The sequence below is a fragment of the Ursus americanus genome, chromosome 6 (genome assembly GCF_024610735.1).
Source record: "Ursus americanus isolate L20-20 chromosome 6, mUrsAme1.1.p, whole genome shotgun sequence".
Lineage (NCBI taxonomy): Eukaryota > Metazoa > Chordata > Mammalia > Carnivora > Ursidae > Ursus > Ursus americanus.
In genome coordinates this window covers 83,063,065-83,336,191 of record NC_142132.1, presented here as the reverse complement: position 1 = coordinate 83,336,191, position 273,127 = coordinate 83,063,065, and the positions used below count along the sequence as shown (strand labels likewise).

The 273,127-nt window shown below is 44.4% G+C and overlaps 2 protein-coding genes, 1 long non-coding RNA gene and 2 pseudogenes across 12 annotated transcripts; 2 read left to right on the top strand and 3 right to left on the bottom strand.

Annotated features, from left to right (window-relative positions):
- Positions 1-2,530: 2,530 nt before the first annotated feature.
- Positions 2,531-3,515, bottom strand: LOC123795502 (glyceraldehyde-3-phosphate dehydrogenase pseudogene; annotated as a pseudogene).
- Positions 3,516-69,383: 65,868 nt separating this feature from the next.
- Positions 69,384-132,465, top strand: ACTN2 (actinin alpha 2). The gene is made up of 21 exons (XM_045802331.2): positions 69,384-69,709; positions 94,632-94,746; positions 95,659-95,778; positions 96,553-96,639; positions 101,000-101,087; positions 102,730-102,808; positions 105,728-105,809; positions 109,790-109,875; positions 111,237-111,329; positions 113,087-113,317; positions 115,777-115,924; positions 117,465-117,615; positions 120,287-120,395; positions 121,977-122,117; positions 123,614-123,796; positions 125,978-126,112; positions 126,930-127,109; positions 127,716-127,862; positions 129,813-129,878; positions 130,669-130,827; positions 132,251-132,465. The coding sequence occupies exons 1-21, from the start codon at positions 69,584-69,586 to the stop codon at positions 132,407-132,409; spliced, it is 2,685 nt and encodes an 894-aa protein (XP_045658287.1). The 5' UTR covers positions 69,384-69,583; the 3' UTR covers positions 132,410-132,465.
- On the bottom strand, positions 84,654-86,434 carry LOC123795523 (uncharacterized). Of its 3 annotated transcripts, none has more exons than XR_015724886.1 (3): positions 85,906-86,434; positions 85,273-85,466; positions 84,654-85,029 (listed from the first exon to the last, which is right to left on the bottom strand). It is a non-coding gene; the product is annotated as an uncharacterized LOC123795523 (long non-coding RNA). The 3 variants fall into 3 exon arrangements; XR_015724887.1 differs by having other exon boundaries at positions 85,920-86,434; XR_006780530.2 differs by lacking the exon at positions 85,906-86,434 and adding an exon at positions 85,563-85,689.
- A 19,359-nt stretch (positions 132,466-151,824) lies between the features above and the next one.
- MTR (5-methyltetrahydrofolate-homocysteine methyltransferase) lies at positions 151,825-271,578 on the top strand. Of its 8 annotated transcripts, XM_087863180.1 has the most exons (35): positions 152,147-152,631; positions 156,030-156,249; positions 158,347-158,348; positions 158,417-158,469; positions 160,283-160,372; positions 162,570-162,639; positions 171,304-171,396; positions 173,041-173,147; positions 174,643-174,702; positions 175,463-175,557; positions 189,371-189,471; positions 190,590-190,651; positions 191,927-191,994; positions 193,921-194,000; positions 196,809-196,921; positions 200,346-200,486; positions 202,768-202,953; positions 215,121-215,300; positions 217,184-217,300; positions 217,579-217,719; positions 223,687-223,776; positions 225,078-225,230; positions 227,200-227,307; positions 228,448-228,548; positions 234,489-234,556; positions 235,136-235,256; positions 241,836-241,917; positions 245,499-245,597; positions 246,636-246,711; positions 249,441-249,596; positions 250,812-251,008; positions 253,511-253,711; positions 254,657-254,849; positions 255,918-256,030; positions 256,461-260,441. In XM_087863180.1, exons 1-35 carry the CDS (start codon positions 152,598-152,600, stop codon positions 256,545-256,547), a joined length of 3,858 nt encoding a protein of 1,285 aa, XP_087719306.1. In that variant the 5' UTR covers positions 152,147-152,597; the 3' UTR covers positions 256,548-260,441. The 8 variants fall into 8 exon arrangements, with proteins under 8 accessions (XP_045658290.1, XP_045658288.2, XP_045658289.2 ...); XM_045802332.2 differs by lacking the exons at positions 152,147-152,631; positions 158,347-158,348; positions 158,417-158,469 and adding exons at positions 152,052-152,076; positions 270,747-271,578 and having other exon boundaries at positions 156,033-156,244; positions 256,461-256,543; XM_045802333.2 differs by lacking the exons at positions 152,147-152,631; positions 158,347-158,348; positions 158,417-158,469 and adding exons at positions 152,053-152,076; positions 260,582-261,331 and having other exon boundaries at positions 156,033-156,244; positions 256,461-256,543.
- Positions 179,368-179,460, bottom strand: LOC148110020 (U6 spliceosomal RNA; annotated as a pseudogene).
- Positions 271,579-273,127: the final 1,549 nt, after the last annotated feature.

Sequence of the window (273,127 nt, the reverse complement as noted above, 5' to 3'; positions counted from 1 at the left end):
TGGGTGGCTCAGTCAGTTAAGTGCCTGACTTCAGCTCAGGTCCTGATCTCAGGGTACTGGGATGGAGCTCCATCTTGGGCTCCCTGCTCAGTGGGGAGTCTACTTGTCCCTCTCTCTCTCCCTCTGCCCCTTCCCCTGCTCATGTTCTCTCTCTCTCTGTCAAATAAATAAATAAATAAATAAATAAATAAATTTTTTTCACAAAAAATAAATTATTCACAAGTTTGTCATTCAATGTCCATCTAGTTGCCAGTGTATAAAATCAGTATTACCTTTCATTCATATTACATCTATATCTACCTATTTTCAAATTTAAGACTCATATGAATTGTTTAATATTGTAAACAGTCTTCAGCTACCATATCCAATTGTTGAGAATACTTTGCTGGTTCATGAGTACGTCCAGACCCATAAATTGGAAAACAAAAGGAAACAAGAAAGTATGTTTGGAACTGCTTAGAAATAACACTTCATTGGCAGAAATCTATTATGTTCATGCAGTCTGAAAGGAGGAACGTGACAAGTTAATTACTTTGTCTTTTCTTCTTACCTAAGCCATTTTACATACTAATCTTCCTTACACTCTGACACAGTGTCTGGAAGCAGTACAACTCGTAAGCCTTCCGTGCATTCAAACGGGGTTTTCTTTTACTTGAGGACACAGGGCAAGAGACCCGTTTCTCAGATGCTTAAACACACAAATCAGAGACTGGATGTTCAGTCTCCCACATTTTTAAACCAATTTTTTAATGTATTTGTGATATGTAGGGTGCAGACCTTACCCCAGTCCAAGGGTGGTCTTGAAATCAGGGCTTTCTCATGCTTGCTACTAAATCCTTGTTGTCAGCTAACATGCCTGGGATGTGGTTGGCAGTAAACATTTATTGGCTGAAAAAATGAGTGAATGAATGTATACATACGTAAACTGTGTCTGTATGTATCTCTTTCCCGTTCAAGAAATGTATATCAGGGGGCGCCTGGGTGTCACAGTGGTTAAGCGTCTGCCTTCGGCTCAGGGCGTGGTCCCGGCGTTCTGGGATCGAGCCCCACATCAGGCTCCTCCGCTAGGAGCCTGCTTCTCCCTCTCCCACTCCCCCCTGCTTGTGTTCCCTCTCTCGTTGGCTGTCTCTATCTCTGTCAAATAAATAAATAAAATCTTTAAAAAAAAAAAGGAAATGTATATCAGAATGTAGGTGAGTGAAAGTAGTATCGTTACAGGAATGACTTAGAAATATTCTAACTGTAATAAAAGTAAATTATTTAGAAACTTCCATTTTTTTTGTTCGTACTTTATTTACAACATATATCACAACTGATGGGACACTATCTACCTGAAAATATATCCATTGGTGAGAAATGAAATAAGATGTATGTAATGAGCAATGTCAACTCAGCATGTGAAATCTACACTTTAGTCAAGTGGCAACAAGTACATGATTGGTTCAATGAACTGAGAAGTTAAATATTTGTTCTTCATATTATGTCCCAAAGTTATTTACATTATTATGAATTTGAACACTTGTGGACCTGTCACCAGAAATGGCAATTATTTTTCTGGTTATTTTGAAATGCAGTCGTGGGGAGCTGGGAATTGAAAAAAAGAAGAAAAAAAAAAGAGATTTGGCAACCAATTAGAGACGTGCCTGATACAGCTCTGGGAACCAGCAGAGGGCGCTGAAGCATTTTCCTGACCCCCAGGGGACGTTCAGCGGTATCCCCAGGTAACGTGAGGAGCAGCAGCTTTCAAACTTTTTAAATTTGAAAATTGTGTACAATTATATAAAAATTGGTTCATATAATTTTCGATATATTATAAAAAGCAATAAAAGGAAGGCCTTTAAACATTTAGAGAACCGCAGGACTCGAAAGTGTTCAGATTTTCTTAGCTAATGAGAATTATTCACTCATCTGTTTAATAAACACATGAAACTATAGGTGTGGGTGTCCTGAATCCCTTTCCCCCACCCCCACCTCATTCTAAGTTAATTTCCGTTGAATTTTTGCTACTGGGGAGATTTTTGTGTTGAATAAGGTCGTGGTGAAGTAGAGAACTGGGAAAGCCAGCAAGGTGAAATTAATAGAAACATCATGACAAAGAGTTATCAGAAAATCCAGGAAAGTTTAGATGGTTGGTGTGGAGGGGAAGGATTCAGCTCTCTGTGAGCTGGCTTTGAAGAACTTGGGGTAGAGAAGGGTTTGGGTGATAAAATGAAGAAAAGAGCAGCTCCATGTATGAGATGGTATTAGGAAGTAAATAGAGAAAAAATTTTAAGGTTTTCTTTGTGTTACATTCGTATTCTCCTTTTGGCATTTTTTTTTTTTGGCAGGTTACAGTATACTTTATTGATGGTACGTGACAAGGTAAGGCTCTCCAAGCCCCTCCACTTCTTCAGGGGGTCTGGGATGGAAACCATGTGGAGGTTGGGGGATTCTCAGTGTGTTGCGGGATGAGGTGGGGTGAGGACTCCCCAGCAGCTGAGGGCCTTTCTCTTCCTCTTGCTCTCACTGGGGCTGGTGGTCTAGGGGGCAATTACACCTTGTAGGCCATGTGGGCCAGAAGGTCCACTACCTGTAGTGTAGCCAAATTCATTGTCATACCAGGAAAGGAGCTTAACAAAGTGGTCATTGAGAGCAGTGTCAGCCCCGGGATTGAAGGTGGAGGAGTGCATGTCACTGTTACAGTCACAGGAGACAACCTGGTCCTCAGTGGAGCCCAGGGTGCCCTTGATGGGGCTCTCGATGCCTGCTTCACCACCTTGTTGATTGATGTCATTGTATTTGGCAGCTTTCTGCAGGCAGAAGGTCAGATCCATGGCTGACAGGTTGGTGGTGGGGACACAAGGGCCATGCCAGTGAGCTTCCCATTCAGTTCAGGAATGATCTCACCTACAGCCTTGTTTTCAGTAGAAACAGGGATGATGCTCTGGGCAGCCCCTCGGACTTCCCAGAGGAGCCATCCATGGTCTTCTGGGTGGCAATGATGGCGTGGACTGTGGTCATGAGTCCTTCCATGATGCTGAAGTTGTCATGGATGAACTTGGCCAGAGTGGCCAAGCAGTTGGTGGTGCAGGAGGGATTGCTGACAACCTTGAGGGAATTGTCATACTTTTCATAGTTCATGCCCATCACAGACACGGGGGAATCAGCAGAAGGGGGGAGATGATGACCCTGTTGGCCCCACGCTTCCAGTGAGCCCCCGCCTTCTCCATGGTGTTGCAGATCACAGTGGATTCTACAACACACTCAGAACCAGCATCGCCCCATTTGGTGTTGGCGGGATCTCCCTCGTAAAAGATGGAATTGGGCTTTCTGTTGATGACAAGTTTCCCGTTCTCAGCCTTGACTGCCCCATTGCACTTGCCATGGGTGGGATCATACTGGAACATGCAGACCACGTACTTGAGGTCAGTGAAGGGGTCATTGGTGGTGACCATATCCACTTTGCCAGAATAGAAAGCAGCCCTGATGACATGGTGCTCAATACAGCCAAGTCCACTTACTCCACCCTTCCCCATCACGTCTCGGGCGGTGGCTGGCACTGCGCCAGAAGATGCAGCTATTTGTCCGCTGGGGAGGAGCAGTGAGCCTCCCTCTGGTATTCTTAAAAGTCTTCTCTGAACAGTTCAGTTTATTTTCAGTTCTCTCTAGGAGCCAGACTACTATTTTTTGTGATATAACTCTATGCTGTATCTAGTTTCAAGACCCAGTAAACCAGTTCAGTTTAACGTGGGCTATTGAAGTATTCCAAATAAAGAGATGAAAATACCATTATTTCCCAATAACGTGATTATACACCTAGAAAACCCAAGGACAAAAACAGACACACAGACCAATGGAACAGAATAGAGAACCCAGAAATGGACCCTCGGCTCTTTGGGCAACTAATCTTTGATAAAGCAGGAAAAAACATCCAGTGGAAAAAAGACAGTCTCTTCAATAAATGGTGCTGGGAAAATTGGACAGCTACATGCAAAAGAATGAAACTTGACCACTCTCTCACACCATACACAAAAATAAACTCCAGATGGATGAAAGACCTCGATGTGAGACAGGAATCCATCAAAATCCTAGAGGAGAACATAGGCAGCAACCTCTACGACATTGGCCACAGCAACCTTTTTCATGACACATCTCCAAAGGCAAGAGAAACAAAAGATAACATGAACTTGTGGGACTTCATCAAGATAAAAAGCTTCTGCACATCCGAGGAAACAGTAAAAAAAAAAACTAAGAGGCAGCCCACAGAATGGGAGAATATATTTGCAAATGACACTACAGATAAAGGACTGGTATCCAAGATCTACAAAGAACTTCTCAAACTCAATACACGAGACACAAATAAACAAATCAAAAAATGGGCAGAAGATATGAACAGACACTTTTCCAATGAAGACATACAAATGGCTAACAGACACATGAAAAAATGTTCAAAATCATTAGCCATCAGGGAAATTCAAATCAAAAGCACACTGAGATACCACCTTACGCCAGTTAGAATGGCAAAAATTGACAAGGCAAGAAGCAACAATTGTTGGAGAGGATGTGGAGAAAGGGGATCCCTCCTACATTGTTGGTGGGAATGCAAGTTGGTACAGCCACTCTGGAAAACAGTGTGGAGGTCCCTCAAAAAGTTAAAAATTGAGCTACCCTATGATCCAGTCATTGCACTACTGGGTATTTACCCCAAAGATACAGACATAGTAAAGAGAAGAGCCATATGCACCCCAATGTTCATAGCAGCAATGTCCACAATAGCTAAATTGGGGAAGGAGCCGAGATGCCCTTCAACAGATGACTGGATTAAGAAGTTGTGGTCCATATATACAATGGAATATTACTCAGCTATCAAAAAGAATGAATTCTCAACATTTGCTGCAACATGGACGGCACTGGAGGAGATAATGCTAAGTGAAATACGTCAAGCAGAGAAAGACAACTATCATATGATTTCTCTCATCTATGGAACATAAGAACTAGGATGATCGGTAGGGGAAGAAAGGGATAAAGAAAGGGGGGTAATCAGAAGGGGGAATGAAGCATGAGAGACTATGGACTATGAGAAACAAACTGAGGGCCTCAGAGGGGAGGGGGGTGGGGGAATGGGATAGACTGGTGATGGGTAGTAAGGAGGGCACGTATTGCATGGTGCACTGGGTGTTATACGCAACTAATGAATCATCGAGCTTTACATCGGAAACCGGGGATGGACTGTATGGTGACTAACATAATATAATAAAAAATCATTAAAAAAAAAAAAAAAGAAAAGCCAAGGATTCAGTTCTAGAAACAACTGGACATAGTATGGAGTATAGGAAACTGAATAGGCGAGAGTGTAAACAACAGACACACACATACACACATGTGATGCCCACAGCATTTTATCTGTAATTGTAGGAAAACAAAGCGACAAAATAAAGGCCAATTTCCAACACCCACACAAAGTACTTGAGAGAAAAATATGTAAGATCTTTGTGAAGAAACAATAAAAACTTATGGAAAGTTAAAACAAATGATTTGAGTGAGTAGAGAAGATTGATAGCTATATTATGCTCCTGGATAGGAAGACAAATATTATATGAAATGTCTATGTGTCATCTCCAAGTTAATTTACGTATTTAATTCAGTCTTAAGAAAAATCCCAGAATGGTTTTAAAAACTTGACAAAATGTTTCCCAAATGGATATAAAAGAATAAGTATAACAGAATACATTTAAAAAATTCTCAGAGGGAAATATAATGGAAAAATATAATAAGGTAGATTAGCGTTATCAGGTATTAAAGATATAAGACAAAGCAGCTCCAGGTAAAAGAGTATAGCTCTGAGGCAAAAATAGACTAATACAGTCACAGCACCAAAGAGCTCATCCAGAAATGGACCCCAATATACAGTACAAGGTAAATATCAAAGACAACCAGGGAAGAAAATATTCGCTAGTGGATGTTGGGGTAGGTAATTTGGGTGGAGTAAAAAAAAAAATAAAAATAGATATTTACCTCAATCCATACACAAGAATGAATTCCAGAATACCTAAAGAAATCATAGTTCTGAACAGAATGGAGTAATCAGGGACCATATTAACACTCCCACTGGAAACAACTAACACATGGACAAAATATATGAAACAATGGTTTTCAAAACACTGTATATCAGGCAGATAAGTTACCAGTGATCCCAGAGAGACATGAAAAGAGAGGTGGTCCCATGGTTGCCCCAGTGTACTGCCTTGGGAGAGTCTCTTGGTCACAGCCCGAGGAGGGAAACCCAGGCAGAGCACAGTGGACTCTCTGAGCTGAAGATATGGAGCTAAGAGTCCAAGGAGCACGAGGTGGCTAAAGCTTGCAGGACAGAGTACTGAAGAAGAGAAACCCTCAAAGAGAGAGCGAGAGAGCTGTGGAGATCTACAGGGATTCCCCCTTGAGTACTGGTCAGAGCTTGCTAAAGCTGAAGAAAGAGCCATCTGAAGGGATTAGCGGGAACAGTGCCCACATTCACACAGCACCGAGAATAGAGCCGGTTCCTACCAGTGAGGTGAAAGCCTCGTGACCGGGTAGAGTTCACAGAAGTTTTGCCTCAGAAGTGGTGTAATTGGAGCAACTGGCTGGACGTAAGCTCGGCTCCAGGGTCCCCCAACACAACTCAACAGGAAGACATGGAAGAGAGAACTGTTGGCAAGTAACCTAGCTACGTTCCAGAGCAAAACTCAGCGGTGTCTAAAGGAATACAAAAATATCCAGCACGCAACAAGGTGATTTTCACAATATCTGGTATTGAATAGAAAATGATGAGGACCACAGAAAAGGAAGAAAATACAACACATAACGAAGAAACATCAATTGAAACAGACTCAGAACTAACACAGACATTGGAATTAGCAAAGACAATAATCAATTGTTATAACTATTCTGTATGTTCAAAAAGTTAATAGAGACATAGGATATATTTAAAAAGGCCCACATTGAGCTATGAGACAAGAAAACTGTGATGTGTAAGATGAAAAATACCCTGAATGGGAGTAATGGCAAAGTAGATGTCAGAGAAGAGAAGATTAGTGAACTCGAAGCATAGCAATAGAAACTACCTAAAATGAAACACCACAGACAGAGAATTGTTTTTTGAAATGAACAAAGCACCAGTAAATTATGAGACAACCTTAAATGGATGGGTGTATTTGCAATTGGAATCCCCATAGGCAGGGGTAGACAGAAAAAAATATCTGAAGAGATAATGGCTGGACATTTTCCAAAGTTGATGACAAATGATGAATCTATAGAGTCAGGAATCACGATAAACATCCACACAAGAAACAGGAAGAAAAGGACACCAAGTCTTATCATAATCAAAATACTAAAAAATATAAATATAAAAACTTTAATAGTAGAAGAAACAGAAAATACTGGAATTCCGTATTTATCAACTTGGGGGATAATATGAGAGAGAACTTCCCAGATGCTCAGAAAACAATTATTGAAGGAAAGATCAGCAGATATAACACAAATTCAAATATCTGATGCTTTTTTTTTAAAGACTATTTTAAAGATGTATTTATTTTTTTTTATTTTACAGAGAGAGAGAACAAGTCGAGGGGGAGGGGGACGGAAAGGGAGAGAAGCAGAGTCCCTGCTGAGTGCAGAGCCTGACGTGGGGCTCCATCCCATGACCCTGAGATCGTGACCTGAGCAGAATCAAGAGTCAGGCACTTAACCAACTGAGCCACACAGGTGCCCCTGATGCTTTTAAAATAATGCATAAACAAACTTCAAAGACAAGCAACAGAGTGAAAAAACAAATATAGACAAATACAGAAGATAAGAGGATAATATTATACATGTACATAACACACAGCTCCTAATAATAATGAGAAAAACATTAAGATTTCAATATATGGACAGCCAAAAAACATAACCAAATGATTCACACACACAAAATCTAACACGTAAATTTATGGGGAAGTATCCAGCTTTGTTAGAAAGCAAACAAATGTCAATTAGAATAATGCACCTCATGCCTACGAAATTAGCAAATGTTTACAAAAGTAACATTGTTTATTCCTCAAGAAAACAGATTTTAGTTCATATTTTCATGCATCGCCAATGATACTATGAAGTGGTGCCGCCCTTTCAGAAGTAATTTGGAAATACGCATCAGGAGCTCAAGCTATGTTCATACCCATGGACTTACGGATTCCATTTCTGAATGCCTGTTAACAACCCAACATTCCACAGCCATAATCAGACTATTATCACTACACTGTGTGGGACAGTAAATTTTTAAAAGTACACTTATGTATAATTAAATGTAAATTCAGTTAATATAAGTATATATTTTAAATAAAAACTTTTGAAAACTATACTTTGGTATTTTTAAACAAAAGTAATTGAAGATCTTTTCCTAACTTATCTATGCATACCAATCATTTTTACATGATATTTTCCATTTTAAATCAGCCTCTCATATTTAAACCTTCACAAGTATAGTCACCATTTTTCTCCATAAATAAGTTTGCATAGCTTATTGCAGATAATATATTAACGACTATTTAAACACCGGTGTGCATTTGGGGTTATGCTACTTTGAAGGCTTTTCTTTAGCCTGAGAACAAAGAGCATACTTTGAAGAAGGGATTCAGTTCAAGGAGTCGTGTTTCTACAACAGGAGGAGGAATGAAATGAATTCACTCTGTTTAATGATCTTATGCAGACATTGGGAAAGTTTTCATTATGTATCTCAGAGAATCTTTCTGTAAAAGTCAATGTAATTACAACAGTTTTAAGGTGTAATTGTAGACATTAAAGAATCGTAGAACTAAAGGATGATATATTTATATATAAGGCGGTTATTTTTTGATTGTTAGGTAAAGGGGAAAAGCATTTCATTCAAAGCTCCAAAATTGGTCAGGTCAAAATTATTGGGACAGTCTGAAGGTTGGAAAGATGATGTTATACCTTCAAAAAATTAATTAAATGCACACTAGCAAAGTGAGTCCTATTATACTTCACACATGTTGTTAGTCTTATCTCTTCATTGAATGTGCTTTCAAACATTTCAGAGGGTCTCAGAATCTTTAGGGAGCCGTGCTATTGTACAGGAAGTACAAAGAAGACTATAAAAATAACAGAACGGACTCTTTCTCGTACCTCCTTCCAATAATAAGGACCTTGGGATCACCGAGCCAGAGACGGGAATCGTGAGTAGTTTGCCTCAGTTGTGGGTGTAGCTTATTTGACAATGCTTTGTGGGAACTAACACTGAGATCACCAATAAAATGAGTTTCCAAGTAATATCAGATTTGCCACTACGTCATTCAATTCAAGTCAATTCAATTAACATTAATATATCTCTACAGAATGTCCCACCCTTTGACAAATGCTGAAAAGGTGACCGATCCATAGGGCTGGATTTAGCCAGAAGGAAGCATTAGCGAGTCTAGTACAAAAGGGAGCCTTTTAGCATCACCTCTGCCTTTCTGTTTAACAGGGAGGAGACCAGAGATTGAGGGCACAAAGGGGTCAGCTTTCCCTGGAGAGTTCCTTTTCTCAGAGAAGGTGACAATTGAGCTGTGTCTTGAAAGGTCGAATCGAGACAAACAAGGGGATGACACGCTGGGGGACAAGTCATTCCGGGCAGTGGGGCCAGCCATGAAAAAGCACAGATATGAAGCAGAGTGTTTGGGCAGCTGTCAGCCCAAGTGGAACGTGGGTTGTGCTAGAAGGAAAAAGGCAAGGAAGGAGGTGAGATCCAGAGATGGAGGTCAGGTATGGGAGACGTTCTAAGCCAAATCCCCTAAAAGGCAGGGAGTTGTAGGTGGTGACTCTGGCCTTCTGTGGAGGTTCGGTCAAAGGGGTGAAGCCTGGCTGCGGAGACCAGTAGGAGATCGCTGTAATAGTTCGGTCCTGAGGTTATGTTAACATTTTAATAAATGTCCCTGCAGATGCCACTGAGAAATTATTTCCTCCATTCTTGGAGTATAATTGGTTGGAATTTTAAAAGCTGAAAGATTTAAAACTGTGCACGGAGTTTATGAAATAAAAAGAGCTACCAGAAAGGAAATCATCAAACAAACAGAAAAAACCACTCATGGTGATTAAGACACTGAGCCTTTACCCATGTAGAGCTTGGAGGGAACTCACCAGCACCCTAACTCTAGGACATGGTTTCCAAATTGCCACAGAAAAGACACTGTAGCTCTTAATGGAACGACTGGATGCGGCAGCAAGGAGGTCACATCTATCAAACTAACCTTCCCCTGGTAGATTTTCCACTGCTCTGTCACAGTCTTTTTTTCCCCTAGGGCTAACTGAAAATTGTGTTAGGGTTAGCACAGAATCTACATATTTAAATAGATTCAGCCAGAACGAAGACACGAACTGAGATAGTTTTATCAGTGGAGTTATTATCAATAGTTACAGAGTCCCTACCAAATGCTATATTTCATGTTATTTTATTTCATTTTAAAGATTTTATTTATTTACTTTGAGAGAGAGAGAAATCACAAGTGGGAAGAAGAGGCAGAGGGAGAGGGAGAGGGAAAAGCAAACTCCCTGTTGAGTAGAAAGCCCAATTTAGGGCTCAATCCCAGAACCCCAAGACGCCAAGATCTTGACCTGACCCGAAGGCAGAGTCTTAACTGACTGAGCACGCAGGCGCCCCCAAATGCTATATTTTAAATACTGAGCTTTTGTCCTTGCTTTGTTACGTGCAATATTGAAGGAAGGTTTGTGTTTTTAGCCTTTTGTTCTGGGTTTGGTTTTGGGGTTTTTTTTGTGTGTTTTTTTGTTTGTTTGTTTTGTTTTTGGTACTGTGGTCTTTCCCTTTTAGTTAAAACTGTTGAAAATAGCAACACTTGTCCTCCTTCCCTTCAGATGATATTGATGACATTCCCCTAACTCTAACTGCGGGTCCTGTCTCCTCTGGATGCTCAGCAGAAACTCTGAGGACTGTGCATATTATAGTTTTGCAGATGAGTCAGGAATGGCCCAGAAAAATCCATTATGATGCCTCGCATGTATGTCTTTAGGCAAAGCAATTATGTTTCCACATGTAGCATTTTAGAACGCAAGTGTCCTTAGAGATCGTGCAATCCAACTCTGCATTGTAGATTAAGAACGTTTCAGTAAGATTTCGTGTTCACTCAGGTCGCCTGGGTGGCTCAGTCATTAAGCGTCTGCCTTCGGCTCAGGTCATGAGGGCCTGAGCTCCACATCGGGCTCCCTGCTCAGCGGGAAGCCTGCTTCTTCCTCTCCCACTCCCCCTGCTTGTGTTCCTTCTCTTGCTGGCTGTCTCTGTCAGATAAATAAATAAAATCTTAAAAAAAAAGATTCCGTGTTCACTGATCAGATTAGCAGATTATAAAAAGATTATGATATTCAGTGCTGATAAAGGTGTGCAGAAGGCACATTCTCATACTCTCCTGGGGGAGAGATAAAGCAGTATGCTTTTGGAGGGTAGTTTGGTACTCCCTACATAAATTGAAATATGTATACCTCGGCAGTTCCATTTTTAGAAAGCTATGCTTTAGAAACTTGATACATATACATGGGGTATATGTACCAATGTGCTTGTTGCAGGATTTTTAGATGGTTAAAATTTGGGGTCGGTCTAAATGCCCCATAATGGGAATTGTCAAATAAATTAGGATATGTCTGTATCATGAAAGAGTGTCCAAGATGCACTGTTTAGTGTGAAAAGCAAGTTACAGGACAATATATAGAGTTTGATCCCATTTTTATTGAAACATATATATATTTATTTAAGTGCTTATAGAGGAATGTGTCAAGTGATATACACCAAATTTTTTTTAAAGATTTTATTTTTATTTATTTGACAGAGATAGAGACAGCCAGCGAGAGAGGGAACACAAGCAGGGGGAGTGGGAGAGGAAGAAGCAGACTCCTAGCAGAGGAGCCTGATGTGGGGCTCGATCCCAGAACGCCGGGATCACGCCCTGAGCCGAAGACAGATGCTTAACCGCTGTGCCACCCAGGTGCCCCTCAAGATTCTTTTTTCTGTATAGACCATTGTAATCATCATAGAAATATTCATTTATAGTTACTGTGCCCCACTTCTATGACCAATCCTAACCACTTCCCTAGCCACTAATCCACAAAAACAGGATTAAAACTCACTTGGATAGTACTCCATAGTGGCACAGAAGACCCAGACTTTCCAACAGAGCACGCAAGTCTCTTCCCAAAGTACAGAGGAATTTGCTATCATGTTTCCTCATCTGTTCTTAGCATATCTTCGCAGTTTTTCTCAAATAGTTGTTATTTTTAGCAGCATTTTGGTATTCGTGGTGCATAGCTCTACTGCTCTCCATGACACCAAACAAAATATATGAAATTTTGTTTACCTTAAAATCAACAGCAATATTAGCTTTTCCCATATGCTTAAGTTTAATTTTAGGGATTCAAAAATTTAAACTATAGATGGTGTGTACCATCTCTACACATGTCTCTATGAGAATGTAAGTGTATGTATATATATACACATATATAACATGTATATGTATACATATATATGTATATATATAATATTAATTTATTTTAGAGAGAGAGTACAAGCAGGAGAAGCAGAGGGAGAGGGACAGAGAATCTCAAGCAGACTCCCTACTGAGTGCAGGGCCCTGTAAGGGGCTCAGTCCCATGACCCTGAGATCATGACCTCGGCCGAAACCAAGAGTCAGACGCTCAACCAACTGCACCACCTAGGTGCCCCTATAAATATATATACATTTTAATAAAATTGGAATCAAAGTCTATATATTGTCCTATAACTTGCTTTTTCCATCAAACGGTATATCCTGGACACTCTTTCCAACTGTAGCCTCATATTTCCTGGTACTGAGATAACCCAATTTATTTAACAATTCCCATTATGATGGACATTTAGACTGACTCCAATTTTTAACCATCTAATATTCCTGCAACAAGCACGTTGGTGTATATATTCCCATATATATGTATTAGGTTTCCTTAGGATAGCTTCCTAAACTATTCCCAAACTTTAGGAATGCCCATAACTATTGGTTTGATCCTTTTCTCAATTAATAAATGAAGGGAAACATCTGAAAGTAATTCAGGATAAGCATTAAAAATATTATGTTTAAAAGAATATTTAATTATGTCAGAAAATGTCCCAACTATGTTAAATAAAAAGAGGTACAACAAATGCGTAACTCGAATTATTCCCATTCAGTCAACATACATATTTTATGTGCAATCACATATGCATAGAATAAGATCTTGAAAAAACGTATGCGAACATTAACATTTGCTCTGAATGATGAGCCTCTGATTTCCGTTTCTCCTTTATACCTCCTTGTGCTCTCTCGTTTCGTCCAAAGAATGTTTTCTTTTGACAACAGAAAAAAAAATTTTGTAAAGATTTGGAAGCCAATATAACCTGAAACAGTACATACTGAACATCTTTACCTGGGAATAATAGTCAATTCTAGGCATTCCTCGAAGAGAGCAATGAAACCTCAGATTAATGTCTGAGTACACTTACTGGTGGAGAAGTCAAATCGGATTTTGACTTTTTTGAAGAAAAAATGAACTTTGATAAAGAGAGAAAGGAGACCAAAGAGACAGAAAAGAGAGAAAGGAGGGAAGTAGGCTGGCCACTGGTCTGCCGGATTGGATCTCAGATTTTGGATACAGCAGGCACCAAGCCAAGGGATTTCCAAGCAGGGACTTGATGGGAGAAGGTAGATAGAGATAATCACTTTTAACATTTATATACACATACATGCATATATTTAAAAGGAATCATTTTTGAAATATCTACTGTTTTGTGAGCTGTTTTTCCCACCCCCTGGAATATTTTTCCATGCTAAAATCTCTGTTAATAGCTACATAATTTGAGAGTACTATAATTTATGTGTGTCCTAATGTATTTAAGTACTTTCCAAACATTTAGGCTGTGGGAAACATTCCATGTGTTAAAAATAAAAACCATATGCAGGAAGGGATTCTGGGTATGTGCCCCCCAAGGGAGGCTCATCTGTGACTTTACTATCCCTGCCTCACCTGGACCCGAGGGTTGTGGCAACCATGAGGAGAACTAGAACCTTTCCCCTATGTGAGGTTTAGCTGTGTTTGGGTGTCAGGTAAGAGCGAGGAGGTGAAAAGCAGCAGGAAACTCCCGTGTGAAGCGTGAAAGAGAGGCTCCTGGTAGACCACGTACCACCAAAACGTACGCTCCCTCCTATGGTAGGTTGACTCTGAAAGCATGAGTGTGTCAGTGTTCCTGGCCCCAACATGTCACAAAAAAACTTAGAGCAGACTGACTCCACAGCGGCCCCACAGCCCCTGTACCAGAATTTGTGCCCTTATCCAAATCTCCTCCTTTTGATGTGAGTGAGGCCTGGGACTGGAGTCTGAGCCATGGAACATGGCAAAGGTGAAACCTGTGTGTGGTTACATTGCATGCAATTGTAACAAGAGTCTTTTTTTTTTCTAATAATATTTTTTTATTGTATTATGTTAGTCACCATACAGTACATCCCTGGTTTTTGACGTAAAGTTCCATGATTCATTATTTGTGTATAACACCCAGTGTACCATGTAATACATGCCCTCCTTACTACCCATCACCAGCCTATCCCAATCCCCCAACCCCTCCCCTCTGAAGCCCTCAGTTTGTTTCTCAGAGTCCATAGTCTCTCATGCTTCATTCCCCTTTCTGATTACCCCCGTTTCTTTATCCCTTTTTTCTCCTACCGATCTTGCTAGTTCTTATGTTCCATAGATGAGAGAAATCATATGATAATTGTCTTTCTCTGCTTGACTTATTTCACTTAGCATTATCTCCTCCAGTGCCGTCCATGTTGCAGCAAATGTTGAGAATTCATTCTTTTTGATGGCTGAGTAATATTCCATTGTATATATGGACCACATCTTCTTAATCCAGTCATCTGTTGAAGGGCATCACGGCTCCTTCCATGATTTACCTATTGTGGATAATGCTGCTATGAACATTGGGATGCATATGGCCCTTCTCTTCACTACATCTGTCTCTTTGGGGTAAATACACAGAAGTGCAATTGCTGGATCATAGGGTAGCTCAATTTTTAACTCTTTAAGGGACCTCCACACTGTTTTTCAGAGTGGCTGTACCAACTTGCATTCCCACCAACAATGTAGGAGGGATCCCCTTTCTCCACATCCTCTCCAACAATTGTTGCTTCTTGCCTTGTCAATTTTTGCCATTCTAACTGGCGTAAGGTGGTATCTCAGTGTGCTTTTGATTTGAATTTCCCTGATGGCTAATGATGTTGAACATTTTTTCATGTGTCTGTTAGCCATTTGTATGTCTTCATTGGAAAAGTGTCTGTTCATATCTTCTGCCCATTTTATGATTCGTTTATTTGTTTCTCGTGTATTGAGTTTGAGAAGTTCTTTGTAGATCTTGGATACCAGTCCTTTATCTGTAGTATCATTTGCAATTATATTCTCCCATTCTGTGGGCTGCCTCAGTTTTTTTTACTGTTTCCTCGGATGTGCAGAAGCTTTTTATCTTGATGAAGTCCCACAAGTTCATTTTATCTTTTGTTTCTCTTGCCTTTGGAGATGTATCATGAAAAAGGTTGCTGTGGCTGATGTCGTAAAGGTTGCTGCCTATGCTCTCCTCTAGGATTTTGATGGATTCCTGTCTCACATCGAGGTCTTTCATCCATTTGGAGTTTATCTTTGTGTATGGTGTGAGAGAGTGGTCAAGTTTCATTCTTTTGCATGTAGCTGTCCAATTTTCCCAGCACCATTTATTGAAGAGACTGTCTTTTTCCCACTGAATGTCTTTTCCTGCTTTACCAAAGATTAGTTGCTCAAAGAGCCGAGGGTCCATTTGTGGGTTCTCTATTCTGTTCCATTGGTCTATGTGTCTGTTTTTGTGCCAGTACCATGCTGTCTTTGTGATCACAGCTTTGTAGTACAACTTGAAATCTGGCATTGTGATGCCCCCAGCTTTGTTTTTCCCTTTTCAACACTTCCTTGGCGATTCAGGGCCTCTTCTGGTTCCACACAAATTTAAGGGCTGTTTGCACCCACAAACTACTAGAAGTTATAGAGCAATTCAGTAATGTGGCGGGATACAAAATCAATGCTCAGAAATCAGTTGCATTTCTATACATGAACAATGAGACTGAAGAAAGAGAAATTAGGGAATCCATCCCATTTACAGTCGCACCAAAAATCATACGTTATCTTGGAATTAACTTAACCAGAGACGTAAAGGATCTATATTCTAGAAACTACAAATCACTCTTGAAAGACATTGAAGAAGACACAAAAAGATGGAAAAATATTCCATGCTCATGGATCGGAAGAATTAACATAGTTAAAATGTCCATGCTACCCAGAGCAATCTACACTTTCAATGCTATTCCGATCAAAATACCAATGACATTTTTCAAAGAACTGTAACATCAGTCTTGACAGAAGACTCTTTCTTGCTGGCTTTGAGGAAACAAGTGATTCGGGGGCAGACCCAGATGGCAAGGAACTGAGAGCAGCTGGCAGCCAACAGCTAGAATGAAACAGAGGCCCTCAGTCCAACAGCCCAGCAAGAACTGAGTGTTGCCAACAACCTGATGAGCTTGAATGCAGATCCTTCCCCAGTTGAGTTTTAGATGAGTGCCCACCCACCACCCCAGCTGACACCTTAATTGCAGGTTTATAAGATGCTGGAGTAGATGAGCCAGGCTAGCTGTGCCTGGACTCCCGACCCATGGAAAGTGTGAGGTACTTAACGTGTGTTGGTTTGAACCACTAAGTTTGCAGTAATCTTGGTACCTATCAACGAATACTAATACAAAGCTCAATGATGCCCTGAGTCTTCAGTGACCCTGAGCCTCTGAAAATAAGAAGAAAGTGAGAACAGAAAGACTGTGTGATCTGACACTGTTCACCTGCCTGTTTCACGTTGCCAACCCACTGGAATAAAGACGGCTCAACTTTTATTACATGAGGGATAGCTAACAACTTGGGCAATTCAACATCAAATCAGAGTTCCAATGAGCCGACAAAGAAAAATACATCTTATTTAAGAAGTACTAGCCAGGGGCACCTGGGTGGCTCAGTCAGTTAAGCGTCTGCCTCTTGGTTTTGGCTCAGGTCATAATCTTAGGGTGCTGGGATTGAGCCCCATGTCGGGCTCCACACTCGGCATGGAGTCTGTTTAAGGCTGTCTCTCCCTCTCCCTCTACCCCTTCCTCCCCACTCGCGTACTCTCTCTCTCAATGGAAGAAAGAAAGAAAGAAAGAAAGAAAGAAAGAAAGAAAGAAAGAAAGAAAGGAAGAAAGGCTAACCAAAAAGAGGAGTACGTAAGTCAGAACTAACACAACATGTCTAGCAAAATGGAGTTGCTGAAGATGACAGACAACATCATGAATTTTAAAAAATCATAATAAAGAAGTCTCACTTTTAGTACTTAGTAGTTGGGATGGACTAATTTTTTACAGATTAAATTTATAAAATCTTCACAAAATATGAAAAACAGTAACTTAAAGTACTAGAGAATGACCCCAAAGCAGACAAACACTGGAGAGAAGTTGACTCTTGAATGATGAGCTGTGTACCAGTAAGATCTCTCAGTATGATCTCAGCCTTTTTTCTCATTTTTTAATTCCCTGCTAGAAGTCAGCCAGGCTCTGCTGAACCTCTGTGTCTTGGTTTGTCAACGGTCTCCCATGTCCTGGCCTTTCCCTGAATCTTCTTGTCTCTGTGGACTCAGGATCTCAGTGCTCTCCACTCCCCACCAGCAAAGCCCCTGGTCCTTCAGTATGGCCCCCAGCCCTTCCCTTCCCATAGCTGTTCTTTCTTTTCCCTCAGGGCTGCGTTACGCTGTTCCTAACAACTCTCAAATTACAACCATCTGCATTATCTACACACATAGTGAACGTGGCATAGAGCATCACTATCCCAAATTAGTATAGCCTTATGTCATATTGTAGGTCAATGACCTATAAAGCCTACTCATCTTATACCTATTTGACCTCTTTCTCCAGCTATTCACTGTTTTTCTTACACAAAACTATGCTTCGACCTCAGGATCTTTGCACTGGCTGTTTCATCCGTCGTAAATGGCCTTCCCCCCAGGTAAACTTGGCTCTCTTTCTTTTTCTGATCTTTGCTCAAATGTCACCTTTTCGGTAAGCCCTTACCTAGAAATCTTGTCTAAAACGATCAACCCACTACCACTGTCATGACACTCCTTCCTCCCTTTCCTTAGCGTTAATTATATAACATGCTAGATGTCTTACTTAGCTTGCTTGCTACCCATTTCTCCATCTAAAACGTAAGTGCCATGTGTGTATGGATTGGTGTCTGGATTTTTTTTTTTCGTTTGTTTTTTCTGTAGTGTTTGGAACAGTGATTGACACATATTAAGCACTCAATAATTACTTGTTGAATTTCTCAATTTGGCTTAAGAGTTTCATTTTCTCATAGTATAATTTCTCTCACAGATTAGGGGCCTGGCACTAAATTGCAGAGGTATCTTGGGTGACCCATAACCACGGTTTTAATGTTCTAGCTCCCTTTGGCTAGAAATGGTACTTGATCCTTGGTGACTAAGACAGAAGGAAATAGAATACCCAGGACTCCCAATGCACAGAGTCATGGGTTCTAAAGTTCATGTTTAAGTCAATTGTTTGGACATCCTGAACTCTTCTTCAGAACATGATTGGGCACAGCTAGTTAACTGCAGGGAGTCTGAGAAGACTGGGAAGTGCCAGAACTTGGAACCAGATCTGACCACTGGGATGGAGCACACTCTGGAAGGACAGGAACAGGTGCACTGAACTCTGAGGGTATTCAGTGTGGCCAACAGGAGACATTGTCCCGAAGGCAAGGGCACAGGCAGCAGGTAGCATTAGAAAAGGGCCCAGAGGAATATTGTGACCCCATTGGGAAGTAGAGTTTAGCAACTGGCCATTTACGAGTAGTGATACTTAAAAAACAAGTTTAGCGAAAGACACAATTAAGGCCATGCAAAAGCAAGCCAAAGAATAGAGAAAATATTTGCAATATGTCTAGGAACTGAATATTTAAGGAACTGTTTCAATCGGAAAAGAAAGACAACCCAATAGAAAAATGGGCAAAAGACATTAATAATCACTTCAAAAAAGACAACATCTGAATGTCTAATAAACATATAAATACATTCCCAGCCTCAATTACATTAAGGCCGCGATGAGATTTTACTACACACAACCAGGAGGGCTAACACTGAAAGGACTGGCCATACCAGGTGTTGGTAATGTTGCGGAACAATGGAAATTCTCTTACACTACTGGTGGAAGTGAAAATTGGTACAAATGCTTCGTAAAATTGTTGTTTCATAATTGCAGTCCTCTCGGGTATGAGCTCAACAGCTGCATCTTGTCCAAGAATGTTGGCAGCAGCATTATTTGTGATAGTTACTCTAGAAACAATCCAGATGTTGATCAACTGAGGAAGGGGCACATACATTGTGGAGTAGGCACGCCAGGACCACCGTTAAGAAACAAAAATAAAGGGGTGCTTGGGTGGCACAGTTAGCTGAGTGCCCGACTCTTGGTTTTGGCTCATGTCATGATCTCAGAGTGGGGAGATCGAGCCCCGCATCAGGCCCCATGCTCAGTGCAGAGTCTGCTTGAGATTCTCCCTCTGCCTCTGCCCTTCCTGCTCGTGCTCTCTCTCTCTCTCTCTCTCAAATAAATCTTGAAAAAAGAAAAAAAGAAATGAAAACAAACCACTGTTACACACAATATGACTGATTCCCTTATGCATGTCAAGCAGCAAGAAGCCAGATAAAAAGAATAAATATAATTCTATCTATGTAAAGTTCAAAAATAGTCAAAATTAATCTATAATAAAGGAAATAATAGTAATAGTTATCTTTGTGGAGCAGAGATAGTAACTGGGAGGGGCCCTGAGGGTTTCTGGGGTAGTGGTAATGTTCTATTTTCTGGTTTGGGTAGTAAGTGCTTTTTGTAAAATAAAGTCTTCAAGCTATACACTATACTTTTCTCTATGTATGATATATTTCAATAGAATATGTATTTAATTTTTTTAAAGAAAGAAAACACAGAGCCATCACTAGGAAACACCTTGGCACGTAGCAGGGCCCAACTCTGTGCAGGCGGTGAGGGATTAGAACCTCATTTGGATGAGGGGAACTGACGAGAGTTACAGCGCCACAACCCAGGAAGAGAGAAGCAGAGCTTTGGAATTATGCAGACAGCTTTTTTTTTTTAAAGATTTATTTATTTATTTATTTGAGACAGAGAGACAGAAAGTGCAGGGAGGTCGGGGGAGAAGGAGAGGGAGAATCTCAAGCAGACTCTGAGCTCAGTGCAGAGTTCAACATGGCGCTCGATCTCAAGACCCTGAGATCATGACCTGAGCCAAAATCAGGAGTCAGACACTTAACCAAGTGTGTCACCCAGGTGCCCCTATGCAGACAGCTCTTAACCCAAACCAACCTAGGCTCCAGTGCTTGCCATGCCATTTACCACCTTGGGCCACCTAACTAACCCTTCTGGATCTCAGTTTCTTCATTTGCAAATCAGAAATAATGCAAATCTCTCAAGGTTTGCTTGGTCCTGAGAATGGGTTTAATACATGTTAGCTATTCATTATAATTGTCATTTTTACCTCAACAGGAACAAGAAAGAGATTTAGTTACCATACCTGTGACAGAGTTCAAGCTTTCAGTATTAGGAACAATGTAGAAACCCATGAATGCAAACCAGGGGTCAAAGTCAGAGCTGAACGTGCATCTAAAGGGACTCAGAGGGGTCCCTGAGTCCACACCAGAGATGCTCCGAATTCTGCAAGACCTCAGGGGAGGGAACAGGAGGGATGCAGAGAGCAGGCTGGGCCTGAGAGGGGATTTTTCCTATAAATATGGCTACTAACAATTTCTTCCATCCATGCATGCTCTTCTCACCTGTTTTTCTTCTCCTTGAATCAGTGTCATTTCTGGGACTTGCTTTGACCAATAGAGTCAAAAAGCAGTGATGTTGTGCCTGGCAGTTTGCACTCAGCTTTTTTGAAACCCAGCAGCCATATGGTGAAGCAGTCCAGACTATTCTGCTGAAAAGAGAGGCCATGTGGAGAGGCCTTGAGGGATGACATGCCACATACAGAGAGAGGCCACGTGAAGGAGAATGGTCAGCCCAAGGCCCCGGACATATGAAAGAAGTCTTCCCTCCAGGAAAATGAGGCCACCAGCTGAATGCAGACACACAAATGAGATTTGCCCAACAACTTGGAAAGCAGAAGAATTGCTCATTCAAGCCAAAGAATGGTGAGAAATGATAAATAATTGTTGCTTTAAATCATTAGGTTTGGGGCTGTTTTGTTATGTATCAATAGGTAACTGACACAGAAATGGGTACCTGAAAATGGGGTGCTGCTACAACAAAAAACCTAACATGCGTGCTGTTGGCTATGGGGTCAGGCAGGTGGGGACCACAGGGGTGGTCAGGAGGCCACAATGGAGGCTGGAAGAGCAATGAAGTAACCACCATGGAAGTTGGAGAAAGGGCAGTGTGCACTACAGAGGCTCAGAATGGACTAAGCTAAATGTATTGTCAAACGCGCCAAAGAAATTTTCCAGTTTAATGTGGAAAGTGCCAACTGACTTATTTTTAACTGTCGGTGATAAAGAAAGGAAAGAGAGAGATGAGCTAAAGGAGGAATGGTTCGGTTTCAAGTACAAGTTAGGAGATATATTTCTTATCCAGGAATTGATGAGTTAGGAGGTGAAAATATTTCTTATTTTCAGCATGTCCAGGTGAACAAAAGATTCTTTTTTATTTAAAAAAATTCTTTGTTTGTTTAAAGAGAGAGTGCAAGCAGAGGGAGGGGAAGAGAGAGAGAGGGAGAGAATCTTCAAGCAGACTCCCCTCTGAGCACGGAGACCCACACAGGGCCCAATCTCATGATCCTGAGATCATAACCTGAGTTGAAATCAAGAGTCAGAAGCTCAACCGACCCAGGCACCTCCAAAGGATTCTTAAAGTAAGAACAGTCTTAGGTCAAAGATCAAATCCAGGGTACTGCTAGTTAAACATGGCCCTAGAATCAAGATAAAGAAAGGAGCCTCTACAAGACCCTTTGTTAATGTCTCATCAAGCTATAAGGTGATGCCCTCCTAGATCTTTTTGCTGAGGCTTCTGAGAACCTTAAGAACATTGCTCCACAACACCCTGACTTGTAGCCCAAAATGGAGAGGAGATTGTCTTGGAGAGAATTGTGAATGTGGTTTTTGTTTAATGAAATGGATTGTAATTTGCTAAACAAAAGCCCACAAAGAGTTAGACCAGTTTAGACTGAAGGTGACAGAGACAGTTCAAAATGGAATGAGACTTTGGAGCTCCATTTTCTTTGGATGTGAAGAGGGCTGAAAGCAGAATCAGCATAAACATACTCAATCTCTGTGACACAGAGGACAGAGTCAAGAGTTCAGAGGATGGAACCAAGAACAATGGAAAATACTGGATCAGGAAGCCACATCCAGACAGCAGAATGGGGCCATAAATAAGGACCTTCTTGTGCCTTCTCAGTCCTGTACTGAAGTCAAGGGAGCTGATGATACGTGCTTGGCTAGATTTCATAATTGCTATAGACCAGTGACTGCTGTGGATCAGAGATAGCAACCATCTCTGTTTCACTATTAGATATTAAATGTAGGGGAGGTAGATAACGTATATAATTCATGGATATCTAAAGCAAGAGGAGTCACACCTGAAGGACCTCTTCTGCATCCAGACCTGAAGCAAACCACAAGGTAGTGGACTTAAGCCTTGTACTGTAATTGGATGAAACTTTGAAGAGTATCAGGGGGAAGTGAATAGTTGTGGCCAGATGGAGGACTGTGATGGATGAGTCCTGAAGATTTGTGCCAACAATTTCCCCCATCCATGTATACCACTCATCCCATCAAGAAGTAGAATCTAATCACCTTCCTTTTAATATAGGCAGATGTCGTGGAAGTGACATTCTCGGACTTCTGGTCACAGAAGGCATTGTAGGTTCTGCTTTCACCCTCTTGGGATCAAGTTGCTAAGGAGGTGATCAGTATAGACTACTAAATCATGAGAAACCACATGGAAAGTGAAAGGCCCAGCTTGTCCCCGGCCATCCCAGCTGCTGTGGCTGAGGCGTATGGTCCCTAACATATAATTGGGGAAACCATCTTTGTTCTAGTCCCAGGCAAGCCCTCAGCTGAGTGCAGCTGCATTCATGACCTCAGCCAACACCTCATGGAGTAGAGTCAAGTTGTCCCCACCAAGTCTTGCCCAAATTGCAAAATCATGAGCAAATAAATGGTGGTAGTCGTTGCAAAACACGAAGTTTTAGGATGGTTTTTATTCAGCAAGAGACAACTGAAATACCTAGCCCTAGCCAGCACACAGAAGGTCATGAAGTTTCACATTCCTTATCCCAGTGCACAAAGTCCTAAAAGATCTGTTTCCCCGCCTACTATTCTCACTTTTTCTGGTGTTACTCCCTGCGTTGGCTAGCTTGGGCTGCCATAACCAATAGCATTGGCTGAGCAGCTTAAGCAACAGAAGTTTGTTCTCTCACAGATCTGAAGTCCAAGATCAAGGTTCCAGCAGGGTTCAGTTTCTGGTGAGAACTCTCCTTCTGGGTTGCAGATGGCCGCGTGCTCACTGTGTCTTCATACTGCAGAGAGACAAAACACACAAGCTCCCGCATGTCTCTTCTTATAAGGGCACTGACCCCATCGTGAGGGCCCCAATTTCACAACCTCATATAAACCTAATTCCCTCCCAAAGGCCCCATCTCTAAATAATAGCACATTGAGAGTTAGGGCTTCCACAGATGAATTCGAGGGGGGGAACCTAATTCGGTCCATAACACTCCCTTTTCTCCAGTAACGCTAACTTCAGCTTCTGGAACATGACACACTCGTTCTTACCTGGGGCTGTGTAATTTCTGTTCCCTGTCTGGAATGTTCCCAGATGTTCACTGTTGCTTTCCTATCATTCAGTTTTTAAGCAAAAGTTGCTCATATTTCCTCAGAATGGCTTTCTCTGGCCCCTCAGTGTAACGTACGCCCCCTGGACACTCTATCTCATTCCCCTGTAGTATTTCATTCACAGAATTGAAGACTCTCTGAAACGATTGTCTTCATTTATCTCTTTACTTGCTTATTTGCCCATCTGCCACCATGGGATATCCATGACTATAGGCACCTTGTCTATCACTTGTATGGCTATGGCTCTGTTGCCTAGAGTTGTTTCCAGAATATGGTAGGTGTAAAATTTTTTGTTCAATGAATAATCTGCAATACACCTACGTTGAAGAACTGATAAATGATATAGCATACTTTTGACTGTTCATCAAATACAGCAGTTTACCACACCCTAGTTTGTTGGACATCAAAGATGGTTCGGATATGTTCTTTGGCCTTCCAAAAAATTCCTTGGGATGCACATTGTGCATGGAGGAAGATAAGGCATCAACAAACCTTTATTACAATGGGACAAATGCTCTCATAGAAGCATGTAGGAGAAGAATGGAAATTCTGGTTAGGGAGCAATAATTCTGTCTGGAGGGAAAGAGAGAAGCAGGTCATGGAGACCAACAGAGAACATTTTAGTTGCTAGCAAATGCGTAAGAGGTGAGAGGAGAAGAACGAGTATCAAATGGATAAGAGGGGAGGGCAACCACTCCATACAAGGGAAAGAACATGAGCGAAGTTAGAAGTGGTGTGGTAGCTGGAACGCAGGGGTACAGGAAGAAGGGAAGCTAGATACAGTCGGGGGAAGAAGGGTGCTAGGTTATAAATGGCACAGGATCGTAATGGGATTTACGGCTTATCTTACAGGCATTGTGGAAATAGAGCAAATCCCACTGTGAGAGGGCCCTAAAGTCGGACATCAAGAACTTATGTCTCTACAGCAAGCTGGGATGGGCAGTACATGACAGGGAGACGGATTCTAGACTGTTCTATCCCAGTGACTTCTGAGGTTCAGGGTCAAGCCCTGACAGGCTCCCCCAGAAGTGGCATTGGCCTTTAGTGGAAAGAATGTCTCCCACGGGTGTGACCAAGAGAGTATAAATTAGAGAAAAGTTTGCTAGTCATTTGCTTTTTAAAAAAACATTAAAAGCTTAGAGGACATATTTCAAATTTGCTTTTAAGCCTTTTCTCCAAACTTCTAGAAAAGTTCTGTTTCTGTTTTTTTTTCTAAAACAGCATGATAAAGATTTTGGATTGCACACTCCCCTTCTCCACCACCATCTCATTCCATTATTTTTAGAAGTAACTGTTTGAATTTAATTTTAATGAAATCAGTTTAATAATTAAAACCTTATACAGGAATAACATTAGCTAAAAGTAACCCTTGTAGGTATTTTAAAAGATTTAAAATATGAAAATGATTTGGTTATGAAACACCAGTGTTTCTTCATAGAGTTGAAACATTGAAGTACTTTCTGCCTTGGAGAAATCTCATACTTGACTATGTTCTCAGCAAAATTCAGAGGTCTTGTTCTCACTTTATTGGTAGAGTCAACAGCCAAGAAAATCCCTTCGTGTATCTGTGACTCAATGAATTTTCCATATTTGTGTATTCTCCCTCCTCAGATCCAGGATGAATTGGGGGGAATGGTGTGGAAAGCCAACCATTTAGCTACAAAGAATCACAAATGTGTAAACAGTGAGTTACAGCGTCTTCCTCTTGGTCCTGTCTGTAGAACTTGCTGTGGAATAGGAGGGGATTGTATACTTACCTTACAGACTCATCTGTTGAGACATTATCTATTCGGGGCACCGGGTGGCTCAGGTCGGTTAAGCATCTGCCTTTGGCTCAGGTATTGGTCTCAGGGTCCTGGGATTGAGTCCCGCATTGGGCTCCCTGCTCCCTGGGGACTCTGCTTCTTCCTCTGCCCCCTCCCCCCACTCGTGCACACTCTCTCAAATAATTAAATAAAATCTTTTAAAAAAAGACATCATTCATTCAACTATATGAGGAGCTATAAATAAGTTTATAAATAGGGTTTATTAATTTTTTTGAGCATTATGTTTCACTGTTTTGTTATACCAGCAACTAATACCTATTAAAAAGTAGGTTCTAGACCCTTGCCCTGGCTTCCAGAATTCTGGGCGTGGGGTGGAACTTCTGGAAGCATGTTCCTATGCATCCTCCATAAAAATCACCCTACTCCATAGCAGCATTATCTACAATAGCCAAATTATGGAAACAGCCCAAATGTCCATTGATAGATCAATGGATAAAGAAGATGTGGTACATATACAATGGACGATTACTCAGCCATCAAAAAGAATGAGATCTTTCCATTTGTGACAAAATGGATGAAACTAAAAGGTATTATGCTAAGTGAAATAAGTCAGACAGAAAAAGACAAATACCATATGATTTCACTCATATGTAGAATTTAAGAAAGAAAACAAACAAGCAAAGGGGGGAAGAAAGAGAGACAGAGGCAAACCAAGAAATAGACTCTTAACTATAGAGAACACACAGATGGTTACCAGAGGGGAGGTGGGTGGGGGGATGGGGGAAATAGATGTTGGGGATCAAGGAGTGCACCTGTCATGATGAGCACTGGGTGATGTATGGAAGTGTTGAATCACTATATTGTACACCTGATTCTAATATTACTTTATATGTTAACTAACTGGAATTTAAGAAAAACTTAAAAAAATCATCCTACTCACATGTATATGATTTATTCATATATATATATATCCTACTTACTAGAAGGTACTGGGGCCACTACTCTGAGACATTCAGCTGGAGAAATCTATATTTAAATATGTACAAGTAGAATAAATCTTTATGTGTGTGTTCTCTCCTGCTTGCTTGCAATCCTCTTTAGGGCAGGTTCCATGTCTGTCTATCCTTGGGTAATTGTCTGATTTTAACACAGTGCCTCGACCATAGGTATTAGGTATTTTTTGACCGGTATATGGTCTGTCGAACCAAGATGTTAAAAAGAACCACAAGACAGATGTGTTTGGACGCATTTCGCTAAAACATCCTCACCCTCTAAGTGCATACACTCTATTCTCTTCCAGAGCACGTTTCCCACATGGAATATTGATGGAGTTTGCAAGCTTGATTTTATTTTCTCATAACAAGTAGGCTCGCTAGACTGGACGCTTCCAGTTGGGAATAGCATACGACTCCAGAACGTTCTCTGTCCATGATGCTGTCATAAGCACCTAACCCCCCGAGTGTTTAGCTCGTGTAGTCCTGGCCGTGAATGTCAGCTGAGGTTACAAGATCACCCAGGCATCCCGCGTCATCACTTTCCATTCCATCCAGCTTCTGGAGGCTCATTTTAGCTGTGAGGGTCACGCGGGATGGCATGTCTGTGTCACTGGTAGAGACACCGGGACCGTTTTGCCCCTCCTGTCTAGGGCGCCCCCACTCCAAAACCGAGTGTCACGTGCTGTGTGTGTGAGTTAGAAGAGGGTCCACGCAGAGCGCCTTGCCTGCAGCCAATGTTTCAAAAAGAAGGGGTGAGCAAGGCGGGTTCTCAGCGTTTGGCAGCAAATTTGGCCACAGTATCCACGCAGCTGTAACCCACATCTCATTTTCCCCAGAGTAAGTGGCCGCAGACTAAAAGTTCCCACTCCCGCGGTCTCACCCAGACCGGTGTCCCATCGGTGGTGGCAGGGATTGTAAGTAATCCATTTCTCCACGCAGGAACATCTCTTCAGGACAGTTGCTTTCATGTTATTGCCCTTCAGTCCCAGACCCGTAAACGTAAAGAGGGAAATACAGAAATAGAATCAGAGGGACAAAGAAAGAAACCACTGGAACAAAATACTTTGTAAGCGCTACATGGACTCTGTGGAATTTCCTTTCTTAATAATCCCCGGGATCATCGAAAATAGGTCCCGGCTGCCCGTTGTGGCCCCGAGAAGTCCCAGGCCATGTGCCCCTTCTGACTTGAACACCAGGCTGGGCAGGTGGGGGTGCTCAGGGCAGGGGTCGGTCTAAAGCAGCTGCACAAAGGCTTTGTGAGCTGAGGTCTGCCAGTGCTCCCGAGGCTGGCTGCCAGGTTTCTGCAGTGTTAGAATAGTAAACAGTTGTTTCTCAGAAACAGAGATAGGGTTATCCACAACCTCGCCTGCTAAATTTAAATTTAATAAAGCTCTTTCCTAACAGGCTAGGTCAGTGATTTCCAACCAGGCTGGGGGAGGGGGAGGAGAGATCTGGCTCCACAGGGCGGGGGAAAGACCCAGCATGTGCACTTCGCAAAAGCTCCCCAGGGTGATTCTGCATCCCATCTGTAAAGACGGATGCCTCTTCAGAACTCCACCAGCACGCCTCAGGATGCCGACGGAGGGCCTCTCCAGCTTCTTCTGCTATTTGCCCACAGTGGTCCTGACATTTCAGAATTAACCTCTGAAGCACTTTGGGAAGATCGCATCGGGAAATATCTGATGGCCTCCTTCCCAGTGCTGCCCTGTGAACTTTCACACAGTTACAAGGAAATAGCTAGAGGATGAACGGTATAATGAGAATGAGGTGATACAATTAAATGTTGACAACAGTTGACTGGGAGTCTTAGGTTTGAGTCTTGGAGCTGCCGAAGATTTCGAGTGTGCATTTGGATGTCATCAACCATGCCTTCCGTGATCCCCGTAAAACGGGGCTAGCTGCAGAGACAGACATCAAGGAAGCCTGGAGCAAAAAGGCTGAAGGGAGAAGTAGATGCATCCTTCCACCGTCCATCATTCCACTCACTGCCGCCTCTTTCCTGAGCTGTGAGCTCAGGGATCCTTCCTTCTTGCAGATACTCCTGGAAAGAGGAGAAGCACAGACTCTGTTTGGGCCATGACTGAAAAGACTCTATGACCTTTGAAATGCAAATGCATATAATGAGCCTGTGTTTTCAAAACTGCTGGTAGTTTTCTGTTTGGTAAGAATTATAAGAAGAATTACGTGGAACTGGGGAGAATATTTCTTAGTTCTGAAACTAACACTTGAATTGGCCATTTAGTTATACAAATAGAAGACAAAGCTCAAAATTGGAAATGGGGACCAAGGCAGATACTCTTTGTTGGCTAACTCGAGGCCTCCCAATTAATAATGATCATGTCTATAACACAACTAATGAATCATCGAGCCTTACATCGGAAACCGGGGATGTACTGTATGGTCACTAACATAATATAATAAAAAATCATTAAAAAAAATAATGATCATGTCTGCACTGAACTGGTTCTCAACGTGACTCTGAAATCCTTTCCGGGGTCTGTAAGGTCAAAACCCGTTTTATAATAATCCTGGGGCAGTGTTTGCCTGTGGCACATTCATCTTCTTGCAAGGGTACATTCAAGTTTTCCCGGAACTATATGATGTGAGATAAAGAACCAGATTGTGGGAGCTGAGAAGAAAATCCATCTGTCTTCTATTAAGATACACAACAAAGAGATGGACAAAAATACAAAGCGATGCCGCTATACCCACTATTTTTTTTGGAACTAGTTACGTCTCATAAAAATATATTCTTTGTGTTTAATCTATATTCATATGCAGTGGGTTTGTTATTGTTATTTTTTTACAATTTTTACTTATTTTTTAAAAAGATTTATTTATTTATTTGAGAGATAAAGTGAGCTAGAGAGAGAGAGAGAGCGCGCGCGCGCGCGCACAAGCAGGGGAGGGGCAGTGGCAGAGGGAGGAGCAGGCTCCCTGCTGAGCAGGAGCAGGGAGACCTATGGGACTCCATTCAAGGAGCCTGAGATCATGACCTGAGCTGAAGGCAGATGCTCAACCGACTGAGCCACCCAGGTGCCCTGTTATTGTTATTTTAAAATGAATTAAGAAATGCTCTTAAAATTTCTCAATTTCAATACCTAATGTGGCAAATATTAATAGATCCAAGCCAGATAAAGAAATGTTCTTCTTGATTCCTCAATTTTTAAGAGAGCATAAAGGGGTCTTGAGCCCAGAAAGCATGAGAACCCCTGCCTTACCGTGCATGGGAGCACATGGAAATGAACAGAGGATGGGCTTGGGGCCAGAAAGCACCAGCCTGAGGCTCCGTCCGGCTGCCCTGACAGGCCACTATTTCTACACAGTAACTTGTGCCTTGGCACCCGTGCAAGGGAGCTCTGGAACCCGATAGCTGTTCCCAATCCCCATCCCCTTGTCTGCCTCCCACTCCAGAAACCAGGGAAAACAAGCAAACAAGCAAGCAGATACTTGCTTTCCTGGTCTCCTTTATAACCAGAAGGGTCCATGCGTCTTAGTTCTCCCCAGTGAGACATAAAAAGAAGTGGGTGGGAGTTGTTTCGGAGAAAGCATTTGCTTCCTTGCGAAAAGGTACTGGTGGGAGAGAAGGCTATGCTGGCATCAGCCCACCGTCTCCCCCTTGCCTTGAATGCCTGGGGCTGAGGCAGCCATATTGCACCTCTGAGGGGCCGAGCACGTGGCCTTCTTGGGGGGTGCAGTGGGAAAACCAGCTTAGACAGCATCATTGAGCAGCTTCCCTATCACTTTTGTCACGTTGGGCAACTAAATGCTATTTGCCTAAGTTCCTGTTAGCATGACTTTCTGTTCAATCCAAAAGCATGTCTAATGGTTATGGTTACCCAAGCTCGGAACGTACGTGGCAGGTGAAGTACGCTGCTGCAGGCTTTGCTTGCTTGAGAAAAATGTTTTATTCCCTTTTTTCCTTGCATTACTTAGAGATTACCCTGTGCCTAAAAACAGCAGCAGCAGCAACAACAACACACGGAGAGCAAATACGTACTACGGAGGAGAGTGTGTGTTGTGTTCGAGAGTTGCTGACGGGTCAGCTGGTAGGCAGGAGCTGGGGGAGCTGTCCCCCAACTCCGGCAAGAGCAGCCTCTTTTGGGATCAAGAGACAGACTGTGGGGCAGAGCAAAGGGGAGGCTCGAGGGCCATTTTCCCCTTCCCCAGGCCCCCCCTTCCCCCAGCACCTGGAAGTGGTGACCTTCCCACACAAGGCTACCTGGAGAACCAGAGCTCCTGGACCAGCGGCTCCAGGCAATCGTTCCGATCGTCCTCTCTGCTGCTTTTGCTGGGACTCGTGACTCTGGTTCCAAACGCTTAGCACTTTGTCTCCGATTCGGACTTCTCTGGATTGGTGTTCATCTCCATTTTCAACCCCTGACAGCGTGTGGAATTCAGGGTTCCTTCTGCCTCCGCCCTCCTTCCCCTTCATCTCCCGTTCAGTGTAGACAGAACTCTCTCGCTCTCAGTCCTGGCCCCTGGGAACCTTACAGCTCCTCTGGGATCCAGCCCCCTGCGAAGGGGAGGAGCAGGGGATACGGCCACTTCCAGTGAACTGAGACAATCATCCTGAAGGAATTCCGTGCGAGAGAACAATGTCTGAACACAGAGCCCCTAATCCTGTGCTTACTCTTGTCCTGAGTCCTAGTCTTTGGTGGGTGTCTTAGCGTAGAACCGATGCTGAGGAACCAACCTGCCTCTTCTCCCTTCTTGTCCCACTCGCATTCCTCAGGCTGCACACTTCCTTTTGTGCCTTATTTTTGCCTTAAGAAGGACTTAACATTTCACCGGTATAAAATACGCGCGTGTGTGTGTGTGTGTGTGTGTGTGAGAGAGAGAGAGAGAGTGTGAAGAGGAAGGCAGGAATGTGTGTGGGGTGGGAGGGAGATGTGATACATTCAGTGACTTTCCCCAGACCCCGTTCCTCAAGTGTGGAGAGTCTCCCCATTGTCAGACGCCACCTTGGGGCCCAGGACAGACACACTGCACGGGGCGTGAGGAGGGACACAGAAGATGTGATAGAGTGTAGGGAGCTCTTTCCGAATCCACACTCATCCTCTCTGTCTCCTCTTTCAAACAGTCTCTAATTGCCTGGTTCTCTCTTTCAGATACAACTGGCATAATAGGAACTCACCACATTCCCCACGTTTTCTGAAAAACGTAGTCTCTGGCTTTTATTCCTAGACGTAGCTGCGTGCTGAGCAGTCAGGTTGGGACCCCTTCGCAGACCAGGGGAATACAGACAATGAGACTGTGGACTTGCTATTATTAAGTCCTCCATCTCTCTCTTTCACGGCTTTTCGTGGAGGGTGACTCTTGCTCCCTGCATGAGACCCTCAAGGAGGGGCAGAAGGTATGCCTATCCCGTCCATGCAGACTGTTTCAAATACCGTATCTTTGCCAATTCCAGCGACGCATCTGAGGGAAGACAGCCGCCCCTTGGTGCCTTTACCCTCCCTTCACCCAGGTGGCTGACCCGTTCAGTGTGCACGCTTGGTTCCCTTTCCCAGTATGCATCCTGGGCACAAGGTGGATCTGGGTTCGAAGTGTGGAAGAGAAGGATTCTGACTGGTTTACATGGGAATCTAACATGGAATGATGGCCCAACCACAGAACTTTGCCATCTATTTCTCACCACCAGCTTCTTCGTGTGGTCATCTGTCGAAATCCCTGGGACCCCAGATCCTTAGTGGGGGCCTGTGTCTCAAGGCCGGCTAGGTCGTGACAACACAGCATCAAGGAAGGCCATTCACTTCAGGGCACCACGAGCTGACCTGCTGATGACGACTTTTCCTGGCTTATGGCTGCAAAGAATCCCAAGGAAGAGGATCTCTTTTCTAAATTACACAAAAAGTCTCCCTGTATACGAACCATAGGGTCCTGGGGACAAGCCCTCCAGAGGAAAAGAAGGCTCCACTGAATTTCACAACACTCTGGCACCCGTGTTCCAGGCTGGCAGGGCCTTTCTGAATCCAAATCTGAGATTTATCTTGACCCAAGGTACAACTGTCTTTTGCGTGTAATTTGGTATTGGAGAAAGGAAATATTACAGAAAGAAAGAAGACCTTCTTATTGTCAGTGCACCCAATTTAGCGGCCTCGTGGTGTATTTCTTTTCTGGAAATATCTTATCTCTCCAACTAAATTTCAGCCTGATGGGGAGGAAATTACATTTTTGGCCTGTCTGGATCTCCAACACTGAGCACAGTCTCTGTGAGTAAGGCATGTCCAATCGATAGGGGATTGTCCCCAGCACAGCGATGTACAGCCTCCCCCTCCACTTCCCGACGTGTCCACGTTTGAACAACAAATTTTCTGGTCGCCCCATGAAAAAGAACCATGGATGCGAACAATGGTAGAGAAGTTTTCTCCATGCTGCACATTATCTGGCTACTTTTTTTCATGCTCCCTTCCTTTAGCAAATGTTGCAGCCGGATTTTTTTTATGTTTGTTTATGAAAACAACGAAACCCACACATTAGTGGTTCTTTCACATAAAAATATAGAATGCAATTTTTGTTTCAACTACAGCAGTATGTTAGGACGAGATCATCATCTCCTGAAAAGCTGTATGCAAAATATCTTTCTTCTCCTTCTGGCTCCTCAGCTCCCAGAGGCAAGGACAGAGTCTGGTTGGCACAGAGATGACACGGAACAGTTACAACATTCTTCCGGTAGCCTCAGCTAAGCCTTTGGGCCTGAATGGAAGAGCAGTTTAAAATCAGCAGGTGACACAATGAGATAGCAATTTGGTTACCTGATATTCTAACCATCATTATAATGAGTTGCATAAGGAAGACATGTTTTCAGGTATCAATTATCATTGGTATCAAAGAGATTAAGAAACTAAAATTTTACTTACCCCCTAAGAACCAATGAAGATGTGATCCCCCAAATCCATGTGATTTTAGGACTTAGATTCTTGTTTCGATTCTTTTGAAGATAGCAGGTACAACCTTGGTTTGACTTGAACATGGCTAACTTCCTCTGCCTCCCATCTGACAGCAAACGTTCATTTTCCAGCTTTCCCAACACATTAAACCTTTCTCTGGGAGAACTGGAAGGCAGAATTTGCTTTTATTCTCTCAGGAGCTGAACACAAGCCAAACCTTTGGTTTTCTCTAATACTCTGTCCAACGGTGGCAACAGGCAATGGGCACAATTCATAAGAATTCTCCCTTTGGGAGGGATGTGGGCCATCTTCTCTCCTGTGTGTAGAGACCTGTCTTTGAGATTAGAAGCTGTTATCACCTAAAAACCTTTAATGGAAGAAAAGCGCTGACTTGGAGGAGACAAAACTGTTACAGGACAGGATGATTCAGAATTGACCCTTGTGGCCAGATTTCCCTTTCTGGAGTCTGTTCATCTTTGACACAAGTGATGCTGTTAGTGGTCAGTGCACCTAGACGCCTTCTGAAAAGCATGAAATTTCAGAGGTGAGTGGTGTGTTCAACTATCCTTCTGCTGTAGAATAGAAGCCAGCTCGTGGATGGAACCTAAGTAATATCTTGTTGGCTTGGGTGATCCATCTTACCCAAGTACAGGCGTACTGATACAGTTTTTAATCCTCTTATGACTTGGTTTGATTGAATTTTGATTCTGGCTTCTATTTTTGGTCCCTTCCTCTGGAAAGCGTCTTATCTTCCTCTGGAAAGCGTCTCCACAAATATCACGTAGAACTTACCTCCTGAAGTGGTTCTCAGTCTCTGCTCCTGCCAAAACCCTGTTGCTCCACATGCTGAATTTAGGTGTCATGCTGGAAAATTCAGAGAAGAGTCACTGCTTTTTAACTTTCAGAAAATGGTAATTTAGCGGATAGAATTTTCTCAACTTTAGTTTTTTAGAATTTTCTTTAAACCGAAGAACTCGGTGGGGCACCTGGCTGGGTCAGCACGCAACTCTCGATCTCAAAGTTGTGGGTTCGCTCCCCACTCTGGGTGTGGAGTTTGCTTAAAAATAAAATCTTAAGAGAAAAAAACCAACTTAAGAACTTGGATCGACCAAAACCAAAACAAATAAAAATTTAGCAAATAGAGAAAAACAAGAAACTATGCTAAGTTTTCCGCTTGCCTTTGTTATGTTCACGTTGTTATAATTTTATATTGTACCTGTTAAATAAAATGATCTTTCCTTTTATTCAAATTGCCTTGGTTTTGATAAAGGAACTGAATATAACAGCAGGTATCAAAGCTTAGCACAGTGCAGTGCTCAGTAAATGCGTGTTGAATGTTTGATTAATGGGTGAATACATCATGGTCTTCTCAGAGAGCATAGCATTCTGCAAAAGAGTATCCTGCCTCCTGGAGAAGTTGGCAAATCACCAACCAACCAGGAGAGATGAAGAAAAGCTAGACAATTTCTGCCTTTCCAAGAACTGATGATCTTTGGCAGGTATGGCGGGTAAAGTACAGCAGGAACACGGATCTCTGTACTACCATACACAGAAGACCGTCAAGAGAGGTGTTTCTCAACGGCGGGAGGAATAATTATATCTGATTGGTGATGATCAGGACAGACTCCATGTGGTTCCAGCACTTCATCTGAGCTCTGACGGACAAACCGGATGTTGGCGAGCGCGGGTGAGCTGTGTGCAGCCAATCGCAGGAGCAAGAACAACAAGTAGAAAAGCATCGGACCTGACCCAGCAAATCTTGAGTTCTGTTTGGTGTGTGTGAGTTGCAGCCAACTGTGGCTCTTCTGTGTGAAAAGTACTACAGCGCAAAGCGTTGTGGTTAATTAGGCAAACGATGGCAACGCAGGACGGTTTGGAATGAAGTGATGTGGTGCTGCTCTTTGGGAAGGTCAGTCTGGGTGGCACTGTTTGTTCTGCACAGGAAGTAGGTAGGATCCCACAGTCATCCTGAGAGGAGGTAATGATTTTTTTTTTTAAGATTTTATTTTCGAGAAAGAGAGACAGAGAACACCTGCAAACGACAGAGAGGGGAGTGGAGAGAGCATGAGTAGGGGGAGGGAGAGGGGGAAGGGGAAGGGCAGAGGGAGAAGCAGACTCCTCACTGAGCAGGGACCTGGAGTCGGGACTCGATCCCAGGACTCCAGGATCATGAACTGAGCCAAAGGCAGACACTTAACTGACTGAGGCACTCAGGCATCCCCGCGGAAGTAATGATTAACAGTGATTCTATGTTCTTTTGAGTCCTTATTCCACAGCCATACACAGGTCAACATGCAATAAATATTAATCCTTGACAATGAGCTGTTGATGCCACCTGCAAGGAGAAAGTAGTTAAAGGTACATCTGTTGAAATCCCTGGGACCCCGGATCCTTAGTGGAGGCCGGTGTCTAAAGGCCAGCTAGGTCATGGCAGCACGGCTCCAAGGAGGGCCATTGACTTCAGGGCACCACGAGCTGACCTGCCGATGACTACTTTTCCTGGCTTATGGTTGTGAAATATCCCCAGGAAGAGGATCTCTTTTCTAATTACACAAAAAGTCTCCCTGTATACGAACCATGGGGTCCTGGGGACAAGTCCTACAGAGGAAAAGAACTAGTTGGTATTTTTAGAGTGTCTTCTCCATGTTAGGTGAAGGCTAACTAGTCCCTTCATTTCTAGTCTGCTAACATCTCATCTCTCCAGTCACCCCTCACTACAACTAGTATCTCAGCACTGGCTGAATCACTCGCTTCTTGGTAGGTGTGTTCACATGTCCCTTGGCTACCACTTTGAGACAAGAATCTGTCTCAGACAGTCTGATAAAATCTCAGTGTAGGCCATGGCTCTTCCTGTTTCCCCTTCTTTTTGTGTTCTTGATGAAACATGTCCAGTTTGTGTGTTTTTATTAGTTAGATGCCAGTTATCCTAGGGAAGCAAAATAAACGGAGTTTTGGCTTTATACTTCCCTACACTGCTGACGTGCACAGCTACAGGACTATATAAAACCCAAATACTATTACCAGCTCTGACCAAAAGGAACGCAAGTCAAGAAGTATGCCAGTGTGGGAAATCCCATCCTAAAAAAAGAAGTGGGTGTCTTCATTTTGCTTCCCTAGCTCTGACTCTGCTAACAGTTGGCTTGGTTGTATAGTTGGTTTCACTTGGGTGAGCTTTTAGTTTAGGCCCCTAAAGGATTTCTCCTCTTATCAGTGAGATCATGTGGCAGCCCAGTCTGAGAGACAGGCTGGGTCGACAGTGCTCTGCATGCTGTGATTCAAAGGGTGAAGTCCTCTATTCTCAAAAAAAATGTATATTTACATATTTTAATAATATGTAGTATTATATTATAACAATATTTAATAATTTTGCTTTCTCTCTGGAGGTGTTCTTCTGCACACAGACATTCCTGCTAGAGGCTGTGAGTGCCTTTATGCCTGGGAGACTGAGGAAAACCCAGCTTACTGTGCAGAGAAGAAGGAGCAAAAGAACAGAAGCCTAAGAGAAGAGGGATGACACTGGACCTCACCTTGACCAGTTTTGCATGAGCCCGAGGGCTTGCCTGCTAGCCTCTGCTAGGTGGGTTAGCAGACTGGCAAAATACCTGTAACTAAAAGAACAATTTCTATTTATTTATTTACTTATTTATTTGAGAGAGAGAGAGAGAGCAGTCTCGTGCATGAACAGGGGGAGGGGCAGAGGGAGAGGCAGAAGTAGACTCCCCACAGAGCAGGGAGCCCAACACAAGGCTCCGTTCCAGGGCCCTGAGATCATGAATTGAGCCGAAGGCAGATGCTTAACCAACTGAACCACCCAGGCGCCCCTAAAAGAACAATTTCTAAATAAGCTTGTTTCATTGGGTGTAGAAACAGCTTAAAAGTTCTTGGTAGTGACTTTCCAAAATGACTTTTGTTCATTCAACCAAAGTTTGTTTGTAAAACCCAAACTGTGAACGCAACCAGCTACAGAATTTATGGGACCCAGTGCAAAATGAGAATGCAGAGCCTCTTGTTCAAAAATGTAGAATTTCAAGTGACAGCAGGACGTTAAGCAAGCATGAGACCCTTCCGAGGGGAGGCAGGAGGCTGGGGGGACTGCACAGATGCCCACGAAGCAGCCCAGACTACCCGTAAGCTTTATTCACCAACCCTCCTTTGGCCAGAGTTTTCTCAACTTCCACCAGCTAGCAGTTCTCAAGCGTGAGGTTCCCTGGAGAGCAGCATCAGCAAATTCTGGGAATTTGTTAGCAATGCCTAATCTGGGGCTCCTATCTGTGTTTCAGCAGACGCTCCAGGTGATTCCGTCTCTTGCACAAGTTTGAGAACCACTGCCGTGTTTTGGGTCGCGATGACTGAAATGATGGATTTTGGAACGGACCCCATGGTGGGTCCATTGGTCCTGGTCATGTGGCTAACCATCTCACGGTATGAGGAAATCAAGGGCAGGGTGAAGGGGAAAAGTTCACCTGTTCGTCCGCGGAGTAATTTATAGAGCACCAAGTGGTCTATTTCATTAATTACTCATAGTCATCTTCCCAGTAAAGCCAGCTCATATCCCAATTTTAAAGATGAGGAAATCGAAATGCCAAAAGTGTTCAATGAGTCGACAAGTGGAGCTGGGATCAAAACCCAGAGCTCTTAAATCCCCTATCCGTGGCCTTTTACTTGGCCTTCGGGTAATACGATCCAGCTGACAGGTGAGCTAAGCTGCTCTCCACCCTCCCATGGCATCAGAAACCAGCGCGAACCAGCACAGTGTGATCGGCCCAGGAAACGTGCAGTTCAAAGTGGTTCGTTCTGGTGTAATGAAAAAGATGGAGGGAGGGCTGTGTTATCTTTCAGAAGCTGATATTTATGAGACCCAGTGTACGGACTCGTGGATCTCAGCACCACCACTGACGGAGGCTCGGAGGCTCATGGTTTACTGTCCTTGTCTAAGCGGCCAGCCCGAGAGCGGGATGCCACCAAAGTCCCCCGCACTCGAAGGTTCTTTGGGAGACCCGGACCACGCTCTTCTGTATAGTCAGTTCTGCCCCTTGCATTCCTGTCATTAAGTCACTTTCAAAGCCTTGGCCCCAGCTTATCATTTTTTCCATTCTTAAGCCAAGGCTATTTGTAGTTTCCCCACCTGTCACCATGTGTGTTAGGCTGCAAAGGGCAAGGGCAGCTTCATTAATAGCATGGTACCAGCTCGAGCTCACTTAGAGCACCATGCTTTCTCTGAATGTTCCATTTGAGGGACCGTTCTGAATCCTCACAGCTTTTCAGCTGTGTACTTTCACTTGGGTTGGGTAATACATCATGAGTTAGATATATACTAAGTTAGTTTCTTTGAGGACCTGACTTATTTGCCAGTTGTAGATGAGGAATCTTACTAATTGCATTATATGCTCATGATTAAAGAAGTCACTGCATGAGTCCAAACAATACAGATGTTATAAAAGGATTATTGTAGGAAAAACATCTATGGAAAGGGATGAGGAAAACATGTGGAATAGAAAGTAAGAGGAAAACCTAATTTTCAGAGTGTACTTTAGAGTGTAAAATGGAGAATAGTCAGCAATGCAATAATTAAAATGGGAACCTGTGGAGAGTAGTAATAATAATAATAATAATAATAATGATAAAACAGATAGCATCATAGACCTAAATGTACAATGCAAATGTGTGATATTGCTAGAAGATAGCAAGAGAAAATCTACATGACCTTGGGTCTGGTGATAAGTTTTTAAATACAACACCAAAAGTCAATCTGTGAAAAAAAAAAGATAAATAAGACCTCATTCAAGTCAAAAAAATTTCTGAGAATGAAAGGACAAGCTGGGAGAAAATGTTTGCAAAAGATATATCTGAGAAAAGACTTCTATCCGAAGTGTACAAAGAACTCTTAAAACTCAACAATAAGAAAAGCAATTTAAAAATGAGCAAAATATCTGAACAGACACCTCAAGAAAGTAGGTACACATGGCAAATAAGCAGGTAAAAAGATGTTTTATGTCCTATGTCATTAGGGAATTGCAAATTAAAATAATAATGAGATACCGCTGCCTATCTGTTAACATGGCTAAAATCCAAAGCACTGACAATGCCAAATGCTGACAAAGATCTGGAATGGGAACTCTCATTCGTTTTTGGTGGGAAGGCAAAATGGCGCAGGCACTTTGGAAGGCTACAAAACTAAACACACTCTTACCATATGACCCAACAGCGGTGTTTGGTATTTACCCAAATGATTTAAAAACTTAGGTCCACATGAAAACTTACTTATGAATATTGTTGGCTGTTTTATTCATATTTGCCCAAACCTGGAAGCAAGTCAGATGTCCTTTGGTTGGCTAGTGGATAAAGAAATGGTGGTACATCCAGGTGGTGGAATGTTATTTAGGGATGAAAAGCAAAGAGCTGTCAAGTCATGAAAAGACATGGAGAAATCTTAAATGCATATTGCTTAGTGAACGAAGCCACTGTGAAAAGGCAGCTTACTGTACGACTCTGAGTATATGGCATTCTGGAAAAGGCAAAAAGATTGAGACAGCATAGAGATCAGTGCCTGGCAGGTGTTTGTGGAGAGAGAGGGACAAATAGGTGGAACACGGGGCATTTTTAGGACAGTGAAAGTATTCAGCATGATACTGTAATGATGACTACATGTCATCATCCACTCGTCAAAACCCATGGAATATACAATACCAATTGTGAACCCTAATGTAAATTATGGATTTTACTTAATAATCATGTATTAATATTGGTGCATCAATTGTAACAAATGAACCACACTAATGCAAGGTGTTTATAATAGGGGTATCTGGGAGAAGATGTTTGGAAATTATATATCCAATAAAGGGTTAATATCCAAAATATATATGAAGAACTGGTATAACTCAATACCCAAAACACAAATAACCCAGTTAAAAAATAGGCAGAAGACATGACCAGACATTTCTTTAAAGAAGACCTACAGATGGCCAACAGACACATGACGGGATGCTCAACATCACTGATCGTCAGGGAAATGCAAATCAAAACCTCAATGAGACATCACTCACACCTGTCAGAGGGCTAATACCCACAACACAAGAAACAGCAAGTGTTAGTGAGGATGTGGATAAGGGAGAACCCTCGTGTTATACGCAACTGGTGAATCACTGAACTCCACCTCTGGAACGAATAATACACTCTATGTTGATTAATTGACTTTAAATTAAAAAATCAAATTAAAAAAAAATAAAGGATTACAGTAATAAAAAAAAAGAGAAAGAGGAACCCTTGTGCACTGTTGGTGGGAATGCAAACTGGTGCTGCCACTCTGGAAAATAGTATGGAGGGTCCGCAAAAACTTAAAAATAGAGGTACTTTACAATCCAATAATCACACTACTGGGTATTTACCCAAACAATACAAAAACACTAACTCAAAGGGATACATGCACCTCTACGTTTATGGCAGCATTATTTACAAAATAGCTAAGTTATGGAAGCAGCCCCGGTGTCCACTGATAGATGCATGGATAAAGATGTGGCGCGCGCGCACACACACACACACACACACACACACACACACACACACACACTGGACTATTACTCAGCCATAAAGAGAATGGAATCTTGCCATTTGCAACAACATGGATGGAGCTAGAGAGAATTATGCTCAGTGAAATAAGTCCGTCAGAGAAAGACAAATACCGTATGATTTCACTCATATGTGGAATTAAACAAAACACAGGAGCAAAGGAAAAAAAGAGAGGGGGGACACACAAACCAAGAAACAGACTCTTTACTACAGAGAACACACTGATGGTCACCAGAGGGCGGTGGGTGGGGGGAAGGGGGATATAGATGTTGGGGATTAAAGAGTATACTTAGCATACTGAAAACATAAGATAAAGTGATAAAAACAAACGAACGAATAATAGGGGTAACTGTTAGGGGCTTAGGTGAGGGAATAGAGGGGAACACTCTGTACTTTCAGCCCAAATTTTCTGTAAACCAAATTTTCTGTAAAGTCCACAAAAATAAGTCTATTACTTAAAAAATTATATAAACTTACAGTAGAATAAAGGAGTAACAAAGAATAAAGGATCCTACCTCCACATTTCTTGTGATGTGGAATATGCATTTTCCTTATTGTTCAAACAACTTCTAGTCAAATTTCCTATTACTTGCAGCGAGAGTGTCCTGACATTAAACTGTTCTTCTGTTTGTTTTTGGTGGTGGTGGTTTTTAGAACCACAGCCTTGCCTCCCTCTGTATCACTTTTACACATGCGTTGTCAGTGAAGAGGTGAAAACACTGTACCCTTTTTATAAAGAGAGCACAGATGCACATACAATCTATAAACAGATACACAGGGGCTTCTGGGTGGTTCAGTCGGCTGAGCGTCGGACTCTTGATTTTGTTTCGAGTCATGATCTCAGGGTTGTGAGATCGAGGCCCGTGTCATCAGGGCTCCGTGCTCAGCAGGCAGTTTGCTTGAGATTCTCCCTCTCCTTCTCCATCTGCCCCTCCCCCTGCTTGCCCGTGAGCACTCGCAAATAAAATAAATAAAATAAACAGATATACACATTATCTCTGGTATTTCAATGTCAATGGAAGAGAAAAGACTAAAAAGGGCTCTGGATGGGGGTTAATAATGAAAAACTGGTTCAGAAACACTGCTTTCATATAAAAGATGTGAAATTTAGATAACAGCATGATGTACTAAAGAGAATATTTGATTTGTGTCAAAAGACCAGCTACATGACCTTGGTTTAAAGTCACCCAACCCTGCTTAGCAGAGAGTAGGGGGATGAGGGGCTGGGTGAGATCGGCGAAGGGCATTAAGAGTACACTTATGATGAGCACTGACTAATGCATAGAATTGTTGACTCGTTATCATGTGCACCAGAAACTAATGTAATGCTGTGCAATAATTATACTGAAATTCAAAAATGAAGAAAAAATTAAAATAAATAAAGTCACCAAAATCCCTTGGCTACATTTTCTTTGTCCCTAAAATTCGGGGATTATACTGTTGATCTCTACAGGTGTATTCAGGTTCTAATGGTCTGAAATTTTGTTTTTTATTTTACAAATATGAGATTTTCTAACATTAGAACACAGTGCTATTGAGAGCAATCACAGGACCAATAACTCCATTTAACTCGATAGTGAGGGAAACAATATAAAAATAGAATAATGTTGCCCACAAGGGAAGTGACAGATATTGGCCTTTAGGAGCTCTTCAAGACCATGCCCTAGAAAACTTCACTTGATTTATCCTGCCCATGGAGATAAAGTTCTGAGAGCTAATGCAACTGGTCCCAGAGGTGATTCATGTGTGACAGGGCATTTTTAGCAAATTTGGTTGTCTTTTCCCAGGGTATATGACAACTCAACTCTGTCCCCACCTCCATCCCCCTCCTCCACCCACCCACCCACCCCCACACACACATAATAGACACAATCGTGCACACATCAGTTTGCCTCAACTAATATGCAACCAGACATTGTGTTTTGTAATGGAGGTGGACAAAAGAGGCTGTGGTTGGGGAGGGAGCATGAAAGAAAGAGGACAGAAAGAATGGATGGGCTGTTTATAAACTCAGGCTGGTGAAGGCGTTTTGAGCGGGAGTGTGAAGCCCAGAAGTTGAAAGAACTCTTCAAGAACAGAGACTCTAGGTTCGAGCAGAGCCCATCTCCTGTCTTCCGCACAGGCTCTGACAATACCCTGACGTCCCAAGTCCTGGTAGCACTGGGGCTCGAGGGTTGGTGCCCTACTATTGGGCAATCACCGAAAACAGCTTCCCGGGCCCTTCCATAGACAAGTGGCAAGGAAGGCCGGGCCTGGCACCGCGGGGAAGGGAACAAATTGCTTTGTGAGCACATGAGGATTACTCCCTAAAATTTTCTAGAAATGACTGTGGGACCCTTCCAGGGGGCCTAAGATGCTGTTGTTATGCACCTGCTGCTGCTGAGCCAGTCAATGTATGGTTAAGAACAACATCCCATTTAATCAGGTTTAATGGGTAGAGAGCTTCCGTTTGGGAGGATGAAAGAATTCTGGAGCTGGATAGTGGTGACAGTTATACAGCTGTGCAAATATACATAATGTCATCGAACTGCACACTCAAAAATGGTGAAAATGGTAAATTTTACTTTAAGTTTACAGGCAATAAGAAAAATCCTGCAGAAATGCTAATGGCTTGTCATCTTGTGCTACCGCAGTCTTCTTTGTAAATAAAATTAATAAAGCAGAGGTCTGGGGAAGGGAATTGGATGAATACTTCTGGGACTTTCTCATCTGTAAGCATGCTCTCCAATTTCCCCTAAGCTCTCCGATACCGAGCTTCCATAATGCTACGACTTCATTCCACAGGGATATTTGCAAAGTAGGAAGGTTGGATGGCTCATGTTTCCCATTTTATCATTTTGAGTCAGGCTCAGCTGTAATTGTGTCTCTGTGATCTGGAAGCAGCCCTCTAGGAAAGGAAGCTCAAATATGAAAGAGTGTGTTTGTTTCTGGTTCCATTTTTATTATTTCTGCCCTTCCTGGGCAACATTTTTTTAAACGATTTTCTTTATTCATTTGTTTGAGAGAGAGAAAGAGCTCGAGTGAGGAGGGGGCAGAAGGGGAGGGAGAGGAAGAGGGACAGAATCCCAAGCAGACCCCACGCTGAGCAGAGCCCACTGTGGGGCTCAATCTCATGACCCTGAGATCATGACCCAAGTTGAAACCAAGAGTCAGACATGTAACTGCCTGAGGCACCAGGCACCTTTGGGCAGAACTTCTGGGCCCTCTTGCACCCCCCACCCTTCCTCTTACTCTGGGCTGATGTCCTTGCTTCCTTTACTTCACTGGAGACTCCAAGAGCCAACAGATGTGAGTGCCTCCACCTCCAGGGACCAAGCCCAGAAGCCAACCTGCATCTGTGCACGCCTTCTCCCTGGTCCCTCCTCCTTAGTGGACCCCTGTCCCCTCCATGTGTGCTTGGGCACCCCCCGCCACCCCCCAGAGACCCTGCCGCCTGTTTCCCATTCCTCCTTGGAATCATTGCTCTTCTCTTCCCCCCTGCATTCTTTCCGTCAACATTCAAATTTGCTTTAATGTGTTCCATTTTTCTACTTCCCTCCCTTTTTTTCTTACCTCTTTATGGATAAAGTATATTTTCCATCAATCCAATTTTTCCCCTTTACAACCCTGGAAGTTATACATTGTTTTTCTACTTTTTATGGTAACTACATGCAAATTACAACATGACATAGAAGTTAACAGCTCCTCGGGGCGCCTGGGTGGCTCAGTGGGTTAAGCGTTGGAGTCTTGATTTCAGCTTAGGTCATGATCTCATGGTCGTGAGATCGAGCCCAGGACGGGCTCTGCATTCTGTGGGGAATCTGATTGCCCCTCTCCCTTTGCTTCTCCCCTGCCCAGCTCACCCTCTCTCTCTCAAATAAATTAACAAAAATAAGTTAACAGCTTCTAGAGTTATACAACATCCTTATCTTCCTCCTGGAGGATGCAAGGAACTTAGTCCCTGCGGTACCGAGCTCCTGTTTCTGACTCGTGCACTATTGTTGTCATGCCTCTAGGTTCCATCTTGACTTTTTTTATTGTGGTAAAATAAACATGACATAAAATGTACCATTTGACCATTTTTAAGTGTACAGTTCAGTGGCATTCGGTACTTTCATATCACTGTGTAGCTATCACCACCATCCGTCTCTGGGGTCTTTCGATCTTGCAAAGTTAAACTCTGTACCCAGTAAACACTCACTCCTCATTGCCTTCTCCCCCCAGCCCCTGGCCACCACCATTCTATTTTCCGTCTCTGTGAATTTGACTAATCTAGGTACTTCATATAAATGGAATCATACAGTATTTGTTCTTTGTCTCTGGCTTATTATACCTTCCATAACATCCTCAAGTGAACTATGTTGTAGTATGTGTCAGAATTGCTTCCCATTTTAAGGATGAATGATATTCCTTCCTTTTTAAGGATTAATACAATTCCATAATATATATTTATATTATGGAATTTTGCTTACCCATTCATCCTTGGATGGACCTCTTGGCTATTGTGAATAATACTGCTATAAACATAGGTATAATGAGTATCTCTTTGAGTCTCTGCTTTCAATTATTTTGGGTATATACCAAATCATATGGTAATTTTACATTGCTTGATAATACAGTAATTCCATATTTAATTTTTGAAGACCCACCATACTGTTTGCCACAGCAGCTGCACCATTTTATATTTCCATCAACAGTGCCTGGGGGTTCCAATTTCTCCACATTCTTGCCAACACTTGTTATCTTCTGTGTGCGGTTTGTTTGGTTTTGGGTTTTGGGTTTTTTTGTTTGTTTTTGCTTTGCTTTTGTTTCTGTTTTTGTTTTTGTTTCTGTTTTGTATCGTAGCCATCCTAATAGGTAAAGGGTGGCAGATTTGGTTTGCTTTTAGTCAACATGACATTTCCACATTCAAATTTTGTAAAATGTCAATGATGGGACAACGTGGATGATACTGAAGTCCCCATTTCTCTCTGGAATTTTTCCAGAAACAGGGCTGTGTGTTCACGCAAGTAGTCCAAGTGCTCTGGCACTGATTTCTCTTGTGACGTTGGGGCTTTATACGATCAAGTGACTTTGGGGTTATAAAGGGAAAATGAAATAGTGTTCCAGGTACTTCTGTGCTTTTTTTAGGGCAGAGGTTGGCAAATGTTTTCTGTGAAAGGCTGGATAGTAAATATTTTTAGGTTTTGTTGGCTACGTATGGTCTCTGTTGCAACTACTCAACTTACTGTACTTAATATAATTATTATTATTATATTTTGTACAGATATTCCATTGTACGTATATTCTATCTTGATTTTTTAACCATCAAGACACTACTATTTTTGTTTTGTAGTGTTTTTCTTTTGAATTCTCTTTTGCCCTGTCTATATGCAGTAGGGGGAAGAGGCAGAGGAAGAGGGAGAATCTTAAGCCCCAATACGGGGCTCAATCTCACGACCTTGAGATTTTGACAAGAGTTGGACACTTAACCGACTGAGCCTCCCAGGCACCCCTCATAATTTTTTTTAGAGATTACCTACATATTTGCTACGTTTTGGGGTGTGCTCTCTTGTTTCTCAAGAGTTGCCTTTCCTTTAGTCTGACATACATTCTTTAGACTATCCTTCAGTGAGGGTCTAATGATAATAAATTCTCTCAGAATTTTGCTTTCCCTAAAATGTCCTCAATTTACTTTAGTTGTTAAAGCCAGTTTTGTTGAATATGATTTATGTTGATGGTAATTTTCTTATAATGCTATAAAGTGTTGTGGGTTCAACTCTTTACCACCCTTTTCTCCTGTCTTCTGTTGCTGCTGTTAAGAAGTCATTGTGAGCCTAATTGTTGACTGTTTGTGGTAGTCTGTCTGAGTTTTCTAATTGACTTCTCTTAAGATCTCTTTCTCTTTGTGATCTAGGATTTAACCACATGTCTACATATGAATTTCATTTCTTTTATCCTGCGGATATCTGTGGAGTACGATCTTTCATCAGTTGGGACAAGCTTATGTAATTATTTCTTTGAATATTGCCTCTTTCCCATTCTCTATTTTGTCCTACAAATCCTACTGGTAATACTTAGACTGCCTCACACTCTCTTCCATATTTTTAAAATTTTCTTTCATATTTTCTGGCTCTTTCTCTTTGTGCTACATTCCAATTTTTTTTTCATGTCGATCTCTGGTGATTTATTTTCTTTTAAGAATATCTATATTAGTTTTCTCTTTCTTCCATAGCAAAATGTCACAATTTAGTGGCTTTGAACAATACAATTTATTATTTCACCAATCAGTGGGTGAGAAATTCATTGAGCTTGGCAGTTTTTCTCTGCCCACCTCTCGCAAGACTGAAATCAGGGTGTCAGCTGGACTGTGTTCCTTTCTGGAGACTCTAGGGGAGATTCTGTTTCCAGCTTATTCACATTATGGGTAGAACTGAGCTCCCTATGGCTATAGGACTGAGGTTCCCACTTTCTTGCTGGCTGGTAATTAAGGATTGTTCTCAGCTTCTAGAAACTCCCCTCAGTTCTTGGTTCATGGCCCCTTTCCTCTGTCTTCAAAGCCAAGAACAGTGGGTCAAGTCTCTCTGACACTCTTAATGTCTCCCTTGCCTCTCTCCTGCTACAGTTAACTGGTGGGGATTTTTTGACACCAGTGTTTAAGGTGTGTGATCCTGTGGACAGTGTTTGGGTTTATTTCCACCAGGTGGCTGTGGACACTAGCCATTGATGACCATTTTTTGGTTTTGTTTTATTTAAAAACTTTATTGAAGCACAATTAACATAAACATATGTACGCAACATGTGATAAATTTGCATATGCATATACCTGTAAAACTATCACCACAATTAAGAAAATGAATTTATCTATCACCTCCAAAAGTTTTCTGGTGCTCCTTCATAATACCTCATCAATATCTGCCCTTCTCCATCCCCCAGACAAACACTGATCTGCTCTCTGTAACCATATGCATTTTCTAGAACTTTATATAGATGGAATCATGCAGCATGTACTCTTTATTGCCTGGCTGCTTTCACTTTGCATAATTATTTTGAGATTCAGCCATACTGCTTTGGGCAGATCATGTGTTCATCCCTTTTTTTACTGAAAAACATTCTTTTGTATGTATATTAGTTTCCTGGGACTTCTTTAAAGCCAGTTAGTGGCTTTAAACAATAGAAATTTGTTCTCTCTACAGTTCTGGAGGCTAGAAGACTGAAATCCAGCGAAACAACCCTTGCCAGGCTCTCGGGGAGAAATTGTCCGTTGCCTTTCCAGCTCCCGTGGCTGTCTACATTGCTTTCCTTGTTGACTACATCACTGCAGTCTGCCTGTGTGGTCACATGGGCTGCTTGTCTTCTGGTTGCCTTCTCTGCATGTCTCTCTTATTAGGTCACTTATGATGGTATTTAAGGCTCATCTCAATAATCCAGGATTATCTCTTCACTGCAGGATCCTTAGCTTAATCCTATATATAAAGATCCTTTTTCCCAAGTAAGGTAAAAGTTAATCCAGGCAACAGGATGTCTTTGGGGGGCAATTTTTCACTATAGATATACCACAATTACTTTATCCATTCACCTATCGACAGACATTTATTATTAGTTTATTTTCAGTTTTTGGCTATTACAACTATGGAACTTCATGCATAAATCTTTGTATGGACATATGCTTTCATATCTCTTGGGCAGATATCTAAGAGTGGATTGATTGGAACATATGGTAGGCATATATTTAACTTTTTTAGAAACTGTCAAACCATTTTCTATCAGCAGTGTCGAGTTCCAGTTTTTCTGCATCCTGTCCAATACTCGATATATTAAGACATTTTTCATTTTAGCTGTTCAGATAGGTATGTGCTGTTATCTCATTGTGCTTTTTGTGTGCATTTCCCTGATAACTCTTGAGGTTGTGCATCTTTTTCTGTGCTTATTTGCCATCCCTGTATTTTCACTGATGAAGTGTCTTTCAAATATATTGCCCACTTTTCAGTTGGATTGGCCGTTTTCTTATCATTGAGTTTTGGGACATCTTTACATATTCTAGATATAGTTATTGCACTAAATACGACTTGCAAATATTTTCCCTCAGACTGCAGTTGTCTTTTTATTCCCTTAACAGTGTCTTTTGAAAGACAGAATTTCCTATTTTTGTGAAACACAATTTATCCACTGTTTTTCCTTTTGTGGGCAATGCTTTTGGTATTATATCTAAGAAAACTTTGTCTAACCAAAGGGCAGATTATCTTCTGGGTCTTCTTTCAGAGCCTCTACAGTTCTGTGTTTTACATTTAGGTCTATGATCCACTTTGAGTTAATTTTTGTGTGTGATGTAAGGTATAGTTCCAAGTTTATTTTTTCATATTGCTTATTTTTTAAACTTTCCTTTGGTTATTTTTATATGATTATTTGATTGTTACAGCACCATTTTTTGAAAAGGCTGTCCTTTCTCCATTGCATACCTTTGCAACTTTGTCAAAAATCAGTTGCTCATATATATGTGGGTCTATTTTTGGAAGTTTCTACCCTGTCCCATTGATCTATTTGTCTATCATTATGTCAATACTACATTGTTTTGTTTACTGTAGCCTTATAAAAATTCTTGAAATTAGGTCGTGCTCTCCAACTTTTTTCTTCTTCAAATTTATTTTGGCCACTATAGATTCTTTACATTTTTATGAAACTTTTGAAACGAGTTTTTCAACTTTTACAAAAAACCTGTTATGATTTTGACCAGGATTGCAATGAATCTATAAATCAGTTTAGGGAGAAAGTACATCTTAACAATATTGAATTTTCTGACCTGTGAGCACAGTATATCAATCCTTTTATTTAGGTCTTTTTAAATAAACTTATAATTTTCAGTTTATAGATCTTACATATCTTTTGTCAGATTTATCCCTTAGTTCATAGTTTTGATGCTTTCTTTAATGCCATTATTTTTAAATTACATTTTCTAATTGTTCACTAATGGTATATAGAAATATAATAGATTTTTGTACATCAGTCTTGTATCCTGCAACTTATAAAATCCATTGGTGGAATTTATCAGTTAAGCCATCTGGGTCTGGAATTTTCTTTGTGGAAAATTACAATTTCAATTTCTTCAATCAGGTTATTTAAGACACCTACTTTTTATTGAGTGAGTTTTAGCAAATTACATCTTTCAAGGAATCCATCCATTTTTACCTAAGTTGATGGTGGGGGAGGCACAGTTGTTCATAATATTTCTTTATTATTGTGAGATAATATGAAATATATGTATTGATCTCTCCCTCTGGTTCCTGGCACAGAGCTCCTGAAACCCTTGCAATTTCCTAAGTGGTAAGAACACTAGAAGCATAGCTTGTTCTAATATTTGTCTTTAACCCCATTCCTGACACAGGCCTTTTAAAACCCTTATAAATTCCTAAGTGATAAGAGCACTAGGAGCATCCTTTGTTCTAATGAGGCAACTCTGGGTGGGCCCCTGGGTGGGGGCTGGTCACCAGAAAGACCAAGCCATGATTAGAATCTTATAATTTCATCCTCACCCTCCATCCTCCAGAGAGAGAAAGGAGATTAAGATTGGCGTTAATAATTAATCCTGCGTCCAAGAGGAAGGCTCCAGAAAATCCCAGTAGTACAGGGTTTGGAAAGCTTCTAGATTACTAAGTATATCCACACTGGGAGGGTGATGCACCCCAACTCCATGGGTTAGAAGCTCCTGTGCTTGGGACCCTCCCAGATCCCCCATATATGTAACGCTTCGTCTGGCTTTTCATCTGTATCCTTTTTATATCCTTTAATAAATTGGTAAACCTAAGTGTTTCCCTGAGCCACGCTAGCAAATTAATCAAACCCAGAGAGGGGGTCATTGAAACCTCCAATCTATAGTTGGTTGGTCAGAAGCACGGGTGATAACCTGGGCTTGTGACTGGCATCTGAAGCGTGTGTGTGGGATGCGGGCAGTCTTGTGGGACTGAGACCTTAGTCTGTGGGATCTGATACTATCTCCAGGAGGATAGTGTCAGCGTGCAGTTCAGTTGGAGGACACCCAGTTGGTTTTGGAGACTTCCTTATTGTTAAGGAAAACTGCCACATAATTGGTGACCAGAAGTGTCAAAAGTGCAGTGCTTTGTGTCAGAGGTAAGGAAGCACACAGGAAAGAAAGACGCAAAAGCAAAGATCTGGATTTTTCTTTATACAGAAGGAGGAAAACTTTTTTTAAAATTTCTTTTTGAGTATTTTTCTTATATTTGCAGAATCTGGTATTTGAGACTCAGAAAACAGATGTGAAAATGGTGATACTCTGGTTACTTTATTGTTGTGAGTAATAAAATACTTAATCTCTGACCCAGTGGTCTCTTGTCTTCTGCCGGCATCCATGAAACTGAAACAGGCTGGATTATTAACTTGCAAATAGGGTAAAAATCGGAGATCCTTTAGTTCCTGACATCCATCCCTTACTTTTAACCTTTTTGTGATTTCTCATTTAAAGTGAATTTCCTCCATCTTAACAAAAGGAAAAGGCAACCTATGGCATGGGAGAAAATATTTTTAAATCATGAAACTGATAAGGGATTAATATCCAAAGTATATAAAGAATTTATACAACTCAAAAGCCAAGAAAACTTTTTTTTAATTAAAAAATGAGCAGAGGAAAGACATTTTCCCCCCAAATATACAGATGGTCAACATGGAAAAGTGCTCAACATCACTTTTTATCAGAGAAATGCAAATTAAAAACCACAGCAAGATATCACCTCACACCGGTCAGAATGGCCAGTATCAGAAAGACAAGAAATAACAAGTATTGGCAAGAATATGGAGAAAAGGGAACACTCGTGCACTCTTGGTAGGAATGTAAACTGGTGCAGCCACTATGGAAAACAGTATGAGGATCCTCAAAAAATTTTAAGTAGAACTACCATATGATCCAGTAATTCATTTGCTGATCATATGGCCCTTTGGAGTTCAACTTTTCAAGGAAGAGTCTTGCATTTGACTTTCTCTACTGAGTATGTCCTAGCCTTTTGTCTTCTGTGCTTCGTGCCCTGCATGACTGTGAAATCCCACTTTTTTCTTCTTTTTTTAGCAAAAGCCCTTAGGAAGAAATTTGCCTTTAGATATTAGTACTACTTCTCATAGGTCTTACTTTCAGTTAGTTTTGCCTTCTGGACATGTCTTACCTTATTGCCAATTCATCAATGTGTATACAAAGATGTTTTTAAATATTTCATCCAGCCTACTAATTAATTTATTGTATTGAACTTCTTTCAATCTCCAGCCCTCATTAGGCAAATTTTGATATTTCCCAGAGGGGAGAATGAGGTGGATGGAAGGGGCCTTCCCATTGCCTCATAAGCTTCACTATGCAGGTAGTGACCTCTCTCTATAAACTAAACCCATCCTAGCAACTTCTCAAAAGTACTTTGTTCTATTCTCAGTGGTGCCTTCTCTATGAGGCTAAACATTCATAAAGGTTTTTTTCTGCGTATATTATGTCATTTGTTCTTTGTAATACTCCAATACTGCTGGTAAAGTGTGCAAGGCAGGGATTATTCACATTTTACAGCTAGGGAAGCCGAAGCCTGGAGGATAATGTGTCCAGCATCACACAAGGGATACGTGATAATGCTGGCCTTGCCTCCAGATTCTCAAGCCCTGGTAATGTGAGATGTGAGTGTGTTCCTTACAGGAAGAAATTTGTATACACCCCCAGTTTATTTATTTTTAGTTTAAACACATTCACTGGTTGCTATAATTAAAGGGTTAATGATCAATACTATAGCACAGAATGTTCACACACAGTGCTTTTCAAACTGTATAGTGCACACACACCAGTGGTGGGTCCTGTGAAACGCAGATTCTGATTTGTGAGGTCCCGTCTGCTTGGTGTTGGGCCTGAGGCTCTCCAGCGTAAGATGTCCCCAGGGGAGATGTGGCTGCTGGTTAACAAAGGACAGTCCACTCTCTGAGTAGCGGGTTCAGCAATGTTTGCAAAAGAATAAGAAGTGAAGTGGTGTGAGGGACAGGAGTGGTTGAAAATGTCCTGGACTAGCGGCCAGGTAACATTGCCTGTGATCTTGAAAGAGGCAGTTGTCTGGGTGCCTGGGTCGTTCAGTCGGTGAAGCATCGCCTTCGGCTCAGGTCAAGATCCTCGGGATACTGGGATTGAGCCCCATATCGGGTTCCCTGCTCAGAGGGGAGTCTGCTTCTCTTTCTGTCCCTCCCCCTGCTTGTGCTCTCTCTCTCTCTTTTTTCAAATAAATACATAAAATCTTTAAAATAAAATGAAATACAAAAACCAATAAAACCAACCAACTAGCAGAAGAGCACGTGCAGGATGCTAGAGTTTGAAATGACCATGGAGACTTTTTAACCCAGCTTCTTCATTTTCTGTGTGTATTGAAACCTGGCTCAGAGAAGAGACGAAAGTTGCATGAGGTCTTACAGCAGAACCGGAACCTGGATCCATGGGATGTAATACGAGCTCTCTTCTGCCCTGGCCCCCTGCCTCTCCAGACAGCAGTGCTGTTTAGAGCAGGGGCAGGCCCCTTCATCTCTCCACCTCAGTATCCTTCTCTGTGAAGTGCCAGAGCTGGACATGATCTCTAGATTCCACTATTGCTGATACTCTCCAGCTTCTATCTCCTTTATTTCCCATATCGGAAGAGAAGGAAAAGTGGGTCCCCCTTCTACAGAACTTGAGGCCAAAGGCACGTAAGCCAAGCACAAAGTGGTGTTTAAAATAAAACTTCAAGTGGGAATGTACTCATCCTGCTCTTAGAAGTGAGTTTCTGATTCTAAGACCCGTCAAGTGAGAAGACTGTATTGCCTCTAGCCTCCTAACACTGTCTATTTTCAGCTGAGTTGCCTTAAGGACTACGTTACAGGGGGGAATTGGAACTTGGCTTACTTTCTGTGACTGAGGAAACAACAAAAACTCATCACCCCATCCCTTATTCTAGCCCAATCTCCCAGGAGGAAACTTTAATAGCTCCTCAGTTGTGCTCTTTCTGTATCTCCTCCGCTGCTCACTTTTTATTTTGTTCAGACTCTCAGGGGCCGTTATGAGGGACTGAGAAAGAGACACAGTTTAATGGGTCTTTAAAAAGATACATTTGAAGATTTCTTTTTGTTAAAGGAGGTAAAAATTCCTAGGGATTTTATGATTTTTCCAGAAAGCAAGCATTTTTGTATGAATACTCAGAAAGAAGAATACTCAGCATCACATGCACAATAAAGAAAAAGACAAAAGAAGAGGAAAATTTCAGGCTTTCTGCCAAAGAGAACAACTAACCTTTTGGTATATTCAGTAAATCCATACATCCTGATGAAATAAACTAACAATAGCTATTCTGAATCTCCACTAGTGAAAGTTGGTCCAACGCATGGAATCTCCCCCGGGAAACACGCTGGAGCGGGACATTATCCATGGGCCATCCATGCCAGCGCTGATGCTTCCCAAATCCTTCCTCACCGGATCTCTCTTCTGTGCTCCAGATCACAACTCTTGGACGTGACCAAATGACTTCACCATGCTCCCCCCTCCTTCTCCGTGCCCGCTACTGCTCTTCGTCTGTCATCTCAAGGACCAAGTCAGGGACTAGGAGGAAGCCCACATTCCTCTCCCTTCCTCTGCCTCCATCTAATCTATGAAAATATCTTCTTCTACTTGCCAAGTGTGTCCCAGAGCCATCCCAATTGCCATTGTCCTAGCTCCCTCCGTATCCTTTGCTGCTGGGATGATCTTTCTAACATGGTGATCCAATGATGAGCCCCTGAGTACATTGTCTGGTGGCTTCTCCTGACTGAGAGAACAAGTCTGCACTGTCCAGCGTGGTATACAAGGCTCCTCCCCAGGTTTGCACTAGCCTGTGGGCCTGTGTGTCCCACCCTGCGACCTCACGTTGGACTCTCGTGCTCGGGGCTCTCTGATGGGCCTCTCTACCTCTGTAAGTATTGTTCCTTCTTCCTAACGCCAACCTCAGCTTCCGTGCCTGGGAAACTCCTGCCCATCTGTCACATCTCAGGTCAAACCCCACCTCTGAAAAGTCGGCCTTGTCTCACCCAAGCAGACTGGAGTCCTGTCTTCCTGTACACGAGCATGTTTGTACACATTTCCATTACAACTTCTAATTATCGTACTGTGTGAGCCTCTCCCGTTTAGTCTGTGAGCTCCTTGTAAGACAGCAATCTGCTTTCTTCTTAGTATCACAAGCACCTACTATGGTCCTTGGTACTTAGAACATGCGCAAAAGTATTTGCTGAGTAAAGACATGATCTTTTTGACCTGCCCTGTCCAAATTGTCTGGCTAGGGTAGAGCCGATTCAGAGATAATTCTAGAAATTCCTCTCTTATTATATTGGGGTATTCTTAAATTGGAGTGGCCCAGGGAGGTGAGTCGTTCAAGAACAAGAGTTGAACCTACTTTCCCCAAGCACACGTTTGGCAAATTCTTTGGCCTGGGGTTTCCTTACACTCTCTTGGGGAGGATCACTAGACTAAATTCAAGAATTGCATCAGAGGCTATTTGACTAGCCTGGATCAGGATCAACCAGCTAAAATGAGATAGACTGAGAGAAGACTTTGAGAGAAGCAGTATAACACAGTGGCTAAGAAGTTTGAAATCAGGCATAGGTTTGAATCCTAACTGCAGCATTTACTACTTGTGGGCTGATTTACTCATTGATTTGACAATCATTCTTTTTAATGGTCTATTATGTGCCAGAGTCTATTCTAGATTCTGGGAATAATGAGATCTCATTTTTGTGACACACTTTGCACATGCTTAGTACATGCCTACATCTATACCCTGCATGCCCTTGACACGTGGTAGATGTTATTGTTACAATCCCATACTAGTTCTGACATCTAAAATTCAGGCACTGACACCCTGAGGGACTCAAAACATGTCAATATGGCATTTTAATGTGGTATGAATGAGTTTTTAAGGAATTATTCCAGCCACCACCCAAGTTCCATCAAAATTACAAAACATGCAAGAGTCTCGACCTACCTCTCTTACTTCCTCCTTGTTCTCTTCTAGGACTGTGCTCTGCCCTTCATCTAACATCCTACACCCCACCCACTGAGTGTTCTCATTAACCAGAAGTTCAAATGACATCAGATTACCTAGAACCTAAATTCAAGTTCACCAAGTCCGCCTTGAACATTGCCTGGATAAAATAACTGGTGCAAACGGATGCCTGCAAATGGTCCAGCAACCCTGTATGTCGCCCAACCTCTCAACCCCCACCAGTGTTCGAGAATGCTCTCCTGGGGCTAGGATGGATTGAATGGATCCTGAAGGGCAAGTCTGGCAGTGAGAGGGCCTTTTCCAGAGAGATTTGAATTTGCCAAAATGGACAATAGGGAGAGTGGAGTCAGATGGAAGGGAGGGAGTTCGAAGGCATTACCCAAACAAGGGCAATGGACTGAGGAAGATTACTAAGAGATGGAGGAACAGTCCAGGGTGTGGGGGAGCCATGGACTTGAGACGAGAGCCTGGTGCACTGAGTGAACGGAAGGGGACCTCCAGGAACGCCCGAGACAGGGCTGCCACCACCCAGGTGCATTCTGGGCTGTGATGTGAAGGTAACCTGCAGAAACAACATCTACAACCTAAATGAAGAGTCTATCCATCTAAATGGCTCTCCAGTTAGTGGAGTATTTGGTACATACATTTTTGAGCAGGTGGACTTCCAATATTCCTTGCCTTCTGAAATTTCAGGAGGACACATATCCTTCCTCTCTCTACCCTCCCTACATACATGCAAAGACTGATGGTCAAGAGGTTAAATAGACATTTTTGAGACAGTACTGCCTTTAGGAAGAATGATCTGCATGAAAGATATAGAAAGATATGCAAGATCCAATGTTACGGTCTTAACAAAAAAGAAGTTGCATACCAGTTAATATAGTTTAAAAAATAATACTCATGTGAATATGCATACAAAACTCTGAAAGGATCCACAAGGATCTGTCAACACCAATTGTCTGTAGGGTTAGGGAAAAGCATCACATTTATACATGTACTTTTATTAAAAAAAAAAAAACAAATTGAAATATCCCCAAGGCTTGTCGAATAGCTGTATCCGCACACCACCCACCTGTCCTTGTTCACTTCCTTGAGGGACTCCGAACCCCAGGCAACTCAAGAAAACTGTAAACATCATCGACAGAAAAAGAGGATGTGGGTTGGTGCACGAACAAATGTTGAAAATGCCAAGGTTTCCTGTTTTCTTAAGTCTGTTCTCAACAATAACAATAATTGGAATGGATTTTTTATCTCTTGCAATTTTACCCACGCCGCTTTCGGGTTCTGTGAAAAAGACCTAGGTGTCTTAACTGACGGCAAGTTCAATAGAAACCAGCTGTAGGCGGACAAAGCATCAAATGCAGAGTTAAGCGGGACTAATGGATGTGATGTTCAGTTCTTGGTGATGTATTGTTCTCTGAGCTGCTGAGAGCACAGCTGGAGCAATAAAAGCTATCATTTATTATAAATGTAACATGTACTCGTTGTAAAAAAACAAATAGTACGAAACTATGAGAAATAAATAGTTGAAGTGCCGGCAACTCTCCACCCTACTACCTGTTCCCCGTGGTTCTCTGATAGGAACGGTTTGGAGTGTTTTCTTCTCAACGCAAAACATTTTATAGACATATGTAATTTTCTTCCACAAAAGAAATCACTTTTGAAAATTGCTTTTCGTTTCTAAATCACAGACATCAAAATTTAGAGGTGTTCCTTCATCAGCTGCCTCCACGGGGACATTTGTCCATGTCTTTAGGGTTGATCCACAAAAACACTATTTCTGGGTCAAAGGGTACATTAACAATTTTTGATAAGTAGTAACAAATCCTTTCCAAAATAGGTGGCACGGAATTCACACTTTAGAACCTAACACGCATACACACACACATAGAGGCAGGAGTGTGTTCAGAAGGAAGTAATATGATATAACTGTTGAATGCATGGGTTTTGTAATAATCCGCTTCATGTTTGAGCTGTATGACCTTGGACATGTTATACAACCTCTTCAAATCTCACGCTCTTCATTCTTAAAAATGGGAATCATAGCTCCTCCCTCCTGGGTAAATGTGCAGATTTAAAAGAGATGGTTTATGTAACAACATTGCCACAGAGTTTATCATATAAAGAGCCCTTAGTAGATACTATTAATCTAGAAAAATCTGGAAAACAAGGATCATGAGATGATAGAAACAAATTTTCTGCGTCTTGCTGATTGCCTTAAAATATTTGAAAGTTGATTGTGTGGAATCAGATTAGATGTCTTCTCTGGAGCTCCAGAAGACAGATGGAGCTACTAATGGGTAGGGGCTACCTCACTTTTTCCAAAAATAAGATGAGGTGGGCCTTACTTAAGAAAAAAGAACACAAAATTATGAACTTAATATTTGGTACAAAGTTTTCAAAAGGGTCATACAAAGAAAGATCTCTGAAATGTACGATTCAGTGACTCTACCTCCAAATACTTTTGAAGTACTATGTCCTTTAGGACTAGAAATTATCTTTGGGTCATCCGAGCCATCCCACAGGTCTAGAAATAAAGTAAGTAAGTAAGTTAAAAAACATTTTTTATGGTGTTCTTCAGCTGATTTCTATAGTGGTTGGAAGTTGGACTAGCTAACACCTAATAGATCTGAAACTCCTCAGTTTCCATGAATCTAAAAGTTATTAACACATATCAGAATGGCCTCAATAGATGTATTCAAAAAAGAAAGAACAAGTAATTCACAATGTTAGTTATTATCTTATACAATCAATACAAAATCAATTTAAAGGGTGCCTGGGTGGCTCAGTCAGTTGAGTGTCTGACTCTTGGTTTTGGCTCAGATCATGATCTCAGGGTCCTGGGATTGAGCCCCGTGTAGAGCTCCATGCTCAGCAGGGAGTCTTCTTGGGATTCTCTCTCTCTCCTTTACCCTCTCCTGCTCCAGTTCCTGCTCTCTCTTTTTCCATAAAAAAAAAAAAATCTTAAAAAAATAAATTTAAGTTTCTTTGGGGAGCAAGGATTGTGTGATTACAGTGCAGCAGGAAATTGGAAAGGGGGTTGGGAGGGCCCAAGAAAAGATGATACGAGGGCTTGAATATTAATCCAGTGGAAGGAGGAAGCCAGCAGGGAAGCAAATAGCCAAGGTTGGACTATCCTTGGCAGGTTATTTGGATTCTTATGCATGTCAAAGACATTCTGGAGATGAGGAGAGAGACTGACTCTTGAGCCATGGATTTTTCATTAGCCTGAGGTGAGAGAATGGCTGGGCGAGGGTTCAGGCAGTTGACCTCAAAGAAGGCCTGACAAGGAACTGGTGAGAATGGAGCCATGCCCTCTAACTGGGGCTCTGTCACTAATTAGTTGACTTCAAACAGGTCCCCTAATCACCTAGTAGTGGTTAACAACAGTCCTGGGTTCAACTTCTGGTTTTATCAACTATTAGTCATACCATCTTGGGCAAATCACTTAATTTCTCTAAGCCACAGCTTTCTCCTGTGTGAACGGGGTGATTATACTTGCTTCAGACATAAGGTTTTTGTGAGATTTTAATTAGGTACCACTCAAAACATTCTCCATAGTTCCTGGCACAAAGCAATTAAAAGTGTCGACTCTATTTTTTAGTTTTTTAAAAATTATAGACACCTACCAGATACTACTATCTTTTTTTTTACATCAGGTGTAATTGGTATTCCAAATTGTATAAGACTTCTAGGAGTATATAATCCAGTGAAATTATATATAGTTATTTATGATTCAAGGCAGTATTTGTTACCTACATATCTCATGGTTATTTAAAATGCAGAGGTGAGTCATTTTGGGCTGCAATTAGCAAGGGTTGTTTTAGAGGAGAAGACATCCTATTTTATTTTTTTTTTAAAGATTTTGTTAATTTGAGAGAGAGAGAGAGAGAAAGAGTATGAGCAGGGGGAGGGGCAGAGGGAGAAGCAGACTCCCTGCTGAGCAGGGAGCCCGATGCGGGGCTCTATCGAGAACCCCTGAGATCATGACCTGAGCTGAAGGCAGATGTTTAACTGACCGAGCCACGCAGGGGCCCCTCGAGCGAAAAGGCATGTTGGATGGGCCTCCAAACACAGGCAGAATTTTAATATCAGAACTTGTGAGATATTGAAAGAACTACCATCAGCAGATGCTAAACCAGTACCAGACTGTTGAGACAACAGAGAAATACACGGTCAATTTTGAAAACAGCTTTATTGAGATACAATTAGCATTAGATAAACTATGCATATTTAAAACGTACAATCTGATAAGTTTCGATATATACGTACACCCATGACACTATCATCGCAGTCTAGGTGATGAACGTCAAACACACATGAAGTTTTCTTAAGCCCCTTGGTAATTCTCCCTTCCCACCCTAACTTGCATTTTCTAGAGGTTTATACAAAGGTGCAAAGGCTCTTTTATAAGCACTTTTATGTCTGCTTTTTTACATTCAGCATAATTATTTTGAGAGAGTTCTTTATTTTTATTGCTGAATAGAATCCTATTTAGGAATTTACTGCAATTGTTTATCCATTTTCCATGGATGCACATTGGGGCTATTTTCGGTTTTGGGCTGCTGCAAATAAAGCTGCCATGAACATTTGTGTCCAAGTGTTGGTATGGACTCATGCTTTCTTTGCTCTTGAATAAAACACCTTGAGTGGAATGGCTGAGTCATATGTAGGCATATGTTTAACTTTTTAAGAAATTGCCAAACTGTTTTCGAAAGTGATTGTAACATTTGTTATTCCCACCAACAGTGTTTGAGAATTCAAATTTCTCCATATCCCTGCCAACACTTGACATGTTCAGACTTCTTAATTTTAGATAGTTTTATAGGTGGGTCGTGGTGTCTCATCATGGTTTTAATTTGCATCTTTCTAATGACCACTGATATTGGGCATCCTTCCCTGCCCTTTTGCCATTAGTCTATCCTATTTGATGAATTATCTGTTCAAGGCTTTTGTCCATCTTTCCACTGAATTGCTCTCACTTTCTTACTGTGGCAGAGAGTTTTTAACATACTTTTGGATATAAGTTTGTGGTTGGATATATGATTTGTGAAAGCTTTTACTCTTTTTTCCACACTACTGAGTTGAATTTGCTAATATTTTGTTGAGGAGTTTTGCATCTGTGTTAATTAGGGAAATTGGTATGTAATTTTCTTTCTCTTTTTCTTTTTTCTTTTTTTGCTTTGTTTTGTTTTGTTTTGTTTTGCCTGGATTTGGTAGTAAGGTAATGCTGGCTTCACAAGATGAACTGGGAAATGTTCCTTCCTCTTCCATTTTCTGGAAGAGATTGTGTAAGATTGGAGTTATTTCTTTTTTAAATTTTGTTAGAATTTTCCAATAAAGCCAGCTGGGCCTGGAGATTTTTTTTAAAAGATTTTTATTTATTTAATTGACAGAGAGAGACAGCCAGCGAGAGAGGGAACACAAGCAGGGGGAGTGGGAGAGGAAGAAGCAGGCTCATAGCGGAGGAGCCTGATGTGGGGCTCGATCCCATAACGCTGGGATCATGCCCTGAGCCAAAGGCAGACGCTCAACGACTGCACCACCCAGGCGCCCCTGGGCCTGGATATTTTTGAATACAATTTATTTTTGCACATCAATCTTGTATCCTGCAACACTGATTAATTCAGTTATTGGTCTAGTAGCTTTTTTGAAAAACCCACTGAATTTTCTACATAGATGATTATTGGGAATAAACAGTTTTACTTCTTTTCCGATCTGGATGACTTTGTTGTTTCTCGACTGAGTGCCCTGGCTAGAATTACTAGTGCAATGTTGGATAGAAGTTGTGATGGCAGGCATAACTGTTTTGTCGTTTTTTATTTTAGGGGGGAAAGCATTCAATTTTTTAACAGTAAGTATGATGCTAGCTATGGTTGTTTTGCTTTTTTGTTTTTGGTTTTAGATGCCCTTTAATGGGTTGAGGAGGCTCCTTTATAATTCATTTTGCTTAGAATTTTATTGGTAATGGATGTTGGACTTTGTCAAATGATTTTTCATATCTATTGAGGTTTCTCTTTTTGAGTCTAAGATGGTAAATTAAATCGATCAATTTTTGAATTAAAAATAGAAATACCAGGGGCACCTGGGTGGCTCAGTGGGTTAAGCGTCTGCTTTCAGCTCAGGTCATGATCTCAGGGTCCTGGGCTCAAGCCCCATATCAGGCTCCCTGCTCAGTGAGAGGTCTGCTTCTCCCTCTCCCTCTGCCTCTCCCCACCACTCCTGTGCTCTCTCTCTCTCTTTCAAATAAACAAACAAAGTCTTTAAAAAAAATAAATAGCATACAATCCAGCAATTCCACCTTTGGATATTTATCTGAAGAAAATGAAAACACTGATTTAAAAAGACATACGCACCCCTGTGTTCATTGCAACACTGTTGACAATAGTCAAGATATGGAAGCCACCTAAGTGTCCATTGATAGATGAATGGATATAGAAGATGTATATATATATACATATGTATATATATATATATTTAGTTGTATATGTATAAAGGATATATATAATGGATATTACACAACCACAAAAAGGATGCAATCTTGCCAATCATGACAACATGGATGGACCTAGTGGGTATTAGGTGAAATGAAATAAGTCAGACAGAGAAAGACAAATACCATATGATTTTACTTACATGTGGAATCTAAAATCAAAACAAAATAGAGACAAGAGTCAAAAATATAGAAAACAAACTGGTGGTTGCCAGAACAGAATGGGGTGGGGTATAGGTGAAATAGGTAAAGGGAATTAAGAGGCACAAACTTCAGTTTTCTTTTTTTAAATGTCTTTTATTTATTTATTATTTATTTATTCGTTTATTTATTTTAAAGATTTATCTATTTGAGAGAGAGAGAGAGCAAGTGGGAGGAGGAGCAGAAGGAGAGGGAGAGAATCCCAAGCAGACTCTTCCCTGAGCACGGAGCTGGATATGGGGCTCAATCGCATGACCCTGAGATCATGACCTGAGCTGAAACCAAGAGTTGGACGCTCAACTGATTGAGCCGCCCAGGTGCCCCAATTTTTTTTTTTAATTTTATTTATTTATTTGACAGAGCGAGAGAGAGATAGCCAGCGAGAGAGGGAACACAAGCAGGGGGAGTGGGAGAGGAAGAAGCACTCTCCGAGCGGAGCAGGGAGCCGGATGCAGGGATCAATCCCAGGGACCTGGGATCACACCCTGAACCGAAGGCAGACACTTAACGACTGAGCCACCCAGGCGTTCCCCCAATTTTTTAAAAAGTAGACTCTATACCAATGTGGGGCCTGAACTCATGACCCCAACATCAAGGATTGCATGCTCCACTGACTGAGCTAGACAGGTGCCCCCAAACTTCAGTTTTAAAATAAATAAGTCAAAGGATATAAAGGATAGTATAGGCAACATAGTCAATAATATTGCAATGACTTCGTATGTTGACACATGGGCAACTACGCTTACCGCGATGATCATTTCGTAATGTATATAAATGTTGAATCACAATGTTGTACACCTGAAACTAATATAGTATGTCGACTACGATTAAAAAATTAATAAATCGGGGCGCCTGGGTGGCTCAGCCATTAAGCATCTGCCTTCGGCTCAGGTCATGATCCCAGCTTTCTGGGACTGAGTCTCCCTGCTCAGTGGGAAGCCTGCTGCTTCCTCTCCCACTCCCCCTGCTTGTGTTCCTCTCTTGCTGCCTCTCTCTCTGCCAAATAAATAAATAAAATCTTTTAAAAAAAAAAGAGGAAAGAAAGAAAAAGAAAAAAATTAATAAATAAAAATTGATAAATTTGAATAATGAAGCCAATCCTGAATTTCCTGGAATAAATTCTACTTGATTACCATGGGTCCAATTTGCTAAATTTTTTTTGAGAAGTTTTGCATTATTTTCATGAGAGATATTGACCTGTAGCTTTCTTGTAACGTTTTTATCTATCTTCGATACCAGACTAATACTGGTCTTACAGCACAAGTTGGAAAGAAGTCCTTTCTCTTCGATTTCCTCGTTGTGTATAACTGGTATTCTTTCTTAAATGTTTGATAAAATTTACCATGGAAGGCGAGTTGGCCCTAGGAGATTTTATATGTGTTGGGGGTGGGGTGGGGTGGGAGAAGTTTTAAACTACCAACTGAGTTTCTTTAATAGATATGGAGCTATTCAGAATTTTTGTGCCTTCTTGACTGAGCTTTGGTAGTTTGTGTCATTAAAGGAATTTGTTGAGTTCCTCTAAGCTGTTGAATTTATTGGCATATGCTTGTTAATAATATTCACCTATTATTCCTTTAATATCTCTAGAATCTATAATGAGGTCGTCTCTCATTCTTGATATAGATCACTTGTGTTTTTTTTTTTTTTACAGTGAGTGTGGCTTTAAATGTATCAATTTTATTGATCCCCTTAAAGAGAGTTTTGGTGTAGGTTTACTGATTTTATTGATTTTCCTCTACTTGGTTTCTATTTTACATATTTTCTCGATTTCTCCTTTGATCTTTAGTATTTCTTTCTTTTGCATACTTTGGATTTACTCTGTTTTTTCTCTAGTTTTTTTAAGGTGGAAGCTTGAGGTCATTAATGTAAGATCATTCTTTTTTAACATAGGCACTTAATACTATAAAATTTCCCTTAAGTACTGATTCAGTGTCACCCCGCAACTTCTGATCTATTGTGTTTTCATTTCCATTCAGTTAAAAAAAAATACTTGCTAATTTCTCCTTTTAATTTCTCCTTTGATTTTGGGGTTATCTAGATGTTATTGAATTTCCAAATATCTGGGGATTTTCTAGACATCGTTTGGTTACTGATTTCTAATTTAATTCTATTGTGGCCTGAAAGCATACTTTGTAAGATTTGTATCCTTTTAACCTTATTGAGAGTTCTTTTATGGCCCTGACTATGATCTGCCTTGCTGCCCCTGTGGTTTTCTATAATCGCCTAGTTTCACGGGGATGCAAAGGGCCCATCATGGAAGCCTGCTCACACAGTGGGTTTCATTAGAAGACAGGAACACTGAACTTGGGGACTTATAATTTTAATAGCAAGCAGCAGCAACACTGCTCTTTGTTTAGCTCCTCTGTCAAGCTTGCTCATTGCAGATACAATCTTGAGCAATGGCCCAGGTAAATTGCTGCCAGGGTCTTGCAATTTTGGGCATATCAGCAAGAACACATAGGCATCCTCCGAACCCATGTTGAATCACCCCTCTAATGATGTCACTGAGGCTCTTTTCATTCTTTTGGATTACTTTTTTCTGCCTGTGTTTTGGAGAGTTTCTATTTCTATGCTTTCAAATTCACTAATCTTTTCTTCTGCAATGTCTAATCTGCACTTAATCCCATGCAGTATATTCTTCCTTCCAGATATGGTAGTTTTAATCTCCAAAACTTTCATTCAGGTCTTTAAAAAATATCTTCCATGTTTCTATTTAACTTTCTGAATCTACAGGACACAGGTGTAATAACTGTTTTAATGTCCCTTATCTGGTAACCAACTTCTCTGTCAACCCGGGGTCAGTTTTGATCGCTTATTATTCTCATTATCATGGGTTATGTTTTTCTGCCTGTTTCATGTGTAGGAATCTTTTTTTTAAAATAAGATTTTATTTATTTATTTATTTGATGGAGAGGGAGAGAGAGAGAGTAGGAGCATGGGGAGTGGGAGGCAGAGGCAGAGGGAGAAGCAGGCTCCCGGCTGAGAATGGAGCCTGACAGGGGTCTCAGTCTCAGGACCCTGAGATCATGACCTGAGCAGAAGGCAGCTGCCCAGCTGACTGAGCCACCCAGGTGCCCCTGTGTGAGGATCTTTAATCGCCTGCTAGATTATATGGTTTTTACATTGTTGGGTGCTGGATATTTTTGTATTCCTATAAATCTTCTTGAGCCTTTGTTCTGTGACGTAGTTCCGTTTCCTGGAAACAGGTCACCTGGAAACAAGTTACTTGGAAACATTTTTATCCTTTTGGGTCCTGCTTTTGTGACTCTCTGATTGTTTTATGATTTACGAGGTTGGGTTAGAGCCATACTCATCCTAGGAGTAACCCAGGAATAATTAATTCCACGCTGCTGACCTTCCTACTCTACCCAGTACTCTGTGGACTATGAGTTTTTTGCGGTCCTGTGGCTGGTGCAGACACACACCTGGCCCTGCGTGCCTGCTGGGTGCTGTTCCCCTACTCCTTTCAGAGAGCTGTCTCCCTGGACTTGGGTGGTTTCCTCACAGTCATGCTCTGCTCCAAGCTCTGACAAATACTCAGTGGGACACTGAAGGTCTCCAGAGTTCACTCTCTGCAGTGCTCCCCCCTCTTAAACCCGTTCTGTGAATACCAGCTGTACTTCTGCCCAGACTGAGACTCAACTCCTCAGCTCTGGGGGTCCCCTAGACCCTACCTCAATGTTCTGGCCTACAAGCTCTCTTAAGGCTATAACTGAGGCCATTTGCAGACTCTCCTCATTCATTTCCCATCTCTTCGGATTCCTGTACTTCATTGTCTGATGTCCAGTGTCTTGAAAACAATTGTTTCATATCTTTTGTCTTTTTTTTTTTTCAGAAGAGGTGATCCCAGTCCTCATTTACTCCATCTGAGCCAGAAGTAGAAGCCTTCTTATTAATATCTTGACTTAAGCTATTATTTCTTCAAATATTTTTTTCTGTCCTCCCACTTCAGGAACTCCAATTACACAGATAGTAGGCGGCTTCAAGTTTTCCCACACTTCACTGATTTTCTGCTTATTTTTTAAAAGGCTTTTCCTCTTTGGGTTTCATATTGGATTATTTCTATTGCTATGTTTTCAAGTTCATCCATCTTTTCTTAGGCAATGTTTACCCCATAATTAAACCCATTCAGTAATTTTTATTTTTTAATTTTTAATTTTTTTCCCATTTGGTGTATTTTTAAGCTCAGGTATTATATTTTACATCCTTAGATATTCAATTTAGATCTTTTTTTAAAAAAATATCTTCCACATCTCTACTTAACATGTTAAATTTTTCCTCTAGCTACTTGACTATATGGAATACAGTGATAATTATTTTAATGTTCTTTCCTACTCATGTGTCAATTCTGGGTCAGTTTTAAGTGATCTCCTCATTATGGATCTTTCCTGCTTCTTTGCGTAACTGGTAATCTTTGATAGGTGCCAGAAATTGCAAATTTTACTTTGGTTTAAGTGTTGAATGTTTTTGTATTCCTATAGACATTTTTTAAAAAGATTTATTTATTTGAGAGAGAGAGTGGGAGGAGGGGCAGAGGGAGAGAAAGAATCCCAAGCAGATACCCTGCTGAGCAGGGAGCCAGTTGTGGGGCTCGATCTCATCATCCTGAGATCATGACCTGAGCCAAAATCAAGAGTCAGACACTTAACCCACTGAGCCACCCAGGCGCCCCTTCTATAGATGTTTTTGAGTATTGTTCTGGACATGGTTAAATGACTTGGAAACAAACCATTTGGTCCTTTTGGATCTTTCTTTCCAGCTTTTTCAGGTAGATCCAGCAAAAGATGTAATTGAATGATATAATTCAGTTTAGGGGTAATGTCCCTGCACTTCTGAATTCTCCATCTGACGCTCCATGAATTATGAGGTTTTCCACACTGGCTAATGGAAACAGGAGCTATTCTAGGCCTGGAGGGGTTCCAAGGACCATTCCTTCTAGTTCTTTTGGGTGCTTCTTTCCTAGGCTGCAGGTACTTTTCTCCCATGCATTCGTCGATGGGGCAATGAATGACTGGGGCAATCTTAGTGCTCATGTCGTTTATTTCTTTCCACCATCATCCTTTGCCTGATGACCAATGTCTCGAAAATTTTTGTTTCGTATATATTTGTTCCCCAGATTTTGGTTATTTCAGGAAGGAAGGTAAATCTAGTTCCTTTTATGTTACTTCTTCTGCAACCTGAAGTCCCCACAGTTAATTTTGAAGACTGAGATTCACAGTTTTGATCATTGTTGATACAGTTTCTAATAGTTAAGGTAGTGATAAACTTCTTCAGAGAGTATAATTTTAATACAAAATATAAACTTAAAATCTTAAATTTAATCCAGGCAAATGAGCTCAATCACTATTTCCAGAGGGCTTATTCCTTCAACAAATACTCGAGCACCTACTATGTAGTAGACAGCCTTCTAGTTACTGGGGGTTACAGCTATGAACAAGACGAAATCCCTGCTTTCGTGGAGCTCATGTTCTAGTATGTTTTTCAAAATGTGAATGTAGCATATATGCTAATTTGTCAACGTCTTTTTGCAAAAAGCTCAAAACAATAAAACTAAGTGATGTGAAAATTCTAAGGAACAATGATAAATCCAGGCATAGTTTCAGCTTGAAACACGTCAACAAATTGAAAGCTCTTGAACCGTGAAAGTTGCATAGCATCTGTAGGCAACTTTTATTCAGTTTGGACTCAAACTTCAGAAGGCACGCGCTCTTGCCTATCAGTTTGCCTCTGGATGCCCGGTGCCTAACAGTGTATGGATTACAGTAGGTGTTTAATAAACAATGTGATGAAAAGATTTCACCCCACTGGTCCTTAAGGACCAGGCTTCGGTTCCTTCCACGCGTAACTGACAGGGAGCCGCTGAGCAGAACCACGGGGATGAAAATGCTTCTGTACAACACGGTCTGGCGGGATGGACGTGTGACATGAGGCCGGCTGCCTGTCCACCATTGTCGGCTCTTTTAAATTTATGACCGGCAGCTGAGAGCTGACACTTCCCGCCTTTGCTTTGGTTCCTGACATTTTAATATGGCTGATCCAAGTCTGTTGCCTTGATTTCCCCAGGTGAGGGAGGGGAGAAGAAGAAGGGATTCTGTAGCTTTTAAACTTTACTTTTCAGGGGTGTAGGTGCATGACAGCTCTGGAAATATGTGGAAAACGCGAATATGCAAACGATACGCGTTGGAGGTGGAGGCCTCCCCTGGCCCCAGCACACCGGTTCCCCCCACCCCCGTAACCGCCCCAGGCGCCGGCAAGCCGAGGCCACGGCGAGCCAGAGGGGCAAGTGGGCGGCGTGGGCAGGTGTAAGCGGGCTCAGCTCGCGACCAGAGAGGTTTGCTGCGGCGGCGCGAGTGGGGACCCCCACAGCCGCCCGGCGCCCCGGCCCGCCAGCACGTGCTCGCCGCGGCTGGGGCGGGGGCGCGCGGAGGGCGGGGCGGGGGCGCGGCCCGGCGGCCACGTGACCGGCGGCGCGGGTATTAAGCGGCGCGGCAGCCGCTCGCAGCCCGAGCTGGTGCTTCGCCCGCGACCCAGCGTCTAGGCGTGCCGCCCCGAGAGGAGCCGCGCGAAGGTCACCCCGCGCCCGCCAGTCCGCCGCTGCGCCTCCGCCGAGCTCCGCGAGCCCCGCCGCGTCTCCGCCCGCCCGTCCGTCTGTCCGAGCCCTTCGCGCCCCGCCGCAGCCCCGGCCCCCCGAGCGCCATGAACCAGATAGAGCCCGGCGTGCAGTACAACTACGTCTACGACGATGACGAGTACATGATCCAGGAGGAGGAGTGGGACCGCGACCTGCTCCTCGACCCGGCCTGGGAGAAGCAGCAGAGGAAGGTCAGCAAGGGTCCGTGCCCGCCGTCTGCGGGCTCGGCCCGGTGTCTGTGTGTCCCCGCCCGCCCGCGGGCGGGCCGAGAGCGGGCGGTGGAGGTGTTGTGCTGTCCTGTGTCCGCGTAGCCCGGGTGCCCCGGTGGGAAGGAGAGCACGTCCGGGGACAGGCACGCAACCGGGCGTCCAGTGTGTGCGCGCGCGCGAGGGTGCGTGTGTGCGCGCGTGGAAGTCACGTAAGAGCCACAGAACGACAGATGTGGAAAGAGGACCAGTGCTCCGTGTGTGTGTTTCTGCTCTAATCAACCTTAGAGCAGAGTGTGGGAGAGTCTCAGGGCCGCCCCTGACCCCCTGAGTCTGTGACCTTGGCCACAGGAGCTAGACTTGACTTGCCCATCGTGCTCTTTTGCCCCTAGCCTGTGTCTCCCCAAATGAAAGACGTCAGGTGAACATCAGTGCCGTTCGGATTTCCACAGGGCTGCCCAAAGGGGAACTGCAGATCACTTCTTAAATGTTGGAGCTCCTAAGAGAGGGAACCCCACTCTCTGTTCACCACACTCTGTGTGAACACCAGACACTCACCAATAAAGTAATAATTATTTCGCACTCTATTTATGGTTCCTTGAGGTAAGCACCCAGGGACGAGGGAGTCCGCCAGCTCCGAAAGCTCCCTGCCCTTCTTGGTTGGCACTGTCTGGGGGCCCAGTGGAACATTCCACTATTTCACGGTTTCTTCTTGATCCCCTTGGCTAGAACAAGTGGGGAATGCTCCCCAGGAGGCTAAATCCCACCTCCTGTTTGACCGGGCACAGAGCCGGGCAGAGTCAGACATGCCAACCCAGACCTGCTAACCCAACTTTATGATGACAGTGGCAGGACAAAAGCAAAATGCCCTACACGTTCCCCCCTCTTTTTCTGGGGGTGGGGCAAAGTAGATTTCCCTGCTAAGGCCCACTTTTAAGTGGCTAACCTCTGTTGACCATAATGCGTGCGTGGCAAGTGCTCTGTGTGGCTGCCCCTGTGAGCAAGTGTGCTGTGCGACGTGGTAAATTAGTGTGTGACTGTGAGCAACACATGCATCCCATCCTTCTCTCCCAATGAACAGCGTTAGCTGGGAGGGTCTCTCCCTAGTTGGATAATTCTCCAGTCACGGCGCATTATTTTCGTATTGGGATTTCTTTTTTGTTGTCTACTCTCTGTGGTCAAATACCATTTACTATTATTATTTTAAAACCCTAATTTGGCTACATTTCCCTCTCCGCCTTCCTTTCCTAAGACTTCCACCATCCTCACCTTCTTGAAACAAGAGAATGGAAGTGATAAATAGAAGTTGAGTCCATAAAGAAAAACAACATTTCAAGCCTTCTACAGTTTTTTAAATGACGTTGTGAGAGAAACACATGGCCCGAGGATTATTAATGTGTCATCTGGACTCGCATTATCAGTCAGCAAGAAGTTAAAAAGTGACTTTAACTTGATTCAGCATGAGTGTTTTTCTTTAAAAGGTTTTCCTACAGTTTTGATTATTACATTGTCCACTTTTTTTTTAAACTCCTAAGTCTTAGTTTCAAAGGTTGCCTTTTTTTCTTAGGAGAAACAGTAAAATAGCTAAGAGATTGGACAGGTAGTCTGCTCATCATTTCTAGGATAATAGTCTAATCACAATGGTTCCTGTTGTTTTTGTTTTTTCTTACAATACAATAGCAGGATGGAGCTAATGCAGTTTCCAAAAGCCACAATGACATACATCTCCTGTCTTATCTTTTTAACGTATTCACAGTATTTTTGGATAGAATTGCATCATTGTAATTTTTTTTTTTTTAGTTTTGGAATCCCTGTGTGAATATATTATTGTAATAGTATAGCACTTGACATGTATTATTAAAAAGTGCTTATACTTCCCAATCCCAGTTCAAAAGAGTGGTAGAAAGCTTAAAGTGAGAATTCATTTTTCTCCCCCTTTGGATAGATGGAGTGTTGTAGATGCTTGGGGGAAAAAACCCACTGCATTAGATCTGATCTAGATCCGAACAGATCTGGAAGATACTCTATGTCTGCTTTTGGTATAGAACTTACTCAAGTCAATAAAATCATATTGAACTGTGAGTTCAGGGTAAGAGCCATGGCCTCTATTTATGTCCTATGAGACAAACTGTTGGAACAGGACAAGGATAAAATACCATTGTTTCTATTGTGGGCTACCTTCTCCACACTCCATTTCAGTGATATGCTGGGTATGAGATCTGTCAACAGATGCTGGTAACACATGATGACGTCTGTAGCGTTTTAATGGATGTGGTGCCTAATTATATCCACAGTTCAGAGAGTCTCATAGGCTGGGGTAATCCTTGCTCTCTGGTGTGGAATTCCTTGCTACAGAAGGACTTAGTGAAAGTATAGTGCTTTTTTTTTTTCTTTGATGATGATTTTTGAAATTTTGGTAAAATACATGTAACAAAAGATTTACCATCTTAACCATTTTTAGGTGTGCAGTTCATTGGCGTTAAGTACATGCACGTTGCTGTGTTATGCAAACAATCTCCAGAACTCTTTTCATCTTGCACAACTAAACTCTGTATACCCATTAAAGAGTAACTTTATATTCTCCCCTCTCCCCAGGCCCTGGCAACCACCATGCTACTTTCTGTCTCTGTGAATTTGACTCCTCTAGGGACTTCATATAAGTGAAATCCTACAGTATTTGTCCTTTTGTGTCTGGCTTACTTCACTTAGCATAATGTTTTCAAGGTCCATCCATGTATAGCCTGGGTCCGAATTCCCTTCCGTTTTAAGGCTGAGTGATATTCCACCGTGTGTACGTACCACATTTTGTTTATCTCTTTATCCGTACATGGACACTTGGGTTGCTTTTGTCTATTGTGAATAATGTTGGTGTAAGTATGGGTGTACAAATACCTTTTCATGACCCTGCTTTCAATTTTTTTGATTTCATACTCAGAAATGAAATTTCTGAGTCATCTGGTAACTCCAGTTTTCAGTTTCTTGAGGAAGTGTAGTGCTTTTTCCAAAAGGAGGCAATTCAGAAGACATTGAACTTAGCATAAGTATGTACAGGCGTTTCAAAGTGCTCCCCTTGTCTTTCAGAGGTGTTTAGTCAACAGGGGTAGGGATATTTATGTTCATGTAAATTAGGCTGTCTTCAGTGGACTTTTGAAACTTCTAGAACTTTGGTATTTAGAAGCAAGCTCCTCTTGGAACCGAGGAAACATTCAAGCTTCAGTTCAGCTGAAGCCTAATCAGGAGGTGACTTGTCGGAACAGCAATGCTGAGTATGTGAGCTATCTCTGTGGGCACGGGGCGCTGTCCTTCCCCGCTCTGGGAGGCTAGCACAGGCCTTTTAAGGAAATGACTGTGTGTTTTGAGACATAAAGGGTCCTTACATCCTTAATTTGTATATGGCTAGATGATCGATACACTTTTTTACCCGTTGTTGGGAGAATAAGAGAGTGGTTCGTTTAGTCCCCATTTGGAGTTCTCACTGGTTTTAACCATTCCTGGAGAAAGTCAAGTTCTGCCTAGCCATCATTGGGATGGACCGATTCACCATTCACCTCAGAGTACCTCCCGTTCATCCTGTCACCCAGGCTAAACTGTCGCCGAGTGGGGTCAGGCAGCGTGCAAGGGCATGTGTGGGAGCAGCTGCCCATAGGTCCAGGTCAAACAGAGAGCCGGGGAGCCTGAGGGTCGCCCCTTCCCGTGTTCTGTGGACAGCAGCTGCTGATGAAGGGTGCAGAGTGAAGTCTCTTCTCCCCTGCGCCATGACATCTGTCATTGTGTGAGTTTTCTCTGGGAGAAAAAGCACTACGTGTTTCCACAAGGTGAATAGTTTTGGAAGAGCGCGTGAACTTGTTCAGATTCGTGAAACCCAGAGGAATCTCAGCACTCCCTGGTACTCTCTAACCATGGTCGAGTCACTAAAGCTTCGAGGGTCCGTTTATGTAGAAAGGAAAGACAGTGGTACCTTTCTCACCGCATCTAACCATGGTCGAGTCACTAAAGCTTCGAGGGTCCGTTTATGTAGAAAGGAAAGACAGTGGTACCTTTCTCACCGCATCGTGTTTTCCAGGATCAAATGGTTAAACTCATTTATGTGGGAGGGCTCCATACACTCTAAATGTTCAGATGTTATCCTCGTGCAGCAACTATTTTTATTAGCTGGGGAAATAGTAGTCAGCTCCACACCTGGACCGGGGAGGGATGATGGAGCACGAGTTTGTTCCTTAGTGACTTTGCTGTGTTGTTTCGTGTGTGTGGTAACATATACATCACGTAAAATTTTCCATTCTAACCATTCTTAGGCGTACGATTCAGTGACACTAATATATTCACAATATCGTGCGATCACCACTATCCTTCTTCTCAACTTTTCCATTGCCTCAAACTGAAACTCCGTGTCCATTCAAACACTAACTTCCCATCATCCTGAGGTCCTTGTAAAGAGAGGATTTGCACACTTGAACACTTAGAATAATACATGGCTTAATATTAAGTGCCAGGTGCTTGTTGTGTAAAGAACAGAAGTTATAAGTCAAATTGGGAAAGCTATCGGGGGTGAGAACAATGAGGAAGTAGCTTGTGAGCTAGTAGAACTCAGGCCAGACCTTAATGTGAGTAGAGAGGAGAGGAAAGTTGTATTCCTGGCTGGAAAAATGGAGTGAAGAGACTGTTGTGTTTCGGGGGGGAGGGTGATAAGTGGGATGTCACCATAATAAGTGTTTATGTCACCCTTTAGTGCTGTGAAAGCACCCTCACCCCCTTTCTTTCTCAGGCCCCCCTCACCACTGTCTGATAAAGGGCTGAGGGGACAAGCTCAGAGAGGGAGAGTCTAAAGGGAGGAAGTAGCCAAGGTGGCCGGGCTAGGACGCCCAGCTCTGTGTTCTTGGAGATGTCTGCTGCTTGTGATGCGCTTGAGGGAGCATGAGGAGGGGAGAGGCTGCGCTGAAGCGCATGGTGCAGATTGGGATGCAGAGAGAAGAGAGAGCAGCCAGGTTTAGGGGATGGGGGTGAGGGTGGAGCCCTGCAGGTGTTGGAGCTCCAGAGGGCCGTGCTGAAAGAAGCAGACTGCAGAACGAATTGGATGCCTGGGACCTGAGGCTGGGAGACCCGGGCAGGAGCCCAAGATAGGACCCACTGGGCAGAGTGGTGAGGATTAGAACCAGGGGCTGGTAGGCGCAATGGTGAGGAAGGCGTCAATTTGAGAGTGGTCAGGAGGGATTGTAAAAGTATTAGATGGCCCCGTGCTGTTCCACGGCAGGCTGCTGAATCAGTCCAGTTAAGTGGACGTGATCCTACCGTGAGAGCTCCTGGACTAGAAACTCAAGACGGTGGGGTTGATGAGAAAGGAGCAAAGTGATGAGGAGAGTCTCTTTACCCGCGGGGAGAGAGAAAGTGATGCATTTATGGGATATGTCATCCAGCGCAGGGGGGCGCACTCCAGGGCGGAGGGGAGGGCGGTGTGTCCCTGTGGCCACTGCTGGAAGGGAGGGATGGAGCTCCAAGGAGGCTTCAATGTCCAGGGAAGGATGTTGGTGGGTAGGTGTGGAAAGGCAGAATCTGGTAGGAGCCCGAAGCAACCTCTGCCCCCGGAGGGACTATTGTTCTCAATGCACTTGGTTTGCTGTAGATGATCACAGATGCACGGGTCCTGTCGTGAGCCAGAAAAGTCACTCTTTGTCTTCGGACCCTCCCCAAGGCGCCTCCCCCTTCAGCCAAGTTCACCGCAGAACAAACTTGAACTCCAAAGAAGATTCTCCAAGAGTGTGGGAGGACAAATCCAAGTCTTAGCAGGGAAGCATAGTTAACGCGGCTTCAGAACGCTGTGAGCACGCGCTGCAGTCAGTTGCTGCAGGGAGACACCTACGGAAAAGGCGCAGGACCCGCGTGGGAGGGGGAGCCGCCGTGATGAGCAGAGGAGTTGGTACGGAATACGTTGGAGGACAGTCAGAATTGTACCGCTGTTTCCCTGGGAACGGTACTAATTCTTCCAGAAAGAACAGAAAGTAAAGATTAGGGGGAACGTTTGCTAACTGCCGTGCTAGACAAATTCCAAAGGCAGGAGAATCTTGAGTGCAAGGAATTGGTCTTTCTAACGGAGTCTGAGGAACACTTTTTATACAAACAAGGTATCTGAGCACAGGCAGGCATGCGGGGGGCACACACACCCCTCCTCCTCCACACAGTTTTCCATGCCAGAAACCACAAGGTGTTTTGAGCAGCAACCCTACTGAAGAGCAAGATATAAATGGGGCACAGGCATGGTCATTCATTCTTTTATTCGTTTGACATTTATTATGGGCCTACTAGGGGCCGGGGGTAGAGAATGGATTTGACACCACCTTAAGCCTTAAGGAGCATATATCCTGGTTCAAGAGACAGGAAGGTCAGTGCAAAGCTTGGAGGAGGGCCCCTCAATTCCACTAGGCTGGCGAAGGAAAGGAGAGGGTATTTCCAAAATGCTCCTCCCGCGTGGTTTGCTGTCTCGGTAGATGGAAACATCTTCCTCCCTGGCACCCAAGTAGGATCTTGGGAGTTATCCTTGGTGCCTCCCTCTGTCCCAACTCTGGTGGAGCCCACTTCTAAAGTCCTCTGGACCCTGCCCCTTCCTCCCGTTATGTGCTTTAAGGTCTTCAGAGTTTCCGTGTTTCCTGCCTGGATTAGGATGGTGGCCTCCTGCTTTGTCCCCCTTCTGTGGTTCATGCTTCTCTTCAGGCTTTCCTCCGTGATGCAGGCAGGAGTGATCTTTATGGCACACAAGGCTGGTCATGGTATTTCCTGCTTAAAGGCCCTCTGTGGTTCTTTATTGCCTTCAGAAGAGAGTTCAAGCTCCTGCAGTGGTCTGTGAGGCCAGGTCTGAGCTAGCCTCTGTTTGCTATTCCATTTTCCCCCCAACAGGTTCAAGGTCCAACCCACAGAGTGGCCCTCACCATGTTTGACTCACCTCTTTGCCTTATACCCAGCCTCGACCTCCTCCGTCCATTCTGGAGTCTCTCCTCCAGGAGCCTTCTAGAACATAGGTCACCTGGTGCTGTCATGGTCCCTCTCGAGGACTAGGAGCAGACGCTCTTCTCTGTTCCCTGGGCCCAGCATTGAGCCTAGACTCTACTCATTTGTGGAATGACAATATTATGAGTCCTGTTTCTGAAAAGCATTTAGTACAATTAAAAATTTTAAAGGTAATAATTAAGAAACTTTTTTTTTTTTTACAGTCTTTGTAACTCCTTGAGCTACATAAGTATAAACTCCAATTCATGCTTGTTCTGTAGTGGTTTTCCAAAAATGTTTTCTTGAAGTGTTTTTCTCAAGTCCTCAAAATGAATGGAGTTATCTGACTTAATTGTTATTCTAAAAGTGAGCCTTCAAAGACAAGCTGCTTAATTTTAAAAAAAATTGGAATTTTGAGATTTTTGGAATTAAAAATTCATACATGCAGATTTATTTAAATTATAATATGTCAGCATATTAATGAACAAAATTTCTGGTCACCTAAGTTTGATTTGAAATGACTGTTTTTTTCCCAGATTAAAAATCTTTAACTGCTTAATAAAGAAAAATTATATTAATGATTCACAGAAGTATAAATTTAAATTGTGATTTTTCAGTGTGGAGTTCCCTTAAAAAGTTAGAAATTGAGCTACCCTGTGACCCAGCCATTGCACTACTGGGTATTTACCCCAAAGATACAAAGGTAGTGAAGACAAGGGCCATATGCACCCCAGTGTTCATAGCAGCACTGTCCACAATAGCTAAATTGTGCCCTTCAACAGATGACTGGATTAAGAAGATGTGGTCCATATATACAATGAAATATTACTCAGCCATCAGAAAGAATGATTTCACAACATTTGCAGCAACATGGACGGCACTGGAGGAGATAATGCTAAGTGAAATAAGTCAAGCAGAGAAAGACAACTATCATATGGTTTCACTCATTTATGGAACATAAGAAATAGCAGGAAGATCGGTAGGAGAAGGAAGGGAAGAATGAAGGGGGGGTAATCAGAAGGGGGAATGAACCATGAGAGACTGTGAACTCTGGGAAACAAACTGAGGGCTTCAGAGGGGAGGGGGTGGGAGAATGGGATAGGCTGGTGATGGGTAGTAAGGAGGGCACGTGTTGCATGGTGCACTGGGTGTTATACGCAAACAATGAATCATGGAACACGACATCAAAAACTAATGATGTAGTGTATGGTGACTAACGTGACATAATAAAAATTATTATTAAATGTGTGGTTTTTGTATACAAAATATGGCAAAACAGTTTTTTTTTTTTTTTTTTGGAAAACATGCTGCACTTCACAGTAGTAGAATTAAAAATAAAGAATAGACATGGGTGATTTGGAAAGTGTGTGTGTTCCTGGAAAGGAGTCAACCTGAGTGCCAAGTCCAAGACTAAGAAGTTAGCATGACTCTGAGTTGTCTTGCTTTGTTTTTGCAAGGAGGTAAAGGTGTTAGTTATAATCCCTACGAATAATTATACATTGAAAATAGATTCTTAGTAGTAGTATCTGTGACAACCTTTTCACTAAAAGACATGCAATCTTGGGAAAAAAAACTCTCCTTTTTTAGTGATTGTGAGGACCAAATGGACAAGTAGGTGAACATGAGGTTGTTTGGGGGAAATGAGAACTGTATTTAGTATGAACCTGTGATTGAGTCTTAGGTAGACAGTTATATTGAGATTGGCAAATCAAGAAGTCCCATCTTTTAGAGTCGTAAGGAAGGAGTCTTTATTTCATGATAGTCAAATAGGATGTGAAAATAATAATCATTTAGAAGTTAGGTAATGTCCGTGGTCTTTATTAGAATTTTGAGGAGTTTTATATTACATTGAACCATGTGAAACTCTCAACATTGGCCATTTTTACCTCCAAAAATTGTGGTTTCTTACGTTCAACCCAATAAAACTATGCTATTCTATGTCCCACTATGTTTGAGATCCTTGACCAATACCAGTGAGAGAGCCAAACCATACAACTGAATTCTGATCATTGCTAGCCTTATCTGTAACGCCTTTGGTGTTCATTTAGGAAAGGAAGGGGGTCGTTGGATTTTGTACTAGTTAAAAATGTGAGGTTTGGATTGAGGGCTTGATATGCAATGGAAATACCAAGAAGAAAGGTCGAGCTGGAGGTTCAGGCATAGAAGCTGTCTGCTCCTACGCAGTTGAAACTATGGGGAGGGGAGCGTGGAAGAAGGTCTAACAGGACAGGACTTCGCAGGAAGCAGTGTTATTACCTGCGCACGGATGCATTGCTTCTCTGCGTGAAGATGTGCGTGCCTCAGGCAACTTGGGAGCACCCGATGTGTTGAGATGTCTTTGATTTTCTTCCTGCAGAAATCTCACCTTGGAATTCCACTGGAGCTTTGCCAGTCTGAATCTGGCATTTGAAGTGGTGTAGCTGCTGGAAGAGAAACCCAGGGATTTGGCTCCGGGGAATGGGCTATCTCTCAGCCGATGTGATAAGTCATGCTTTCAAAGGCAGTGAAAAGCTGCGAGAAATTATTTATGGTGGTGTGCTCAGGTCTGGGGCATAAAACCCTTCTGCGGTTGAAATGGCCAGTGATAGGCTTTCTTGAGGAAGACAATATGGAAAATTCGTAAGGGTTACTGAGAACAGAATTTGTTTCATCGTACCCTAAGTGTAGAATTTAATTCCAAGATAGGTTTCCTTTTTTTCCCTATTTTATTTATAAAATTAAGGAAATGAAACAAATTATTGCCCTCATTTAGATGTTTTGTTTTAAGGTTTTTAGAAAAAATGATTGGTATTTTGGGTGTTGGAGAGCATCAGTCATGGAAATGATAGAAGACATACACAGAATTGTAATCAGTCGAGAGATTCCCACAGAGGGTAATATTTTTCTGTTTTGAGACAAACACATTTGAGGGGAGGCAAGGGTGAGAGTGAGCTTGGGCTGTGATGTGGGGGAGAGAGACATTAGTTGGAAAAATGCAAACCATGCGTTTTATATCTTGCAAACTATAATTTCTGTTCTGTTATTGGAATTTTATTAAACAGGAGGTGGCTGATTATTTTATTGCATATTTTGATCTCTTTTGTTAAATTCTAAAACAGAAGGATACTTAAAAAACTTCTTTTCGGTATAACACCAAAACGAAAAAAATTCCAACAGGACAGTAAAAGTGATATTTTACTAAGTGAATTTTTGCTAGCGGATTAAGAAAAAGAGGGGGAGGGGGTTTGGCATGTTATTCTTAGCATCCCAAACTATTCACTGTGATGGGGCAGAGCAGCTATTTATTGAGAATTACCAGGCACTGTTTTAAGCATAGATGCTGTTTTATTCACTCTTCACAACAAGTCTTGAGAGCTGAGTAGTATTATCCTCCTTTTTTAGCCGGGGAGGTTAAGGAATTTGTCTCGTTGAGGGCGGGGAAGGGTAGCTGGCACAGAATTCTAAACTACAAAGATGGGGCTCTCTCTCAAGGGGAACTTCATAAATGTGGGGGGACTCATATTCTATTGCGTCCTCTGGCCCACAAGTGGCAGAGCTGAATTTTGGAGCCATGTTCCTTAACCCTGAAGGCCGTGCTTTTCACTACTAAACATTTTCTGGTTTTAGTCGTTGTTTTCTGCTCAGACTTAGAACCTACAACTCAGAGCAGAAGCGCAGGATTCAGTGTTCCTAATTTCTCACTTACCCTCACCAGCTGCCTTTGTGGGAGAGTACGTGCGTGTGCGTTTTTCGTTCCTAAATGGTACACTGGGGGCATCCGATGACATGAGAGAACCCAAGTCGGAGGTTTTCTGTAGGTCAGGCTGTAGCAGTTGGTGTGCTCAACAGAAATGCCAAGGGAGGAGAAAAGGGACCGCAGGAAAAGCTAACTAAACGTCTCAACGGAGTTGAGTAGGACGTGCCATTAGGGGCGTACCTTTGGGATTAACTGCTGGTCTGGGTGACCCAGCTCCAAAAGAAGCCAGAGTTAGGGTGCCTGCGTCCTTGAGTCAACTCTCTGTGGGAAGCAGCAAATGAGACTCCAGGAGGCAAGAGCACAGGTTAGAGTTCGCCTCCTGCAGCCGTGATGTGTTAGCGGACAGCAGCGTTCTCTGAGGTTTGGGGTCACAGAGATTCAGCCTAAACACTGACGCGGCAGTACCAAGGACTCTCTCTACTTTAAAAAAATTCCCGCTTTTCTTTTCTTTAACTTCCTATGACGGAAAGTTTCAGACATAACCCAGGAGCCGAGAGAATATAGAACACAGTGAATCCTTCGGAACCCAGCTGGCCAAGGAAAACCCAAGTTTCATGGACAGGGAATGTCCGATTCGCTCCTGCCCCAGGTTTAGCGAGGTGTAATTGACAAATAATAAGTTGTATCTATTTCAAGCGTACAGAATGTTTTGATACGTGCGTACATTGTGGAGTAGCCACCAGGGGTGTCCACTTCTAAGAGGAAAAACACAGTTTTTCCACAATTTTGGAAGAAATCAGGATGAAGCACAGGATAAAGTGTGCGAAACGCTTTGGGCAGAGGCAAAGCCCCTTCACATCCTGTGAAAACGTGAATGGTTCACTGCTGGGACTTCGTGCCCATTATAAAGTCAGTACTGATAGGGTATCTCTCTCCTCCTGCTGCAAACTGATCTGATAAAATGACCCTATAACCTCTTTCGGGGTTATTGGTCTAGTTCTCTCTCCATTCCTATGACCACTGCTGTTACTGCTTTGGAGGGAGAGCTTGGATTTGAGACAGGAGGTGGGAAAAATGTCTGAGGATGCTGAATTTGATACTCGTACATCTTCGTTTCCTCCACCACCCCCAGAGTACAGCCGGAGGAAGGAGAGAACAGACATTTAAAGGGTTCTTGGGGAAAGGTTATTTTTAGGGGCGGTCTTGCCAAGACTGCTTCCGGGGATTTTATTTAGACACAGATCGGGCCCCTGCCTGCTTACATGGGTGCATTTCTAGGGTAGCCCTGGAAGTGGTGGGGGGGCCACATGCACGCTGCAGCTCCAGGCCATCTCATTCCTTGCAAAAATTCTTTTGTTTATTTTATATTCCCCCCAGCTTTATTGAGATATAATTGTCATACAACATTATGTAGATTTAAGGTGTGCACTGTTGTTCATTTCTCAGGACCTCTGTTCTTTGTGAAAGGATATGAGGAGGTGGGGTGAGAGGTGGTGACCGTGCGTCCAGGCTGGCCCAGGGTGGTCCCAGTTGTGGCTGGAAATTAGAAACTGTCTCTGGGGCGCCTGGGTGGCACAGCAGTTAAGCGTCTGCCTTCGGCTCAGGGCGTGATCCCGGGGTTCTGGGTTCGAGCCCCACATCAGGCTCCTCCGCTATGAGCCTGTTTCTTCCTCTCCCACTCCCCCTGCTTGTGTTCCCTCTCTCGCTGGCTGTCTCTATCTCTGTTAAATAAATAAATAAAACCTTAAAAAAAAAGAAAAAAGAAACCGTGTCTCCTTCTACTCGCAGAAGTAGTCCAGTTTAGACACTAACTCTGTGATTACTCTGTTCTGAGGACATACCCATGTTGAGCTCAGAGAATGGTAAAATAATGTTGAGACCCAAATAATTTATATATAGGATAGTAATTCCTTTTCTCAAAGTACTTGCCTATTTCTGAACTTTAAAAAATGCAGATATTGGTGAAGTGAGATTTCTTATACTTCGGCAGATTTAAATACCAGAGTCTAGTTAGTAATTTCTGAATCTCTTAATTCACAAATCCTTTAGAAGACCAAGCTTGCAGGGAGCTGTGGGAGTGAGCCCTGTGTGTGGAGGGACATGGGGCCACCAACCCCGTGGGTGGGCCAGGTTCCCCTCTGAAATGCATGCTGCCATATGCTTTTGGTATGTGATGTGCTATCTATATGGCTTTATAAGTACTGTATAGACTTCTCCTTCAGATGGTTTGATATTAACATGTGCTGTGCTTCAAGCACGCTTATTTTGCATGTCTGAAAAATGAAGGGTTAACGTTATTTAAATACATGGACCAGTCACCAAAGTCAAATCTCTGGCTTTGTTCTTCAGGCAGTTTAAGTGTGTGTGTGTGTGTATATATATATATATATATTTTTTTTTTTTCCGTGTGTGTGTTCAGACCCTTGAAAATCTGGGAGTGAAATGGTGATAAATATATTTACTGTGCGATAAATTCATGTTTACTGTAAAGATTGCCCTTGTTTCTATACTCAGACACAGGTGGGGCCGTCACGGTCGGAGTCCTTTAAGGACTTGGTAAGGAAGCAGGAAAAAGCCTGTCAGAAATACCTGGTGTGTGACAGTGGGTTCTATTGCCGTCACTGGTATCTGGGTAACTGGATATTACGGACTCCAGAGGACTTCTATTCTGCGGTCCTGGAACTTGGACAGTGTGTACCTTCTCCATTAGGGTTTTGAAATGCGATGTCGAAATCGGGATTTTAATGTGAAACTTCAAAAGATCCCTAAGCAGCACTTCATTGATTAACTTCAGAAATCTAGGGTTGCTTAATTATATACAATTTAAGTAGTTTTTCTTTTTTCAGGGAGAAATGTGTTGGATTAATGAAGTAAAACTGGCTAACATAATTACAGATAACCACGAAGACCAAAGAATTTAGACTAACAAATTGTATAGACTTTCCCGAGTTACTTTTTTAAGATACATTTTACATCCGTCATACACATTCCTTACGGAAAATATGGATAAGAAAATGTTAAAAGTCACAATCCATAGAAGTCTTGTGTTAACATCTGGCCATATTGTCTACTATAGTATGGAAGCATACGTTTATTCATTTTATACTATAATATGTAATTATCTGAGTTGTCTCAGGACACGAAGACTTCATTCTATATCTTTGTGACTGCTCTCCACTCAGCACGAGGCCTAGGGAAGAACTTTGTGGAGGAGGAAATCTCAGCCCGGCTTCCTCCCATGTGGAGTGAGCAGGAACTTTGGGAATGCCCAGCTTCCCTGTTTTTACCCCTTCTGTGAACCAGTTTTCCCATATGGAGAGGAACCCTGTAGACGTACCTGGCAGGGGCTATTCCTGATTTAGAACCGTGCTCTGGTCCAAAATACCAGTGCAGAGAGTGTGGTGTAGTACAGGGATCTGTTTCGTTCTACATGAATGCTTTAATCCCTCTGTGTAGGCAGCCATTTATTTGGGTCCCTGAAAATAGTAACGGTATGGTGAACTTGAATTAAAGAATATTTATTTTGCTGTCTGTGTCGTACAAGCTGCTTCCCCGGTTGCCGGGATGGGCCGAGGAGGGAAACATCAGTTTGCTTTTCTAAAGAAAAGCTTGACTTTCTCCTCAAGAAGAGAATAATCAACGTTGCTGTTGCCTAAAACCTAGCAACAGTTGGGTCTGCCCTGTCACAGAGCCACATCTTGCTCAGAACTACCCAGGCTCCAAGGGAACAAGTTATTTTGGGAAGCATAGCTCAGGATCAGTCGTATGTAGGGCTGTTTGTTGGGAGCCTGCAATGCTTGCTTACCAGAAAGTCCTCAAAGGAATTCTCCACGTGGCTTGTGCCAGCCTGGGGGAGGCAGGTGTGACCGCACAGAGCTCCCAGCCTGTGGTACGTCAGGCTCATGGCCTGCAGATTGCTCTGAGCTTGGAGGACCAAGCGCCCCGAGCTTTCATGGGGCTCTTTGAGCTTTGCACTTTTTTTTTTAAACCTTTTAGAACAAAAATGACTGAGACTTTGATTCTGAAGATATTTGATTTGGTTAGTTTAACATACGCTTCCAGCCCTGAAGTCGTTTGGGAAGAACCTACATATTTCTAACCTGCTCTTTTTTCCATATAACAGTTAAAATGGGGAGTTTCATCAAGGTCATTTGCGAAGTGTCCTTTAGAAGAGAGGATGCTAGAACTTTTTTTAAATAAAAGGTTTTTAAAATAAGCCTTACAAATTTCTATATAAAAATTTTGTTTCGAGAATTTTTTTAAAGATTCATCCATTTATTTGAGAGAGAGAGCAGCACGGGTGGGGGGAGGGACTGAGGGGGAGAAGCTTTAAGCAGACTCCCCGCTGAGCGCAGAGCCCCTTGGCTCCATCCCACGACCCAACCCATGAGATCATGACGGGAGCGGCCACCAAGAGTCAGACGTCCAACTGACCGAGCCACCCAGGCGCCCCTGTTTCAGGAGTTTTAAAACACCCCTTGGAATGAAAGTAGTGGTAGTTTGAGTGGCTGGTAACACTGAGAATCAGGGGCTCAGAGAAGTGTTCGATGTCCTCGCTGTGTTGTTTCACGTGCCTTGCCCACAGTAGAGACGAAGAGATGAGTAATTGCAGCTGAGAAGTCAGATTCAGGAGTGTGGGTAATAAGAACTCCTGTAAGGGGTGATAAAAATGTTTGTGGGAAATTTTCTTGAGCAGGGAGGAAATTAACAGATGGAAATACTTTAGCTTCTCGATAAATGTAAGATCTTTATGAAACAGAGAAAAGTGCTAAATAATTCAGCCCAAATCCAAGATCATTTATGGTGATTCATGTAAGAGGGAACATGGGGACACGCATTCGACTTTAAATGGAGGCTTTGACATAGAAGAGGAATCCAATAAGCCGAGACTTACGACAGTTGTCATTTTCACAGGACGGGGGAAGCAGGCTGTAACTTAAGACCAGCAGACGATAGACTTTCGTTAGTTCCACGTACCATTCCCGAGCATCGGTTACTGTTTGTCTTCACTGAAATCAGTAACATTTAGGTGGGAATAAGGACGACGTCAGCACATTCGAATGTTGACCTCCCTTTAGAGAAAAGGCCCTAAGGTATTAAAAGACAGTTCTTACATAAAGGTAAAAATCATGACTCTCACAAATATAAAAAATGAACCCATGCTAAAGATGTTATTTAACTCACCAGCCAAGGAAAAACTGGAGAGGAGTTATAAGCAGTTTTAAAAAATCCAAATAGGCACATTTATAGATTAGGAAGAGCAAAATGAATGTCCCTCTGGAGGCAGGACTGTCCCTGTGCTGAACAGAATGCAATCTCTAGGCAAGAGTTCCTTGCAGTGCTCTCCTTTACGACTTACGAGTTTTGGAATAGCCTAGAAGGCGTGCCGTACACAGTGAGCAGGTTTCCCACTGAAGCCCAGACTCCCGATATAAAGTAGCCTTACTAACGGTCGTGACACCTTTCCTAATTCCCTGACCTCAATTGTCCCGTCCTTTCTGGAAGTTACAGAGGACATTCCACGTACCAGGGAGGCCATACCTCAAGCCGGAATCAGTCTGCACTGGATTTGGCTTTGTTCAAAAACCTGAAAAGCGTTTGTTTTTTCTCCTGTTAGGAGCCTCAGAGCTTTTAGCGCCTTTCTTTATGTATTCTTAACAGCCCAGGACCTGAACGGTAGTCAGTCTTAGGAGCCTGGTGACTGACGCCTGAAACTCAGGGTTCAGAATTCCTGATGAGAACCAGACACGGAGAGAACTCTTCAAGTGCTGGGAGAGCCATCTCTAACCTACCCACTTAAAGAATCATCCATTAGCCTGATTCTATTCTTAGATGCCCTCAGCTGTGAGGTTGTCTTTTATTTTTCACAAGGGTTTTTTTTTTTTTTTTTTGGCAAGATTACAGAGTCTCTTTTAACATTTAAGGATTCTGTAGTTGAGTTTGACATGATAATAATTTTTAAAAACCTGGAACTTGAGCAGATACAGATTTTTTTTTAGCAGATACAGATTTTAAGCTCCTCAATCTTTTTTATATTTTCAAAAAAAAAAAATCTGATTGCTATCTTTTTTGCTCTGCCCCAGAAAGTCTGACACATCAGTTCCTATGCAACAAAGAGGTGCTGAGCGCCACTGTGTTCTGGGCACTGTGTGGAGCACAAGGCGAAGACCCCTGCTTACGTCTGTGTCACTGACACCAGCATTTTTAGGGTTGGCAGGTGGTGTCACGCAGCAGGTGTTTCTGACAGCATTGTTTCCCACCCTCCTACCGAGTCCTTACAGGACTCTGACGGTGGCAGCTCCCGTTGAGTTGTTCCTGGGCTCTCCTGCCCCACAATTTGAGATTGTTAGGTACCCTAGCTTTGGGTGGAAAGAGACCCCGAGCCCCGCATGCTGGCAGAACTTGTTGGGCGTGAATCAATGGCAGAAGGCTGCCTCTTTTTTTCCCCTCTTACTTTGTCTCGGAGTAATTAAATTTGTACTTCTGAGAATCCCTGGAACTCAAGTGAAAAGCAGTATTTTAGGGGCTCCTGGGTGACGCAGTCGGTTAAGCGTCTGACTCTTGATTTCAGCTCAGGTCATGATGTCAGGACCGAGGGATCGAGCCCCGAGTCTGGCTGTGTGCACCGAACGGAGTCTGCTTGTCCGTCTCCCTCTCCTCCACCCCTGCCTCTCTCAATCTCTCTCTCTCTCAAATAAATAAACAAATAAAATCTTTTTAAAAAAAGCAGTATTGTGGCTTATTTATGACTGAAACTGTCACCGTTGAAAGTATCGAGGCTTTGAATGGGTACGAGATCTCTGTGTGTGGACACAGGTATGCCTGCTGGTGACAGAAAGGTGAGCAAGACAGGATCAGAGGCTGCTGTGGTCATTTTGTTTTTTCGACTCATAATATGTACGCTTTCAGGCCTGTGAGCGCCTGAGAAACCAGTTGTGGGCCTGCCATTTGCAGTGGAATGTACTGGGATTTGCTTTTTTTACAAGAGTTAGTTTTGAGGCTCTCTATACTTAGTGTATTCTGAACCAAGTCCTGATTCAAGCCCTTTATATTTATGGTCTTGTGGAAATAAGTTTTTTAAAAAACGTGGGGACAAAATATATTTGCTGCCATGGGCGAAAACTAATGCTTTGAACACCTTGTTTCTTGAAGTTAAGAAATGCTTATGATGCTCTTTGTTCTCTGAACAGTGGTGTGAGTACTTGGGGGAAATCAGGACAGACAGACGAAGACCTGGCATCTTTCTGGATTCGTGGATCCCAGACCTTCTTCTCTCCTTTTTCTGTCTGAACAGAGCAACAGTTTATGAAATGTGCAGGGCAACAGCATGTCGGTGCTTAGTTTTCGGAGGTGGAATATCTCTCGTGCTCAAGTAGCCTTCAGTCGTGACTGTCGGCTCTCTATTTTTTTCTGTGCAATGGTTTAATTCCCTTTTAATTTAAACCCCGGAGCACCTCAGGTTCCTTTGAATTGCCACCACCGACTGCTGTTCTTTTGTGTTTCTGTCGCATCTGTATTTGCGAAGTAGTTCGCATTCTCTTTCCTTCATCTATTCACGGTCAACTCGTTGACGGAGGTGCACGGCGCACTCCCTGGGGAAACAACAAGTCACAGGCGAGAGAGGCTGACTTGCCCACACCAGACACTCAGTGGGTCACAGAGCCAGGAGTCAGACTTGAGGACCGCTGTGTTTCAGGGGGTGCTAAGCTGAGCGGTCACCTGCTGTGCGACCTAGCAGGAGCTTGGCGACTCAGCAGAGATTTGTGGGCAGAGAACAAAAGGGCTGCCCACCATGTAGTTAGATGCCTGGTTACGCAACTCAGGAGAACGCGGGGCTCCAGATGGACTTCCAAGACGTCTTATAATTGTCGTAACACATGCAGGACCCTGACGCTTTCATGCTTACGGACTTCTCTCTCTGGTTGAATTTTTAAAATGTCGCGTGAGTAGTCGAAAGTTCCCCTGGGCACTTGGCAAGCTTGAAGGTTTGGAATTTTTTCCAGATCAGATGATGAGGCTGACCCGTCATCACCGTGAGTGACTTCTGGGTCCAGAGAACTTCCTTAAAGGTTTTACAACACGGTTACGTGTCTGAATATTTAAATTTAAGGCCATGCTGCTATGGCCTCATTGTATGGACCACACAGTGCGTGTCCTCACCTGGCGTGTAGACCGGGGTCTCTTGGCTGAGGGGATTGTGAAGCTTTGTAGTGGACAAGAAAGTTCTGCCAGCCGCGTGGGGCAGGAATTTCTGCTGTCTCTGCAGTGGGCTCCCTGCTCTTGGTGAGGGCAGTGTCTCCTTTTTAAACACGAAAGCGGAAATCACACTTAGTTCAGAGGAACCACTCTGACCTCCTCTCCGGCTTTAACCAGAGAGTTTAGAGATGGGTGCAGCTGTCTGGAGGCTCCCCACCTCCTTGCTTTTCCAATATTTCAAAAAACCCAGGAAAGTGATTAGAAGGAATTTTGCCAGATTGGGAGTCTATGAGGTGGAAAATAATACACCCTTAAAGTGGTTACTGTAAATAGAAAAATAAATGGAGCATTTTTAGAAAATCAACTTACAGCGCAGAGTGGTTTCTGCTAGCTGTACGTGAGGGTGTTCAGAACCAACGTGATAGGTAGTGCTGGCCGGCCAGCTTTTGTAGTTCTTCTCCTCCTGATAACCTTTTGAACTGTTTCATAGAGTTGATCATAACAAATATTATGCCCCCCTTTTTTTCTGTGGTGGGAAAGTGTCAGGACTTGAAGGACAAATAATTGCATGGTGTCAGAGTCAGAAATAGAATCTGAGTTCTGAGCCAGGACTGCAGGCTGGACCGGGCTCGGCCTCCTCCTCCCCGTCCCCCTCTCGGGGGGTCCACTCATCCCACCCCACGGGATGCAGGCCAGGATCCACATGGCGAGCCTCCTGATGCCTTCACTCACTGAGGAAAGCAAGCTATAGGGGATCTCAAAATCACAGAACACTTTGAAGGTGCCCCAGACAGTTTTGCACCCAACACACAATGCTGCGTTCTAATTGGTGGGCTTGAAAGCCGAGAGCTTCTTCACGCCTTCCTACCCCCCGAGCTTCATGCTGTGCGCTCTGCCCGAAAGTCCCGGCCCTCAGCAGGCCCCATTCTCTTCCTTTCAGAAAAAACCCGCGAGCTTTTCTGAGTAGCCGTTTTGGGAAATGGGATCTGAAATTAGTATTTTACGTCATTATTATCAGAGGAAAAGCTCATTTATGGAACATAAGAAGTAGGAAGATTGGTAAGAGAAGAAAGGGAAGAAGAAAGGGGGGATGAACCATGAGAGACTATGGACTCTGAGAAACAAACTGAGGGCCTCAGAGGGGAGGGGGGTGGGGGAATGGGATAGACTGGTGATGGGTAGTAAGGAGGGCACGTATTGCATGGTGCACTGGGTGTTATAAGCAACTAATGATTATCATCGAACTTTACATCAGAAACCAGGGATGTACTGTATGGTGACTAACATAATAAAAAATATTATTACAGATAAAAAAAATAAAAGGAAATTTATAGAGGTCTTGCCGTATTTTTGGTTTGAAGAAAATAGAATAGTAAGTTGAACACCTCATCTTAGAGGAGGCAGACCCGGCTTAGAAACTTCTTGCTGAAAGGATTAATAATTATCTGATAGCATGAAATGAACTTGTGTTCAGACAACTGTGTCAGACTCAAGATTGATTTTTCGTTTGTCTTTATCTGGGTAATAATCTCTTCCAGGTAGAGATATGAACTTGTGTTACGTGGATAATGACCGTTAGTAATCATTTTGATTAAAAGACCTTTTCTCGCTTCTCTCCGCGGAAAAGTCTACCATGTAGGCTGTTCTGTCTATAGGCTTAGTTAACTTGAAAGCAAATGCAAATGTACATCATTCAGTAACAGGCTTATCTCAACAAGTTAGTATAGACAGTACTTTTTTTGCCATTAAGCATGCTGTGCTGAGTGTTGTAGAATTTAACTTTGAGAAAGACAATAGGCTTACTATTGGACTAGGGACTTTGCCAGTAAGTTCTTCAGGAAAGAAGGAATGGCCTCACCTGCTGGTGAACAGGACTAACACTTCTTGCTAACGATACTCCCGGGAAACTCCTTCCACTGGTAGGTGTTTGCCACCGCCATGTTTTGGGTGTTGAGGAACGTTTTGGGGGCCTCTCGATTATGTTCAGAAATATAACGGAGGAGGGACTGAGGATAGTTGGAGTATCCTTCAGACTCCCTGCATGAAAACATAATACTGTGAGCCATGGGAACACAGCCTTAACCTCTGGGCCCTTCTCCTTTGCACCCTATTGCTTGCCGAGATTTTGTGCTATGGCCAAGGTGGGCCTATAGGGGCCCAGAGACCCGTCTGCGCCCATAGGACCAGCCATCCTGGCCAGTGCCTCACGCGTTGTGATTCCTCACATTTTAGGAAAAGATGCTGATATTTGCTCCTGTTGTCTGAGGAATATATGTGTGGAGACAGTGCCTTCCACTCCCTCTCCATCTTTTCTCCATGTGTCTTGAACACCCTTTCCCTTCGTTTTCTCGTGAGCTTCTTTGGAAGGTGATAAGAACTACAGATATCAGCCTTTCTCTTCTGGAGATACACATCTTCCTTAACTGACCTTGGGGTTATACCTGGATAACCCCATGGTGAGGTCAAAAACACAGTCATTGCACGGATCCTACTGAACGTCATAGCCCAGCCCAGCCGACCTTAACCGTGCTCAGAACATTTACGTTAGGCTACAGCTGGGCAAGAGCATCCAACGCAAAGCCTGTTTTATAATGAAGTCTTGACTGTCTCATGATTGAATATTGTACCCAAAATGAAAACCAAAAGGCCTGCGTACGGGTGCAGAATGTTGGTGTAAGTGTGTTGGTTGTTGACCTTGGGATCCCGTGGCTGCCTAGGAGCTGCTGCCCCCACCCAGCATCCCAGGAGAGGATTGTACCACGCAGCTTAGCCTGGGAAAAGATAAACATTCCAAATTCTAAGTATGGTCTCTACTGAATGCGAATGGCTTTCACACCACTGTGCAGTCCAACCATGGTAAGTCAGGAACACCTGAGGGTGGGTCCGTGGTATCCCATCTTGGTTCTCTTTGTATGGCTCTGAGAGGTTGTTATATGGGACTATTTTTGAGCTGCAGAAAGCACTGGGTTTTATCCCTCGGTGCAGAGGAGCAGGGAATGAGATGGTTTCCCAGGAGAGAGGTAGAGGAAGCAGGAGAGGGGGTTGGAGGACCTCTCGTGACCGAGCAGCTCCTGGGTTGACACTGTGGCCTTTTTCCTTGGTGGCCGTGTCTGGTTCATAGAGCACCATTTCCCTTAAGAAAGGACATCTGGCTTGTTTGTCTGGTTTGACCCAAGGAGCCTGCCTCTGAAACCATGTGGACCTGCCTCCCTGCCACGAGAGTCCTCCAAGGTTTAGTTCCCATGGACTTTAAGGATGCGCGTTGCTCTTGAGTAGCAAGACCAGCCACAAAGAAGCCTTCAGGTAAATGTGTGGGGTTTTGCTCTTGCTGTCATGGCTTGTCTCCTCCACAATCAGCAGGCTTTTCACAGAAACCCGGGAGGACTGGAAATGCATAAGAACAGTGTCTATAAGCCATGGTAATTAAAACTGTAAATAGAATGAAAATGAAACATTCTAACTAAGCTTAAAATTCTTTTTCAGAGCGCACTGGCCTCTTTGCAAAGTTACTATCCCAGAGCCGTGGGGGTCCTTTTCACATTTAAGTTGGTTAGTCCCCGCCTGGATTGGCTCTTAGGACTGCTCGTTAAAGACAGGGACACTTCATGGGACTTAGCGAAATAAATTGACCTTTTGATTGGATTCATTCTCCGGATTTGCACAAAGGAATAATTACCTATGGTAAATTACCTTCATCGTGTGTGTACCTATAAAGAGGTGGTATCAGACAGACTTCCCCAGTGTTTCATAGCGGGGTCCGGAAGCTCGCGGCTTTGGGGTTGTATTCAGAAGTGTTTCTGACACTTTGATTATGGAGGGACTTAGGTAACATGGTAACAAGATAAGGTAATTTGCAGCAGCGGTTGTTGCTCCTTTTTAAGAAGAATCTAAAGGCAACTCTATAAATAATTTATATCATTGTATTTTTCTGTCAATTCCATTTTTTAACAATCACAACCTGTTCTCTTGCACCTTTTCCAAAAGGTTAGGTATACGATTAGTCTCAGTATTGTCAGTTAAAAAAAACAACAAAACCCAAACATGTTTGAAGGCATTTTGCTTGCTGAAACGGGACCTAGGATGTGTTTTACTGAAAGGTGGCTGTCTGGAAACAACCTAAATGTCCGTGCACAGGGAGCTGGTGACATAAAGTATGGCTTGTGCCCTACAGTGGAATATGTGGCCATAAAAAGGAGTGATCTGTACTGATATGGAATGACTGCTAGGTTGTGCTGAGTAAAAAAAAAAAAAAAAAAAAATGCAGGTGCAGAACAATGTCTATAGTCAGACATGGGTTAAAGGACAAAATAAAAAGGTGTGTGCATCTGTGTGCTTACACATGCATCAAAGATCCTTGAGATACATGCAAAACTGAAGGTTTGTTCCCTCTGGGGAACGAAACTGGGTGCCCAGGAACAGGCAGAGAGGGACGCTTTCCACTTTCTCCCCTCTTTGTGGCACTTGAATGTTGAGCCAGGGAAATGCATCGCCTATTTGAAAAGTCAATAGATCGGTTTAATGTTGAAATAAATAAATGATAGATTCTTCGTAACAGTCTTAGCTTCAAACTCCAAAGTGTGGTTATCGAGAGCAGCACTGTCCTGTCGAGCTTTCGGTGATGCTGGAATGCTCAGTGTGGGCGCCGTCCAGCTCCACGTCCACCAGCCACACGCGGCTTTGGAGCACTTGAAAGGTGACATATGCAACCGAGGAACTCAAGTTCTTAATTTCCTTTCATTTTTTAAATTTACACTTAAGTAGCCACCGTGGCTGGGTTGCCTTACCGACTGGGGATAGTTCCAGAGTATATGGTTTCCAGTATCTCTTCTGTTTTGAGCTCACTGAAGTTTAGAGGTGTTTTAGGAGGAATAATTATTCCTTTAAGCTCTCAGGGTAAAATGAATTATTGTAAGTCCAAGAAAATGCCTGCCTTCTCTTTTTTGCCCTCGAACTTAATGCCATTGCATATTTGTTGAAATAAGTGACTGTCAGATTTGCAGATCTTCTTTATTACCCAGGGAGATCGTTTTTATGGAAACAGTATCTTCCTGTGGTCTCGCGTGGAAGCTGTGTATGTTTTGGGGTTCATCTTCTCTTCTGTCACGCAGACCCTATTGCGTGCCTACCCCCAGAGTGACGTGCCAGGCACTTTGTTCTTGAGCCCCACAGCTGTTGTGACACAAGGGGACGGTTTGCATTCCTAGCCAGCAGCTGCCAGAAGGGCTTCTAAAATGGTTTTGGCAGGAAATAGTGCACAAGTGGAAACCAAGTTAAAAGCAGCTTGAAAAACAAACAGAATGACTTTGGATGCCACTTACTATATAGTCCGTCTTTCCACTGAAGATTGTCTTCGTGATTTGTGAACGTGGCTACACTCTGACCCCGTCCGTGGCCAGGCTGCATCTAATTGTCTTTGAAATCCAGGGTCTAGCCCAGGGCCTGGCATACGCCAGGAGGAGGTCATTATTTCTATTATTATCATCATTATTTTTAATGATCGACTATACTGCAAATTTGTTTAATTGATTTAGTTACTAGCTTACCACTGTTGTGCATTCAGGATAAACTAAGATGTAGATAATTAGTGGTTTTGGGTCCCTCCTCTCTTCTATCTACGACACAATACTGCCCACCCTCTGCTCTAGAGGAAGATATTATGAACATTATCTAAACATTATTTCTTCATCCTTTCTGCAAGCAAGGTTACTTTTGTTGCATGCAGGGAATGAGCACGCTCTCATTTAGTCTGAATCTCCTACAAAGTAGGAGACATAGGTGTGAACATGGTACCTTTTGAAGCTGAAGTCACACATCCCTCAGGCTGTTATATCAAATAAATTATTTTTTTTTTTTTGGTCCCTAAAGGGGAAACTACTAAAATCTTACTTCAGGCCTGAAGTCATTCATTCCACCAAATTCTGTCTGCTTGCTTTAGGAGGCCCCAGGAGCTCCAGCCTCTTGGACTCCCCAGAGCGTGTAGGATGTCGGGTGTTGTCTGCATGCAGGGGGGCTGACTGCTGCAGGGCTGTGGAAAGCAGTGCTCTGTTCTCGTTGCAGACCTTCACTGCATGGTGTAATTCCCACCTAAGGAAAGCTGGCACCCAGATTGAGAACATCGAGGAAGACTTCAGGAATGGCCTTAAGCTCATGCTGCTTTTGGAAGTCATCTCAGGTTGGTGTTAGACGTTGCATAGGTGTCCTACCCCACCCCGCGCGTCTGTGCGTAAGCTCTAGCTTGCATCTATTTAGAGATGACTGCATTGGAAGTTCCCTTCAAACCTGGCTGGGCCAGAACATGGTATTACTGGCAGAGAACACCTTTCCAAAGAGCAGTCTGCCTGGAGTTATTGTTCTGCTCTGAAAAAGGAGTAAATTCTGTTTAAAATTGACGTATTAAAATAATGTTTTCACCATCCGCCTTGAAACAAAATGAGAGAAGAAAAAGTGACACTTATGCGACTCCCCACCACGCTCCCCTCTCTTCTCTAAGCCCAGCGAGTGCGTCTCCCAGACACGGTGTTCCATGCAGAAAGCCAAGGACATGTTGGCATAACTCTGAAAACATGAGCTCAGATCCCAGAGGGGTTATGTTTTTCCCTGAATTTCAGTTGGCTGTTTTAGACTTTGGATGCGAGAAGGGATCACCCTTGAAGAAGTGTGAGTGGGAGAACGATAGCAGGTCTGCCCTGATCCATATATCTTTATAATCAGGTGTCTGCAATGAGCCCTGGCAGCCACCGCTGTGATTTGGACCAGGCTATCCTGACTTCCTCTAATAGCTAGTCAGCAACTCCAAAGCTGGATACCAACCAGCCTTTCTCTGTACTCCTTTGTCAGTTGGCCGGTAGACCAAACCGGACTCTCCCAGCAGATCTGAAAAACATATGGCTCCACCCTGGTCCATTGGTCTCGAAAGTGATTTTGGTTCATGGTTCCCCCGTACTGTGGTTTACAGACACCAGAGACCCATCAGAAACAGTCACATAACTATTTCCGTTTACGGAAACATGGACTCGGAATTTTGGCATCTCAATTCTGTGTGATTACTTTCTCTGTGTCTACGCTGTTGTTTCTTCATCCACAGGGGAAAGGCTGCCCAAACCTGACCGAGGAAAAATGCGGTTCCACAAAATTGCTAATGTCAACAAGGCCTTGGATTACATAGCCAGCAAAGGCGTGAAACTGGTGTCCATTGGGGCTGAAGGTAGGGTTGACCCCGCCTGCTGCTCTGACCTCCCAGCGGAGGGTGGGTGGGCCTGCACCTGGACGGGCTCCTCCCACTGCCCTCCCACCACTTACGGTGCTTGCTTCATGTCAGGGTGTCCGGTAGGCTCTGGGGTACAGAGATGAGAGCAAAGGTACCATGAATGGCAAACCAGGCTCTAGGATTATTTGTAAAGAATAGAGTCAAATATAATGCCATCTTCTTCAACATGATTATCGGGCTGAGAAAGAGCTTAACCTTCCCGGTGACTCTTAAGAACGAATTAATAGGAGGCAAGCGTCCTCTTCATTCTCTGGGAGATTGGGAGCCCTGGTGAGTTTGGCAGGAGCTGAGACGACTCTGATTCTTACTGTATACAGCTGAGTACTTTGAACTTGCCCCACCTGGGGAGCTCTGGAACTACCGTGGTGATGGTGAGCCTGTGTTCTCTGAACTTGATTACTTAGAACCTTGGTGCATCTAGTCTTTAAGCTTTGGAGACTCTTGGGTTGTTTTCAGTGATTATGCATTTGCAAGATATGTGCTTATTATGAACTCAGAACTCATTTAAACCAGAGACATTTGGTTATGAATATTGTATAACTAGACACACAGTGACACTTACAAAACATGAACTGGTCTTTCCGTGTATATATATTTTTTCCAATAGCTCTCAAGTCAAAACTTATGGGAAACGTACAAGCTATAGGAAAAATTTATGCACTGATTACTTTATCTTAACACGAATTTGTTGTTGTTGTTTCTTTCCTAAAGAAATTGTGGATGGCAACGTGAAGATGACGCTGGGTATGATCTGGACCATCATCCTTCGTTTCGCTATTCAGGATATTTCAGTTGAAGGTAAAAGACATGGTTGAAAATCTGGTTGTATTAGGCTAGAGTAATTATAAATTGAGTTTATAAAGTAAAATTTAAATAGGGTTTTGTAAAATTGAACAGTCATTTACATGATTTAATGGAAGATAAGGGAGTTGGGTTTTCACAGGTTTTATATTTGTGTGGGAAAGACCCCATTCATGGGGGTGGAATCATTTTGGAAAAGATGAGCACATGTTCAGAACAGAAGTCGCTTTTTAAAATGAGCATTTTTTGAGTTTTTAATTGCGTATTATACTCGTAGGTTCGCAACTATAACAGTTCTGTAGACTTGCAGTTGAAACGTGTTTTTTTTCAGGTGCAAAAAAACAATCTGTTGAAATCTGAGTGTATTCATTCACCCTCCCTCCCTACCTTCCTCCTCTGTCTCTTTCTTTCTGTTAACAAAATCTCCCTTGTTACTGCAGCTTTTGGCCTGACAACTGTTCCGTCACTATAATAGAACCGTAGTCCTTGGCACTGCCACCCAAGATGAAAATCTTTAGTCTTTTACGCCCACAGTACTCCTAAATATTTTGATGAATTCAGCACTGTTGAAAAGTGTCAAATTGACATTCTTACAATTAGAACTTTGCCTATTTAGCCCTCAAATCACAGAATGTGTAGCTGCAGAACACATTTGAAGGTAGTCTGAATTGTCGGGCCAGTCAGCGTCCTGCACCTTGGTCACCTAATGGGTAACCAGGTACCGGAACGGTGAGGGGAGGGGCGTTGTTTGTAATTCCGCCCGGGACTGAGTACCCTCCGATGCGGGTCTTCTTAGGTGATGTTAGTTACTAATCCACCAACAAACATTAAAAACCAATAATGTCCCTGCTTCTGTGCCGGATGGCATGAAGCCGACAATATTTACCCTTGAGGAATTTTTGACCCACTTAGATTATTCCCTTCTGGCATGGAAGCCCCATTCGTGTCACCTAAAAATCTAAGTAAGATACTCTCAATAATTCAGGCTCGAAAATGACAGCCAGCTAGAATTAATAAATAGTCTGAATTTGAAAATTTTCATACAGTGTGTTTTATTAAAGTACATTCATTTCATTCCAGTGAAAATAATAAGATGCTTCTTAAAAGTTCTTGTTTTATTAAAAAACAGTAATTTGTAATAATTTTACCAATTTTGTATACTTCCAAATTTTAATATGTAAACAGTTGATCCCACCTTAAAGAACAAATACTGTTTTTAAAAATCATGTTCACACAATTGCATTTGCTAGAGTAGCAAATCCTTTTCCCACAAATACTACAGAGGTTATTACAGGTTTTTTTCTGATTGGTTACAAATTTCAAATTAGTTGATAATACTAATTTAGAACTTGCTTCTAGTTCAAGTGTAGCTATGAGTGGTATTATCCATTATTCATTTTCCCTAACGTGATTATTAATGTGCCCCAAATAAGATAAACAAGTCACAATATTTTGTGAAATATGACAATTAAAAAATGCATTAATCTGCTTTTCCAAAGACTAAGAAATGAAACACCCAAAAGTGGGAATTTGATTAGCAAAGTGCCTAGATCTCTTCCAAGTAGGTATCTTTCAGAGGTAGTTGGCTGACTTACATTTTTATTTTATTTACTGTTTTACTTTTTCGGAGTCATTTCTTAACAACCTCGCTAATTTGTGGAGGTCTATAGAAAGATGATCTTAGTTCATTTTAATGATGTGTAGCATGTGCAAAAAGACATTGTTATTATGACTGAATCCTTTGAGGAGCCAGTCTCCTTCCACAGAATGCTGGATTTCTTCCAGGAAATAAAATGAGAGATCAATACACCTGCTAATGAAGGAGGTCCCAGTGCACACGGATGGGGTTGCTTGGTGCATCTTGTGGTATTTTGTTATGGAATGATAAATGGCCCTACCTATTTATAATGTGCTTTTCTCATCCACGATTTTGTGTATGCCAAATGGCCGTGCTTCGGTGTAAGCTGTCCTTGCAGGGAGCCGGGACATAATAGGCACCACCTTGTAGCCTGGTCAGGAGAACCTAACAATGGTCTTGAGGGTGGGAGAGAGAGTCCATTTGATTAGATTAGCCAATGAACTAAGGAGAGAACTTTGACGTTCATCGCCTAAGAGTGTTCAGACATATTCAGACAGAAATTAGGTGAAACTCCATGACTGGCAAATTTTAACTTCAGTAGCAGTTATGAGATTGTATTGATCTGCTTTACCTCTGTTTACTTTTCTAGCCTAAATTTCATTTCAACTTTGTAAAATACAGTGCGTTATTCCCTCCTGATGATGTACTTTTTCTTATTAGTTACATTGGTCGGGTAACATTTGCAGCAACATGGACGGCACTGGAGGAGATAATGCTAAGTGAAATAAGTCAAGCAGAGAAAGACAATTATCATATGGTTTCACTCATTTATGGAACATAAGAAATAGGAAGATCAGTAGGGGAAGGAGGGAAGAATGAAGGGGGGGTAAACAGAAGGGGGAATGAAGCATGAGAGACTATGGACTCTGAGAAACAAACCGAGGGCTTCAGAGGGAAGGGGGTGGGAGAATGGGACAGGCTGGTGATGGGTAGTAAGGAGGGCACGTGTTGCATGGTGCACTGGGTGTTATACGCAACTAATGAATCATGGAACTTTATATCAAAAACTAGGGATGTACTGTATGGTGACTAATGTAACATAATAAAATATTATTATAAAAAAAAAGAAAAAAAATTAGTTACATTGGTCGGGACCCCAAAGGCAGGCAGTATGGAGTTCCATTTTTCAATGTTTTTACCAGTTAATATTTGAGTAAAGTCTTAGGACTTTCCGTTGTTTCTCTTAATAAGATTTTCTAGAGAAGAGACATGAATAAGAGTCATTCAGATGATTCCTATAGCACATGAAATTTTGGGAGTGTGTTTATTTCAGCTGGGTTATGGGTCACAGGAAAGTCTGAACTAGAATGGACAATGGAGATAAATAATTACAGAATACTTTTTACAGAAAAAAAAAATCAACTGAGTCCTAACTGAAACGGAAGGCCAGGGCCCAACGTTAGTCAAGAGTCCCCATCTTTACAGGGGTTTTCTAAATTGTTAGCACTTGAATACAGGCAGAATCCTAGATTTTGGGAGTGGTTTTGAGGAGCTGTTTGGATGCATGTAACTTTGGGTCCTCCAAAATGCCAGAGCCCGGTGGGTATTAGCTTGGGCTATCATAACAAAATACCATAGACTGAGTGTCCTGACAAACAGAAATTTATTTTCTCATGGTTCTAGAGGCTGGGAGTCCTCGATCAGTGCCAGCATGGTCCGTGTTTGCTAAGGACTTTCATTTTGGCTTGTAGATGGTCGCCTTCTTGCAATCTCCTTCATGGCAGAGGGAGAGGAAGAGCTCTCTTCTCAGAAGGACACTAATCCCGTCATGGGAGCCCCACCCTCATGACCTCATCTAACCCTAATTGCCTCCCAAAGCCTCCATCTCTAAATAAGTCAGGGCTTTAACATAGGAGTTTGGGGGGATACAAACATTCAGTCCAGAACAGACGTGCCGGAGCTATGTTGCGGGAAATGCATATGAAGAACCAGAAATGGCCGAGAGAGCCATCAGGCCAGTGCACCTGGCCAACCCCTGTGCTGGAGAAGAAGGGAGGGCTGCAGGGAGAAGGGTCTTCACAGCAGTAGGGCCGCAGGCCTGTTCAGCCAGGCTGATGGGAGCCCTTCAGCGTCCGTCGCTCTGAGGAGCTGCGCGGGCACAGGAGTGGCCCAGGCCCAGGGCCCCTCCTCCCTCCCTCAGCACCGGGCTGGAGTGGCAGGAGGAGCTATGGCCTCCGGGGAACGCCGGGGTGGCTTCCGCGCAGCCCCTCAGCGGCCTGCCGTGCGCTACCACGGGGGCCTGTCGTTGTTTCTACTTGATCACAACTCAAGTGGCCCAAGCTGGAACATACTAATACAAGCCTTTCGGTATTGTAAAAGTCAGCGGGGGAGGGCGTCAATCTGAGACGCCGCGGCCTCTGTGAATCCCGTTGACCTAAAACCGTAAGTGAGTCGAACGACTGGTTAGCGAAGTCCTAGACTAGTGAGTAGTGGTAGTTTTTAAGTGAAACTTCGAAAATATGATTAGTTGCCAATATCCCTGCGGTCTGCTTTTCTATGATGTCACACCTTGTCGTTGCTCCTGTGTCGGCCTGTTCAGGTCCCTTCAGTGACGTCAGAAGTCCGTCCCCGGGAGCAGGGTCCCGGCAGAGATCGTGAGACACGATGATGCGTTGGGTGGTTGCCCCCCGGGAGGCCGCTTTGTCAAGGGCCTAGGCGCTGGGTGCATTAAGCAGTGAGTATCTCCGTGTGGACACTTTTTCTTGGCTGTCATTACAGAAACCTCGGCCAAAGAAGGCCTGCTGCTTTGGTGTCAGAGGAAAACCGCTCCTTATAGAAACGTGAACATTCAGAACTTCCACACCAGGTGAGCAAGCAGGGCCCTGGGCTGCTTGCATTCTCACTGGAGTCCTCAGTGGCCGAGAGGGCCCTGGTTACGTGCGCGAGCGTCTTCGGGCTCCTGTCTGAGACGTGTTTTACGTCTGCAGTGGACCTGAGGCTGCAGCCTCTGTGATGCTTACTATCTCTCAGGGGAACACGTCTGATTAGGGTTTGAGGTGCTGGGAAAACAGCACGGTACTGCTAGGCACCCCAGTGGGCCTTACAGTTTGGGGGTGTAGGCATGCCCCTCACTGTGGCCTTCCCCGGCTGCTGGGGGAGGTGGCAGGCGTGGCTTCTCAGCAAGGACACCAAGGCCGAGTCTGCGTGTCCCCCTGATGTACTGTCTCCACCCCGATGCCTCCCTCTGGGCTACACGGAAAGACACTTCCTCGGCCAGCTGTGGATGCTGGGGCTCGAGAGCAGGAGGAAACTCATGTTTGTAAAATGACAGGAACCTGTGTGAATGAAACCTGAATGTAATCTCAGAGCGTGGGGTCTCTCCTCACGCGGGTCTTCCACCATTATCATTTGTGAGTAGAAGAGTTGTCTGTATTTTCACCGTTTACGTGGTGGGTTACCCGGGAATAGAAACGGATCCCCAGCCACCATGGATAATCAGAGAAATGAAGGGAGGAAATATGGGGGAGGTTCTCCCGGGTAGACAAATATGAGAGTGTCTACCAGGCGTCAGGCACTGAGCCAGGCCTTGAGCATACAAAGGTGGGGAAGAGGACTTCTCTGTCCCCCCAACACGCTGTCTCAAGGATAGGAGGAGCCATGAAGTAGAAGGCAGGCCTTCTGCCAGTGTGAAAGTCAACTTGCTTCTCGATGACCTTCTCACCTTTCCTCCTTGGGCCCAAGATTGGCCCCAAGCACTTCAGCTGTGTAGCCCCTGGGGTTTCTTTCTTCCCCTGACACTCTGAGGAACAGAACTACCACTCCCAGCCCTCGGTGAACCCCTGGTCACCACCGGCAAGCTCAAAGCCCGGGGTTGTCTAGAGAACAGTTAGCACGAGCATCTCTGGGGAAACAGACCAGGAATCCAGGTCCTCTTTGCTGAGTTCTTGGGGCGCTAATGTGTCTTTGCCTTTTTGAAAACAAGTAAAGAACGTTGTGAAGACAGAGGAGTCCCTGGGAGCTGAGTGTACTAAGGATCTTGGGGGGAAGTGCAGACATCCTTGTGTGTGGTTATTGGGCAGACCCTGCAGGAGGGCCGACGTGGGAGACTGAGAGGAGAGAGGGAGGACGGATCAGGACCCGAGGGCACTGACCGGGGAGGAGGGCAGAGGTGGAGCAGAGGGCCGTTTCAGGTTCTTGCAGCCCAGAACCAGCCTGGGCCGGGAGACAGGGAGGATGCAAGGGTGGGCCTGGAGCTGTAAATGAAGAGGAGCCCAGCAGACCCCAGAAGGACCCCAGGAAGAAGCCTGGTGTTCAAGGAAGGGACCACAAGGTCACTGGGTCAAGTAGGGAGGGAGGAACAGGGGGCCTTGTGTGCATTCAGTCAGACAGAAGGACATGAGGGGCCGTGCATCCCACCATTTCCAGCCTGCGTCTGACCAAGGGCAGAGAGCCTTGCTGCTGCTTTCTCTCCGCTAACACATGTTCCTGTTCTTCCGACCATGGTGCAGCTGGAAGGATGGCCTCGGACTCTGTGCGCTCATCCACAGACACCGGCCCGACCTCATTGACTACTCAAAGCTTAACAAGGTCATTTTGGGCGCCTGGCATGCCGTGTCCGCTCTGCCCCTCAGCATGTCGTCCTCCAAGTGAGCACATCAGCACTGAACTCGCATAAGAGCACGCAGGCTGTCGCCAGCCGTCTCCCTGCTAGCCTTGCACGCAATGCAGACGGGACAGGCAGCCAGGAAAATACTTTGATTGATAATTATTTAATTACTGTTAAATAGGGTGGGACAAGACCCAAAGCCAAGTCACCCTTTTGGCTCAAATTAAGATGTTTTTTAGAGATTTTACATTCCCAGATTGTAAATATGAGAAGGGAAGCATATATGGGCTTTTTTGGGGGGGAGTTGAAATGTTCAAATACTCTAAGCCTTCTTTTTAAATTCCCTTTACCTTTTCCGAAGGATTTAGTTGCAGACATTTTTACTCAGAACTGATTAACTTCTCACACGAGGGGCATTTGATCATTATCTTGCAATCGAGAGAAGGTATTCGTTGTGGCTTTAGAGAAGAGTGTTTGGGGGCACCTGGCTGGCTCAGTCAGAAGAGTGTGCGACTCTTGGTCTCGGGATTGTGAGTTCGAGCCGCACGTTAGGCGAAGAGATTACTTAAAAATAAAATCTTAAAAAAAAATTTTTTTAAAGAAAACTGTTATCGTTATTAATTTTAGTTTTGCTCTCTTTAGAAAATTCAGCTGATGACATTTTAATTCTCTCTCTAAGCTTAAGCTTTAGTGTACTTAAGTTTCAAATAGTCTCAGAACTCTTTCTTCAGAAAAGTAGTTTAGAAATATAATCTGTGATGGAAGCCTTGTGGCAGGCAGTGCACTGCCCTGGACATGATGACATGTACAGATTTAGGACTACAGGCTGCCTGCCCCGAACAGGTTGCCGCAAGTCCCTCTGGTTGCTGGTGTGCTCTGCCGGCCGCTCGCTTGAGTTGCCGTGTTGTGGTGTGGAGTCTGTCCCCGCATGCCGCCCCTACCTGTGTGCCGTGCATGGTCGTTGGAAAGGTCACTTCTGCCCCCTCATTCGTTGTTACTTGCTCGTTGCTCACTGCGGGCCTGTCTCCGATGACTGCGGGGGAGCTCGTGAAGAATTGACTTGCAGGGAAAGATGAACCCTACAATTCCGTGACAGAGGGTTGCCGGAGGTCCTCAACTTTTCAAAGCCCATATTCTCCTATTCTGGAGTTATTTTGAGATGTTTCAAACATGGAGATGGTGTATGTTTTTTTCAATGAATCTCTGTCTCATTTGCAGAATGAAGGGATTGTTCTAGATCGAACTAGATTCGTTAGCGCATTAGAATGGTCGATTTTTATTACGAATGGTCAACAGACCTGGGGTAATTGGCTGTCTAAGATGAGTGAAAAATGATAGTCATGAGCAATAGCAGTTCATACTTACATAGCTCTAGATTAGACTCCATTATTAATAAGTACATATGTTACATACGTATATATTCATATGTGTGGGACACATACCACACATATTACGTATGTTAATGCTCGTTCTACTGTGTATGTTACATATACATGCACATTCCTTCAGGCTTCACAGTGCACAGTGAGATATAATGCATCCGTACTGTTATCATCCCAGTTTTACAGATGAAGGGGTATGGAATTCAGCAGTCTGCCCAAGGTCACGTGGCCAGTCGCTGAGCCAAGAAAATACTGCACGGTCACGTTTTATCTCTCTCAGTTACAGTATAAATGAGACAGTGTTCACAGAGTCTCAGAATCCATCTATTTTTAATGCTGAAATTTTTCTTATATATTTAAAACAAAAAATCTTCCTCAGCAATTTGGCTTTATAAACATATGCATAAAATATGCAGGTAAGGCTCACATTATGACATGGCTGCTTTAATGAAATGCTTATATGCTTTGTTAAAACATTTACTCAAAAAAAATGTTTTGCCTGAAATGTCTACTCGGTGAGTCCCGGAAGCTTACTTGGGTTTCTTCATTGACCCTCGTGCATGTGTTTTTAAAGTCCGCCCTTTTACAATTGCTTCAGCCTCTTCAGATGGACTCGTTGCAGAGCACTGCAGTGTCCAGAATGTTCAAAGGGCTTTGATGTCAAAATTCATTAAAGCCATCCCTGGACTAACAGTACTTTTCAGTTCAATTTTCTATCTTGGTAACTACCCCTATCCCATTTCATGTTCATAATGACATCCTAAGTGGATCAAAACAAGAATGTTAAATGAGTCTTTAAATTTTTCGGTGTTTTGGTTATACACCTCTGGTTAAATTTATTGTATTATATACGTATGCAAATATAAATATGCATATTTAACCAATTTCACAGTGAAGATAAACGTAATCTTAAGAACAAAAATTTCCTCACAGTTTTCATGTACAATTTCAGTCTTTTGCATCCTAGAAGATAATTTTTGCTCTTTGTAGCCATCTTGTGACCTTCTTTGGGAATCCAGAAGTTTCACCAGCTGGCATGTTTCCCTCTCTTTACCCCTCAGCTTTCTTATATTTAAAGCAAAAGCACTGTACTAAATGTTCTCCGGGATCACCTTCGAGATCTGGGAATTGTCTGTTTCATGATTTCTTCTGGAATCATTGAAAGGTTGTTATCAATAGAGTTGAAAATGAGTTCGGAGGTATTCTGAGTGTTCTTTCCAGCCCATGAGGACATATCTGACAGCTTTTCTCCTGTCTGCAAAGCGGTTGTGCTCTGAAACCTTGGGCTCACGTTCTATGATTTGGAATGTGCATGTGTTGTGTGGGCTTCGTATCAGTTTTGGTGTTTCTCTAAGTGTTTGGAGCAACTGGAAAAAGATAAGAAGGAAAACTACTTACACTCTTACAGTTCTGTGCATGGAAAGGTCTCCTCCTAAAAATGAGGTGTGTGAAACACATTATTCATAAGTGCTGTTCAAAAGCTATTTTCAAACAGTGGTTGTGCTGTTTTTCATGCAGGATGACCCAATAGGAAATATTAACCTGGCCATGGAAATTGCAGAGAAGCACCTGGATATTCCCAAAATGCTGGATGCTGAAGGTGAGAGGAAAATTGTGTTTACTGACTAAAGTCTGTGGCCTCGTCGTGCCGTGGCCGTGTGCGGGTTTGTAAAACTCTGTAGCCAAGTTACATCTGACGAACTTAGGAATCTGAAGACGTTCCTGTCATTGGCCACGGGAGTGTGAGGAGCATTTTTAGCTCGTTCATGAGTTCTTTTTGAAACTCCTGCTCAGAGCCACGCCAGCAAAACTAGAGTGAAAGAGTTTGGTAAAAGGTTCAGGTTTGGCAAAGAAACGGAATGCTTTGGTTTGCGATCTGCAAAGACAAACTTACTTTTTTTATTTTTGTAACAACACACTTATTTTTCTTACCACATGGAGACAAGCTTAGCAAATACGTCTTCTTGTGAAGTGCTCAGGACTCCACAAGGAAAAACATCCTTCCTTCCAACCAGAAGTTAGAAGAAATAGAGAACATGGGACATTTGGCCGTCCGCGTACCTCTCGAACTTCCACGTTCGATTTTGGGTCTAAGTTAAATTTAGTTTAGTTAGATCTGGGAGAACGTCTAACCATTTTACAGCTGAGCATCGTGCTTGCTGGGGACTCGTTCCAGGTAACCTGTGTGCCCTCTCTGTGATACATTTGCGTGCGGTGTCCCTACGGCACACCATAGAAAGCACAGGTACGGGGAGACCATCTGTTCATTTCCCTTGTCAGGGTTCACTCACCACTCAACAGACACAGATTGAGTGCCTGCCAGGAGCGAGACCCTCTGCGAGGTACTTGGGGAGAGAATGAGATGTGTAAGGTGGGGCCCTGCCCTCAGGGAACTCACGTTGCTGCGTTTGTTGTTAATACTGTTACTCCGTAATGGTCCATTTCTTCCCCTAATTGGCATTATTGACGAAAAGCAAAGAACTTGATTATAGTCAGTTGTCAGTCTTCTGTTCCTCCTCATTTTTGGTGATTGCATTATAAATTATCATAAACTAGGTGGCTTGAAGCAGCAGGAATTTGTAGGCTGTAAGTCTGAAACCAAGCTGTTGGCAGGGCCGTGCTTCCTCCAAAGCCTGTAAAGCAGGTTCCTTCCTCGTCTCTTCCAGCTGCAGAAAGCCCTGTGCACTCCTTGGCTTCTGGTAGCATCACTCTTCCCTCTCTGTCTGTATGTCTCTTTCCCTCTCTCCTGTAAGGACATCAGTCATGTTAGATTAAGGATCCTCCCTACCCCAGCAGGACCTCGTCTTAACTTGATTCTCTCTACAACAGCCTACTTGCGAATGAGGTCCCATTCACAGGTACCAGGGGTGGGGGATAGGACTTCAACATGTCCTTGTAGGGACACATAACAGTGACCTTCAAAGCAGGATTCTGATTTTACCCATTCATTAATTTAACCATTTTAACAAACACCTGTATTACTGGGCATTAACCCTTTAATACACTCCTCCGAATCTGTTGATGGTTTTCCAACACTCTTCAAAGGGAGAGAGTCAGTCAAGTAATGAAGCAACAACATAGAAAAAATAGTTCCTTTTTCTAAGCTAAGTCTACATTTGCGTGGCATCTCCTTCGACCTTTCCATAGAGTAAGTAACTACGCAGGGTTCACCCACTCGAATTAATAGCTAGGATACTAAAGGGAGGAGAAAACAGATGACATTTAGTAAGTTAATGCCTCCCTAATACACTGCAGTCGAGGGTGAGTTCAGGGTCACCATTACTCCTCTGGGCTGCTGACGTGCTTCTTAGTCGGTACATTTTCCCTTAGCCTCTGAGTCCCAGTCCGGGCGTGTGTCCACCCTGTGAATCCTCCCAGGCCGATGAGATGCGCTGGTACGCCTTCATTTCCTCCTCCGTTGTGACACGTTTTCATCTATTTTCTTTTCCTTTCAAGTGTTCAGAAAAATGCTTACATACTATAATATTTTCTGTGTAATTTCTCACAGGAATCTTCTAGCAGTCATGAACTTGACTGACTTGGGTGTGGGGCTCACTGACTGACAGGACTACCCAGCAGGTCCCCCGCGCGTGACCCTCTCTGTATCCTCGCTACACCTGCCATTGGACTTATCACCCCCACGGTGTGGTGGTAGCGTGCCCTTGTTTCAGCGGCGTCCCCGAGCTGGCAGCCTCCTGTCAGAACGCTCGTCCCTCCGGAGCAGCCTTGCCTTCCCGCCTGCTGCTCTTCACCTCACTTCCTGTCCTTGTGTTGGGGCCTGAACCCTAAGTGGGGATTTCCGAGGTACTCCTTGGGCCCCTCTCCCGTGAACTGTTGCCCGTAGCAAACACTGGAGAAATTTGTCCTCCTCTTAAGCGTCTGATGTGCTTTGAAAAGGGTCTGGAAGTTGTTTCTCTATTTTCCTCCACAAACTTTTCCCTCAGGTGAGCTCCGGGCTTAGGTTCCTGCGTGTGCAGGTTCTGTGTGGACTCGCAGAGGGGATCTCTGTCGACCCCCGGCCATCCGTGTGTGCAGCGGGAGACCGTCTCAGGGGATGCTCTGTGCTGTGCATCCTGGGGGCTCCCGGAGCGCCGATCCTGACCGCGGGTGTGACCTCCTTGCCCATTGAGGGCTCTTTCTGGGCTACCGTGTCCTTCTCTGGCAGTCCTCAAAAGTGCACAGAGAGGAAGGACTTCATAGGTCCGAATTCTTTGATGGGAGCCAACGTTTTAACCGCAAAGTGTGGGAGGGGTGCGGGGGAGAGATGCGAGGCTGTGACTCTTCTCCGAGGCAGCACTTGGCCGAAGCCACGGGTGCTAGAACATCCGGCAGTTAACCTTCTTTTCTCCACACAGATTTAGTATACACTGCCAGACCCGATGAGAGAGCCATAATGACTTATGTTTCCTGTTACTATCATGCTTTTGCTGGTGCACAGAAGGTGAGGATGTAAAACATGAATCACCACTCACCCTTCACCTTCTGTGTCTTAATTTTTTTTCCCCAATTGTTTTTCTCTTTTCCCCTCTCCTCCGAGTAAGGAGACCTGTCTGGTTTGAGGAGGCAGTCATTTGTCTTTTTTAGTCTAGTTTTCTTTGAAACTTACTTTCTGTCCATGCAATAGTATGCCGTTCATGTTTGTTTTCCAGAAGATTCCATGCCGTGACACAACCCCACATCCTTTCTAGGCATACCCTCTGAAAACCCGGTGACTAGGTTTCCCCCTTTAGGGAATTACAAGGTCTCTTTTTAACTGCATTCTATCCAGTGACAGAACCGAGTTTAGTTAAAAAGCAATTCAGCAAACAATGGTGTCGCCAGAGCGGAAGTAGAAAGGTTGTGTGTTCGCACTGTCCTGCTTTCTCTTCCTGCTGGTGGTCTCGGCAGCTAATACAAATGGTAGCAACAGTCACAACACATGCAAGCCGTGTCTGTCCTTCTCTCTAGAGGTTTTGTTACCCTTGGTGATTTCTGTAAATGGCAAGGTAAGTAGGCACAGAAGGGGTTAGAAGCCACGTTCTCTCCAGTGAATCTCGTCCCCCTAGGAGCCAGGGCCGCTCACGGAGCCAGAAAGCTGATGGTTAGGAAGGTGGGGTGGGGTGGGGTGGGGTGGGGAAGGGGCAGCAGAGATGGGGCCATGGGGCACTGCCAGTGTTCCCAGCATCTTGCAAGGGGACACGTGTTGCTCAGAGCAGCAGCGACAGATGACCTGATGCGGTCAGCAGACAAGCAGACGTGGGCCTCACGAGTCATTAGGGTGTGATAACAAGCCCTGATCACGGTCCCCATATTCATGCCTTGACTGCACTTTGAGAAGTTCATCACGGGGCGGGGGAGGCAGAAAGCTTTAGCTTGATTTTATTAAAAAAACAAAACCATGCTGGTTCCCATCATTCGAGTCCTTCTGCTCACAAACCATGTCCGTGCCAGAGAGCCTTCCCGAGCTTTAGCGTCGTGGGCCCCAGACACACGCACAAAATGGATCGGTGTAAACCAATCTGTTCTTCCCTTTGTTCACCCTGGTTTCTACTCTTCATCTGTGTGTGTGTTTGTTTTCTGTGTTATTTTCCCTCCCTTCAGACATTGTGAACACTCCCAAACCCGACGAGAGAGCTATCATGACTTACGTGTCCTGCTTCTACCATGCGTTTGCGGGCGCGGAGCAGGTATTCAGCACGTGTGGATCGGGGCTGCCGGGCGGCTCTCCTGCACCGGTTTTACTTGTGTGTGCGTGTGTGCGTGCGCGTACCTGGGTGTGTGTCCGTGCGCTTCACATCTTACCTTGGAATCTAAGTGTGTTGTGACGACCTAATACGCCAAGTTCCAAACTGTGAATCCTTTGTGTTTTTTAACAGCTTTAACTTTAGACCGTTCCTAAAATGTTGTTGTTTTTAACCTTTCCTTCCTTCTAAGATACTGCTTTGATTTCATTAGTTAATTATGGGAAACATTGGTGCTTTAGGGAAAAAAAGTGCCGTGAGAATGGCGCCACAGTCATTGAACAGTGATAGGGAGATTTGACCAAGGACAAGTGAGCGCCTTCCTGGTGCCCCTGGTTCTACTCCGCCTAGAAACCGCCTTCACTGTTCAGTGATTTGTTCTAACATCTTTGAAGATCACTCTTAATTTAATTGAAATAGTGGAGGGATGACTCAGAAGAATTCACATTTCTTAAGACACACATTGTGGGTGAATGTCCCTCAGGTTTCTCCTTATTCACCTGTCTCTTGCCCCTTCACGTAATCTACTTGGAGAAAACGGATGGACCGGGGGGCGGAGGGGACACAGTATGTGTCATTTCTATGACCGTCACCAGCAAATGATGCTAATTGCAAACGGGGCTTTAGGGGCAAGGCTTTGGGACGGGCTGGAGGCCAGGAGGGGCAGCTTGCCCTTCCTGATTCATCACGTGGTCGTGGTTCAGGGCACTGTGCCACTCCTGGCCCTCCATGAAATGACGACCGAGAATTCTGCATACCTCGATGACTTCTTGTGGAGGTCAGACAAATCTTAAAGCAAGTTTAACTCTGTGGAAAGGTCCCATCTAGCAAGTTCTGCATTTCAGGACAAGAGGGCTTCAGCGAACTCGGTGCAATGACAATGTATATTCAGGACCCCGCTATTTTTTTTTGCTCTGATTCCCAAAGGCTAAGGTTATCTAGAGGGTTCTGGCCCCAGAGTCAGGACGTCAGTAGAGTGCTCAGGTGGACATTCAGGGACGGGGAATTTCGGCTTCCTTGACCCACATATTTCTGTCACTAACTTGCTTGATGTTTTACGAAGCTTGTGTTTTAGACTAATGGTATCTCCCCATTATTCCCCACAGTACACTCAGCCTGCCGTGTAAGTCTGTGTAAAAAGGTGTGAAATGACTCAGTGTTCAACAGCCATCCCCTCAGTCTTCCTCCACCCTAACCCTGAATCAGCACGCCATCTCCTCATTTCCTCTCCTGCCCCACCACGTTCCGTTCTGTGCATGCATGTCCCTGTCGACGGAGCTGTCCTGTTTACCTATTGTGTTTTACAGGCCGAGACAGCGGCTAACAGGATATGTAAGGTTCTTGCTGTGAATCAAGAGAATGAGAGGCTGATGGAAGAATATGAGAGGCTAGCAAGTGAGGTAAAGGAAGCGGGTGCCCGGCAGTCCTGTCCATTCCCACCCAGAGGGAGAGGCACGGAGGGGGACACACCGGCTGTCAGTGTTTTCTTCCTTTGCATTTTTCATCTCGGACAGAAACAAAGTGGAAAAATGCACTTGATCTCAGAGGTTGCCCATCTTGTAGCAACATACTGATTGGCACAAAAGTCATCGTGATGGGCTCCCCAACCGCCCCAAAGCATAGAGGTAGTTTGCACGTTTGCAGAAGTGGGATGTGATCCCATGCTCAGCTCTACACCGATGGGGTTGGACGCCCCCAGAGGACACCGCATTACTTTTTTCCCCCTGCTTCATTGGTTACTGACCTCACCCAGCATGCCCTCCATTACTCAGCCCCCCCTGCTCCACGCAGCGACTGAGCATCCCAGGAACTGGCCCAGCCTGTTGTGAGACGCGGCTCAGCTTTGCGTGCGTGTCTGTGAATATCTAGAGGGAGATATGGGGAAGACAGAACCCCCCATCCAAGGCGTTTGAGCATGAATTTCAATGATGCTGTCTCCAGCTCTTCAGCCAGATTCTTGGTTAGAATAGCACTTTCCATGTTGCTCTTCCTTTTTTCTGATTAGAGCATAAATAGCAACGAACCAGTCTTGTCACTGCTGCTGCGTTGCTTTCCCATACGAGGGGTGGGCTGAGTGAGGGGCACAGCCACACCCTGTCTGGCTGGAACTCAACCACAGTGACACACAGCAGTGACCAAATGATTTTTGCTCTGACTTGATTTAGTGGCTACTTGGTCTGTCCTGGGAAAAGCATAGGGATACTTGGAGTAAATCTTCCAAAGGAGTGGTTAATAGTAATGCAATCTGATGATACTGACTTTTTGTGTTCATACTGCTACTATGGGAATATTCAATTTGGCAGCATTGTTTGCCCCAGGGACCAATGCCAGGGTAGAGGCATGACTGGGACCAAAGGACAGGCAGTCCTCAGTAATTCTGTCCTTCCTTTTCTTCCCTGGTCCTTCATTTATCCTCCTCAAACCCTTTGACTATGGGTGTGTCACCATTGTAGCAGATTTTTATTCTTACCCGCTGTCATTTTCCAAGTAATCCTGAGTGTCAGTTATTAGTAGCTTTTCAACTTGCTCATAATTTGAGAAAAGGGAGCATATATACTTCATCCTTAGGAATTCACTACCATTTTCCCTTCTATCATGTGGATTTCCTCGAAAGCTAGATGATAAATGAAAATATACTTTGGCATTGAGTCAGTCCCAGATTTACAGTACATCTTTCTGGTCAATAGATTCATGAGATTTGAAGCTTATTTAAAATATAATTACATTTTAAGTTAAACCCAATTCTTTGCTGATTTCCATCCCATGTCAGGTTTTTGTTTTTCATTGGAAAGCTCCATCTGGCATTTGTCTGCTAATGTCTGGTCCCCGAGTTTCCTGTAAATGTCACATTCTTGTGAAACATGACTTGTGCTGACTTTCAGTTTTGACCTGTGTGCGGGACCGTGGGGGTGATCACCAGTGGCCGTGGGGTGGGGTTGGGGGGACACAGAAGTTTTCATTCATGCCTCAGTGCATGTGCGTAGAGATGCTGTTTTATCCTGTCCCCTCAGTCCGGAGTATTCTATTCCTACTCTGTCATTTTAGGAACATTCGGTGGAATCCATTCCAATTGTCAGGTGCTTCTGTTTTTTTACCTGGGGGTGGGGGGCCAGGGTTTGCTGGCGTCTCCAGCGGTGTTTTTGTGTTTTGGGAGCAGCTGTTGGAATGGATTCGCCGCACGATCCCGTGGCTGGAGAACCGGACCCCCGAGAAGACCATGCAGGCCATGCAGAAGAAGCTGGAGGACTTCCGGGACTACCGGCGCAAGCACAAGCCGCCCAAGGTGCAGGAGAAGTGCCAGCTGGAGATCAACTTCAACACGCTGCAGACCAAGCTGCGGATCAGCAACCGGCCCGCCTTCATGCCCTCTGAGGGCAAGATGGTGTCGGTGAGCGCCCACCCCGTACCTGTCTGTTCCCGAAGCCTGTCCCCTCGTGGGCCGCCCCGAAGGCCACGCCGGCTTCTCCAGGTCCTTTCAGTGAACGGATAGGGTGTGGGTCCTGTAACGCATCCTTCAGGATGTTTTTTCCCCACCCGCGTGCGGTTCTTGGCCCCGCCGCTCCTGGTGTGGTGCCTTTACTGCACTTAGCGCGCGGCCCTCCGCCTCCCCTGCCGTCCTGCAGCCTGGCCGCGTCTTCCCACCGGGCCTCCGGGCACCTGCATCACGTGCGTGCTTTCACCTGCACGTAGGACCTGGTCACCTCTCCGTGGGCCTCCCTCCCCGCACAGTTGGCTTCCCCGCTCTCCAGAGTCACGCGCACCTGCACCCGGGACTCGAGAATCGCCCACATTGCCACCTCCTCTGCTCCCCGTAGCGCAGTCCCGGCCCTTGCTGCCCTTCGCAGCAGATCATCCCGAAGGCGTCACCGGTGGTGGCCCTTCTCAGCTGCTCCCTGCACCTGTAGTCCTTTTCCTCTTTACCCTGCTGCCCCCCACCCCGGCTTGTCCCCTCTGGAGACCGAAAGACCATTCCCATTCGACTCAGGGGCCCCCCATGGTGACATTCCCGCTGTCTCTTTCATTTCCATATTCTCCGTCACTCTGACCCCGTTAACCACGCCGCCACCTTGAAACTCCTTCCACTCTTGACCTTTCTGTTTTCTTCTGACCCCACGGAGTCCTTCCATGCCCGGCTCAGAGCTTTGCCCCCCACCCCCACCCCAGGCCATGGGAGGACCTCTTCCAGGCCTAGCGCTGACCCTCTTCTCCACCCTGTACCTCCCAGGGGATCTCCCCTGGGCCCGTGGCTTCCCTCACCGTCTGAAGGCCAGTGCCCACCCCCAGCCATACGTCTCCAGCTCTGACTTCTTCCCGAGTTCCAGGACGTCTCAGCATTTCAGACCCTACCTATCCCCGAGCCCCACTGTGGCATGCTTGCCTTAGCAAATGGCAGCACCACCCTAAGTTATGGACGCCCAAGCCCAGGTGGCATCCCAGGTTCTTCCTTTCCGTCACCTTCTTGCGTGGCTTCCTCAGTGGGCCTGTTGGCTCTGTGTCCAGGTTCTGTCTTGAATCTGTGCCCTACTTTCCAGCAGATGGCCAAGGCTGTCTGCTGAGCCACCTCTCTCTCTCTCTCCCCCTCCCTCCCCCCTGCCCCGGGCCCCGCAGTGCCCCTCTCACTGGCCCCTAAAATTCACTCTGTCCACAGCAGCAGCTGGGCTCTTTTAAAAATGGAAGCCAGAGTGTGTCTCCCCTTCTCAAAACCCTCCGGTGACTTCCCAGAGTACTTAGACCAAGGTCCAGATTCATGAACCTGGCCTAGAGGATCCCATGTGATCTGACCCCTGCCACCCTTGCGGATGGTCTCAGCTGCTGCGCCCCACACACAGGGCCAGCCCCCACCCAAGCTTCGGCGCTCACTCCTACCTCTGCACGGAACTGGGTTTTCTGTTACTGAGGTACTTGGCTCAGATGCCGCCTCAGATGTGTCTTCTCCAAGGGACCTACCTGAAGGAGCCCCCACACTGGGCTCTCAGCGTCACCTGACCCTGTTTTGTTTTCACCTCAGAGCTGATCACTGTCTGCAGTGACCTTGTTTAATTACAGTCGACCCTCAAACAACACGAATTTGACTTGCACGTGTCCACGTACACATGGATTTTTTTCGATAAATACAGGCCAGTAGTGTAAATGTATTTTCCTTTTGATTTTCTTCATAACATCTTCTTTAGTGTAAGAATACAGTGTATAGCACATACAACGTACAAAATATATGTTAGTCAACTGTTCATGTTACCCATAAAGCCACTGGTCAACAGTAGGCTGTTAGTAGTTAAGTTTTGGGGGGTCAAAGTTGACACGTTGACTGCCACCTGTGTGGGAGATTGGCGCTCCTAACCCCTGTGTTGTTCAAGGGTCAACTGTACTTATTTCTTCTTCCTCCCCCGACAATCACACAAGCTCTCAGGGGCAGGGAACCTTGTAGGTGTCATTCATGCTTCTATGAAAGTCTCTCGCTCATGCCCAGCACATTGCACAGCGTCCAGGAAATGGTTGTTGATGGCGGGCTGGCTGGATAGTTGAGCCCAGTCACTGATTTGAACTGTCCCTTGGATGCATCATCTTTTTTGAGCTGGAGAATTTAAGCCCTGTAAGCCTCTGTCCACATCTGGACAAGTATCAGGTATTTACTGGCTGACGAGAGCAACCACATTAGTTTTAAAAAGGCCCTGGCGATAAGTAAGATCTTCCAAAGCCGAACAGTGGAGTGGTTATTTGGGGGTGGAGCAGGGGGGAAGCAAGGAGAAGAAAACACAAAAGAAAACCTGTCAGACTCATGGCATTCGTAGAAAAGCCGGAGGCCAGAGGGTAACAAACTGGCCTTCGCTTGTCCTTGAACGCCCCCAGGACATTGCTGGCGCCTGGCAGCGGCTGGAGCAGGCGGAGAAGGGCTACGAGGAGTGGCTGCTGAACGAGATCCGGAGGCTGGAGCGTGTGGAGCACTTGGCAGAGAAGTTCCGGCAGAAGGCTTCCACGCACGAAACGTGGGCTTACGGCAAGTGCACTGGCCTGGGGTTGGGTTCCTGGAGAATCAGAGTTGAGCCGTGGCGGCCACGCTCCCTGCCAGTGACCCTGTGGGCAGGTGTCCCCACCCATCCCTGCGCTGCTGTCCCAGTACTAAATTTCCTCAGGAGGTGGGTGGGGAGACTTCCAGTGGAGCAGATAATGTACTTTTTCACAAAATGGTGCTCAAAATGTATCCTTCCCACACTTTCATAAGCCCTGGCCTCCCTTTGTCTTCCCCCACGTCTGTTCCATTCGATCCACAAGTGTCTGTTTATTCCCTGTCGGTCACACAGCCTTGGCCCCGAGGCCAGCTTCTGCTGCTAGAATGTTTATTAAACACCACGAAGCAACAGAAGTTCCCATGTAGAAAATCTGCTTGGAAGGAGGAGTGCAAGGGATTGTCTTCTACAGTCTCAGCTTCCTTACTTCACTTAACGTTCATCCTCTTCTTTCAGTCCTTGCAAGCATAGCTCTTTCCGTAGCCATGATACTATGATCGTATGTATATCTGCATATGATTTTTTTTTTTTTTGGCTGTCTGCTGTTTGCCGAGGAGGAGTAACATAACTTTCTCCCCATCACATCATCTGTTTTCAGAAAGGTCAGGGAGGTTCCCCTCATCCTTTGGTTCCCTTTTGCTTTGGTGTCGATCGTTGGTACTGCCCAGCAAGAGGCAGAGAGGCACGGGCCTGGAGCCAGGCGGGTTGCAGTCCCAGCTCTGACACGTGTGGCTGTGGGCTTCGGATGAGCTCCTAATGTCTCAGTGCCTCGGTGTCCTCGTCATGGTGGAATATGGCCGTAATACCTCCAATATAGGCTTTTGATGAAGATTTAATGAGTTCACAATATAAAGTATTTAAATCCATATCTGGCATATAGGAAGTGCTGTGTTGTCGTGGTTAAATGTATGAACGTTTGCTTTCATTTCTAGCTTTATAGCATTAAGTTCTTAAAGGTCATCAACCAGGGAATAAACGTGAGTCCATTTACAACCACAGCAGTTGCTTGGTTTAAGAAATATTTGTGGGGAAATAGGTGGAGGTTCAGAGAGAGAAACTTCTAGTCTTGTCAGGAAAGAAACCACAGGCTGTGTTTAACCACAGAAAATAAAGCTTTCCAACAAAAAGATTTGGGGTCAAGGTTGCACTGAGGGCAGGCTGGTTAGAGTGCAACTGTCTTGTCTAACTACCCCAGGTAATTCTTGTAAACTAACAATTACTAACTTAACCGAGCATCACACACTGGAAAGTCAGACACTTGTTACTTGGGAGTATGAGGAATGGGAATCTGTTATTTCTCCTGGACTCAGCATGCTTCCCTGCCTTGTGTGCCAACACGAGCTTTTAGAGCACAGAGGGACTCGGTCAGCGTTCGCACAGGTACAGCCCGGACACCGATGATAACAGCGCCACTGGCTTCCCCCGTTCTCTTGGTTCTTGGGGGTCATAAGCATCACCAAGAACTTTGCAGTTGCCAAGAAGCTGATGTGGGACGTCAGAGGATTCATACCCCTTCTGCAACGCTTGCAGGCAAAGAACAGATCCTGCTGCAGAAGGACTACGAGTCAGCTTCTCTGACCGAGGTCCGGGCCCTGCTGCGGAAACACGAGGCCTTCGAGAGCGACCTGGCAGCGCACCAGGACCGGGTGGAGCAGATTGCGGCCATCGCGCAGGAGCTCAAGTACGTGCCGTTCTGTTCACGGGCGCAGCTGCTCCCACGCGGCCGTGCGGCTCTGCCCGCCGGACCCACGGGCCATGGGTACAATGGAAGGATTCCCCGGAGAGCATCCCTGGAGCGTTTCCAGGGCAGAGCAAAGCTGCCCTGCCTTTCCTTCCCTGTACTCAGTTTAGGGAAAACCAAGCTGGAGGCCTCTGTGTTTCTAAGTGGCTCGACAGCCTTCAGCTTTGCGTCTCTGGATGGGCTGGAATCCCCTTGCCCCCATCCACAAGCACCCCCCCAGCCACACCGCGGGCAGCTTTGCTTCCAAGAGGGTGAGCAATGAGCCTGGAGGGCTGGGGTCCAGCTTGGAAAGGCCACCTCCCCCAGGCTGGGGTGCAGGACATCCACACACCAAGTTCCTCGGGGGAGGAGACACCACGGCCCCACTTTTTCTGTGTCACCAAATACGTGCTATTTCATTTGCATGTTTTTTATTTTACGGAGGGACCAGCATGGATTGAGTCTAGGCTGGTGTAATCCCGAGGGGGAGTTCTCGGGTCCCACTTGTTGTGGGGTGCAGCCCCTGGCTGTGGCCCCCCTCTGGGGAAACACCTCCCTGCAGTCTTTCGACGCCTTTTCTAAAGACCCTTGCCCCCTTTGGATAAGTGCCAGATTTCATCTCCAGCCCCCTTCCCCTCATTGTCATCACAGACGCACCTGCAGAAGTTTCAGAGCCAGAATTACATACAGATAACTGTCACAAAATAAGTTTTGAAAACATAAACATTTACTTTCCTATGTTAGATTTTAAAGCTTTCATGTTGCTCACTTTTGACTAGAGCAAACTCGTGAACTAACAGATACGGCCTCTTTTAAGAGTATCCTGTTATTTTTTAGTCTTGGTAAATAAGCTCGTGTTTGTGGTCTTCATAATCCAGCTTGTGCACTAGATTTGTGGTCTTGACAGGAGCGTGCTTCTTGAATGCTGGGTGTGTGGCTCCTGTTAACAATTATAATTACAGTTAAAATAAGGGATGAAAGAAACTCAAGCTATTTAATGCTCTGTAACTGCTCCCGTAATTTGGAATGGTTTTAAGTGTTGCCCATAAAATTTAAGGAGTAATTTTGTATTACTCTTCCTGGTAGCCCCCGTGTCTGTTTCTTCCCCATCCAAAAGGCACCACATACAAACTTAAATCTACGTTCATCTCAGTGTATCTCTTCCTTGTCCCTTTTACCTTTCCTGAGATAAAATCACAGTGCTTGTGTGGTTCAATGTGCACAGTTTTGCAAACCCTCACTCCTTGAGAGCAAGTATTTGTAGAACTCTTTGTGTGAACTTTGCATGAATTAGAAAAATGAGAAATGGATATCCCCCTAAAGGTTGTGATGGGAAACTGAGTGTTGGTGTCTGCGTTGTGGAGCCATGGAAGGATCTCAGGTGGTGGTTTTTAATTCCTGAAGTCTTTCTTCTCCATAATATTTGCGTTTTGAAGAGCCACAGCCGTTTTGACTTTGTACTCAAGGCTGTGCAAATTGCTGGTATGTTTTGTTTTGGGGGGTATAGCAAGGAGCACGAGAAGCTAAGTGCGTCTCAGTCCCGTGAAGGGTTATGTGAATATAGAAAGCTGCTCATAAGCTGGACGGGCTTCACTCACTGTAAGAACCCTCAGCTCACAACCGCAGAGGGCGTCCTTTATTTGGTAGCAGAAGCAATGACATTCAGGACCGGACAAGTTAATATGATTTAAGAGGAAAAGAAAAGCACGTGGTGAACAACCGTTGCCTTAATTTAAAGTCGAAAGAAGAAAAAAATAAGCTTAAGCCTCAGGGAAATGGATTTGGTAGGATGGGCAGGGGGGAGTTTCCTTAAAGTTTGCTCTGTCTCGGACTGTGTGTGAAGAAGTCTCTCCCAAAGGTGTCTTTAAACCTCCGCGAGTCTCGTTTGCATCTTAACTTTTTATCCCCGGAGAAAGGAGGTGAACCTTCTAGTTGGGAGTTTGTTTGAATGCGGAGTTCACCTCACAAAGACCCCACTGGGATGCAGAGACGGGGCTGCTGGGGAAGAAGGGGAGTTCCGCAGTCAGAAATCATGTTCTGGCCACCACACCAGTGGCACTAGAGAAGTCACAGGTTCCCTCCAGAAGAGGGAGGGCTCTGGTCTGCTAGTTTTCCAAGGTCCCTGCCGTGCTGGATGAAGCCAAGGCGCCCCCTCTGGACGCGGCTCTCCGGCCCAGCCCCGAAGCCCAGTGCCCTTTGAGGGGAGCCAAGGACACAATGGGGTGCAAGCTGATATGTCCCTCCCCCTGACTCACTCTGCTGTTCCAGTCGCCGTGGCTTCAGGCGCCCACAGGACTGCCCTCCAGGTCAGATGGTTGGCTTTGCTTACAGGTTCACTGCCGCTTAAAAATAATACTCTGGGGCCTGGCCAGAGTGAAGTTAGCTCAGGGCACCAAGGACACAGCATTTCTGTCTGTGTAGAAAATGGTTACACCAGCAAGCGTTTTACTCATTCTTCCTGGAATCTGTCAAAGACTAATGACCATGTTTGCAGTGGTGACAAATAACAAAACCCTGAAACACTCTGCCATTTTTCTGTCAGATCTTTTTTTTAAAATCTGTTTATTTTGAGCCTGTGTCCATTTTCCTCTTAACATCAGGGAAAGCTCATCCTCATTTTCGCTTCCCCCAGTGAGCTGGACTATCACGACGCCGTGAACATCAACGATCGGTGTCAGAAGATCTGTGACCAGTGGGACAGACTGGGGACGCTTACTCAGAAGAGGAGGGAGGCCCTGGAGGTGAAGCTGCCTGCTGACATGAGATCTTTTCACACAGGCTCTTGAATCAAGTGTCTGTTACTAATTTTCTGTTTTTCTGTGCCATGCTGTGTCTAAAACAAAACAGGTTGTCTCGTGAAAAGACCTCCACAGAGAATATGAAAAATAGGAGAAAGAGGGAAATGCAAATTTGGTAGCTTTGTCCCATAATTTATCTGTAGAGCGGGGAAGCATACTTTTTTTTCAGTGAAGCATGCTTTTGAATTAAAAAAAAAAAAATCCAGAACTAATAAGATTATGTTATAAACCCATTTTGTATCAGGTAGTGATTACAGTGAATTTCCAAAGGGCCTTCTATAAAGAGTAAACTGACTTAGTCGGGACTCAGAAAGAACTTTACGTGTGGCGGGCAAAGGCAGAGTGGCAACAAACGTTGAAAGAAAAGGGATATGAAACAGATCCAGGATGAACTTGGCCTTAGTCAAGTATAAGACTTGGGTAAACAGCAGAAAGTGGCTGGTGTTTAGCTGTGCTCAGTTGTGTCTTAGCGTGGAAGACTCATATAAGATGAAGGAAGGAGGCAATGGCCAGTGTTCTGAGTCTTTTCACTTTTAAAATACATGATATCAAGCTTCCTAGATGCCAAATTGGCTGTTACATATCCACCTAAAGAAAGGAAGGTTGTGGGCCGCCTGGGTGACTCAGTCGTTAAGCATCTGCCTTCGGCTCAGGTCATGATCCCAGGGTCCTGGGATGGAGCCCCATATTGTGCTCCCTGCTCAGCGGGGAGTCTGCTTCTGCCTCTCCCACTCGCCCTGCTTGTGTTCCCTCTCTCACTGTGTCTCTCTCTCTCTGTCAAAAAAATAAATAAAATTAAAAAAAAAAAATAGAGGGAAAGAAAGGAAGGTTGAGAGAAGGACCAGGCATGAAAGAGAGACACACCCCACACCACAAATATTTTAGAACGTGAGAAAAAAATGAATAAGGATGGAAGACTTATAGATAGGAGGTGCTTTCCCTGTCTGCTCCCAGCATCTCTGCCCCGTGAAACGAGTGCAGTGTTTATGGCTGGAAAGCCCAGAAAGGCCGAGAGGATCTCTGTGCTAGATCCTGATGAGGATTGGAGAACATTAAGCTGTAGTTCCTGTGTCTTCACTTAGGTAGGTGACTTCTGGGGAAGGCGAGCATCTTCCCTGCACACTGTTGTCTATAAAACGAGGAAGGTGTGTTGAGTGTTGTTACCTAGCGTGGTTAGGGAATCAGAGCTGACCTTAAAGGTACTATGTTAGCCGAAAGCAAGTTACTATATCCCCCCACGGAGTCTCAGTTTTCAGAAAAGTGGCATGGAGCAGAGTACTCTCCTTTGAAAACAAAGCTACTCTGGGTGGTATCAAATCCTTTATTGATTCGGAAACCACTTGAGGGACCTGTAGGGCTCGGTCTGAACATGGAACGCTGGCTAATCTGTGAACACGTGCTAGCGATGAGCACATGGCGATTAACATGTCAGGTCATAGTTCATTGTTTGGGATGCATGTGGACGTCTTCGGAGAGAATTTTCTTACTCATCTATGTTAATGCTTCTATTTAACTTACCTCCAGAGAACTGAGAAATTGCTGGAAACCATCGATCAGCTGCACTTGGAGTTTGCCAAGAGAGCAGCTCCTTTCAACAATTGGATGGAAGGCGCCATGGAAGACCTCCAAGACATGTTCATCGTCCACAGCATTGAGGAGATCCAGGTAACCGAACCCCCAGCACCATACTGCTCTAGAGAAGAATCGTAGCTTCAAAAACTTAGAATTCTTGTTTCCTTTTTTTTCCTAAGAAAAATGTACATAGGAAGCCCAAATTACCCTTTGACCCTTAGCTTAAAAAAGTGTGTACTGCTCTTTGCTGCAACTGAAAAATTAACATGCATCAGAAATGGTGAAGGGCCTGTTGTTTAAAAAATACTGTGGAATCATTGAGCAACATAGACATCTATGCTCTTGGGAGATATTCGTGGAAAGGTATTAATTTATTGGCTGCTGAGTTAAGTACTTTGCAAATACATGCATATTACTCTTTGTTAAAATCTGTGTAGTTTTGCTGGGTCCTAAAGCATAGGAAACCACAAAGCAGCACCTCCTGTCTCGCACAAACCAAAATGTTCTGCTTCTGATTTCTTCCGGAACTTCAAAGTTGTGAGTAAGACTTCTAAGTAGTCACGTTAGGGAAGAGAGTTACTCTCAAAGAGCCAGGACCCAGTCTATTGAGACACCACTGTACCGCGAATTTGAGGTACAATGGAATATTAAGGGAAAAGACTCTTAAATTCTTCTTTCTGGAAAATAGGTAAGTCATCAAAAAGAATCCAAATATAAAGGAATGCTGAAGGTTGGAATTTGAACCCAATCCTTCCCGCCAAGGAACATTCTAGAAGGGTTTGCACCTGGGTGTAGGGGGAGAGAAATTATTTTGTTGAACATTGCATTTTTTTTTTTTGCATGCATTCTTAAGCAGAGATTAGCAACCTAAAATCATTTATTTTTGGAATAAGTGAGACTTCTAAGTTTGCCATGGAAGCCATACCTGATGCATGATGTAGTTTTTTTGTTTGGTGAGCAGTCAGTCTCTCTATTGCAGCCGATCTCTTGTAGTGTCTAAAGTGACTGTTGACTTGGCACTGGAGGGTGGTTCCCATGGCAGCTACATACAGCAGAACTAAGGGGCTGCTGTCTTAGACATTAGGGCCAAAGGGTAGGTTTGATAAGTGGAGGTTTTTAAAGCCTTCGGGGGAGAGAGTTGCTTTTTGTGGCCTTTTCTTTCTGAGAACTAGGGGTGTATTTCCTGGTGGTCCGTAAGTAAAGGCAGCAAATGTTAGGTTCTTTTGTTGGACTACAAAGGTAAGACGGGCAGCTAAGTTCTGTTTGTCAGTGGAGAAGTAAGACCAAAACAGTAGCTGAGGATCAAAAATTATGAAAGCAAAGAATTTTTTTTAAAAAAGAAAACAGTTATTTTTTTTTTGAAGACTTTGGATTCAGAGCCATCAATTAGTCATCATGGTATCTTTTTTTCCATTTTCAAGGAACCTGACTTTTGTGCACAAAATAGCCTTACAAAACCTCCAGAATTTGTTTTCCGTGCAGAGATTCCTACAATTATAAAAGACATTCACATGTGTGCAGAAGGGAACATCAAAACCTATAAAAGTCACACTACAGTTAAGTTCTCCCCACTTCTGTCTCCGGGTTAGAGTCTGATCACTGCCCACGAGCAGTTCAAGGCGACGTTGCCCGAGGCGGATGGCGAGCGGCAGTCCATCATGGCCATCCAGAACGAGGTGGAGAAGGTCATTCAGAGTTACAACATCAGGATCAGCTCCAGCAATCCCTACAGCACTGTCACCATGGACGAGCTCCGGGCCAAGTGGGACAAGGTGGGTGACTGAGGCCGAGGTCAGTACTTGGGGAACTGGAGTGACTGATTTCATGATGATTGGAGTTTTTGCTCCAGATTTCACAGTGTTTGAATCATGCAGACATCCCGTCTAGCACATAGGAAAGCGCTCTGAGGCGCTGTACAAAAATGAAAGACTTTTATGGGCAGAGGGGAGCGGGAACAGGAAGTTCTACCAGGCAAAAACAAGCCATTTGGTTATTGTGAGGCTGCTTTCCTTCAGGGGACGGCAGGGGTCGTCGGGCAGATGACCTAACTAATGCTGGCCAGGTGACTGTTTAAGATTCCATTCGCGGGCAAACTGGAACTGTAACTGAGTCTTGGGTTGGTGACGTGGGGCTTAGCCTAAGCGACTCCATTTTGGGCCTGTTGTCTTGTTTTTAACAGATGAAATATGGTAGACTCTTAAATGCCATTGGGCAGCCTCTGATTTGTAAGGAGGGAAAGTAGAAATGCTTTTCCTTAAGAAGATCTTATAAAATGTTGGCAAAATCAGTATAGGTTATGAGACTAATACCATAAGGGAAACTATTTTTAAAACCCCCACTGAAAATTTGTTTTCACTCAAGCCTGCCTATAGTACGTATTTCATTAAAGAATTTTTAGAATATGGGATAGACACTTCCCAAATGTGTGTGAATTTTAAATGCAGAAAAATCACCTAGAAAACTGAGGAACTCAAGTACTCCTGCTGACTTGCTGCCTTTTAGATTTTGGGAAACTGTCCACAGATTTAATTATAGTCCACATGGGATATTTGAGCCTTTTTGTCTCATTCTTAAGAAGAATTATTTTCATGGTGTAAATTATAGCACAGTTATCTCCATATGCTGCCGCAGAGTCTCTCAAGAATAAGTCCACCAGGTGGATTTGAGGTGGCTTGTTATAAAAACACCCCTGCAGCAATTGTTCAGTCACCAACAGTGTAAAAGAGGAGACGACCAGGTATGGGGAGGAGAGAGGGTGCCTGAGAGGACGGACTGCCTGCATTTGAGCTTCAGAGCGCTCAGGCCTTCTGACAGCCGTCGTGGAAAGGGAACCATGTTGAGCTAAGTCGTCCTCCTGAAGGAGAGAGAAATATGTCCTTTCTTAAAGTGGGACAAACATTTCTCCCAGCACGAAGTTAAAGGGCAAAGTGGGCACGTGGATTTTTGTGAGAGGGACATTACGAACAGTGACGTTTGTAGGAGCAGTTTTGCAGAAAACGCCAAAAAGACTTTTGAAATAGTTCCTTTGTCTGTGGATTCCAAGAGAACTCAGGCAGGCATGAGAATGTAAATCCCAGGGTACAAATGGAACGAGAAAGACGTAGGCTGGCACAACACTTTCCTGCGATCCCATGTTAGATAGCAGTTGGACTCGAGAACCTAGCAGGGTCCTTACCCGTTTTGTGTCTTGGATGCCTCTGGCGGTCTGGGGCTGCCTGCGGATCCCTTCAGATCACTGTAGCTGTAAATTCATAAAAACATTTAAGGTGGCAACAGAAACAAATGATGTTAAATCATTAAAAAAATTTTAATGTTTTTTTTTAAAGTTGCCGTATGATAATAGATGTGCTGCCGCACAGACACATTTAAAACTGGGTCTAACAGCAGGTCTGGTCATCTTGAAGCAGGGTGACTGTGCGTGCTATTTTGAGAGGCAGGCAGTAACTAACTTTATGTGAGACTGTGATTTCTACCGTGACCCAGTCACAGCACGGCTAAACATGACTGTGGATTTGCTGCCCACGTTCGTAATCGAAGAAAGCACTAACTTTCAGTCAGAGATCATGAAAATAAAGATGTCAGCTTTCCCTCATTCAAGTTCACAAATCCTCTGTGCTGTGGACCGGGCCCCTGAAACACCTCCCCATTCCCCCCACCCCACCCCTGCCCCTGGCTGCAGGGATGTCCCTGTCCCTAATGCAGACACACCCAGTCTTTCCACTGGGAGGCTGCCAGGGCTAGACACAGCTCTCCTTTAGTTCCTGTAGTAGGGGCACCCTCTCCCCCCTCCTCTCCCTACTTCCCCTGCCCTCTCCCCCATGTTCCCCTCCTCCCCTTCCTCCCCACCCTCCCTCTATTCCCACCCCTACACTTTGGACTTTTGGCACCTATCTTGGTCACTCCTACTGGGTGCAAGCTGGTCTCTAATCCCTGTTGCCCTTGGTCCCTGACAGGTGAAGCAGCTCGTGCCCGTCCGGGATCAGTCCCTGCAGGAGGAGCTGGCCCGCCAGCACGCCAATGAGCGTCTGCGACGCCAGTTTGCTGCTCAGGCCAATGCCATTGGGCCATGGATCCAGAACAAGATGGAGGTAGGGCGGTGCCCTTCCAAAGAGCTTCTTGCAACCCTCGAAATTACTCCCTGTGCTGAGCTCGTGTAGCCTTGGGCATCGGTGCAGTACGTGGGGGGCCCAGTAAAATGGGGGACGAGGCTGTTCTTGATGCCATCCATTCATTTTGTTATTTAAAAGGATGTTGGGGCTGTTTCTTGGTGTTTAGCCTCTGTAGGCCCCATATTTTAAACCCTCCGTCCCTAAGGAGGACATGTGAAGAGTCACAAATGCTTTGCATTTTCAGAACATTTAAGGAAAAGTGCTCTTGGGATGACACTGATTTCTGGGTTCATTTTATCACTGAGAACAGCCAAGAGACATATATTGGCCTTCTTGTGTTTCTTCCAACCTCCCTTTCGGTGATAAAATGTTACCTTTTTTCTTAAAGGGAGAACCTGTAAAAATATAAGAAACTCTTGTGACCCTCCAGGGGTCTTCAATCTGTCGGGCAGCTTCTTTCCTGCAGACCCGCCCCCAGCCTCCCCCAGAACAGGGCAGCTCTGACCCAGGGAAGCTTCCCTCTTCATCCAAAGAAGAAATAACTCTTCTCTTGCCCCTCTTCTTGCTTTGCTGATTCAGATCTCGGTTGATTTCCCCCCAGCCCCTAGGTGAACTAGAAGTAGAGGTGCTGTCCTGCCGTGGGACTGCCGTTTCCCAGCTCTCCTGAGAAGCTCAGGGGACCGCGGCCGCACCGAGCGCCAGTGCAGCGTCTGAGCAGAATCGGGACTCGGGACGCGCACACGGTGGCCCTGGAGGCCAACCTGCCCGTTGACCCCCCTCTTGTTGCTTCCGTCAGGAGATTGCGCGGAGCTCCATCCAGATCACGGGCGCCCTGGAAGACCAGATGAACCAGCTGAAGCAGTACGAGCACAACATCATCAACTACAAGAACAACATCGACAAGCTGGAGGGAGACCATCAGCTCATCCAGGAGGCCCTGGTCTTTGACAACAAGCACACCAATTACACCATGGAGGTACGGGGCCAGACAGGCTGGGCGTGGCTCCCGGTTGTGACCCTTTCACCTCCTCTCGGCGTGTCTCCGTTCCTGGGAGGGTCTACACCGTGCAAGTGAGGGATCTTCACGCCTTCCCTGTGCCTGCCCGTGAACAAGCTCTGTGAACTCTATCAGAGCCATAGAAGTGTTAGTTTTCACCATCATCATCCTCATCATCAGCACAGTGAATTCCCTGCGCTGCTCGGAGAGTAACGAACGGTTCACGTTTCTACCAGTTTGGCCCCGTTTGCTCCCCCTGGGAGCCGGCGGGTGTAACCCAGGGCCCATCCCGCTACTTGGTAAATGGAAAGATATGTCGAGCGACAAGTAGACTCTCCATTGACCATTTTATTTACAAAGGGCCGGTTGCCACTGTTAGAACCCCACTCTCTCACTTCTGAGCACTTCCCACCACAGAATCTTAGAAAGAGTAAAAAATTAGAATGAAAGAAATATAAATAATAAAAGAGTCAGGTGAGCCCTACTTCTGTCCCTCTGGGTCAGCCCCCAGGTTAGGAAAACGAGGAGGGCAAGGTTGATGGGCTGGGAGGACCCGGAGCTGACCACTTCTTTGTCCTCTGGTAGCACATCCGCGTCGGGTGGGAGGTGCTGCTGACGACCATCGCCAGAACCATCAACGAGGTGGAGACCCAGATCCTGACGAGAGACGCGAAGGGCATCACCCAGGAGCAGATGAATGAGTTCAGGGCCTCCTTCAACCACTTCGACAGGGTACGTCTCCCTCGACTTGCTCGAAAGGCAGCACGTGGGATGTGAAGTAATATTCGTGCTCTTAGTTAAGTCTTAACGCCCTATGAACACCACAGGGAAGCAGGATGATTAAGGCTGAAGGAAAACAGCCACCAGAAAGGCAGTGCTAGGCTCTGACGTTGCGCACGGGGACGCCACGTGGAGGTTCGTGGGCAGCTTTCTGCAGGTGGCCCAATGGATGCCTTTGCAGTCGATGGCAAAGTGAGATTTGTCGAAGAAAAGTGTGTCCCTGCTGTGGTGTGGTTGTTGGACTTAGATCTTTTCTAAAGACTTAACTACGAAGGTACTTTGAGGTACTTTTCCCAAGTAACTATGTGGGTGAAGCACCTAGTGAAAACTTAACCTACTGTTTTGACATTCAAAAGTTATTTTTTTAATTAATAAAATGGACTCATGACATGTTTTAAGGAAAATGTACCAACAGAATGATGACCATTTTCATGATAAAGGCTTATAAAAAGTTACGTGCTGCTTTTAAAATATCACCTGGGATTTTGATTTGAATCATATTAAGTAAAACCAATTCTTTGTAAGAAAATTCCCAGTTTGCTTATTGTATGGCTAAAAGTAAGGCCGCATACCGTTTGCTAAAGATCCCTAAAAGAGGATATCCCATTACTCTGTACAGGACGCTGTGTGTGGTTTACAGTTATCAGTAAACAGTTCTCAGAATGCCTCTGGGCGGGGGCGCCTGGGAGGCTCCATCGGCTGAGCGGCTGACTCTTGATTTCAGCTCAGGTCACGACCTCGGGTTGTGAGATCGAGCGGTGTCAGGCTTGCGCTGGGTGTGAAGCCTGCTTGAGATTCTCTCTCTCCCCCTCCTCACCCCCGCCCCCAAAATGTCTCTGGGCTACGCAGCCAGCTTCACACGTGTTAGAGAGTTCAGACTGTAGACCTCTGAGGGGGACCTGAGACGTAATAAAGAACCGGCACATCTATTCGAATCCAAGATAATGAGATTGTCTTTTGCAACTCAAGCCCAAAGGAGGGCAATGAAGAACCTGCCAAGTTAAAAACTGGGTTCAAATATAAGGAGTATAGGTTCTGGGGAAAGGACATTTGCTTGAGGTCATGGGGAGAGGTGTCCGGGACGCAAACCCACTCTGCTTCACGTTCTCATTAAACAGTGGGGGCGGGGACGGCAGAGGGCGCAGCACACGTGCCCTGAAGGGCTCTGACTGCAGCTCTTAGAGTGAAGGCATCCCACGCGTGTGGCTGTGCTTCAGGAAGTGTGCCCGGCCCTCGGCCAGCACAGACTGGGGGTCGGAGGCAGGGAGAGAAAGCGAGCGGAGGGTCTCAGCACCGCGTGCACTTCATGTTACGTCTTGGGCGTTGTGTCACCCTTGTGGTGTCCGGAGAGTTGGGGTCGCCCTTTGTCCTGACCTGGCCTTTTCTCAGCTGTGATAGCGGTGGTCTGTGTGGGCCTCCCTGCTCACTGCTCTGTGCAGACCCCCGTGGGGAGGCTGGGTGATGCCTGGAGGGGCCACGCCATCCTGGCCCACGAGCCTGAGAGTGCTTGTGGGGTCCCTGGGCCTGAGTTCCAGGAGTGCTGTTGTTTTGGGGGAGCTCCCAATTTCTCGGGACACTTGGGCTCTGTCAGCAGTAGGTGGCGGTAGTGAGATCCTGACTGGGTCATTCTCGTGGCTCTGGGTGGTTTTTTTTCTGCTGCTTTCATGAACGTGTAGTCTCCTGTCATGTTTGCCTGGTGGTTATCCCCCTTTCTTCCTTTTTCCTTTTCAAGAAACTATTTTGTAACATCCCTGAGTTGGCTCCATCCCCTTATAAGTCAAGGGTGACCCTTCCTGTCTCCTTGGCAGGGCTCCACGGGGCCCTTCTCTTACGGCGTCTGTTCTGTTCGCTCGTTTGCCTTGTCCCCAATTCTCAGTCTCTGTTCTTTTTGTTTGTCGGCAGAGGAAGAACGGCCTGATGGATCACGAGGATTTCAGAGCCTGCTTGATTTCCATGGGCTATGATTTGGTAAGACAGAAGCTAAAATTTTACAAGGATTGGCTATTTTCTTGAGTTTGGGCGTACGTTACTGGAAGTGAGCAGCTTACAGTATGACAGCACATTTGGGATTGGTTCCCTTTCATTGTATAGGACGATCTTTTTGAGGGTTTGCCTGCTGTTGTATAAAGATCGTTTCATAGAACCAGAACACATACTGTTACTCAGTAATTGCTCAGATTTTCTTTTCCTAGTGAAGGAAGAAAACATGAACTTTTCAAAACAGCTTTCTTGCGATACAGTTCCCCCACATAAAGTGTATATAGTTCAATGGCTTTTAGTAGCCTGGTGATTTTCAAAGTGCTTTTCCCTCTAATACTAATTTGTATTTTGAACACGAGCTTCTTTGATTATTTTCAGACCCTTAAAAATCACGGGAGCCATGTTCTGAACTGCCCTCTACTCAGCAATGTTACTCTTGTTAGTCATAGTCTGAGGAAAGGCCCATCTCCCTCGCTCTCTGCCAATTCCTCTTCCAGAAGCACATTCAGGTCTGAAGGCTCCGTGGGTCAGAGCGAGGAAGGAATTGGGACATTCGGGAACTTCTAGCTTGATGTTACAGCAACTTGTAACATATTTGATGGCAATAAACTTAAGTCACCCTTCTGGGGAATGTGTTCCAAAGACTGAAGAAAATGCAGGGAAAACAGAAGTTTTCAGACCGTTAGGAATTTGTACGTCAGGCATGAAAGGAAGGGGAATGGCTCAGTTGAGGACTGTGTCCTGCTGAATTACGTGTGTCTTTGCAACCTTGCTTCAGGGCGAAGCTGAATTTGCCCGCATCATGACCCTGGTGGATCCCAACGCACAAGGCACCGTCACCTTCCAGTCCTTCATCGACTTCATGACGCGAGAGACGGCCGACACCGACACGGCCGAGCAGGTCATCGCCTCCTTCCGGATCCTGGCTTCTGATAAGGTCTGCACTGACAGACTTCCTTCTGCTTTTGTGGGAGCTCATGGCATTGTTCTAGGAAAGCAGGAAACAGTATTGCCAAGGAAAAACCATTTCGATGTTAGTGTATTTTGTACCACATCAGCACTGAATTCAGAAAGCCACAAGTAAACCTAACAGTGGCCCACACAGAACAGAGAAAATGCAGACACTCTGTTCCTGGCACTTGTGTGTGGGCCTCCCAGGGAGTTGGACAGAAGGAACCCAGCGCACATTTTGTAGAGTTTTTTGTGTGTGTTTCACTGGTTTAACTTCATTTTACATTCTGGGTTGGGAGATACAACTTAGAAAGAAGAAACTGCACAATTCAGATACTGTGGAACCGGGAACCTTTTCTTAAGGATCAGTGACCCTGACTTTGGGCCTGACCATGGAAGCAAAGTTAAATATAGCCATTCAGTCATTTAAAATATTGGCAAGCTTTGCATTACGTGTAGCCTAGAAATTAAGTAGGAGTTTAACTGCAAGTTCAGAATTTTCGAGTCTCATTCCCCAAACAATAACAACATCTTAGTAGGGTCAGTGTGCAGTAGAGTTCTTTTACTCTGTGTTCTGAGAGGGAAGAGGAATTTAGCATTCAGACACCAACAGAGCTATGTTTATTACCTTACAACGTCAGACAAGGTAAACTAGCCTGACAACAATGTTTATCTTAAAATTGATCCCGTATCATGAGGGTGGGGTACAAGGAGAGGGCCCATCTGATCAGGGGGTCATAAACCAAAGCTCATCTAACCTACCCATCCCCCCAAAAAACCCTACTATAAGTTAAGCATATTTGATATTTATTTACTTTGACTCTTAGCAACTGGTCTGTTTTACCAGAATTATCCTGTTTCCTGTTGGACATTTGACAGTTTAAAAAATACATACATTCCATTATTAAATGTCGATTTCATTTTGCTTTACTAAGTGGTTTTCTCCAGTAGCAAAATTAGCTTTTTAATCCACTGAGTAGAAAAATGACTCCATTTTCTAAAAACACATATCACATATATTAAAAAAAAGAAAGTGTTGATCATCTTAACTGTCCCTATATTCTCATCAGCATCTGATATAAACCAAGTATCCCTTTATCTTTCCAGTATGAGTCTTAGGTCATAGTATTTTTTGCTTGCACGATGGCTCGGTTTGAGAAATGCTGGTGATCGCCCTCCCTCTGCCGTTATGAAACATATTAAATTTCCTGTCGGCCCCGACAGATCACCTTGCAGACTGGCTCTCAGCAGTGAAACCCGGCCTTGTTGGTCGTCTGCTGCCGTGCCCCTTAGACCCCCTGCCTCTCATCCTTTATTAAACAAATACAAGCCCTGTGTCAGGATGACAACCGTTTGCGTGCTGTGTGTCCTGCGACGGAGCTCACTACCCTCGTGTGTGTTTTCTGCAGCCGTACATCCTGGCCGAGGAGCTGCGACGCGAGCTGCCCCCGGATCAGGCCCAGTACTGCATCAAGAGGATGCCCGCCTACTCGGGCCCGGGCAGCGTGCCCGGCGCCCTGGATTACACCGCGTTCTCCTCCGCCCTGTATGGGGAGAGCGATCTGTGATGCTGGGGCTCTGTAATCACTGATCCCATCAGAACGCAATAAAAGCTGAAGTCACAGTTGGTTTCCTGGAACCTTTGACAAGCTTTATTAAGTTAAGAGAGAGAAAAAAGAGTGTGCAGCTCAGTAGTTGGCCAGTGGCGTGACACGGCTGAAATGAAGTCTCTGTGGTTAGCGAGGTAGCGTGTGTCATCAGTAGCTGTCTTTATTTCTGGATTTGTAGGTGAATGCAATGAGATGGTCAGGTTTTTGTTTGTTTCTTTGATAAAACAGCAGATGGCTCAAGTAGTGTGAAGTCAGGAGGCTCTAGGGACGGGAGAAAAGTGAAAAATGGGAAATTGCAAAATACCCAAGATTTAAGATTAGGAAAAAAATTACAAATTAGGTAAACGTTTGATAAACATGAAATATTCTTCATGTTTAATATGTTTATGTGATTATCCCTAGCGCAGTATGTTTGGGATATTAGTGTTTTACTTTCTTGCTTATCCAAAGAGTAGGTATATTTGAATTTAATATTGTCCGGGAAATGAAAACCAACTACTGGAAAGATCTTTAGTCCCGAAAACTAGCAACTCTTTATCATTTAGGATTGTGTAGTCAGTTAGTGGGTTTCAATGCCTTATTTTTCCTCCAAAGTAGGGACCTCCTCAGGAAATACGAAAGTCAGTTTAATCGCCAGTGAGGAAGATACCAGCACTAGATAAAATGAGGGGTTTTTAGGATTATTTATTGATTCCGGGTCTCTGTGCTTTTTCTAGAACTTGTTAGCACAGGTTCTCCGTATAGAAGTGCTCTGTTTTTAAATAAACAAGTGTTCATAGTAGCAGTTCTAGGAGGGGACAGGTCAGAAACTGGGACCCTCATAGCTCTCCAGGAAGAACTTCTTTATGCCTGTGGTTTCCTGACCTGGCAAGGAGGAGTTTGTAGGAAACAGTAGGAAAGGCTTAATTCTCCACAGGCAGAGGTAAGTTCTTTCCTAATTCATTTCTGGACTCATTTCATGCAGTAGGAATTACTAGAGGTTTTTGCTAGCATGTGGGGTGCGTTTGCCGCCGTGACTGGCCGGTGCATCCCGACAAGTCCGGGTGTGGCTCTGTCCGCATCGGAAGCCTCACACGGTACACCCCACGTGCTCCCCGCATCTCTCGATCTTGTCAGTGCTCATTCGCTTTTCTGCGCCTGCTGCCGTATGCTGTAACGGTCCCCTCTGCTCCTCCATCTTGTTGACAGCTTGTAGAGAATAGAGCAGGAATTCTTTTTATATCTTAGCCCTTAATCATGATCAGGAAAGGAATTCAAAACAAACAAAAATGGTTGCAAACAGCAATTTAAGTGTTACTAGAAAAGGCAGTAATGTGGTTATTACCTACAGTCTGTGTCCTCGGATTTTTATAGACTTCCAGCAACAGAAACATAATATTTTCCATTCATAACTGCTTTTACTACATTGGCCCATTTAGAACCTTCAACCTTTTTAAGTTTCATTCAATGTGCTTCGTTTTATTAAGTAGATGGTAGTTTGCGAATTCCTGAAATATCCGAGTCCGTGAGTTTGATGCCAAACACTTGTGGGGTCATGTTTAGGGTGAACTCTGACTCCCTATTTTATTTCAAGCAGGTGCTATATTCCAGCCATAAACATTACGGAAACACTAGAAAGTTGTTCTGCCTTTGAGGCGACTGGGGGATTTGTGGTGGTTTAGGGCAGGGGTAGGTAGCTCATCTACCTAAAATTTTAATTTCTTTACAACATTCAGGCAGGAGAATGGATCAGCGCTCTATGCAAATAAATGGAGAAAAGAAGCAAACTCTGCAAAACACTTAATAAACATGTTTATACTCTCATTTTAGAAGTTATTTTTATTCCTGGAGCTGAACTATCAATTAAACTTTATTTGTAAAAGAAAAAGGAAAGAATTCCTGTTTTTTATTATTCCAAACAATAACCGGTTTCTTCAGTTAACCACAATCTTCATCACTTAAGATTCCATCATATTTTAGAAACTCTCATGGGAGTTAGGATTTGCCTGCCTTGAAGAATCAGAGACGGGCTTGTGGGGTGGAGGGTGAATCTGAGATGAGGAATTAAGGTTGACCCAGTTAGAGGTGAGTGATGAATGGACCGGGAAACTAAATGGATTAGGAAGGGATTTTTACCTAGGAGTTCATTTCAGAAAGCACAATAGGTAGTTTTTAAATGTGTGCATATCCAGCCCTCGGGGTTAAGACCTGGACATCTGAATTTTTTTAAAAGCTCCATGGAGGATTCTAATAGCACATAGTTGAAAACTACTGGATTAGGGGCTCCTGGCTGGCTCAGTCAGTAGAGCACGTGACTCTTGAACTTGGTCGGGGTCATGAGTTCGAGCCTCGTGTTGGGTGTAGAGATTACTTAAAAATAAAATCTTTTTAAAAAAGAAAGAATGATGAAAACCACTGGATTACAGGTAAAGGAAAGGATCGGCAGAGTAAAAAAATCTAAAAGAATTAGAGAAGCTCTTACTGGGAAGGTAAATAGGACAAATATGAATGGCCAAACTCCAGTACCGCCTGGTTGGTGACCTAGAAATGGCAGGCAAGGACCCAGTTTGAGGTGGGTACATCTGGTTTGGTATTCTGTCTTCCTGTGTACCTGACTCATGCATGGTCATGAACGAAGAAGCGGGAGATGAGCTCCTTCTGGCCCTTAACTGAAAGGACACAAATCTAAATGATACAAAGTTAGAAACTTGTACTTTAAGGCGAAGTTGCTGATTGTTACCGCAAGCTGACTAAAATTGACCCCCCAGTTTCCCTGGATTATTTCACAAGAAGGCATAGAGTGTGCCCAACAGCGTCCTTGAGCTTTCTTCAATACCTGGCAGCCTGGGCAGTGACTGTACTGTCCCGTCGGGGGCATTTTCATGTTTCCAGTGGAATCAGCAGAGAAGGAGACAGGGCCTGTTTCCCTTACACGTTCATAATAACTCGATACTTTGAAACTGGGAGCTGGAGGTGGTTGTGAGTTGTCAATGGGAACCCCTAGCCAAGGATTCCCCAGGGCCTTAAAGTCTGAAGTGAGGCGCACAGCAGTGCAGACATCCCCGCCGGTAAAACAGATGGGTACAAGAACTGCCCGGGAGCCCACCAGGGCATACGTGCAAATCCTTCTGCATGGCTGGGAAACCACAGCAGCTCATACACCAATGAAGGCTGCAGGCATGATGTGTCCTTGGGACAACCTACCACAGATGGAGAAAGATGAGCTATGTAAACTAACTATAAAGAGAAAAAGACTTTGTGAGTACTCAGTAAGAACCATGAAATGGTATCATGGTCAGCATTTAAGTGTATAATTTCAAAATTACTTAGTTGACCAATGCCCAAAGCCAAGAATGGCAGCCCTCATCAAAATCAGCTCCCTCATCGAAACTGCCTTACTGTTGCCTGGACCCCACCATAGAGCCCTCAGATCAGAATATCTGATCGGAGGGGAGGTGGGAGAGGCCAGTCAACGGTACTAGTCTTTCCCCTCGATCAATCTAACCTACAATTGAGGCTGAGCACCATGGCTTTTTCGGGAACCTGGGACTCTTGTGCTCTGCTCCGTGACTGTTGCCAATGGGATATGCAGAGAAATACAAGGAAATCCGTGCATTCACGTAGGCCAGTGCCCTTGGGGAGCCAGCCTTCTCTCTGGCCACCGTCCCACATACATCCCATCCCTGAGCAGCGTTCTTTCCCAAACGTCATCCTCTCTAACAACTGACTCAGGTGTTTCAGATGCCAGACAGGTTCTTTGCTCTTCTCCAGCGGGGGCCAGTCCATCATCCTTCCAGGCCCATCTCCTCCTTTGCGGGGCCTTCCCTAGACCAGCCCAATCTTCACAGCCTCACTCTCCTCTCCTTGCAGGGCTTATCCTTGCTCCTGCTTCGGGGGTCTCACACTGCCCTGGGGTGGTGCTGTGCTGAGATCGCCGAGGGCCGGGACTTGTCTTACCCGTGCATCCTTGAGTGCAGGACCCAGCACAGGGTGGGTAGTGAGTACTGAATGAACAGGTTTGCGTGTCGTGTGTTTGAGGGTGACTGAAGAGCAGCCACAGGAGAGAGAACAGGTGGAAATAATCAGGCCGATGGCTGGGCTGGAGTGGGGCAGGAAAGAGTTCACACTGATGAGTGACTTAGAGTAGTTCCAGCAGACATACCCATGCACGTGAAAATGTGCTTCGTGGAAATGGACCCTTTTAATGCATTTTGGGATGTACTCCTTCCTAACATCAGAGGATCTCCTTTGTCACTTTGGCCTGCAGAACCACCCCGCTTCTCACAAGAAAAGCGCACCCCTCACCCATTCTAAATCGAAGGTGCACTGACCTAGGGTATAAAAATCTGCAGGGCCCCAAACAAAGGGATTATTTGAACTCTTATTTGAATCCCTTAGTGGGGTGCTTAATCCAGGCACCACACCTCCAACCCCGAAACTTTCTACCTTTTCCAGTCTCATTCACTGTTCTGCTGGAGGTGAACCGTGGCCTTAGGAATGGAACCCACTGGCTCTTGTGGGGACATTCTGAAATCAGATACGTGTATTTTAAAGTATTGGGGGCGGCAGTAATGCCAGTTTTCACTTACTGACCTCCCCTTTTCCACTCCTCAATCATTGTCAAAAGAAGGGATTACTCACGAGGGAGATGGCTGACGGGAAATCAGAGCATCAGAACGTTCGCCCCCAGCCTGAGGCTTTCCCTTCGTATTTGCAGTAGTGTCTTCAGAAGAACAATATTTTAATTTTGTGTATTATTTTATTATTATTTATCTTACAGTTTGGGATTTTTCTGTGTCCTATTAAAGAAATCTCTGTTAAATATAGGGTCACTAATAATTTTTCTGTTTTCTTCTAGAATTTTTGTAATTTTTAAAAACATTTATTTGAGGGGCGCCTGGGTAGCGCAGTCGTTAAGCGTCTGCTTTCGGCTCAGGGCGTGATCCCGGCGATCCAGGATCGAGTCCCACATCGGTCTCCGGTAGACGTTTAACCAACCAAGCCACCCAGGCACCCCTAGAATTTTTGTAATTTTAACCATGACATTCAGATGTTTGATTCATTTTGAACTAAATTTTGTACTACAAACAGCAAAAATTGAAAAAGACATAAATGTAAAGATATATTCATGGGGAAAAAAAGGAAAATCAGAGCATCAGTAAGAAAGATTAACCATCTAAATGGTGCTTTTTTTTTTGGCCCTGTATTTAAGCAAAAGTAATTCTTTTCAGCTACGCTCGAGAATTATCCTTAGAAGGAGTTGGCTGGTTAGAAAAGCACCGTGGAACAGCAAAGGCGCTCATGGGTGTGCTTTCTGAGACAACCACACTTTGCAAATTTCACCAGACAAAGCCTGTGGTCATTTGTTACATGACTTCCCTGAGCTATGTGTGTATTACACAAAAAGGTGTTTAAAAGCATAATTATCCAAGCATTTAAAATATTCCAGTGGCAGTCTTGAACTTACTTCGTCTTAGAAAATATTTAGTATGTACTATTTCATATTAGCAAAAAAATAAGACGTATACTAGCTACCAGACCAATTAATTTTTAGCAGTCTGTCCTTACTCTTTCACTAAATACTTGGAAAAAGTTTGATCAGTATGTCTAACAAAATTAATGGAATCACTTTTTAATTGTATACATGATTTGTATTTATTTCCAAACACCAGAGTTCAATATACAGATGTGCACACATGTACCAAAGGAGTATCATTCCTTTCAGCATCCCCTTTGCTTCAGAAATAACTTAAAGTTGTAGCTACATATTATATTGCATAAGTAAATGAGAAAAATTTACATAATGAACAATTTCTATTAGCACCACAGCATTTTAATCTTGACTTAACTGCTCTTACAGGATTTGTTGCATTCTTTATTTCTCAGTGGTTTTTATTCTATTGCTCAAAATGCATTAACAGTTTATTTGTATTGAAGAAAAAAGTCTGATTTTTTTTTTAATGACAGGAAGTAAGAGTGATGTAGTGAATCATTTAGCCTGAATTTGGTAATTAGGTTCCCTGCAGACATTTTCCATTTTTTTGTTATCTAAAGCTGCACCTCCAATGTTTTGATGAAAATACAATTAAAGCACGTGATAATAGGAAAGCATTTTATTTTCAAAAAGATATTGGCAAGGGTGTGTTGAAATTGACGATTGCCCCCAACCCTTCCTGAGCGTAATGGACTAAACAGGGAGCCTGGAAGAGAAAGACGAGTGTCACCAACAGCTGGTTGTTAAGTCTGAGTGATGGAACGCTGAAGCCGAGAAGACATCTGGGCTCCTGTGTGACAGATTTGCCCCAGTGACATGGGCTGCTCACCTCAAGACTGTCATAGGGAAAGAAACACACTTGTCCATTTGACCCATACCAGTTTGAGCAGCGTGAGTCCATTTATATGCAGGGTTTTAAAAATATATATATAAATCCAGTACAGTACTGTAAATGTGTTGTTTCTTCCTTATGATTTTCTTAATAACATTTTCTTTCCTCTGGCTTTATTGTAAGAATACAGAGCATAATGCATATAACATACAAATACATGTTAATCGACTGTTATCAGTAAGGCTTCCAGGAGAGAGTAGGCTGTTAGTCGTGAAGTTTGGGGAGAGTCAAAAGTTCTATGTGGGTTTTCAGCTGCACGGGGTGGGGGATTGGCACCCTTTACCACCACGTTGTTTAAGGATCAACTGTATATGCTTTAAGCCACTGTATTTAGGGTCTCTGTTTTAGTGGCTTAGCTTTACCCCAAATAATACAATAGGAACCTTGACGGTTTCCTGACCTGGTTGCACGGGTATAGTTATGATATTTTATTTTATTTTATTTTTGAAGATTTTATTTATTTGAGAGAGAGAGCACACATGCATGACCATAAGTGGAGGGGAGGAGCAGAGGGAGAGGGAGAAGCAGACTCCCCGCGAGCAGGGAGCCTGACTTGGGGCTCAATCCCAGGACCCTGAGATCAGGACCTGGGCCAAAGGCAGACGCTTCACCGACTGAGCCACCCAAGTGCCCCTAGTTATGCTATTTTATTTTATTTTATTTTTTTAAAGATTTATTTATTTATTTATTAGACAGAGAGAGACAGCCAGCGAGAGAGGGAACACAAGCAGAGGGCGTGGGAGAGGAAGAAGCAGGTTCCTAGTGGAGGAGCCTGATGTGGGGCTCCATCCCGGAACGCCGGGATCGCGCCCTGAGCCGAAGGCAGACGCTTAACGACTGTGCCACCCAGGTGCCCCTAGTTATGGTATTTTAGATTGCAGTAAACATTTTCACATGTTTTTTTCTGTCAATTCATCTTTATATATATTTAATAATGGAAGATAGTGACATTTTGTAACAAATTCAACACATCCATCCATCCATCCATCCATCCATTCTTTCATTTTACAACCACTTTATGTAATTTTAAGCACAATTTTCAGACATTCTTTGTTTTCACATGCTTTTTTCCTTTCTCTTCTACATGGTCTTACTGTCCAACGCCCCTCTTTTTCCCGTAGGAGTGAATGTAAGCAGTTTTGCGCACACACACGGAATACCTTTATCTCTGGGGCTAAGGTTCTTTGTCTCTCTCCTGTCCCCACCCATCCCTTTATTCTCTTTCAAATAATCATCTCTGTTCTCTTTCGAGAGTGTTGTTTGTTTCGTCAAAAGAGACTATGTGATATGGATCTGGAAGGATAAGCATGTCAAATGTCTTATCTTCCACTTGGAACTTCCGTTATGACGTCACTTTCTTAGGAGAAGACTGACAGATGGCATCGGTGGGGAAAGGTCGCTGGTCAGCCTTGCCTCGCTCCTCGCCATTTTGTTATTTTGGTCCCTGATCACCCGGTGTGTTTGGGATGCTGGTTACACTGGCAGTCGCACCACATACACCTCAGGCTGCGACTCCTGTGGTGCTCTTGCTACCCTGCTGCTTCCGACCCAGGACATCAGCTGCCAGGGTTAAGGCTGCTGCCTGCTCCTTCCTTCCACTGTGGTGGGCCTCAGGGGCCTGGGGTCCACACGGCAGGACCAGCCCCAGCTCTCTCCGCTCTCCAGCAGAGCGGTCTACTTTAGGATTGCTCTAGAAGCTCACATGCGGAAGGGATCCACACATCCGAATCCCAGTGGGGAGCTCTACGAGCACCGAGTTGTTGCCATGGAGTTAAACTTTTATTGCTTCTTCCTGTAACTGATGGCCCCCAAATGGTTATCATAAAACTAACCAGTCATTGCCCTGCTTACTTTCGATAGTCATGGAAGGCTATGGGGTAGAGTCTTGCTGAGGATTCGTGAGGCCCAGCAAATCTGATGGCCAGCCTCAGGCGTATGCCTGGAACAGTGCGGCTTTCTGGTCAACTCTTCCTTGTCTGCCTCCAGAACTATTAAAATAAGGAATGTTCTGTCACGTACCTAAAATCCTCTTGTGAAACATGCTTTGGGAAATACCGATTTAAAGATAGAAACAGGATTTCAGGAAATTATGGCCCAGAGATAATCTCATCCAAACCTCTTAATTTGGTAGAAACGAGTCTCAGAGAAGAAAGGTGACACCCATTATCACAGCTGCTCCTCACAGCAGTCCCCTTGAATTAACCATTATCCTCCTTCCACAGAAAATTGAGGGCATCATGGTTAAGTGACTGTGATTGCCCAGCTAGCAGAGTTGGGACTTCCAGAACTCTTCTTATGCATTGCCCTAAGATGAATTTTGAAGGTAGGCAATTCTGACTCTGATTCTAATACCACACACAGGGCCGCATTTCATTTCTTGCCGGGGTGTAGACTGTAGGAGCCATTCTCCAATACATCAAAAATCCACACTTTTTCCCTAGTGGGCTGGGTGTCTGAATCACCCAATTCTGTGTGATGCATGAGATGTTCCATACTGAGTGGTTCAGGGAAAAATAAACAGATAAAATATTAAATGGAAATATGTATCAAATTTGCAAAACCAAATGAACCCCCAGCCTGCTGGAGTATTCATTTAAGCAGTAAACATGTAAGAAGCAGACTATTTGCTTGCTTCAGATGTATGAAAGTCCTTAAGACTCTAGATTTAAACACTACATATATATGTTTATGTCCTAACATATGTACACATTCAATATTATTATGAGGTTAAAAATGGAACAGGTTACTTAGAGCCTGGAGATCAGGGACAACCGGATCTCTCAGACAATGCAACCGGTAGTCTTCCACTAAAAGTCCAGTGTCCAATAAGATCACTGAATTGGAAGTTCTTTATCCCCAGCAGACTGAAGTTCTTTAAAGACAGGGACCATGCCGTATTTCTCTTAATCCCTGCTGCTCATCACAGCGCTTGCATAAAATAGGCATTCAATAAATCTTCATTGAATGAACGATGTCTAAGCTTCTTCTACGTAGGTTTTCTTTGACACAGGACGCATGGCCTCAGTCAGTGCTTGAACCTGCTTTATGCCAACACCTACTACTATTCAAGGCTCGACTGCCCCCTCTGTTCCAGGCTTGGGCCCCCAGGTGTTTCCCAGAGACCATGGCTCCTGGCTGATGGCTCTCTCCAGGGAAGCTCATTGGTGGAATGGATAGGATGCATACTCCAGGGCTCACTGCTCACTGCCAGCTTCCTTACAGTTGGCTGTGGCCAGAAATGAGGAGGGCCGGCTGGTGAATAAGGGAGGTGCTTGCTGAGAGGGGGTGTTAGGAGGATTGGTCAGACAGTGAGCAGTGTGCAGATGGAAGGACTGGGAGAGAGCCAGAGAAAGGCCAGCAGCACCCACCTTCCACCCCCACAGAGTGCTAGGTAGTTTTAAGACAGGTAATTCTTCCATGTATGCTAATAACAATCATTCCAAGATCCGCTGACATTAGAATGCAGACATATTTGGGGAAGGCTGTTTTACGAGTCCTAGGGTGAGACAAGGGCCTAGCCTAAGGCAGAGGCAGAAGAGCAGAGACACCTCGGCAGAGTCTTCCCATCCTGACTTGAAACCACTCAGTTTAGGGTCCCTGCCTAGTTTTATCTTTTTTGTCTTGTGACATAATGAAGCACAAGGAAGGGGGAAAAAACCCCATGATCATCTGAATTGATACAGAAAAAGAATATGATAATACTTAACACCCTTACATGATAAAAACACTCAATAAAATAGAAGCAGTATGGTACTTCCTTAAGATGATAAAGACCATATGAAATGAAACTCGCAGCTAACATCATGTTCAATGGTGAAAGGCTGAAAGCTTTTCCTCCAAGATCAGAAACGAGGCAAGCATGTCTGCTTTCACCTACTGCTATTCAACATAGTACTGGAAGTTCTAGCCAGAGCAATTAGTCAAGAAGAACAAATAAAAGACATCTAAACTGGAAAGAAGGTAAGATGATGACTGTTCACAGAAGACATCTTCTATGTAGAAAACCTCAAGAATTCACACACACAAAATTGTTAGAGCCAATAAATGAATTCAGTAAAGATTCAAATACAAAATTAACACTCCCAAATCAGTTCTATTTCTATACATTTGCTGTGAACAATCTAAAAAGGAACTTATGAAATGATTCCGTTTGCCATAGCATTAAACAGAATAAAATACTTAGGAATTGATTTAATCAAGGAGGTAAAAGGCTTGCACACTGAAAACTACAAGACACTGCTGTAAGAAATTAAAGAAGACCTAACTAAATGGAAAGATATCATACATCTATGAATTGAAATATTGTTAAATGTCAGTAGTACCCACAGCAATGTGCGGATTCAATGCAATCCATATTAAAATCTCAATGGCATTTTAATAGAAATAGGAAAACTCACCCTAAAATTCATCTGAAATCTCAAGGAACCTCAAATAGCCAAATAGCTTGAGAAAAAAGAACAAAGTTGAAGGACTCATACTTCCTGATTTCAAAATGTACCACAAAGCTAAGCGGTGTAGTACTGGCATAAGATAAACATATAGGCCAATGGAACAAACTACGGAACCCAAGAATAAACCCTCACATGTATGGTTAATTGATTTTTTGACAAGGATGCCAAGACCATTCAACAGGGAAAGAAAAGTCTTTTCAACAAATTGTGGTGGGAAAATTTGGATTCCACGTGCAAAAGGTAAATTTGGACCCTTATTTTACACCATATGTAAAAATTAACTCAAAATGAATGAGAGACCTAATCTGAATAGCTAAAACTACAAAAATCTTGGAAGAAAACATAGGGAACACAGGGGGAAATGCTCATGCCATTGGATTTAGCAATGATTTCATGGATATAGCACTAAGAGAACAGGTCATAAAATGAAAAAATATATAAATTGGACTTCAACAAAACTAAAAACTTTTGTGCCTCAAGGGACACTATCAAGACAGTGAAAAGACAACCCACAGAATGGGAGAAAATATCCACAAATCATGTGTCTGATAAGGGATTAATATCCAGAATATATAAATATAAATAATACAACAACAAAAAATAACCTAGTTCAAAAATGGGCAAAGGATTTAAGCAGACATTTCTCCAAAGAAGATAGACAAATGGCCAATAAGCACATGAAGGTTATTCGGCATTACTCATCATTAGAGAAATGCAAACCAAAATCACAACGAGATATCATGTGACTCCTATTAAGATGGCTATTATCAATAAGATGAAAAACGACAAGTGTTGGCAAGGTTGCAGAGAAATTAGAACTTTTCTACATTGCTGGTCAGAATGTAAAATGTTGCAGCCACTGTACAAAATGGTTGGGAAGTTCCTCAAAAAGCTAAAGAATTACTACAAAACCCAGTAATTTCAGTTCCCAAGTATATACCCAAAAGGTTGAAAGCAGGGCCTGGAGCAAACACTTGTCAGCTGATGTTCACTGCAGCATTACTTCCAACAGTTACAAGGTGGAAACTATGCACACGTCCGTGAACATCATGGTGTATTCGTACAATGGAATACTATTTGGCCTTAAAAAGGAACAAAGCTCTGATACATGCTACAACGTGAGTGAGCCTTGAAAACATGATGGTTCATGAAATGACTCAGGGACATAAAGGAGGAATTAATTCCATTTACATGAGGTTCCTGGAGTAGTCAAATTCACAGAGACAGAAAGCAGAGTATAGATTACGAGGGACTGGGATGAGGAGGAATGGGGAGTTATTGCTTAATTGTTACAAGGTTTCCGTTTTGGATGGCCAAGAAGTTTTGGAAGTGTATAATGGTGATGGTTGCACCATATTATGACTGTAATCAATGCCACAAATGGTATACTTAAAAAAAGGTTAAAATGCCAAATTTTATGTTATATAACACAATTTAAAAAATGAATAATGTAATACACCAAAAACCATTGAATTGTATGCCTTAAATAAGTGAATTGCACGATATGTGAATTATAGCTCAGTAGATCTGTTTAAAAAAAAAAGCAAGGAAAGAAGGAACAACACAGCAATCAGTTTTAGGGGAAAAGGATGAAATTCAAAAATTTCATAGGTAATCAGCTGTTCAAGTGTGCAAGCAGTAGAAAGACATGTTACATATGGCAGAGCTTAGAACATCTATGTGCCCTTCTTCAACTACTTGTGACCAAGGAATACCCTTTTCCAAGGAAGCTGTCTTGGGCCTTCTTATAAGAGCCTTATCCCGTTCATGAGGGTTCTACTGTCATAACCTAAGCACCGTCCAAAGGCTCCACCTCCCAAAACCATCACATTGGGCATTTGTTCTTTGCATTTTGAATGAACGTCTTCCTTTCCTCCAGCCGATAGCTTTTCATTTGTATTTCCCTTATTCTATCTCTGGTTTGCCTGCTTTGTCTTACTTATTTATAATCTCTCCTTATCTATACTGCAGGATCTTTGGGGTAGAAATCCTATTTTGAAGATTTTATTTATTTGAGAGAGAGAGAGCCAGTGGCAGAGGGAAAGGGAGAAGCAGACTCCTCACTGAGCAAAGAGCCCGATGCAGGACTCGATTCCAGGACCCGGGGATCATGACCTGAGCTGAAGGCAGACGCTTCACGGGCTGAGCCACCAGGTGCTCCTAGAAATCCTGTTTTGAACATTTCTGTATTCCCCCACAGCACCTGACATAGTACTTACCTACTTCCGGCACTTAATTAGTACTTGTTTTATCGAATTTTTTAAAACTCTGCTGTCAATATTAGTTATACATTTTGATAGTCTGAATAATGCCATAGATTTCAATTTCTTTGAAATTAAATTAGCTCCTAGGGAAAAAAAATTCCAAGATTTAACACACTACAGAATTAACCCTGCAGTGCAAATTAATAGTGTTTGACAAGTAGAATGAATAAGTGACTGTTGGTAAGATATTTACTTGAGGAAAAACATAGATTATGTAATGTTTTCGGGCAATATTTCATTTCTGAGAGGCGTCCAAATTAATGGTTTTAATAAGGACTTTATATGAAGGTCCTTAATACCAACAGGTCTTCCAAGTGGAAAGCTACCTCAAATGTCATTAGAAGTACGTGATACTTACACGTGGGCATTCTCAATCATATACCAGGTATACTGTCGTTCTACTTCCAGTGGAAACAACTACCCCAGCATAGTTGTCTGTCTGCAGAGAAGGACCCAGGCAATAGCTGGACGACTCTGGAGGTCAAACCGTGATCTCGGGTGTACATCCCCGCTGCCCCAAACGCAAGGGTAGAGGGCCCCACTAGCGAGGTGGGCGTTCCTGAGTCCCTTCTCCGTGCCTCCATTCCTAACCCATACTCAGCACACCCAATCGCCCCCATTTGCTGAGGAATACCGTGTTTCTTTACTGGGATTAACACCTTTCATTAAAATAGAGTCCGCTTCCTCCGGGGATTATTTTGCTTTATTTAATGTTACCCCTGTGAGACTTATCATTGGAAAATAAAAAAAATCGTATCTCCAATTTTAGAGAATGATTATAGCTTTCAAGTGATATCCTGGTAAAAACAAAAGCAAGCACATCAAATCCTCTCTGTCCCTTCTATAGGGTCCATGTTTCTCCAAGTAACTTCTTCTTTTTTTTTTTTAAGATTTTATTTTTAAACAATCTCTGGACTCAGTGTGGAGCTCACACTTAACAACCCTGAGATGGAGAGTCTCATGCTCTACCAACCGAACCGGTCAGGCACTCCCCACTAATTCTTGCAAACATTTATGCATTGGCCACTGTGTGCCCAGGGACTAGATGTTGCTGTAGATGTAGTTAGGGCCGAGCCAGAAGAAGTCTGTATTTAATAAGACTTTGCTGGGACGCCTGGGTGGCTCAGTCGGTGAGGCGTCTGCCTTCAGCTCAGGTCCCGATCCCAGAGTTCCAGGATCAAGCTCCGCATGGCATCCGGGAGTCTACTTCTCCCTCTCCTTCTGCCCCTCTCTCTGCTCATGCTCTCCCCCTTGCTCTCAAATATATAAAATCTTAAAAAAAAAAAACCCAAAGCAAAACAACTTTCTTAAACTGAATAAAAGGCTTCAGTATGCAAGGCAAGAGGGCAGACAGGGTAGCAGGCAGTGCCTGACCTTCCAGACCTCGGGAAGGTCTTGTCCTAACACTCTGGGGGTGGTTTGTGATCTTCTTTGAACACTGAATTTTTATCTGTCCCCCAAAGCCATGTAGGAGTATCTTCCACTGAAAATGTGGCATACTTAAAATCCCAGGGTTTCTGGAATGAGAATGACGTTTATTTCACTACTAAGAAAGTGGTAACATTTTTTAAACTCATGTTATATTGTAAATGAGGGCGGGGCTCCTGAGTAACAGCTGAATTGATATGCAATTTGGGACTTCGGCCCTTCTGGGAAGAGGGCTGCCCACAGGGAAGGCTTCGCTCAGCCGCAAAGTGCACAAACACTGAAACCAGTTTTTCCAGGTTTGAGGACCAGCTGCCGTGCCCTGGAAATGTGACCTTGGGCAAGTTGTTTAAGTTCTCTCTTTTTTCTTTTCCTTTTCTTTTAGGTTAATCAGTAAAGCAAGGCAAGTGGAGAAGGAACAAAGAAATCCCTAACTGGCTGTGATCATTGATGACTGGACTCCGACCAAAGTCTCTCTCCCTTGGTTTTTTCATCATGAAACAAGGGTAATAAGAGCACCTAGCTTTTGGAGATCCTCCTCCGTGGCACTAATCTTGCTTTATAATGATATACGTGATTATCATTTTTCCCACGCTCTAGGCTGCAGGACCTGAGTTTCTCATTATTTTAGCTCCAGTGCCTGGGCTGTGTCAACAATTACTTGTTAAACAAACAAATAATAATGCCAACAATTCATAGGATTTCAACAATTGGATGTTTTTTAAAAAAATTATATATATATATATATTTAATATTTATTTATTTGAGAGAGAGCGAGAGATAGAAAGAGAGCACAAGCAGGGGGACTGGCAGGCAGAGGGAGAAGCCACCAGCCGCTGAGCAGGGAGCCTGATGTGGGGCTGGATCCCATGACCCTGAGACCATGACCTGAGCTGAAGGCAGACGTTCAGTCAACTGAGCCACCCAGGCACCCAGTCAGATCTTTAAATGCCGGTACACCACAACTCTTATCTTTAATATCTCTGAATCATGTCCCAAATACCGTAGAAATTCTAGGTTTCAACTTGACTATCTTAATTGGAACTTGCCTCCCTGCTTCCCAAGCAGGGCCAGAAAGTAAAGTTTTAAATCACCTCTATTTTAAAATTTGCCCTTTAGAGGAAAAAAAACCCAAAATATTAACTGGGCTAAAATTGCTGAACTTTTTAAGCACTGAACCCTAATCAATTTCTTTTTGTAGTTGTGAGAAAAGAATTTGTTCTCAATGAACTCTTCTCAATTTAAAATTTTTTTCTGATTTCCCTCCAGGTCTATACTGTAATTTCCAGACTTCAAAGGTAAGACTTTAAAAAGTGTCAGTCACTTTGCCTCCTTATATCTCATTTATAAAAGTAAAAGTTTAGCAGTTAGCTGAAAGTTTAGCTCCCAGTTCATCATCTTACACTGATTAAATACCACGTTCCTGTCTATTAAATAAAAATGTTTGGCTGTACTTCTAGGTCAAATCAACCACCCCCCAAAAACCCAAAACCAAAAAGCCAAACCAAAGCAAATTTTAAAAAGTGAAAACCCAGGATGCCTGGGTGGCTCATAGCCTCTGCCTTTGGCTCAGGTCATGATCTCGGGGTCCTGGGATGGAGCCCCACATGGGGCTCCCTGCTCAGCAGGGAGTTTGTTTTTCTCTCTCCTTCTGCTTCTCCTCCCTTCCCCCGCCTTTGTAAAAGCAAAACCCTTCACACTTTGCTCGGATTTTCTGAAAAAGTTTTAAATATCCTCACAATTAAATCCACAAATGTTCTCCTTTCTGTTTCAGAATTGATATTTTCAGTATTTGGAATTAAGTTTTTGCTTAACTTATAACTTACAGTGTTGGGCTCTGGCTGCCTGGGTCCCTACTCTACTGCTCTTTAGTTGCATGAGCCCTTGGGTATTTCCTTCTTGCTTAATTTCTGCCTCTCTAAAATAGGAACAAATATATGGATCCTATTTTATAAGAATGAAGATTAAAATAAGAGATGGCCCATAAGAACTTTAGAGTTCCATACACGAGAGCCAGTATTATCATGTAACCAGATCAAGCGCATTTTTTGGATTTCCTTTTAGCCAGGTGCGACATACAGGTGCTGGCATAATTGGCCAGGTTAAAGATGAACTACATTTTGATAACTAAGAATGCTATTGGGGGGCGCCTGGGTGGCTCAGTCGGTGAAGTGTCTGCCTTCCACTCAGGTCATGATCCCGGGGTCCTGGGATTGAGCCCCTTCGAGTTGGCTTCTCCTTCTCCCTCTGCCCCTCCCCCCCACTCATGCTCGCTCTCTCTCTCTCAAATAAATAAATAAAATCTTTAGCCAACTGACTTCCTCAGGTGTCAAAGCCCTACAGTGAGAGATGGTAATTGTCTCCGTGCAGGAGGAAAAGTGGGGGGGGGGGGGCAAGGCCTCTCCAGGGCTATTGGTGACAATAAAATAACTTCAAATTTCCTTTGTATTCTTTTTTACTACCTTGTACTTGGCAACAAGACTGTATATCACAGAATCAGTAAATTCAGCTCAATTACTACAATCCATATGGGTTATCAAAGTGCTTGTTGACCTATGTGACTCTGGAGTGGGTCAAAATCTTGAGATTATGAAAGGATTTGAGGGAAGAAGGACAAAGTCAGGGATCTTCTGGGGAAAGCTAATGGTCGCCTTGACACCCCCCTGGGGGTAGCAATCCCTTGTTCCAGAAATGACTCTCAGTTGACATTCTTAGGACTCTGACTAGCAGGACACCAAAGCAACCCAATGGGCTTGACACACAGAGTCAAGCCCATAGAATAATGTTTTTTTTTAAAGATTTTATTTATTTATTTGAGACAGAGAGAGAGAGAGAGAGAGTGTGAACGCAGACAAGTGGGGAGAAGGGGCAAAGGGAGAGGGAGAAGCAGACTCTCTACTGAACAGGGAGCCCGATGTGGGGCTTGATCCCAGGACCCTGATATCATGACCCGAGCCGAAGGCAGATGCTTCACCAACTGAGCCACCCAAGGTCCATAGAACAATGTATAAACTGGAATACAGTTTACTTCCTGGCGTACAGTAAGAGTGGGGGATTTAAGTTCACCAATCAGAGCTTCTTTCTGCGAAGACAAACCCACTGGGAGAGAAGCTCAAAACAACCCAAAAACAACCAATGGTTTTTTGGAGCCTTACTCTACATACTGGGTGTGTGATGAATGAGCTTAATGAGAGTGAGGGTGAAGATGCGGGTGGGGGGCGGGCTAGCAGAGTATCATCAAAATAAGGTAATAGATGCTTTGCTACAGAAATAGAGAAATCGAGGCTTTGCCTCGGTGGTCCTACCTCATCTACAGATGTATTTGTATTAGTTTCCTAGGCCTAGTGTAAGAAAGTACCACAGGATGGGTGGCCTAAAACAACAGAATTGTACTGTGTCATAGTTCTGGAAACCACAAGTCCAAAACCAAGGTGTCAGCAGGGCCATGCTGATCTCTGTTTTTGTTGTCACAAGTCTATTTTTTCCTTGTGTATCTCTCTCCTCCCAATAAGGACAGCACTCATGTTGGACTAAGGGTCCATTCTCCTTGGACCTCATCTTAACTAGTTCTGTGTGCACCAACTCTATTTCCAAGTAAGTTCCATTTTGAAGTGGAACGGTTTAGGACTTCAATGCATCTGTTGGGGGACACCCATAACAGATATTTCAACCCATAACAGTGTTCTTGGAACTTTTAAGCTGTGTGAGCTTTTGTACTAGGAATTCACTGCCCCTTTAGTCTTATTCGTTACCCCTTTAAGACTAAGAAAACACTGCCTCTGATAGTTTTAGCTGACAAAGCAAATATCTGATGACTTGCTGAACACAGACTGATCCACCATTCCTGCAATTTCTGCTAAGATAGAGGATACTAAGTAACTAGGTACCCAAAAGATTTTTTTCCCAAGGGACACCTCAACAAAATGTGAGGTAGGTGATAATTTAAAACCTTACAATCTTTTTTTTTTTTTAAGATTTTATTTATTTATTTGACATAGAGAGAGACAGCCAGCGAGAGAGGGAACAGAAGCAGGGGGAGTGGGAGAGGAAGAAGCAGGCTCCCAGCGGAGGAGCCTGATGTGGGGCTGGATCCCAGAAGGCTGGGATCACGCCCTGAGCCAAAGGCAGACGCTTAAAGACTGCACCACCCAGGCGCCCCAAAACCTTACAATCTTAACAAGATCTTCGGCTCTTTAGGGCCATCCTCTCCCTCCCACACTCTTCTTTGCTCCATTCCCCCCCCTCCGGTTTTTCCATCTCCGAGTATGACCGTTTTTGGTAAAGATGCCATACACATTATTATTATTTTAGATATAAAAAATGGAGGTATAATTACATACAGTAAAATAAGAATGGCATGCAAATTTGTACTTCAAAATAAAAAGATTAGTAAACTTCACAATTTGGTCTCCATTTTATTTGTCTAGATTCATTTGCTTTCCTCCCATCTACCATGCTCATCCTTTATTTTCAGATTCTCTCAAGTGCTGTGTCCTACTCCAGGCGCTTCTCCCCGCTGGAGAGCTCTGACTTCAGTCCCCTTCACCTGCCAGAAGCTTCCCCCAGCACCCTTGGCTAACGCAGCTCTTCAGGCACGCTCTAGGTGGTTTTCATTTTCCCCCTGTTCTAGTGTTAGTTTTAACTAGTTTGTGAGTGAGCTGCGGCTTGTCTTTCTTTGCATTGCAAGTGCCTAGCCCAACGCGCGATACATAGTCCAGTGTTCAATAAATTCTACCGTAGATAAGTGAGAATTAACACGCGCATACGTACTTCCGAGTTTCCACGGCGCGTTCGCAGATCTCATTTCCTCCCTACTACAACCCATAAAATAGCAGTTTCCTGCTTGTAGAGTGGGGAGACTGGGGTTAATTATCTCGCCCAGTGCCAGTCAGCAGCAAAACGGGACTCCGAATTCCCCGCTCTAGACAGCACAGCAGGCTGAAGGCGGCACCGACTTCGCACCACGACTTAACTCGGAGAGGCCACGCCGGCGCACTTCCGGACGTCGGGCTTGGAGATGCGCCCAGCCTCCGCAGGACTCACAGTTCTGGGCTCCAGCAACACTGCCTGCGTGCTACCTTGGACTACATCTCCCAGAGAGCCCTGGGGCGAACCCTCAGGTGATTGGTTGAAATGGAGCCGCCAATACAGCCGCGACGTGCGCGTACAGACCAATCATAGGCCAGAAGGGGCAGGACCTCCGCGCAGAGGCTAGATTGAGCGCAGACACGAGCAGCGGGGTTAAGTGTGCCAAAGCCCCAGGGGGTTGAGATCCTGGGTCCCGCGCCCCGAACGCCACGTCGTCCTCCTTTTCGGGTCCAGTCCGCGCCTTTCCTGCGACCCGACGTCGGGTCGCGAGTGTGTGGCCGCCAGTCCCGCTCCGGGGACAGGCCGGGGGACCGGGAAGGAAGCACGTGCTCGAGCGCTGTGGTGGCCGAGGGCGCGCCTGTCCTCGCCACGCCGCGCCTGGGTCCGACGGGAGGCCCCCCACGCTGCTGCGGGGCCCTTGGTGCCCCCAGCGACCTGGGCCGCTGAGGCCGGCTCCCCGGCGCTGGCTGGCGTCGCTGTTGGCCGTGCCTTCCTGTGCAGAGTGCGGCTTCCCGGCTTCGCCCCTGGCCTGCGGAGGAGGAGACTCGGCGGCATGTCGCCCGCACTGCCAGAGCTGACGCCTTCCGGTAACGCTGCCGCCCGCTCTCCGCGGCTGGGTTCTTTATGGAGTCCTGTTGCGGGCTCCTAATCCCTGGGGTAGTTCTCCCCGCCGCCTGGAGTCGCGCGGCCAGGTTTCCCCGCGGGCAGGAGGGCGGCACCTTGGAACTGGCCGAGGAGCCCAGAGGTTCCACGTTGTTCCGCTGGGTTCCTCCCCCACCCGCACCCCTTCCTTCCCAGGCAAAAGACCCTCAGCAGACAGGAGGCACCGCTGTCTCCCGCGCGCCCGAAACGCCTCTTCATCTCAAAGTAACTGCAGTTCGGCGCCTCATAGTCCAGCGGGGCGCGAGGGAAGTTTGGCCTGAGTTAACGTTCTCAGTTCAATACGTATTTATTGAGCACCGGCTGTGCTCATCCAAAGGAAGTTCACGGGTCGAGAGACGAGAAGGAAAGCCAGAAAACTATTTAGAACTTAAGTGAACGTTTCTTTTCCACATCAGGGTTAGGGCAGTCGTTCTCCAAACTCAGGTGTGCATACAATCTCTGTGTAAAAGGAGCAGATCATAGGTCGTGATGGGAAGGAGTAATCTCAAGAGATTCTGGGGTTGATGGTTCTGAGATTAACATTGGGAAAAAACTAGCTCAAGAACTGACAGTAATTTCAGCTTTATAATGAGATCTGGGTTTCTAAGGTCATCCCTGGTTTAAATTTGTGGTCACACATACCCGTAAAAACATGCGAGGACGTAGGAAATGTAGAAAGAAGAGGACCAATCCTAAGTAGCTGGCTGTGATGGAATGAGGGTGTTCAGCTTGGGCAGGAGGTGAATACTGAATTCATAACTAGGAAGGAAATTTATCACAGGTGAGCTAGTGACCCTGTTGATTCTAGGGTTCTGGTATGGAACTGGTAAAATTGTTCTTGAAACCAGTGGAAATGTGACCAGAAACATAACATCACTGTTGTTATAAAAGGAGGTAGATCGGAAGATCATATAGTTCTTTGAATAATATCTCTGCCTCATGACTTCTTGCCTTCCTATTTAATTAAGAAAGGAAATACGTGATTTCCTTTTCATCTAAATATATCAGCAGCAGAATACCTCAACTAAATGGCGGAAATGCAGAGATATTGTTTTCACTGTGAGAGATGTTGGGGGAGAATCTGCCCTTTTATTTTATTTTTATTTTTTTAAAGATTTTATTTATTAATTCAACAGAGATAGAGACAGCCAGTGAGAGAGGGAACACAGCAGGGGGTGTGGGAGAGGAAGAAGCAGGCTCATAGTGGAGGAGCCTGATGTGGGGCTCGATCCCGTAACGCCAGGATCACGCCCTGAGCCGAAGGCAGACGCTTAACCGCTGTGCCACCCAGGCGCCCCAGAATCTGCCCTTTTAAGAACCTGATTAGTTAGGAGTAAACTGTACGGAATGTTCTGTATGCAGTGAACCAAATACAGATAAATATGAGGGTGTTTTGGTTATCATTGTTCTTCATGGAAGATCTCAGTGACTGCTCACCTTACCAAGGGAAAGGAGAATTGTTAAGGTGACTCACTCTTAGGAGAAGGTTCTGGCAGGGCAGCGGTGATTAGAAGCCAGTGAAAGATAACCCCTACTGGAAAAGCTCAGGGAATGCATCAGGATAAGAACAGTGAACACTTAAACCAACAATCTGGGAGGAAGACCTCTTTCTTTCTCTAAAAGTGAAATCTTATCCCCTAAAGGATAAATAAGCATGTGGATGATGTAGAAGCAGGGGATTTTTAAGGGCCTCAGTTGGAGGGGAGCTTTGTATCCCATGCATGCAATTCCCATTTTACTATGTATGCCCTTTTATCTCATTTTCTGTTCACAGTTCTCTTGCTCCCACAGTTAGCCTTTTCCCATATTGTCATGTATTCATATGTTTCCTTGTACTCTAGTCTGTGTTTGTATTTTTAACTTATATAAATAATATCTTGGTAGTAGACGATTTCTGACTCTTTCACTCAGTATCCTATCCTTCTCTTACAGCAGTACAGTGTTCCCCACGAGTATCTACCACATTTTACTTGGCCATTTCCCAATGTTGTCTCCAACGTGCCACTCCTACAAACATCCTCTTCCATGTTCTTGATGGATCGATCTGAGATTTTGTTTGGGACATATACCCGGGATTGAGATTGCTGAGTTTTCTGCATACTTAATTTTTACCAAGTTCTGCTAGGCTGCTCTCCAGAATGACTCTGTGCAGCAAGCATACTGGAGGGTTCAGATTTTCTTTGGCATTATCCAGTCTTCTAATTATTGCCCATCTGTTGGGTGCAAATGGATATCTTCTTGTTTTAATTCACATCTGATCGCTAATGAGTTTGAGCATTTCTTCATATAGTTGTTCGGCATTAGTTTCCCCTCCTTGGACTTGACTATTCGTTATCTTTGTAGGAATTCCCTGTACATTATAGCTGTTAGTCCCTTTCGGTTTGAGACATTGCAGAATCTTCCTCCAATCCATAATCTGTTTATTATTTTTGTTTATGGTAACTTTCATTTCATAGGAATCCTTAGTTTTTATCAATCAAATTCATCTTTTAAAAAAAATATTATAGGTTGGGCTTTTTGAGACTTAGTCTTTCCCTATTCTAAGTAATGAAGATATTCTATATTTTTCCTTTTTTTATGGGAATATAGTTTTATGGTATATTGTGATATTTAGTGGGCCAAATAACCTCTTTCTACTTTTTCAGAGTTAATTTAGCTTTTTCTGGACTTTTAGTCTTTCACATAAATTATAGAATCTGTCAAATTTCTAATAAAAAAATCAGATGTTTTGTTTTGAGTTTAGGAAAAAAACTTTGATCTCTTGCATAGATGATGATTCCTTTCACAAGATCTCAGAATTTGTATATGTGGGGGTGAGGTTGTTTCATGGTAAATAGTAAACTGTCTTAAAGACTGGAAACAGTTTCTGTTTCTGGATTGAGAAGTGAATACAGTAGGGACCCCATGGAAAAATGCTTAGATTTCTTATGAAAATGGGAGGAGGAATAGAGGCATGCTGCACTTACCTGCAGTGGGTGCAGAATTGCTCTTCCCTGAGAGCAGAGAGAAGGAAAGTAGCGTGAGCCAAGCTGTAAAAGGATTATGAGGTAGAGGGTGGGGTGAATTTTGGAGCTCCCAGTAGAAGACTTCTTTGGAGGTATTAGGTAGAATCTCCTACAGAGGAGGGAGAGGGATTTGGAGCTAAAAGAGAGCAGGCTTGGGACAGCAGATGTGGGCTGTGTTGAGGGTAGCCAAGAAAAGCTGAACCAAGGAGGGGGCTCCACGTTAGGAATTTTCAGGGACTCCAATCAGCATAGTTTTGTGGCTTTCCAGTAGTTCTTAGAAACCTTCTCACATCTTTTTTCCCCTGGTTCTGAAAGTCCACTTTTCACTTCCTTTAAAGCAGGTGTGAAGAAAAGCCTGCAGGATGAGATTGAAGCCATTCTACGGGAGAGGATCATGGTGCTGGATGGAGGGATGGGGACCATGATCCAGAGGCATAAGCTAAGTGAAGAAGACTTCCGAGGTCACGAATTTCAAGATCACGCCAGGCTGCTGAAAGGCAACAATGACATTTTAAGCATAACTCAACCCAGTGTTATTTACCAAATCCATAAGGTACAGTATCCACCATGTCTCCTATTCTTGTTCCATTACTCTTTAAGCCGCTTCATGTACTGAGGGCTCCAGAGGGTGCAGAAGAAAGGTGATTCATTCACAAGGAACGCGTGGGGCACCAGGTAAAGGTCTGGTGCTGCAGTGAGCGTTCAGCATAAGGAGAAAGGTAGCTTTTCTGCCTCCAGGACACTTACACTCCAGTGAAAGACCATAAAAATCTTGGACAAACAGGGGTTTTCACATACACTGTTTTACCTATGTCACCACAACAGCCCCGATAAAGTAAAACCAAAAGGTTGTGGTTATTCTCATTTTGAAGATTTGGAATTTGAGGATCACAGAGGTTCAAGAAGTTTCCTGATGTTAGGGAGGCTTCCTGACCTGAAATCCCACTCTCCTTCCTTCCATTTTTCTGTCTCCAGTGAAAACAGTTAGCAAAGATGAAGAAATCAAGAACAAGTAACTGGGGGCGGTAGACTTTTAAAATTTAGAAGTAAACACAGAATGAAATCGTTTGATAGGTTATCATCAGAATTTCATAGATTTACAACCAGAAGATATATTGAGGTGATTGAATCTGTTTTCCTGGTCTGGATTCAGTTAGAAGGACAAAGCGTATTTACCAGTGGAGTGAGAAAGTTTTATTTTCTGGAGAAGCGTATTGTTATAGGTGTTTCAGGCTCTTCTTAAGGAAGAAAAAAGTCATCTAAACAAATCACTTTGTGATTAAGTGATCCATCGAGAATGGATGGGATCATTCTGTTGTGTGGTCAAGACTTTGTTTTAGGTAAGATGCAGAATGGCGTTCACTTGAAGAAAAGCTAAGAATGCCTTTCCTTTGCTCATAATGGGAATTCTAGGGACTAGAAGATTTAAAATTGGTTCTTGAAAAGGTGTGATTCTGCAGGAAGAATGATAACTTAAGTTTTTCTTCTAGTCCTTGAGAATATGTAGTTAAATCCTAGTATAAAATCCTAGTCTGTTGTAGATTGGGAGTGTCATCATGGGCATGAATTGCTTGATATGGTTACAAATACACTTAAAAAAAAATTCATTTATTAGCGCACAAAGGGGGAGCGGCAGGGAGAGGGAGAAACAGGCTCCCTGCTGAACAGGGAGCCTGACTTGGGGGTGGATTCCAGGACCCTGAGATCATGACCTGAGCCGAAGGCAGACACTTAACTGACTGAGCCCCCCAGGTGCCCCTCAAATATACTTCCTGTAATGCAGCTGATGAAATCACATGAACTGTCATGCCCTGTGGCTTTGTCGTTATTGTTCACCTGGATTATCACTACATTATAAGCTCCTGCAGGGCAGGAATTTATGCCTCTTTTTCACTACCGAATCCTTCCTGCCTAGAACATTATCTCCCACATAGGAAGTGCTCAATAAATATTTGTTAGAGGAAAGAATCCTTGCCCTGTGTATTAGGTAGGCATCTAGATGGAACAGTGAGGTTCCCACGATAGGTACATGGAGCGAAAATGGCTGTAAATACAGTAGAGTATACGCGGGTGTCCCATTTCTGGGGGCGCATTTACTAGCTGGAGATATGGAGAGCATGTTGTGTTCATGGGTGAGGAAGGGAAGCAGACTGGGTGTTTTTCACATGTGGCTATTCCTAGTGGAGCTAGTGACCATAGATCAGATCTCCTGATCTTTAATTTTAGTGGAAGGTCCAAGTTACATTTGTAATGGAGGTACCTAACAGTAAGCTGCTTTGGTTGTAATGTAAATGTATGACAGTACATTTGGTTGCCAAGAATCCATTTCAGAGGCATCCATCTTGTATTAAACATGACACAGCTACTCGCTGAACAACTAGATACCAGGCTGCTCCTGCCCATGAGTTCTGCTCTTGGAAACCCTGGATGACCCAGACAACTGACTGGCCCCGTTTTTCCCTTTCCACACCCTGATTCCCACTCTTGTGTTTTAAATTCGGCAATAAAGAGTGAAACTGTGAAACCCTCAGTGCTCCATCTTTGTACCCCTCAAAAAGGCAGAATCCCACATCTGTGCTCACCTTCCCCCCCATTGTGCCCCTTTCCCCTGGAAGCATGGCTCTGGGCATGCCTGTACCCTCCAGGACTTGTGAGTAATACAGCTTTTTCTCCCAGAAGTTCCCTGTGGTTGTTGCTGAGATGCCACAAGGGCTGATGTTGCCACACCTTGGGTTGTGCCCGGGGAACGTTTATGGGAGCTGGCAGCAGGGAGTGCGGGTGAGTGCCTCAGGCATTCCTGGCCCATAGCATCACTCTCACGAAGAAGCAGAATTCAAAACCTCTGTTAGCCTCTAGAAATGCTGTCCTCGATGTCCTTCTTTAATCCTGACAGCTTTCTCCGTGAGAAAAGTGAGGATTAGAGAAATTCAGTAGCTTGCCTCAGATCACAGTGTTTTTTAAATTGGCAAGAATAGGATTGGTATCAAGGGACGTCCTGCCTGGAGTCCATGAGCAGGATATTGAGCTGGGAGAAAAGGCATAGAGAGAGGATGAAGAGCTAGAAGAAATGCCTTCTAAACCGTATATTACGGAAATTTTCAAATCTACACAAAATTGGAGAAAACTGAACTTAGACATTTTTTGCCCTAATTGTAAAGACAGCACATGTTTATTGCTTAAAAAAAAAGTAGATAATATAGAACACCATAAAAGAATTAAAACCAGGAGATATCAATACCAAGATATAACTGCTATTCACATATTTTAACTTATATGTTAATCTAGTTTTTATACTGGGATTTTAAGAATTAAATTTTAATTTTATTCATACTGTTTTATAATTGGCATTTTTATCTGTATACCTGAGCATTAAATATTCTGAGACATGGTTTAATAACTTCATACTATATTCTATGTATATATTATACTTAACTAATTTATGTATTCCTAGGCATAAATGTTGTTTCCAGTTTTTCTTGTTCTTTTTTGAAAAATTTAATTTGCTCTTATAAAACAAAACCCATAGTTGAGGATAAATTCACTTTTGACCATTACGTGAAATTTCTATTTTTTCTCCCGAGATAACCACTTACATTAGTTGATGTATGTCTTTCCAGATCCATTTGTTATGCATTTACGTATATATGCACATATGTTTATGTGTATACATACTTATTTGTAGAAAACTCATACTGTTGTGTACATGTATGCTTTAAACTTAATGGTGTCCTATTTTACATATCAATCAATTTTGGTTTCTACTCAACAATACTTCTAGAGATCTTTCCATGTCAGTATATGTAGATACACACAATGTTTTTAGCTGCCACAAAGCATGTTATAAAGTGGGTACGTTCTAGCTTATTTAGTTTTTTCCACTTGGATATTTAGGATATTTGTGACTTACTATAAATATGTATAAATCTCGGTTTTCATTTCCCAGCCGTTCTGTAGACAGTGTTTATCGGTTTGGAAGGGGTTGGGTTTACTCAGTATTGGAAAATCAAGGGAGTCAAGAGATTCCAGAGTGTTCATCAGGTTGAGCTCAAGGAGGTGTCGTCCAAAGAGTGAAATGAGGAAGACAGGTTTGGAACAGGGAGGGCAGGAAGGCGCTGCTGAGGTTCTAGAGGGAGTGCCGTCGTTCTGGCTCAGAGGGACCCAACAGAGAGACTGAGACAATTATGGGCAGAACTGAGCTCTCAGAGATAGGCCCTCGCCAGCAGGGATCAAATTGTGCGGAGGCTGGAGAGTGCTGTCCTGGGCCAGAGCTTGTGTCATCACACAGCCACCCGTGGAGTTGGGTTCTAGTACTTTCCCCGAGGAAACCGAAACTCAGGGTCTAAGGAACTTGAATCCATTCACCCAGTTTCGCTGTGAACGGTGTCCGAATTTGAGCTCTGCGTTGGTTTCTTTACACCACATTCCTGTCTGTGAAGTCCTTCTGTGTTTTTGCATCTCTGGCCTCTCGTGGCGTGCCTGTGCCTAGTGAGTGCTCTCGAGGTGTTTGGTGGCGGTGGCGGCAGTGGTGGCAGCAAGCAGACATGTTTCTTGTGGAAACTCCGAGCACTGACACTGCTCTCTCTTGTTGCAGGATTACTTGCTGGCTGGGGCAGATATCATCGAAACAAACACTTTCAGCAGCACTAACATTGCCCAAGCAGACTATGGCCTCGAACACTTGGTAAGAATGCCGTTCTCGTATCCAAGATGTTCCTGGGCGTTTGCTGCCTTGACAGTTGCTAGTGAGAAAACTGGCAGAAGCTGCCAAGTCAAGCTGATGCCTTGCTGTCTATTGCTTGTGGTCACACTGGGAAGACGCTTTGTATCTCTTCTGCCTCTGAACACAGCAGACCATTCATTTCTAACGGATTCCTTTTATGGGCAGGTAATCAGGTAAAAATGATACTTGTTATGCCGTGGCTGCTGGTAAAGGCACAATGTCGGCTGTGTGTGCACCCTTTTTACGCACCGGGTGGCAGATTTGGTTCTTTTTTTTAATTGTGGGAAAACACCACGTAACATAAGATTGACCATCTTAGCCATTTTTGAGCGTATGGTTCAGTGGGGTTCAGTATATTCACGTGGCTGTGCAACCATCACCACCATCCATCTCCAGAACTCTTGTCATCTTGTAAAATGGAAACTCTGTCTCCACTGCATTCAGTAGTAACTCCCTGTTCTCCCGTCACCCTCCTGGACCCCGGAAACCACCACTGTACTTTCTTTCTCTGTGAATTTGACTCCTCTAGGTACCCACGTAAGTGGAGTCGTACAGTTTTTGTCCTTTGGTGACTCTCAGCTTCATGTTTTCAAAGTTCACTCATGTCGTAGCAACAGTCAGCATTTCCTTTTTAAGGCTGAGTAACGCTCCCCTGTATGTATGTGTGTATATATCTAGGCCCGTATGTATATTATCTGTATAGGACATTAGGGTTATCCATTCATTTGTTTGGGACACGTGGGCTTATTCCACCTTTTGGTCATTGTGAACAGTGCTGCTGTGACCATGGGTATACGGATAATCTGTTTGCATCTCTGCTTTCATTTCCTTTGATTATATACTCAGAAGTGGTAATTCTGTTGCATTGTTTGAGGAACCACCATACTGTGTTCCCTAGTGGCACCATTTTATATTCCCACCAACAGTGCGCAAGGATTCAGAATTTCTTACAGCTTTATCAACACTTGTTATCTTCTGTTTTGGGGGGCTTTTTTGTTTTATTTTTTGATAGTGGGTGTGGGGTGAAGGTTCTGCTTTCTTTTGAATCAACGTTACGCTCCTTTTTCAAATTTTGTAAAATGTGGATGATGCTGCTGTACCCATGTCTGTGTGGGATTTTCCAGACACATGCCTCTGTTTCCATGCAGCATTGATTTCTCGTGTCTTCTGGGTTATCAAGGGAAGACGATTAGTTTTGTGTGATTTAGGGCTGGAGTTGGCAAACTTTTTCTGTAAAGGGCCAGATAAGTAAATATTTTAGGCTTTGTGGGCCATATACGGCAAGTACTCAGCTCTGTTATTACAGAAGAACAGCAATAGATAGTATGTAAACGAATGAGCTTGATTGTATCCCAATAAAACTTTATTTATAAAACCAGCCCAGGATAGCTTTGCCCGGGGAGGTATAGAGTTTGCCAACCCCTGTTTTAGGATATTCTGGTTTCTTTATTACTAAATAACGAAGATCCACAGTGCATAGGATCCAAGAAGGGCTCATGAAGACCACAAGTCTAGGACCTTCTAACCTGATCTGGGAAAGTTTCAGGAGGCCTATGAACCTCTTTAAATTGTAGGCATTACTTGTACGTGTGTGCATACTTTTTATTTCCTAGTGAGGGGGTTCATGGCCCTTTACCAAATTCTAAAGAGGTTAATAATCTGCAGAAAGTTTGGAACCCCTGAGTGCAGACCACCATACAGTGAAGGAAGTCAGGTCAGAGAAGTTGCTAAGGGAACTGCCTGGGCGGACGCTGAGAGAGTTGGTCCTCGAACCCCCGTCTCCTGTCTCTGAAGCCTGTGCTTTTTCCATTCCTGTGCTTTCTCTTAAATACTTGCAGAGTATTTAACTGCATCAGCTTATTCTTTGACATACCAGATGTCCAAGACATTGCCCTTTTTTTTTTTTTTTTTTTTTAAATCAGCTCATGGCTTAGGGGAAGAAGCTCAGCCCAGAGGAGTTCTCAAGGAGTCTTGGCTCTCCTGTTGCCTTCACGGCTGTGGCAGCTGGGAGGCCTTCTTGGCTAAGATTTCATTCAGACCTCCTATTAATTCACTCGACATTTACTTACCAAATAACACTGGGTTTTATAAGGTCACGAATCCCTGATTTACTAGGTGAGGGGAAGAAGTGCCAGCTCACGTTTGCGTTGATTTGTAGGCCTACCAGATGAACAAATGCTCCGCGGGACTGGCCAGAAAGGCAGCCGAGGAGGTGTCCCTCCAGACAGGTAAGGGCCGTCTGCGACGGTGATTCCTTTGAGATTTGCAATTATCATGTGCTGTCTTCACTGTGCTTTTTCCTTCCGTGACAAGTGGCCCACTGGTAACACTGCAGACGCTGTTTCGTACTTGTGGGTAGGTGACTTCTTTGCAGTTTGATAATCAAGCCCTCCAGGGTCTCTGTGAATTGATTCTGTCCCTGTGGGCCTTGGGCTCAGGGTTTACTCTCTGTTTACTGTGGGTTCTAGCTTCACTTTGTAGCTGTAGCTACTTTGTATATTTATAGTTACAGCTTCTGATTTTTATAGTTAAGGTGATCTTTTCTCCTTTTGGAAGCACTTTATGAGGTAATTCAGGTGACAGCTGCCTGTTCTGGTTATTTCGATTAACATTAAGATACTTGATCTTATCGGGTATCTTTAAAGCTACCCTCATCCTTGTGATTGTCTTATGTAGGTTAAGAGCTGTTTTCTTAGGAGCATATTCCGCGTCCTATCCCTGATGTCCTTGAAGGCTCTGTGCAGCACACACAGGAGTGTGGCATGAGATCCAGCCTTGCTGGGACGTGAAAAGCGGCCTCTTGAAATAACTAACCTCCTGGCTGGCTGCCATAACAAGACTTGGGTGCCAGCTGGTGGGGAGGCTCTGAAGGAGGGAAAGGAATGGAAGAAATCTATGGAGCCCCTTAAGATTTGAAAATGTGAAATTATTGCCAACGGGAGAAAATATAAAGTAAGATTGCTAGGAAGTGAGAGCATACTGATGAAGACGGAAGCAATTTATGGGAACTCTGCTTCTGGGAGATAGTGTTTAAATCCATGGACGTGCATACGCTGTTACTCCAACTGAGTCACAGGTCAGAGAATATGAAACCAGCGAAAGCAGGGAAAGATAGGATATTTTTCTTTTTACTTCTTTTTTTTTTTTTTTTACTGATTTTTTTTTTTAATGTTTTTTTATTATATTATGTTAGTCACCATACAGTACATCCCTGGTTTCTGATGCAAAGTTCGATGATTCATTAGTTGCGTATAACACCCAGTGCACCATGCAATACGTGCCCTCCTTACCCATCACCAGCCTATCCCATTCCCCCACCCCCCTCCCCTCTGAAGCCCTCAGTTTGTTTCTCAGAGTCCATAGTCTCTCATGCTTCATTCCCCCTTCTGATTACCCCCCCTTTCTTTATCCCTTTCTTCCCCTACCGATCTTCCTAGTTCCTATGTTCCATAGATGAGAGAAATCATATGATAATTGTCTTTCTCTGCTTGACTTATTTCACTTAGCATTATCTCCTCCAGTGCCGTCCATGTTGCAGCAAATGTTGAGAACTTGTTCTTTCTGATAGCTGAGTAATATTCCATTGTATATATGGACCACATCTTCTTAATCCAGTCATCTGTTGAAGGGCATCTTGGTTCCTTCCATGATTTAGCTATTGTGAACAATGCTGCTATGAACATTGGGGTGCATATGGCCCTTCTCTTCACTACGTCTGTATCTTTGGGGTAAATACCCAGTATTGCAATGGCTGGGTCATAGGGTAGCTCAATTTTTAACTTTTTAAGGGACTTCCGCACTGTTTTCCAGAGTGTCTGCACCAACCTGCATTCCCACCAACAATGTAGGAGGGATCCCCTTTCTCCACATCCTCTCCAACAATTGTGGTTTCTTGCCTTGTCAATTTTTGCCATTCTAACTGGCGTAAGGTGGTATCTTAGTGTGGTTTTGATTTGAATTTCCCTGAGGGCTAATGATTTTGAACATTTTTTCATGTGTCTGTTGGCCATTTGTATGTCTTCATTGGAAAAGTGTCTGTTCATATCTTCTGCCCATTTTATAATTTGTTTATTTATTTCTTGCGTATTGAATTTGAGAAGTTCTTTGTGGATCTTGGATACTAGTCTTTTATCTGTAGCATCATTTGCAAATATCTTCTCCCATTCCGTGGGCTGACTCTTAGTTTTTTTGATTGTTTCCTTGGCTGTGCAGAAGGTTTTTATCTTGGTGTAGTCCCACATGTTCATTTTATCTTTTGTTTCTCTTACCTTTGGAGATGCGTAATGAAAAAGGTTGCTTTGGCCAATGTCGTAGAGGTTGCTGCCTATGTTCTCCTCTAGAATTTTGATGGATTCCTGTCTCACATCAAGGTCTTTCATCCATTTGGAGTTTATCTTTGTGTATGGTGTGAGAGAATGGTCAAGTTTCATTCTTTTGCATGTAGCTGTCCAATTTTCCCAGCACCATTTATTGAAGAGACTGTCTTTTTTCCACCGGATGTTTTTTCCTGCTTTATCAAAGACTAGTTGCCCAAAGAGCCGAGGGTCCATTTCTGGGGTCTCTATTCTGTTCCATTGGTCTGTGTGTCTGTTTTTGTGCCAGTACCATGCTGTCTTTGTGATCACAGCTTTGTAGTACAGCTCGAAATCCGGCATTGTGATGCCCCCAGCTTTGTTTTTCCTTTTCAACAGTTCCTTCGTGATTCGGGGCCTTTTCTGGTTCCATTACAAATTTAAGGACTATTTGTTCCAGTTCCTTGAAAAATGTCATCGGTATTTTGATCGGGATGGCATTGAAAGTGTAGATTGCTCTGGGTAGCATGGACATTTTAACTATGTTAATTCTTCCGATCCATGAGCATGGAATATTTTTCCATCTTTTTGTGTCTTCTTCAATGTCTTTCAAGAGTGATTTGTAGTTTCTAGAATATAGATCCTTTACGTCTCTGGTTAAGTTAATTCCAAGGAAACGTATTTTTTTTTTTTTTTAAAGATTTATTTATTTATTCGACAGAGATAGAGACAGCCAGCGAGAGAGGGAACACAGGCAGGGGGAGTGGGAGAGGAAGAAGAAGGCTCATAGCAGAGGAGCCTGATGTGGGGCTCGATCCTGGAACGCCAGGATCACGCCCTGAGCCGAAGGCAGACGCTTAACCGCTGTGCCACCCAGGCGCCCCGAAACGTATGGTTGTTGGTGCTATTGTAAATGGGATGGATTCCCTAATTTCTCTTTCTTCAGTCTCATTATTCGTGTATAGAAATGCAACTGATTTGTGAGCACTGATTTTGTATCCTGCCACATTACTGAATTGCTCTATAACTTCTAATAGTTTGGGAGTGGATTCTTTTGGGTTTTCCATATAGAGTATCATGTCATCTGCGAAGAGAGACAGTTTGACTTTTTCTTTGCCGATTTGGATACCTTTTATACCTTTTTGTTGTCCGATTGCTGTTGCAAGGACTTCTAGTACTATGTTGAATAATAGTGGCGAGAATGGGCATCCTTGTCATGTTCCTGATCTTAAGGGAAACGCTTCCAGCTTTTCCCCGTTGAGAATAATATTTGCTGTATGTTTTTCATAGATGCCTTTTATGATCTTGAGAAATGTACCGTCTATTCCTACACTCTGAAGGGTTTTAATCAGAAACGATGCTGTATTTTGTCAAATGCTTTTTCTGCATCTATTGAGAGAATCGTATGACTTCTGAATTTTTGTTTCTGGATAAAATCTATGACACTGATAGATTTGTGAATGTTGAACCACCCTTGCATCCCAGAGATGAATCCCACTTGGTCGTGATGGATAATCCTTTTAATGTACAGTTGGATTCTATTAGCCAGGATCTTGTTGAGGATTTTGGCGTCCATATTCATTAGGGAAATCGGTTTATAATTCTCCTTTTTGTTGGGGTCTTTGCCTGGTTTGGGGATCAAGGTAATATTGGCCTCATAGAATGTGTTTGGTAGCTTTCCTTCCATTTCTATTTTTTGAAATAGCTTTAGGAGAATAGGTATTATTTCTTCTTTGAATGTTTGGTAGAATTCCCCAGGAAAACCATCCGGGCCTGGAGTCTTATTTTTTGGAAGATTGTTTATCACTGACTCAATTTCTTCATAATTAATTGGCCTGTTTAAAAAATCAATTTCTTCCTGTTTCAGTGTTGGTAGTTTATGGGTTTCCAGGAAGGCCTCCATCTCTTCCAGATTGCTTAATTTATTGGCATAAAGCTGTTGATAAAAGTTTCTAATAATCCTTCCAATTTCATTGGTGTTGGTTGTGACCTCTCCTTTTTCATTCATAATTTTATTAATTTGGGTCCTTTCTCTATTCTTTTGGATAAGCCTTGCCAGAGGTCTGTCAATTTTATTAATTCTCTCAAAGAACCAGTTTCTAGTTCTGTTGATCTGCTCTACTGTACTCCTGGTTTCTAATTTGTTGATTTCTGCTCTAATCTTGGTCAGCTGCTTTCTCGTGTGTGGATTAGGCCTGTCCCTCTGTTGCTGTTCCAGCTTCTTGAGGTGAGAATATAAAAACTGCATTTTAGATTTTTCTATTCTTTTGAGTGAGGCTTGGATGGCTATGTATTTCCCCCTTAGGACTGCCTTTGTAGTATCCCATACGTTTTGGACCGTCGTGTTTTCATTCTCGTTGGTCTCCATAAATTAATTTGATTTTTGATTTCCTGTTTTATCGAATCATTCCTGAGCAGGATGGTTCTTAGTCTCCAAGTGTTTGAGTTTTTCCAAATTTTTCCTTGTGGTTGAGTTCCAATTTCAGAGCGTCGTGGTCTGAGAATATGCAGGGAATAATTTCAGTCTTTTGGTATCAGTTGAGACCTGTTTTGTGTCCCAGAAGATGGTCTATTCTTGAGAATGTTCCATGGGCATTAGAATAGAATGAGTATTCTTTGGTTCTGGGGTGTAGTGTTCTATATATATCTATGAGGTCCAACTCGTCAAGGTTGGCATTCAAAGCCTTTGTTCCTTTACTGAGTTTTTGCAAGGGTGTTCTGTCTATTGCTGAGAGTGGAGTGTTGAGGTCCCCTACTATTAATATATTTTTATCTATATGTCTGTTTATTCTGGTTAAGAGTTGGCTTGTTTGTCTTGCTGCTCCCCGTTGGGGGCATAGATATTTATAATTGTCATCTCCCCTTGTTGGATACATCCTTTAAGAATAATATAGTGCCCTTCTGTGTCTCTAACTATAGTCTTTAGTTTAAAATCCAGTCTGTCTGATATGAGAATTGCTACCCCAGCTTTCTTTTGAGGTCCATTGGCATGAAAGATGGTATTCCATCCCTTTACTTTCAGTCTGAATGTATCTTTAGGTTCAAAATGAGTCTCTTATAGACAGCAAATGGATGGATCATGTCTTTTTATCCAATATGCAACCCTGTGGCATTTATGGGAGCATTCAGGCCATTTACGTTGAGACTGAGTATTGAAAGAGATGATTTTATTTTTTATTTTTTTTTAAAGATTTTTTTTTTAAAGATTTTATTTATTTATTAGACAGAGATAGAGATAGCCAGCGAGAGAGGGAACACAAGCAGGGGGAGTGGGAGAGGAAGGAGCAGGCTCATAGCGGAGGAGCCTGATGTGGGGCTCGATCCCAGAACGCCGGGATCACACCCTGAGCCGAAGGCAGGCGCTTAACCGCTGTGCCACCCAGGTGCCCCGAGAGATATGATTTTAATGATGCCATGTTGCCAGTAAAGTCTTTGTTTCTACAGATTGTGACTGTCCGTTCTGTATCACTCTTGGGGCCTTTTTACTTTTATAGAACCCCCCTTAATATCTCCTGTAGGGCTGGTTTCATGGTTACGAAATTTGTCAATGACTGGCGATTCTGGAAGGTCTTTATCTCTCCATCAATTCTGAATGACAGCCTTGCTGGATAAAGGATCCTTGGCTGCATGTTTTTCTCTGAAAGAGCTTTAAAAATGCCCCCCAACATTTTCTCTCATTCCAGGTCTGTGTAGACAGGTCTGATGTAATCCTGATACTTTTGCCTTGGTACGTGAGAAATTTCTTTGTCCTGGCCGCTTTCAATACTGTATCCTTGGATCTAATATTTGCGAAATGCACTATGACGTGACGTGGCGTAGGTTTGTCGTGGTTGAGCTTGGGAGGGGTCCTCTCTGCCCTTTGGGCACGAATGCTTGTTTCCTTTGCTAGATTAGGTAAGTCTTTAGCTACAACTTGTTCAAATATCTCTTCTAGACCTCTGTTTTTCTCCACCCCCTCGGGGATGCCGATGATTCTGACATTGGATCGTTTCATTGAGTTAGTAATCTCCCGTAACCTACATTCCTGAGCGTGGATTTTTTTGAGTCCAGATTCTATTTTAGCTTTCTCTTCTACTAATCCATCCTCCAATTTGCTAATACGTTCTTCTGCCTCATTCACCCTGGGTGTCAGAGCCTCTAGTTTTGCCTGCATTTGGCTCATAGAATTTTCAATTTCTGCCAGATTCGCTCTCATTTCCGCTCTTAGTGATTCTATATTTTCATTAACATTTTCGTTAGTACTTTTTTCAAGTCTACACATCATCTTGACCATTGTTACTCTGAATTCCATTTCTGATAATTTGGTTATATCCATAGCCATTAGTTAGTTCTGTGGCAGAGGCCACAGACTCATTGTCTTTTCTTTGCTGGAGGGATTTCTCCTTCTCGTCATTCTGATGAGGAGAGGTTGCGGGGTGTCCAGAGCTCAAATTATTGTCCGGTACCCAGGCCGTGCGCCCTTGTTTTATAGGGATCTTAGGGATGTGGGCTTCTTGATTTTTCAGCATGCCTCCGGGTGGGGGAGGGCTTTCCGCGCCGATACTCAGGCAACCCTATTTAGGTAGAGTCTCTGTGCCCCCTGCGAGGGGGGATGGGAATGGGCACACTGTGAGCCCGTATTTCCAGGCTTTTGTTCTCTGGCGGCTTTCCCTGGCGGTTTGCTGTGCCTCTTCTGAGAGTCAGAGCAGCAGTGGCCGAATCTCAGCCTCTGTCTCAGAACAGAGCGATCGCGGACTGTTCTCCACTGATATTCTTTTTTTTTTTTTTTTAAAGATTTTATTTTATTTATTCGACGGAGATAGAGACAGCCAGCGAGAGAGGGAACACAAGCAGGGGGAGTGGGAGAGGAAGAAGCAGGCTCATAGCAGAGGAGCCAGATGTGGGGCTCGATCCCATAACGCCGGGATCACGCCCTGAGCCGAAGGCAGACGCTTAACCGCTGTGCCACCCAGGGGCCCCTCCACTGATATTCTGACCACTTTAACTCTGTTTCTGTTGGTGCTGCTCAACCCTGCAGCGTCCCGGGATGTGTGCCCCACACCCAGCATCCCAGCCCTCACTTCCAGGGCCGGGGCATCTCTGTCCTTTGTGTTTCTAACACCGCCAGCCACCAGCCGCCCCTGCGCGCTCCCGGAGCTCCTGGTCTCAGTCTGGTTCTAGTGAGCACACTGGAGCTCCGTGAGAAGTCTGGTGGCACGGGCTCCCCGCTCACGGTCCCAGTCTGTTCTCTCGCAAGTCCGCGAGTCCTCCCGCTCCCCCGTGCAGGTGGCTACTGCTTCCCGGCGCCCGAACGCAGTGGCTCCAAGGATATTTTTCTTATACACACTTTATTGTTTAGCTTTGGGGAAGGTGACTGTTCAAAGGCTGGGTTAGGAACTCATTGGTAGTCTTCTCCAGTTAAATTGTAAAACGTAACCCAGGTTACTGAGTGGTTACCATCAGCAGAGGTAATGAGCCGTGTACGCCCAGCTTTGGTTATGACATGTAGATGAACCTAACTTTTGAGGCTCTTTTAGAAGCACCTGGACTCTAGCCTGGAGGAAAGGTTACTAAAGAATTTTTAAAAGAATGCTTACAGTAAGATTTGATCTGTTTCATACTTTAATTTTAGGCTTTATAATTGTTAATCTTGATTTAATAGTTTCTCCCCAGTGAAGGGCCTACAGCACGATACTGGAGAGCATTTCAAGTTGAATGCTATTGTGAGGAGCTTTTGTAGAATCTTTAAGTTCAGAACTTTCAAGATTCCTTAAGAATAAGGGGAGATAGGGTGGGGGAGTGGGCTAGCCTGGTGATAGGTAGTAAGGAGGGCACGTGTTGCAATGAATGCTGGGTATTACAGGCAAACGATGAATCACAGAACACTACATCAAAAACTGATGATGTACTGTATGGTGACTAACATAACGTAAAAAAAAAATAAAATAAATTTTATAGGAGAGATTAGTCTGCTACCAGAATTCTTTTAATGGTGGTACCCCTAGAAATTCTGTTATATCTCTTGAATTTAATGGTCATACAAAGCTAGCCCTGACTTTCCTGGGGGCCAGAGTAAATTGGGAAATATGATGGGTTAAATAGCTTTTGCTGCCTAGTAGGAGGAAATATACCCATTAATAAAATTTAACAATAAAACAAAAACAAAACAAACAGAAAAAGAGTAAGGGGAGAGAATTTATCCAAACATGGTTGTGGAGATAGAAAAGGGTTAGTTACTGAAATGCTTTGAGGCCAGATAGGAAAAGATTTGGAGTTTTTTGCATGGGCTTGGCAATCATCTGTACAAATCCCTGTATTTCATAGTTTTTGCAGTGGGGTCGGGGATAGCTCCCATCCTCAGATACACATTTGCAGTCAGGTCTGTGCACTGAGGGCATACGGGGTGTGATAGAGACTATAAAGAGTCTCTTGTTGGTTCAGGAGAGGTCAAGTTTTATTGTCAATGAATTAAGAAAATAATTTGTGCCTTTGTATTTCTGAGTTGTGGATAAAGGATTATAGACCTGTGTTCCAGGGGAAAATCTTATAGCCTGTTGAGTCATAACCAAAAGGTCAAGCTATTTAGAAATTTTTACACTTGTTTTTTTTTTTTTCCCAAAGGAATTAAGAGGTTTGTGGCAGGAGCTCTGGGTCCAACTAATAAGACACTGTCAGTGTCTCCGTCGGTGGAGAAGCCAGATTACAGGAACATTAGTGAGTATCATAAATAATCTTTGACCTCCTGCAAGTATATCTGTGTTTCAGTGATCTCAAAATCTGTGAAATGGGATCAGTAACAGGCTCTGCCTCAGGGTTATTGTGGCTTAATGGACATAAAGGGCTTACAACAATCCCTAGAATGTAGTAAACATCTAAATAAAAAGTCAGATTTTATTATTATTATTTTTTTTTTTAAAAGATTTTATTTATTTATTTATTCGATAGAGATAGAGACAGCCAGCGAGAGAGGGAACACAAGCAGGGGGAGTGGGAGAGGAAGAAGCAGGCTCATAGCGGAAGAGCCTGATGTGGGGCTCGATCCCATAACGCCGGGATCACGCCCTGAGCCGAAGGCAGACGCTTAACCGCTGTGCCACCCAGGCGCCCCAGATTTTATTATTATTAGTACTATTATTATTATTATTTTGAGTTTGCTTTCAATTGTACATGGTATTGTGATCATGCTTCTTTATCAGCTGAGGAAATAAAACTAATCAAGAGAAAACTTTAAACTGAGAAGTTGAGCAAATATGGACACCAGGCCTTGGTCTATTATAGAGTAGCCCACCAGGCCCCCATTTTATGTCAGAAAGCACTCCAAACTATATAAACGTAACTAGCATTGTTGACATTATAAACTAGCATACATAAACATACTTACATTGAGATATTATGAAAAGTCTAGACATCTAGGTCAATTTCTTAAGCATCAAGACAATGAAATACAAAAAGAATTAAACTTAGCTAAATAGTACTGGTACTTTGTATGGTGGTGAAGAAATTTGTTCAGATGACAAGTTCAGGCAAGTATGGTTTGTAGGTTTTTGGTTCTAGGACTTTTCATGTGGTGATATCATAGTTCTTCACCAGTGGTTGCTCATACCGGGCTTATGCGTGGTCGATGCCCTCTCTGGTCTAGGTATGACCACGAGGGGCTAAGTTTTCCTTTCTCTTTTGCTGTATACATCAAGCATAAAGGTACTACTGGGGTTTTTCTATTGCATATCCAAGCTTTTATTGGGAGGTGAACGGGGAGAGGGATGACCTCTCAAATGGAAATGGACAACTCAAGATGTTTGTAACAAAAATTGTACCCAGGAATGATTGAACGCTTTATTTCAGACTGAAATTGCCCCACAAGGCAGGTTTTTCTCAGGCAAGAGTGAAGTCGACAGCACTGAAGCCTTTTACCACAGCGAGTGTGAGAGAATGTGACTAGACCCCCCATGTTCCCAAGGCAGGGTGACGTGTTTCTCTACTTGTGCTCACACTCGTCCCTTAACTGACTGATTAGAACCATCCCTGGGAAGAATGATCTGCTTGAAAGATGTTGAAAGGAAGGTACAGGGCTCACGAAACCATGTACCTTCCTGCTCGCTCACTCACTCTCAGCTTGTACGTGGGAAGTGGAGGTTGTGTGGTGAGTGTTCAGGAGGAGCTGTGTTCAGTGTACAGGTTTCGTGAACATCACTGCCCCATTTCTTCTTTTGGTTTCTCACAAAAGGTGATGTTGTCCTTAAATTAAGCATTGGAAACCAGCAGTGGTTAGTTGACAGGTGCCAGGCCTGAACACAGCGTGTCCTGGCCATTGAGAGGATTTTGATGACTGACGTCCTGGATGTGATTTATTTTTTGCAGCATTTGATGAACTCGTTGAAGCATACAAAGAGCAGGCCAAAGGGCTTCTGGATGGTGGGGTTGATATCTTACTCATTGAAACTATTTTTGATACCGCCAATGCCAAGGTGAGTTAAGGGAGATGATAGGGACAGTCGGGATGGGAGCTGTGATGAATCCCCCAATGGGGCGAGAAGACCATCACAGCCACTGTCAAAGTTTAATAAAAGTCTTCTGTTCCATTCTATTCATGAGCATGTCTAGTTGAGGCCAGTAGGATGAGAAAAACTTCAGAAGATTATCTTTTTAATTTTCAAAAACATTTTTTTGAAATTATGAAAGTAAATACACATATAGCTGTTAGGTGCACATATGCAGATACAGTAAATATATACACACGGTTCTAAATTTAAAAGGTACATAAATGTATAGAGTGAAAAGTAAATATCCTTCCTTCTCCTGTTCCCTGGGCATCCAGGTCTTTCCTGGGACAGCTACTGTTACCAGCGTGGGGGTCCTGATAGAGATGCTGCACCGGTATAGGATAGTGTGACGGAACATTCCTCTGATGACTGAGGGACAGGTTGCCCCTCTGATGCGTCTGGAATTTATTTTGGAGTGAGGAACATGGTAGAGATCTAACTAGGTACTCTCTTTCTCTAAGGTTTACCTAGTTTTCTTAACACCATCTATTAAATATCCTACCATTTCCCGGTGATAGGAATTGTGTGGGATGTTACCCATACCACCCTAAATTCAGAAGCGCATCTGGGTAGAATCTATTCCAGTCATCTGTCTGATGTCACACTCCCATCCTGCTCTTTTCTGTAACATTGCGATTAAAATACATCTTGAATAACTGGTAGGCTTTCCTAACCTCCCTCCCCTTCTGTTTTTCCCCCAGAATTTTCCTGGGTTTTCTTCCTTGTTTATTTTCCCGTAAGATCTTTAGGATCAATTTGGCTAGTTTTAAAAATAAAATAAAGTAAAATAAAATTCTCATATTGTTGATTTGGTAACTTTCTCTGCAAAAGAACCTACGAAGAAGCACATCCCCATGAAGAGACACATTAAGGACAGGTTGCATTGTGACTTCAGTACATTGTGAAAATGTGCATATCTTAGAATCAGGAAACAGAGTGATCAAAAGAAGAAGATGTTCACTGGAACTCAGTGCAACGTGGGCGTGCCCAGAGTCACTTGGTTCCTTTACAGCCCGTTCTGCGCTCTGTCTCGTTGGCAGTGGTGCCCGCTGTCCGTGTCTGCACCTCCCATGTATCTGTGAGGATGTGCAGGGTGGAGGCACCCTTAGTTAGCTGTTTTTAGTTTCGACTGGGAGAGGGAAGAAAGAGCATAGCTCTTGGGCTCCTCTTGAGAGGAGACAGCAGCTCGTAGGTAAACTCTGAGCCGGCATCTGTTCTGTGTCAGTGTGCACCGTGTTGTACTTGAGAAGGGGGTGTCGGGATCACACCTGACAGGGAGGACCTGCTTCTTCCCCCGAGAAGGCGATGTTGATCTCATCTAAAGAGGTTTTGGGAAAGGGGGTATTCTGATCAGCCAGTCAGACTGACCGGGGACAGAGTCTCTCAGAAATAAAGATGTCCTCCTTTTTGCCCCTGACAGGCAGCCTTGTTCGCACTCCAGACACTTTTTGAAGAGGAGTATTCCCCCCGGCCTATCTTCGTAAGTTCTGAAGTCTACATGATGACGATTTTTGTCTTTTATTAATACTATTTGGAGGGTAGGGTTTTTGTTTTCCTGGCGTAGGAGAACTATCTTTAGTATCTTTAAGGAACCACCCACTTCAGCTTCCTCTGTTCACCTTCCTCCTACCAGCAGCTCGAGACCAGTAGCAGTCTCAGCTCTGGAGATGCGAAGAAGGTGACCCCGAAAGTGGTTGGTGGAAGGCATGCCATTCGAAAGAAGCCTGGCTGAATTAGTCCCCTGAAGTCAAAGGCTTCGGGACTCCCTCTGATAGGGGCCCCCTGAGAGGTGGGCTTGTGTGCTGACCGAAGTTCCCAGATCCAATGACACCAGCCTGCGAGTAGGCAGACCCCTAGGAGAGTCCCAATGTTGCTTGGTGGGAAGAGGCTAGAATCAAATCAAGGGGTGTTAGACGAGCCAGAAGTGTAACAGCCAGGACAGCCTGAGGCCTCTGGGAAGGCCTGCTGCGGTGGGACTGGACGTGTGAATTCCAAAGCTTTGTTGGTCATTGCTCTTGCCTCAGTGACTTTCCCTGTTTTTGGTGTTTATGGCTTTCTGACTCTGCCCCACAATCCCTTGCCCCAGTCCTTTCTGACCATGATGAAAAGTGCTTCCGGTGGGAGCTCCACACTCCCCTTCCTTGTAAAAGAACAGTCAGCACGCTCATTTTATTTCACGTTTGTGACCGTGTTCTTAGTTCGAGCCTCTATTGTTGACCGAGTTTACTTTGTTAATTCAGATTTCAGGGACAATTATTGATAAAAGTGGGCGAACTCTTTCCGGACAGATGGGAGAGGCATTTGTCATCAGTGTGTCTCACGCAGACCCCCTCTGGTAAGTGATCATTCTTTCCTTGACCCCGTTCCTTTTAGAGAGATCTGATGGCTACAAAAATCGCTCCTGCGTATTTCCACTGAACCATCCCCATGGGATGTCGGCTCCCTGGGAAGTACGTTCAGACTTTTCTTCAGGGCGTCCGAAGAGCCTTGCCTGAAGGGGTTGGTTTGAGGGGTTGGGCGAGTGCTTCTGCCTCTTGGATCCGGCACACGGTTGGCTGTTGTTTGTAAGTGTGCCCCTCACAATCTAAGGCTGTGCTTGGCTCCGTCGTAATGCTGTAGAAACAGTGCTTACCTCCCTGGGGCAGGGCTCTGCAAAGTGTTTTCACTCCCTGCTTATGGAGCAAACGGAAGCAGTCCAGCTTGGAGTAAAGTGGGAATTCTAAAGCTCAGACTTTGATCTTCAAAATTAACCTGGCTTTGGGGCGCCTGGGTGGCTCAGTCAGTTAAGCGGCTGACTCTTTCAGCTCAGGTCATGATCTCAGGGTCCTGGGATCGAGCCCACGTTGGGCTCCACACTCCACATGGAGTGTGCTTGAGATTCTCTCTCCCTCCTGCTCGTGCTCTCTCTCTCAAATAAATTAATAAATCTTTAAAAAATTAACCTGGCTTTTACATTCTATTTTAAAATATCTCCCGATTTTTCTTACCAAAAATATTTTAAATTACATACAGTGAATGAAATAGAACCTCCGAGAATACATACTGTTTTTACCTATGCCTTTTCCACACGTGTACTGATCTTCCTGCCTGGAAGCTGTCCCTCCCGCCCCAACACACACACACACACACACACTCACACACTCACGCACTCACACACTCACACACTCACACTGTGCTTTCTCCTTGTTAGCCTTTAAGAATCCTCTCCAGTCCTTTCCAGGGAACTTTCCCTCTCTTGACTAGCCCAGGTTGGTGTTCTCAGAGCACTCTGTTTACTTCATTATAGTCTTGCCGTAAAAATAACAGTAGTAGACATTTATTGAGAGTTTGCTGTTTTAAGTGCTTTATGTGAGTTAATTCTTTTAATTCTACCAACAAGACCTTGAGGTGGGCGCTGCTGTTCATGTCCTCATTTTAATGAGAAGGGAACAGAGACGCTCAGAGGTTGTAACTTGCCCAACGTCAAGTCAGTGGCGGATCTAGCGATAAGAGCATGCTCACAACCACGGGGCCGTACCACATTTTACCAGTTATTTGATGTTGTTTTTTTTGTGTTCTAATGTTTCTAATTTCGTGACATGCTTTATAGTTGAGTTAGTGTGGTGGTGTGATTTCTTAAAAGCTGCCATTAATTTAGAGTGCGTTGTTACCCAGTCGACTGGGGCTGATAATTAAGAAAGTGACTGTATTGAACGGGACTGTGATTGACTCCTTAACAGCTTATGAGCTTTTCCAGAGCCATCTCTTCATTATCTCTCTGTCTCTAGTGCTTAATAGAGTTCTTGGCATGTAGGATGGTTGCAGTGAATGTTTAACAGGAAAACTGAAGATAGGAAAATGTAGGAGTCTCTGAGCACAAACGTTATCTAGTTTACTTTGGAATTTTTTTTTGTCTTTCCTCATATTTTGAGCATTCCTCCTTTCATTCTCTTACTCTCTTCCCCACCCTCTTTACTGAGTCTTAATTCGTGATCTGGTTGGAAGCCCTAGGTATGTACATGAAACCCTTCCATTGCCCCCAGTGTCATGTCAGACTAAAGAGTGCTGGGACTATTCCCAGAGGACATCCTTAGAGGATGTTCTCCTGGCTCCTCCCTCACCTGCGGGAATCCAAGGATGATGTTTTTGTGGAGTTTCAGAAATTTATATTTCTGTTCCTCAAGCAAACACACAGTGAAATCTAACTTTTGACCCACTCAGTGATTCATTTTTTAAAATTGTTATCCTGTAATTCTTTCTGTGTCTTCTACCTTTATCTGTAGCCCATTCACAGAGAGAATATATCTGGTCTCTGATTTGTTAGGAATCTTACAGACTGAAGGAGTAGATGGGCAGATAGAAGACAGCCCAGGAATTGGAGAATTGTATCAGGTCCTATTTATATTGTTCCATTTTCAGAACTCTGAGTAGTGCCTACTGGTTTCCTTTCTACTTCAGTACTAAAGGTCGATCTCCGTATGGAGGAGTTCTGTTAATAAATATGTGATAATTTTTAAAATACGTGTATGTGCACATATATGCATATGTATAAACAGTATATAACAAAGTGACTGTAAGAAACTGTTGCTTACTGATTCGTGGTTTTTGCAGACTGTGTGCATGTTCACAAAGTACAGTGGGACTGTCTTTATATTATCACTATTATTAATTCCTTGAGCATTAATTGAAATCCTACTCTGTGTCCTAGAATACAGGCAAATGTGAAACAGTGCACACTAGGAGAAATACGTAAATAAACTAAATATGAAATATCAACTGCTCTACAGAAGTATGAACACAAATCTGGCCGTACGGAGGATGGAGTAATGGTGTCCTTGCGAGATTCAAGAAGGTGACACTTGAGCTGATTTTTGAAGCACGAGTCAGAGTTCGCTGGGCAGAGGCAGATGGATGTCTCAGAATGAGCAAACAGCAGGAGGAGGACTGCGTTTTTCTGAAGCATTTTCGCGTATCTGATTTCACTTCCACTTGACCCTCACTGCTGATCGGGCATTGTTTTCTCAGGCCCCGCATGAGGAACTGAAGCCACCTCACGGTGGAACCTGATAAGTTAGGATTGGAACGGAGTTTACGAAAAGTCTAGGATCCTTTCCGTCCATAGTGTGATGATTTAAAAAATTTTTAGTTTATTACCTGGTGTTGAGTGTGGACGACAGTAGCACAAGATTAAAAAAAAAAAAAGAGTAAAAGCATTCCAAATGGAGACTGATACGGCCCATCAGGTCTCTTCAAGGCTTGTAACTTAGCCGTGCACAGGACCTAGCAATCTTTTTTTTTTTTTTTTTTAATGGAACCATAGCTGACTTAAAATATTACATTAGTTTCAGGTGTACAACATAGTGGTTTGACATTTGTATACATAGCAAAGTGATGGCCACAGTAAATCGTCTGTCACCATACAAAGTTAACACAGTCTTACTGACTATATTCCCCATGCTGTACGTGACATCCAGTGCCTTATTCTTTTGTAACTGGAAGTTTGTGCTTCTTGATTTGCACCCATTTCCCCTCCACCCCCAAACCCCCCCTCTGGCAGCTATCAGTCTGTTCTCTGTATCTGTGAGTCTGGGTTTCTTTTTGTTTGTCTTATTTTATAAATTCTATGTGTCAGTCAAATCACGTGCTGTTTCTGTGTCTGACTTACTTCACTTAGCATCGTACCCTCATTGGCTGTTGTAAGTAATGCTGCAATGAATATGGGGTTACATGTATTTTTTTTTGAATTAGTGTTTTTATTTTCTTTGGATAGATGACCGGTAGTGGAACTGCTGGGTCATGTGGTGTTTCTGTCTTTAATTTTTTGAGGAACCTTCGTACTGTTTCCTATAGAGGCTGTACCAGTTTGCATTCCTACCAACAATGCACAAAGGCTCCCTTTTCTCCAAATGATCCCCAGCATTTGTTGTTTCTTGTCGTTTTGTTACTAGCCACTCTGACAGGTGTCAGGTGATCTCTCATTGGGGATTTGATTTGGATTTCCCTGGTGATGAGCGATGTTGAGCATCTTTTCATGGGCCTGTTGCTTATCTGCATATGTTCTTTGGAGAAAATCCATTCAGATCTTCTGTCCATTTCTTAATTGGATTTTTTTGTTGTTGTTGAGTTGCATGAGTTCTTAATATATTGGGGATATCAGCCCCTTGTCAGATAGATGATTTTCACGTCATCCAGGCACAGGGGCCCTGCTGATCTTCTCTGTGTCGTTCTGATTTAGTACATGAACTGCCAAAGCGAGCACCAGATGGATGATTTGCAGATATCTTCTCCTCTTTCGTGGGCAGCCTTTTAGTTTTGTTGATTGTTTTCTTTACTGTGCAGAAGCTTTTTAGTTTTTTGTGGTCTCAGTTGTTTATTTTCATTTTCATTTCAAGGATTATTCCCTAGTCTTTGGATTCAGATCCAAAAAAAAAAAAAAAAAAAAAAACCTTGTTAAGATGGATATCAGGAAGCTTGCACCTATCTTTTCTTTCGGGAGTTTTATGGTTTCTGTTCTTACAGTCAAGTCTTTAATCTATTTTGAGTTTGTTTTTGTGTCTGGTGTAAGATAGGGATCCAGTTTCAGTCTTTTTCATGTAGCTGTCCAGTTTTCCCAGCACCATTTATTGAAGAAACTGTCTTTTTCCCAGTGCATATTCTTGCCTCTCTTGTTGTCAATTAAGATAGATGCATGTATCTATATCTATATGTATATGCATGGGTTTATTTCTGGGCTCTCTTTTCTTCCATTGATCTGTGTGTCCGTTTTTAGGCCAATACCACACTGTTTTGATGACTACAGCTTTGTAGTATGGTCTGAAATCCAGGCATGTGATGTCTCCAGGTTTCTTTTTCTTTCTCAAGATTGTTTTGGCTTTGAGGATCTTTCGTGGTTCCATATAAATTTTAGAATTATTTGTTCTAGTTCTCTGAAAAATGCATTGGAACTTTGATGCAGCTTACACTGTGGATTGCTACAGAATCTGTACATTGCTTTGGGTACTGTGGACGTTTTCACGGTATTTTATTCCATGAGCACGGGTATCTTTCTCTTTCTTTGTGTCATCTTCAGTTTTTTTCATCAGTGTCTTACAGTTTTCCGTGTACAGGTTTTTCACTCTCTTGGTTACATTTATTCCTAGGTATTTTGTTCTTTTTGATGTAATCATATGGGATTATTTTCTTAATTTCTCTTTCTGATAGTTTGCTATTAGTGTATAGAAATGCAACGGATTCTTTTTGTATATCAATTTTGTGTCCTGCAACTTCACTGAACTCATTTATTAGTTCTAGCAATTTTTTTTAGTGGAGTCTTTAGGGTTTTCTATATTTAGCATCATATCATCTGCAAATAGTGTGTTTTACTTGTTTCCAATTAGAATGCCTTATATTTCTTTTTCCCTAGTTGCTGCGGCTAGAACCTCCGATACTGTGTTGAATAGAAGTGGAGGAGTTGGCATCCTTGTCTTTTCCTGGTCTTAGAAGAAAAGCTTTAGCTTTTCATCATTGAGTATGACTTTAGCTGTAAGTTTGCCATATATGGTTTTTATAATCTTGAGGTTTGTTCCCTCTACACTCTCTTTGTTGTGAGTTTTTAACATGAGTGGATGTTGAATTTGGCAGATGCTTTTTCTATATCTTCTGAGATGATCATATGATTTTCACGTTTCATTCTGTTCACATGGTATATTACATTGGCTGACTTGCAGATAGGTTTTGGACCATCCTTGCATCCCTGGAATAAATCCCACTTGATCATGGTGTATGATCCTTTTAATGTATTGTTGAATTTGGTTTGCTAATATTTTGTTGAGGATTTTTGCATCTGTGTTTATCAGGGATATTGGCCTGTAATTTTCTTCTTTGGGGCTGTCCTTGTCTGGTTTTGGTATCAGGGTAATACCGACCTCTTAAGGAGGTTTGGAAGCATTTCCTCCTCTTCAATTTTTTGAAAGAGTTTGAGAAGAATAGGTATTACATTTTCTTTGAATGTTTTGGTAGAATTCAAGAGTGAAGCCTTCTGGTCCTGGACTTTTGTTTTTTGGGAGGTTTTTGATTACTGTTTCAATCTCTTTACTAGTAATTGGTCTGTTGAGATTTTCTGTTTCTTTATGATTCAGTCTTAGGAGGTTGTTTAAGTGTCTGCGAATTTATCCATTTCTTGCAGGTTCAATTTGTTGGCATATAATTGTTCATAACTCTCTCTTATGATTTTTTGTATTTCTGTGGTGTCAATTGTAACTTATTTTCTTTCATTTCTGATTTTATTTATTTGAGCATTCTCCTTTTTTCTTAGTTTAGCTGAAGGTTTGTCAATTTTGTTTATCTTTTCCAAGAACCAGCTATCAAACTAATTTCATTGATATTTTCTATTTGTCTTTTTAGTCTCTATTTCATTTTTTTACTTTATTTTTTTAAAGATTTGTTTATTTAGTTGAGAAAGAGAGAGAGAGAGCACACAAGCAGGGGGAGGGGCAGAGGGAGAGGGAGAGAGAGAATCTCAAGTAGGCTGACTCCCTGCTGAACGTAGAGCCTGACTCAGGGCTCGATCTCACCACCGTGAGATTGTGACCTGAGCCAAAATCAAGAGTTGGCTTCTTAACTGACTGAGCTGCCCAGGTACCCTATTTCATTTATTTTTACTCTGAACTTTATTATTCCCTTCCTTCTACTGACTTTGGGCTTCATTATTCTTATTCTAGTTCCTCTGGTGTAAAGTTAAATTGTTCATTTGAGATTTCTCTTATTTCTTTTTTTTTTTTAATGTTTTTTTTATTATATTATGTTAGTCACCATACAGTACATCCCTGGTTTCTGATGTAAAGTTCGATGATTCATTAGTTGCGTATAACACCCAGTGCACCATGCAATACGTGCCCTCCTTACTACCCATCACCAGCCTATCCCATTCCCCCAAACCCCTCCCCTCTGAAGCCCTCAGTTTGTTTCCCAGAGTCCATAGTCTCTCGTGGTTCATTCCCCCTTCTGTTTACCCCCCCTTTCTTTATCCCTTTCTTCCCCTACCGATCTTCCTAGTTCTTATGTTCCATAGATGAGAGAAATCATATGATAATTGTCTTTCTCTGCTTGACTTATTTCACATAGCATTATCTCCTCCAGTGCCGTCCATGTTGTAGCAAATGTTGAGAAATCGTTCTTTCTGATAGCTGAGTAATATTCCATTGTATATATGGACCACATCTTCTTAGTCCAGTCATCTGTTGAAGGGCATCTCAGTTCCTTCCACGATTTAGCTATTGTGGACAATGCTGCTATGAACATTGGGGTGCATATGGCCCTTCTCTTCACTACGTCTGTATCTTTGGGGTAGATACCCAGTAGTGCAATGGCTGAATCATAGGGTAGCTCAGTTTTTAGCTTTTTAAGGGACCTCCACACTGTTTTCCATAGTGGCTGTACCAACTTGCATTCCCACCAACAATGTAGGAGGGATCTCTTTTCTCCACATCCTCTCCAACAATTATTTCTTGCCTTGTCAATTTTTGCCATTCTAACTGGTGTAAGGTGGTATCTCAGTGTGGTTTTGATTTGAATTTCCCTGATGGCTAATGATTTTGAACATTTTTTCATGTGTCTGTTAGCCATTTGTATGTCTTCATTGGAAAAGTGTCTGTTCATATCTTCTGCCCATTTTATGATTTATTTGTTTCTCATGTATTGAGTTTGAGAAGTTCTTTGTAGATCTTGGATACCAGTCTTTTATCTGTAGTATCATTTGCAAATATCTTCTCCCATTCCGTGGGCTGCCTCTTAGTTTTTTTTGACTGTTTCCTTGGCTGTGCAGAAGCTTTTTATCTTGATGAAGTCCCACAAGTTCATTTTATCTTTTGTTTCTCTTGCCTTTGGAGATGTGTCATGAAAAAGGTTGCTTTGGCCGATGTCGTAGAGGTTGCTGCCTATGTTCTCCTCTAGAATTTTGATGGATTCCTGTCTCACATCGAGGTCTTTCATCCATTTGGAGTTTCTCGGTGTGTATGGTGTGAGAGAATGGTCAAGTTTCATTCTTTAGCATGTAACTGTCCAGTTTTCCCAGCACCATTTATTGAAGAGACTCTTTTTTCCACTGGATGTTTTTTCCTGCTTTATCAAATATTAGTTGCCCAAAGAGCCGAGGGTCCATTTCTGGGGTCTCTATTCTGTTCCGTTGGACTATGTGTCTGTTTTTGTGCCAGTACCATGCTGTCTTTGTGATCACAGCTTTGTAGTACAGCTCGAAATCCGGCATTGTGATGCCCCCAGCTTTGTTTTTCCTTTTCAACAATTCCTTGGAGATTCGGGGCCTTTTCTGGTTCCATTACAAATTTAAGGACTGTTTGTTCCAGTTATTTGAAAAATGTCATCGGTATTTTGATCGGGATGGCATTGAAAGTGTAGATTGCTCTGGGTAGCATGGATATTTTAACTATGTTAATTCTTCCGATCCATGAGCATGGAATATTTTTCCATCTTTTTGTGTCTTCTTCAATTTCTTTCAAGAGTGATTTGTAGTTTCTAGAATATAGATCCTTTACGTCTCTGGTTCAGTTAATTCCAAGATAGCGTGTGATTTTTGGTGCGACTGTAAATGGGATGGATTCCCTAATTTCTCTTTCTTCAGTCTCATTGTTCGTGTATAGAAATGCAGCTGATTTCTGAGCATTGATTTTGTATCCCGCCACATTACTGAATTGCTCTATAACTTCTAGTAGTTTGGGAGTGGATTCTTTTGGGTTTACATATAGAGTATCATGTCATCTGCGAAGAGAGACAGTTTGACTTCTTCTTTGCCGTTTTGGATACCTTTTATCCCTTTTTGTTGTGTGATTGCTGTTGCAAGGACTTCTAGTACTATGTTGAATAATAATGGCGAGAGTGGGCATCCTTGTCATGTTCCTGATCTTAAGGGAAACGCTTCCAGCTTTTCCCCATTGAGAATAATATTTGCTGTAGGCTTTTCATAGATGGTTTTTATGAAATTGAGGAATGTACCTTCTATCCCTACACTCTGAAGGGTTTTAATCAGGAAAGGATGCTGTATTTTGTCAAATAGTTTTTCTGCATCTATTAAGAGGATCATACGATTTTTGGCTTTTTTCTTGTTGATAAAATCTATCACACTGATCGATTTGTGAATGTTGAACCACCCTTGCATCCCAGGGATGAATCCCACTTGGTCATGATGGATAATCCTTTTAATGTACTGTTGGATTCTGTTAGCCAGGATCTTGTTTAGAATTTTGGTGTCCATGTGCATCAGGGAAATCGGTCTGTAATTCTCCTTTTTTATTGGGTCTTTGCCTGGTTTGGGGATCAAGGTAATATTGGTCTCATAGAATGAGTTTGGTAGCTTTCCTTCTGGTTCTATTTTTTAGAATAGCTTTAGGAGAATAGGTATTATTTCTTCTTTGAATGTTTGGTAGAATTCCCCAGGAAATCCATCAGGCCCTGACGTTTTGTTTTTTGGAAGGTGTTTAATCACTGTTTCAATCTCTTCATAATTAATTCGTCTGTTTAAAAAATCAATTTCTTCCTGTTTCAGTGTTGGTAGTTTATGGATTTCCAGGAAGGCCTCCATCTCTTCCAGATTGCTTAATTTATTGGCATAAAGCTGTTGATAAAAGTTTCTAATAATCCTTCCAAATTAATTGGTGTTGGTTGTGACCTCTCCCTTTTCATTCATAATTTTATTAATTTGGGTCCTTTCTCTATTCTTATGGATAAGCCTTGTAGTGGTTTCTCAATTTTATTTACTCTTTCAAAGAACCAGCTTCTAGTTCTGTTGATCTGCTCTACTGTGCTCCTGGATTCTAATTTATTGATTTCTGCTCTAATCTTGATCAACTGCTTTCTCGTGCATGGATTAGGCCTGTCCCTCTGTTGCTGTTCCAGGTTCTTGAGGTGAGAATATAAACACTGCATTTTAGATTTTTCTATTCTTTTGAGTGAGGCTTGGATGGTTGTGTATTTTCCCCTTAGGACTGCCTTTGCAGTGTCACATGGGCTTTGGACCATTGTGTTTTCATTCTCGTTGGTCTCCATATATTGTTTAAATTGATTTTTGATTTCCTGGTTCATCAAGTCATTTTTGAGCAGGATGGTTCTTAGTCTCCAAGTGTTTGAGTTTTTCCAAATTTTTCCTTGTGGTTCAGTTCCAATTTCAAAGCATTGTGGTCTGAGAATATTCAGGGAATAATTTCAGTCCTTTGGTATCAGTTGAGACCTGTTTTGTGACCCAAAACATGGTCTATTCTTGAGAATGTTCCGTGGGCATTAGAATAGAATGAGTATTCTTTGGTTCTGGAGTGTAGTGTTCTATATATATCTATGAGGTCCAACTCGTCGAATATGGCATTCAAAGCTCTTGTTTCTTTGTCGATTTTCTGCTTAGGTGATCTGTCTATTGCTGATAGTGGAGTATTGAGGTCCCCTACTATTAACGTATTTTTATCTCTATGCCTCTTTATTGTGGTTAAGAGTTGGCTTGTGTATCTTGCTGCTCCCCTGTTCGGGGCATATATATTTATAATTGTCATCTCCACTTGTTGGATACATCCTTTAAGAATAATATAGTGCCTTTCTGTGTCTCTAACTATAGTCTTTAGTTTAAAATCCAATCTGTCTGATATGAGAATTGCTACCCCAGCTTTCTTTTGAGGTTCATTGGCATGAAAGATTGTATTACATCCCTTTACTTTCAGTCTGGATGTATCTTTAGGTTCAAAATGAGTCTCTTGTGGACAGCAAATGGATGGGTCATGTCTTTTTATCCAGTCTGGATCCCTGTGGTGTTTTATGGGAGCACTTAGGCCATTTACATTGAGAATGATTATTGAGAGATATGATTTTAATGATGCCATGTTGCTTGTAAAGTGTTTGTTTCTATAGATTGTGACTTTCTGTTCTGTATCACTCTTGGGGCCTTTTTACTTTTATAGAACCCCCCTTAATATCTCCTGTAGGGCTGGTTTCATGGTTACGAAATTGGTCAGTGACTGGCAATTCTGGTAGGTCTTTATCTCTCCATCAATTCTGAATGACAGCCTTGCTGGATAAAGGATCCTTGGGTGCATGTTTTTCTCTGAAAGAGCTTTAGAAATGCTCCCCCAACCCTTTCTCTCATTCCAGGTCTGTGTAGACAGGTCTGACATAATTCTGATACCTTTGCCTTGGTTGTGAGAAATTTCTTTGCCCTGGCCGCTTTCAATACTGTATCCTTGGATCTAATATTTGCGAAATGCACTATGACGTGACGTGGCGTAGGTTTGTCGTGGTTGAGCTTGGGAGGGGTCCTCTCTGCCTCTTGGACACGAATGCTTGTTTCCGTTGCTAGATTAGGGAAGTTTTCAGCTACAATTTGTTCAAATATCTCTTCTAGACCTCTGTTTTTCTCCACCCCGTCGGGGATTCCGATGATTCTGACATTGGATCGTTTCATTGAGCCCATAATCTCCCGTAACCTACATTCTTGAGATTGGATTTTTTTGAGCCAAGTTTCTATTTTAGCTTTCTCTTCTACTAACCAATCCTCCAATTCGCTGATACGTTCTTCTGCCTCATTCACCCTGGCCGTCAGAGCCTCTAATTTTGACTGCATTTGATTCATAGAATTTTTAATTTCTGCCAGATTCGCTCTCATTTCCGCCCTTAGAGAATCTATATTCTTGTTAATATTTTCGTTAATACTTTTTTCAAGTCTATAAATCATCTTGACCTTTGTTACTCTGAACTCCATTTCTGATAATTTGGTTACATCCATATCCATTAGTTCTGTGGCAGAGGCCACACACTCATTGTCTTTTCTTTGCTGGGGGGGATTTCTCCTTCTCGTCATTCTGATGAGGAGAGGTTGCGGGGTTGCCCAGAGCCCAAATTATTGGCCAGGACCCAGGCAGTGTGCACTTGTTTTATAGGGATCTTAGGGATGTGGACTTCTTGATTTTTCAGCCTGCCTTCTGGGGAGTATCACCTGCTGTGCCGATACTCAGGCAACCTTGTTAGGGTAGAGTGTCCGTGTCCCCTGCGAGTGGGGATGGGGACGGGCACCGTGTGAGCCGGTATTTCCAGGCTTTTGTCCTCTGGTGGCCCACCCTGGCGGTGTTCTGTGCCTCTTCTGAGAGTCAGAGCAGCAGTAGCCGAATCCCAGCCTCTGTCTCAGAACAGAGGGATCATGGACCGGTCTCCACTGGTGTTCTGGACACTTTAACTCTGTTTCTTTTGGTGCTGCTCAACCCTGCAGCATCCTGGGATGTGCGCCCCACACCTGGCGTCCCAGCCCTCACTTCCAGGGCTGGCGCGTCTGTGTCCTTTGTGTTTCTAACACTGCCAGCTGCCCGTCGCCCCTGCGCGCTCCGGAGCTCTCAGTGTGGTTCGCGCACTCTGGAGCTCCAGTTTTCAGACTGGTGGCGCGCGTTCCCCGGCTCACGGTCTCAGTCTCTCTCGCGGGTGCCGGTCCGTGAGTCCGCCCGCTCCCCCATGCAGGTGGCTACCTCTTCCCGGCACCCGAACGTGGAGGCTCCCTCCCCCTTCCGTTTATCTTCTAATATTTGTGTGTGTTTTCACGGCTCCCTGCTTCATACCTCAATACTCAGCGCTGGAGATGTTCATTTGTAGAGATCCAGATGTATCTTCCTGCGTCTCAGGCTGATTCTGTGGGTGTTCAGGATGGTCTGGTACCTATCAAGCTTGACTCAGGGGACCGGCTGAAAAAGGGGTCCTGTACTCCTCCGCCATCTTAACTCCTTTGACTACTGGTATTGTGTTTTTAATTTCTAATTTCAGTAGCTCATGGCTGGGATAGAAGTAAACAGTTGACTTTTGCACATTAACCTTGTATTTTGCAACGTTGCTGTCAGTGCTTATTGGTTCCAAGAATTTTTTAGTTGATTCTTTGGGATTTTCTACATCTTATCTGTGAACAAAGATAGTTTTATGTCTTCCTTTCAAATTTGTATACCTTGTATTTTCTTCTCTTCTAGCATTAGCCAGGACTTCCAGTGTGATGTCGATTAGGAGTTAAAAATGGAAATCCTCTGTTTTGTTCCTCATCTTAGGGGGAAAGCATCTAGTTTTACATCAAGTAATGATGTCAACTGTAGGTTTTTTGTAGATATTCTTTATCAAGGTGAGGAAGTTCCCCTCTATTCCTAGTTTGCTGAGAGTTTTTTCATGAATGGGTGTTGTGTGTGTTTGTTAAATAAACTTTTTATTTTGGGGTAATAATCAGATTTACAGAAAAGTTGGAAAGATAGTAGAGAGAATTTCCATATACTCTTCATCTAGTTCTCCCAAATGTTAGCATCTTATGTAACTGTGGTCCTTTCGTCAAAACTAAGAATAGTATTACTATTAACTAAATTCCAGACTTCATTCAGATTTCAGGTGTTTCCACAGTTGCCCTTCTTTCTGCCTCAGGATCTAATCTAGTGTACCACATTGCAGTTAGGAATCATAGTAAAAGTAAAAAATTGGAATATGAAAAACTAAAAGATCAGATAGCCTAGTAGCTTCCTAGTTAATTTCTGAATTCCTGAGGGCCCCAGGGGCCCCCTGAGAGTGGTACTGGAGGGGTTTCAGGCCCTTCACCCTGAAAACTTCAATTAGAGCAGCTCTGCTTGGATCTGTTTTATTTGCGTCCATAGTAAGTTTCATTTGCAAAATGAAACTTGATTTTATAGATAAACCAGCTTCATTTATAAGAGGACAAACTGTAAGTCCAAGGTCACCTTGCAAGTCAGTTACAGAGCAACGATTACTCAGTCTTGGTCTTCTGTACTCCCATGGATCATTACTGTGCCTCCTACCTCCGTGATTTTCCTTTTTCCTTCTCTTAAGTATTGCTTTTAGATCAGATGGCTATTAGCAGTGGTAGTTGGCTGGCACTTCTGTTTTCAGTATACCAGTAACCAAACTGAACTTCTTCAAGGTGATACCATAGGCAGGGTCTTTTAGCTGTAAGATCATCTGACGTTGGAGACATGGACAGAAACATTCAGAGCCTCAGGGTCCTCAGTGAAATGGCTTTGACTGTATCTGAATAAAGGTGCTAAAGCTAAAGTGGGGATTTATTATCTGTTTGGTCTTAGATATAGTCCTTTCTTTACTGTAACATTTTATATACATAAATACCTTGTATCCAAGATGATGCTCCAGATACCTTCTTTTTGTTTTTACAGCATTGGATTAAACTGTGCTCTGGGTGCAGCTGAAATGAGACCTTTTATTGAAACAATTGGAAAATGTACAACAGCCTATGTCCTCTGTTATCCCAATGCAGGTGTGTATTTCTAGGGAGTTGCACATGGGGAAATCCACATACACAACGACAAGGGTAGGTAGGGTTAAGAGAGTTTGGCTGTAAGAGTTTGTTTTGTGGCTCTTGGCACATAGTTGACATTCAGTGGCCATTTTCTAAATGAAGAATATTTGGGTCTAGACCAGTGCTTGCCTCTAGACTTGAAGGAACAATTTGACTCAGCCTGAAAGCTTCAGGATTGGACAGAACTTTGGGGGATGAAACCCAGTTACGTAACTGGCTAGAGCCTTGCTTTAGGTGACAGTGCTGGCCATGTGAACGTGGCCAGAGATGAGTGCAAAGAAGAGGAGAGGGAGCCCTTCTCTCTGTTCTGCTGTATTAACAACCTGTGTGTCAGCTTCTTCCTTTCTAAAAGTTAGCACTTCTAGTTTACTATAACGTGTGTGTATGTATTTTAAAGATATTTATGGACAGTTCTCAAACTATCCATTTAGAAATCGGTAATCCATTCTGGATTAGCCAAATTGCCTGGTAAGTGTTTTTGAGCATTTGCTTAGCTACGTAGGGCTAAAAATAATTTTGCAGCTTTCTTTCTCCAAATATGTATATTTTAATGCACAACAAATTTTATTTCCCACAAGGAGTAAGATAACTGGAAGGAGCTAATAAATAAAACAGGAAATTGGTTAATTCGATGCTAAAATTTTACTTGAGAAAATTTATTTGAAAATTTGAACTTGGGAAAATTTATTTGAGAACTGGTTGTGTTTTGCATTTGTTTTTAATTCATATCGCCAGGTACGTAGTAGTCCCCCAACCTCCACCCCCAAGCAGCTAGCAGACAAGATTGGGTATCCTTTGAGGGAAGGGGAGGGGGTTGAAGAAATTCTGTAGTAGTGACTCCTTTCTTTCAAATGGAAGACAAATAGTCTATGTTTATTTGCCTCTGTGATTTTTTTAGGGGGGATGTGTGGTATCTCTGCATTTACTATGTTTAGTATTAAGAACTAATTTGTCTTTGCAAGTAATCACCATTTAATTGTAAATATAAAATTTTGTAACTTTAAAACTACAGCCTCACAAACACTAACCTATTTGTTAAGATGGTTTTCAGTAATGCCTGAAATATGCTTTTTTAGGTCTTCCCAACACGTTTGGTGACTACGACGAGACTCCGCATATGATGGCCACGCAACTAAAGGTTAAGGATGGTCTTTCACTTGGTTTTTTTAAGAGAGAGGAAGTGGAATCTTAGATTTAGAATATTTAGGAGTGGAATTTTCTCCTAAAGAGATCCCAGTGTATATATAACAAAAGCTTAACCACTCTGAATTAAGATGGTAGAGGCAGAGGCAGGGGCTCGCCATCACCGTTTTTCTCCCTGTCTGGCCCTGGCAGTTGTTGGAAAATGCCCAGTCAGGCCAGACCCAGACTAACTGAAACTTGGCTGTCTTCTGCACTCCTCTCAGGTGATGGCCCCCCTCCCCCACTCCACCGCAACCAAACCGCTGGGTGGAGTAGATGTCCTCCTTGCTCCCTGCTGTCACCTGCACACCTTGTAGCTCACACACCTCCCACCTTTGAATCCCAGGTCATGGGACCATAGTGCCCACTAAGCCTTGGGTCACTTCCTCATTCCTTGAACTTTTAGCTTCTGGCTCACTAGCATTCTCTCCTAAATGATTTCTGACTTCCTTCTTGTGATTTCAGTTCCTTATCTAGTAGATGACCTTCCCAGTAGTCTGACTTCTTGGTTTCTTGACTTCCTGTCTCAATTACTGTCCTTCACGAACTGCTGTGTGGTTAAACCCCAGACCCACACTGTCCAGTATGTAGCCAGGAACTACCATGTGGTTATTGGAGAGTTTGAAATGTGACTGAGGAACTGACTTTTTAGTTCTTTTGTTTTTTTAAAGATTTTATTTATGAATTTGAGAAAGAGCACGACTGGGGGGGCGGGCAGAAGCAGAGGAAGAGGGAGAGGGGGAAGAAGACTCCCCGCCAAGCAGGGTGCCTGATGATGATATAGGGCTTGATCCCAGGACCCTGGGATTATGACTTGAGCCAAAGGCAGATGTTTAACCAGAGCACCCAGGCGCCCCTGAAATTTTAGTTCTTTAAAATTAATTTAAACGTAAAAACTGATGCTCACTTTATGTGTTATTTGATACGCTATCCAGCTCACATTCAATCAGCTCAGCATATGGGTAAAAAAATAGTATGCTAAAGTAGGCAAATGGTTATGTCATTATACTTATAAATGGCGTAAAGGATTTCATAGTATCTGAACTATTTTCTGCTTTTAAACTTAAATCTAGGGCATGTGAAAGCTTTATATTTTGGATTAAGTATGTTTAACTTTCTCTTTATAATGAAAAATTCTTTATTCAGGAAATGTAGATCTCCTGCTGAATTAGTGGAGGTGAGTTTAGAATTCAGATGGGCTCTGTGAAGCTTTTTTTTTCCCTCAATGCAGGACTTTGCTATGGATGGCTTGGTCAATATAGTGGGTGGCTGCTGTGGTACGACACCTGATCACATCAGGTAAGGGTCCCTTCTAAGTACTCTGTCTTTGGTTATGGGACGAATTGTGTCCTCCACCCCCGACATTCATGGGTTGTAGTTCCAACCTCCAGTTCCTTTGACTGTGACTGTATTTGGAGACAGGATCTTTAAAGAGATAACGAAGGTAAGAGGAGGTCATATGGGTAGATGCTAGTCCGGTGTAACTGGTGTCCCTGTGAGAAGAGAGTCGGACACGAGACACACAGAGGAAGGGGCCGAGTTAACCCAGGGAGAAGCCGGCAAAGCCAGAGAGGCCTGAGAGGAGAGCCGCCTGCCCACATCTTGGTCTCAGACTTCTAGCTCCGGAACCGAGAAATCGCTGTTGTGTGCGCTACGTGGCCTGTGGTATTTTATTTTGGCAGCCCAGGCAAACTGGGATTCCTTTATATTGTGAAAAATTCCAAAAACAAAAGTAGAAAAATAATAAAATGAATCTCCACGTGCCTATCATAGACTTTCCATAATTTTCAAGATTTTGCTCTTCTTATTTTGTCTGTTTTACAACTTTGTCGCCTTAGAATATTGTAAAGTAAATTCCAGATATCATGATATTCTATCCTTAAATACCTAACTAATACTCAGAAAATTAAGGAGGGGCAGTGCATATTTCTTGTGGGCAGATACATTAGTTGTCTCATGGAAGGAGAAGATGGTAAGACAACCAGGCACCTTAAGGTCGAGAGACGTCGCACAGTCATGGCTTAACCCACGTTGTTCTGTGAGCCTGTGGAGCATGGGGTGTGGAAGAAGAGCCTGGCGACGTCTGTGTTCAAGTCCTTGCCATTCTGTGGCTTGTAAGAGGATTGCAGTGCAGTGGAATGGAGTACAGTTTCAGACTACTTGTAATTTGTTTTTTCTCTACTGTGACTGATGAGCCTGTTTTGGGCCAGTCATCTTACTGTTCTGAGTCTGTTTTTGTGCAGGCGATGTGTCCACTGTCCCGAATTACCTAATATTTCACTGCTTTCGTTGGCTTCTGTGAGAGACTCTGTGAAGAGCCTATGGAATTTTTAAAATATCTTTAAAATAATATCTAAAAGCTATCAATAGTTGAAGGTAGATTTCTTTTTGTGTTTAAGTCTTTAGATCTCTTTTGTTTTTAAGGTTATCTCCTCCTTTTTAAAAAGAGTCGTTTAAAAAAAACCTGTGTGTGTTTCTGTGTATATGTGTCTGTCACCTACCTCTGTGTGTGTGTGCGTGTGTATGTGTGTGTTTGCTCCTTTTACTTAGGCCTCTGCATGCCGATCTAGGGGGCAGCAGAGTGAGGAGTTAATACTGGCCCTGATAAATTTAGTGCGGTGGCCAGATTTTTCCAGGTTGAACAAAGACATAATTTACTACAGCCACTAAGGTTAAAAAGTGTATACATAACCAAAGCAAATTTTTAAGAGTAATTATCTTGGAGTATTAGTGATGTATTCCTATGGACCCTCCCTACTATGTGCTTTCTGTGCTTGGGGAAAACAGACCTAAAACACAGGCCTCTGCTCCTGGAACCTACGCTGGTCCTTCTCAGCGAGGAAGCCTTTTTTCTTTTAAACCACTAAGAAGCCAGCACATATTTCATGGAGTAAAGGGCATCTATGGGTTTGGGAAAGAAAGGCAGAGATTTGCTGTTTGCATTTGTGTAAACCGTCGCATATCTCAGTTTCTGTCTCTAAGGGCAGAAACTGGTGCAGTCAGTACACAGCAGACTGGGAAAATACAGAAAAGTTAAAGCTGACACATTCATTTTCTGCATTGCTGAGAAAACTAAAAGGCATAACTGTTGCTGCACATTTGGAATTAGATATGTAATTATGTGCATAATTATGTTAAATAGACTTAATTTCATAGCTGGGAATTAGTTTAATTAAATTATTTTATTCTGAATTAATGGATGTAGTGTTTTCTCTTTTAACTCAGGGAGATTGCTAAAGCTGTGAGAAACTGTAAGCCTAGAGTTCCACCTGCCACTGTTTTTGAAGAGCATATGTTACTATCTGGTAAGTGGTAAAGACATGATTTTTATCATTTCAGAATGATAATGTGGGTTGATTTCATGTGTTTATCCTGAGTGGTAGTGATGTATGTGCTAAGCAACTTGTTTCTTAGGTCAGAGAAGCATACCTATTTTTTCTTGCATTTAAATGAATCCTAGTGAAGATCAGCGGTGAGAAATGGGCAGAAGGCACAGGTGCTTTGGCCAGGTAGGGCCCTCCCTTAGATTCAGAGCTCACATGGCCCCGGCTCTATGAGGCGCTGCTCTGACAACGTACCCGCGGCCACAGGCTAACTTTCAGTCGTCGGGCTTGCTGTTAGGGAGAATTCCAGACCGTCGAGCCTCCGTGGTCTGTCCTGACGGCAGCCGCTTCGTAGACGATTGTGCTTCCTTCTGTAACATCACTGTCGCCTCCTCAGATCCGCCCCGTGTTCGGGACTTCACACAGGGGTGTGGTATTGACTCTTCCGTTTGGTGCTCACCAGTCCCAGAGGGTGGGCAGCCTCCCTGTTTGAGAATGAGTTTTGATGTTCAAATAAGGAACATTAAAAAAAGAGTTTATCGTGCCAACCATTAGAAACATAACTTTAAGTTTTATGTTTTCCCCGTAATACTTCAGCGATGTATTCTTAGATAGCATTTCTAAGGAATGTGATAATATATATATATGCATGTATATATGTATGTGTGTATGGAAACAGATTCTTAGAGAACCTGCAAATAGCGCACGTGGGAAATTAGGCACCCTGATAATTTAGAATTTAACGTTTCTCTGAATTGAAGTATTTTTGTTCCTTATGTTCCTCTAAGAAAACTGAAATAAAGTACAAGGGACAGCAAAAGAACACCTACTTTTCTCAGTCAGAAAATATTTCATCGAATTCATCCCAGTGAGTGAGTGTGAAGTTGGGTTAAAAACCCTCTTCAGTCTTCCTTGTTTTCCTTTTATTCTCCAGAAAACAGAGTGGTGTGGTAGGTTAGTTTATTTCATCCTTAGGTGTTAAAACTATTGACTGACTGCAGCCAGGGACTAACAGTTAAGATAGTTAGCCTTTGCCACAATTGAAACAAGAAGAGAACCATTTAGAATATGATTTTTATTTTTTTAATTTATTTTTTATTAAGGTTTCATTTATTTATTTGGGAGAGAGAGCACAAGCAGGGGGAGGGGAGAGGGAGAAGCAGACTCCCTGCTGATCAAGGAGCCCAAAATGGGGCTCGATCCCAGGACCCTGGGATCATGACCTGAACCGAAGGCAGATGCTTCACTGACTGGGCTGCCCAGGTGCCCCTAGATATGATTTTTAAAAAGAATTTATATGTAAGAATAAAAGAATCCTCTTCTGATTTGAATTTCATGTGCTACTTCTAACTTGCTTTAAAAGTCACCCTCAATCAGATTTTAAAAGAATGATATCAAACATACTCTTTTATAGATTGCGAACTTAAGAAAAATGTAGTTTTTATATGAGACACTTCATGTGTATAACTGATGAGAAGCACTTGGTGCTCATGGGACACGACGCAGGGCCTCTTTAGTATTTACCCGTAGGTACCGTTGTTTGCCTGCCCTGTGAGCCCCGGGATCTGACTAAGGGCTGGGGCCACCCTGAGACTCACATGAAGGGTCACCACCCGTGGGAAGAGATCACAGGACAAAACTGGGAAGGGATAGCCTCCCCAGGCCCTTAAGCAGTCTGGAATACTTCCGTGATTACTCATCTCATATGCATTATTTTCCTCTCCCTGATATTTTGTTCTTCCTCAATCAGTGCTTTGACAAAGGACACAAAAGCCATTTTCTTATTGACAACAACAGCTATGATTGCTGGTGCTAATTTTATGCTTATCAGCGTTCTGTCTCATTTTTACAATAGTGGTATGAAATGTATGAAAAAAAAGTATGAAAAATCATCCTTTTATGTCTTCCATACAATCAGAAGCTATGAGAAAAGTGTTCCTGGGCTGTGCACTGAGACAGCTGGACAGGGCTTTGAACCCGCGGCTGGCTGTCCCTCCATCCTGCCTGTAACCACCCTTGCAAGACCCCCTCGCCTCATACTTTCAATAGAACGAATAGAACAAAAACAGTTAAGGGCTATTTCTGTGGTGTTACTTTACACTGCGTCTCGTTTTTTACCTCCGTGAATGTGTTCGTAATTATAAAGCTGGTATTTGCCCCTCAGTTGACCTGTAATGGGGGAGAAGTTCTGTCCCCTTGTCACATAAGGAGAGAGGTACAGAGAGCCCCGCTTTTCCCAGTGCCAGCTCATGAGTGGGGGCGGCAGCTCCTGTCTCCCAGGGCTCAGCTGGGGTCCTTCCTTGGTTCCCATTCTTCCTTACTGGTTATGGGTTCTTGGCCTCTAGATCAAAGACATAAGGTAAAGCTCTCAACTCATTGCGGTGGGATTACAAAAGCTCGCTCCTTCCGGCTTCAAGGTGATGTCTGAGTGGACAGCTGCAGAGCCATCCTTCCAATTCTAACTTCAGGGCTTCCGCCCCCACTCTCGGTGCAGTAGGGATATGATGACCGTGTTTCCTTGTTTCTCAGAGCTGGTATGAAATTTTGCACCTAAACTGCTAAGATACTTCTTTTGGGAGTTCTGGCTGTCCATGTAGCTGTAACGTGTAGCCTGTGTTGTGTTTAAATATCCCTGGGGGAGAAGGCCACAGTCCTAATCCCACGTCAGGGGTCCTGTCTAGTCCTGTGGGCTGTGCCACAGGAACTTCGTTCTCCTGAAAGCATTTGTTTCTGTCTCTCATGTCATCATATGAATTTTCAGAACGTTTTCAAAATGCTTCTCCTTTTAAGGTCTAGAGCCCTTCAGGATCGGACCGTACACCAACTTTGTTAACATTGGAGAGCGCTGTAACGTGGCAGGATCCAGGAAGTTTGCTAAACTCATCATGGCAGGAAACTATGAAGTGAGCATCTCATTAAGACCCTTGAGGCATCTGCCATGTTTTTGGCTAGACAGCATGTAAATGAGACAGCTCTGCGTTCGAGAGTGTTACTAGCAGAGCTCCTGGGGACCGCGAGGAGAACGGTCACGTGTGTCTGCAGCAGGCTGGGCGGGTGGGAGGCTGCGGCTTCGGAAGACCGAAGCTGCTGTTACTAATATTTGTCAAAAAGAGCTACCTCTGGGATCTGAAAAGGGGTGAGGTGGGAGGGATCCAGGTTCTGGCTGTTTCTATTAACTGTGAAAGAAGTTTAAGAATTTGAGAATACTCTTCCTGTTGGCTTCTCACAAATCCTTCCAGGGACGGGGAAGCCACGAGCATTTCTGGTCACTTCCTCATGACCACATCCAGCAGCTGACTAGTGCGGTGGTCTTGACGCTGCCGGCTCTCGACTAAAATAAACAAGCACACCGAAAAGAAGGAGTAGGCCCCTGCCTTGGAGCATTTACATGACGGGTTAGCCGTAGTATTGCTCAGCTGGGTCACTCTGCAGGTCAGCAAACTCTGATCCCCATAGAGCCTACCCTGAACAGCCAGATAGATTTTTTTTTTCTTATTAAAATAGGAAGTTAAACGTTGGAGGAATTTAGTCTGAGCTTTTATGATGATTTATTTTATCTTCAACTGTCACTTGGAGATTTTGCAAGCTTTAGGAAATAGATTTTCCAGAAACCAGTATCAAAGCAGACTGAATTTTTTTTAAAGAGTTTATTTATTTATTTGTCAGAGCAAGCACACAAGCGGGGAGCAGCAGAAGGAGAAGCAGACTCCCTGCTGTGCAGGGAGCCCGATGTGGGGCTCGATCCCAGGACCCTGAGATCATGACCTGAGCCGAAGGCAGACGCTTAACTGACTGAGCCACCCAGGCACCCCAAAGCAGACCGAATTTTAATTACAAAGAAAGGCCCATTTATCATCCTTCATTGAGTTACTAGTTACTGCTCCACGTAGCCCTCGGTGGTGCCCCTCTGCGGCACACGGGCAAGGCTTGCTTAGCTGCTTTGCTGGTTCCTGACAGGTCCCCTTCATCCTGTGCCCTGCATTCCTGCTGCTGCTTGCTGCCACCGTGAGCTCCTGTCACAGTCCTCCCCCAGATCAGAAGCTTTCACAGGGTCACATTTTGTGCAGATGGGAGAACATCCAAACTCCTTAGGCCACCATTCATTTCGCTCCACTGAGACACCAGCCTGCCTTCCCTTCCGGATCTGTCACCGGAACATTCCAGAAGCCTTGCTTCTACATCCATGCCTTTTTTTTCATGTTCGCTCCCCTCTGAAATCCTGATGACTCTTCGTAGTTTTCTTCAATTAGCCATGATTCTATTTACGTTTTGATTCTTAGGGTCATTCTATGGTGTCTCTGTGAGCTGTCAGAGTTGATAGATTTGATACCGAGGACAGAGGGCATCTTAGGAAGACGAAAGCGGATGGGAGTGACAATATCTAGCCTTTAGTAAGGTCTTACTACGTGCCAGTCACGGTGTGAGGCACTTTACATCATCACTCACCGAATCCTCACAGATGCATGAGATAGGGACCGTTATTACCCCCATTTCCCCGTGTACATCTGGGGGAAGGTCCACTGCCTGCCTGTTGTTTCACAGCAAGTGGATGAGACCCCGAGTCTACTGTGCTGCCTCTGCCTAGAGGACAGGAGGAGGAGGCAGTGGAATCTGGCAGGCGATCGCTGGGTTCTGACTCTGGTTCTCCTTGAGTTAGTGATCCCTTGAGGCTTTGCGGTTTCACAGAAGGAGCGCTGACCTGTGAAAGAAAGCTGCAGTGCGGATTTTTGCTCACCTTGTACAGATGACTTCATCTTAGTGAGCCCATTTGGGAAGGTTGGACCTCCACGCTTTTACTCGGTAACTCTTCTGGAATAGAAAGGTCAGGTATTCGCATCTCCGCTTTCCAGCTCTTTCTGTCTCTGGTCTCACCGGGTTGCTGGCTGTCTCGCTCTGCTTTTTGCAGTCTGTTCTCCAGGGGCCAGCTGAAGACTCTCCGTCTGAGGTGGCTTCCTCCATTTCAGTCCACAGAGACTGGCCCTCTCCTGCTTTGTGGGCCGTCTCGAGCCTGACTCACCACGGACGGCAGTGCTGCTGTTTGTGCGACCGTGTCCTATGCCCCCAGCTAGATGTAAGCCCTCCAGCCACAGGAATTAGGACACATGCTTTCAATTCTTCATAGTATTTAATACAGTGCTGATGCTGCAAAAACATTTTTTCGATGTGCTGAATTTTATTGTGATCTTTTCCTGTGTAACCTTGGGTCATGACAAATGGTCTTTCCTTGTGGCATATGCCAGAGGGTCTCATGCCTGCTCTGTCACAACGTTTGCTTAAAATTTCGATGTGGTTTTCTCAAGCTAAGGAAAAATTAGGACAACATCAGAAGCTACTGTTGATTTTGTCCCTTTTTATTTTATTACATTACAAAGTGTACAGTGAAACCCTACAATAAACTGTCTTATCAGTTAGTTCAAAAGCATTATGGAACATGTGTATTTTGCCCAGCATTGTTCAGAGGAGAGCAGGAGAAACCTAAGACCTTTGCAGAGTCCCAGGCACTTACACTCTGTTTTGAGGCGTAAGAAATCATGAAATCCCCAGGAAGCGATGATCTCATAAACCACAGTGTTGTTAGGAAGTTACAGAGGCAGCAGGTCATTGTGGAATAAGCAGTGTTTCCCACCCAAAGTGTGTTCTCCGGAACACTGAGCCTACAGGATATTCCTTCAGTGGTCACTAGTGGGAAGTGCTTTGTATTCTGTTCTTGGGTATTTACAGTGTGTGACAGTGTATTAACGGATTTGAAAAGCCTTCCCATATAAAAACCTGCTGGATTTTATTTGACTCCTGTTTCATGTAACTCTTACCAACAGCCTGCAACATGCTTGGCATGTCTTGGCAAGGACTGAAGAGTCACAGAAGTTTTGGATGGTTTCTCTGAGGACTTTTTTGGAGGAGCTGGGGCTTGAGCTGGGTCCTAAACAGTATAGAAGGGAAGGGGATTATATCCCAAGCAGAGGGGACAACGTGATCTGTGACCCTGAAGTGGAAATAGATGTGGCTGGCTGAAGGGGACCAGGAGGAGCAGAGTGGGGTCAGGTCACAGAGGGCCTTCAACGCCAGGCTGGGGGAGTTGGGCTTCTTTACGGTAGGAAGACAGAGCCTTTGTGGATTCTGAGTCATGAACTGATGAGAGGAGGAGGCATGGAAGAAAGGCCAGTGGTCAGAGTGTGATGACAGACGGGAGGAGAGCAGTTCCGGACTCGGGGAGGCTGGTTCATCAGTCCGATGTGAGAGGACTGCTGGCGTGGTAGGGATGACTTCTGTAGCCTTCTCTTGAGTCACCTTCTCCTAATGCTGCCGCCTCTGGCATTCTTCCGTCAGGAAGCGCTGAGTGTTGCCAAAGTGCAGGTGGAAATGGGAGCGCAGGTGTTGGATATCAACATGGATGACGGCATGCTGGACGGTTCCAGTGCAATGACCAGATTTTGCAACTTCATTGCTTCCGAGCCCGACATCGCCAAGGTTGTACAAAATGGGGGGATTTCCGTGCCCTCATGTGTCACTCATTTAACTTTGTCATGTGTCCCGGGGTCTGTCGTCTCACACCCTGCCTTTCTGTTTTCCTATAGTGAAAGCCCAACGGTTTCTGTTTGTCACTTTCTCCCCTAATGGTAGCCTTTTGATATAAGCCAGAGAGAGCTGTGACTTACAGTCAGCTCTCTCCAAGGCTTCTGGAATTGCTCACAAGAATTGAGTTTCCTCTGATGTCTGGACGGACTGAGAACCTGCTTCCCACGTCATGAAGGATACCCTTGCCTGTCCTCCCAAGATGTTAGTTCCATTCTGAGCACAGGGGGGCTCAGGCAGTTCTTCCTTATCGCGGGAGGAAGAGACCTTCTGGGGCTTATCACAGTAAACAAAATTATAAAACGAGATTAAATCAATGCCTATATGTCAACTTTTACATTAGTTCTTTAAAAGATGAAAGTAAATCTGTGTGTCCAATTCTTCAAAATTTTTTTAGGTGGATTCTAAAATCTTTAGAAATTTTACTTTGTTTCTCTACCATTGAATTTGTGATGAGAAGTGATTTGTGAAGTTCTTTTTTAAAGACACTTCCTAGTGCTTTGAAAGATGGGGCTGTCAGTGTTTCATTAGGCCTTCAGCAAATGCTTAAGTTAGACATCTTGCGGTAAGCAGTGGATTACATTAACCCATCTTTCATGTGTGTCAGTAAAAAGCCTCATCACTCCTCTGGGAGTAAATATTTTGAGAATTTAAGGTGCGGAGAAGCCAAATGACTTGTTCCCAGTCTGTCAGAGTCAGAGGGGGAGCAGCTGTTCATCAGCTGAGCTGTGGGAAAGGGGCTCTGCCAGGAGCTGGGAGACTCTTATGGTCCCTGGCAAGTCAGCTGACTATTGACCGGAGTTTCCTTCCTCTGCCCCGAAGTGGGAGCAGTCGTACCTGCAGTGTCTGACTCTCGAACCGTGAAGATAAAAGTGCCTTCACTGTGAACAGCCTTGTGTAACTTATGACATTATTAATTGTTTCGTAATTTTTTTCCACTATCTTTCCTGGATTGGACCTCCTACCAAAATTTAATTGACCGAATTATGAACAGCTTGAGTCGAGCATCAAAAGGGGTGACTAGCACGTTTTCACTAGCAGAGTTGGGACAGCAGACTCAGCCAGTGCTTTAAAACACGGGCCTGGAGTGGCAGTGGTGATTGACCCCGTTCATTGCACGCCTGTCGTTACTAGTATGCTAGGAAAGGGTAGAACCGAAGCATCCCTTGTTCCCTTGCGCTCTCTCTCCTTTGGAGGCGTGGCCTGAGGAAGAGCCGACTGCCCTGGGAACCTCTCCTTGAATTCTCCTGCACTGCCCTCTCTGTGCCACGGGTGGGGTCTGGTGCCCCTGAAGCAGGGTTTCAGGACAGCTCTGCTCCTCTCCTGTGCTCACGTTCCCCACACTTCGTGTCGTTATTTGTTAAATCATTTATCTTACAAAGCTTGGGCAAGCCAGGGAGCTGCCTGCTCTGTCATTGTCCCCGGGTCTAGTGTGGGGCCTAATGTGGTTGTCACTTAATTATATATGTACTGAGTGACTTAAGCAATGGAGCTTAGATCAGCCACCCTGTTTCATTTCTGTGCTTGGCTCTAGTCCTGCCTCGAAACCCTTACTTTTGCCTTTCCTTGAACAGAGGCATGAATGCATGGAGACTGTTAAAAATGAACCTGTTCTCATCTGCATTCCTACTTTGTCCGTTATTGTAGTATGTATTATATGATGAACACATTTATTAAATATTATGTCTTTTCCTTTCTAAGAGTAAATCTTTGTTTGCTTGTTTGTTTTTTGCAGTCAGGCACTTGATTTTCTAAAGGGAAGATTGGATTTGAATAACTTGGCTGGAGGGCTGTTCCCGAGCGTGTGAGGCCAAATCTTAATCCCAGAGTCAGAGCAGGGATACCAGAATCCTGTTTGAGGTGTAGGCACTGGAAGGTGTAAACTGATGATGAAGCTGGTGAACTGAGCTCAGTGATTTCGTCCTGGTGTTTAGCTGTGAGCTTTGATTTGTAAATTTCTGGCTCATGCATGGGGTCTCCTGAAGGACTAGAATCATTCCAAGTATTCTGGGCTTTAAAAGATCAAGTACATTAAAATCCTTTTTCTGCCACACTACTATTATTTGCATAGTGTTTCCTTAAATAAGAAATAAGGACTGTTTGAGAGCCGACCCTTGGAAGGGAATCCATGGTGACTTGTGATTTTTCCGTGATTCTTCCCGCCCCTCTGATCTAGGTGCCCTTGTGCATCGACTCTTCCAATTTTGCTGTGATTGAAGCCGGCTTGAAGTGCTGCCAGGGCAAGTGCATTGTCAACAGCATTAGCCTGAAGGAGGGAGAGGAAGACTTCTTGGCGAAGGCTAGAAAGATTAAGAAGTTTGGAGCTGCTGTGGTGGTCATGGCTTTTGATGAAGAAGGACAGGTGAGTGATTTCTTTGAATCTTGCTCCATGGCGTTCCCTGGGCAAGACGGAGCAGTGGAAGAGAACAGAGTCTGAAACAGCCATGTCAACACCATAAATGCCGTGTGTGTACATACACACACACACATGCACATCATACACACATACAGACACTTGTCTCCACGTATGTATGTGAAAATTGGGTGTGTAGTAAAGTCGTTATATTGGTGGAGAAAGGAGTTGTTCAGTAAGTGCTATTAGAATGACTGGCTGTGCATTTGGGAGAAAATAAAGTAGAGCCCTATTCCCACATCTACTAAAATAAAGTCTACGTCGGTGAACGATTGAAATGTATAAAACAAAATTTTAAAAAGTATATGGGCAAATACCTAAGCTTGGGAGGCCTGAAGGAAAATTAATAGAGCTATCGGCATGGGCCTGTAACACTTTCCCTGGTGAAGGGCATAGTGTTACCTGCAGCATGAGTAGGAGCTGCGGGTCAGTGTCCCCAGTAGGCAGCGTTTCTGTAAATCAGAAAATAAAGCACCCAGATCAATGCAGAAGAAGATAAAGGAAATGAAGAAGCAGCTTATAGAAAAAGAAATGCAAATAGCCAATAAACCTATGAGAAGATACTATATTTTGTAGTGGTTAAAGATAGGAAAAAGGAAGCATTAAGGAGATATTTGTTTCTTTCCAGTGAAAGATTGGCACCTGGCACCTCTCATAATGTCTCTGCCATGGAGTCAGGGAAACATGATGATAGTCAACCAAGGGATGGGTGTGCAGGGATTATATTGTACTGTGGCTGTATTACTTTTTTAAAGATTTATTTATTTATTTTAGAGAGAAAATGTGAATGGGGGAGGGGCAGAGGGAGAGGGAGAGAATCTTAAGTAGACTCTCCACTGAGCTCGGGGCCTGATGTGGGGCGATCTCATGACCCTGAGATCATGACCTGAGCTGAAACCAAGAGTTGGATGCTCAACCGACAGAGCCACCCAGGTGCCCCTATTGTTGCTATATACGTCCTGTGATTTTTATCACTATTTTTGTGTTTATTCAATATTTTTTAAAAAACAATGAAAAAACTCCATTTCTTATGAATCAGCCCCCTCTGGGAATCTCATAATGGGCTCATATGTAAGGGTATGTGTTCACACTTATTGTAGCTCTGTGCCAGCAAAAAATGGGAAATACTCTGAATGTTTTTTAATAGGGGAATGCTTAAATTTTTACTACATGCCACATAATACTGTGTACCAGGTAAGAAGAATGAGGTGATGGAGCCATGGATACAATATATCGAAAAATGGAAACAAAACAGATGACATGATTCTGGTTTTATTTAATAAAGAAAGAATTAGATGGGTGTATGTGTGTCTGTATAAGCAGAGAAAAAATTGCTAGTTAACTGGAGGGTAGGGATGGTTTCAGATGGGGACATAGTGACTTCTTATTTTATATAATTGACAAGCGGTGGGATTATATGTGCTTTTTCTTTCTCTGCTTTTTGTATTTTTAGAATAAAATTGTTGGTAACTAAACGATTATTGCATTTGTACAAAAGATGTATTTTGTACAGGAGAGAAATTCAGATAATCCAGAAGAGTCCAGAAGAGAGAATTTCGGTAATGAACGGGTATTGAACTTTTACTCATACCAAGCAGGCACACTTCAGAGGTTCAGTCAGCTTTTCCTCCCAACGTATAAATGTTGGGTGTGTAGTAGTAGTTTTGTATTCCGTGCACTTGAGTCACCGTAGTCGCACAGGTAGCAAGCAGGAGTGCTAGGATTTGAGCCTCGATCAGCCATCCTTCACCAGAGTCCGTGCTAAGTGGTTGGGTCTGTCAGGGAAGAGTGGCTCTTTTAGAAAAAGGGGTCTCATAAAACCCCTCTGAAGAGGGAACATTGAGCACCTGAGTAAAACCAGAAAGCCGCGTGGACATTTAGGGAAAGAGGAGGAGAAGCTCTCAAAAATGGAAAATTTGTACCATGGAGTTTGCATTGGCCCTTCTGGAACTCTTGCCCTCCCTTGGCCGAATGCTGGCATGTTCCCGTCTCAGTAAATGTGAGCTGTAACTCCCATCTTTCCTGGGTGCGTTAGATTCCGGCATTAGATGGTTTCCTTAGTCTGCTCGTGAATAAAACGATGGTGGTTTCGGATTTCTTAGTGGAATGAATGTGGTCAGCGAATACCCTGATTCATTCAGCTGTTTACCCCTACGCAGTGGCTTTCCTCATGCATCTGTGGAAGTGGGGCTGCAAGGTCAGAGGGCGCGCGCGTGGAACATTCGGGCCCACGCTGTGAAATCGTGCTTCTGCGCAGTTGTTACCCCGTCCTCTTCCACTGCTAGTTCTGTGTGGTGGGATCTTCGGACATAATTTTTATTTTTCCCTCAGATGTCTGTGTGGGTGGTTACAGAGACACATAGTTCTGTGTGGCTCCTTAGGAAAAACAGAAGCCCCCAGCCCTCCAGACCCCCAGAGGCGCCCGCTGTCAGCTTTCTCATCTGCTCGTAGCATTTGCCTCTTTATCTCCAAATCCCAGTCTCAGCTGTTAACGCGTTGCTTCTCTGTAGTGGCGACCGATTTGGCGTTTTTACTCTCCTCTGCCCCCACTTCACACATCTTTCCTTTCCTCCCCCCCACCCTGGCAATACAGTTAATTTTCGTTGCTCCCATCACTAAGCAGCGTACAAGCTGAGACAGTGTGCGACAGCTCCTGTCCTTTCCTGCACCCTGAGGTCAGACTTCTGTCTGCTTTGTTTCTTGCAGATTCTGTGTTCAGAATACCCCCTGCTTGTGTACTTTTCCGACATCCAGTGTATCCAGGCACACTCAGGAAGCGGTCATTTTGATTTCTTGGAAGAGTTCTCCCTGCCGGTCTTCTGACATGGTCTGGAAGATTGTAGACTGGCTGCCCAGCTGGCCCCTGAGCCGCCATCCTAGGGATTCTTCCTGCTCCTCTCTTGGGTTTTAGATCTCATGATGTCCTCCTTCTTGGCTTAATCTCTCTTTTGGTGGAGTGCGTGCTCTGTCAGCTGCCTGGGAAAGAGAACGTGGCATCGGAGTACAAACTTGAAATCACTTGAATTCAAAGTGATTTCTCTGGTGCTCTTCTAGCCCTTAGTTCTTTTTTGCAAAACCTATTTATGTTCCCTCTTTCTGGATGCTTCTTGGACCTTCTATGTCCCTGGTGTTCTGAAATCGCTTGACGATGAGCTGTAACATCCGTGATGTTGGGCACTCATTGGGCCCTTTCATCTGGGAAACTTGCGGCCACATTTGTAGAAAGTTTTCTTGAATGGTTTCATCTTCTCTTTTGGCATATGTGGCATTCAGATATTAGATGTTTTGGAAAGATTGCCTAATTTTCTTTTCCTTCCTGTTTTTTCAGCTCTAGCATTTTGCTCTGCCGAATGTGAGATTTCTACACCTACATTTATTCTCCAAACCCTCTGTTGAGTCTTATTTCTTCTTTTTCTAGGAGCTCTTTTTTTTGTTGTTGCTGTTATCTAAGTGTTCTTTTAAAAATTGATATGGAAATCTGTTATGTTTGATGGAGGCAGATGCTGGCCTTAATTCTTTCAAATATATCTTGAGCACCTAGTGTGTGTCAGGCCCTGGGGAGATAGCAGCGAAAAACCTAGTCTCTGCCCTTGTGCAATTTATATTCTTGGAGGGCAAAAACACAGATCACGCACATCATCCAGCATATATCGATATGTGGTAGATTTCCTTGGGAATAATTTGTACATGGATGGGATTTAAAGCCGTGAGACTGACTCTAACCAAAGGAATGACTGTGGAGCAGAGGTCCTAGGACCAAATGCATCTTGGAGCTGCAGTGCTCAGAGCTGGGGAGAAGAGGACACACCATCATCATCGGGAGGATTTGAGGAGGAGCAGCCTGTTTGGTAGGAGAGGAACCAGAAGACAGGGTTCATTTGGAAGCCAAGAGAAGAACAAGCTTCAAGAAAGGCATGATCTATTCTAAAGAGCTGTGGTAGATCAGGTTGAATGAGACAAAGAATTTGTCATTGGGTTTAGAAATGGGGTAGTTTATGATCTTGCTGTACTGTTTCCAAGGAGATGAAAGCCCGATTAGAGTAGGTTCAAGAGAGAATAGGAGAATTGGAGGCAACAGGTGTAAACAGCCTTTTTTGAGGAGTTTTGTTGTAAAAGAGAACAGAGAAATAGTGGAGAAATAATCTATACCAGAAATGGATAGGAGGTTAAGGAAGGGTGTGTCTGTGTGTCTGTATGTCTCTATGTGTGTCTGTGTATATGTATGTGTGTCTCTGTGTGTGTGTATGTATGTGTGTCTGTGTGTATGTCTGTGTGTGTCTGTGTGTATCTCTGTGTCTCTGTGTGTATGCATGTGTGTATATGTCTGCATATGTGTGTCTGCGTGTGTATGTATGTGTGTCTGTGTGTATGTATGTGTGTCTCTCTGCGTGTGTATGTGTGTCTGCGTGTGTATGTATGTGTGTGTGTATCTGTGCGTGTCTGTGTGTGTATGTCTGTGTATGTATTTGTGTCTGTGTGTCTCTGTGTGTGTATGTCTGTGTGTGTATGTATGTGTGTGTGTGTATGTATGTGTATGTATGTGTGTGAGAGAGAGGATGGAGGATGTGACAGTATGCATGTGTAAACTGATGGTGGGGATAATCTGGTAGGGAGGGCAGACTGATGCCAGAGAAAGGGGGCGCTTGCTAGGTCCACGACCTTGTAGGTGGAGAGGGACAGCACTCAGCCTGCTAGTGGAGGGGAGGTAGTTCGCTCACACAGCGGGAGAGAAGGTGGAGTATAAGAGTGCGGATCCAGAAGCACGCTGGGCGGTGTGCTGGTGGGAGTCTGTAATCGCTTCTGTTTTCCCAGTGAAGGTAGGAAGCAAGGTCAGCTCTGAGATGAGAACGCAGTGTTGTGTGCTGTCCTGGAGTTCCTGGCTCAGTGGGCCAGGGGTGAGACCTGGCTTCAGTAATTTTTTTTTTCAAATTTTAAATTCCAGTATAGTTAACATACAGTGTGACATTAATCTCAGGTGTGCAGTACAGCGATTCAGCAGTTCTCCACATGACCTGCTGCTCCTCACGACCCACCACCTGTTTCACTCATCCCCCAACCCCCACCCCTCCGGCGACCATCAGTTGATTCTCTGTAGTTAAGAGTCTGTTTCTTGGTTTGGCCTTCTCTCTTTTTCTTTTGCTCGTTTGTTTTGTTTCTTAAATCTAGCTTCAGGAGTTTTAAAACTGTAGAGGTGATGTATACTCTGGCGGAAAACCACCAGCGGAGTGGGTCTCGGTCCTCATAGCAACCACCTGGTGTAGCTGTCGTCCCATTTTACAGTGAGCCAAGGTCAAATGGCTAGGACAAGCTGGAGCCAAGTTTGGATCCCTGCTCTGCCAGTTTGAAGACTGATGCATGTTTCCAAGTCCTGTGTAATCCCCATGCTTTATCTGTTAGCGTTGCGTAGTGTTCGATCCTGTCTGAGAACAAGCCTTCCCAATTTAGATTTGAATGTGACTATAAATAAAAAGCAAGTGTAGGGAAAAATTTTTTAACTTGCCAGTTATGAAAGAATACAGATTAGAGCAATATTAAGGTAGTGTTTTATCCATACTAAGTTACTAAAAGTAAACTTAAAAATGATCCCGATCTGTGCTGGTCCAGCAGTAGTAAACAGAAAGCTTTACTCATTCTAGACCGTAGCATCAACTGGACGGCCCTTTTGAAAGACACCATAATACCTGCCAAGATATATAAAAATGTTCCTACCCTTTGAGCTAATGATCTCATTTCTGGGAAATTATCCCAATAAAAGAATTCAACAGCATAAGAACGCTATATATGCAAAGATTTTTCACCAGCTTTATTGAAGAAAAAAGCAACCTAAATGCCCAACTGGAGAGAAATGCTAGCTTAGGTTACATCATTCTGTTGGAGTATTATTCAGAGTATCCAGATAGTAATTATGAAGATTATGGAGCAGGATGGCAGTGCTTATAAAATATAAATAAAAAATATAAAACTGAAAATTACTTAGACACCGTGTGTATGACTACTTAAAAACATTTGCTAAAGATGGGAAGAAAATGCTGAAAAGGGAAGTAATTGCTAGAGTAAGGTGGTAGAACTGAAGATTCCTTTTAAATACTGCTTTTCCTATTAGAAAGTAATTTTTCTACTGGACTATAGACTTAAATGCTCACTGCAGGATTGCGGTAATAAGCAGTTATAAAGAGCAGAATTACAAAGAGCAAAACAAAAAACTCATGTATTTGCAAAGCTCAGAACCCAACAGTCTGGAGATTTGGTATAAAGGCGTGTCTTCTGTCGATGAGTTCTCATCATGCTGTTGGGTGTCACCCTCAGTTGAGAACCAGAATTCGCTTTGCATGCGTGACACGGTTGCTTCTAAGGAGAAGGCCGCTCTCTCAAATGGAAAACCACTGTTGCTACTGAACAGAGCAGAGGAGCTCACGCCTGCTTTTGTTGCAGTATCTGGTTGCCGTTTCAGTTCAGGTTTATGATTCATGTTGCAATGAAAACTGCCAAGTCAAAGCCATATGTGGCAGAGGGGACTGGCCCTGAAACTTCCGGAATAAAAGGCGAATAAGGAAGCATTTGTGTGTTTTTTGTTGATGTCAGTAGTTTTGATTGCCTGTTATTTTTTTTTTTTTAAGATTTTATTTCAAAGAGAGAACGCAAGTGGGAGGAGGGGCAGAGGAGAGGGAGAGAGAGTTCCAAGCAGACTCTGTGCTGAGCACAGAATCCAATGCAGGGCTCGATCTCATCACACCAAGATCATGACCTGAGCCGAAATCCAGAGCCGGATGCTTAATAACCGCCTGTTATTTTGACTAACAAAATACTGAACACCTTTATCATTGAAATTTCTATGGCAAAGTAACTTTATTCCTACTTACTTCTAGATTTAATTTTCTTTCCTAATTGAAATGATTATTTTATATGATAATTTTTGATAATGTAAGATTTCTTAGAAATGTAATTATCACATGATAGAATGGGCTGTATCTTTGACTTATGCAAACTATAAAAAGAAGAATCAATATTCTATAAATGCATCCATTATGTTCAACAAATTTTCCTATTTTAAAATGATCTGAAAAATAATTTTCCAATTTATGGAGAAATAAACCCCCATTGGGATATTGATTAAAATTTAATTAACCGTAACCTAAAAATAATGCTATCTTGGCAATATTCAGAGTTGTCATTCAGGAGCGTGATGTGTCTTTCCAGTTACTGGTAATCGGGTTTTATAGTTGTTCTTAAATAGGAAATCTCAGGAACGTTCCTAGGTGTGTTGTGTTGCTTTGTTGTTGTTGTGACAGGCTTATTTTTCTTTTTGTAAATATTTTCCCTTTGGTAGTGATTTTTTAGGTTTTTGTTTGGTAACAGCCTCTTTATTAAATTTAGATAAATTGATACTGTTTTTCAGTTGAATGTCTTGTATTTTCCAGGAAAATATGCACCATGGTATCATAAATAGTTTTAGGAAATGGAAGTAATAGTTGTTAACATTCCCTTTGTTTTCACCGTGCTAAGGGCAGTTGGACCACACCTAGGAGCTGATTCTTACGCCTTCTCCTCTGATCCTCTGAAAATCCAACCTGTGTTTCTGCATTTCAGGGGCCTCCTTTTTAGTGGCTCTAGAGAGTCCCCACTCCTTGGCTAAGCTTACATGATTGTATCTATTCTTGGGCCTTTCTTTATAAGATGGACTGTAGATCTTAAATTATTTTTTAAGTTTCTTTCTTTATTTATTTAAGTAATCTCCATACCCAATGTGGGGCTCGAACTCACGACCCCAAGATCCTCTGATGGAGCCAGCCAGGCACCCCAGATCTTAAACTCTTTGTGAGAAAGAGACTTCTCCAGATGACCCCCGGAGGTGGGAGTGCATGCAGAGATGAGAGGGGGCCTCCAAGCACTCAGGCCCAAGACCCCCACGGAGCCTGGGATGTTCACTGACCTCACAAGAGTAATAGCACAGCATACAGCTGGCGTCTCTCCTCAGCTCAGGCTCCCGGTTTCCCGGAACACGCCTAGCATTCCTCTTTGTGACAGAGAAGCTTCGAACGGGGTTGTGTGCCGCCTGTTAGGACAGGGTGCTGCTTCTCTGGGGCACTTCCAAGCAGGGTTTTCCAGCCAGCAGCCTCTGCCTGTGCTTTCTGGAGAAAAAGCCGTGGGTAGGCGTTGGGTCGTGGTGATGACAATGTGGATGAGTCTGGTTTCTGATTTCCTCCTTTGCTGTGTCATCAGTGGTCCCAGCCGAGACCCTGTTCTCCTCCCTGGTGTTTGCATACTATGGTGAGTGCCTCTCATTCTTGTTTCTCTGTCTCACGTTGTGTCTGTCTCCGGCTCTGTTCTGAGTCCCTGGCCTCCCTATTCCCTGCTGGATCATGAGCTCTGCTGGGGCCAGTGCCTCACTCTTCCAGGTGGAAAGTGAACCAGGAGATGTTCCAGGTTGACCTTGCATTTCCAGTGACCCCAGCTCACTCTACTCTGCTCTTCTGCCATGGGCGGGGTCTCCCCCATCCTCCCCCCCCCCCCGCCCCCGCCCCGTGCCTTGTCTCCTGTCCTTGCAATGCCGCTTCTGTATCCCTTACTCCTGCCCACGGCTGCCTGTGTCTGCACATTTGCCGCAGTGGACGATCCACCCAGAAGATTTGTGAACTAAGCTGATGCCCTCAATGGTTCTGGAAAGCCAGAGTGTTTGTCCTCGTAAACTTCCCTTTCTTCGGCTTTTGTCCATCTGACTCGTCAGTGTCCTCCTGATGGTGGCACAGAGGTCCCTTTCCATCACTGCTGTTGGGGACTTGGTGGCAGCAGGATGGGCCTCCTGCCATATTCCCTGGTCCGTGTGAAGCTCATTCCGCGGGGTTTGGAGCCTTTGACCCACCTCCACAGCTGGTCTTGCTCCTTCCCTGTTCCTTGTCAGGCTTCTTACAGAATGCGGGTACCTTCTACCCTGTCCCTCTCTTCCCCCCAGTATCCACCTCGATGAGTCAGTCAGAGATTGTTTTAAGTTGACCTCATTTCTCCCAGAAATATTCTAGCAAAGCCTGACTATTCGCTTCCTTAACTAAAGCGTCTACCAACTGATGGCTGGCTGGCTTTCTGAAGCTCAAGAGTAAACGGGGTAAATCGTAAAACCATTAAAAGTATTTATTCCTTCTTGACCCTTAGATCTGTGGTATTGCCACTGGGTGTTTCTCATAGCTTGACCCGAGAAGGTGGTGGCTCACCGACCTGGGGCCCCGTCCTGGCTGTATGTTAGAGTCACTCGGGGCTCCTAAAAATACTGTTGCTTAGGTCTCTTCTCAAGAGCCTGATCTGATGGGTCTAGGGTGCGGTCCGGGTATCAGCACATGAACAAGAAGCCCCCCAGTGATCATGTGCAACCAGAGCTGAGAGTCCTTGCGAATAGAGGAAGACTCCCGTTCTGTTCTTTCTTGGACCTCTCCTCTGGGTCTGTGAGATCCTCAGGCATGACTGAGACGTACCGATGTGCGTATCTCATACCCTGGCCGAGGAACACAACAAAGAAAACCTTGGCGAATCTCACCTGCTATGACCTGCTCCTGGCAAAGGCCTGTACCCTGAAACTGTTCATTCTAAGGTTCTTTGATTTATCCAGCAGACAGGAGTTGTGTGTCTGTCAGTGTGAGAGGCATTCTGCTAGGTGCTACAGGAACAGTTTGACAAGGCCCCATCCTTCTGGGGCTAATGATTGGTGGTTCTGTGCCAGCCCTATAAAAGGATTCCCGTCCTGGGAGGACCCTCGTCCTTGTTGCATGTGTGGTGCTGCCTTCTCATGCGTGGCTGGACTTCTGCTCCCCTGGACGGAGCATACTTACCCTGCCAGACGAGGCCAGGTGTCCTTGGCAGCTCCGAGAAACGAGCAGGATCTTGATTTCTTGACCTGCCAACCAAGCTAGCCTCTGAGAAGCTCTAGCAGCCCCAGTAGCCCCAAACCCCTGTACCTTCTCTCTTAGGGAGCGTAGCGGGGCCATGAACCTGGAACCTCGAATCCTCATTTGGCTCGCTGGTGAAGTGAACCAAAGTCTAAGACTGAAGGCATCTCTGGGTGACCTGCTCCTGACTACTTTCTTCAGGGCCCACATCTTGCTCTTAACCTTGTCACTGTTACTGAAGGAGTAAGTAGGTTGTTGAAGACATTCAGTTAAAGAAGATGAGAGCTTGCCTCCTTCCCTTACCTGGAGCAGTGGGGCCACAGAGCCCACTCCTGTCTCCCTCTCCCTGGGCCCCTTGGTCTGCTACGTCATGGGGACACTGAGCCAGCCAGAGACGAAGTCTAACCCCACCAGCTGTGGGAAGCAGGGAGACATTCGAGACTGAACGGAGCAGTTGAACGGATGCCAAAGTAGGTCAGCTATTGAAAACCTCGGTGTAAGAGTGAGCTCTTTGTGTAATTCGACCCTATGGACCATCTGTACACCTTTCTCTGGAGGGTGGGGCCTCCCTGAGTACCCGGAGCTGCAGCTGCGTCCCCACCCTCAGCTGTGTGCTTGCCTGGAGAGCCCTCTCCACCCTCTCCAGAGGTCAGAGTGTGTGTGATCAGGACCTGCGTCTTCACCATGCTTAGTGTCCACATCGAGCCAAGGACGCCCTCCCTCAAAGGAGTCAGCTTGGAGACTCAGCATGCGGTTCAGTGGTGTGGGCCACTTCTCAGGAACATTGTGCACGTCTGTTGAGAGTTGTATGTGACTCGTTTTTTGGGACACACTCTAGTGCTAGCAAGTGTTTTAGTGCTAGCAAGTGTTCAGTTTTTCTTCAGAGCAGATTTGATTTTTTTAGGGTTGTTTATTTGAGAGAGAGCAGAGCGAGCAAGAACACGAGGGGGGAGGGGCAAAGGGAGCGGGAGAAGCAGGCTCCCTGCTGAGCAGGGAGCCCTATGCGGGACTCCATCCCAGGATCCTGGGATCATCACCTGAGCTGAAGCCAGATGCTTAACTGACTGAGCCACCCAGGTGTCCCAGATTTGATTTCTTATACAAGAAATCACTCAGAATGTAATTTGTGGCATAAGCCCTGTGTTGAGGTAAATTTGATAGGAAGAGAGTCTCCATGACAAAGTTTGGAAAGGCTTTGAGTAAAAAGCAGCATGCATTCATTCAGTGGGCAGACACTGCTCTAGGCTCGGGGGATCCATCAAGCCTGGCATTCTGGCTCAACAAGTTAATAATAAATGACAAAACAGATACAAAATATAAGTTGCCAGATAAATACAAATTCTAGAAAGACAGGTACCGTAAAGAAGACGGAGGAAGCAGGCAAGATGGTGGAGGGGCTGGTTTGGAGTGGGTGAGTGAGGAAGGCCTTACTGGGAAGAGCCGCCTGGGCAGAGAGGCAAGTGACGCGAGGCATAGAGCCACGTCCCCGTGTGTCCCGAGCAGTGGCAGCAGTAAACGAAAGACTCTAAGGGAGGAGGAGCTTGGCAGGTTTCAGGACCCTCAGAGGAGCAGAGGGGAGAGTAGAGTAGAGGAGGGGCAAATGGTAGGAAATCAAGCTGGAGATGTGGGCCCTGATTCTGAGGGTGAGGGGGAGTGACTGGAAGTTCGAGTCTTCGCTGGAGTCAGTTCCTTGCCTTCCAGTGTCATTATTTTGAAGAGCAATACTAATTCATACTGATGGCTTAGGGCCCACGTTACTTAGCTAGTGTTCGGGGGGTTGGGAAGAGGCTGGGGGCACATCCTTGAATCTTTGTGGAATATCAGGCAGGAAGATCCGAGAAGCCTGTGGTAGTGCTGCCTGGGTGATGCGTTAAGGTACCATGGGCAGATCAGGACAGGAGGGGTGCTAATTTGTTAATTGTTCCTTAGTAGCATTTGAATCTTTATCATGTGTGTGTATTTTTTACGAAGCCTGTTTATCAGTCTACCATCTGTGTGTGTGTAAGATGTGATTTTCACAGAAGCAGTGTAGCTGTTGTGTGGATGAAAACACAAAGCGACTTTAAACCGTCTCCTCCTCTGAGATCATTTGATAAATGCTGAGAGGCTGCTTGGCATTTGGATTTCTCTGAAATCCAAGCACTGATAGTTAAGTGCTTCGAAAAGTGAAATGTGCTTCTGTTTTCATAGATAACACTTCATTTTTCTATTTTAAATCACATCTTTTGCTCCTTTCCCCAGGCGACAGAAACAGACACCAAAATCAGCGTGTGCATGCGGGCCTACCATCTACTTGTGAAAAAACTGGGCTTTAATCCAAATGACATCATCTTTGACCCAAACATCCTCACCATTGGTACTGGGATGGAAGAGCACAACTTGTATGCTGTTAATTTTATCCGTGCAACAAAAATCATTAAAGTAAGTGTGGAAATTTATGTCATGGCTCCAGCGAATGGTTTGAGCTAACGTATCTTTATTGGCTGGGAATGTTGACAGTTTACTCTTAGGTAGTAAATTGGTTTTCTGAAAATTAGGGCCCCTTATTATTTTTCTTTGATATGATGTCTTACACTGTGAAGTAGAACATACATACTGGAGAAAATATATAAAAAATATAGGTTATAATAAATAATTATGAAGCACATAATAGCTTTCACTTGGGTCATGAAGCAGAACATGCCTAACGCCCCTGTGACTCTCCTTTTCAGATTACACCCTCAATTCTGAATTTTGTGATGCAGCCATCATCCTGTTTAATGATACCACTTTGTTGCTTTTCTTTATCATTTTATCGCTTATGTACAGTCTGAATTATCTCTGGATTTTGTATTTGCAAGTTCACCTACTTGCCAGAATTTATTTTCGACCCCAAAAATCAATACTCTTGGTGCTTTTGCACTCATTTGCAGATGTAGCCACGTACAGAGAGGTGAACAATTCAAGTGGCCCAACCCACATGTTCCCAGATGAGGTCGACAAACTCTGCTGCTTGTTTCGACTCTCGTTCTGTAAACAAGTGTCCAGAGCGTGGTCTGTGTAGTGCCATGTTTTTCACAGTTTTGACGTTCTTCTTGGTAATTTATTTCTCTGTCTGAACTGCCCCAAGGATAGTGCTAAAGTGCTTTCTAATGTTCCTGATTGCAGGAAGGCCGTGAGGAGCTTTACGCAGACAGTGCTTGCTTAGATACGCTTTGTTTACACGTGAGTCATTGAGAGCCAGTTGGCCACGAGCTCAGCGTTAGTGAGTCAGTGATACTCGCTAAACAAGATGTCTTTACACAGAAACACGCATAAAACAAGTTTCTATATTGATGAGTAGATGGAAATTACGTGACCAGGGATTCACGGAAGTATAACGCTACTTTCCCCCTGAGGAGCAGTGGTTCTCAGTATCCCTGGATTCATTGTTCACGGTGACTTTATACAATGTAACTACCGCAAATACTGAGAATCGGCTGTAGAAACAGTGCGGTTTAGTTAGGCTGTTTTGACTCACCCAAACTTATTTAAAAAATTCATCTATGTTGTTGCGCTTGGACTTTATTCATTTTTATGAACATAACAGCATTTCATCGTGTAACTGTTCCACGATGAACTGTTCTACTGTTGATAGGCATTGGGTTTGTTTCCAGCTTTCGGACAGCATGAGCAGTGCTGCGGTGATCATTGTTGTAGGTGTGACTTGGGTGCACAGGCGTGAGTTTCTTTATAGTGTATGCCCCAGAAGTGGATGGTCGGGTCACACAGTAGGTACGGCAGGCTGTCTCCCTGAACGCTTGAGCTGCCGGGTACTTTAGCTGACAGGAAGTAAGAGTTCCTGTTGTCCCACATGTGTGCTAATGCTGGACATCGTCCTAGGGTGTGCTGGGAACCTGTTTCATTCTGTCCGGTTAGAACTAGTCACGTTTATGGTGAATTAGGGAGTTGGTTCATTTAGGCTACGGAAGCCTTTGAGTGAATGACAGACTACTGTCTGTCTGTCTCTGTGTCGTTCTTTCTCTGTTATCTACGGCACACTCATCAGGTACCATGGCCTCATCAGACCCACTGTAGAGATCTGCAGAGATAAGCAGACTTTTTGTATTCCCTCAGGGAGATCCGAGTCTAGTAGGAAAAACTACTAGACTAGTGCTTTCGTGATGCCACAATATGGCAAGTTTTGGTCTCTGGCTACAAGAAGCTCCGGATTATGTCGAACTTCATGTTTTTTACTTTACACTCTTACATCTAAAGCTTGAGGGATGGGATTGCTGCTTTTGGCCAAATAGGGAAATCTTTTCACATTTTTAAATTTTTGCTAGGAAACCCTACCTGGAGCCCGAGTAAGTGGAGGTCTTTCCAACTTGTCCTTCTCCTTCCGAGGAATGGAAGCCATTCGAGAAGCAATGCATGGAGTTTTCCTTTACCACGCAATCAAGGTACGCAGAACACCTGTTTGCCCTCTGAGAGCAGCTGTGACCTAGGGCCGGGGTTTGCACACTTTGGCCCACCGACTAACTCTGGCCTGCTGCCAGTCTCTGTGAATTACGTCTTATTCGTGCTTTAAATGCTGTCCGTTGTGGCTTTTCTGGGATAGTCGCAGAGCTGAGTAGCAGTGACAGAGACTGTAGCCTAAAATATTTTCTACAGATGTTTGCTGACCTCTGATATAGAGTATCCCTGGAAATCCTCATTTTTTTCTTTTTCCTGCCCTTAGTTTGGTATGGACATGGGGATAGTGAATGCCGGAAACCTTCCTGTATATGACGATATCCACAAGGAGCTTCTCCAGCTCTGTGAAGATCTCATCTGGAATAAAGACCCTGAGGCCACTGAGAAGCTCCTGCGCTATGCTCAGGTAGAGAGAAGAGTGTCCTGACTAGGGCTTTTCCCGCCTCCGAACTCTCCACCCACTTGCAGTTATTCGACCTCCGCTGTAGAGTGGGAGTGGGCGTCTTGTCCTATCTCTGGGTCACTGAACATTTCTGCAGAGAGTCGCAGAGCAGGGGTTGCAGTTGAGGCCGAGGGAGCAGAAGCAGAGCACACCCAGCCTGCTTCAGGATTCTGAAATAGGTTTCTTTAAATTTATGTTGAGTTGTAAAATTAATTTTGTCCCATGCCGAGGTAGCACATATTAATTCTAGAAAATTTGCAAAATATAGATAAGCAAAAGAAGAAAATAAAAATCACTCAGAATCCTACCATCCAAAGTTAGCACTGTGGAGATTTTGTTATGACCTTCCAGTCATGGTTTCGGTTTGTCTTGAGAATGATTGTGTCCTTACAGATGTGCACACACACACACACACACACACACTCACTCACATACGTTTTTACAAAAACAGTCCTCTATTCTAGGTGCTTTTTGGCAACCTGTTTGTTTAGCAGTATACTGGGGACATCTTTCCATTTTATGAGATATTTTTCTGCCTCATAATTTAAATGAGCTATTTTGGATTTTCTAGTGTGGCTGTGTTATTACCTGGTGCCCACTGCAGTGTGTTTACATTTGTTTGTGTCAGGATCCGGTCCATCCGTGGCAAGGTTCCGCAGTTCGAGGCTTGGGGTCTGTGCACATTTGATATACAGACATGAGAATATGATCATTAATCCAAAACTCGGTTCCTTGTCTCCCCCTTACCACGTGCCGGGCCGTTGTAGGTACATTAAGTATCTGTCATGGGTGCTGCTTCCCAGAATTCTGTTTCAGGAGAGATGAGATCTTTACCTCAAAAAAACTTGTAAATTTATTTCAGAAAGCAATGGCAAGGAAGGTATTTTTTTCACAAGCACGTGGGGAAAGCGGTAGAACGCTTTCATGGATGTTGTCCCCTTTGTTACTGTTTTCCGTGTCAAAATCTGAATATAACTCTGGCTCAGATGTTCACTTGTCCTCTTCCATTGCAGAGGGAGTACTAGAGTTTCTGGAAGAAGGCTGGGACGGGTTAGAATTAGTGCATCCGTGATTTATCAGCTTGATGGGTGACAAGATTTCAATTTCTGCAATTGCCGTAGGCTCAGCGAGGCTGATGGAGATAGACTGTGCTGTGGAGCACAGAACCCTCCTCCCAGTTCCTTAAAAACATTCCTGGTTTCTCTTGTGGGCCCAAGACGGAATGTCTCAGGTCCTGATTATTGCAAATATAGTCACGTTCTGCTCCTTGGCTCAGTGCCTAAGAAACAGTCTCTGGGTGTTTTTTTCCCCTCTTTCCAGGGCTGTTTTTGCTCATCTCGACAAAGTACTTAGCCTCTGAGTGTGGCACAGTACCCCGTGTTCTTCTTCGCCTGTCTTCCACTTAGTGAAATAATTTCACTTTCTTTCCACTGAGTGAAAGAACCCTCAGACAGGGTTCTGTTGAAGGACAGAAGGGTGTCACAGCTTCTAAAAGCACAGAGTGACACTAGAGAGTTCTTAACCCACGCCATCCACGTGCTGTGTCTCTGTGCTCCGCCGTCTCCTGTAGGAGAGATCAGGCTCCTCCGTTGGAAGACTGTCCTCAAGGTGTTGTTGACTTTGTATTTTATGTCCGTCATTCTTTTGGGTCTGTTCACTGTTAGCATTTGTTGACAAGTTTTTCTTTTTTTTTTATAAAATTTTTTTTAAAAAGATTTTATTTATTTATTAGAGATAGAGACAGCCAGCGAGAGAGGGAACACAAGCAGGGGGAGTGGGAGAGGAAGAAGCAGGCTCATAGCGGAGGAGCCTGATGTGGGGCTCGATCCCATAACGCTGGGATCACACCCTGAGCTGAAGGCAGACGCTTAAGGACTGCGCCACCCAGGCGCCCCTGCTTACAAGTTTTTCTTTCCGCATGTCGTGCTGAGCTGTCAAGAGGTTTTGCCCCTGGGGCACAAGCCGAACCAAGGGAAACCTTACAGCAGTAGCAAGAGCTGAACGGTCTATCGTCTAAGAAATCTCCTCCCTTTTAATGTAGCCACACAACTTATTACAAGCCATTGACCCCTCTGTCAAGTAGACTGTCTACGTTCAAGGTGACTTCTGTTACCATTAAGGGAATTAATAACCAAAGCAGGTATACTTAATAAGTCCCAGGAGTTGCCCGCTCTCTAGCATTTTCTCAGGATATACCGAGTGCAAACGGAGCATAAAAAGCAGTGAAATTAAGGGACAAATAAGGGGTGAGGATTTTTTTTTCTTTGTAAGAGAATGATTGTCTCTTTTTGTTACTAAATGATGAAGTCAGCACCCAAGTTTCCTGTGTGACGTATTATTGAAAAGATGGAGGGGTCCCTGATGGCCCAGTTGGTTAAGTGTCTGCCTTGAGCTCAGGGCATGATCTCAGGATCCTGGGATCAAGTCCCACATCGGGCTCCCTGCTCAGCGGGAAGTCTGCTTCTCCCTCTGCTGCTCCCCCTGCTTGTGCTCTCTCTCTCAAATAAATAAATAAAATCTTTAAAAAAAAAAAAAGGAAAGGTGGAAAGAGCCTTTTCTCTTTCTCTAAGCTCTTCAATCCCACTTTGGTGGAGTTAATGGTGTATTGAAAAATAATTATTTAAATTTGGCACAGGCTGACCTGTAGTAAGTAAATTAATTTTGGTAATAAAAACTTCTAGGTGTTGTGGTACTGTATGATTTCCATGGAGTTTCTTTTGCTTGCTTGCTTTCTTTCTTTCTCTCTCTCTCTCTCTTTCTCTCTTTTTTTCTCTCCTCCCCTCCCCTCCCCTCCCCTCCCCTCCCCTCCCCTCTCCTCTCCTCTCCTCTCCTCTTCTCTCCATGGAGTTTCTTTATTAAGTGGTACCTTAATAGAGGTCATGGCCCCTTGGGCCTGGAAGGATCTCTGCTCTGAATACAGTGGCTCCTGAATGACCTTGGGTTGTGAGAATATTTTTGATACTTTTCTGGGAAAAAAGTTATTGGATCCTTGGTCTGACCTTCATTTCCCTCATTGCCACTGGAGGTCATGTTCTTTTTGTCTTCATCTCGAGCAGTTTACTCCCCTCGATGCCCGCCCAGCTTTTCTGCTTGTCAGAACAAAGCGCAGATGCCCGCGGGGACGCTCTGACGCGGCAGCTGCTCTAGAGCGGTAGCGACAGAGACGAGGACCCAGGTGGACGCGGCGGTTGATGGGTCGGTTTGCTCGGTGGCCTCGTGCTTGATGAGCCTCCACGATGCGGCCTGCGTGTGGTCCCACCTGTGCGGATTTTGTACTTAAATCGTGGAGAGCATTCTCGTGAATAACTGGCTGGAAACCAAGCCGGGCTCCGCACGCCATGTTGTAGACCTGAAGTAGCTGCTTTCCGATGTGCCGTTTGTCTTAAGTATTGATGTTCTGAAGCTCGGTCGTCGGGCCGGGTAGTTTCCATTCATTGCAGCCCCCGACACTTGGCCTTCCCGGGACCCTCGGTAGCCACTGTTCACCGTCCCATAGGTCCTGATGGCTGCCCGCCCTGGAGGCGCTGCACACTGTGGCATCTTCCTGGGAACACACCAGCTCCTTTCTCCGAGAGCGTGTGGAACCCTGTCCTGTTTTCACTCCTCACACTCCGTCCCACCGGCAGGAATCGCCTGATGCCGTGGCTAGTGGGGCAGATGGTGCATCACACGTACCTAGTGAGAGGAATGTGAGCTTCAGGAGGACTTTTCTTTTTTCTTTTCTCTTCTCTTCTCCTCTTCTCTCCTCTCTCCTCTCTCCTCCCTCCTCCCTTTTCCTTCCCCTCCCCTCCCCTCTTTTTGGTTTTCTTTCTGCAGTGCCACACAGCTCTAGTTCGGTTTTTTCCTTCTTCATGGCTGAACAGTATGACCTTGTATGTGTCTGCACCACATTTTCTGTATCTGTTCACGCACCCAGCACATTCAGGGTGCTCCCGTGCCCGGCTACTGGCAATAATGCTGCCAATCGTTCTTTTAAAGTCTCCCTCTTCATTTTCTTTGTCTGGGGAGGAAGCCCTTGTGCCATCAGCCTTGCCGCTAGCACCCCCGCCCTGCAGTTCTGCGGGCTCTCCCCGGGTCCTCCCTTCCTTCTCTTCTAACACATCGTCCTTTACATCTTTTGTAACGTCGTTATGCTTGTCCGTCTTTCCTTCCTGTCAGCACCACGGTGGTCCAGGTTGTGACTGTGGGCTGATACGGTCCCCTCCCCTTTCTGGGTGTTCTTAAAATGCTGCTTGGCTCTTCTAGCTTCAGAAGTTTGGATTTGGTCCTGCTCTTCCCCCAATCCCAAAATGCCTGGAAGGTTGAATCCAAACTCGATAGCATGGATTTCTGGTGCTCTGTGGCTTGGCCTCTACTACCCCGCATAAATGTGGCGCCAGAAAGTCTGGTTTTGTTGGGCATGAAGTCACTCAGCTAATATTTACTGAACTTTTGTTCTGTGCTATGCACTTGACCGAGCATAGAGGATCTAACCAATAAGAGAGATGGGCCCCTCCAGGGCCGACAGTCCAGCGAGGTTTACGAAAATGCCAGAGGCAGCTGTAACCCAGCGGGGTTGGTGCTGAAATAGGGCGAGTGCAGGGCACTGTGAGAATGCGCAGGAGGGCCGCGGAACCCAAAGGTAGAGGTAGGTGGTTGGGCAGGCTTCCCAGGAGGTGCAGGTCAGGGGAGACTTGAAAGCTACGTGGACTTAGCCAGGTGGGGCTCTGGTGTCAGAGTGCAGGGCTGCCGGTCCCTGCCAGGGCGGGGGCATTTGCATCTAGCCAGGGACCAGCACGGGGGTAGGTGCTGAGTAAGCGTGTGTCACATGAATGAATGTGGAGGCCCAGAGGTGACAGGGATGACAGAGAGTGTGAGGAACTGACATGTTTGGGATAGCTGAGTGTGCTGGGCATGGCAGAAGATGAAGCGATCAGAGAAAGCCAGGTCGGGGCGTCGCATGGCATGGAGACAGCCTTGGAAGGGAGTCCTTGGCACAGAAAGCTCATCTGTCCTGGGAGGAATAGGGCACTTACAATGACTTCTGTCACGTGGGGATGGTTTGATGAGATTTGCAGTTTGGGAAGGTCCGTCTGGTTACAGTGTAGAAGATAGACTGCAGACCGGGGAGGGGATTCTGGGCTGCACCAGCCAGGGGCTGAGACCGTGAAAGTGTGGAAACGGGGCAGGGAGAAGTTTAGCGGACGTGCAGCCATTGGGACTTGGCGAGAGGAATGAATGAGTATTAAAGAATGCTCCCTAGATTTTTGATTGGGGCGACTGATGCCACCAGGTGACGTGGAGGAAACAGATAAGGTCATGCAGTTCACCTGGGAGGCACGTTTTGTCCCTTTGTTGAGTCCATCCATGTCTTCGAAGTCTCTCTTCACTCTGGTTTGTGATGATGACTCGTTGCTCCAAATTCCTGGTCTAGTTTGTGTCCTGCAATAGTCTGTGTTATCTACTCATTTGGCCCTGGCAGGTGTCTTCTCTGGGGGCTTGCCCCCTGCACCTCCCTTAGGATGTGGCCAAGTCCTTGAGGGCGTTGGCCGTGTCCTACAGCTCTTAGCTGCCCACCTCCCAGATGCTGTCTGACTCAGCCCGTCTTCTCTCTGCACATATTTGTGGCTAACGATGCTTCTTGCGGAGGGTTCTGGAGGCCTGTCACATGTGGGGAAGAGCTTCTCTTACTGCCCTCGAAATCCTTCATTTGAAGTTGTTACCTTGTAGGAAAGGAAGAACAGGGCCTCACTGTCCTTCTCCTACAAGGTCAAATCCTGAAAGACCTCTCCTTGTCTCTCCTTCCCGCAAATGGTTATTGAGATCTTAAATCATGTTGGGTACTCAGCGAGGTGCTGGCAGTATATGAAAAGAATAAGGTATAGTTTTTTGCTGCTATATAGTTCAATGAGGGCCTGTTGTACCCATCTGTCTGTCCTAATTTCAACTCAGACACATGGCAAAGGAGGGAAGAAAGTCATCCAGACTGATGAGTGGAGGAATGGCCCCATTGAAGAACGCCTGGAGTACGCCCTCGTGAAGGTGAGTTGTGGGGGCCCGGAGTGAGGTGAATGGGATGGCTGGAGGCGCCTCGTGCTTGCCTCATGCTGTTGCTGGAGGGGAGAGTCCCTAGACTACCCCCGAGTGAGTGTGTCCCCCATCCCCCACCCTACCTCCAGCACGGGTAGTCGTGTCTCTAAACTTTTTGGTTGTCACAATAGGGGGCGGGAGGTGTTCCTGGCATCCAGTGGCCAGGAATGCTGTGGACATTCTGTAGTGCACAGGAGGCCCCACATGACAATTGTTCAGCCCAAATGTCCTTAGTGCCAAGGTTGAGAAACGCTGTCCTAGACCAGGTTGCTGTCTTTTGATCAACAGGCAAGTCCTGGCTCTTCTGTTGATAATTGGATTTTTCTTTTAAGGTTTTATTTATTTATTTGTCAGAGTGATCTGAGAGAGAGTGCTAGCACAAGTAGGGGGAGGGGCAGATGGAGAGGGAGAAGCAGACTCCCCGCTGAGCAGGGAGCCCTACACGGGGCTCGATCGCAGGACCCTGAGATCATGACCTGAGCCGAAGGCAGATGCTTCACTGACTGAGCCCCCAGGTGTCCTCATAATTGGAATTTTAGACAACATCATCTCTTGGCCTCAGTGTCTTCATTTGTGGTTTGGAGAATTTCAGAGTCCTTTTTTTGTTTTTGGCTCTCGAATTTAACTTTTAACTTCTTGAAGCTTTTGAGGTTTACATATTTGAAGTTGTGGAATCAGTCAGCCATATCCAAGGGGCCTCGAACCGGGGACATGGGAGATTAGGGCTTGATTTTTAGGGCTTGATGTTTTCGGGCTTGATCAGTGAAGACTGGAGAAGTGCGAGGAGGCTTCATGGGTGTGAACTTCACCTCAGGGTCCTGCCCATTGTCCTTCCTCCCCCTGCCCTGGAGCTTCCTAGTGAAACGAGCTGATTTCACGGGAGGTCTTTGGTCATGTATACTCTGCTAAACCACTAGGATGCAAAGTGTGTGAGCTTCCTGGTCTTCCCTCTCTCACTGGTGACTCACTGTTACTGAGCACTTACGTTGTGTCAGCCCAGCCGGCTAAGCACTCTACATAGGGTGTTTTATGTATTCCTTGAGATAACCACCTAGGCAGGTACTGTGTGACATTTTAATTTAGGAAACTGAGGCTTGATAAATTGCTTAGATTAGTGATAGGAGCCTGGATTTGAACTCACGCAGTCTGATTCCAAAACCTGTATCTTAAGCATTTCCATGATTCGTTCTTTATGGCTATTTAGACTTAAGCCAATTTTTAATGTGATTTTTTTCCTAATTTTTTTTTTATAGGGTATCGAAAAATATATTATTGAGGACACTGAAGAAGCCAGGTTAAACCAGGAAAAGTATCCCCGGCCTCTGAATATAATCGAAGGGCCTCTGATGAACGGCATGAAAGTTGTCGGTGACCTCTTTGGAGCTGGAAAAATGTTTCTACCTCAGGTTGGCAAAAGATCGGGGGGTGGGGTGGGGGGATGTTTACATAGCCGAAAGAAAAAGACTTTGTCTTTTAATAAATAGTAAGTTCGGGCATATTTCTCAAGTTTTGATTTCGGTAAGAGCTTGTGGACATTGGAGATTGGGTCATTTCTCTAAATGTGTTCAGGAATAGTGTCTGGAAGGTCCATCTTTAGGGTGAGGTGCAGGTTAGAGGTCATCTGGAAACTCGTAGCATTCTTTTCTTTTTTAAGATTTTATTTATTTATTTGACAGAGAGACAGCCAGCGAGAGAGGGAACACAGGCAGGGGGAGTGGGAGAGGAAGAAGCAGGCTGCCAGCAGAGTAGGGAGCCCGATGCAGGGCTTGATCCCAAGACCCTGGGATCATGACCTAAGCTGACGGCAGACGCTTAACGACTAAGCCACCCAGGCGCCCCAAAACTGGTAGCATTCTGATCACAGTTTTGATCTTGTGTCCCATCTCTTACTCCCAACACCCATCTGCTCTTCCCCCAAGTTACAATAAAATCCAAGATGAATGTAAAGTTCATAGCATTAGCTTTTGGTTTGACCAGCCAGTAGTCATCTTTAAGGATGTGTGCTTTGAACAAATCGTTCCCATTTAAAATAGTGATATACATTACATTTTATGTTTCAAGAAAGTTAGAACTCTCATTTTGATTTATAGAAGCTGCTGACCATTATCAGTGACCAAACTTTTAGTTGAGCCATCAGGGTTAGGACTGCGAGGTTAGGACTGTGTTTTGTTTCTATTTTTTTATTACTCATTCTGTATTCAGTTAATTGCCCATTTCCTTTATAACATTCACCCCCTTTTTATAAAGCTTTATTGTTTTATAGTTAACATACAACGAAGTGCACATATTTAGAGGATACTGTTTGATAAGTTTTAACACATATGAGCCAGTGAAACTCTCGCCACACTCGAGATAAGGAACATTTCGTTGTCCTGTCCTCTTAATCTCCTCCAACCTGTGGCAGTTCCTCGGTCTTTGCTCTTCATGGTGTTGACCTATTTTTCACTTTGCATTTTTAAGTTAACATTAGAGATAGAGACAGTTTTCACATGTCGTTTGAACAATGTCTTGTTATCCGTCCCACAACTTCTTCCCCTCATGTTAGTGTTTTTACTTGACCCTCGTGCAGTTAGCAGAACCTGGAAGTTAACATCGATATGATGCCGTTAAAGAAGGACCTCATTCAGATTTCACCAGTTTCTCCACTGCTGTTTTCTTCTTACTCCAGGATCCCACGTTGCTTTTTTGTCCTGCCCTTCTCAGTACAGTAATTATATAGACTGTCCCTCAGTTTGAGCTTGTCTGATGTTTGCTCGTTTTTTGGCAAGAATAAGAGCGATGCTGTGCCCTTCCCAGGGGATCGTATCAGGAGGCCCAGAATGTTGCTGTGTCTTGTTACTGGTTATAGGAACTCTGCTCACTCGGTTCATGGTGTCTGTTAGGTTTCTGCACTGTGAATTTACTTGTAGGGAGAAACTTGGAGACTGTGCACATATCCTGTTTCCCATCATACTTCTTAACCGTATGTTGAAGAATTTTGTAAAAGGCCCTATTCTTGCTTAAGCATGAGCCTTCATTATAAGTGGATTGTAATGCTCGGGATTGAGAAAAGAAGGCTGAGAGGGGGCTCATGGTAGAAAAGGATGCCTAGAACTTGGAGAAGTGATAGACGGCCTTCTAGGCTGAGAAATACTATTGTGTAGAAGTTCAGAAGACAGAAATCACAACATGTGGTTCTTAGCTTTGTTCTCCTTGTTCATTGTCTTTCCCCACAAGGAACTCGTTCCTTATCCTGTCTGCTGTCAAAAGTGGACTCTACTGTGACTGACCTGAGGTCAAAGCTTGCATTCTTGATTTATGCTAAAATGCACAAGTGGCCATTAGCAAACCATTCAGGATCAGGTAAGGATGCCTGACTCTGTGTGTTTTCCCTAGGTTATAAAGTCAGCTCGAGTCATGAAGAAGGCTGTTGGCCACCTTATTCCCTTCATGGAGAAAGAAAGAGAAGAGAACAAAATGCATGCTGGCACAGAAGAAGAAGAGGCAAGTCATTTTGTCCAGGCCACTGGGCCCTGTGAGGAATTGACCTCAAAGACTTACTGGGGGTGGGGGGTAGGGACCATGGGGCTTGGCTGTGCTTGTCATTGAAGATAAAATAGAGCAGTGATCTCTTTGACCCAGTATCAGAATACCCTGGGCTTTTCCTTTGAGTGTGGCTTTATTAATTTTTAATATGAATGTAGTTTTTCAGACAGAGCCCATGATTTCAAACCAAAACCAGTTCGTTCGTTCATCTGCTGAACATTTACAGAGCTCCTACTATGTGCCAGGCACAGTGCTCCATGCCGTAGCTATAGAGCTCGGATCCTGCCCTTGAGGTAATGGAGTGATGTTTGGCTTTGGAAGGTCTCTACTGATTTGTCTCTGTAGACTGGTAATGTCCTTGGCACTGTGTCTGGATCCACTTTAATTCCTGTTGGCTGTACCACCAGAGTAAATGATTAAGCTTTGACCTTGTGTAGCTCCCCGTGAAGCTCAGCCAGCTTTGGCCTGTAGGGTTCTGAGTTTTGACATTGGTGTGAGTTTGTGAATGGCTCCAACAGACGTAGAACCCCACTTGCCTTGCGTGCCTTTTTCTTTTATCTTTTTCTTTTTAAAAAATGATTTATTTATTCACTCATTCGTTTGGGGAAAGGGGTGCCCACAGTGCATACATAGCACAATGGTATTGAAGGAACAAAATATGACGCGATGCCCCTGCCCTGGGCTGTTGAGATGCTGGTTCCAGTTCCAGTGGGACGTATGCACTTGCCAGCTTCTCCCTCTGTTTCCTCGCTCTTCCCTTGCTGCTCACAATGACTGTTTGTCAGACAGCGTTTTTGGACTTAAGAATATGTTCTTCAGCTACGGGACTGTTTTGTAGTTGACCTTAACCTGTTCTTACAGATGATGGAACCCCCGGCTAAAGCTCCCTGGGCCAACCAACTAGGCAGGCCTCCTTCACATAGCTCGGGCTCACGGCTTTCTACTGGCAGAGCACGTGACGTGGGTTCTGGTTCTGTTTTTGAGGTTGTCTCGGTTGTATGAAAGTGCTTTCCATGCCAGCACCTGTCTGGCTCTGGGGAACTGGCGATCTGCTCTAGGTGAGCACAGTGGTGCTCAGCTGTGCGGCTTACTCCCCAGGACCCCTACCAGGGCACCATTGTGTTGGCTACCGTGAAGGGCGACGTGCACGACATAGGCAAGAACATAGTTGGCGTGGTCCTTGGCTGCAATAATTTCAGGTAAGTTCAGACCCACCTCTTTCAACCCCTTTCTTATTTAAAAATTAAAACATTAACAGGATGATTCTTTATTGGTCAGGAGGGGTAGGGTATGGCCGTGGATACTGTAGGTGGTTTTTAATTTCTGTTTCCTGACTGTGTTTTTTACATTTTCTGTGTTGAACACACCTTTTCAAATTGGAATAAGTTAGTAATTAATCTGTGATCTGTTTGGTAAGGACAAAAAGAGCAGTAAAAGCTATTCCAGCAGGGTCAGAACAACCAAGAGGCTTCTTGAGAATTGACCTTGGGCCAACGCTCTAATTACTAGGACACTGGGCTCCTGCCCATAGCCAGAAGCCTGGAGCATATTTTGTTCTGCTTCTCGGTAAACTGCCATGTTTCAGAACCGAGATCTTATAAGACTTTGGCTAAATGGGGTTTTATAAGAAGGCTTTGACTGTACAATTCTCTCTTTCCTCTGCTTAGAACAGGACCATGCATCCCTCTTGGAAATAATGAAGCTAGATTTTGGAATGTTGTATAGAAGTAAAATCTCTTGCTGGTATATCTCATTATAGTGAATATTCAGCCTTCAGTTATTTCCATGTGAGGATGACCTATCATAAGTGTGTTTTGCCCAGATTTCAACATATTCTTTATGATCAGAAGCCTAATATAACTAATGCCTTCTCTGGTCCGTGTCCAGCCACCAGTCCTTTTGAGTCAGGGACTTCTTTCCAATGTGCTGTTTTCTCTGTGAAGCAGGGGCCATGGCAGCAGGGCAGCTGTGCCCCTCACAGGCGTCCCCTGCTGTCCCGTGACAAGTACCCGTCGAGCGCCTCCCTCCTGTCAACTTGGTTCACCGTCTCTGCATTCGAGGCCAGTTCAGTGCAGGCAGGAAGCGCTCAGGAAGGCTGGAAGTGGAGGAGCCGTGTCAGGACGGCACCTTTTTGCCTCTGACTGTCTTCACAGGTGTTCCTATTTGCTGCCTGCTCACTGTCCAAACACTTAGCACCCTCTTCTAGTCCTGGAAATGAGGACTACTGTTCTTGGAATGGATTTATTATTATTATTTTTTTAAAGATTTTATTTATTTATTTGACAGAGATAGAGACAGCCAGCGAGAGAGAGAACACAAGCAGGGGGAGTGGGAGAGGAAGAAGCAGGCTCATAGCGGAGGAGCCTGATGTGGGGCTCGATCCCACAACGCCGGGATCACGCCCTGAGCCGAAGGCAGACGCTTAACCGCTGTGCCACCCAGGCGCCCCGGATTTATTATTTTTTAAATGATACATATATTGGAGATACAGTGGAGGTTGTTGAAATGAGATTTCACCCATAGAATAAGTATTTGAATAAGGTGTTTGCTTCCTGAAATCTACGAGACATCTCTCCTCTTGTCTCACCTTTTCAAACCCCATGTGGACTTCTGTTTGCATTCATCGAAATTAATTAAAATTGAATTCAGCTCATAAATGTCTATAGATCATCTCCTACACACCACACATTGTACTAGCGACACCAAAAAGGTTTAGTTGACATTTCTCAAGAATTCAAGGAATTTACTGTTTATAAGGCTAAATAGCCAGGTTACATAGTCAGCCATGATCATGGGACAGAAGCTGTTGAAAAAAGCCGTTTGTAGGTAAACTTCCTAAAATAATTCTTGAGATATTATTGACATGTGTTCATAATTTTTTATGAACTGGAGAAATGTCTTCTGGTGAAACTGTAATTATTCCTTCTATAAAAACTTGAGTGTGCAAACTTTCTATCCTGTCAAACACCCTTTTGGGTCTTGTGTTTCCTAACACATGGCTCCCCGGTCGGTTTAATTTTATGGTGTCAGCTAGTAGACAAGTGCCCCAAAAGTCTACCTTACGTAGTTAAACGTATACTTTTGCCGAGCATCAGGGTTCTAGGCCGGATCTGGGATGAACCACTCAGCTAGTGAGTGTGTCTGGCAAAAACCATCCAGCACCAGATCCTAATGCAACTTTCTAGTTCCTGGCTCTTTGTCATTGATGCAGAAAATCTCGTAAAATGGTAAGAACTTTCTTCTTTGTGAAGGAAAAAGAAGTAAAGGGTACTGAAGATGGTAGTCCTGTCTAGACAGAGAACATTTTCATGGGGATGACGCATTAGACTCTATGTTATAATAGAGTGTATAAATTTGAGAATTTGAGCAGACTTCAGGGATGTATCCACCGAGAGTCTACTAATACCTCACGTCTGTTTACCACCTCACAAATTAGATAGTGCTTTCACATCACTGATTTTTTTTCTGTCGTCTTTTCCTGATGTTTTTCTTTTCCTTTCTTTTCTTTCATCCTTCTTTTCTTTTTATGGTTGTGATTCTGCTCTGCCTGCCTCAGTTACTGTGTTTCTCACTCTACAGAGAAGGATACTGAGGCTTCGAGAAGTCAGGTGGTGTCTTCATGGTCACACAGCCAGCAGGGACCAGGCCCTGGGCTCAGGGCTTCAGATTCCAGAAGTCAGGACCCCGTGCTCTGTCGGTTTATCTTCCAGTAGTGAGTCTAGTTAGCAAATTAAACAACTTTAACTGTACTGTTTAATGTTGATATTCCAGTTAAATTCCTCTTACGTAATTTAAAATATTCAAAAATGCTTTTTGATTAGGTAGTACATGAAAACAGATATTAGATATACTCCTTACTCATTATTACATAGAAAATCAGATTTTCCCCACTTAATAGGTGATGCACACTGTTTAATTGTGTATGAAAAAGTGGGATATGTCAAAAGAAATTTTAAAATTAGATACCCTATATCTAGTACTTTAAAAATACGGATCTGGTGAAACGTAACAGAGGCCTGTTTATATTTTAACCGGTGGTTGCTAATCTACGTGTGTAGTCTGAGTAAAAATTAAGCAGCGTGCGGCTGTGAGTGCTCAGCTGTACCGAGTCTGACCTGTGCACCACACGTGCTCACTCCATCATTGCTCCCGGGCTTTCAGCCTGACATTGGGGGGGGGGGCGGGGGGGGACATGGTTTTTCAGCTTTACTGAGATGTTGCTGACCAGTGCACCACACGTGCTCACTCGATCATCGCTCCCAGGCTTTCAGCCTGACGTGGGGCGGGGCGGGGGGGGGGGACATGGTTTTTCAGCTTTACTGAGATGTCGCTGACCTACAGTGTCCTGTAAGTTGAAGGTGTGCGACACACTGGTTTGATACACTTCGTATGGCAGTGTGATCGCTGACACCACCATCGCGTCACAAAATTATCATTTCTTTTTTGTGGTGAGAACATTTTCTCCACGTCTTGGCCAACACTTGTCACCACTTTTCTTTTTGGTAGCAGCCGTTCTAACAGGTTTGAGGTGAATCTCGTTACGGGTTTGGTTGGCATTTCCCTGATCCTTAGTGATGCCGGGCATCTTCTCATGCACCTATTGGTCTTTTATGTCTTCCCTGGAGAAATAGCTATTCAGTTTCTCTGCCCAACTTATACTTGAAAGGGAGACTTTCCAGAATTTATTTATTTATTTTTTTAAAGGAGAAATGGAAACAGACCCTATCAGCTTGGCTTAGCGGCAGATTGGAAACGGTCCATGGGGACTGCAGAGTGGTAGGGTACTGCCATCTGGTGGTAGCACCTGTGAATTGCAGGATCAGAAACGAAATTCTTTGTTCGGTTCACTCCCAAAGACCGCAAACAAGAGGCACCCTGCAAGGTTGCAGATGCGTGGCTCTGATTTTCCTTCTTCCAGAGAGTAAAAGGAGCTTTACCTATTACAGTACTTTTTAAATTGCATGCATTCTTAGGTCATATTGGATGCCTTCGCTAAAGCAGCGAGTGCAGCTTACATTTTTTTCTGAATTAAAAGCCCAAATTAAATGCTTGCGTTTACAGTTGTTATAAGCACTTTAGAAAGATGATTTTAAAATCAGCATTTTCCCGTAACATTTATTTTTATTCTCTTTAATCTCTCACGTGGCATAATATAAGAACGTGTATGAGAAGAGGCCTGCAGACATGGGGCATAGAGCTCGAGGTGAAGAAGGGAAACTAAGGGAAAACATAGGGGAATGGAGAATGGAGGTGTGGGGGGAAAAGGATGTGGCCGTGAAGATGAGGGACAGTGGCAAGGGGCGGTGGGAAGCGGGGTGGTGGGAAGCAGTGCGGCAGCCATAGAAGGCAGGGGTGGGTTTGTAACCCATGCCCTCTCCTCCAGGCTTCAGGTCCTTCCTGCAGCCGAAGTTCCCCAGGGCCGGCTGGTTCCTCATTCTGGACCTTAGTGCTAGTCCCTTCCTGGCCTGCCCTCTGTTGTCCTTCATCTAGCTGATATCTACTTATTCTTTCAAAATTCAGCTCAGGTATCGCCCTCCCGGGAATGCTTCAAGCCCCATTTGGATAGCTAAAGAAATCTCAAATTTAGATCAGTCGACTGAGTGACTGACTCTTGGCTTTGGCTCAGGTCATGATCTCAGGGTCATGAGAGCGAACCTGAGGTTGGGCACTGTGCTGGGCGTGGAGCCTGCTTAAAATTCTCTCTGCCATCCCCCCCATCCCAAATCACTCTCCCTTTTAAGAAAGAAAGAAAGAAAAAGAGAGGAATGGAGGGAAGGAGGGAAGAAGCAAGGAAGGAAGGAATTTCAAACTTAATATTTTGAAAATTGATCTAGTTGTGGCCATTAAGATGTTCCCCCTCCCCCTCTGACCTTTCTGCCTACTGTTTCCTCCTTCCCCCATTTCTCTCTCTCCAGGTCTCCTTAACTGTTCTCAAACCAAGCCAGCATGCATAGATGTTCCTGAAAGACACATTGCTTAAAACAAGAAAAAGAAATGAGAGCAAGTTGATTCTTAATATCATACTGACGATTTTTAATGCAATTTTAAAAATACATAAAATGGAAATGTATGCCTTTTTGTCTTGATTTAAAGGCAATATGCTAATTAATTGAATTTAAGTTAAAAAAATAAAGGCAATATGCTATTTTGCTTAGTTTTATATGCAACAGTCTGTATTTAGTCATAGTTTAACAAAAGATCCAATTACCAGATTTTTTCAATATGCTAAAAAGATAAATAAATACAGGTGGTGTCCTCTGACTCTTGTTGTAACCTGTGGCACCGCGGCATTTCCTCTACCAGGTTAATGCTAACATGCTGAGTATGGTTACCGTTGATTTGAAATTGTCTTGGTTTTTGCTGGGGAGTCTGTTTGTGCTGGTTTATTTTTTAAAAAAATGTTAAGTGACACGGGAACAAGCTAAAAAGTCAGTGTCAAACGTACGCAGCAGGAAGCAAAGCTCCCCCCTGCCTGGCATCCACAGTTCCCAGATGATACTGTGTCAAGCACTAGTTCCTAAGCACTGATTTTTCTGATGTAAAATTATTTTGCCTATTTTAATGACATTATGAAAGAAGTGAAAATGAATGCTGTGTAATGCTTACTCATGATAAATTGTAAAAATGACTGGCGTGTGGGTGCTTTCTCCATCTTGACGATGGGTGAAGGGGGAATTGTTACTGAATGATCCAAGTTTCTATTTGGGGTGATGACAGGCTATTGAACACAGTGGTGATGGTTGCACAACATTGGGACTGACTGTAGTTTGTGCCATTGGACTGTAAACCTACTGGTTAACAGGGCAAACAATATTTTACATATTTTACCAGAGCTTAAAAAAATAATAACGTCATATGCCGAAAATGATTGAATCATGCGCTTTGAATAGGTGAATTTTATGCTGGGTGAATTCTGTATCAATAAAGCTGCTTTAAAAATCGTAGCATAGCACCTGGCATATGGCAAGTACGTAATAAATGGTCCTTGTAGCTGTGATGATTGTCGATACTTAGGGAGCATGTCGCCGTGACTCCAGCTGACATTAGAGGAGTGTTTGGGCTGAGTGAAAAATGTTCATCTCGGCTTTGTCTCTGATGGGTTCTCATTAATTTCCTCACATCTCCTTTCTGTCCCTCAGAGTTATTGATTTAGGGGTCATGACTCCCTGTGACAAGATCCTGAAAGCTGCTCTTGACCACAAAGCAGGTACTGTGCACCTGTGCGGGGCTTCCCACTGGCTGTGCTCACCCCCAGGGGGTGGCTGGCGGTGGGCGGCGACGCCCCAGCCCACGTGGGACCGCTGGGGCGTTCAGACAGTCAGGTGCCAGCTCCTGCATGGGGAGCTTGCACTGTCATTTGTCCTGGGCATTGAATCGGTGAATAGGTAACCGTGAAACTCCTCCTAGCTCTGAAGATGGGGCATGGGAACAGGATTCTTATTACAAGGTCATTCTTGATTTTTCTCTGTGTATCGTCGTTTTTATGTTTCTTCGGACACTGTGAGACATTCAAGTCTGGGAGATCATAAACAACGTATTTTATTTGCATGGCTTCCCCAAGCTGTGGCAAGCATGTTATTGCACCTTGAAGCTACAATCATATTTACTACCAGAAGCAAATAAATAAATTGAAACTCCCCAGAAAAGATGTCCTAGAATTAGAAGTTGGAAATTCATATGAGGTCTTCTGGTCTTTATTACAAAGGTTTTTAAGCGAGTCTTGCGTACTTTTCCACTTTCTCTCATTCTCCTTCTCACTCTCTTTTTTTCTTTTTTGAATTAATAGATATAATTGGCCTATCAGGACTCATCACTCCTTCCCTGGATGAAATGATTTTTGTTGCCAAGGAAATGGAGAGATTGGCTATAAAGATTCCACTGTTGATCGGAGGAGCAACCACATCCAGGTCAGTCATGCTAATGAACAAGTTGCTTTCCTTTAAGTTCATTTAAATGCCAGTGTTTAAAAACAGTGATAAAACCTGTGTTGTGCTCCTCCTGTATACGCACCTGAGCGTTCAGCCTTCCCCTGGACAAGAGCCGGCGTGCTTTTGGAGCACGTCTAGGAAACTCCTTTGTGATCTCCCCACCCTTTGCCTTTTTTTGGATTTCTTTGGCTTGTCATTGTCCTTTCCTTAATCCTCTCACCTCCTATTTGGTTCCTGAGGTTTCTGATAAACACTCCTCTTGAAAGCAAACCAAGTGGAGAAAGGTGTGTCCTTTGGCCTGAAGACAGTGCTTGGATTGTAGCCCACTCTCTGGAAGCGGGTGTCTGATGAATTTACATGTTCCCTTGAAGAAACTCCAGCTTTGTAATAGTTGAGGCAGGAGGCCAAGCTAGCAAGAATGAACCAAAAGATCACCTAGGAAGTTGTTTTTGAAAGGGGGAACCTTTTGAGAAACTTTCGGTTAAGCAGTTGAAAGAGGAGAAAGTTTTAAGTTGGTTACATGACCATTATTCAGTTTGTCAGATTTTTCCTGGGGTCATGATCCTAATGATATGAGAAATATGTTAATTATGGGTACTATTAGACTTTTTCTGACATATTCCTTTTGCCCCGTGTCATTTACTTTGGCAGGGAAAAATGCCCAGGTGGAACACTGAACTTGATGATCCTGTCAGCATGCAGTTTGTTTTTCAGATACAGAAATACAATAGAAGTCCAGTCAAAGATATTCCAAAGTTCCTTTCACACTAGAAGCATTAAGCCGTTTGTATTAATCAGGTTTTCAGAGAAATAGCAGTAGGATGTGTGTGTGTGTGTGTGTGTGTGTGTGTGTGTATGGAGTAATCCGCTTCACTCAGAGTCTACTGATTTAAATGTTGATCACGTCTAAAAAATACCTTCACAAAAGCATCTAGATTGGCGTATGACCAAAACCTAGATCCCATGGTGTGGCCACATTGACACATAAAATGAACCATCATCCCATTTATAATCTGAATGGATTGTTTTCACAAGAGTAACAGTGTTACGTGTCGTTTATTCACACTTTTCATACTTGAAGGACTCCATAATGTGGCCATTGTTGCTCACCTTACAGCTGAGTTTGTTTTCCACCCAGGACTTACCCACTAGGGTATGGGTCAGATTATTCTCCAGGGACCTGACCACCCATCGAGAACTGGGGTTTCAGTGAGCAGGGTCTTGGGTAATTGATGATTTTAATGTGACTAGTCGTCAGCTTAGAGAATGATCCGAGAATTTACAGACTGTTGTGAAGATGAAATACCTTTTAAGATCACGGTTGTAAAATGGAATAAATAGATGGGATGCTGGTTTCCGAGTAACCCACTTCATAAGGCAGGACACCACACTGAGAAGTTCAACATCAGGAAGCCACGTATTGCGCTGATGAAAATTGGAACATTACCAATGGTCCATTCTGTTAGATCTCCTACCAAGTAAGGGTCACCAGATTGAAGAAGATTTTACAAAAACATTCAGAAGCAACATAACTAGCTTCCCAAGATATACCATATGCAAAATTAGCCACGAATGCCTCCTAACAGTTAGAACCTGGTCTATCAGGTTAGAACTAAGCAGATCAGAAGTCACCCCGTCTCCATGCTCCTGCAAAACCTCTGTTCTCACAGGCTGGGAAATGGTGATGTGATCCTCCCCAAAGATGGAAATCTGGGTCCCACGACTTCGCCAAGTTCCTTTATTTTTTATTTTTATTTTTTTAAAGATTTTATTTATTTATTTGACAGAGAGACAGCCAACAAGAGAGGGAACACAAGCAGGAGGAGTGGGAGAGGGAGAAGCAGGCTCCCAGTGGAGGAGCGTGATGTGGGGCTCGATCCCAGGTCTCTGGGATCACGCCCCGAGCCAAAGGCAGACGCTTAACGACTGCGCCACGCACCGCCCCTCGCCAAGTTCCTGTAGTTCTCCAGGGCCTTGTTTCTGTATGAGCTCTGCCTTTCTCGTGCTGGTCTCTCCTTGCCTCTTGCAGTTTCTGGGAAATTAATTGGAAAATAAAAGCCAGTTGCCAGATACACGTTCCCTTCTCCGTTGTTCTGCTAGAACAGCCCTTGCAGGATAGATTCCTGTGCGATCTTTAAGAACCTCAGCGTAAAACTTCCCCGTGCTGATTCCATTCTAACGTAGTGACGGTGGGTGAGGCCTCGCTTCTTGCTTAATCAAGCCCTCTTCTTTAAGGAAGTCTTTTTCCTGAAGTACAAGCATCGTACAGAAAAGTGCACCAGTCAGAGATCTACAACTCGATGAAGTTTTACAAAAATGAAGCCCCTCCGGAAGCACGTCTAGCTCAAGAAATGAACGTTAATGGCACTCTGGGTGCTTGGCTGGGTTCCCCCACCTGGTCGTCCTTCACGGCAAAATGACCGCTGTGCTATCTCCTGTCACCGTGGGAAGGTTTTGGCTGCATTTCAGCTTCACAGACATGGACTCTTGCTGCATGTGTCCCTTTGCGTCCGGCCTATTTTGTGCACCTGTATGCCTGCGGGGCCCAGGTGGTGGCTATGTATATAGAAGTTGTTTTTCCGCTGTGGTGTATATTATATTCTGTCGTATGATACACTATGGCTTAGTTATCCAGGCCACTGCTGGTGCACGTTGGGTGTTCCCAGTTTGGGGCTGTTTGGCAGAATGCTGCTGTGTTCGTATTTCTGCCCTGAAGCAAAGTTGCCGGGTCCTGTGCATACGATCATCAGCATCAGACATTGCTGGGTAGTTTTCCAAAGTGATTGTATTAGTTGACACTCCCACCAGCAATTACAAGAGTTCCAGTTATTCCACACCCTTTTCAGTTTTATCCACGTTAGTAGGTATGTAATAGTGTCTTGGTGTGGTTTTCATTTGTATTTCTCTGCTGACTAATGATGGTGACCTTTTCATGTGTATGTTGACCATTTTTGGATATGCTTTCTAAGTATTTTTTTTTTTAAGTTGGGTATTCTGCCTTTTTTCTTACTGATTGGTATGCATTCTTTATTTATATTGGATGTGAGCCCTTTATTAGAAATATCCGGCAAATAGATTCTTCCATTATGGCTTGCCTTTTGCTGTCCTAGTTGTATTTTTGGATAACAAAGTTTGCAATTTTCAGGAAGTCTGATTGATCAGTCTCTTCCTTTATGGTTAGTGCTTTTTGCATCTCTACTCCTGGGAGAGTCCGCTTTGCTAGAGGGCAAGGAGAGGTGGACTGTCTCAGAAGCCCTCTGAGTCCTTATTCTTACCTCCTGCAGACCTTTTGAGAGCCGGGTTCCATTTTTCTGCCTTTGCGAACTGTGATTTGAGCAGATGGCGGCTCAGGACTTCCAAGTTGTCATGAAAGAAGATGCGGAACTATAACATGTCCATGGCTTTTCCAGATCTTAGTGGCCCGTGGTGGCATGATGGAATTAGAACCGTACTCCCAGGACACTCACAAGGAGCCTTACGGCTGACTGGGGGATCCCAGGACGAGTTGAAAGGGCTGTCCAGACTTGGGGTTCCATGCACATGGAAACATGCCTGGAGTTCCCTTTTTAACCTGAAACTCTGAGAGGATGAAAAACGGAATATTCTCTGGTCAGTAACGCATATTGTTTTGCATCACAAGCTAGAAATGACTTGAATGGAAATCTGGCCCTATTAGCTGCACGGCTTCTCAAAGGCACATGTCTGTTAGTCAGCTCTTGATTTTTAAATGGTTTAAAGGCAATAACTGCACAGTATCTTTTTCAGTTATTTTTTTGTGAGTAGTGGAGAATTCAAAAGGAAGTCACATCGCTCGAAGAGAGAGGTCATTTCCCGAGTTTTTGTTTTTGTTTTTTTGTGAATTGTTAGGAGGTAAGATGCTGAATCGTGAAACGGGTGTTGTTTTCCTCTTTGTGTTGGGTAAGGGGAAGCTTGGAGCTCAGGCCTGGGGGGAGGATTTCACGGACCCGACTCCTGCATCTGACCCCACTGCTGATTGCCTCCCGTCTTTATTTCCCCTGACTCTGATTTTTCTCATCCAGTTCTAAGGGTTTTTTTGGTCATGCTGCATTTATATAAAACATTTTAATTCTGGAAGGATAAGGCATGAAAAAAAATGCTTCGAAGACTTGTTCTTTTTCAGAGTTTTTCAGAAGACCTTCTGAAGTTAACATTGTCTGCCCATTTGAAAACCATGGGGGGCGACTCACTGAATCGCCAGTACTGGTGAGGGGCTCAGCAGAGACGGGGCTGAGCTTCAGCCCCCGGGCCCAGTGCTGTGCTGTTGGTCTGTAGGAGGGGAGGAGAGATTCCAGTGTTTTCCATCTCCGCAGGCTTCAGAAAGACATCTGCGTCCTGCTGGAGGAGGCTGCACACATGGAAGCTTAGAGGAAAGTAGAATCAATGTGGTGTTATTTTATAAGGAAACCGGAAGTGCTCCTGGTGGCTGGGCCAGCCCAGATTCCGTGGCCGTGCTCCTTTAGCTTCATCCTTGTGTGTGTGTGTGCTGGGAAGCAGCACTTTGCTTTTATTTGTTGTTGTTTTTAACTAGTGGGATCTATCAGTTTCTTCTCGGTGCCCTTGTCCAGAAGGTCATCAGTGAGAGAATGGCCAGAATTGCACTGGGAATCCTTGGGTGCTTAATAAATACTGTGTGGACTTTAAGATTTAAAACTGTACCGATTCCCTGTAAGAGAAACGTCAGCCAAGTCACATCAGGCTTAATGTTTCCCGGAGGAACTTCATGCAGAATATATGTGGAGGGTATTTGTGTGTTCCAAGAGCTGACCACCTGAGGAACAGCAAGACAGCCTAGTCTCACTTGCGTTCTGTTGAGAAGCCAGAAGCAGTTTCTTCTTTAAAACTTCCTCCTGTTTGAAAATCTTCCACCTTGTAGAATACCGAAGATACTTTCAGATCTTGGTGCGAACAGTGGGCACGAAACAGCACACCCTCAGACGGCAGTGGAGTTGGTGTGGCTGCCTCGGGGCCGTGGTCTGACTCCCCCTGCTGCTCCGCACCCCATCCCCCAGGCCGGAAGAGTCTCTTGCGCCAAGTACCTCCGTTCTTGTGACTTTGCACTTTAGTCCTTGGCCTCCTGTCCGTGTGTGGAGATGCCTGTACAAAGGGGGCAGGTGAAATGTCAGGGTCTTGTCTGTCTGCTTGGGAATGAACTTTTAGTCCTGAGAAGCCTGTTAAAAGCACACTCACACACGTACTGTGCCTTTAATAGTCTCTTGGTTTTTAAAAATTATCTCAGTAATCCACTTATTATTAGAACACGTCAAACACTTCAGAGGAATGGAAAGTGAAATTGAGTCTCTCCCTTCCCGCCCTCGATCCCCCTGCAGCCTCCATATAACCAGTGTTGACACCTGATGTGTATCTCTGTTTTTTCTAAATGTACAGAATTTACTTACATACAAGGTTGGCAGGTTAGGGCAGGTTAAGGGTGGTAGTGTTTTTTTAATTTAAGAAACAGAATCGTATTAAACATCCTGCTCTATTACTTCGGTTTTTTCCCCATATAGTAGCATATTCTGGCCATCTTTCCAAAGGAAAATACATGTTACTTTGAGGGGGAAGAACAGGAACACATCTGAGCCCGGGAAGAGTGCTGCTACCTTGGGGAGAAGATGCGGCGAGAAAAGACTGGGAAGGAGGGCCCATCCTGGCCGAGCTACAGCGGCCGGCCTTTAAATGCACTTGTGACAAAGTGCACACTCGCGTCCCACCTTCAGGGCCCTGTGTGACCACTGTCAGGGAGGGTGTACAAGGGGGTCTTCACTTCTCACTTTAGGGTACCGTGTTCTATGATGAAAGAGCAGCTGCGGGGCCTGTGCTGTGAGAGTCAGTAATCAGAGGGCAGCTTGCTGCACCCTTGACAGAATGGGGTTAAAGGTGTTTTCTTCCCCACTGCTCGAGTTTCCCAGTCTGGCAGTAGGGGTTTGGGGCTCAGCCAATGTGAGCATAGAATGTTGTTGTCGCTTTTACCTCTCTGTGTTACTCGTGTCAAATTGATTCAGGGTCTGAGGTTCCTTACTCCAAGTCCGAGGTGGGCTTAGGGTGTCCCTCAGGAATGGAGGGCAGCAGCTAGTGCGTGCATCTCCTGCGTGGTGTCTGGTTCCGCGGGGGCCCCGGCTGCTCTCTCAGCTCATTGGGAGGAAGAAACGCAGCCTGACCTTCATGGCAGCAAAGCGCAGTTGCCCGGGCTGGTTAGCTCCCTCAGTCAGACAGGCTGCTGATGAGTGCGAGGTCCCGGTCACGTCCCCGTTGGCAGAGAGCTGACGCTGACGACAGTCTTCCACATTTTGTCACAGACTTTTTTTGTAGCATGAGCCAACAAATCCATGTCTTCCCCCCTTGGTCTCCTCATCTTTTGGTGGGGAGGGAGTCCCCTTGTTTTACAAGGGAAATGGGAAGTTCAATATTTGTAAGTACCTTAAAATCTTTCCTTGGAAAGCACTCTGTAGAAACACATTATCTCTAATGGTTCCAAACAAGTGTCGTGGAGGAATCAGCCCTGATGGACGTGTTTTTCTTCCTGACCCTTTTCTTCAGAACCCACACGGCAGTGAAAATAGCTCCAAGATACAGCGCACCTGTCATCCACGTCCTGGACGCATCCAAGAGTGTGGTGGTGGTAAGTGTGGGGCCCGGTGTTACTTCAGATAGGTCGTCAGGAGAGGAGAAGATGCAGAGTTCGGGGTATTTCCCAAGATCTTTTATTTTTGTCCAAGTCTATTAAAAAAATGTGGAGGAAGAGCCTACGGCTTGTCATGGTGTCACTGCGGGGGTGTGCATTGCTGGAAGGGGGGCCAGGTGAGGTGTCCTGTGCTTTGGAAGACCGCGTCCTGAGCTAGCAGCAGAACGCTGGTCTGAGTAACACAGACGTATGAAGACACTTGTGACCTTGACACTGATGCAGAGGGAGAGGGGTTTCAGCCACTTACATGCATTTACAAATATGAATATATACCATCTTAACTCCAAGCCAGCGCTAAAAGGAATGTGGAATTTTAAAAAATGAGCTATTTCCACATAGACCTTTAACCCGGAATGGGCCCGATGACCCTTCCCAAAGAGAGAAGAACATTCTCTGGATGTTCAAAACCCAGAATAATAGATGCTTTTTCTCAGTGAATGTAATAAAAATTTACCCGAGTGTGTTTTTATGCTTCTCTCCATCAGTGAAGCCCAGTATCCTCTCTCGTTACGTGTTCATCGTATAATAGGAAATAATAGCTGGAGGGAATCCGTGCTCCCGTGGTTTCCAGGTTTGTTGTAGCCACAGAAACCTGGTCTGCAAGTACAGCATAGTAGGAATAAGAGCGGCCCCTTCGCTCCAGTTCTCGAAAGAGCACAACTTAAAAACCGCTCATGCTGCTCAGCCTTCGGATTTGCAGGCAAGGAGAGTTACCCGGAGGCCTGCTGATCCGTGAGACTGCCAGCTGACGTCACACAGCCGAACCCGGGTGATCACGGCTCCTGAGCCGTTTTCCAAAGGCATCCTCCAGATCTGTGAATGCATTTATATCGAAGTTGAACAGTAATTGCTGTTATTGGAAATTGATGGGGTGCCAGGCACTGTGCTAGGTGCTTTCCATATAAGCTTTTTTTTTTTTTTTTTTAAACCCCATTTGCGAGATGAGGACACAGGAACGGCGAGGGTAGTTCCTCTCTCGAGGCCACACGTCCGTCCAGCAGCAGGTGTGGGGTGAGAAGTCAGGTGGTCTTACTCTATGCCTCATTAAACTTGCTTCCGTTCATATGTAATAATCCTCCTTTATTAAAAAGGATACAGTTAAATCAGACTGGAATCATAAAGTCGCAGTTTTTTATTTGCCATTGACGTAGACTGATGTATAAATAAACTACATTTCTACAATTTCAGAACAGTTTTTTGTAGCTTATATGTGGATTGTGCTTCATAGGGAGCGTATATCGAGTTTACTGTTGAGTAACCAATGGGCCTCTTTTTAATGCTTGTTGTTATTTTTAAACGCTAATGAGTGACTGAACATTTCTCGTTTGGAGACCAGGCTGTTGGCCCTCTTCAAGTCCACAGGGGTAGCGTTGCCCCCGCAAGTAGGGGGAAGACTCTGGCTGGGAAGGAACCAGCCTCTGGATTCTGTTTTGAGGGCGCTCCGTCACCCACCGTTGTGGGGAGCTCATGCAGCAGGGGCTGAGCGGAAAGCCAGAAGATGCGGCATGGCCACCAGTGCCCTTTCCGGTCGGTCCGTCTGGACGCCAGGAGGGGTTCACTCTTCTCAGATACAGAGAGTTGGCCACCTTCTGAAATTACTCAGACAAAAGTGTGATGATAAGTTATTGGAGTTATTGCTGATGACACTTTTCAGGAGTCGATGGTACAATTCGTTTAGGCTGATCGTGGTTCTGAATCTTCCGATCCGACTGCAGTGAGTGTGGCCCAGGCCCGTGATCCGGATCACTGGCTCCAGCATGTGAAATATGCCAAATTGTGGCAGCTGTGCGATCATTGGAGCGTTAGACCTCCGGGTGCCCCTGCTTTTTTTCCTTTCTTTTTAACTAAAAATCGAGGTGCTGGTACTTAGCACCACTGGGAGCTGTCAGAGTCCTGTTAAAAGTTCTTTGGAAGTTTAGAAAATCAGGGTTTTGCTTTCTCAGAGTCTAACATGTAGCAGAGTGCATGTACTGCAGGGAGCTCAAGAGTCGGCATCCCCTTCCTGTCTTCACCTAGCTCTTCTGGCTTTCCCAAGCGAGGACCCCTCGAGCTAAGGTGGAGGGAAGGCTGGGAAGTACTTTGTGGTGTGAATACCATTCAGGAGCCCGTTGTTAGGCTTGTCACAAAGGTCTTTTCTTTGATTAGGTTCCTTAAGGTGATTTGGCTTTACACTAATTCTTAGGGGATTGGATTGCTGTTGGAGATGCTTAGAAAATTCACATAGAATTATAGACCTTTCAAGCCAGTGGGCACTCCAGCCATCGTCCAGTGTGACTTGGTCAGTTTCACATAATGATACTGACCTTCCAGGCTCTTGTGTTGGAAGACCCAGCTGGAGGCTGAGAGAGGAGATGGAGTGACGCAGGGTTTCGAGCTGATGGTGATCAGCCATTTCCTCTTTCTTGGTAGTTGTATTTTGAGCTTTGGGGTGGTTGTTCTCCCACCACCTTGATGACCCCAGTCATAAATGATACTGTGAAACTGTTCCTAGTTTTACAATTGACTGAGTCGCCTCACATTTCCCAGATGATGGGTTTCCTTTCTTTCCTTAGCAGAAGCTCATAGTTGACCGTGAGGATGAGCCTCATTCCTTCAGGAGACGTTTAGTGAGGAGGCACCTTGTATGTGCCAGGCACAGAGCTAGAAGCCGGGGAAGCGAAGGCGGTAAAGGTGCAGCCCTGCCCTCCAAGGGTCATCCTCTAGTGAGCCAAGTAGATACACAGATGCCGACAGCCTGTGGGAAACGCAGTGAGGGAGAGGTGCACCGAGTACCTTTGCAGCACAGAAGAGCGATACCTAACTCGTGTGTGGCAAGGGTCCCCAGGACCACCCTCCGCTTCAGTGATTTCAGAGAGGGACTCACAGAACTCAGAAACACCGTTATACTCACAATCATGCTGTGTTGCCACAAAAGGGTACAGGTTAGCATCAGCAGAGGTGAAAGATACAAAGGGTGGAATCCAGGAAAGACCATGCACCAGGTTCCAGGCATCGTCCCCCCGTGGAGTCCGTGGACAATGCATAATCCTTCCATGAGTGACTCAGGACACCACGGGCAGTGCATTGCCGACCAGGGAAGCTCAGTTGAACCTTGGAATCCGGGGCTTCTGCTGGGAGTCAGTCCGTAGGAATGGAATGCTTTGAGCACCTGACTGGCCTTAGTTAGTCCAGAGGTCAGACAGATCCCACATAAGCTAGGTCTCCCCCGAAATCATATTGTTTGCATAAACTGCCCCCGGGGTGGCCCAGGGCTCTGGGTGGATGGAGACTTATCAGGCAGAATAGCACAAGGGCTTAGATAAGCTTATCTCTCAGGACCCATTAAGAGCTGGAATGTGTGAGTTGGACGTCCTAGGTCTACTGCGGTAACCCCGACTGCACACCCCGGCAGGACTTAGCGAAGCCGGTGAGGGGTGGGGGATGGCGTGAACGAGGGAAAGCAGAACTGACCAGTGTTGTTCCTGTTTTGTCCCCTGCTGCTTCTCTGTGGTTCTTGAACTTCCATCTTGCCTGTTCAGTGCTCGCAACTGTTAGATGAGAATCTAAAGGATGAATTTTTTGAGGAGATCCTGGAAGAATATGAAGATATTAGACAGGACCATTACGAGTCTCTCAAGGTACGTGACAATAGGTCCCTGCTAGTTTGGGCATTAAAATGATCCTATATTTTTTAATATTGTTCTAAGGAGGGCAAAGGTTTAGGATCATTTTAGAGAAGCCCTGTTTTCTAGTTCAAATCGGAATTCTCTGGTGTCTGAGTTCCCGGTAATTTGGGGTTATACTAAAATTAATTTCTTTTATTCCATCAAACATTTATTGGGTACACAGTAGGTGTTAGGTGCTGTGCCAGATAGCAGAGTTGTGAGAACGAATAAAACATACCCAGCAGGAAAACAGGAACTGAGACGGTGTGTGGAAATGACTCCCCTGGACCCATGTTCTTGAAATAATGGAAGAAAATGAAGACGTCAGACAGGACCGTTTCCCCTCTCTCCCTACTGCCCAGCGCAGACAGTGCAGAGCAGTGTTTCAAGCACTGTCCCTCTCTAGATAAGCTTCAGGGAATCCTTGGAAAGCAGGCATAATCACTCATTAGAAGTGATTTCTTCCTGGTTCATCTGCCTGTTGGACCTTGTCCGTGGTGGGGTGCACTTTGGGGGTGGCCAGGTGAGCGAAAGGAGACAACAAACGGTGTGGAGAGAACAGGTGTTTGTGAGGTGTTGACTAGCCCCAAATCCTGTGGTTGGCTTTCCGCCTCTCCTTACATCTGCCTGCCAGTGACAGTTTCTTAGCTCTGCCTTCTGGTCCCAGGGCCGGTTGACAGCAGGCCAGTTAGCCCCAGCCTCAGGTGTTCTAAAAGGACAGGCAGGACGCCGCCCCGTTGCCAGGCTTACCGCGTGGTTAAGGGATCTACATAATGACATTTAATGGTATTTACTGAATCTTTACTCTGTACTGTTCTGCTGCTGATGTGAAGCCATATTGGGTGGAAAAGGAAGAGCTTTTTAGGGTATGCAGTTGTAGTAATAAAAGCATTTGTGGGGTTTCTTTGTGTGTGTGTTTTTTACAAAAGTCATGTACTAGCTTTTTGGACATAATTTCATAGTAGAGACTGAGGAGCTAAGTCTCTGACTAAAATTTTCTTTTTTTCATAGGAGAGAAGATACTTAACCTTAAGTCAAGCTAGAAAAAATGGTTTCCATATTGACTGGCTGTCAGAGCCCCCTCCAGGTCTGTCTGGCTGTCGGTTAGGAAAAGGCTGTGTGTGATAATGTGAGCTGGAGAGGTGTTTGCATTTACTCGGCTACAGAATCAAATAGGCAGTTGGAGACTCTTAATTGTGTCTAATAATGGTGACGAAGGACAGTGATGATTGAAAAGTAAATCGGTACCATTTGCAGAGGACCGGACTGACCACAGCATCTCTGAGTGCTTGACACAACACTGTAGTGAATGTTGTCCCCACTTACATGCGAAGACCCTGTGTTTCGGTCAGGGCACGAAAGGTTACTGGCATTCTCTCTCTGGTGTGTCTTCTGACACACTTTCCTGTGTGCGGGGCTCAAGGGGCCCCCCCGCAGCTTGACGTAAGTTCTGGAGACCTGCCTGGGTGGTGCTGTCGCTGAGTGGCCTGGGTCTCGGGGCAGGCCCAGGTGCAGATGTGGGGTGCCTGCGATTGAAGATGCCCTCACCCTGAACAGGCCTTTGGAACATTCCAGCAAAGCTAGTGCTCCTGTTTCCTGTTCACTCTCTCCTGTTCTCTCTGAATGCTTCCCTCTTTTTGTTCTGTTCTGTTCTGTTTTTCCCTTTCTTATTTCCAGCCACCTCTCTTGCCTTGCAGGGGTGTTCATGAGGGAATAAAACATGGGAGATGTTTTGACCCGCTCAGAGAGGCATGAGGTACAAATGCAGAACTGAGACAGGGTGAACAGGGGTTGTATTACTTGCGTCCGTGTTTCTGAGGTAATACCTCAGATCCGCTCTCCTTGCTCATAACATCTGTGTTCCACATTTGCTTGGCAGAGTGGAGAGCATTACATTGGAAATGTGGGTGAGCTTGGTTCTACTGTCAGTCCTGCTGAGTTCAGTGTGGTTCAGTAGCAACAGCGCCACATCGGGAGTCAGGAGGCCCGGGTTCTACTCCCGGTTTGGCTCCTGGCTCCGAGTCACTGAATGACATCGAACGTCTCACTTCCATGGTTGGCAGTTTCTAATGTGTCAAAAGGAGTTACCCTAGAAAGGTTGTGAGGATAAAAGAAGATCAACTTTTGAAAGATGTAAATCACTGTATAGTCCAACTATTATTTTCCCTTTACCTTTCACTATGAAATTAGAAAAACTTCCAAGGGAAAGTCCCATTTTAACCCAAACATCCAACACAATTCTGCAGACACAGTCCTCTGAAGGCCCACGGTGCCAGGCAGCAGTGGTGATACTTTTCGAATGGCCGTCTGTCCCCAGGGTGGGGCCGCTGTGGGCTCTGCATCTGCTGCTTCAGAAGGGCCGAGGCCCTGAGGCACAGCCCACAGAGATGTTTCTGCGGACAACCCAATCTTCCAGTAGTTACAGGAAGTTGCTAAAGGGAGAAAGAAGGGCTCTTCTCTCAAGGTCCTTGGTGGTAAAATTCCAGAATAGTATCCTTCAGTGACTACAAGGCAAGAGGGAACATTCATCCAGAGGAAATCTGTAGTTTCTTCTTACTGGTCAAACACATGAACGCAATAGAGTATTAAGAAGAGATTGTTCTGAATAGTGAAAAGATGACCAGCAACAAATGAGAAAGAGCTACTGTGAGCATGTATGGGAAGATAGAGCTCTTCAGGCAGAAGTAAGAAGCAGCTCCTACTTTCCCTGGACTTTTCTCCCTCTCACGTCTACTGTGACTATCTGGTGACACAGATGTACTCTTGAGGCTCCGGTGTTATCCCAGAGCACCTGAGCTGAGTAGGAGAGGGTAAGTTCTCTGACCCCTCTTTATGGAGCAGGGACTGAGGACACGGGGGCCAGGAAGCTGGTGGCATGGTTGCGGCATCTGACTCTGGTCCGATGCCCCGCAGGCTTGGGGGGTGGGGTGCAGTAATGCCGCTCCTGGTGTCCCAAAGAGCCCCGGGGCACCGTCTGTCTCCAAATTCTTTGTCATTAATTCACTTATGGTCTATTTTAGATTCGCAGGGAGGTGTAAAGAACAATGTGTTGAACACCCATGTGTACCTACTAGCCACCTAGGAAATAATCTGGTGCGGGGGTGTTGGGTGGCTCAGTCAGTTAAGCGTCTGCCTTCGGCTCAGGTAGTGATCCCAGGGTTCTGGGATTGAGCCCTGTGTAAGGCTCTCTGCTCAGCAGGGAGTCTGCTGCTCCCTCTCCCTCTGTTCCTCCTGTCTGCTTACGTGCTTGCTCTCTCTGACAAATAAATAAAATCTTTAAAAAAGAAAAAGTAATAACCTGGCGCCCATTTTAAAAAAACAAAGCATATGTAGTGGAAGTCTCCCTAGTGCCCCTCTCGATCCTAAATTTCATGCCTTGTTTCTGTGCATTTCGTTATATTTTGCCTGCGTACGTGTATAGCAGTGGGTGGTAGAGATGATTGATTCATGTTTCTAACATTTTTCTAAGTGGCTTACTGCGTGTGTCTTTCTACAGTGACATTTATTGTAGTACTGTCTTCATTCGTGCAGGCGAGGGGAAACCCAAGTCTTTTCTCTTGGACCGGAGGGCTGAGGGAAGAATTTCCAAGGGCAGTGTAGACAGTCAGCTCCCCAGGAAGACTGGTTTAAGATTCACGGCGGAGTTACTCCTTCTCCGTGATCATTTGAAGTTCCGCTCTTTGTAAAACAAATCCAACAGGCTGGGGCGGGGGGGAGCCCCAGAGCCGGGAAGAGCGGGCTGGGGAGGCATCACATGCAGGCAGCTCAGCCCCGGGCCCCCGGCACCGGCCTTGACATCAGGACTTCTTCCTACAGTGAAGCCCACGTTTCTTGGGACTCGGGTCTTCAAAGACTATGACCTGCGGAAGCTGGTGGCCTACATCGACTGGAAACCCTTCTTTGATGTCTGGCAGCTCCGGGGCAAGTACCCGAATCGAAGCTTTCCCAAGATATTTAAGGACAAAACTGTAGGTTAGTTGAGTGAGCCCTTTCTTTCTGCTCTGCTGTTCGAGACGTAGTATTGGGATTTGAAGATGAGAAGCAGAGGGTTTGGATTCTGTCGGATATAGTTTATAGCTATCATCTAACCCATAACATAGGGTATCGTTTACTTGTTCAGCTCTGCTGTGCTTTTAAACTGCTGGATTGGTCCTTATTTATGGGATAATTGGGCATTTTGTGGATCCATTCTTTGATAAATGCTCAATGACGTCAGTTACAAGGCAGGCTCTGTGTCAGGCACCGGGGATGAGCAGAAGGTGATGGGAGTAACCCCTACCCTCCGGTGCGTGACTCCCAGCTGGTGCGGCTGCCAGCGATGGGCAGTTCCTGCGTGGCCCGCCGAGCTCCTGCTGTGGGGCTGAGCCCAGGGCTTTTGTGGTCACAAAATGAGACATCTCAGACTGGGAGTCCAGGGGAGGCTTTCTGGGGGAGGTGGTATGTGAAGTACTTTTTGAAGATGAAGTGGGAGGGATTGGGACTAGGGGTATGAGATGTCCCTGGAGAAAAAGGTGTCCTGGGCAGAGGAGTTGGAGGAGGGGAAGTCACAGTCACGGGTGCCCTTTGGGGGAAATGCCGGGAGTCCATGGTGCCTGGACAGCCGGTGCGGGGAGGGGGTGAGAAGCTGGAGACGTGGGTGAGCTGGTAAACCACTGGCGCCACTTCTCAGGCCCAGCCCCACCCCCAGACTCTACCCCCAGAGGCCTGGCATCACAGTGCCAAGCCCCTCAGAGGATTAGGAAAGAGCCAGAGGAGAGCAAGGTGGAGGGGTGCTCTGCTGGGAGGTTGGGTGAGGGCCGAGGGGAGCCTGGCACCCCTGCGCGGGGACAGCCACCCGAGTGCAGCACTGAAGCCACACACTTCCCTTGTCCTCCCATTCCGCGGCCCCGGAGGCCATTGTGAGGTCACTGGAGTGATGGGTGCTCGAGGAAGGTCAGTGACGGGAGGATCTGGCCGGCTTCGTTTCACCTGCTGTCTGACTATTGGGCTCTCTGCCCTTCGCTGAACAGAGGCATTTAGGGGCGCTGCAGTCAGCCTGAACCGCTAACCCTCAGCCGCAGACAAGCACCAGTGAAGTATTTGAGGTGAAAGGCGGGGACAGGAGACACGGCTGAGGAGCAGAAGTGGGTTTAAAAGCTGGCTATCATTGGCAGTTTTAAGTGAATTCTTACCATGTTTTCCTAATAGGTGAAGAGGCCAAAAAAGTCTATGACGATGCCCAAAACATGCTGGAAGTGCTGATCAGTCAGAAGAAGCTCCGAGCCAGGGGCGTGGTGGGGTTCTGGCCGGCGCAGAGCGTGGAAGACGACATCCACCTGTACGCGGAGGGCGCCACGCCGCAGGCCGCAGAGCCCATAGCTACCTTCCACGGGCTGAGGCAGCAGGTACGGGGGCCGCGCTGCTACTGACCCACGTGCATGAGAATTAAGTAAGCCTGAGCTGCCCACTCACGATAGGTGTGCCCACCTCACCCCACATGACCACACTCAGGCCCGAGGCCGAGGAGAGAAGGAGCCAGTGTGGGCTGGGAGGCCGGCCCCTCGGGCACCAGCAAGAGAGCAGTGTTTTATGTGCCATTGGACAGTCTGGTGGGACACGCTGTTGCTGCCTCGGGGGTCACACACGGAGGGACACGTCCTTGATCAAAAACATGGGTTTGTGTCCATGCATGTTATTAAAACTGGCCGTGGCTCCCTTTCTCAAGGGGAAGACAGGCGGGAGCACACGTTTGCTGAATGTCTGCGAGGGGCAGGGGCTCAGGCGGGTGCTGGATGGACCGTCTTAATTCATTTGCACATTGCCTTTGCTGGAGACAGTTTATGTTTCCATTCTGCAGGCAGTGGAGGCAGAAGGCTGATGGAGATGGTGCTAAGTGCACAGCTTTAGAGGGGAGGGCCCCGTTCGTGCATGCCTGGTGGCTGTCCCTTCACGGCACTGGCTTCTCTCAGTGTGGCAAGAACGGGCACTTCTCAGCATGGCTGCCTCTCCTGTGTCCCCACCGGGAGAATGCAGATACATGTGCATGTCCCTGTGGCCGCTGTGAGAAATAGTTGTCCTCATCCAGAATTGGAGCCAGAACTCAGCGGAGCCATTAACTAAAGTTACAGTAAATCGTCCTGCAGAGTTCCCCTGCCATTTTCAGTCCTTCAGAAGTGATGGTGTTGCTTGTAATTATAACCACTGCGTGATTTATAATGACAGGTTGTTTTGCTGTAACAGCATCTGAAGGGGTTCTGAAATTTGGGACATTCATACCATAATAAGAGGGAGGGCAGCTCCATCACTCCTGTCAGCACACAGGCTCCAGCACCAAAGCACACGAGGCTGCCGGCTCTGGTGTTGCGTTCTGCCGATCCTCACCGGCCAGCTGGTGACTTTGCTTCTGCAGGTGTCATTCGGGTCACAGACCTCTGCCCTGGCCTGATTTTTTTATGTCCGACAGCGTTCGTGACCAGGCAGGCTGTGGCAGACTGTGTGAGGGCATTTCATAGAATGACGTCTCGATGTACGTATGTTACGCATTCAGATAGCTCTTGCTGAGGAGGTGCTCTCTTCCAGTGTTCCGGAAGATTCTGGCTGCAGCCACTCACCGCTCTGGCAGGCTTCTGTCTCAGTGCCTGCAGTGGCCGACTCTTCAGAGCTGTGGTGCTCTGTGGCCTGTCTCTCCTTGGGGTGCTGGAAGCTCTGTGTCTCCCTCTGGCTTTTGTTAGCGAAGAATGGTTGATGGACAGAGTACAGCTGGAAAGCCGCTCCTCCCCGCCTAGCAGTCCCTGGGCTCTGTGACATTTCCGGGGGCCATTATCAAACACCTTCTGGCCAGTTAACCATTTTCTGCCCAGTGTCGGTTAGGCTGTGCTGGTTTCCAGAGCCAGCCAGCAAATGACAGCTCTGAAGCCTCTGGTGTGCCACTCATGGATGAAGTGATGAGTCTTAGTGCCATACAGCGGTCAGCACCGTGGGGTGTGGTATCAGACCCCCAGACCTACCACCGTCTGACGCTGAGCCTGCAGATCAAGCTCTGTCGGCCTCAGGCTTCCCATCTGTGCAATGGAGCTGATGGTATCACTTCCTTACTTCATAGTTGTTGACAGCATGAAATTAGCAAATTTGCGTAGGGCAGCAAGAATGGTGCCTGACGTACAGTAAGCACTCAGTAAACAGCAGTTACTAGCTGTTGGTCTTCTCAGCAAGTGTTTGTTGACTGTGAAATATACGTATGACCTTATTTGTCCTCTTGGTGGCCGGGGTGGGGGTGGGGGGGGAGTCCATCACCAACTGGGAATGAGAAACGGGCAAGGACGGGCACATGGCCTGGAGGAGAGACTCCCAGAAGCTGGGTTGCTGAATCTCGGTTTGCTGTCAGGCCGGCCCAGGGGCGTCCTCCACGGTCTCCTGAGCCACCGCGGCGGGCAGCATGGGGCCCTGGGCTGCTGACCGGACGTTTGTCGAACTGCGTCTGTTGATGCTAAGTAGAGGCTTACGCGTTTAGTGGATCCCTTTTGGATGTAACTTCAGGATTTACTGTTGATCTTGAATTGAAAACATTTTGGGGGAAATTGTTTTTGTATGAATGTTTAGGGTTCTAGTTGCTAGCACAGTGCCTGGAGGAATGTAGTAAATGTGGGAAGGAGCGAATTCATGGTTTCTTGACTGCCTGTCATATCATGTATTTTTTTAGAATCGTATTTCATTTTTTGATTCCACAAATATTTATCGAATACTCGCTACGTATCAGGCCCTCTTCTAAGTACTGGGGATGTAACAGGGAACAAAACAGACGTGCCTCTGTGAAGCTTAGATCTGTCTGAAGAGATTAGATTGCTGTCCTTTGCGTGTTGCCCCCATATCTGTGCTAACGTCCATCTGTCCACTGGTTGGGTTTGAAGGCCGAGAAGGACTCTGCCAGCACGGACCCATACCACTGCCTCTCGGACTTCATCGCTCCACTGCATTCCGGCGTCCGCGACTACCTGGGCCTGTTTGCCGTCGCCTGCTTCGGGGTGGAGGAGCTGAGCAAGGCCTACGAGCAGGAGTGTGACGACTACAGCAGCATCATGGTCAAGGCTCTGGGAGACCGGCTGGCTGAGGTAGAGCGGCACAGGGGACGGGGCCTGGTGCTGAGCAGCCCTTAGCATCCCTGTCCTGCTGTTCTGTTTCCACTGAGTCAGATAAGGCTGGCGTTAGCATCACACAGTTTTATTTATTTATTTGTTTGTTTATATTTTATTTATTTATTTATTTGAGAGAATGAACACACGTGCAAGAAAGAGAGAGGGAGAGTATAGGCCGGGGGAGGGGCAGAGGGAGTGGCAGAGGGAGAGGGAGAAGCATGCTCTCCACTGAGCAGGGAGCCCGATGCGGAGCTCGATCCCAGGACCCTGAGATCACGGCCTGGGCCGAAGGCAGACGCTTAACGACTGAGCCACCCAGGTGTCCCTCACACACAATTTTAAATCTTCTCGAATTGCTCTCATACATCATCTTTTGACCAAAGAAAGTCTCCAGAGATGCCATGGTTTGTTGCTGTCCTTAGAACTGCGACCTCTTGGCTCTTGTGCTGATGTCTCCCATTGCTTGTTGTGACATTTTCTTGAGGAGCCTGAAAATTCAGGACAGGTTTCTGTGCCAGGCTCCTCGTTCCCATGTTGCGATTGTCTGTAGATTCCTCCTCTTCCTGTACGTGGCCGGGTCCCCTCTCCTTTTCCTGAGGCTGACGGGAGGAACTGGCCGCTGTAATGGTCCCCGCCTCTCCTCCAGGCCACCATCAGGGAAATGTTTCAGTTCAAGGCCCTCGAATCCCCAGAGCCTTGATGAGGATACGTCAGAGCCAGGCTGAGGCCAAAATGAGGCAGAGAGCAGCTAATGAAGCGACTTGCGAGCAGAGAATCTGGTCCGGCCCCTCTTGCCCAGTTCCTCCCAGTTGTGGAGCAGGCGAGGGGTGCCCCGGTTGGCTTTGATGGCGGGGGGGGGGGTGGTGCGCTGGTGGAGGGGGCTCCTGCCTCTGCCCACGTACGCCTCGTTCCCCGCTGCAGGCCTTTGCGGAGGAGCTCCACGAGCGGGTCCGCCGGGAGCTGTGGGCCTATTGCAGCTGCGAGCAGCTGGATGTTGCCGACCTGCGGCGGCTCCGATACAAGGGCATCCGGCCGGCTCCCGGCTACCCCAGCCAGCCTGACCACAGTGAGAAGCTCACCATGTGGAAGCTCGCCGATGTGGAGCGGTGCACGGGTGCGTGCGGGGAGCGGGGGGCCTGCTTCCCCGTGCGGGTCACGGGTGTGCTGCTATCACAGCAGTGCACACGTGGCCACACGTGTCAACATGGGGAAAGGCTGAGGGTGAAATCCCACCCTTTTTCACATCGAGCTGTTGATCACACTGTTTTACATCCACATTATTGAACAGTCGTCTCGCGCTCCCGCTTTTAGATTGATCCATTTCCTTTACTTTCTCGTAACCTATAACGGATGAGAATTAGCTTATCATACCACCCGCCCATCTGCTGCCCCGATTCCCTGCTACGGGGCTGTCGCTGCTTCTGATCTCTCCATTAGCGACCTTCAGTGACGTCACCTTCTCCTCACGACACCCTCAGACCGCGTCTCTGGACGCTGCTTCCGCCCCCCAGCTCTTTCCTCTCCTGGCTTTTACCCTAAACACAATTAACAGTGTCGGTGGAATAAATGAGGAGCGTGCCATCAGTGCCGATCAGGTGAAACGGACTTGGGTTCAGGTGAGGGGCTGAGGCGTTTGGACGTACATTGGCAGGAATGGCGTGGACTCCCCAGAGTCGTGAGATACGGGTTCGAGTCTTTCCCTGCCGTAAACTACCTGGTGATCTCCGGCAAAGTGTTTAAGCTTTCTGCTGTTCTGTCCCTCATCCACAAGATGAGGCAGCCGGTGCTCCCTCTGAGTCCTGCTGTGGGCTCGTTCTCAGGGCCCCACCGTTGGTGCTCCCAAAGGGCAGGAGCCTGGGGTCTAGATGGTGCCTTCCTGCCAGGGCTGGCGCTCCATCTCTGAGAGGCCCAGGCTTAGGAGCACGTGGGGGCGTCTGTCTCTGATGTCGGAGGACTGGTGGGGGGTAGGGTGGGGGGCAGACAGTCTTTTCCAGGCCTGTCCCCCTGGGTTAGAGGAGATTGGCCCGAATTTCATGCTGTGTCATGTGTCCACCTAGAAGGCACGAGCTCACTTTCATTCACCTGTTCCCTCTTACACAAGATCTTACTGGGTGCTGCCAACTGCTGGGCCCTGTGCTAGGTGCTAGGAGAAATCAGCATACCCCCCCTTGTTGCTCTCCAGGCATTAGGTTAACGGAGTCCTTAGCAATGGCACCTGCTTCGGCGGTATCCGGCCTCTACTTCTCCAATTTGAAGTCGAAATACTTTGCAGTGGGGAAAATTTCCAAGGATCAGGTAATTTAGGTGTTTCGTTGTGTATGACTTCTCTAGATGCCTGTCTTGTCTTAAATGGAGCCGTAGAAACTGTTTTATTTGACACGTGAGTGAGAATAAAAAGGGAGGGAAAGTGTGACGAAATTTACCGCGTCAGTCTCAATTTGACGTCGGCTTGTTACCCGGATCTCGCGCTCCCGTTGACACGCGCACGCCCCCCAGCACACACGCTCCAGCCAGCGTCCCGGCACCGTATGTTTACTGCGTGTTGTGTTCTGCCCAGGGAGTGAGGGATGTGGTGACCAGTAAGTACCCATCTCCATTTAGCTCAGTAGACTGCTCTCGAGACAAGAAATGGGAGGCGTTTCACGTTTCCTAGCAAGCCCTGCGGCAGGCCCACTTCGGAAAGTCCGGTCATTTGGGTTTGATACGCCGCTTTCGTCTTTTGCAGATTGAGGACTATGCTGTGCGGAAGAACATGTCCGTGGCCGAGGTTGAGAAATGGCTGGGACCCGTTTTGGGATACGACACAGAGTAACTTTTTCTTTTTTTTAAACCCTTTTCTCTGCTTGCGGATCCTCAAGGAAATATAGTCTAGAGTGCCTTTAAAATGCACAGCGGCAGCGGCAGCACAGGAGCCCGGCTGCCCCTGGGTGACATTCGCTCTGCTTCAGGCTTTGGAAGACTGTTTGGTGGAAGCTTGTAGAGGAGCAGGGCCTTCCTGTGCCCTCGGAAAGCAAGCGGCTCCTTTCCAGGGGACCTTGAACGAAGAGCAGCAAGCAGGGCTCTGGGGGTTTTCCTGGACAGACGAGCTAGAGATAGAGGTCTTCTGCATTTCAATGCAAGTCAGCTTGCTCCTTTCATTCTTGAGTCTAGGAGGCCACTCACTGTTTTTTTTTTTTTTTTCCTTCTCTTGCTCTCTCAGAAAAAGGCCTGAGACTTAGCTGAACAGAGAAACGTATAGAAAAATGTGACCCTGTGGCAAAATCACACTGTGCGAAATGGGGCGTTTTAATCTAAATGGTTGCAACAGCAGACTCTGAGAGGGAAGAAAGTGTAACTCCTCTCCCTCAGGAAGAGCTCATTTTCATTTTCTAAAGTCCCGATTACAGGGGTGCAGAAGTCCCTTTGGCGGACAGCCCGCGCTCACTGTCGACTGCCCAGAAATGCTCGGGCTGTTTGCCCTACTGTGCTCGAACAGGGGGTGTTCCAGTTTCCTGGTCCCTGCCCTGAGGGGGAAGGAGGAGCTGGTTGTTCAGGGTAGTTAGCATCTTGTAGCTGTTTCCTGCAATCGAGCAGGCTCTCGGCTCAGCTGCGGTTTCCTGTGGGCAGAGTTGGCCGGATGAGCAGCATGATTCCACTTGATCCCCCCATTTCTGCGCCGACCCAGCTGCAGATTTTTGCTGTGTAGGAACAGCACGTTGATGTGTTCTTGGTTATTTTGGGGGAAACAGCTCAGAACATGGACTTTGAGGTCAGACATACCTGGATTCACATTTCACCTTTGCCACTGGCTGTGCGACGTGGGCACATGGCTTCCACTCTCCAGCACTGTCTTCTCATCTGTAAAATGGGGACAGCGATACCAGCTCCTCTGTCATGGGCCTGAGGGGCGTGTGAGTGAGGTGATGCACGTGGGGCAGGTAGCCGGGGGTCTGACTCTCAGGACGTGCCTAATAAACGGTAGCTTCTGTAGAGCTCAGTGGGTAGCCTGCAGCTCAGCGCACGGTTCATCTTCCTGGGAAGGGAGTGGATGGGAAGTAGGGAGCACCAGGGGAACAGGTGATAATGACCGATGGACTGCACGAGGTGCCCTTTCTGGGATTAGACCACTGTGACTGGGACGGGGAAGCCGCCTTCGTGTCCTGTGAACTGTCTGCACTCACTCCCTTGGCTCTCGTGGTCCAAGCAGTCCTAGCAAATGTGCCTTCAAGTGCATTGGAGGCGAAGGGAAAAAACCTGACGAGAAGAACTCTGTGCGTCTGCAGTGTATCTGCGTGGACGTAGAGAGTGACGGACCTTTCAGCCATCGCTGCCTCGAAGCGAACGCAGCTGTGAGGTACAGTCAGTCTGTGCGTGAGCGAGAATGGGACTCGGTTTCCTGAGACACTCAGGGGGAGTCTCTCAGAGGGAGACTTCTTTTCTGTTCCGTAACAAGTGCGTTGTTACTGGTACATTGTTCTGTGAGAAAGAGTAAGCTCCTCCAGATATTTGAATGTATTTCGTCTGAATTAGAGTTGCCTAGAGTCTCCTGATTTCATTATTTACCATCTCTTCCCTCAGCTGGTACGTGACAGAATGGCTTCCTTACATGTACTGTTCATCTGACCCCAGGCGGGATGCCTTTTTTCCCAAAGACAGACACAGTCGTGCAAGTTCAGGCGCATATATGTTTATGAAAGGATATAAAATACAAGTCGAAAACCCCTCCCTTATGTATGTCACACACTTGGAAGGCGGGTAGGTGGCCGTTCTGAACGCGGGGTCCCTTCTGTGTCGGTGCCTGTCCATGCAGAGCCTCTTCTGGGCGTCACTGTCTGGGGCTGTCGCACGAACCCACACACTGTCGTCATCTTTGCTGAGGATCCCACGTTGTTCTTCCCTCTGAAGCAGCGCTGGTTTGGGTCTCCCTCTCTCTGCTGCTCACTGTGCTGTCCGCTCTGAGGAGTCTGGTTTGTGGGATGGTGGGGAGATGGGGTGTATGACACCAAATTTCTCCTTTGAGATATTCTCCTGTGTCCTCCCTGCGCTCACAGCTGAACTCACGTAGACAATAGTCCACCTTCTTTCTGTCCCCCCCACCTGCCCTCGAACAGATACTGAGTGTCTGCTGTGTGCCCCCCACCTTCTCCCCCTTTCTCTCCCGAGCCCAGTGAGTTAGGTTTTTACCTGCCTCTTCTGGCATCCGTGACCTCTCAGAGGTCAGACCCCGTGGCCTTCCCGGTGATCGTCCTCTGTGTGGCCTTGGACAGCACAAACCCACTTCTTCAGAACTCTCCTTTCCCTGCTTCCGCCTTGGCATCACTCTCTGGTTATCCTTCTGTGTTTGTGATAATTTCTCAGCCATTTTCATAGTTGTTTTTTTTTTCCTCTGCCCATTTAAATCCTGGTGTCGAGGGCCTGTCATTAGTGACGTCCTTAGCATGTAGAGTTTCAGTGGGTGATCTCGCTGACTCCGTATCCCCATCTAAGCTCTGTCCTGAAGAGCTCAGCACACATCCAACAGCCCCTTCCAGGCGGACAGGCGGACATCTCAGACCCAGTGTGTCTCGTCTCATTCCTCTCCAGTCGTGAAATTCCGTCATGAAGAATGGTGCCACCACTGCTTGACCAAACTTCACACTCAGCCTGTATCATCTTTGGCTTAGACTAGTGCAGGGATCTGAAAAGTGAGCACATGAAAGACACACTCAGCCCACTTCAGTCGGGGTGGCGGTAGAGACATTGGGGAAGGCAGTGCTTCAGTGAAGGCCTCATGTGGGACTTGAGGGATCACGATGAAGAGGCAAGGTAGGAACAAATGAAGAGCTGTCTTTGTTCATGACCGGGAGTATGAAGGGTTGAAAAGGTATCAGATCTCCCCAAATTGATCTGTAGGTTCAGTGCCATTTCCAACAGAAATTTCAGGAGAGGTTGTGTTCAGTGTGATAAGCAGATATTTAAATTTATATGGAAAAGCAAAGGACTAAGAATGGCTTAGTGCTTCCAGATGCGAAGAAGAGGTTACGAGGTAGTAGGTTTTGTTGTATGTGGTGCAGAGGCGGGCATTCCGAACGGTACCGTGAACTGAGGCCCCAGAAGGTGAGATGTGCGTGTGTTGACCTTCACGACACGGCACATCTGGGAGGACGGGTGGGGTGACTGCACACGGGGTGCTGGAACCATGCTTATCTGAAGGGAAAGGTGAAGTTTGGTTTCTGCCTCGCTTGTTATGCAGCTATCAATTCCAAATATATTAAGGTCTTAAATAAATAATAATAATAATTTCAGTGTTTGTGTGGACAAGCCTTAGAGCAGGAAGGAACCCCTCGAGACATAAAGCACTAACCACAATGAAAAGATGATTAAATCAACTGTTTTTTAAGGCTGATGTTAAGCCAAGAAGCAATTTAAAGTAGTGAAAAGACAAGCCATGACTTGAGATATTTGTAATACACTTAGCTGACAAACGATAAGTAAGCAGAATAGATAGAGAATTTCTGTTTAAGAAAAAAGGGGGGGCACCTGGGTGGCTCAGTCATTAAGCGGCTGCCTTCGGCTCAGGGTGTGATCCCAGGGTCCTGGGATCGAGCCCCATGTCGGGCTCCCTGCTCTGCTAGGAGCCTGCTTCTTCCTCTCCCACTCCCCCTGCTTGTGTTCTCTCTCTCGCTGGCTGTGTCTTTCTCTGTCAAATAAATAAATAAAATCTTAAAAAAAAAAAAAAAGAAAGAAACTCAACAGAATTAGACTGGAAAAGGCATTTCCCAGAAGAGGAAATACACATGGTTTATAAAAAAGGTGTTCCACAGCATCGGAGACCGGAAATAAGACCTAAGGCCACAATGAGATCCCATTTACATCTGTATTTTGCAGAAGTTAAGGAGCTCGACGATTCGGGTTGCTAAAGGAGCTGTGTGAGGACTGTCACAGTGCGGCCTGTGACCAGCACCTCGGCTTCAGAAGACAACACTGCCTCCCAGAGTTGAACTCTCGCACGCCTTAGGACCTGGCTTACAACTCGGACTCGGACAACAGGTCGCTAGCAGACTTGCACACATGCACCTGGAGGTGTGGGCAAGAGTGTTCGTAGAAACATCTTCATAACAGTCAAGGACCGAAAAGCCCAAAATGTATGTCTGTCTGTCGGGGGATGGGTATGTCCATCAGGTGCATTCACGCTGAAGGCTGTTATTCAGCAGGAGAAGTGAATGAACTTTAGCTGTGTTGAACGGTGAGAATGAATGTCAGGAAATAAGAAAAAAGCAGAGTCCAGGAGACCCTGTGCTGTGATGCTGTCTTTATGGAGCTTGAAAACAAGACCAAAGACTCTACCGTCTGACCGTGTGTAAACCGTAAAACTGTGCTGTAAAGGAAAGAAGCAGCAACAATGATAAACCAAAGCTGAGCAGAGTAGTGACCCCTGAGGGGGGAGCCTGAGCAGGTCGCAGAGGGACACCTCAGTGGATGCAGGTTGTTAGTAATATGCTAGTTCTCGGCTTGTCCGATAGGTTTACGGCTGTTTGTTATTTAATGCTCTATAACAGAGTTTTATATGTATTAAATGTTGTATTTAATGCATGTATTAAGTATATTTTAAATAAAGACAGAATAATAAAAATCTGAGATGGTGACTTTGTATATAATGTGGTGTATGTGTCAGATTTTTTTCAGAAAGGAAGAACGTGTCAGCCAGAGTGAACAGCAGTGCAAAGGCAGGGGCAGGGGGTGCTTTGTGCGTGGGCTGCGGTGCCCTGGGGCAAGGGACAGCGTGGCTCCCGTGTGTTGGGCTTAGGCGAATGAGTGCACACAGTACCATTTGCTGTGGGACAGGGTGTAGGAGGAGAGAAGAGGTGAGTTTGGACAAGCTTGACGTGACTGAGTACAGGCAGCCAGATACATGCCTTTGGAATTTAGGAAGACTGTCTGGTCTTAGGATTGGGAGGCTTCAGTGTGGAGATGGAGGTCAGGCCACAATTGTGGACAGGACAGCTTGTGGAGAATGTGCGGAGGAGGGAGCCCAAGACAGAGCTGGACTCCAGGAATGGGGTGGGAGGGCAGCCCTCTGGGAGAGTCCGCATCCGGATGTGCGGGAGAGGGGGTGCGGCTGCGTCATTGTCAGGGACCATGGCGGGTTGAAGAGTGAATGGGAGGTGAGGAAGCTGTTATTTAAAGAACATTGGGTGTTGAGTTTGATTAGTTTGTTATAGATTTTGGATACTAACCCTTTATCAGATATGTCATTTGCAAATATCTTTTTTCATTCCATAGATTATCTTAGTTTTGTTGATTGTTTCCTTTGCTGTGCAGAAGCTTTTTATCTTGCTGTAGTCCCAATGGTTTGTTTTTTGCTTTTGTTTCCCTCGCCTCAGGGGACATAACTCTGAGTAAGAAGTTGCCACAACTGAGGTCACAGAGGTTGCAGCCTTTGGATTTTGATGGATTCCTGTCTCACGTTTAGGTCTTTCACCCATTTTGAATTTATCTTTGTGTATGGTGTCAGAAAGTGGTCCAGTTTCATTCTTCTGCATGTTGCTCTCCAGTATTCCCAACATCACTTTTTGAAACTCAGCACTGAAATAACAAATAATCCAGTTAAGAAATGGGCAGAAGACATGAATAATGTTTTTCCAAAGAAGACATCCAGGTGGCCAACACACATGAAAACATGCTCATCATCACTCATCATCAGGGAAATACACATCAAAAGTAGAAGGGATATCACCTCACACCAGTCAGAATGGCTAAAATTAACAACACAGGAAACAGCAGGTCTTGGCGAGGATGCTGAGAAAGGGGAACCCTCTTACACTGTTGGTGGGAATGCAAGCTGGTGCAGCCCCTCTGGAAAACAGTATGGAGGGTCCTCGGGATGTTAAAAACAGAGCTACCCTATGACCCAGCAGTTGCACTACTGGGTATTTACCCCAAAGATACAGGTGTAATAAAAAGAAGGGGCACATGCACCCCAGTGTTCATAGCGTTATCAACAAGAGCCAAATTATGGAAAGAGCCCAAATGTCCACTGACAGATGAGTAGATAAAGAAGATGTGGTGTGTGCATGCACGGGCGCGGCACACGCACACACACGCGCGCACACACACACACACAGGAATATTACTCAGCTATCAAAAAGAATGGACTCTTGCCATTCGCATCAACGTGGATGGAGCTCGCGTGGCTTACGCTAGGCGAGTAAGTCAGTCAGAGATAGGTGAGTACCATATGATTTCACTCATAGGTGGAATGTAGGAAAAGAAACAGGTGAACATGGGAGGGAAAAGAAGCAAACCAAGAAGCAGACTTAACTATAGAGAACAAACTGAAGCTTGCTGGAGGGCAGGTGGGTGGAGGGATGGGTTAAGTGGGTCATGGGTATTAAGGAGGGCACTGTGATGAGCACTGGGTGTTGTATGTAAGTGAGGAGTCACTAAATTCTCCTGAAATTAATATTACACTATATGTAAACTAACTAGAATCTCAATAAAAACTTGAAACAAAAAAACGTTGAAGTGGTAGGTAGAATGGAGAGAGTATTTTAAGATAGAAACCGGGGATGTACTGTATGGTGACTAACATAATAAAAAAATCATTAAAAAAAAAAAAAGAAAAGGGCTTTTATGCCAAGGGGAAATACAACTTGAGGGTTACAGATAGTGCAAAAATTAAAAAATACATGTCTTTTCACCTAAGTCCAGAGAGACTGTACTTCCATCTACCAGTTCCCCACATTTTAAACATGGGAGAGTTGTCCTTTCCCTCCCTTTTTCTGAAACATCACATCCAGTTGGTGGCCGTACTCGACCATGTTACGCACTACATACCTCTTCAGTCCCTCTGTCCTACCCTCCCCAGGCTTAGATTCTCATTTCTCCTCTGGACTTTGTGTGCTGGGTGGGTTTCCTGGCTCCTACAGCTGTTACCAGCGAGTTCTCAGAACCTTCATGCCCACCTCCATCCTGGGCCCAGATCAGTGTGCCCGTCTTGCCTAGGATCTGTCCAAAGTCCTTACAGACTTGGCAGAGCTTTCTACCTTCTCCCTGTGCGTGCCCTGAAGGAGGTGTCTGCTCACATTGTCTCCACCCCCTGACCTTACCCCGCCCCAAATCTACCTGCAGGCTTCGGGAAAGCTTCCCAACCCTCCACTCCCCGAAAAGCTACGTGACCCCTCCTCCTTCCTGGCAATAGAACCATGATTATTTCCCACTGTTATCGTGGTGACAGAGTAATCTATTTCCCCATTAGACTGGGATTCTTAGGGATGGGTTTGAAACCTTGTTCATCTGTGTATAAGTATGTTTAAAATAGAGCTCAGTTCCTGAGAGGTGCTCAGTCAAGGTTGGCTTCAGTTGATGAACAGATTCTCTCAAGGGGACAGTGGTTTGTAGGGCAGTGCGCTGACTGGGCTTGGAACCCCCAGAGCCTAGCCTGGCACCTGCATGTAGTTCATGACGTAAAGTGTTCTCTTAGTGAGCAGGGGTAGAGCCGTGATGATTTTCTCTTGCTCACAGGGAGACTGGGACATAAAGAAGCCCTAGCGCCCTAAACACTCATCTTCAGGATTTCATAGTAGAGGAAGCAGCTCTGTCCGTATTCTCTATACTGCCCCATGAAGACAGCACCTTAACAGTCCTGCAGAAAAGCCACCTCACTTCATAGCTTACTTGCTACAGATCAGCTGTATATACGGTCAGATTATAGGACACAGTAGTTTTTTAAGATTTTGCTTATTTGTCAGAGCAAGCAGGAGTGAGAGAGCAAGCGAGCACAGGGAGCAGCAGGCAGAGGGAGAAGCAGGCTCCGCACTGAGCAGGGAGCCCGATGGGGACTCGATCCCAGGACCTGGGATCATGACCTGAGCTGAAGGCAGACGCTTAACCAACTGAGCCACCGAGGTGTGTGTTTTAATTCCGTGTGTGTGTGTGTCTGTGTGTGTGTGTGTGTGAGAAAACATGCTAGTACATGCAGTGAAAATGTCTGGAAGGGTACACAAGAATTCTTAAGTGGTTACTTCTGGGGAATGAGACTGGGGGACCAGGGGTGAGGGACTCATGGTTGGGGCATGGCTCGTTTTTTCTGCACTGTTTCAGAGTTCTACAACAAGCGTCTATTGCTGTACTTTAAAAAAAGATTAGCTTGGCAACAAACTCAGCTTGAAATAGATGCTATTTTGAATAATCTGAGTGAAAAGTTAGGATTTAAATCAGTTAAGCCCCAAACTTGGTCCCATTTCTCAACACGTGGAATATCTAATTCCATTTATATTCTCCCTTCTTTGAATGTGATTTTCAAGGCTATCTTTTGCCTCGTCCTTTGCTTTTCAGTATTATTATAGCCTTTTGGAGACTCACAAAACAAGTGATTTCTGTAATTGTTGCTTAGAAAAGGATTGGATTAAATGACTTTTGAGAACCTTAAGATTAGATACCACGTGAAATGGAAGAAACAGAAACCAGACAGACTGATGAATGATGTTTGTCCCAGTCCCTGCTTTCCGTGATGGGTACGTACAGCAGCCTGCAGCGTGTGAAGCTCATGGCCGCGGAGAAAGGAACTTTGGACTTTGGACAGTCCTGTTCGTTCTTTTACCCAGAGAGTAACTCAGAGGAGAGAAAAGTGACATTTCCTCCCACATTACCTGAAGGATTTCAGTGCTTACCTGTGTTCAGTCACGTGGCATTGTCTATCCTGTTATAGAAAAGAAGAGCCGTTTATTTTGTGCATGTCTTCAGTAAAAACCTGTGAAATCCAGCTCTCCTGGTGCATAGTGCTGAACATCACTGATTAAAAATATTTTTACCTGATGTGCTAGATTGCTTTTTAATTCTGTTGAAATGAGCACATCAAGAAAATGTGAAGAATTTCAGTGAAAAACATCTGAGTGTCAAAAGTGCTTGGTTATTTTTTAAATATTGCAACTCTTTTGAGAAAAGGCAGCAGTTAGCTCTAAGACATTTTTCAGTGGCTTGTCTCATATAAAGCCTTCTGTTCGGTCGTCTGCTTGCTCCTGGCATTGCTCTGGGCAGGTTATAACATACTGCTCTAAAGCTATGCAGGAAGTTGAAGTACAGAAAAGCCAAGTGAGCTTGGTCACGAGGCACTGTTGGTCCCAAGTTTACAGAGTCCCATTTCCCTCCAACATGCCTTCAAATTAATTAAATTTTGAATAAAGTTAGGCATCAGATATCAGTGAGTGAATATATTCCTCGCTCCCTCCCAAATTGATGAGTTATGATAAAAGGAAGGAGATGGGTACAGTTTTAAGTTTTTGAGCGTATCTCAGCTTGACATAGGGATGAGTTTGAGTACAGTTCTCTTTTATAATTAGATAAATGGGGGCGCCTGGGTGGCTCAATCAGTTAAGCATCTGCCTGGAGCTCAGGTCATGATCTCAGGGTCCTGGGATTGAGCCCCGCATCAGGCTCCTGGCTCAGTGGGGAGTCTGCTTCTCCCTCTGCCTGCCACTCCCCTGCTCATGCTGTCTCTCTCTCTCAAATAAATAATAAATCTTTTTTGAAAATTAGCAAAATGGTCAATAAACTGAAAATAATTTAAAAACCCGTTCATGTTTTACACTCTGTGCCTTATTACCCACCAGACCAGATGAGCCAAGAGAAGAGCCCTTGAAACTTCTCCGTCTGCCATAATTGACCATCAAAACAAACCTTTACTGGAAAGTCAGAGGCAAGGAAGCATGGCAGCTCTTCTATTTGATGAGGTACTCGAGGAAGGAGAGCATTTGCAATAGTTAATGAAATTCTGTCAGGCACATAGATGGAACTTAAATATTTGTTGGATGGATGAAATCATACTAGACGCTCGAGCTCCAAGAAACCAGCTAGGAAGGGAGAGAAGTCGGACAGAGAAAGATAAATACTGTATATTCTCACTCGTATGTGGAATCTGAATAAACCTGAACTTGTAAAAGCAGTGGGATGGTGGTTCCCAGGACCTGGGGGGTGGGGGGGGCTGGGGAGACGTTGTTTAAGGGTATAAGCTTACAACTAGTAGAGACTTGATACACAGCATAGTGACTATAGTCAACAATACTGTATCATAAACTTCTGAGTTGCTAAGAGACCATGTTATAACTGTTCTCAACATAAAAAAGAAATGATACGTGACCTGGTAAACGTACTAGCTAAGCTCCTGCAATAATCCTATTGTGATATACATATATATATATATATATATATAAATGTATCAAACCAACACACTGTGGGTCTTAAGCTTACACAATGTTATATGTCAGTTGTATTTCAATAATAACAATAATAATAACAAAAACAGCGAGGACTCCCTAGAGCTTTTCCAGGCGCAGACAGAGATTTGCTGCACCTGTTCAATGCAAAGAAATTGAGCTGAAACAAATCTGGTGCACCCGTCAGTGGCCTTTCCAAAACCTACTGCTCAGTGATCACGGATGCTCGGCAGGATGAGTCACAAGTATTGCAGTATTCCCGCAGGGCCTTGTGAATCACCAGACTCGTTAAAATTCAATATCACTCCAGCATTTAGTTCATTTTCCCATGCGAATTACTATATTTGAAGGTTGGCCACCCAAGTATGAGAAGCGTGATTCCTCTCCCTTAACCAGAACACAGACTAAGAATTCTTCCTTCCCCCGTTATGTCCAATACCAGAGTATCCTCTTCTGTTATCACCGTGTGGCCAGAGAGCCCAGCCTGATGGCGTCTAAGCCAGACAGAGGGGCGCTGAAGGGCAGGGGGCTCATCAGGGTGCGTGTAAAGATGCAGGAAAAATGCAGTTACAGGATGAGGGAATGTGTCGTGATAAGGATGTCAGCACATACCCTGGGAGCTTTAGGGGCTGGCGTGGGGCAGGGCTGAGTCACTTAGTGCCACTGGCACTGAGGGGGAGGGAAGATGCTAATTTTGGATGGCTTATAGCCGATTAGCAGAAGTATCTGACTTAAACAGAGTAATGATTGGGTTTTGTTTAGTGACGGCTTTACAAGGTTTACATGCCATCTTTAAACTTTTACTCACAAAGTGTGTGGAGTCCAAGGGGGTGTGGAAAGTTGAGATTTCTGGATGGTGGGAAGTGAGGGTAAATTTTTCCAAAGGGTCTGGTAACAAAAGTAGCAAATATTTGTGGGCATATTTGGGAGAGGGCGGAAGTGAATTTCCCCAAATATTTTCCTACCAGCCTTAGAGGGATAAAGCCTGCCTTCCATAGGGAAAAAGAAGTGGGTGTGTATGTCACTGCCAATTGTTTTGCTATTATGAGTACAGTAGTTTCTCTTACTCCTTTCAGGTAAAAATCTGGAAAACTTTTATCTTGTAGAGTTGTTGGTAGCTTGCGATCAGGGCCCTGCTAAGATTTGCAGCCCTAGGGGAAACACCGTTGACATCTACCTTTTTCCTTCTGTCATGAGCTCAGAGAATGCTCATGATATTACAGAGGGGAAATGCTGGCCAGGCAAGTTACCTCTTTTTTGCTCTGGCTGAGATCCCCAAGAGGGGGAATGCATGCCGTAAGATGACGTTTGTGCATTCACTCAAGCTCATTCAATTCATTCATTTCTGTGCTCATACATCAATTATTTACTGGGCCCGGTGCTGTTCTAGGGCTGGGTATGCAAGCATAGCTAAGTGAGTCAGATTCCTGGGCTCAGGGAGAGTAACGTTCTCTGCAGAGTTTGTAGCCAGCTGACTCCCTCCAGTACCTTGTCTCATTCAAGCCTTAGACGTGCCCTCCACTGCAGATTTAAAAGCAGACGAGGCATCCACCCCCTCTTGGTCCCAGTGGTATGGTCTGGAGGAAGAGTGCACCATCCATGCAGATTTCAGGCCTCCTTCCCAAGATTTTGCTGGTGCTTCGGAGGGCAATCCCTGGCGGTTAGGAAGTTTTGACCTTTTGCTTTGTCCGCTCACCACCTCCAGTTTGAGACTCCATCAAGTAAGCTCAGTTGCCTTTCTTCTTGCTTAACCCAGAGTGAAACCAGTGTGCTGCGTAGTACCATCAGAAACACTGGCACAGTCCCCAGTGACAGACCTCGTTCTGAACGTTAATCTCCTTGTTGCTCTGCCAGAATCACGTACAGTGGGTGTGTGTGTGTGCGTGCACACGTGCGTGCAAGCAGCACCCGCCTTTATCTTAGCAGGAGAGGTCTGATCAGCCGTGAGCAGAAGCACGGCTCCGCGTTGCTTCATGAATGCAGATCCAAGAGCAGTTGTCAAGCTCCCCTCCATGCTCCCCTCCGCCTTATCTCACCATGGCCTTTGGGGGACAGAAGTGCACAGACATCCCCCCTGCAGATTAACAAACTATGCTTCCGAAGACTATTTACTGATAAACATCTGCCTCCAGAGAGAAACCATTATTTAACAAACTGCTCCTTAGAGATTTATGATGCAACGTGCCTTCCTGCCATTGCTCTAAATCACGATTCCCTCTTTGTTTCCTCCTCTATGTGTCTTTCCTAAAAATTTGCCTTTTGAGCATTGGTACACGAGGAGATAGGAGTTTCACAGTAACATAAATTTTAAAGAGCCCCGCCTTACTTTACCACATCTTTTCTGTTCTGTCATTGAAGGATATTTATGGTGAGTAAAATCTCTAGAACCCTGGTTTATCACACTAAGCCAGTCTGCCCTGAAATGCCTGGGAAAGATAAATGCCCTTAACCAGCAAATACCCTCCCATGACGAACGCCAGCCTCATGGCTCCCTCAGTTCGTAGGTCTCAGCCCTTCGGCCGTCACTCGCGTGCGGCTCTCTTGAGATTACATATTGCTTTGTAACTCTGTTTACATCATAGGCCATAAGGTATTAGCTCCAAATTAGATTGTAGCATATTTAAAAGGGCAAAAAACTCTCTCTTCTGCTTTCTTTGTATGTTTTGAAACTTTGAAGAGAGCAGATACTTAGGCATTTGTTAGTGAGGAACCCGACCTAGGATGACCAGCTGTGTGAGGGACTCGGGTCAGACTGTTCATCTTCTCGGTGGACAGGTGTGTGATCAGCCGTAGTATAAGTTCTGTGCTGCTTCATGAATGCCCCCCTTCCCCACTCGCGCCTCCAACTACTGCTAGCTTGGGTGACTTTGGTCAGCTGTGTCTATACAAGGACCAGGATGCTAGTGTAAGAACTCGAACGTGGTACTCTGCAGAAAGCACCAGCAACATGGGGCGTGCCGGAAGGCGGCTTGTGCAGGCACACCCCGAATGCCTGTTAACGCTATCCGGGGAAGTAGAGATCCCGTCCTCCCTCTATATTCCCATCAAGCGGAGGGTGTGGAAGAGCATGTACCTCAGCGTTCAAGGTCAAGGGCCCTGGGGTGGTCAAGCTGAAGCATCTCCTTTGTAAGGAACAGTGGATGGCGAGCGCTGATCACCTTGGGATGCTGGCGTTTAAGGAGGGAGAGGCTACAGACAGTTGCTGGGCTGGTTGCGGCACCATAAAAGCTCGCTGCTTGTAGATCCCAGAGCAGATGCTTTGTCCGGTCAGCTGCTCCTAGACTCCCTGTATCTAAGTTCCCCCAGTACACCTGTGTCTGGATCGCTATCTTGTCTTCAGTCTCTGTGGACCATCACCCACCTTTAGCCAAGAGTCCTCTGGGATCCAGCTACACACTTGGCATGGTGCTTCACTTAAAAAAAATCTTCACCAGCTGAAGAATGATAGTGAAGACCCTTGGGAGAGATTTAATTTTTCTCACTTTTTCACCATGCTACCAAAATAATGCAACACTACATCAGATATACCTCATTTACAGGCAATGTGTATAAATCTAATTATGAATGCTAGTGGCACAAGAGTTTAGGGACCAGAGACCTAACTGTGGGGAGACTGGAGACTTTCCAGAAGGAGCCATAAATATTACAGATGAGCCAACTGGGTGCAAACCAAGACCATGCTGGGAATTAAGAGCTGGGTTTTATGAAATGACTTCTTACTGTAGCATCACATATTTTTATATTAACCTTTTTCTATAGAAGAATTCATTTTAATTTTGACTGGATTCACGTCTGAACAGAGTTATAAATGGGTAACTTATTTTGGTTCTATGTTATAGACAACATTCCTGTTAGAGGATTGACAGCTACAGATGGATTACTGTGGTCATCGGGAGAGTTGTACAAGATTACGAGTGAAATCCATCCCACACCTGCAAGAGCACTCCCAGGACACTGAACTATATTTGCATTTTAAGTAGTATTTTTTTATTATATAACTTGTTCATTGCAAAAAGCTTAAAAACCATATAAAAGTATATAGAGGAAAACAATTCATGATTCTAGAATCCACATTTAGCTACTATCACGTTTCATCTGTTATCTTTCCTTCTTTCTTTCCATCCATGTGTGAGTAGGCTGAATAATGGCCCCCAAATGTAGCCATGTCTTAATCCCCAGAACCTGCGAATATTACTTTCTGTGGCGAAAGGATGACTTACCTTCTGTGATGAAAGATGGCCTTAAATTAAGAATCTTGAAATGGAGAGATTATTCTGGATAATCCAATGGGGCCTAAGTGCAGTTACAGGTATCCATAGAAGAGGGAAGCAGGGGGAGATTTGACACAGAAGAAGGCAAAGTCACCATTAAAGCACGATGCCGCTGATGGAGGAAAGGGCCGCGAGCCAAGGAATGCCGGCAGCTTCTAGAAACTGCGAAAGCAAGGAAATGGATTCTCCCTTAGAGCCTCTGGAAAGAGCCCAGCATCGCTGACACCTCGATTTTGGCCCAGCGATATGGAGTTCTGATTTCCAACCCCCAGAACTGTAAGACTGTAACTGTAAACACCAAATTGATGGTAATTTGTTTTAACAGTGATAGGAAATGAATATACCATGAATCTTACCACTGTTTATACCTACTAACCCATTTACCACATGTTGTCTTTTTTTATGACTTATATGTTACTATACACATATACACATAATTATATATACACTATGCATATGTACATTAGATGTTAATCTGTATCATATATTTTAGACATATTGTACACATTCATGTATGTATTTATTGTGATAAAATATACCATTTAAGAGTATGATTCTGTGGCATTAAGTCCATTCACATTGCACAGCCATCAGCACCTCCCATCTCCAGAACTCTGTCATCTTCCCCAGCCGAAACTGTTCTCATTAAACTCTAACTCCCTGTTTCCTCTCCACCCATTCCCAGCCCTTGGCAACCACTGTTCCACTTTCTGTGCTTATGAATTTGACTCCTCTAAGGACCTCATATACTTGGAACTATATGGTATTTATCCTTTTGTGATGGGCTTATTTCACTGAGCATAATGTCTTCAAGATTCGTTCGTTTGGTAGCGTGGGTCAGAATTCCCTTCCTTTTTAAGGCTGAATAATATTCCATTTATGGATGTCCCACATTTTGTTTATCCATTCATTTGTTGACAGACACTTGGGTTGCTTCCATATTTTGGCCATTTTGCATAAAGCTGCTAACAGCATGGATGTACAAATACCTACTTATATCCCTGCTTTTATTCTTATGGGGTATATACCCAGAAATGGAATTGCTGGATCATATGGTTATTCTGTGTCTAATTTTTTGAGGAATTACCATACTGTTTTCCACAGCGCCTGTGTCACTTAACATTATAATCAGCAGAGCACAAGAACTTCAGTTTCTCCACATCTTTGCCAACACTTACTATTTTTTCTTTCTTTCTTTCTTTCTTTCTTTCTTTCTTTCTTTCTTTCTTTCTTTCTTTCTTTCTTTCTTTCTTTCATAAAGATTTTGTTTATTCATTTGCGAGAGAGACAGAGCACAAGCAGGGTGAGTGGCAGAGATCATGACCTGAGCCAAAAGCAGATGCTTAACCATCTGAACCACCCAGGCACCCCAACATTTACTATATTCTTATTTTTTTTTATAAAAGCCATCCTAGTGGTGGTTTATACATGTATATTTTCATATTACCTTTTTTCCACTCAGTTTTGTATCAAAGTCTTTAAAGATTTTGTTTTAAAGGCTATATAATGATCTATTCTAGGGAGGCCTGGGTGGCTCAATTGGTTAAGCATCCGCCTCTTGATTTTGGCTCAGGTCAGGATCTTGGGGTCATGAGATTGAGCCCCGTATTGGGCTCTGCACTGGGCGTGGAGCCTGCTTGAGATTCTCTCTCTGCCCTCCTCCCCCATCACTCTCCCTCGCTCTCTTTCAACAACAAAACAAAACCCCTAATCTATTCTAAATAAGTTCTATAATTTATATAACTATTACCCCTTGTGGAACATTAGGCTGTTTCTAATTTTTTGTCATTGTAGATTACAAAAGTGTGAGCATAATTGAGCACTAAACCTTTGTTCACATCTCTGAGAACGTCCTAAGAATGGTTTACTCCAAGGAACATTACATTGAAAACTGTTGGTGTGTTTAACCAGATTACTTTCCAAAAGGATGTTCTGATCAGCAGATAATG

Bases quoted from the DNA above. Each gene is read 5' to 3' on its own strand.
- MTR (XM_045802334.2), top strand. From the start codon at position 151,974: ATGCGCCCAGCCTCCGCAGGACTCACAGTTCTGGGCTCCAGCAACACT. The intron at 171,397-173,040 runs GTGAGTATCATA...TATTTTTTGCAG, and splicing joins GCCAGATTACAGGAACATTA to CATTTGATGAACTCGTTGAA. The intron at 251,009-253,510 runs GTACGGGGGCCG...TTGGGTTTGAAG, and splicing joins TCCACGGGCTGAGGCAGCAG to GCCGAGAAGGACTCTGCCAG.
- ACTN2 (XM_045802331.2), top strand. From the start codon at position 69,584: ATGAACCAGATAGAGCCCGGCGTGCAGTACAACTACGTCTACGACGAT. The intron at 105,810-109,789 runs GTGAGAGGAAAA...CCCTCCCTTCAG, and splicing joins CAAAATGCTGGATGCTGAAG to ACATTGTGAACACTCCCAAA. The intron at 129,879-130,668 runs GTAAGACAGAAG...ACCTTGCTTCAG, and splicing joins TTTCCATGGGCTATGATTTG to GGCGAAGCTGAATTTGCCCG.